The following is a 225,063-nucleotide window of genomic DNA, read 5'->3' on the forward strand; positions in this document are numbered from 1 at the left end:
GAATGGTGGGAGTTGAAGTCCAAAACACAAGGAGGGTCCAAGTTTGCCCATACCTGGTCCAGAGTAAGGAGGCATCTCCATCTAGCAAGATTCCCCAAACTCTTGCTCTTTCAGCTGTTTTGGATTCCAGCTCCCAGGTTCCCTGATCTGCTGAGGAGGAAAAGGAAGGGTCCTGAGACTGTTAGGAGTGGTGGGAGTTGAAGTCCAAAATCCCTAGAGGGCTCAAGTTTACCCATGCCTGGTCCAGGAGGCATCTCCATCTTGCCCATGCCTGATCCAGGAGGCATCTCCATCTTGCCCATGCCTAGTCCAGGAGGCATCTCCATCTTGCAGGGTTCCCCAAACTCTTGCTCTTCCAGCTGTTTTGGATTCCAGCTCCCTGACCTGCTGAGGGGAAAAAGACAGAGTCCAGAGGCTGATAGGAATGGTGATACTTGAATTCCAAAACACAAGGAGGGTCCAAGGTTGCCCATACCTGGTCCAGCCTAAGGAGGCATCTCCATCTAGGAGGGTTCCCCAAACTCTTGCTCTTCCAGCTGTTTTGGATTCCAGCTCCCAGAATCCCTGACCTGCTGCAGGAGGAAAGGAAGGGTCCTGAGGCTGTTAGAAATGGTGGGAGTTCAAGTCCAAAACACAAAGAGGGTCCAAGTTTGCCTATACCTGGTCCAGCATAAGGAGGCATCTCCATCTTGCAAGGTTCCCCAAACTCTTGCTCTTCCAGCTGTTTTGAATTCCAGCTCCCACAAACCCCAACCTGCTGAGGGGGAAAAGGAAGGGTCCTGAGGCTGTTAGAAGTGGTGGGAGTTGAAGTCCAAAACACAAGGAGGGTCCAAGTTTGCCTATACCTGGTCCAGCATAAGGAGGCATCTCCATCTTGCAAGGTTCCCCAAACTCTTGCTCTTCCAGTTGTTTTGAATTCCAGCTCCCAGAATCCCTGACCTGCTGAGGGGTAAAAAGAAAGGGTGCTGGGGCTGTTAAGAATGGTGGGAGGTGAAGTTCAAAACACAAGGAGGGTCCAAGTTTACCCATGTCTGGTCCAGGCATCTCCATCTTGCAGGGTTTACCAAACTCTTGCTCTTCCAGCTGTTTTGGATTCCAGCTCCCAGAATCCCTGACCTGCTGCGGGAGGAAAGGAAGGGTCCTGAGGCTGTTAGGAATGGTGAGAGTTGAAGTCCAAAACATAAAGTGGGTCCAAGTTTGCCCATGCCTGTTCCAGCGTAAGGAGACATCTTTATCTAGCAGAGTTCCTCAAACTTTTGCTCTTCCAGCTATATTCAATTCCAATTCCTAGAATCCCTGACCTGAGGCATCAAGGAGTTGGAAGAGACCCCATGGGCAATCCAGTCCAACCCCCTGCCAAGAAGCAGGAAAATCACATTCAAAACATCCCTGACAGATAGCCATCCAACCTCTGCTTAAAAGCCTCGAAAGAAGGAGCCACCACCACACTCCGGGGCAGAGAGTTCCACTGCTGAACAGCTCCCACCATTAGTAAATTCTTCTTAATGTTCAGGTGGAATTGCCTTTCCTGTAGTTTGAAGTCATTGTTCTGCATCTGAGTCTCCAGGGCACCAGAAAACAAGCTTGCCCTCACATATTTATACATGGCTGTCTTGTCTCCTCTCAGCCTTCTTTTCTGAAGGCTAAACATGTCCAGCACTTTAAGCCGCTCTTCCTAGGGCTTGTTCTCCAGACCCTTGATCATTTTAGTCACCCTTCTCTGGACACATTCCAGCTTGTCAACATCTCCCTTTGTTTGCGGTGCTCAGAATTGGACACAGTATTCCAGGTGTGGTCTGATGAAGGCAGAATAGAGGGGTAGCATGACTTCCCTGGATCTAGACACTATACTATTTATGCAGGCCAAAATCCCATTGGCTTTTTTTGCTGCCTCGTGACATTGTTGGCTCATGTTTAACTCGTTGTCCATTGCGTTTTCCAGTGGCTCCCATTATCTCCCTTTGCTTATTCTCTGTTATTCCTTGTGTTTTGAGCTTACTTTTAGGCAGGGTTTAAGCTATCATCTCCACATACACCCCAAGAATTGAGAAGGCTTTAAACTAAATCCTTAGAGGGGGATAATTCTATGCCAGTGTCACATCCCACTGTCGCTGCTGCCAAGTTTGGCATGTTTAGCAAAAACCCGTCTGACATGAGAGACCCTACCAGCAGGACTTCTACCATCCGCACAGCCACTTGCCTAACAGGAGCACTCTGTTCTGCCACCACAGAAAGGAAATGCCATGGTGGAGAATTGTAATTAGACTATTACGCAACTGTATAAGTAATCTTTCATTTTGGTAGTATTTCCTTGCTTGCATAGAACCAAAACTTATCTTTAACCCTTGGGTAATTAGGGGGGTAACACTGAAAACAGTTCTAATATAATCAACATCTTCAACCTTTATTTGAAAATGAATCTCATTATGCTGTCTTTATGGCGGCTATAGGAAAAGATGATTGAAATTGCAGGAAGAACATAATCTTTTTATCTCCTTTGTTCCCTGTGTCATTATACTTTGCGCTTTGACAATGTAATTCGTTGAATTCCCACAGCTGATAGCCTACTAAAAGAAGTGGAGGGTTGATTGAAGGGCCCCTACACAATTATAGTACTTTGATTCCAGTTTAAAATACAAATGAGTCTTGTGATTCTATGGAATCCTTGGGTTTGTAGTTTGAGAAGGCATTAGAGCTTTCTGGCTTAGATGTCTACAAACCCTTTCCGAAACTGCAGGTCTGGGCATTTCATTTGACAATTGGGGAAGGTACTCTCATTTAACTTGGTCTATCAATGATTTTGGAGCCCCCGGTGGCGCAGTGGGTTAAAGTGCTGAGCTCCTGAGCTTGTTGATCAAAAGGTCGCAGGTTTGATTCCGGGAAGTGGCGTGAGCTTCCACTGTCAGCCCTAGCTTCTGCCAACCTAGCAGTTCAAAAACATGCAAATGTGAGTAGATCAATAGGTACCACTCCAGCGGGAAGGTAACGGCGCTCCATGCAGTCATACCGGCCATATGACATTGGAGGTGTCTATGGACAACGCCATCTCTTCGGTTTAGAAATGAGATGAGCACCACACCCCAGAGTCAGACATAACTGGATTTAACCTTTACCTTTTTATCAATGATTTTATATAGTCAATTTGCAGGATTTTCAAAATTGTGATATTTAAATTGTGTTTTTATTTTATTCCAATTGTTTTAGTTCACTTCATTTTATTGTTTGTGAATCACTTTTGTTCTCACTTCAGGAGAAAGGAAATATATAAATGCAATAAATAAATAAATAAGTAGAATCATAGCACTATATGTGATGTCAAAAGGCACAATATAAATGGGTTGCTGCGAGTTTTCCGGGCTGTACGGCTATGTTCCAGAAGCATTCTCTTCTGACGTTTCATCCACATCTATGGCAGGCATCCTCAGAGGTTGAGAGGTCTGTTGGAAACTAGGCAAGTGGAGTTTATATATCTATAGAATGATGTCCAGAGTGGGAGAAAAAACTCTTGTCCGTTGAAGGTAGGTGTGAATGTTGCAATTGGCCATCTTGATTAGCATTGAATAGCTTTTCAGCTCCAAAACCTGGCTGCTTCTTGTCTGGGGGAATCCTTTGTTGGGAGGTGTTAGCTGGTCCTTAATGTTTAATGCCTAGAATTCTCCTGTTTTCTGAGTGTTGTCCTTTATTTACTCTCCTGATTTTAGAGGACCTCCTCCAAGGTGAACTGAACCACCTAAACTGGACTCTATAGGCCAACGGATACTCACATAGACATCAGAAGAGTTGCAAGACCAAGAACAAGTCACAAGACTAAAGACAAAGATCCACTCAGAGGAGAATTGTTCTTACTATACATCAAGGGAACCACTGACCGCATAAGGAAGCTGATGAAGAAACGCAACCTACAAACCATCTACAGACCCACTGAGAAAATCCAGCAAATGCTATGTTCAGCAAATGACCAGAGGGATCCTCTCACCTCTGCAGGAGTCTACCATATACCATGCAGCTGTGGACAAGTCTACATAGGGACCACCAAACGCAGAATTGCTCAAACACGAATCAAGGAACGTGAAAGGCACTGCAGGATACTTCAACTGGAGAAGTCAGCCATAGCAGAGCTCTTGATGAACCAACCTGGACACAGCGTATTATTACAGCTGTCTCTCCACATTTGTAGTTTTGACTTTTCTCCACAGATTTGAATAAAGCTATTCTTTCTAGGAATTTCTAGGTTCTCCATTGTGACATTATGGTCAACATCCTCCAGGCATGTCAAAGGACCTAGAGATTTCTAGAGGGAACACCTTTCTAGAAATGTCTAGGTCCTCCAATATGAGTCTGTAGTCAGCTTCCAGTGTAAGTTGCTATAGAGTCATTTTACAATACCTAAATATTTCTAGAGAGATGTTCTCTCAGTTTTTAAAAAAATGACTGGAGGCTAGTTAACAGCAGGGGTTCACTACTTAAGGTAAAGGTTTCCCTTGACATTACATATATTCATGTCTGACTCTGGAGGGTGGTGCTCATCTCCATTTCGAAGCTGAAGAGCTGGCGTTGTCCATAGACACCCCCAAGGTCACGTGGCCAGCATGACTGTATGGAGCACTGTTCCCTTCCTGCTGGAGCTATACCTATTGATCTACTCACATTTGCATGTTTTCGAACTGCTAGGTTTGCAGAAGCTGGGGCTAACAGCAGGAGCTCACCTCGCTCCTCAGATTCAAACCGCCAACCTTTCGGTCAGTAAGTTCCGCAGTTCATGGTTTAACCTGCTGCACCACCGGGGACTCTATTTGCTATCCCCTAATAATGAGTGATCAATATTGCCGACAATATCTCCAAGACTTAACATCTGTAGTCCTCAGGAGAGCATGTACAGTCCTGCACTTCCAGACAATGCCATCAGACTGGCTAGAAGGGAGATACAGAGGGATCCTACATGCTCAAAACTTTGTACAGTATTTATGGGTCAGGGGAAAGAGAAGAATTAATACACAATCCGTTACATTGCCCTTTGTATAATGACCTCCTGGGAGCCCTTCTGGAAGAAAGGGCAGCACGGCAACATTCAGCAGTTATCTGTGACCTGTTAGCAGATTATTCAAAAAATATAACATTAAAGGTTGCCACATTTGCAGTCGCAGCCCAAAAAATCCAAGCTAAATTAGTAAAGTCCACAGCGGAGGCTAGAAACTGAAATGGAAACAGTTTGGGATAATACAAATTGGATTTTGTTATTGTTATCATGCCTATGGGGATTGTCACTGCTACTGTAATTTGAAAGAGCTAGTTTATAGAATAGGTTTTAATGTTTACATTGTAAAGTGTATAGCGTATTTTTTAAAGTTGTATATTATTTGATGTCATGGCCTATGGCTAGTACAACAAGCAACTCATTCATTCAGATTTTCATTTTCACAGGGATCCCATGCCGCTAACCCCAGCAGATGTGGAGCACTGGCTATTGTATTTTGTGTGTGCATTGAGATTGGACTATTCATTCTATCTAAAATTTAGAAGACTATTAGTATAAGATAACAGCATACATAGTCATTGTGAAATGAGCAGTAACTGAGCTAATGATAGTATGGCTGATATTGTTAGGCTCTGTTAAGTTTTCTTATGGGAAAACAGACTTGTAAGTTGGTTTTATTACACAGTCTGGTTCCTTTCTTTCTCCTTATTATCCTTTTGGTAGTGAGTAGCTGGCTTAGACTGCTGCACTCTCTTTAATCAAATACACTCCTACCAGCCAAAGCCTCTGAACAAAAATTAATTGTCCAGTATAGGTCATAGATCTTTCATAAATCTTATAGTGATTTCTGCTGGAAGTTACATGTTCCACCACTTAGTACTGCTAAGATTATCATGCTGTCTTCAATTACTGTTTCTATGAAGATTCATTTCACATACATTTAAACTCTAATTGAATTGCTACTAGCCGTATTTTTGCGTGTGTGCATTTTGTGGATGTTTAACATCAGCTTTCACTTCCCCACTTTTGAACTTTATGTATGTATGTATGTATGTATGTATTTATTATTTACATTTATTTATTATTTACATTTATTTATTATTTACATTTATATCCTGTTTTTCTCACCCCAGAGAGGACTCAAGGCGGCCTTACAATAGGCAGCAATTTGATGCCATGCATACTTATATCAAATAAACAATTACAATTAAAACCAAATAATTAAAACACAGATTATTAAAACACACCATCCAAAACATAATCCAGGGCCATTCCATTTGTCAATCACATTGATTTGTAGGGACTTATTGCACTGCTCCAATTACTTGTCAAAAGCCTGGTCCCAAAGACATGTCTTAAGTTTTTTCCTAAAGGTCAAGAGAGAAGGGGCTGATCTGATCTTACTGGGGAGAGAATTCCATAGCTGAGGGGCCACCATTGAGAAGGCCCTCTCTTGTCTCTACCAATCACATCTGCAAAGGCAGTAGGACCGAGAGCAGGGTCTCCCCAGATGATCTTAATCTCCGAGATGGTTCATAGAGGGAGATACGTTTAGACAGGTGAAGTGGGCCAGAACCGTTGAGGCCAGTGGTTCTCAACCTGTGGGTCCCCAGATGTTTTGGCCTTCAACTCCCAGAAATCCTAACAGCTGGTAAACTGGCTGGGATTTCTGGGAGTTGTAGGCCAAAACACCTGGGGACCCACAGGTTGAGAACCACTGGTTTAGGCATTTATAGGCGAAAGCCAGCACTTTGAATTGTGCTCGGTAGCAGACTGGCAGCCAGTGGAGCTAGCATAACAGGGGAGTTTTATGCTTCCTGCATACCACTCTGGTGAGAAATCTGGCTGCCGCCCATTGGACCACTTGAAGCTTCTGAACAGTCTTCAAAGGCAACCGCACGTAGAGCATGTTGCAGTAGTCTATTCTTGATGTAACCAGAGGGTGGACTACCATGGCCACATCTGACTTCCCAAGATACAGATGCAACTGGTGCACAAGTTTTAATTGTGCAAAAGGCCCCCTAGCTATTGCCAAAACCTGAGGTTCCAGGCTCAGCAATGAATCCAGGAGGACTCATAAGCTGTGAACCTTTGTCTTCAGGGGACTGTGACCCCATCCAGCACAGGCTGTAGTATATGCATATACCTAAAGTATATGCATTAAAGTAAGGCACATGCTTCATTCCTCTGACGAGGAAGACTGATAATGAAATATCATTTTGTCGAATGACACAAAATGCCTACAGTCAGCTCTTCGTGTTCACTGGAGTTAGGGGCACAGGATGCCCATGAAAGTGAAAGGCATGACTAAAGAAAATAGGGGTTTTTTTTAACCTGAGAGAACAACTTCTTAGGAATTTCTAGATCTTCCAATATGATCCTATGGCCAACTTCTGTTGGAATATGACTACAGAATCACATAGAGGGGTGTCCTCTCTAGAAATCTTTAGGTCCTTCAACGTGACCCACATGGGGGACATACAGAGATTCCTAGGGAGAACACCTTTAATCAAATATATGAATAATCAAATCTGCAAAAGTCAAAACTGCAAATATGGAGGGATGACTGTAATAAATAGCACTAAATAGGTGACGACATTGCAACCAGACTTTTCCATTGCTATGGCCTCAAAGGGAGAGAAAACCAGTAGGCACATCTCCGTCATATCTTAGCCTCAACCGCAGATGGAAAGTCTTTCCTTCAACCCAACTGCTCCTTCTATGGCTCAGAAGGTGACAACAGCAACCAGCATCCCTTCCTCCATCACTCTTTCCTTTTTCTTATGTGTTGCATCTTTGTAGATTTTAGTCTAGAGGGTAAGGAACTGTCAAAATTGTAGCCCTCCCATATAAAGCGCCATGTACACTGATGGCACTATATAAATAAATAAGATAAAGGTTAAAGCAAAATGAACAAACGTGCCTTCTCTTTGGCTCAGAACGAAGCAAATGTTATTGTGTGTAGCATTTTCCAGTACACCGAGCTCAAATAAGAGTACAGTCTCCCTTTCAGAAAAAAAGGTAAATGTCACAGCTAACTTTACGGATATGTTCACTCTAAGCCAAATGCTAACAAATAATATCTTGCTTGCTCATGTTCAAAACACAGAGTTTTGCCGCATGGGCCCATTGGGTTTGTTGTGATATTAGCTTTTATTGGCAAATGCTATTCTGATGACTGAGGCCTTTCTATATTACGTACTATGTTCCTTGTAAAAAAAGGTTGAATTACTGGACACTAGCAATGTTATAGCCTACACTCTAACTTAAAAATGTGTGCTCCTGACAATACACACACACACACATATAGGAAAGGCATGCTAAAAAATTGATGGTTTCAAACACTGTTTACAAACTCGAGGTAAGGATAAAGACAATTTAGTCTAGCCATATCAAATAAAATGTTACTGTGAAACAGCAGAATTATTTCACTTTTGTGTCAACAGGGTCTTTTTTTTGTTTTAGGGGTTTTTTTTGCAGATGTATTGTTACTATTGCTATATTGTTGCCATCATTTTTTGGGACTAAAGAGTTGATATAGAAATTAATTACTGGTAATGCTATGAGCGACTATACTTCAACATTTACCACCATATCATATTTTATACCTGCTGACTTGACAACCAGTTTTCTAGCCAGTTGTGCCGCTGAGACTATAACAGTAACAGGCATGTAGCCCGGGGGGGGGGGGGGGGTTGGGGGCTTCAAATACCCCCCCCCCCCCCCCAATTCTGATGGTGGTCTGCGAGAAGGCCTTACTGGTACATTATTTAAACTGTTATGTTTATTCATATCATGATCTGATCACCATGCTCAATATATCCCATATGCATGGGGGTATTGGGGTAACGATACAAAAGGTTTGCTAAGGTAGACCCTCTTTCATTCAGACTCATATTTTCTTTCTCTGGCAAGGCAGAATGTGGGCTGATCAAACATGGTTTATTTTACATTATGCCACATAGCTTAAAATCAGTGGGTCATAGCATTTTAGATAACCTCAAGAGGGCCCATCTCCAGCTCAGAAGCAAGATGCAAGTCTAACATAGGACTTGCATTGTTGTTGATCCCAGGTGCTCTATTCTCCCCACCTGAAAGGCCAAGGAGAAATCCGGGTCTGTGGAAGATAATTGATAAGCAAAAACGATGCATGGTACTGTGTAACACAATTAGAAATCATAGGATGTAGCTCTTAAGACACGAGAATCTGCTCTCAGTTTCCTGACTTTAATGAGTGAACACGATAGAGCTTTTATTTTGGTCCTAAATCATTTGATTTGTCTCTTTTTAATCATTTCACGTCCAGTACTTTGGAGAAATAAGAGAGTCAAGGGATCATAAAAGGCTGTGTAAGGTAATGTGTCTACTTCAAACCATGCTTTTCATCTCTATAGTATCTGGATGACCATCAGGTCAAAAGTAGGCTAATCCTGGTGCTGCTTTTTGATAACTAATAAGGAGCTGTGGATCAAACAAATTCGCCATGGGGATTATATGCTGCTGAAAAAGCAGGTGCTCATTTTACCTTAGCACATTTTTCTGTATTTCCGCAAAACTATATATCTAATAATAGTAATATCTAAATGAGTCTGTAAGTTCTGTAAGTTACAGCTTAGCATTTAGGAGGCTATACTTTCTTAATCTTCCTGTAAATAACTCATTTATTAGGAATGAATGAGAGACTGTGACCAAATAATATAGAGCCTGGAAAACTCCGTAGCCAAAGATGCTGTTTGAAAAAGATCTTTCGTATGCATATTTATTTTGTGTAGATTTAATGCCACAAATAGTGTCTGTGTTTTTGCCGGAAACAGCAGTCTAAAAGGGATTTCTCTTATCAGCAAAGCAGCTGCATCAGGACAAGAGCTACTCTGGTAAAACGGGATTCGAAAAATAGATTGTTTATAGAAAACCACCACTTCTGGGAGAAATTTTTCTCCTTTCTAAATTAGAGAAGCACAGTCATTCTTCCTGACCGTATTTCCCGCTGAGGCAATTTATCAGGCATATGACAGAGCTAAAATGGAGTAAAGCCACTAAAGAAAATGCAATTGCAACGTTCCTTAAATTCTCGAGTAAAGAGAGAGAGAGAGAAAAGAGGAGGATGTATCTTTTTCACTTCTACAAGAATTTCTTAATGAAAATCTCTCCAGAGCTTTCACAGCTAGAAGATGCATGTCATTTTGCCTGTGAGATGGGGCACTCGGGCCTTTTGAAAATGATAAGACCATTTAATTTACAAATGAAATTCAAAGTTATGAGAGATAAATGGCGAGCGCCGCAGAGCCCATAGGTTTTAGCCAATTAGCAACGATTTTCCTCCACTGCAAACAACGAAGCCTAAATAAATTTGTCGAAGGCTTAATCACACTGTAATTGGGAAGTCAGACATTGAGTTAGCAAAAGATTCAAAACAGCCTGAATACAATGATGATGATGATGATGATGATGAATTAACAAGAGTAATTAGGGATTGATTATTATGTAGTGCATATAAATAGCCACGTATCTCTTCTCAGGATATACAATATTTTATTTTATAGAAGTCAAGGATGCTAAATAATTACATTTTAAGTTGTAATTCTGCCTTGCTAGTAATAAAACTAATATTTTAAGAAAGGGGGATTGGTAGAAGGAAGGTTTAAATGTATAATACACAATAATAATAATAATAATAATAATAATACTCCTGACCTCACAATCGTGTCAAAAAACCAAGTCTGGATTGTTGATGTTACAATTTCAGGTGACATCAGGATTGAAGAGAAACAACTGGAAAAGCTGACACGATATGAGAATTTAAAGATTGAACTGCAAAGACTCTGGCACAAGCCAGTAAAGGTGGTCCCAATGGTGACCGGCACACTGGGTGTAGTGCCTAAAGACCTTGGCCTGCACTGAAACACAAAATTACCATCTGACATGTGCAAAAGGCCACCCTACTCAGAACCAATGTGTGATCTAATACAACAGCCAGCAGAGTACTAATCTTGTTGTGTATTTAATAATAATAATAATAATAATAATAATTTTATGTTTGTATCCTACCTCCATCTTCTTGAGGGGACTTGGGGTGGCTTACATAAGGACAAGCCTGAACAGTCATAGATTAAAAACACAACACAATAACATCTATAAAACAACATCATAAAACCACCAATAGCCTGATAAGTAATAAATACATTCCATATATTGCAAGAGATGAAGTCAAAATTGGCCACAATTGGTATCAAACGTTTCATATGGAAAAAGTAAATCCATATATCAGATGGGCCTTATTCAAATTTTAGATGAATCCTGATATTTGAAATGCTGGGTATGGAAATTAATAAATAGGCTAATGGGTGAATACATATAATAATCTAATCACTATGTATACACAAAACAATTCAGTAAACTCTCATTTGCATGCTATTTATTTATTGTGTCAGTAGTGAATTGAGGGTACAGTTATAACGTATTTAAAAACATAAACAAAGTTAAAACATTGGCATTATACTAAATGTCCTTTGACCAGAAGCTGGCCACTTGGAGTGCCTCTGGAGTTCCTATAAGAAGGTCTTCCATTGTACATGTGGCAGAGCTCAGACTGCATTGTAATAGGTGGTTTGTGGTTTACTCTCTTCCACACTTGCATTTTGTGGGCTCCACTTTGTAGCCCCATTTCTTAAGGTTGTCTCTGCTTCTTGTGGTGCCAGAGTACAGTCTGTTCAGAACCTTCCAGTCTTCTGTGTGCCCAGGAGAGGATGGGTCAGAGATGTCACTGCCTTGGTCTTTTCATTACAGGCTGCTACTTCTCGGCGGATGATGCAATGTGGGCTAAACAGTATAATTTCTCCAGTGGTATAGGGCATAGACCTATAGTCAAGCAGTGCTTCTTGTAAGTCAGAGCATGGTCCAGGGTAACTCCCAGGTATTTGTGTGTACAGCAATACTCAAGTGGGATTCCTCCCCAAGTAATTCTCAGAGCTCAAGATGCTTGTCTGTTCTTAAGGTGAAAAGCACACGTCTGCATTTTAGATGGATTAGATGAATTAGGAATCAGATGGCTCATGGTTGAATCCATATAATAATCTATTCACTATGTATATACAAAACAATTCAGTAAACTGTCATTTGCATGCTTGTATCAAGAGATAATGAGTTTTACCACTCTTCTACATCTGATTAAAAAACTTGGGAAAGTTTCCATTCATTAAATTGATAGGTGGAAGTTTTACAAACATCTTAGAATGGCCCCAATTTTAAAATATTGTCATTATGAAACATCACATAATGTTGAATTAAGAAGTTATATTAATAAGAATACATACAACTAAAACCTAAGTAAATAGTAAACAAGTTATTATGAAAACGTCTGTTAAAAAGTATTAATGGCAGAATAATTAACTACTGCTAACAGTGTAGGTTCAAATCCAGATATATTTAAAGTAATCTCATTAAAATCCGTAGGGCTTTAGTAATTCATGACTAATGTCAATTCCATTGATTAAACAGATCTAAGTCTGGATAACTCTTAATCCGGCTCTATGTATTTCAAATATATGTCACTTCTCTTTAAAAGAATAATAATTATATCTAAGAAGAAAGAGAGAAACCTTACCCACAATTTGGGATAAAGACCTGGATGGGTATGTTTTAATCTATATTCTAGAGCACAAAATCAAGCATAAAAATAAGTCCAATTAATGTCTGTTGCCTCAGTAAATGGGTTTATTACAAATTGTGCCCTACAGGTTTCTGCAAATGAAGTAGCTCCGTTCAGATCAAATTAGACACAACTAATCAATTAGAAGGAAACTAGTCCAAATCTTCAGGTGATAATTAAGAATTAGAGGCTATACTAAAGACTTTGACATATATGTATTCAATTTCATTTATCAACTACTTAAAAGTCTACATGAACATATAAAACAAACCTGATGGAATTTCAAAATTTATAAAGGGACTATTGACTTAAAAAAAACATATAGATATTATGCTGGAGACATAGGCTGGGCAGGGGGCAAAAGTGATGCTTTTGCATGGGGATGTTTCCTCAAAACCTAATGCTGGAGGTTCGTCTGTGTTCTCTCTCATTGGCCCCTTCTACACAGCTGTATAAAATCCATATTATCTGCTTTGAACTGGTTAGAGTTCATGGGCAATTTATCATATCGTAATATCAGATTATATTTCTATTATGAAACATACAGAGTGATTAACTTCCCAGGCTGCCAGACTGGAGGTTTCCTTTCCTTCTTCGAAACTTCATTTTCTTTTTACAAGAGACTTGAAAGAAAATGTCTTTGAGGACTCTATTTTCATCCTGCTCTGGCACTAAATATAATTCCTTCATATCAAACCTTTTGGTGAGGCAGACAGTGCTGTGTCATCTGTTCTGATGCGCTGAAATTGAAAGGATTAATTGCAAATGGCTGTGTCTCTGGGGAGCTCTTGTCGGATAAGTATGCTGCCTCTGTCATGTTTTTAGTGACAAGAACGCTCTTATTGCCTTCTCTTCCCTTTTCCATCTACTCCCCACCTTCAAATGTGTTTGCAATAGTTAGCAACACAGCTTGGGGAAGTTACTTTTCCTGGCTGGGAATCCTGGGATTTGTAGTCTAAAAGTAATTCTCCCAGGCTCTGAGTAGGAGCAAAAGCATAGAGGAACTTCCTTATGCTGATCGATGAACTATCAATCCAGCATTGATTGATTGGATCTCTCTAGGGCAGAGCTTTCCAAAGTGTGTGTCAGGACACATTCGTGTGTCAGCTACAGTGTGCAGGTGTGTCGTGTGAATATAATGAAAAATGACAAAAAAATCTGAGAGAAAGAGGGAGGGAAGGTTGCTGTGGCCAACCTTCCCTCCCTCTTTCTCTCCTTCATTCCTTCCCTTTTTTTTTCTTTCCCTATTTCTCTTCTTTCTTCCATCTCTACCTGTTTCTTTCCTCCCTTTCTTTGCTCTTTGGTTACATCCTTCCTTCTCTCCTTCCTTCCCTATCTTTTGTTCCTTCTCTCCTTCCTTGCCTCTCTTTTTCCTTTCACTTTTTTATTTCCTTCTCTCCTTCCTTGCTTCTCTAACTTTCTTTCTTTACCTCTTTCCCTCCCTCCTCTCCTTCCTTCCCCCTTTCCCTCCTTCATTCCTTCCCTCTTTCCCTCCTTCTCTTGTTACTTCTTGACTGTCCCTTCCATTTAATATTGTATTTATATCTTACATAGAAAGAAGGAAAGGAAGAAGGAAGGAAAGAGGGACACGAAGGAAGGAAAAAGGAAGGGAGGAAGAGAAGGAGGGAAAGAAGGGAAGGAAGGAAAAGAAAGAAGGAGGGACAGGAAGGAAGGAAGGAAGGAAGGAAGGAAGGAAGGAAGGAAGGAGGGAAAGGAAGGAGAGGGTGAAGAAAGGAGGGAGGGAAAGAAATGAAGGGGAAGGAAATGAAGAAAGGAAAGAAGGAGGAATGGGAGGAAGGAAGGAAAGAAATAGGAGGGACAGGAAGGAAGGGAAGGAGGGAAAGAAGGAAAGGAAGGGGAAGGAAGAAAAGGAAAGAAGGGAAGGGAGTGAGGGAGAGGAGGAAGGTCCTTCACTCAAGTACCATCGGCCTTCTGCACCTCTTCCTCCTCCTCCTCCTCCTCCTCCTCCTCCTCCTCCTCCTCGCCTGGGGGCTCCGCTGCCGCCGCTGCCACTCATCTGCCCCTTCCTCTTCCAACAGGGAAAGAGGAGGAGGAGACCGCCCTACTGACATAGCAGGGAAGGAAAAGGGGCTCCATGCAGCAAGCCTCCACCCCACTCTACTCTCTCTTGTGTGTGTGTGTGTGGCCATTTAATGGCCGGCTGTTTCCCCGCCAGGAGGAGGGGGCATGGCCATGGGTCTCTTTGTGGACATGCAGTTTCTCCTATGTGGACATGCAGTTTAGAAGTCCTTTCTGCTTTTTGTTTTCATTGTTTTGTTTTGAGTGAAGGACATACATTGGATTGTTAGGTGTATCGTGTCCAAATTTGGTGCCAATTCCCCCAGTGGTTTTTGAGTTCTGATAATCACACAAACGAACATTACATTTTTATTTATATAGATGAGGTGTCTATTACAATTTATGTATGTGTCCTTATCTCTTATAAGAAGTTGGTTTCACTTCTGGTTTGCTAGTAAAACAGAATTACTGTGTCATGGAATGATGCATGTTCATACGGTGTGTCACCATGACATGTTTGGGAAGCTTTGCTCTATGGCAGTGTTTCTCAAACTCTACCCTTCGAAGTGTTTTGGACTACAGCTTCCACAATTTCTAACAGCTGGTGAACTGGCTGGGATTTCTGGGAACTGAAGTCCAAAACATCCGGAGGAGCAGAGCTTGAGAAACACTGCTCTAGGGTTTCATAGCCAAAATCACTGGCTTTCTGTGAGTTTTCTGGTCTGTATGTTCCAGACGCATTCTCTCCTGACATTTTGCCCACATCTATGGCAGATATCCTCAGAGATTGTGAGGTCTGTTGGAAACTAGGCAAGTGAGGTTTTTATATCTAGGGTGGGAGAAAGAAGGCTTGTCTGCTTGAAGCAAGTGTGAATGTTGCAACTGGCCATCTTGATTAGCACTGAACGACTAAAGAGTGTTCCTCTGTATTTACTGTCCTGATTGTAGAGGTTTTTTTAAATATACTGGTAGCCAGATTTTGTTTATTTTCATGATTTACTTCTTTCTGATGAAATTGTCCACATGCTTGCGGATTTGAATGGCTTCTCTGTGTAGCCTGACATGGTGCTATGTTCAGCAAAGGACAAGAGGAATTCTCTCACCTCTGCAAGAGTTTACTGTATACCATGCAGCTGTGGACAAGTCTACATAGGGACCATCAAACGCAGCGCCCAAACACGAATCAAGGAACATTAAAGACACTGCAGACTAATTCAGTCATAGAAGTCAGCACCCGATGAACTAACCTGGACACAGCATATTATTTGAGACACAGAAATGCTGGACCACTCTTAACAACCACCATGTCAATCAGGACTAGCTAATGCCTCCCAAAAACAGTAAATCAGGTAAGACTCAATCTGGGCCAGCTAACACATACCAATAAAGGACTCCCCCAGGCAGCAACCAATCAGGCTTTGAAGCTGCAAGGCCATTCAGTGCTAACCAAGGTGACCAACTGCAACAGTCACACCTGCCTCAAGCAGGCAAGAGTTCTTTCTCCCACCCTGGACATTATTGTACAGATATATAAGCCTCACTTGCCTAGTTTCCAACAGACTTCACAACCTCTGAGGATGCCTGCCATAGATGTGGATGAAACATCAAGAGATAATGCTTCTGGAACATGGCCATACATACCACAAAACTCACAGCAACCCCCCAAAAAAGTATTTGTGATTTTAATATATATATTCATATATTTGGAGAGAGGTATGTATACAAATAGTCATAACAGTGAAGTCGAATTATGGAAGGACTGCTCCAGTGACAGCTCTTGATTATCTACTATTTACATGATACCAAAACTGTACACAAATTCAGGTTTTTTAGTATTTTAGATTTTAATTTTAATTATATATTCTACGCATGTAATTTAACTCTTCATTTGGATTTGACATATACAGTATAGAGAGAGAAATGTTGCTGCCTAGCATTCATTCAAAGAATACAGTTCTGAAAGCCAGACAGACAAGCTATTTTAAACAGAATGTAATGTCTTTCTACCTTTCGAGAAATACACTATTCCACAGAAATCCTCAAAACTTAAGTATAAGTAATAATCTTTCCACCTTTGTGGTAAAAGTGCTGTTAACAGAATGCCATTTTTCCTACTGGCATTTTCACACATGTACATTTCATTCCAGAAGCTGAAATGTACTTTGATTCAGAACTTCAAGCTGTTGAAATCCTCACTTTTTAAAAAAAGCAGCTGATAAACTATGTACAAAAGAATGTCCCCACCACACAGCTTTCTCCTTTGAAAGGAACAGAAATGGGGTCAGGGAAGTGAATACAGGTACACTTTCCATTTTCAAGAACTGAATGCCTGGAAAACTTTTCAAAGCAGTAAGGACATTATAACAAAGACCTCAAGCCAATGATTAAGTGCTCATTTTCTGCACTTTCCTGTAATTTTATGCAATTACCAGGCTTTAGTAACATAAATGCCTACACACAAGAGCGCTTAGAGGTTGAGCTGTTATTTTGCCATAATGCAGCTTTAACAGAGGATAAAACATCTTATACTTGCTACCATCTTATGCTTTCCCACATCTTATCCTGGCTTGCAGTCTTCTCCCAATATTCCCCTTGTTTCTATGGAGAGAAATCAGGAGAAAGAATAGGTAGAAAGTGTGCTTTAATTGGTAGCATCTGGAGCTACCTATTTGAATTCCATATCTTTTTGGCTGATATATTGACAATAGTAACTAATGGCATCCTTGCCAATAGCAACAGAGCAGAAAGGCTTTTTATTGCTCTTGCAAACTGAGTTGCCTGGTTAAAACCACAGCAGGCTTTTGTCCCTTTAATGATTTTATAGACAAGGGAATTTCATCAGGTGTTCCTTATCACATAAACAGTTAAGCAATACCAGCACAAATTTCCTCATTAAACAGACAGGAACTCTCTCCAGCTTATACTCTGGCAACCCTAGACACTCTTGAAAAAGAAGTAGTTTTAGATCAGTGTTTCTCAACCTGGGGGTCAGGAACTCTGGTGGGGTTGTGAGGGGGTTTCAGAGGGGTCGCCAAAGACCATCAGAAAACCTATATTTCTGATGGTCTTAAGAACCCCTTTGGCAGAGAAGACTAAAGATCTCTCCACCTATCCTTCTCCTCCTTTATGGAAATGGATGACCAATCTACCTCCTACCAAAAGCCCTCCTCCGCTGTGAGTGGCCAGCCTCTCAGCCAAGGGGTGGGCTGTTTCTGAGACTCCAAGCGGAGAGGGGAGAGCAGGCGTGTTCGGTGCATGGCAGTAGTGCGCATATGCGGGTGAGGGAGAGCATGCGAGGCTGGAGGGAGGCTTGCACCAACAAGTCCCTTCAAGGCATGGGGTTCTGTGTGGGATGTTTGGCACAATTCTATCATTGGTGGGGTTCAAAATGCTCTTTGATTGTAGGTGAACTATAAATCCAAGCCACTACAACTGTCAAGGTCTATTTTCCTCAAACTCCACCAATGTTTATATTTGGGCATATTGAGTATTGTGCCAAGTTTGGCCCAGATCTATCATTGTTTGAGTCCACAGTGCTCTCCGGATTGTAGGTGAACTACAACTCTAACACTCAAGTTCAATGCCCACCAAACGCTTCCAGTATTTTCTGTTGGGAGTTCTCTGTTCCAAGTTTGGTTCAATTCCATTATTGGTAGAGTTCAGAATGCTCTTTGATTGTAGATGAACTATAAATCCCAACAACTACAACTCCCAAATGACACAATCAATCCCCCCCAACCCAATACACCACCAGTATTCAAATTTGGGTGTATTGGATATTTGTTCCAAATTTGGTCCAGTGAATGAAAATACATCCTGCACATCAGATATTTACATGACGATTCATAACAGTAACAAGATTACAGTTACGAAGTAGTAATAAAAATGATGTTATGGTTGGGGGTCACAACACGAGGAACTGTATAAAAGGTTTGCGGCATTAGGAAGGTTGAGAACCACAGTTTTAGATTATAAAATGGGCAAGGCATTGCCAATAAATAGTAAGCTACATTAACTGGGGGGGGGGGGGGATCTGGTTGTTATAGTGTCCCCCTTAAAAAAACCACCTACATTTTTTCAAGTTGTGTTGCGACTCCATTTAATGAGGTCTAAGATAAACAAAGGGGGAAAATCACTTGGAGGTTCTCTCTATCAGTAGCTCACGGCAACATTGTAAATTATAGGTTATCTTGATCTCATCCTGAGCAGGTGAATTTTCAGTCTTTTAAAGTGGAATGTGTCTGATGCCCCCTGTAATCCAAACAGCAGTAGCTCCAGAATAATGTCAGTTTGAAAATTACAGTGGAAAGGGTAAAAGCAGCTTTTGTGAGAGTTCGATGACACAACTGATGTTTATGTATCAGACTTAGTAGGTTTGGGAAGCCTTTGTTGAAATAGATGCTTCATGAGATGCCAGAATTTTCCTCTCCTCCTTGTTCTCTAGCCATTCTTTCATTAGATATATAAATCTAATTTTCCTAGTTTCCAACAGACCTCCCAACCTCTGAGGATGCCTACCACAGATGCAGGCAAAACATCAGGAGAGAATGCTTCTAGAACATGTCCATATAGCCCGAAAAATCTACAACAACCTTTTCAAGCCATTGTTCCATGTCCTGAAGAGAATCTCCCCTGTGATCAAATAAGTGCTTCTTTGGACACTCATCCAAATTCAGTTTCAGATGAGCAGGTACCTTTCCATAATGTTCTAGGTAGCTTCTGCTTTTGACGGAAACAGTAGGTTTTCTTTCTTGTGAATAGTAATCACATTCCTGTCAGTGCTGTGAAGATGTGTGTCCTTGCATTGTGGGAAGGGGCCATCAAATGATAGGTTAAGACCCATTACCATCAAGGCTAGGTGGGATTGAGATAGGCAAGAGAGCAGATTAATAATTAAAGCAACAGTCCCCTTCCCTGTACCCTGTTTCATTACACGGGTTAAACATTTTGGGGATAAAATTCCAAGATATAATAGCATTGTATGTCTCATATAAGGGGTTCCTTTGATAGATCCTATTAGTACATGACTCCTTTCTACTTCATATAAGAATTATGCATTGGCTACTTATAGAATTATAGAATCACAGAATTGGAAGAGACCACATGGGACATCCAGTCCAACCCTCTGCCAAGAAGCAGGAACATCGCATTCAAAGCACTCCCGACAGATAGCCATCCAGCCTCTGTTTAAAAGCCTTCAAAGAAGGAGCCTCCACCACGGTCCCTTACATAAAATGCCAAAATTAAGAATTGCTTTGGAATTTAAAAATATTTCCAAGCCATGGATGGTGGAAGTGTTGGATGTAGGATCTGTGAATGCACTGTTATACACTATTGTATTGCTATATCCCATTTTAACTGCCATGACAACATTCCACAGAATTTTGGGATTTGCAATTTAGGGAGAGTAAATGCTGTAGTTGCTCACCGGACTACCAGTCTCACAATTTGCCATCGGAGTTAAATTGGAAAATAATGTTATGACTATGATAAAGATCTAGGACTCTGGGGGACCAAGATTTCAACTCCCATTCAACTATAGAATATCTTTGAGTTGTGAGGGGGTTTCAGAGTAAATAAATAGAAGCTTCACCACTGTTTCTGAACCAAAATAAACCCTGCAGTATAATAATGTGTCACTCAGATTTGTGTAACAAGTAACAGTAACTTTACTTCAGTTCAAAGGGGTTACTAAACAGAGCAACAATATATACAACAGTCTCTCTGAATTATTACAGAGAACAGAGGGAATAAACAGTCATTTTCAATAGTGTTTAAAGTGTGCTTCATGCCTTAGAAATGATCAGACTTCAAAGAGTTGGCAGCCATTTCCTTCTTGGCTGTTTCCGGTCAGCACTCTTTTCTCTCTCCAAAATGAAAATAGCAGTTAAAACTGTTTGTCTTAGCAGCAAGCTAGAAGCAGCAGCCAATCAAAACTCTGGCCCCTGGCATGCTCCACCAATCAGCTGCCGACACATGTCTTTTCAGTCAACCCATTTATATCACGGTGCCTTTTACAAACCCTCACATGAGTGACTCTGGACAAGTTACCTTGTCTCAGAGAAAGGTAATGGCAATTCAACTCTGAACAAATCTTACCAATAAAACCCTGTGATGGTTTTACCTTGGAGCTGCCATAAGCCAGAAATGACAACACACAACAACAAAGTGGAGAGGGTTAGTTTCCATTTAGTAACTCTGTGCTAGATAGTTTTGCTTTAGAAGGGTAGCTCAAGGTCAAGACCATACCAAAGACTGAGAACAGATCAAAGGATACTGGACTCCATTCGATAAAGGACTAGAATGCTTATCTCCTGTGAAGCACCTGCTGCACCATTTTCCATCAATGACGATTATTTTGTAACGGTGATGTGTGCCAGTTTTGGTAGCAATCAAAATCTTGTGGAGGCCTAGAATCACAGCCAGTTCAGCTCCGAATATCCCGCTACTACATTACAAGCTGCATATAGCTGCTTATTACATTACACTGTTATGAGGCTATATTCTACTTTAACAGCCATGGCAACAATCTTATAGAATATTGGGATTTACAGATTGTGATCATTTTGAATTCTCAGAGAAGCTACACTACTGGATATTGCTATGGTAGTTAAAGTGGTATATACCACTAGAGTGGTGTGATGAGTTTTCGGTCAAAATTGTACTGTTGAGTTGTCTCTTTGGGGGTATTTATAAAATCCTTTAAGATAATGGTTCCCAAGCGTTGATCTTCCGGGTGCTTTGGACTTTAACTCCCAGAGCAACTGGCCAAGCTGGCTGGGTATTGTGAGGACTGAAATCCCAAAACCTGAAGGACCAGAGCTTGGGAACCACTGCCTTAGGGCATTCCTCGTAAGATTTTCATATGCAAACTCCAGGGTCACTCCAGGTGCTGATATCTCCCCACTTCTGCATAGAGGTTCACTTTGGTCACCCTTCCATGAACATGGGAAAAGGTAAATCCACAGCAGAAAAAGTGCTATTTGCTCTCTTAATGCATAGGCTGTTGGGAGTACTCTCCCGTTCCCTCAAAAAAAATAGGCATCCAAGAGCTGCAAATTCAATAGTTTTGAAGCAGTGAGGCTCTTGTCTTTCACCTCCTGGTTCTAGAAACCACAGCAGATCTGAATAAAAGTTGCTCTGTGTTGTCCCATTGAATAGCAAAAATAGATTGGGTTTTTAATGGACCTTTGGGTGCATAAAATGTTACAATTTATTCTGATGTTTCCAACCCCATTTTTGATCTGAAATATTGAAGAAAAGCTGTGAATTGTTTCCAATAAAACTAACAAGTAGGAAGTAGGGATGTGTGATCCAGTAAAAAAAAATAGTTCAAAAGTCATTACAAAACTGGAGGGCACTGGTGTATTGTTTCTTAAGTGTTTCTAAAGTGTAGTTAGTGAAAAAATTGTTACTATAATGAAAGTAATGAAATTTCATTACTATTTTATTATAGTAATTGTGCATAATTAAATTACTATAATTAGGGAAACTTCAGGGGCTCCTATCTTCCTCATTTTAAAGCTATTGAGGTGAAACTTGCTACAATGGTAGAATGCATTGACCTCTGTTAGGCCACCAAATTTCAGAACGTTTCACTTATCCATGGATTTTTGCTGAATTTTCAAAGTTTTAGGGAGAGACAGACCTCTTCTATCCTGATTGGTGTTTTCTGATGCTGTCTGGAAAATGTAGTTTAGGGCAGGGCCTTTTCAATTCTCTGGCATAGGGCTCCTCCCTTCCCAAATGACATGTCCCAGGATTCTGTGCTGTTCCAAAATGCATAGCTCCCTCTTTTGCCCACTGCTAATGCCGAGACTGCATTAATTTCACAGAGAAATGGCAAGGCACTAAGGCAGTTTTGGGGTGAAAGGATGGACTGCCAGTAGCAGAACTTCTTTGCATAGTGCAAGCTTGTGTAGACAAAGTTACATCCATGCAGCTTTATGTAGCCCACACCATCTATACTCAGAAGAACAGAATTGCTAAGCATAAAGGAAACTCCAAATTTTGTATGGGTGGGAGGAGAGAAAAACAATTCAATGGAGGTCACAGAAATTTGACAGAAAAGGAAAGGAATGGTGTCCCTAATATGAAATATCGAAGCATTCCAAGCCATCTCATTTTGTTGCATGTCCAACCTATCTGTTATTTTTATGTGCTTTCAAGTTGTTTCTGACTTACAGCAACCCTAGGGTGAAATCATTTGTTCAGAAATGAAAACATCATGTTATCCCAAGGTAATACTTGTGGTTAGCCATTGTTCCGACATTTTGTATAGTATTCTCTGGAGGGCAGAAGTAACATTGAGACATTACAAACTATGGGTTATTTATAGAGTCTCTACAGGATTCAGTTCCTTGGGACTTACCTTTAAGGCAAAATAATCCACATTGTTTCACTTCATTTCATGATCCTATGAAAATATTTAAGTAGGGTCCTTCCACACAATTTCTGCTTTGAACTGGAAAATATGACAGTGTGGACTCAAATAACCCAGTTCAAAGCAGATATTGTGGGATTTTCTGCTTTGATATTCTGGGTTATATGGCTGTGTGGCTCTATGAGAGAGCTATCCTGGGCTCATTATTTTAACACTGTGTTGTTGTTGTTGTTGCTGTTGTTGTTGTGTGTATTTTAAGTTATTTCCAACCTATTGTGATTCCATGGTGGTCACCATTGGTTGAGGTTTTAATTAGGTTGGTATGATTTATTCTGGGGAAGTTTGCCTTTGCCTTCCTCCAAGGCTGTAAGAATGTTTCTCACCCAAGGGTTAACCAATAGGTTTTATGGCTGAGCAGAGATTTAAACCCTGGTCTCCAGAGTCATATGGCCCATCCAGAAAGGCCCTATATCCCAGGATCTGATCCCAGGTTTTCTGTTTATCCCAGATTATTTGGCAGTGCGAACTCATATAATCCAGTTTAAAGCAGAAAACCTGGGATGAGATCCTGGGATATAGGGCCTGCTTGGAAGGGCCCATGGTTCAGTGCTCAAATCATTAAATCCCACTGACTCCATTTATTGTATGGACAAGAAAGTATTTTAAGATGAAAACAATATTTAAAATAGGAACAAGAACTTCAGAATATTTTTGAACAGAATAAAACAAGAGACTGCAAGGCAACAAAAATGTCAATGAATGTATGGATAAACTGACACTGAAGGGGTATTTTGATTGATTAAGATAAATCCAACATAAGTGCATGCCATAGATGTGCAGCTTTGTGGGATTCAGTAACTCAACAAAATCTTCCACAATTGCTTACTGTTGCTCTTTCTTGGAGACTGATGTAACATCCAGACTTAGTGCCAAGGCTTGGTGGCCTTCTAGATATCTTTTGGACAATACCTCCTGTGATTCCGCTCCATTGGTTATAGTATTGCCAGATTTTCAAAATAGCAATAAGGGACAAGTGACATTCTTTGCATTCAGGAGTAATGATGAGAAGGTAGGTGTTTACAAATTTAAATCCTGCCTAAATGATAAATGAAAATATTGATTTCAGTTAACCATGTCTTTTTCTGAAAAATTATCATATTATCCATATTTATAAATTACAGGAAGCATACATTTCTGTCTTTATGAAGGGCCCATACCCCCAAACACTGTAAATCATTTGGGCAACTTGTTCAATCCCTATACAGTGACTGCTCCACATTTTCTGAATTTTAAACTCACGCCCTGTCTTTATTGTATTTTAATCTTTGTTTTGTGTATTTTAATAATATCTGTATTTCATAAAATACGTTTTAATATATGTATTTTACATAATGTTGTATGATGAAGCATTTAAACTGTGTTGTTCCCCAACTCAGGCTGTGAGGAGAGACAGGTAGGAAATGTTGTTGTCATTGTATTATTTTTTTTATTATTATTATTATTATTATTATTATTATTATTATATAAGAGGTGTCGGGCTCCTATGAAAGTGGGGAAGCAATGCATTTTTAAAAACTGTTTTTTACAACCTGAGAAAACACTACTCTAGGAATTTCTAAGTCCTTGAATGCAACTTTTTGGTCCATTTCCAACAGAGTCATTCTGGAGAACCTATAAATGCCTAGAGCATGTTTCTCAAACTATGCTCATTCAGATCTTTTGGACTTTAGCTCCCAAAAATCCCAGCCAGCTTACCAGTTGTTAGGAATTATGGGAGTTGAAATCCAAAACATCTGGGGGAGTACAGTTTGAGAAACTCTGGCCTAGAGAGCCATCTTCTCTAGGAATCTCTACATCCTCTAGTTTGTGGTTCCCAACCTTTGGTCCTCCAGTTGTTTTGGACTTCAGCTCCCAGAAATCCCAGGCAGTTTACCAGCTGTTAGGAATTGTAGGAGCTGAAGTCCAAAACACCAGGAGGACCAATAGTTGGGAAGCACTGCTCTAGTTAATTTCTGCCAGAGATTGACCACAGAGTTGCACTGATGCATTTCGATATTCCTAGAAAGAATATTTTAATCAAATCCCTAAATAATTGCATTTGCAAAAGTGGAAGGCCTATTGTAAAAGGAAATATTATCCAACCTTCAAATATGGGAAACTCCTATAATAAGGGATGTCTGCCAGTGCGATAAGAGACAAGCTTTCCAGTACTCAACTGATAGACCCCTTACTTCCTTGAGTAAGATTGTCAGGTTGAGAAGGCAATTCAACAAGAAATTGAGGGCCATAGTTGCCCATTCCTTCATATATATGGAAAACAAGATAGTTGTTTGGAGTGTTGTGTGGCTTTCGGGCTGTATGTCCGTATTCTAGCAGCACTTTCTTCTGATGTTTCACCTGCATCTGTGGCTGGCATCTTCAGAGGATCCTTAGATAGTGAATAATGAAGGGATTCTGGTCTGAGGAGCATTTTCCCCTACAGACCTACTAAAATAAGTCACATAACTGCTCACTTTCTGCACCATGATGGGGGAACCCACCTACTTAGGAAGAGGTCCAGTAGAGGGCACTCTACCCTTCAAATTTAGAGTCCATCCTGCCACAGGATCTTTCAAAACAGCCACAATAATTGGCTGCTGCCTATATTAACTCTGAATCATGAATTTGTAAAACAGGAGTAAATTGAAAAAATAGTTTCATATGCATGATTCCAGTTATCTTTATAACCAACTAAAAACTTAGATGAGGATAGTTATCCTTTTACTAGCGACGGAAGGCTGAGAAAGACAAATAGGAGGATTCCTTAGAGTACCTAATTAAGACAGCTGGTTCATGACTCAATTGTTTCGCTACTACAATGTTATTCATATCAGTTTATAATATTTATGCTACAGGCACTCATTACCATTTATTTCAGTGAACTTGATATTTATGATGCCACCAATGCTGGGGGAAAGCATTATGGTTCAGAAAGTACTTTAATGTTATAATCCTGCTAGCTATGTTTTCTACTTACTACTCAATGGCATCAAATGACATCAAAACAAGAAATGCTTCCATTTGTCCTCCCCCTCCTCACAATAATTTTTCAAAAATGTATTAGGTTTTGCCTTGGTTTTAGCAGAGTGTGAAAAATGGATGTTTCATGTACTGTAAAACTAGTTCTAAAGCTCTATTTGCATTTAAAAACTTTTTAAAAATGGCTCACAGAATTGTCTGGATGAACACTGAAAAAATAGGACAAGACCAAAAAGTATACCACTGTGAGAGATCAGACAGCTGCTACTGGTGATGAGTCTGAGAACTATAAAGAGGAAAATGGTTGTTCTCGCATTGGTGTATGAAGATCATTATTGATCTGCCAAGAGCTGAATTTTCAAAGAGGGCACCAGTTTATAAACCTGCCTCCTGCTGAGATCAAAAAATAAAAAGCAGCCTTGACTAAAATAACACAGTTGACTACAAAGCCACATCACAAAATTGAATGGTGACATTTGGGGGCTCAGACATAGGGCCAGGCAATCAAGGAGCAACCAGGCTGGAGATGCTTCACATTGTCTGTGTTGTATGTCAGCCTGTGATTGTGTCTAATATGACACGATTGAGGATGATGTTCCTGATGGTGGGCCTTGATCTGTTGGCAGTGGGGATGAGGGTTTGCCTGGGCCTGAGTTAAGCCCAAACTGTTTCAAGAAGATTCAAAAGGTCACATTCCTGGGAGAGACCCTTCACAGTCCTTCTCAGAGCAACTGTCTGAAGATGGTTTGTCAGGTGCAGAAATTAATGAGAGTCAAGTTAATGAAAGTGTAGATAGAAGGCAAACAGAGTTTGTAAACAGAGACAAAGTGCTCAGGCACAAAGAAGATCAGTTTATTTACAGGAAAATGAAATAAGAAACCTTTATCTGGTGGTAATGTCAAGAGAAATACTTTCCTTTTGGTTTTGGGATCTGGAAAAGCCTTATATTGATTCACGGGAAAGAGTTACCTCAGTTGGGTCAACGCTGGAATTTCATGATGGTCTTGCATGCAAGTATTCTTAGTTTCATGTACCAAGTTTTTGCCAAGCTCCTGTTTTGTGTATTGGATTTTTCATGCTGCCTTATTTCATAGATTGTTATTTTAATGGATCTTATTTTGCTTTGAAGCTCATGGATTATCCTTTGTTTTGGGAACTGGCAGTAAAATGTTTGCTAATTTTACTGCTTTACCTACATATATTCTTCAATAAACTGCTTGCTGATTTTTCCTAGCTAGTGTGGTGTTTAAGGTCAGAGATGTTCCTGCCCTTATGTACAACAGTCTGAAACAGAAATGACACATATTAAGTGTCCCTTCTCCATATTGCATTGGACCAGAAGCTTTTTGGATTTTGAACTTTTTTTCGATTTTTGGAATCCTGTATTTGCAAATGCATACATAATAAGGCAGCTTGGAGATGGGACCCAAATCTAAACATAAAATACATTTATGTTTCATATTCACCTGATACATATAGCCTGTTCATAATTTTAATAATTTTGTGCATGAAACAAAGATTGTGTGCAATAAACCATCAGAAAGCAAAGGGGTCACTGCTATCTAAACTACCCATATGAACATTTCAGATTTTTGAGTATTTCACATCTTGAAAATCCAGATAAGGCATGCTCAACCTGTGCAAACAATTTATCTTCACTTGCAAAGGTAGCAGCAGTGAACAGGAGAGCCTTGTAGAAAAGTTTATGATATCAGTGACTATTAGTGAGTATTCATTAGCAAATCAATGAATACAAATGCAGAATCATATAAAATAATGAAAATGCATATTAAATCAAAAGTTTGATTTTTAAAAAGAATTGTAAGACTTTAGAAATGCCAAAGATGTTCCAGATGCAGTGCACCATTTTGCCTCATTCTCCATAATTTCTCCTTAGGGAAATCATTTGCAAGCAACTTACCAGCAGTAGAGAGATTCCAAAAACACTACTTCCCATCCTCATTGTCCCTCCCCTTCTTTCACCACCCATTCATCTATGAATTTTCATGCAAAAGCTCCTGGTCTGTTCACATCGGTATGCATCCTTCTCTCTCTCTCTCTCTCTCTGGTCTTGGTTCAGGGGAGATCCCAGGGAAGTGGTAGTTTCCTTGGACAATCAGCATGGTTTTTGCCATGTTGGTAGATATATCAAGATCATATTTGAAGAAACCAAGCCTACTAGAACCCAAGGTAGACCAGAAAAACAATTCAGGACTCCACACAGATCTGTAGGGATCATTTGGCTGACACAGATTCTCAGAGGTGTCCCAGCCAAAGATTTTCTACCTGCTGAGGACTTTGAATAGACTGGTTATCGCAGGTCTCTCAGCTCCACCCCTGCTATTTATTAGCTGCAGCCTGTAAAGGGGCCTTAATTGAAAGAAGTGGGAGAACCTGTTTAGAGACAGAAGTGGAATGGGAGACCTAGGATCTCATCACATGGAGAAAATTCCCCATCATAGAACACAGACAGCATGGAGCCCGCCGGATCTCCTCACATGACTCACATCTACTTCCAGCAGGGCTCCGTGCTGACTGGGTTGGCAAAGTTTTCTATAAGGAGGAAATCTGAACACATGAGACTTTCAGTCTTAAGAGAGAAAATAATGAGGGCAGCACAGGTGCAAGTCACAAAGGTACACTTTCCAGTGTGTGATGGGCAAGTGGGTGATGTGGGCGATATGGAACGCTGGGCAATGAATTCTCTTCACTGCACCACAATTTTCTCCACTGCCCTACAGATCCCCCCACTGCCCCCCGCATCAAGGACCTCCATGTGTTGAGGTCCCTAGTTTGCAGCCCTTTGAAGTGGCATAAAGGAGTTCTAATAGTTAAAGGTAAAGATAAAGATTTCCCCTGACATTAAGTCTTGCTGTGTCCAACTCTGGGGGGTGGTGCTCATCTCCATTTCTAAGCCAAAGGGCCAGTGTTGTCCATAGACACCCCCATGGTCATGTGGCCAGCATGACTGCATGAACCACCGTTACCTTCCCACCAAGGTGGTACTTATTGATCTACTCACATTTACATGTTTTCAAACTGCTTGGTTGGCAGAAGCTGGGGCTAACAGCGGGAGCTCATCCTGCTCCCCGGATTCAAACTGTCAACCTTTTGGTCAGCAAGTTCAGTAGCTCAGCAGTTCAACCTGATGTGCCATCAGTTACTTGAGGACATATAGGAACTGGCGTCCTCCCAGCATGACTTGGAATATTTGTGTTGGTGATGCTGCCCCACAAATTTCAGGGTCACGACCAGCATTTTCTCCCTCCCCTTTTCCTGTCAGTTCCACTCTTTTTTTATCTTACCTTTTCTCCATTCCTTCTATGTTCACATTCTCTTTCTCTCCCTTGTTCTTATTCACTCCACCTATCACTCTCTGTAGAGTAGGGCCAAGGAAACTCTGTGTAGAAACCTCATTGCTTGAACTAAGGTGCTTTGCCAATAGGTACACATTCCTTGTAGTAAATTGAGAGAATCAGACAGAGCTAGAAGCATTTAAATCTAGGAGTAGCTGCTGAATCTCTACATTGGCAATCATACCATGTGCATGCATTTGGAGAATGGCACTTTAGAAAGCAAATTGCAGGAAATGAATAGAGTTTCAAGAGGTTATAGAAAAGTGGGTTTCTCTGGCTCATAACAAAATGACTCACCACAGCAAATTTCCAGGCACTTAAATTTGGATATGTGTATTTTTTAAAGTAATCGCTTGTGCCAATATTTTGAGATTCTGATGCCTGCGATGGTTGGGGGTTTTTAAACCATTTTTTGTGGGAGGAGTACTGTATCTTTTGGGTTGCACAACTAATATTTTGGGGAAAACTTTTTAAAAATAGCTACTCATCAGAGCCTTCTCCCACATTATAGTAGGGCTGTGAATCAAGTTGATCCCCAGATGTTACTAGATTGCAATACCCAGCATTCCTTACCAATGAGTGTACTTTCTGGAACTCTGATATCTATAGGTTACTCTTGGACTATGCATTACTGAGGCTTTCATAATTATTTATTTATTTATTTATCTTACTTCATATTTATTTATTTACTTACTTATCTCTGCTTTATGGATTTAATATGGCAATTCTATTGATGACTATACTGCTTCAGTTTATCCTTGTGGTTTTTTTTTAACAGAGCTTCTTAACATACTTTCAGAGACCTGTATATGAAAATTAGAGGTGCCTTAAGATATTTGCCAGCACTGAAATATAACCTGTGAAACAAGCATCACATAATGTCCAGACATGGACATTTTATAGATATTTGAAAAAACATAGCTGTGATTGGTACAAATTATGATCCGCAATCCTATTGATTCACAGTACATTCATTGTTGAAATATTAGGCATTGTTCTGATTGGTACATTTTACAATCTGAAGTCTTATTGGATCACACTATATTTATTGCTGAAGTAATAGGCATCACTCTGGTACAAATTACGATTCACAATCTTATTTCTGGTTGCTTCTGGTCTACTCCATACACCACTAGAGAAATTACACTGCTTAGCTGGTACTGCACTACCTGACATCAGCTGGCAAGTAGCAACCAATAATGACAGGACCAAGGCAGTGACATCTCTGGCCCATCCTCTGTTCGGATATCAGCCAGCATGCCAATGCCTTAATTCAAGAAATAGTTTTCTAAGATCTACAGAGATACTCACAGAAACACCTCAGCAAGCAAGAGTCCAAAAGTGGCAGGCTAAAACATGGAACCTCAAGCCAGGGCTGATACCAAATGAGAGACTCCCTCCTGGGCACACAGAAGACTGGGTGACTTGGAAGGCGCTAAACAGACTGCGTTCTGGCACCACGAGATGCAGTGCCAACCTTAACAAATGGGACCACAAAGTGGAGTCCCCGACATGAGAGTGTGGAGAAGAGCAAGCCACAGACCTGAGCCCTGCCACATGCACAATGGAGGGCCTCCTTATAGCAACACCAGAGGCACTCCAAGAGACCAGCTTCTGGTCAAAGGACATTTAAAATAATGCCAAGTTTTCAAAGTTTGTATTTTTTAAATACATTTCAACTGTACCATTGGTTTGCTTCTGATATGATAAATAAACAATCTTATTGGTGTAAACTGTGTGGTGGGAAACTGAATAAAACCTTTCATTGGAGGACTTCTTGAGGCTGCCATCTCTATCCATGCTGCCTCTTTCTGCCCATAGGAGCTCATTACCATAGGAAGTAATTGTTTCAGGGGAAACTTAAGTTTTGTGTTGGATATTAAAGCCAAGAGGGGGAAGACTCCTTGATTAAACAATAGTCTGATCTGAGTTCTAAGCCCAAGGGCAAGGCTGAAGTGGAAATTTGGGTATCTTGAGACCATTATGTGGAGGTGAGGGAAAAGAAGAAGTTAACAATGCTGCTATCAAAACTGAGCAGGGTAACCAGAGGTCAGGAACTTCCACCAGTTTTGGAGAACACAATAGCAACACATATCTATTGGGGCAATGCACAATCCCTTATTGCAGTGACAACCATAGGAGCCCCCAGTGGCACAGTGGGTTAAACCCGTGTGCCTGCAGGACTGCTGACCGAAAGGTTGGTGGTTCGAATTTGGGGAGAGGGGTGAGCCGCCATCTGTCACCTGTAGCTTTGCATACAGGGACATGAGCGAAGGCTCCCACAGGATGGTAAAACATCCATGTGTCCCCTGGGCAACGTCCTTGCAGATGGCCAATTTTCTTACACCAGAAGCAACTTGCAGTTTCTTAAGTCGCTCATGGCATGAAAAAAAGGGATAAGCATGAGCTGTGAAATAGCTGTTTAGGCAGGACCATTGTTTATTGCTTAACTTAGTAATTGTTTATTGAATTTGGAAACATGGGACAATCAGATTTTGCACAATCAATCGTGTGTTAGGAAACACTGTTTATTATGCACAGCATAATTAATGGAGTATATAATGATTAGAAAGCTCTAATTACTTTTAGGTGGATTATTGCACTGCTCTGCAATAAGCCTGAAACATCTGCATTTTTGTAGAGAATTATTATGTAATAAAATATATGCATATTAAAATTGTTGTTCATTCATTCAGTCATTTCCGATTCTTTGTGACCTCCTGGACCAGCCCACGCCAGAGCTCCCTGTGGGCCGTCACCACCCCCAGCTCCTTCAAGGTCAATCCAGTCACTTCAAGGATCCCATCCATCTTGCCCTTGGTCGGCCCCTCTTCCTTATTCCTTCCATTTTCCCCAGCATAATTATAAATACAAAGACTAAATATTTTAGAAGGGTTTCTCAATACATGTACAGCCTCTTAGGACAAAGTAGAACATCGGTACAGACAGTGGCACACAAGGCCAACGTTTTGATACATCGGGAATAAGATTTGCATCAAATTAAGGAATTAAAATTGATTACAGATAACTGTGGATTAACTTTTGAAATGTCTGTAATATATAAACATAAAAAGCATAGAATACGAAATGCGACATTTATTATTCTCAAGTAAAACCTTGTAACAAGCCACTGTGCCCCATGGGACCAATTCCCATTGTATGTCTGCAAAGGTTTGCTGCATAAAACGATCTGATTCTCTTCTATAATGAAATTAACACAAGTATATAGCCACAGATAAAACGAGCAGAACATTGTTAATTGGCTCAGTAGACACCTTCTCATAAAGCTGGATCACTCCTGGTGTTCTCAGCGGTAACATCCAGTATTCAACATAAGCGACAAATTGACTTTTTCTCTACATGGGGTTGTCTTTGAAGACTGTTTAGAAGCTTCAAGTGGTCCAACAGGTGGCAGCCAGATTCCTCACTGGGGCAGCGTACCGGGAGCACACAACCTCCCTGTTACATCAGCTCCACTGGTTGCCAGTTTGCTACCGAGCACAATTCAAAGTGCTAGTGTTAGCCTTTGAAGCCCTTAATGGTTCTGGCCCAGCTTACCTGTCCAAACGTATCTCCCTCTATGATCCACCTCGGAGATTAAGATCTTCTGAGGAGGCCCTGCTCTCGGTCCCACCTCCTTTGCAGGTGCACCTGATGGGGATGAGAGATAGGGTCTTCTCAGTGATGGCTCCTTCTCAGTGATGGCTATGGAACTCCCTCCCCAGTGAAATCAGAGCAGTCCCCTCCCTCCTGATCTTCAGAAAGAAAGTAAAAAGGTTGTTATTGGAACAAGGTTTTGGATATAAAGTTTTTTTTAGTGCAGTACGAGAATAAGGAATAGTGAAATGATAAATAGAATGGCCTTGGATCATGATTTTGGATTATGTGATTTTAATAATGGTTTTTAAATTGCGTTGTTTAATGTTTTTGGTTTTAATGTAACTGTTTTTTTAATTGTATATTTGTTATGTCATCAAATTGCTTCCTATTTTGTAAGGCTGCTCTGAGTCCCCTTTGGGGTGAGAAAGGCAGGAGATAAATGAAGTTTTTTTTTTTTTAATGTCAGGAGCGACTTGAGAAACTGCAAGTCATTTCAGGTAAGAGAATTGACCGTCTGTAAGGATGTTGCCCAGGGGATGCTCAGAAGTTTTGAAGTTTTAGCATCTTTGTGGGAGTCTTCCCTCATGTCCCCACATCGGGAGCTGAAGCTGACAGGGGGAGCTCATCTGTGATCTCCCTGGATTCTAACCTGCAACCTGTCGGTCTTCAGTCCTGCCTGCACAAGGGTTTAACCCATTGCGCCATGGGGGGCTGAAAAAAAAATGAAGTAAATAAATAAATACAGGCTGCATAAAAAATTCTATACATCTTGGCATTTCCATATATCTGGTATCCTAGATTATGCAGTGTTCCTGAACATGGTGTGTCTATAAATATGTGGAACATCCTTCACTAAAATTCAATATATTAATTCAGTGAACAGTAAAATACTATGTGCATTAATGTACAGAAGTAAATTTCAGGTCATAAATCAAGTATCTTTATTAATAAAGAAAGAAAACAGAGAGTGACTTTTACAGTGTAGATGCAACTTCTATGATTCCATAACACTGAGCCATGGCAGTTAAAGTGGTGTCAAACTGCATTAATTCTACAGTGTAGATATGCCCTAAATTAAATGTTTGTATTAGAAGCCTGACCAGAATGAGAGTTGAAAAACATATAAGCCATGATTTTACTCTTGTGTGGCTCCTTGTCCATGTTTTCAGGTTAGGAAACAGCTAAACCCTGTATCTCATCCATCCCATTAAAAAAAACACTATTCTATTGCTTTCTATCTCCTTCTCTCATATAATTGTCCCTGTCCTTTCTTCACCTTGTTCATTCCCATGTAGATCCCAGCAAATGCCTAAAGGCTCAGGACTTTTTTTACATTCCTAGGATAGATGAGGGAATTTTTCCAGCACACAAGCTTTGCAATTTCCCCAACCCTGAGGGACTATTAAAATTAAGGAAATGGTTTTATAAAAATCCAAGAGAACAAGACTTTGGGGGAAAGAGCCAGCTGGGAGATGTAAGATTTGTTGGCATTTTAATACTGATTCTCATTTAATCAATTAATAACATGCTTCTAGAACAAGGTCAATTTTGACATTCCATCAAAGCAACTTAATTAAGTTATCCCTTTCCAGCTTTCAATGCTAAGTTAATGGATTTCTACTACCGGTTCTTTTCTATCCTGACTTGGTCCTCTGTTCGAGGTGAGACGGTATTGTGGAGGAACTAAGTATGGTTCCTTTGTCATGGACTGATCACTACCTTCTGGGGCTCTAAACAGGAATGGAGGACTAATTAGAATGGTCTGCCCCAGAAGTCTTATGGATCCGGGTGGATTCCTGATATTTATTAGGGATTTTCCTGTCTCCTAGGTAAGTGATTCTATTGTTCTGACTGAACGTCTCCTTTCACAAAACAGAGCCAGGTCAGTTCCTTGGTTTTCACAAGCGCTGGCAGCAATGAAGCAAGTGAAATGGAGACTAGAGAAGTGTTGGCGGCTAGAGAAGAACTTGTAGCAAATCTGACCGAGCACAGTCTAGAGCTCATTTAAAAGCTTTTCTGTGGCAATGAAGGCTGCACAGAAATCCCGTGCTGCTGCCAACATTGCATCTGCAAAGAACTGCCCAGCCAAACTGTTTTGAGTGATCTGAGAATTGTTACACCCTGTCTCTCAGATGGGGGACCATGACCACTTGACAAAAAAAAATGGCTGGATTCTTTGTAGATAAAGTCGCTCAGATCTTTTCTAACATACATGCAACTGTTAATGCAGGTTCCATTGATGTAACCCGATCTCCTGCTTGTCCTATTTTATGAGATTCTTTTCAATCTACTTTGCCTGAGGGCGTGGACAAGATCTTGAAGGAAATGAGGACGACCACCTTTATCCTTGATCCCTAACCCTTGCCCATTCTAGTTAATCAGACAAGCCAGAGGATGAAAGTGCAGAGTGGGTGAAAGTGCTGATGAATGCCTCCTTATCTCTAGGTAAATTTCCATCTAGCCTTAAGGTGGCAGTAGTAAAACCTCTATTGAAAAAACCAGCACTGATCCCACACAATTAAATAACTATCAGCCAGTGTCAAATCTCCCCTTTTTGGGCAACATCATGGAGAAATATAATAATATAATGATAACTTCATTCTTGTACCTCGCCTCCATCTCCCCAAAGGGGCAGCTTACATATGGCACAAAGTACCTAAAACAGAGCATAAAATAAATACACATTAGTGGCCTCTCAGCTCCAAAATTTCTTGGAAGAAATCAATTATCTGGATCCATGCCAGTCTGGTATCAGGCCTGGTTACAGAACTGAAACGGCATTGGTCACCTTGGTTGATGATTGACAAAGAGAACTAGACAGAGGGTGTGTGTCCCTTTTGGTTCTCCTGGACCTCTCATCGACTTTGAATACCATCGACCATAGTTTCCTTCTGGGCCAGCTCTCCAGGATGGGCTTGGGAGGTACTCTTTTGCAGTGGCTCCATTCTTTCCTAGAGGACTGAACCCAGATGATGGTGCTGGTTGACTCCTTTCCAACCCCCTGACCTTTGGCCTTTGGGGTCCCTCATGGACCCATTCTGACAACCATGCTATTTAATATCTACATGAAACCACTGGGAGAGATTATCCGGAGTTTTGGAGTTTGGTGTCATATTTATGCAGATGACACTCAACTCCATTACTCCTTTCCACCAAAAGCCAAGGATCCCGTTCTGGTCCTGAACTGGTGCCTATCAGCTGTAATGGACTGGATGAGGGTGAATAGCTTAAAATAAAATCCCAATTAGACAGAGGTATTCCTGGTCAGTCGCAAGGCAGATCACGGTATAGGGATATAGCCTTTGCTGGATGGGGTTACACTCCCCCTGAAGGCTCAGGTACATAGCTTGGGAGTGATCCTGGACTCATTGCTGGTCCTGGAACCACAGGTGTCAATTGTGGCAAGAAGCGCCTTTGCACAATTAAAACTTGTGCACCAGCTTGGACGAAAACAATTGAACCAATCAAGAACTCATTAGTGTTTTGCAATATGGCCATGGGTTTTCTGGGGCTTGCCTCTCCCCAGGATAATTGTCTCTTCACAGCTGATTGGCCCTCCCTGGGCCAGTCCCCCACCATCTCCTTTCCTCCACCAAGGACTCCCTACCTGGAAGTGGCAATGTCACCAAAGTGCCGGCCAATCAGGGCACAGATCCATATCAGTCTATCTTCTGGTCAATCAGGAATTGGAGCAGGTGGAGCGGGAAGTTTGAATAGCTGTCATGTGTATAAAATGTCATGTCTCTGTATTCATGTTATGTTTGTCCATTTTGGCATTAGTTGTACTTGCATCCTTTCTGGCCAGATGTCTTCATCTGGTGAGTGTGTTCTTCAACCTAGAACTTCGGGCTTTATCGTAAATGGTCATTAAGAATTGACTCCTCGTATCCGCAGTCCTAGTCTAAATTTGACCTCATAATGACCTGGTGTTCCTCTTGTCAGTTGGTGTTAGACTATTTGACCTTGACTTTTGAACTCTGGAGTCCATCTGCCAGGGATTGGATTTGCTCTTCCAGTTTCTTTGACTTTTCTAGGAACTTGCTATTTGGGGGCTACAACTCAGACGCCTATGATTCAGAGTACACCTTGAGAGTTTTTCTGGACATACTATAAACCAGGACATGAGTCAAGAATATATAGTTGTGGATGTCTGTGGCAAATCTATGTATTCAGGATACAAGATTAAAAGTTCTGCTTTAAAATAAGGGTTCCCTTTGCACAATTATTGTGCTATAATCCACTTTAACTGCCATGGCAATACCCTATAGAATCCTGGGATTTCAAGTGTCAGGAGGATTATCAGAAAATTCTAGTTAATCCCAAACTACAAACTCCAGGATTCTACGGGATGTTGTCATAGCAGTTATAGTGGAATCATAGCACTGTAACAGTGAAGTGTTAAATATCCTTATTTTTTTTAAGTGTTGCATAGTTTATTATTAAAATATCCTTAATCTGAGTGCAGTACTATCTCCTTACAATCAGGTTGCAACTACAGAGGTGGATTTGAATACTGCATGACTATTAAGTCTTGATATACAGTAGATGTGAGGGCCCTGAGAAGAAATGTGCTAGTACCAAAGAAGCACTAAAAGATATGCAGTAGCTTGAACATTGGGAAACATAAGAGTTAACAGCTGGAAGGAGCAAAGATACAGTTGCATTGTATGCAAACCCCTCTGTAAAAAGTTTTTAAAAATATATATTTGTTTATCACTATACTGCATTCCTGTAAGGTAGTGCATCTTCGCTAGAAATGCCTATAAATCTATGTTTTATTAAATTCACGTCACTGTAAGTTAGGTATCAGAATTTCATCAAACTCATTTGCTGCTGTTGCAATTAAATAAAACCACAATTGCTTGCAACTTTTTAAAGTTCCTGTTCCATTTTCACATTAATGTTATTAACAAATATTGAAGAAAATGTTGGACAAACATAATAGGCATTTGAAAGATTTAGCTAACAGCAGTGGTCAGCACTCAAGACATTAGTGACTTCTGTTTTTTAAATCCCTTGAAAATGGGCTGAGTTAATTGCATCACTTGGAAAGATTTTCTTTTCTGTTTCTTTTAATTCTGGGCATTAATTTTAATCTAAAGCATATTATGTAGGAGAAAGCTTTTAAAAATAATAAAAACAAATTCCAGAGTCATTATATGACCACTTTTGCTTTTTGGAACAATTATACCAGCAAGGATATCATCAGAGAAAGCTTTAATGATGTAAATACTCCCACCCAGTTCTCAACATAATGACTGCAATCTAATTTGTGTTGTTTCATAAGACACTTACTTATTTACACATAGCACAAAGGAAATAATTGTGTAGTTTGGGAAATTAAAACCAACGACTGATGTGTTTACATGCAAATCTGAAAAATCTTTTCTTTTCTTAAAAGAATCATAACAAAATCAACGAAGAATAGAAAAATCTCTCTTAGAAGTTCTAGAACTGTTGTTCCCAACCTGAGGTCTATGGTTCAGTGGTCTCCAAGAACTAAAATATGATCTGCGTCATTACAGTTACCTCACCATTGCAACGAAAGCGACTGGTCTTACAAAACCCTTAATAGTGTCGAGGCAATGGGGATGTTGGGACAGGAGAGACCAGCTACCCACGAAAGGCATGACAACAAGCCTCCTAACTGTTGCTTCTCCTCCTCCCTCTCTTCCCCTGAGTGGAGCCATTCCATGTGGTGCCTGGAAGCGGGGGCGCCTTGGTGTCTTCGATTTTAAGCCTGTTCCTGGGGTTATTTGGGGTGTTATTCAGAAAATTGCATTGGATAAACCACATCAGCTCCAGATTATTAAATATGGTTTTCTGTGGTGAGCAGATGACAACCACTGGATGGCATATGCTCTTATCAGAAACTAGAGCTGTTGTGGTCTATCCAATGCAATTTTCTGAATCAGCACCCCAAATAACCAAACCAAATCTAAAGTTGACCAAAAACCGATTCATAACCCTTTTAGTACTAATGTTGGTCCCTGGTCAAAGTGGTCCCTGGTTAAAGTGGTCCTTGGTCAAGTATTCCCTGATAAAAAAAGATTGGGAACCACTGCTCTAGAAGAAGCAATGTTTTAAATGTTTTAATGTCTGACTCAGGAGAACCATTCTTTATAAAGCTTCACTTGAGTAATCACCATCACTGCACCACATGTACCCGTTTCCATTACGCTCTGCAGCTCAGGCACTACAAATAAAGTATATAAACATTATACTCTTTTTGAAAAAAAGGGTAGTTCTGCCTATATGTTCAATTCTAGAAAAAACAGAAACTGCAATGTTTTTATTTACCAATTACCAGCAAGGTAGAGAACTATCTAGCAAGGGAGATGTAGGTTTGTAGACAAGGTAGCAATAAAGCTGTACAGAAAGGTTACTAGAAATGGAATCTGGTGCTGAGTTGGATAAAGAAATGTTGATACAGAATGAATCGTAATCATAGTCATCCACTCTGAGTTGGTATCTTGTTGGACTGGCACCTAGATTTCTGCACACTGAATTTACCAACTTGTCCTTGCCTTACAGCTGCCAGTGTTGTCTTCTTCTACAGTCAAGACTGCAGAATCCACAATGACTTCTAGTAATCCTGTTGACTTATTTATTTATTTATTTATTTATTTCGGGTAGTTCTACCCCACCCTTCTCAACCCCCAAAGGGGGTTGACTTCCTTCTCAGTAGAGTCTCGTTGTGTTGAGTTCTCTGGCTAAAGAAGAAGGCATTTTGAGACAAACAACATGTCTTAGGATGAAACCATCTCATGCTTTAGACTTGATGCATGGCACACTTGTCAAAAAAACTAGTAGTTACACATACTGCTTTTTTACACATTCCATCTAACCCTATCTTCTATTCACAGAATGATCCTAACAAAAAAAAGTGTGACATTGTTGGGAAAATTTAACTTTTGATTGATAGTATAAGAAAGATTTTTCATTTTCTGTTAATTAAAGGAGGCAAGCCTCGGTGTCTTATTTGCAGTGTGTCACTCACTCACTAAGAAGCAAATAAGCTGAAATGCCACCATGAAATAAATTACATAAAGTTTTCATCTGAGTATCAGCCTGGATCAGAATTAACATCAAAATCACATCAAAGCAATCAACACAGACTTTCAGTATTCACTAGGGGAGCTAGCATGGCACATGAAGCCTATGGCAATATTATTTCATAGAGGTAATATAAAATTGACATTAAATTAATGTGTAAAAGTTACGTGTGTCTCATCACGCTAAGATATTTGAACCTTTTGGTTGAAGCATTTCTAGTCTATGATCTTGGGGCCATTTTCCATTTGATGATCTCTTGCTGGTTATGGAATTAAATTTAAGTGCTTACATTTAGCTGGGGATAAAAAAAAGTGAGGTTTTAAAAAAAATTATGGCAGGTTTAATATTTCCCAGACATTTGACCAGTATCTCTAATATGCTATATAATTGGATTCTAATATGATGTGTTCTAATTCAGAAGTGTTTTAATTCACACCCTTTTATATTTCAACTTAAATGTATTTAATTGTCTGTTGTCTAAAGGCATCAAATAGTTGCGATATGTAAAGCTGCCTTGAGTCCCCTTCGGGGTAGAGAAAGGCAGGATATAAATAGAGTAAATAAATAAATAAATTTAACAACTATGAGCCGAATCCTAACAGCATTTCCAGTTCTAGTAACTGATGTGCTTTATTTCCACAAAAGTAAGAGTTTAGAAAGTTGTCAGATCTATTATACTGTTACCTAGTGTTCAAACCAAGGAACAAGTTTTTGCGGGTGTCTATCTATTGCCCTCTGGTGTTTCAGTGGGTTAAAGTGCTAAGCTGCTGAACTTGCTGACTGAAAGGTCATAGGTTTGAATCCTAGGAGCGGGGGTGAGCTCCCGCTGGTAGCCCCAGCTTCTGCCAACCTAGCAGTTCAAAAACATGCAAATGTGAGTAGATCAATAGGTACTGCTCTGGTGGGAAGGTAATGGTGCTCCATGCAGACATACCGCCCACATGAACTTGGAGGTGTCTGTGGACAACACTAGCCCTTTGGCTTAGAAATGGAGATGAGCACCACCCCCCAGAGTTGGACACAACAAGACTTAATGTCAGGGGAAAACTTTTACCTTTACCTATCTATTGCCAGAAGATGAACATGGAGATTGAATGTTAGGGAGAATATGAGGTAGCTCTGCAATTGAATTTAAGGCAAAACATTCCCAAATCCACAGGGACAATGACACTTAAAGAGGAAGAACAGAACTGATCTGCTTGGAAGTACAAGGCTGCAGGAGTGGACTTGTCAGGAATGTATGCTAGTAGTACCAAAGCAGTGTGTTGAACTGCCGTCTTCAGTAGGTGCTACCCAGTAGTGTCAAAATTAACAAATTCAGGCTGTAATAGCTCAAGATTACTGAAGACAATATGTGTTTTCTTGGCATTCCAGGAATCCTGCTCCATTTTGTTCTCTTAGACTCTGACTTTGCCTCAATAACAAACTCTGACTTCAACTGTTTTCCCAGCACTTCATTTATGTCCTGGAGGAATAGAAGATTTCAGTAGTGCTATTTTCTGGAATCTGCTTTTTGTGTATCCTATTCACAACTTAGCTTCCTGAATGCTGATTTTGACTACTCCCTTATTAGTTCTGGGAATCTTTGTGGGGCTACTAGCATGACACCTGATATCCTGTCTGGCACTTACTGCCTGGAACAGGAAACGTCAGACAACTCCATTGCACGCTTGAGCAATATCATGTGAAGACTTCGTATAAGCCCTCCAGTTGTCTCAGTTTGGTAGGGAGAATTCAGATTAACCCTCTGCAATCCCATTTTTTTCAGCTGATATAAAAATGTCCTGCTTTTTATACTTCTATTCTACTGCAAACTGAATTCAAATTACACAAGTAATTTGCACACTACTCAGTGCAAAAAGAGGACAGGAGGGAGCAGAATATTGCCCTTCCTAATAGGATTGGATAAAAGCAGATTGCTGCATCCTCTCCTAGATTGTGTGTTCTTTTTCATTAATAACTTTTACCATCTTAATCACATTCTGATTTTGCTTGGCTACATTTCCCCCCAAATTTCATCAATGACATGTTGGAGGGTATCTTTGTGTGAGCTGGATGCAATTGTTGGGAGTTGGAGAAACTATAGATTATGGCAAGATATCACTTGAGACATTTATTGCTAAACTTATTCAACACCCCAGTGTCAAAGTCTAATTCCTAACTGTGATAGCTCAGTAGTCAGCGAAGTATTCCCAGTTGTTTGGCTGAATTCTGTGGTCAGAAGGGCAGAAACATAACCTGAAATCATTATTTAAAAAAATATAATCAACCACCTCACTAGTCATCTAACTATTGGGCTTTAGTTGTGTTTTGATTCTTGTCTTATTTATTTATTTATTTACTTACTTACTTACTTACTTATTTATTTATTCTTACTACAATCCTGCAAAGAAGGCTGAGAGTAATTTCCCTATGGATGCTCTGGACTCACTTTTCGATTTCCAGTGTTCAAGTGGAGTAGTTTAAACAGAGCACAGTGTTCCCAACCCAGATTGCTTCCTTCCTTTGTTTACAAGCAAACATGAACCCCTGGTGTTAAAGCATATTATTTAGACAGATGCAACATTCATAAAAGAATAATAAACTCAGCTGAAAACTGCTAAGGCAGATAGGAGAAATACAGCCAAATACTAACATAGTCTGTATTAGTGCAGATGGAACAGAGTGTAAGCCATAGACTGAGTTATTTACAGATCTTATTAGAAGTCTCTGGGAATTTTCAGTATCTCAAGGAATGCAGATTATTTGTAAACATGATCTCTGTGTGGCTATTGCAGCAGATTCATGAACTGGAAAGATAAATAACTACAAAGGAAATAAAGTTGAAAATAATCACCAAATAGTTTTACTCAGTGATCTCTTCAGGAATACAAATGAATAGAAATCACTAAGAGCCTTCTCACACAAGCCTCTTTCTCACATAAGCCTCTTTCTCGCACAAGCCTCCTCTGTAAAACACTATCCAAGTAATAATAATAATAATAAACTTTATTTATACCCTGCCACCATCTCCCCAATGGGGACTCGGGGCGGCTTACATGAGGCCAAGCCCAATCAACAAATTACAGCAAAATCCAAGTATGCTGGCTTTCTTTCCTGCCGTATCGTCAGAACCATTGTGGGCTTGCATTATCCATTTGCGTCAAAGCCACATCACACACAGTATTTTGGACTGTGTTCACTACATCCCCCAAGACTATATCCATGCCCTTTTCAATATTTGGCACGCCCACAGAGAGATAGATTGCTATCCAAATAGAAGTCACCATTGTGCTGTTATGTGATTAAAGTTTCTGCAAGTACCACAGGTTCAGAGCCCGGCATGGCAAGTTCCAAAGACCAAATAAGACATGTACAGATTGAAGGAAAAGGACAGAGGCATTTATTCATGTTGGCCAAAATGGCTGTCAGCAGAGTCTGTGCTCCTAAAACTAACATAACTTAATGCAAACATACAGAAACATTTATAGCATTTTGACAGCAGTTTGAAATAAATGATTTTGCTGCCTTGGAAATTGATTGGCATTGCTTTGGGCCAGCTAGTAATCTGCACACTGTTTGGCTGAGATGTGCCATCCACCACTGTTGCTGATTGGTTTCAGGGTTTGGCATAAACTTTAGTAAACTGTCATTGTTCCATTTGAAGTTTTGTGGCTGTTTATTGATCTGCCTCTCTTGGGTGTGGGAAAAGAAAGAAGATGGGTAGAACTTGGGTTGATGGTTGCTAATGGCCCCAATTCCACCTGTCTGGAATGGAACAATGTGTTTTGTTTGGCTTTATAGTGTGTGGCAGGGATCTTGGCGAAGCTTGAATGAATTCCCAGGGAGAGGTCTGGTCATGTGCTTGAGATTTGAATGAGTTCCCAAGGAAAGGTCACCTTGGACTTGGCTATTGAGACCTTTCCATGGTCTCAGGTTTTGGAGTCCAAGGGTTTAAATAACAGTGTAATATTGTTGCAATGCTACAATGCTATTATAGCATTGTAACATTGCGTTTCTCCCAAACTTTAATCTGATCCCAACAAAGGAGCAAGAACAGTTCTGGATTTCAACTTGAAGCACTACTTGGAGCTGCCCACCCCACATACCCCAGGTGCTATGGCGTCTCCTATGTCGCAAACGAAAGGGCCAGCCTTTAGAGCTGAGCATCACCCTCTGAGACTTTTCATATCACTATATTTCCCCAGGTTTCTCCACCCAAAGCATGTCCACTAATTGCCAAAAACTGGAGTAACAACTAAACTTTGGCACAGAAAAATCATTTCCCAATATAATCAGGAAAAGAGCTCATTAATCGACTATTTCAGTTCCTATGACACAATAATTACAGAACAACATCATGCATTAAGTTGCCACCAAATGTGCTATTACCTTAATGCAGTTCTTCTTTACCTGCCTTGTCAGGTCCTAGAAAAAATTGATCACACTATGGGCACATCTACACTGACCACTTAAATCAGTTGGTTGTCTAGTCACCATATTTTGAAGCTAGCTTTGAACTAAATTGTCAGTGTAGATGGGGGACTATATTTTTTACAAACATTACTACCTGAAAAAGAACTTATTTATTTATTTATTTATTTATTTATTTATGATATTTCTATCCTGCCTTTCTCGAACCTGAAGGTGACTCAAGGCAAAGCTAGTATTTTATGTTAAATGTTATTTTAGATCCTTTTGAAAAGAATATCAGCACAGGAATACTTTCATTATGGATTATTCTTAAGGGTTTTCCCCCCCAGAGGTACGGTATGGTATGGGGCATAGCATTAGTTAGGCCTATTTTAATAGTAAGCAACAAGAAACTGAAATTATCCAGCATCTACCAATTCCCATGGGTGCCAGTTAACTGAGAGTCTATTGTATATATATAATAGTATTATTGTAATCTGTAGTATGAATGGGTCCTGGTCTCTTGGCCATATCTCTGTGGGTTTTCATTGTTATCTAAGTGGTGCATTTTTTCTATTCCTTTAGTCACAGTTTGTAGTAATACAGAGAAAGTGGTACAATCCACACAATGCGCTACCACTGACAAATAACATAAACAGTTGTGTAACACTTCATAAAACTGGTCCGAGCAAAGAAGAAATGTTGTGCTGCAGCCTTTGAAGCAGAAGAAAGGAAGATAAGATCAAGTAAACAAAACAAAAACAATTTGAAGCAGGAATTCCATTGACACTCCTTTGGAATGTCATTACTTCTCTGTTTCACAGTCTCTTTGTAGGTATAGTTGGCGCTCTATATCTAGGGATTCTGTATTCACGGTTTAAATATTTTTCAAAATCCAAACAGCAAACCTTGATTTTGCCATTTTGTATAAGAGACACCATTTTACTGTGGCATTTTATATAATCAGACTTGAGTATTTGTGGATTTTGGAATCCCAGGAGGACCTGGAACCAAACCGCAACATAGATCAAGGATCCATTCTGTATGTGTGTGTGTGTGTATATATATATATATATCACAAATGCATAGTGGCATTTTATATAAAAAATATGTAGTAGATCAGTCAAGCCAGTATACTGAAACAATCTAGGTTTTGGTGTGAGTTTATGACTAGTGACCATTTGGGCCATGCCGTTTCTCCAGAGGTCGCAGGCCGGCTCAGGGCAACCTGTGTGCCCTTCCTCCTTATCCCATCGCATGGTGGGGATGGGACAGGGTGCATTGGCACCCTCTTCTGATCCCCATCAAATGGGAAAAAGAGCAGCAGCAAGCAGCAACATGTGTTGCTCTGCTGCCCTTTCCCCTATCATATGAGGAAAAGAGGAGAAAAGTACCTTTTGATGCTTCCCCTCCACTTTGGGAGGAATTTGGGCAGGGCCTGCTTCACGTCATATGATGGTGCATGGCAGGCCCCATCCTTGCCACAAAACAAAGCAGCAAAATGGAGCAAAAATGCCCCATTTGGAAAGGTCCTAGATCAGTGGTCCCAGGCTTTGATCCTCCTGGTGTTTCGGACTTCAGCTCTCAAAACCTCAACTAGCTTTGTCCAACTGTCAGACATTCTGGGAGCTGAATTCCCAAAAGTTGAGAATCACTGTTATAGGTTAGCATAATAGTGACTATAGGCAACCTACACATATAAGGATTCATGCCCTTTATGTGATCTTTTTGCTTTTGGATGACAGCGCAGGCTTTGTTCTTGGCAGTGTTCATGGGAAACTTCCAGCTTCGGAATGGGGTCACATGGGCAGCAAAGCTTAGAAACCACTAAGCTAAATAACAATGATTGTTGCCAATTTTAGAAAACTGCCTTTAATACAGCATCATAGAATTTGTTCCATTGTATGGTTATATATAATCTTGTTTACATTTACAGAAGTGACATTAGACTTTGCCAAATTTTACACGTAAGGAGGAGACTGCAGATAAACACCAATAGCTCGTACATAGTTAATATATGACATTCTGATGTCTTGTGAAAGCGTGTTTTTGTGTGTGTGTGTGTGTGTGTGTGTTACCAGAAAAGCTGATCTCTTGATGAGCTTTTAATTTAGATAAGTTCAGTTTCAGGAGTTTTGGAACATGGGCGAGAGTAATATTGGAGGAAAGATTGTAGGTTTTGTCTTTATAGAACCTATCATCCCTTTAATTCAGGTAGCAAGAACCCAAATCAATTATCCTCTGAAGTCTTTATATACACTGGGATGGGGTCCTGCATTGGCACCAATGGAATTTTTTCGTGTCAGGAGCGACTTGAGAAACTGCAAGTCATTTCTGGTGTGAGAGAATTGACTGTCTGCAAGGACATTGCCCAGGGGACGCCCAGATGTTTTACCATCCTGTGAGAGGCTTCTCTCATGCCCCCGCATGAGAAGCTGGAGGTGACAGGTGGGAGCTCACTCCGCTTCCCAGATTCAAACCAACAACCTTTTGATCAGCAGTCCTGCTGGCACACTGGTTTAACCCATTAGCCACCAGGGGCTCCACCAATGGGATATTTCATCCTGAAAAAGAGATAGCATCCTCAGGGTAGGGAATTTTCTCAAGCTTATACCAAAGGGATGGAAGAAGTAGGATTCTGTCTTCATACCTTTGCCATCCTGATCATATAAGCATCTCCTGGAGCTGAATAAAGCATCCTACAAATCAAATGGAAAGATGTACATGTGTAACAGCATATCTGCAATGTCCCGCAGAAACAATCCCTTTACCTTTTCCATATTATTTTGTGTAGCAACCTAAAATTACAGTGGATTTAACTGGCCTTGTTATCCCTTGATGTATAATCTGAAGGTGCAAAAGTATATTGCGTTTGTGCATTGCATGAACAGACCTTCATATTAAACTGTGAAAGGTCCCATGTCCCGGGCTTTAGGCCGGGACATGGTACTGAGACAGCCTTGGTCGCCTTAGTTGATGATCTGCGCCAGGAACTGGACAGGGGGAGTGTGTCCCTGTTGGTTCTACTGGACCTCTCTTCGGCCTTCAATACCGTCGACCACGGTATCCTTCTGGGACGCCTCGCGGGAATGGGTCTCGGGGGTACTGCCTTGCAGTGGCTCCGGTCCTTTCTCGAGGGTCGCTCCCAGAAGGTGTCACTAGGGGACTCCTGCTCGACTCCTCGGCCATTGCACTGTGGAGTCCCGCAGGGCTCAATACTGTCCCCTATGTTATTTAACATTTACATGAAGCCGCTGGGAGAGATCATCCGGAGTTTTGGGGTGCGATGTCATCTGTACGCAGATGATGTCCAACTCTATCACTCTTTTCCACCTACCACTAAGGAAGCTGTTCAGGTCATGAACCGGTGCTTGGCCGCTGTCTTGGACTGGATGAGGGACAACAGATTGAAACTAAATCCAGACAAGACAGAGGTACTCCTGGTCAGTCGTAAGACCGAACAGGGTACGGGGTTACAGCCTGTGCTGGACGGGGTCACATTCCCCCTAAAAGCTCAGGTACGCAGTCTGGGAGTTCTCCTGGATTCATCGCTGAGCCTGGAACCCCAGGTCTCAGCGGTGGTCAGGGGAGCTTTTGCACAATTAAAACTTGTGCGCCAGCTGCGTCCGTACCTTGGGAGAGCTGACTTGGCCACGGTAGTACACGCTTTGGTTACATCCCGCTTAGATTACTGCAACGCTCTCTACATGGGGTTGCCTTTGAAGACTGCCCGGAAGCTGCAGCAAGTCCAACGCGCGGCAGCCAGATTACTAACGGGGGCTAGATACAGGGAGCACACCACTCCGCTGTTACGCCAGCTCCACTGGCTGCCAATTAGCTTCCGAGCACAATTCAAAGTGCTGGTGTTGACCTATAAAGCCCTAAATGACTCCGGCCCTGTTTACCTCTCCGAACGTATTCTTCCCTACGAAACATCAAGATTGCTAAGATCATCTGGAGAGGCCCTGCTCTCGGTCCCACCAGCCTCGCAAGCGTGGCTGGTGGGGACGAGGGACAGGGCCTTCTCGGTGGTGGCCCCAAGACTCTGGAACTCTCTCCCTCTGGAGGCCAGAACCGCCCCATCCATCCTAACATTTAGGAAACGGGTGAAGACGTGGCTGTGGAGTCAGGCCTTCGAGGAATGAGACAACACCATAGGACTCTGGATGGAAGTGGATATAGATCCATCTTATTAGGACGACTGACCACTGTAGTTTTATATTTAGTGTTTTTAAAGTTGTTTTGTAATTTGTGATATATGATATTTTAATGAATGTATATGTTTTTATGGCTATAAACCGGGCTGAGTCCCTCATCGAGGTTGAGAAGCTCGGTATAAAAAAACTGTGAAATAAATAAATAAATAAATAGGTAGGACTTGTGAACACCCGAAGGACTATATTGCCTAGACTTAAAACCAACAAGAATTAACTTCCAGTACAATCATTTCTTCTTATCCACCTGATTCCTATAAAGACAAATTAGATATTACACAAATTTTACGTATTGTATAAAATATATGCAGAATTCACTAATTTTTTAAAAGGCAATATAGTCTGAGCAGTATAGAAAGAGAGGACACTAATCTTTGAATAATGCACAATCTTTACTGCTCTATCAAATAAAATTTACTTGGTGCAAGCATCTGACTTGCTCTCCAAACTCGAATCATGTAATGGAGCTTGATGCTAAGATGTTTGGGATACACGATATAGTGTCAACTTCTGATAATTCTAAAAATATCTATGTGAAAGTATGCTGCTTGAATATGAAAACAGCAAATGAGAACATTGTCACAAAGTGAGGCTTCTTTGAAATATATTTGCTATGCAGATATTGCAACAGGCAATCTATAATGGACGACATTATTTCCTCCAGAATTCTTTTGCTTCCTTATTATCTGTGTTTATTGAGTGTCATCCTGTCTCTTTTCAAGGCAATTTTAGATTATGTTGCATAAATTAACTCCTTGAATGGCTAATTCTTCAAAATTAAGAAGAATTTCAGGCTTGATCTATGCATGTTTTATTCAATACCAATAAACATATAGATTTTCTAAAACTGGCCATAAAATTTAGGTTAAACTAAAGAAATCACCCAATGGACACAAGCTTGTGCTCGATTGATTGATTTATTGTGTCAGAAGCGAATTGAGGATACAGTTATAATGTATAGGAAAAACTACAGACAAAGTAAAAAAAACTTGGCATTATACAAAATTTCCTTTGACCAGAAACTGGCCACTTGCAGTCCCTCTGGTGTTGCTGTAAGAAGGTGCTCCATTGTGCATGTGGCAGGGCTCAGACCGCATTGTAGTAGGTGGTCTGTGGTTTGTTCTTCTCATCATTTGCATGTTGTGGATTCCACTTTGAAACCCCATTTCTTAAAATTGGCTCTGTATCTCAAGGTACCAGAATGTAGTTTGTTCAGTGTCTTCCAAGTTGCCCAGTCTTCTGTGTGCCCAGGAGGAAGTGTCTCATCTGGTCTCAACCACTGACTGAGATTCCGGGTTTTAGCCTGCCACTTTTGGACTATCTCTTGTTGTGGTGTTCATGTGAATATACCTGTAAATCAGTGGTTCTCAACCAGTGGGGCCCCAGATGTTTTGACCTTCAACTCCCAGAAATTCTAACAGCTGGTAAACTGGCTGGGATTTCTGGGAGTTGTAGGCCAAAATACCTGGGGACCCACAAGTTGAGAACCACTGCTGTAGATCTTAAGAAGCTGTTTCTTGATTTAAGGCATTGGCTTGCTGGCTGATATCCAAACAGAGGATGGGCCAGAGATGTCAATGGCTCAGTCCTTTCATTACAGGCTGCTACTTCCCGATGGATGTCAATTGGTGCAATACCAGCTAAGCAGTATAATTTCTCCAGTGGTGTAGGGCATTGACATTCTGTGATAATGAGGCATGTCTCATTAAGAGCCACATCCACTGTTTTAATGTGGAACGATGTATTCCACACTGGACATGCATATTTAGCAGCAGATTAGCAAAGCGCAAGGGCAGATGTCTTCACTGTATCTGGTTGTGATCCCCAGGTTGTGCCAGTCAGCTGCCCTATGATATTTTTTCTAGCACCCAGTTTTTGCTCGATAGTCAAGCAGTACTTCTTATAAGTCAAAGCATGGTCCAGACAAGCCTCCCTGCAGGATAGTAACACATCTAGGCATCCCCTGGGCAACATCTTTGTAGACAACTGATTCTCTCACACCAGAAGCAACTTGTAGCATGCAACCAAATTTGTGGTTGAACATTATGTAACATTATTTTTGTTCCGAGATTATACATGTCATTTCCTAAATGGTTCTATCATAAAAACATGGGAAAAGTTTATTAAGCTGCAAAAACATTGTTTTTGCGGGATATCCCACATCACATTTTGCTATAGTTTTTCAAAGAATATCTTATTGAGTCTCACTTGATTAAACATAGTTTGTGGCAGCCCCAAAAACAAAGTTTCTGGAGTATAACAATTACTTTCAAATAAAGTACCACACAATTAATCAGCAAAAACACTTTCAAACAAAAAAAATTCAAATTTTGTTACATAGTGTAATAACTGCAGAGTAGTAAATAACCTACAGTGACATGATTAGACTTTGCCTGTTACCAGGCAAGACAACACCATACAAATCAAATTAACATTTTCATCTTTGCACTTGGTGAAATGTGTTAAGTTCATCTTGGGACTACCTCAGTCAAATAATGTTACATAGAGAGTTTGGAGGTTTCTAAATATGGAATACTTCAACCTTCCAGAACTTGATATCATCCTCATATGATGAACTTCAATCACCTTGAATGTATTTCCGGGTCAAAGGCAGATTATAAATTTAGAAATTAAAATAAAATAAATGCAATTCCCATCATCACAGTAAAATCTGGATTTCATGTTATAAGGCCAGGTTGATCTTAGATGTAAATAAATGCATCCTCATTCACTTATGAAATTGCCTTCTATTTCCAACCTTGTACCATACATATGACTCCTTTCAGCTTCCAAATTGGTGCCCCCCTGTGCTGGCAGGACTGCTGACCAAATGGTCAGTGGTTCAAATCAGGGGAGAGGGATGAGATCCCATCTGTCAGCTCCAGCCTCTCATGTGGGGACATGAGAGAAGCCTCCCACAAGATGGTAAAACATCTGGGCATCCTCTGGGCAACATCCTTGCAGACAGCCAATTTTCTCACACCAGAAGTGACTTTGGCACAAAAAAAGCTTCTAAATCCATCTAGTCAATGGTATGTTCCTTCCTCCTCTACATTTTCACTTTTCATCATTTTGAATCACCGCTGTCACCCTCAGATAATAGTATTAATTGGCTTTTAGAATGTACTGCATTTGTGATGGGTTTTCACATAAGGCACTCGGAAATATTTCCAAGGTGTCCTGTTCGTGATGGCCAGTCTGGCAATATACAGATATTTCATTACTGATTTGAAATCGTTCCAATATACCTTGCAGAGAGTTCTGAACAATAACAGAAAACAGGAAGCATGTGTTCCTATCAGGCCCTAACATTAACCTCATCTCTATGGACAGTTCTTAGAATTCATTCTAGCAATAAACACAGCAATTTTTGCTGCTAAATTGGGCACTGCATCATAGTATGATGTACTTCTTGCTTTTTTTTAAATTTCACCGGAGGCAGCTACAAGCTTTCTTTTACAAAAATTAAGCCATGTATGGCAATACCGAGGAATACTAATTTTGTCATATGGGTATTCTAGAAGCCAGATCATTCATTCATCTCATGATGATATTTGCAGTGTTCCTAAATGTTGAAAATGGGAGCGTGGAAGAGGAAGGGAGCCCGAATAATGTAGTGGTTTGAGTGAATGCTGAGGTCTGGATACCAGGGTTTGAATCCCTGCTCAGTTATGGAAACCCACTGGATAATCTTGGGCCAGTCAAATTCTTTCTCAGCCTCAGAAAACATAAAGGCAAACGCTTTCCAAATCAATCTTGACAAGAAAACCCCATGCATGAGAGATTTTCTTAGGGTCATCATAGATCAAAAACTTCTTGAAAGCAAACAAAACAAGGAGGACACATTGCATTGACTAAATTCATTTAAGACTTGCAATAAGATGGTACAAATCTGGAAGGTACAAATCTGGAGAAGGTTTGTGTAAAAGCAATTAGAGAACTGGGTAATTGCAGACAGCACAAGGTAAAGCGCATAAGTAAATTGAACAACAATTACTTGTTGAAAAAACTTCTCAAAGTGAAAAATGGAGAGGGCTCATTTAGCTTTAATAGTGATGTAGAGGAGGGAATTTCAGAAATAGTTACTTGTTACTTGGTTGCATGACAAGTGATGCCTGCTGAAATTTCCTCTTTTACATAACCAGATTGTTGTTTATTCATTCAGTCGCTTCCGATTCTTCATGACTTTATGGACCAGCCCATACCAGATATAAAATAATCCTTGAGTGCCAATGATATAATCATACTTGCATCTGAAAAGGATATAAAGGGATAAGCAGAAATCAATCATATGTATGTGATTGTTGCACTCTAGCTGTAGAACACCTTTTCACCCAGCACCACAAAGAGTCCAGTTTATTTACAAATAGGATATACAAAATTGGAAATGGCAATTCCCAAAAAACAGTAAAAGGGGTGCTATGACATAGCAGTAGTCCAAAATAAAAAGACCAATAGTCCAAAATAGCAAGGTGCAAGTAATCCGTGAAGGCAAGATACATGAAATCCATGAAGAGCATAAGCATAAATCCATAAATCCAGAAGCATGAAACAGAAACATAGGCATTAATCCATAAGCATGAACACAGCAACTTTTCCAAGACAAAAGTATTCCAAGAACATAGGCAACTTGAAAGCTAAACATGAACTTCATTCTTAAGGCAGCGTTGTCTGCTCTAACAAGACCAGGAAACTATCTCTTAATTTAAACTCAGCCCTGACCGTGAAGCCATGAGATCATCCTTTTGGCACCTGTATTTCAAGGACTGTTTCTCATGGAGTCTTTCTGACCTCCTAACCAACCTTTCTTTTGCTCTCTCTGTGCAATCTCATATTGTGGGGTAACACCTCATCTTCTGAAGGCCGAGAAGGCTGTGAATACCAGTTCTCAGGAGAAATGGAATCTCAAACATCCTCTATCTCTCTTGCAGCTGTTGGCCCGTCTCTCTGATCTATGACCTGCATTTCTGTCTGTTTTTCAACCTGATCACACACAGACTCAGTGAAAAATCCATCATTCCCTTCATCCTCTGAGGCAGAATCTCCAGGATCCCCAGCATCTTGCTACTGAGCTTCAACAGTGTTTGGGTGATTATGGCGATGTCTTACATATCATCCTTGCTGATATTGAGAACAATATTACAATTTTTGGTTCAAAACAACAGAGTCATTGAAGTATCACTAATTTATAGGAAAAAAAATAACTTTAAAATATTTTGGCTGGAAGTTTATGTCTCTTGACTCTTCCAAATGTCAAACAATAGGTTTAAATTACAAAACATACACACACAACATCCCAGGAAAATTTATATTTAACTAAGACACCACCGGGAATTGATTCTCCTATCCATGGTCCTAGCTAAAATCACTTCATATACAGTGCATCTCCTTAGTCCACTCAGATCTGGATGAAATTCCATAAGATTCAATGAGGCCCTATTTGTTGCCTCACCAGTGCCATGGACACATCCACAAGTACAAATATGAGAAGTGCAACACAGAATTGTTACAGTGAATGGGGTATCTCTGTGAGCGTACTTCCCAGATCCACGTCAGACTAACTGTAAGTTGGGAAAAATATATGCCATGATCTCCCTTGCAAAGTCTTGTAGACATGTTGGCTGGGAGATTCTGACAGTTGTAGTCCAAGTTCAAAATGAATTAGAGTGTTGATTCAAAAATACTGTTTATTAAGTCCATGGTAGCATACCTCTGAATAATTCAGCACACACAAAATCATGTAATGAGAATGAAGCCTGAGTCAAACAGATGATTCACAGGGAAAGATCTTAAGATGTCAGGAAAGCAGCTTCATCCTGGGAATCTGACCTATTTGTAGAATTGGCTATAGGTCTGGGCACCAGAAAAGACTTGCAGTCTCAGTTGGATTACTTAAATGCTTACATATCAATTAAGTTTCCTTTAGCCCCAAATACTGGATGCTTTTCCAGTCATAATACTTTAACAGCAGGTTACTGTCAGCACTACTATTGGTGTTATTCAGAAGAATTTCAATGGCTTTTGCACTTTGATCACATTGGCTCAGTCTGAAGATCAAACAATTAATCAGATCAGTTTTTTTCCCTAGCTGGCAAGCGCAAGAAAAACTACTGTCAGGTTTAAATATGCAATAACAGCACAAAATAATGTGTTGTCTACACAGTATTTTCCACAGGAGTCTTCTGCTGAAAGAACTACAGGCAGTCTTCCACATTTGCTAGGGTTAAGGGCGCAGGACCTCTGTGAAAGTGAGGAAAAAATGATAATGATGCAGAAAATCTTAGGAGAGTCAATGGGTGGCAAAGACCATTATTTGGGAAACAAGGTTTATCCATGCTGGATTGTTGTAGGTTTTTTTTCAGGCTATATGGCCAAGTTCTAGAGGCATTCTCTCCTGACGTTTCGCCTGCATCTTTGGCAAGCATCCTCAGAGGTAATGAGGTGAGGATGCTTGCCATAGATGTAGGCGAAATGTCAGGAGAGAATGCCTGTAGAACATGGCCATATAGCCCGGAAAAAACCTACAACAACCCAGTGATTCCAGCCATGAAAGCCTTTGACAATACATTTATCCATGCTGTTTGGAATAGTAATGCAAATGATATAAACATGTACAGAAATAAGCCTTAGGTTACTGCCATCTCAGCTTCTCCAAAATTGTCAGAAGAATATCAGAAACATTCACTTCCATTTTCAATTAGGCATAGTTCCCCATTTAATCTATTCTGGGATAAGACGTGGCATTAGCTGGAAAAGTTGCTGGCTGGTAATTGTAGACCTCTCCCCCAAAAATAATTTTCCTGAAGTCTGAATTCTAGTTAAATCATAATTTGGCTCCTGATCTTTTCATAGGATTCTTGATTTGGATTAAGCAATGGGCTGTATTATAAGCAGAGAGGAGATGTAGGAACAGAATTGTGCATGTAATGTTACCCTATGCTTTACTTTTATATCTAAACAAGACTACTGTGAACAAGACTAAGTATTTACTTAGTCTCCTGCTTGTTATGTGAATGTGACTTCTGAAGCTAAACCAGGAAATCCCAACTGGATGACCCCCCACGAGGGTCTTCTTCCAGGGACAAACCAAGAATGGGCAACATGGAAGTCCCTGAATAGACTCAGAAGTGGAGTGGGCAGATCAAAAGACAACCTGGCAAAATGGCACTACTTAAAAGAATCCCCCACCTTTTGTGACTGTGGAGTAGAACAGACAACTCTGCATCTGTATGCTTGTCCACTATGCCCTGCCTCGTGCACAGAGGAAGAATTGCTGAAGGCTACAGACAATGTCGTTGCTGTTGCCCGTTTTTGGTCAAAAGATATTTAGCTGCTCGTGCTTCTTCTATATTTATCTGTTTTATACTAAATCATGCAATGTTTTTGATACAAAATAAATAAAAGCTACTGTTAAGTCTTCTTGGATGGTGTGCAGCTCCAGGAGGAATCCATTTATTGTTTATCTAGAATAGTGAAACAATAGTTCTAATAGGGAAATGGCTTTTTCTTAATGGGTGACATCCATGATGATCTGTACATTTTTTGGGATGAATATATTGAGTCATAGAAGAAAGTTACAGATTTACTCTGATACACAAGATCAAATGAACACTGTTCCTGGGTTGCTGTGAGTTTTCCAGGCTGTATGGCCATGTTCCAGAATGTTTCTGGAACATGGCCATACAGCCCAGAAAACTCACCGCAACCCAGTGATTCTGGCCATGAAAGTCTTCGACAACACATTGAACACTACTCCTACCTAGGGCCAACAACTCAGCATCTGTATGCTTGCCCACAATGCCCTGCTTCATGCACAGAGAAAGAACTGCTTAAAGCTACAGACAAAGCAGTCACTGTTGCCTGTTTTTGGTCTAAAATTATTTCGCTCCTTGTGTTCCCTCTATTTACATCCCGTTGGGACTACTGCAACACTCTCTACATGGGACTGCCTTTGAAGACAGTTTGGAAGCTGCAATTAGTGCAGAAATCGGTGGGTATATTGCTAACTGGAGCACCGTACCAAGAGAGGACGACTCCCATGCTGCAACAGCTCCACTGGTTGACGGTCCACTTCCAGGCTAAATACAAAGTGCTGATCGTTACCTATAAAGCCCTAAGCAGTTTGGGTCCAGGCTATTTGTCCAACCACATCTCTCTATATAGGCCATCCCGTGCACTGTGGTCAGCAGAGGTGCTTGTTTATCAATGCAATGATTTTGACATGAAATAAATAAACCCAGGACCACTAATTTTGGCAGGACTTGGGCAAGAGAAACTCTTGTGTGCTTGGACATCAATAGTCCATTGTCCTCTTGTCTCATAAAGGGTTTCCGGAGTAATGACAACTCTGTTGGCTCCAGGGATATTGCTGGATAATCCACAGGAGCCCGGTTTAGTCCCTAGGATGTGATGTACACTGAAAAATAACATCCTAAAAGCTATTATTTTGTATTGATTTCCTCCCTCTGGCTCTTTCCTGTCCTCAAAAGAGAGAAAGATAAAGATAGAAACAGGATCCATTTTCCCCTTTTGTTGTTGTGTTTTTAAAAGTTATTCCATTACAACACCCTGACACTTCTGCTTTGAGCTGGTCGGGGGACAACAATGCCTTATCTCCAGTACACTAGCCTCTTGTGATTTAGGATATGCCACCCAGGATTCACCAAGAGATTGATTTGCCAAAACAAAGGAAGAAAGGTGAGATTGTTAGGTAGTGAGTTGTTTTATAGTCAATGCACCTATGTTTCCCTAACACTTTGGAAAGATTAATAAATTGCAATTAATCCACCTCTATTATATGGCTTGCTGATTGGTTGTTTGAATTTACAGTCCATCTTCCTCCTGGAATGGGATCTAACTTTAAATAATTTAAAACAAATTAAAAATCTTATTTTTCAAAAGTTTAGAAAAAGAATTAAATAAAAGTAAAAATCATTAAAAGAAAACATAGCTGTGTTAGTCTGGAATATCAACATGAAAAAGGAACTTGTAGCACATTTTGGGGAGTGGTGCTTATCTCCATTTCTAAGCTGAAGAGCTGACATTGTCTGTAGATGCCTCCATGGTCATGCAGTCAGCATGACTGCATGGAGGGCAGTTACTTTCCTGCAGAAGCAGTACCTATTCATCTACTCACATTTGCATGTTTTCGAACTGCTAGGTTGGCAGAAGCTGAGTCTAACAACAGGAGTTCACCCCGCTTCCTGGATTCGAACCATGATCCTTTCAGTTAGCAAGTTCAGCAGCTCATCTGTTTAACCTGCTGCACCAGCAGGGGACCCAAGGCTAGTTATACACTCCCAAATAATGCAGTTTGAGGGTGAGACAACAGGAAGCAAGAGAAATGTACCTTTTGGAAGGGAAATTCACTCCTCAAAGAGTTATCATGAGGGAAAGGTGTCTCCACTGAAGCTCTATCACCAATCCTTGCTTTCACAACAAGCCAAATTTTTCAAAATCCCATTATCACAGGCATAGAAAGTAAGGTGAAATCTTTTGAACAAGGGCACAGGCAGCAAAACAAGCACCACAAGGGAGATACACACACACACACACTTTGGATAGCTTTGGGCCAAATTTATACTTATATATGTCCGAAGTTACATGTAAGAAATGTACCTGTTTTGATTTATATATTAACTCAACTTAAGCACAAACTTACAGAACCTATCTTGTTCGTAATGTATTGCTTCAGGCTATCCTTTTTGGAGATATCAATTCCTGGACTCTGTTCAATTTTCGGATTCTTAATATGACCTAGAGAGATCATCCCTGGGAGTTGTCAGGGATGAATCCAGAGTTCTATACTTATCTTGTTGCTCATCTTGAGATAAAGGAGCTGAAAGCAATACCAAGACTCTTATCACAGGTAAAGGGAGCTCATAGTGTCTAGAGAAACACAATGAATAGAAAATGCATCAAGGCACTAAGCAAGACTGTGACTGGAAAACGTAGGAATTCCTTGTACCTCTAGGCTCCCCTGCTTAGTCATGTTATAGGTGAATGACATAATATCGATAGAAAAAAGAAAAGTAGGTTGTAAGACTTTTCACATTTCAGCCCTTCACTTGACTATATAATTTAAAAATATTTTTGACAAATTCACAAAATCTGTTGTGAATTTGTCTAAAAAGTTAAATGAATGAGTCTTGGGATCATATATGCTATAGAATTAGTACAGTTGAACTATCGTGACTCAATGCTATGGGAGTTATAGTTTGGTGAGGCACCAGCACTCCTTGGCAGAGAAGGCTTCAAGAGCTTAAAGTGAAAGCTAAAGACTTTGTAAAATTACCAAGCACTAAGCCTTGGCAGTTACAGTGGTATCAAACTGCATTAATTCTCCAGTGAGGATGCATCCTTAGAGTAAATCAAGCCTGCGTTGTCACTAGAAGCAAATATGAGGCTGTAGTACTTTAGACTTATAATGAGACAATGTGACTAAACGGAAACCTGGAGCACTGTGTACCACAATTGAAGGGAGATGTTGACAAGCTGGAATGTGTCCAGAAGAGAGGCTAAAATGATAAAAGGTCTGGAGAACAAACCCTATGAGGAGCAGCTTAAAGAGCTGAGCATGTTTAGCCTTCAGAGGAGGAAGGTTGAGAGGAGACATAATGGCCATGTATCAATATGTGAGGAGAAGTCATAGGGAGGAGGGAGGAGGCTTGTTTGTTGCTGGCCTGGAGACTAGGACATGGAACAATGGCTTCAAACTACAGGAAAGGAGATTCCACCTGAACATGAAGAAGAACTTCCTAACTGTGAGAGCTGCTCAGCAGTGGAACTCTCTGCCCTGTAGTGTGGTGGAGGCTCCTTCCTTGGAGGCCTTTTAACAGAGACTGGATGGCTATCTGTCAGGAGTGCTTTGAATGTGATTTTACTGCTACTTGGCAGGAGGTTGGATTGGATGGTTCACAAGTTCTCTTCCAACTCTATGATTTTATGATTCTATGAAAAGAACATAACACTTGATGAAGTTGAAAGTAGATGGAAAAGAGGAAGACCGCACTACAAGTGGGTTGAAGCCATAGCCCTGAGTTTGGAAGACCTGGACAAAGTAGTTTATGATGAAGGATCGTGGAGATCTCATAGGACCACTATAAATTCAAGTCAACTTTATGGCAAATAATAACAACTGACATGAATAACTCATATGATGCACATCAAAAAGGCAACCACAGATGTCACCAATGACTTGACCAGCAAACCTGGCAGTGAATGGCAATTCTTGTAGCATGATGCCTATTGTAATGATCATGAAAAAGCTGTGTCTTGAAGATGACCTTGAGGATTATCTACTGAAAAGGCAACAATTTCTTCTTCTTTTTTTCCAAACATTAGTGGGCTTGTCAGTTTTCTACTGGTACACAAACCACATAAAATATAGCATGGATGGTTGAACTGATGGCCTAAGCTGAGACAGATGGTATCACTGCCATGTCTGTAGGTATATATGCCTCTTTTTTATTTCCTGTTCTTCCTTTCATTTGTGAAGAGTGAGGGTTTAACACATTTTGAATGACAACTCAATCTTCCTTCAGCACTAGCAATGGGATAGCACCCTTCACTGCACAGGAATATCCCAAGATTTTTCCTCTAACACAATGGTTCTCAACCTTCCTAATGCCGGGACCCCTTAATACAGTTCCTCATATTATAAATGCATAAATAAACCTTTCCCATTAATGCTGATCTTGCAACTATATGCAGCTAAAGGGCATGTATCCCCCCCAATTAAATGAATAGATGAAGAAAATTGTATGCATAATCCTATAGATCAAAGTGACTGCAGTGCTGATTCAGTAATCAGTTTTGCAGCTGTTCCTCCCTTCAATCTTTCAAGCCACCTAACTGTTCCTCTTTTTTTGAAAAGCACAACATGACCACTCACTTAAATGCATTTTCTCCTCTCCCCAGTTGTTTGAAATATTGACCTCAAAAGCAGTTTTATTTTTTGTGTGTTATAATTTAATGAACAGGCAGAAAAGAGTATGTGGGTTCTGGTTCTATGGAAGCCGTAGATTGTTAAGAGAGGTGCTTTGGGAAGGATTACATGTTCACCTTTTAATGTACTCAGCAGCTGGTCGAATATAATCAGATTTAGCTTGATTTAATGACCTGAGTGCAGTAAGCATGCCCCATTCCATAGAATACTTGCTTGCTGAAGTTGCAAGTAAAACTGATCATGAATGATGTAAAAAGATTGTTCAGCACAAATTGCTAAAGTTGGAAGGATGCATAATGTGCTACAACAATAAGGAAAAAAATGACTACCCTGAAAAAAACTAACATCCATAAGAAATTGTTGGGTAAGTGGGCTTATTAACAAAAGACCCTCCTCATAAATGTACAGTAGGGTAACTTAGCAGCAGCAGTGTGACCCAGCACCAGTAGCCCAAAGTGACAAAAAGAAGAAAAAAACACAGAGACCAATGTTATATCTTCCATAGGAGGCTTTTCTTTGTAGTAAAATAATATAGTTGCATTATTTACAAGAACAAGATTTCTATGACACAAATAAAGTTCAACCTTCACACTGGAGCTTCACACACAAGGCCTTCTCATACTGAGGCCTACCTCACACTCTGAGGCCTACTACCACTGAGACCAATTCTCCCTGTGAGGTGTTCTCTCACACAGGCTTCTCTCAGACTAGGCGTTAGTAAGCAACAGGTACACCAGCTTATATTGAACTACAGCTTTCACTGAGTCATTACATCCATTTAACCTGTTCAGTGCTTGACTCACATTTATGTAATTGAAAATATCTAGTTAATTTTTAATATTTCTGATATAAATTACTCTGTATGAGTGTTCCCTTTAGAATGAATAAGAAGGAAATGTTAAGCCAACATTTATAATATTTGTTTTTAATTTCTAATATGAATAATCCCATATCCATTGTTCTGATTTTGCCAGGTACTGAATGTGAACTATGTGTAAAGATCTAGGTATATCAGACTTGGAAGACATGACTAGAACTGCAAATATAGCTATAGCATCTAAATATACTGCTTATAAATCAGGCATGGCAAACTTCTAACTTGGGTGCTGCATGGCGGACCTGAATGAGGTGGGTGGGCCGGGAGGGAGGGGATTCTGCCCAAGTTCCCTCCCTGCCCTTCCCTTCCCTTCCTTTTCTCTTTTGGAGGCAGAAAGTGAAAGAATGATAGGAAACATTTGGATCCCAAAAGGGTTTTATTCAGGATGAGATGACAAAAGGGAGAGAAAAAGTGTATCCAGTAGATCCTGTGTTGCTTTGTTTTTCAGATCATTTTAATTTATGGCAACCCTAAAGTGAACCTATCACAGTTTTCTTGGCAAGATTTATTAAGAGGGGGGTTGTGTATGCTTTCTTCTGAGGATGAGATAGTATCTTACCGAAAGTCACACAGTAGATTTCCATGGCTGAGTGTGGATCCTAGCCCTGGTCTTCAGAGCCATAGTCCAGCACTCAAACTCTTATACCAGACTCTCAGGCTGATGCTTCAAATCTTATATCAGGAATGGGCAGTTTGTACCACAGTTTGTAAAAGTTACATTTAATGCCTTCAAATCTCAACTTCCTTCGGTCAGAACCATTCTGAGATCTGTAGTTCAAACAAGTAGTATATTCAAACAAGTATTATTCCTGAGCACTACAGTGGCCATTAACATAAAGTCATGGGACGCCATGCCTATTTTCAAATGATAGGTCTGTCCCTTCTATAGCAGGTCATTTGGTGGACTGAAGAGGGAGAGAGAAAAGGATTCACCTGTGTTGGGCTTTAGCCTCACAGGTTGATGGAGGCCTCTAAGGGCCCGTCTAAACAGCGACTTTATTGCAGTATCTACCGCAACAAAGAAGGGGCTGTCCAGACAACATTCTGGACAGTTCCAAATTAATTGATAGTGGATTTATTCCATGCCTTCTTGGAAGGTGCGGGATAAGTCCACTATTTCTGGGTCTGGGCTGCAGAATACTGCTGTCCAGACATTGTTCCCAGAGTTTACCAGGCTAAATTAACCTGGTAAACTGTGGGAATACCCACCCCCTCCCCCCAAACCACCAGGCCCCTTAGAAAAGTAATAATAACTTATGTGCCCTCAATTACAAGCCTAGGCTGGCTCTCCCAGCTCGTAGAAATGATGCGCCAGGAGAGCAGAGTGGGGGAGGAAGGAGGAAAATCACTAGTCCTGGGAAGAGGCGGCCCTAGGTAATTTTCAACTGTAAGCAAACAGTATTTTGCCCCCCCCCCCCCCCAACCAATCACTGATATATATTTTCTGTTTGTCGTGGGAGTTCTGTGTGCCATATTTGGTTCAATTCCATCATTGGTGGAGTTCAGAATGCTCTTTGATTGCAGGTGAACTATACATCCCAGTAACTACAACTTGCATATGTCAAGGTCTATTTTCCCCCAAGATCACCTCAAGAGCGCCCCTGGGCAAAATCAACTATACTACAAATGCTTACTTTGTGTAATGGGTTGAGCCGCCCCTGGTCCCGGGAGAACATCTGGACATCCACCCCAGAAAGCATGCACTTTCTTGGGTGGGTGTGGACAGGTCCCCAGAAACATCTGCACTTTTTTTTTAATGTGTATGCTTCTGGGATAAAGGCCTGTCTGGATCCGACCTAAGAGATTGTCCCTGAAGAACTACAGCCCTTGGGATACACCTGCTTTAGTTACATGGGAGGAGATCCTAATGTACATATGCAAAGGGATCTTGTACCCCCTTTGGGACTGAGAGAAAGAAGTTGGTAACATAATCTTTCATAGCCGTAATTCTACTTCAGGAGACTTATTTTGGAGTAAACATGCCCAGATTAGAAATCAACAAATGTATCAATTTGAAAATTGGAGAGGGGTGCTTACCTTTAATGGTTGTGTAGAAGAGGTTAGATGTTACACAATCAAGTAACCAATTCTCTCTTCTGTACAACATTTAAAGATATAGGAGGCCCCTCCAGCTTTCCTCTGGCAGCCCTGTGCACTATGTTCTGCATTTTATAGCTTTCAGTAATTTTTCCCTGTGATGCGGATTACTATTTTGAGTCTTAATCATTTCCTGTTTTGGTAAAATTTACACATGATTATTGAGATCCCACTGAACTCCTTACAGGTATTTAAAATTCAGAATGGTGTCAAATTACACACAGGGATGAGTCACATCCAATTTGAGTCAATGTCAAAACTCTTGCTTATTATAATTGAGCCAGGCAGCATTTATTCTATTGCCGAGGGAACAGCAACTGATTTTCATGAGGCCAGAATAGTTCAGATTCTAATGGGTGGATGCTTCCAACAGGCAATGCCTGTTTGTTTTGAAGATTTATGTACTGCCTTTCATTGAAGTGATTCTGAAGCTGGCTTACCAGCAAGAGGCAGTAATAATTCACCACCCCCTTTGTCTCTCATTCATACACAATGACACCAGCCTGCAGTGCTTAGTCTTCTGGATGATGAATGAGACCAACATGTGAGTCCCTTGGTTCTAGGGTCCCAGAGCTACTGGAAGCTGAACTTGAGTGTTATTTTTGGCAAGAAGTGGGTGAGCCAAGATTGTTGCTTTCAGGGACATAGCTGAGAAAAGCAACTCTTTTGGACTGCTGTTCCTAAAATCTCCCAGTCAGATAGCCATACTACAGGGAAAACCAGCTGATTCCTAATCCATCTAAAATGCAGACATGTGCTTTTCACCTTAAAAATAGACAAGCATCTCTAGCTTTGAGGATTACCTAGGAAGTAATCCCACTGAAGCATTTAGCACACCAAAATACCTGGGAGTCACTCTGGACTATGCTCTGACTTATAAGAAGCACTGCTTGAATACCAAGCAAAAAGTGGGTGCTAGAAATAATATCATACAAAAGCTGACTAGCAAAACCTGGGGTTCACAACCAGACACAGTGATGACATCTGCCCTTGCCCTTTCCTACTTTGCTGCTGAATACACACCCCCAGAGTGGAATACATAGCACCACATTAAAACAGTGGATGTGGCTCTTAATGAGACATGCCACATTATCACAGATTGGCTACGTCCCACACCACTGGAGAAATTATACTGTTTAGCCGGTATTTCACCACTTGACATCTGTTGGGAAGTAGCAGCCAATAATGACATAATAATGATCATGACAGTGACATCTCTGGCCCATCCTCTGGTTGGATATCAGCCAGCATGCCAACACCTTAAATCAAGAAACAGCTTCCTTAAGATCAAGAGAGATACTCGCAGGAGCAACTCAGCAAGCGAGAATCCAAAAGTGGCAGGCTAAAACTCAGCACCTTAATCAGTGGCTGATACTGGATGAGAAACTCCCCCCTGGGCACACAGAAGATTGGGCAACCTGGAAGGCTGCCCTTTGGCACCACAAGATACACAGGCAACCTTTAGAAATGGGGCTACAAAATGGAGTCCATGACATGCAAGTGTGGAGAAGAGCAAACCACACACCCTCTACTACAATGCAACCTGAGCCCTGCTACATGCACAATGGAGGACCTTCTTACAGCAACATGAGAGGCTAGCTACTGGTCAAAGGACGTTTAGTATAATGCCAAGTTATTAAACTTTGTGCTTTTAAATACATGTTAACTGTACTCTTAACTCGCTTCTGACATGATAAATAAAATAGCCATACTCTGATATATATATATATATATATATATATATATCTCAAATTATGGGATTGAACTATTTCCCCTCCCTAGTTAAAATGCCATTATTCCTGAGAATTGGATAGATGTGTATTGCAGACTCCCAATGTCCCCTTGTCCTCTGACTGGTGGCCAAAGAGTGCTTCCCTTCAGCAATTGAGTCCCAACACAATGCTTAGCTGATTCCCCATCACCCACTTGGCCTTTGTATAAATTCATAGCCCCACATCCGGAAGATGTATTTGTTTGCTTAGCCAAGGCCAAAGGACATTTCTATAAATATATTATATAGGTCTGAAAGTTATTTTTGGCTGGGCTCCATATGTCTCTAGAGGAAATCCAGTAGCTTTGCTTGTTATGAAAATAGCGCACCAAATGAACAACTATTGAAGAAAGCTGTAAAACAGAATGAGAGCTGGAGAAAAGAAATAAAAATTCTATTCAAACCATAAGAGATAAGCGTAAGCGTGGGGCACTGGGTCAGAATATGATGTTGGAGATGGGATCTGGAATGAACACTGAAATAAAAAACAATGATCTATTGTTCAAAAGGCAACAGAGAAGTAAATGCAATTAATATAATTATCTCTTGCCTAAGATAGCATAAACAGTTGCAGAATGATTGTTGACCTATCAGGAAATAATTAGTTCAGACATCGTTCTTGGGTTACATGGGGCTGATTTATTTAAATTACTTACAACTTATAATGAGCACTCAGTATGGGATTTACCAAGGTAAGAGGTCAGCCACATGCAGGGGTGGCTCAACCCATTATGCAAAGTAAGCATTTGCAGTATAGTTGATTTTGCCCATGGGTGCTCTTGAGGCGCTCTTGGGGGAAAATAGACCTTGACATATGCAAGTTGTAGTTACTGGTATGTATAGTTCACCTACAATCAAAGAGCATTCTGAACTCCACCAATGATGGAATTGAACCAAATATAGCACACAGAACTCCCACGATGAACAGAAAATATATATCAGTGATTGGTTGGGGGCAAAATACTATTTGCTTACCGTTGAAAATTACCTAGGGCCGCCTCTGGCCACATGAGAGCATGGTTGTAAAAGTGTGCTGCAGTGTGTTTTAAACTGCCATAAGCAAAGTCAGGGGAAAGTCAAAAAGAAAGCCCTTAAGGTGCATCAGCATGCTTCAGTGTAAACCACATTGCAGGGTAAAATCAGCCCCACAGAATGTCAATTGCTGTGCAGATACGCAAAGCACTGTGCTAATGTGCACATACGCATGGATCCTGGAACCAATTCAAGGCCAACCTCCATGGCTTGTGTAATCATGACCTCAAAGTGGTTCCAAGATCTCCTATGTAATCATCACATAATGAAACCACTTTGTTCAATACTATGTGGTCAGTGTAGATGTGGTCTAATGGTTTTATATTACAAGGTTTTAAATTAAATTACAAGAGGGTAGATTTCAGTTGAACATAAAGAAGGAAGTCCTTGGCAATAGTGAGAACATTTTGGCAATGGAACCAATTGCTTAGAGAGGTGGTGGAGTCTCCTTCACTGGACGTCTTAAAAACAGGATGGACAGGTATCTATCGGGGATGCTCTACCTGGAAATTCTCATGGTCTGTTGGGCCCTTCCAACTCTATAATTATATGACAAATTGGTGCCTTTAAGTGTGTAACTTGTGTTCCATTATACCAGTGGTTCCCAATTTTTGGATGTCCAGGTTTTTTGGACTTTAGCTCTCACAGCTCTTAACAGCTGGTAAGGTGGCTGAGATTTCAGAGAGCTGAAGTCCAAAACACCTGGATATCCAAAAGTTGGGATCCACTACATTATACAAAACCTTCCTCCTCCCCCCCCCCCCCCTAACTGCTAGCGACTGTCTGCTTAAGAGTATCACCCTATGGCAATTGTCCCTCGTGTCTACAAGATATAGTATAAAGTAGGTGTAAGACTCTCTGGAGAAAGGGAGAAAATTCCCATCTAGTCCTCACATGGCCAGCTAATAGATACAGTTGCATAATAGGGTGGGTTGAGAAATCGTTGAAAGAAGGGGTCACAAGAGCAGTGAAGGATTAAACGTTTTCACAACAGAATTGTTTCCACAACAAATTAGAGACTATCATAAGATGTCATCAGTCTAAGACAGGGGTCCACAAACTTTTTAAACAGAGGGCCAGGTCACAGTCCCTCAAACTGTTGGAGGGCTGGATTATAATTTGGAAAAAAAAAAGAATGAATTCCTATGCACACTGCACATATCATATTTGTAGATGGCTGATGATATAGGATTGTTGTTGTGGTTGTTGTGTGCTTTCAAGTCATTTCAGACTTAGGTTGACCCTGAGCGAGGGCCGGGTAAATGACCTCGGAGGGCCGTATCCGGCCCCTGGGCCTTAGTTTGAGGACCCCTGGTCTAAGACATGTACCCAGGTTTTCTCAGCTGGACAGAAGGAAGATGTGGCAATGGTAGAATAGGTGATTACATGATAATTTCATATCTAATGGAAAGGTCTGTGAGAAGAAGCCAAATCTATTGTTTAGATTGGAAAAGGAACTTGAGAGTAGGGAACCTCTTGGGTGGGAGAAATTTTGGGAAAAAGAATGTTTTGCAGAGTGAGTAGAGCTGTTTAAGCATTTTACTAAATGCATGCACAAGCTTCCTGTACCTGTATTCAGTTGTTAATTACAGGAGAGATGCATTCATGCTCAGCAAGCTGAATACGGGCAGAATCAAACTCTCTCTGTTTGCTTGCTCTAGTACAGCCTGCAAAAATAATGACTTCAGTAGTGCTGATTAAACACATAGTTGAAGTAAATCCTTGGCATACTGAATTTGTTTCACTTCCTGAAATAATTTCCTATGGAAGAATAGAGTTCATATACAGGAATTGGTATGTCACTTCAGGTTGTTTTTGCTGCTGAGTGTGCCTTTTTTAAAATTGCAACAAGAAAACTCTCTGTGCTGTTACAATTGTAACTACAGTATTAATTTTTTTTGTAAAAAAGGCTTAACGTATCCGTTACTTATGTTACTTTGAGGTCAATTTGCAAAGCGATCCTATCAATGTTTACTCAACAGTAAGTCCTAGCAAGTTCAAGAGCTTGTGTTGTCGAAGGCTTTCATGGCCAGAATCACTGGGTTACTGTGAGTTTTCCGGGCTGTATGGCCATGTTCCAGAAGCATTCTCTCCTGACATTTCACCCACATCTATAGCAGGCATCCTCAGAGGTTGTGAGGTTTGTTGGAGACTAGACAAGTGGGGTTAATATATCTGTGGAAAGTCTAGGGTGAGGAAAAGAGTTTTTTAAAATACTGGTAGCCACATTTTGTTCACTTTCATGGTGTCCTCCTTTCTGTTGAAATTGCCCACATGATTGTGGATTTTAATGGCTTCTTTGTGTAGTCTGACATGCTAGTTGTTGGAGTGGTCCAGCATTTCTGTGTTCTCAAATAATATGCTGTGTCCAGATTGGTTCATCAGAAAAGGAGGAAATCATGAAAATGAACGAAATCTGGCTACCAGTATTAAAAAAAACCTCTAAAATCAGGACAGTAAATAAAGGGCAACACTTAAAAAAAAGAGAATTCAAGACTATAATAAATCAGGGCCAGCTAACATCTGAAGCTCTCGGTGGCATAGTGGGTTAAACCCTTGTGTGGGCAAATCTGAAGACCAACAGATTGGAAGTTTGAATCCAGGGAAAGCACGGGTGAGCTCCCTCCATCAGCTCCAGCTCCCCATGCAGGGACATGAGAAAAACCTCCCATAAGGATGGTAAAACATCAAAAACATCTGGGCAACATCCTTGCAGACAGCCAATTCTCTCACACCAGAAGCAACTTGCCGTTTTTCAAGAGAAAAAAACGAACGTCCAACAAAGGATTCCCCTGGGCAGCAACCAGCCAAGCTTTGAAGCTGCAAGGCCATTAAATGCTAGTCAAGGTGGCCAAATGCAACATTCACACTAGCCTCAAACAGATAAGAATTATTTCTCCCACCCTGGACATTCCACAGATATATAAATCACACTCGCCTAGTTTCCAACAAACCTCACAACCTCTGACAATGCCTCCCATAGATGTTGGTGAAGCGTCAGAAGAGAATGCTTCTGGAACATGGCCATACAGCTGGGAAAACTCACAGCAACCCACAGTTGCCCCAACTATGCTGAATGTTTATATTTGAAATGCCAGAACAGCTTTTTTTCTATGGTTCAAAATAAGGATTTGTTTAAAATTGAAGTGAACCTAAAGTACTCAAAGTATATGCAAAAATAGTCTGTTCCTGCGATGGGATTTCCAAACACTTTCAGTGCATCTACACTATAGAATTAATGCAGCTTGACATCACTTTACCTGCCAGGACTCAATGCTATAGTATCAAGGCAACTGCAGTTTTTACAAGGTCTTTAGCCTTCTCCGCCAAAGAGTGCAAACTGCAACTCCTATGATTCCATTACATTGAGACATGGCAGTTAAAGGGTTTCAAACTGCATTAATTCTACAGTGCAGACATACCTTTTCTCTCACTTTAGTTTGTTTTGTTCATCAAAAGGCCTCTCCTTGGCAGTGGCTTGCACTAACGAAAGGGGTGGGGAGGTTGCTGCTGAGATAAAGTTGTTTTTCTTTATTATTTTTAATAAAGATTGGGTAAGCAATAAGTTTTGATTTCTGTCACAAGTTTTAGCAGGTCAACAGAACTTTAGAGAAATAATAGCAGCAAGGTAAACATCCTAAAGGCACCAGATCCTGTCTGATCTTGGAAACTAAGCAGGGTCAGCACTTGTCAGTGCCTGAATGGGAATCAGCCGCAGGCTATATTTCAGAGGAAAGAACTGGCCAAACCACCTCTGATTACTGCTTTCCTAAGAAAACCCTATGAAATGCATGTGGTCGCCATAAATTGACATGCGACTTGACGGCACCTGCATATATAGGCTTGCATTATATTGCACACTGCCATGGTATACATTTCACTCATTCAGCGGGTCTATTCTAGCTGGGGTTGCAAATTAATTCAAGTTAATATGATCCTGCAACTGGATGCAAAAATACATGATTTATTTATGGTAAAATTAAATAGCACTCTGTTAAAAAAATCTTGATTTTCAGAACTGCATTTCCTAAATGTTTCTTGAGAAGATATAGACAATTATTAATTATATAATCATGTAACTTACATTACATTAAACATAATTAAACATAATATCATGCAAATTAGTTTTCATTGTATAACTAGTGCATTTTTGTGTGTGGCTCTTTCCTTCCTTCCTCTTTGCCTCATACACCTTCTCCTTTCTCGTTTCTTTCTTTCCTTTATCCCTTGCATTTTCTCATACATCTTCCCCACTTCTTCCTTTCTGTGTTCTCTTTCTTTTTTTTTTTTATCCATCCCTCCTTTCATTCATGGCTTCAAACGACAAGAAAGGAGATTCCATCTGAACATTAGGAAGAGCTTCCTGACTGTGAGAGGCGTTCAGCAGTGGAACTCTCTGCCCCAGAGTGTGGTAGAGGCTCCTTCTTTGGATGCTTTTAAACAAATGCTGGATGGCCAACTGTTGGGGGTGCTTTGAATGCAATTTTCCTGCTTCTCATCAGGGGGTTGGACTGGATGGCCCATGAGGTCTCTTTCAACTCTAGTATTCAATGATTCTATCTCTTCATTCTTCCCTTTATTATAATAATCATCAACATCATTTCTCCCCTTCCTTTCTTTTTTTCTTTCTCTTTCCTTCCATTCCCTTAGAACTTTCTCCCTTTATTTTCTCTTCCTATTTATAATCCAGTCGACCTTACCACACAAATGCTAAAATATAGTCCAAGGATGCATCTACACTGTAGAATTGTTTCAGTTTGAGACCACTTTAATGCTATGGAATCATGGGGATTGCAATTTTAAAAAGCCTTGCTCTGCCAAAGTGCTTCACCAAACCACAACCCCCAGGATTCCATAACATTGAACTGTAGCAGTTAAATCAGACATAGGGAAACTTGGATCACACATCGGACACTTCCCAAGTGTCTAGGACTGTGTGATGTATCGGCGAATAATGTGCAGATCCCAGTAGGGTGGCATTTTGCAGCTGACAGATGGTAATTTTATCAACGCCGATTGTGTTTAAGTGCAGGCCAAGGTCTTTAGGCACTGCACCCAGTGTGCCGATCACCACTGGGACCACCTTTATTGTCTTGTGCCAGAGTCTTTGCAGTTTGATCGTTAAATCCTATTATTATTATGGGGCTACAAAGTTGAATCCACGACATGCGAGTGTGGAGAAGAGCAAACCACTGACCACCTGCTGCAATGCAACCTGAGCCCTGCCACATGCACCATGGAAGACCTTCTTGCAGCAACACCAGAAGCACTCCAAGTAGCCAGATACTGGTCAAAGGACATTTAATCAGCTACCAAGTTTGCAAAATTTGTGTTTTTTTTAATCTGTTTGTTTGTTTTGTTCTGTTAGAAATGTAATACAATGTTCTGGTTGTGGATGACACGATAAATAAAATAAATAATAAATTTATTATTATTATTATTTGAACCACAACAAGATGAGTCCACAGCAGACACTCTGCTGGCTGTTTAATTGGATCACACGTCGGACACTTCCCAAGTGTCTAGGACTGTGTGATGTATCTGCAATTAATGCGTGCAGATCCCAGTAAGGTGGCTTTTTGCAGCTGGCAACTGGTAATTTCGTCAGCGCCGACAGTGTTTAAGTGCAGGCCAAGGTCATTAGGCATTGCATCCAGTGTGCCGATCACCACTGGGACCACCTTTACTGTCTTGTGCCAGAGTCTTTGCAGTTTGATTTTTAAATCCTCATATCGTGTCAGCTTTTCCAGTTGTTTCTCTGCAATCCTGCTGTCACCTGGGATTGCGACATCAACAATCCATACTTTGTTTTTTAATACAATTGTGAAGTCAGGAGTATTATGCTCCAAAACTCTGTCTGAATCTGGAAGTCCCAGAGGAGTTTGACATGTTCATTCTCTGTGACTTTTCCCGGCTTGTGATCCCACCAGTTCTTTGTCGCAGGCAGATGGTATTTGTAGCACAAGTTCCAATGAATCATCTGAGCAGCGGTGTTGTGCCTCTGCTTGTAGTCTGTCTGCGCGATCTTCTTGCAGCAGCTCAGGATACTATATTATTATTATTATTGACACAAAAGCACAGTATGTCACAGCAAACGAGATGTATATGCTGGATTTTGTATCACAAAATCACAAGTCGAACACTTATTACTAAAATGATCAAGGGTCTGGAGAACAAGCCCTATGAGGAGTAGCTTAAGGAGCTGGGCATGTTTAGCCTGAAGAAGAGAAGTCTGAGAGGAGATATGATAGCCATGTATAAATAGGTGAGAGGAAGCCACAGGGAGGAGGGAGCAAGCTTGTTTTCTGCTTCCTTGGAGACTAGGACGCAATGGAACAATGGCTTCAAACTACAAGAGAGGAGATTCCACCTGAACATGAGGAAGAACTTCCTGACTGTGAGAGCTGTTCAGCAGTGGAACTCTCTGCCCCGGAGTGTGGTAGAGGCTCCCTCTTTGGAAGCTTTTAAACAGAGGCTGGATGGCCATCTGTCAGGGGTGATTTGAATGCAATATTCCTGCTTCTTGGCAGGGGGTTGGACTGGATGGCCCATGAGGTCTCTTCCAACTCTTTGATTCTATGATTCTATTATTATTAGGGTTGTTGTAGGTTTTTCCCGGCTATATTCTCCCCTACGAGCCATCCGAACGTGTTCTCCCCTACGAACCATCAAGACCACTAAGATCGTCTGGAGGGGCCCTGCTCTCGGTCCCTCCGCCTGCACAAGCACGGCTGGTGGGGACGAGGGACAGGGCCTTCTCGATGGTGGCCCCTCGACTTTGGAACTGCCATTAGAGATCAGAACTGCCCCCTCCCTCATGACGTTCAGGAAACTAACAAAGACCTGGTTGTGGAACGCGGCATTTGACAACTGATTTAATTCTTTGCCCACATGAAAGGAGGATGATGAACGGGATTGTGATGGTGTCGGACGATTTGGCTCTTTTAACTGGGATGATAATGTTTTAATGTGTATGGTGCTGATATTTTAATCGTGTAATGAAGTGGCATTGTGTTGTTATTGTATATTTTTTGTATGTTAACACATGTTGTGAACCGGTCCGAATCCCTCTTTGAAGGTGAGAGGGTCGGTATATAAAACCTCGAAATAAATAATAAATAAATAAAATATGGCCATGTTCTGGAGGCTGGATGGCCATCTGTCAGGGGTGATTTGAATACAATATTCCTGCTTCTTGGCAGGGGGTTGGACTGGATGGCCCATGAGGTCTCTTCCAACTCTTTGATTCTATGATTCTATGATTATTATTATTATTATTATTATTATTATTATTATTATTATTATTATTATGTTGCTGGTGTTAAAGTGATATCAAACTGCAAGAACGTGCCCAAGTGTACCCTGAAGTTGAGAGTCCTGTGTGAATCTACTTGTTATTCTATGTTCCTCCGCTTCCACTCTTAAGTAGAGGTTAACGTGATTCCTATTGGTTGCCAGCCCCTTCGTTGCCAACCTCCTTTTTCCGGCTAGAAGCCATTACCGATTGGTCAGCGCGGAAAGGTCCTGCCCGGTGATTGGCTGGAAGGGGTGAGGGGGTGGAGCCCGCCGGTGTTTGCCACCAGCGGTGGAGGCGGCGCCGGTTTCCGGGTTCGTAGTAAAGCAACAGCGGAGCCCGTGCTGGAGGAAAGCAAGCGGACAATGGGGTGAGTGAGGCGAGGCAGGGGGCTGTTTGCCATGTTGGGCGGAGGCCCCGTTCAGGAAGGAGGCGCCAGGCCTCACCTGCCAAGTGGGGTCCTCTTTGGGGCAGCTGAAGGGAGGGTGCAGCTCATCGCTGCCTGAAGAGAAGTAGGCCTGCTATTGCTCCCCTTTTAGGCCCAAATAGGGCCCTTGGTGCCCACTGGGGGTTGGTTCTCCGTGGATACTCATGTCCCATTGCACACAAAGGCCTAGGCCAGGCATGGGCAAACTTGGGCCCTCCAGGTGTTTTGGACTTCAACTCCCACAATTCCTAACAGCCAGGCATGGGCAAACTTGGGCCCTCCAGCCGGTAGGCTGTTAGGAATTGTGGGAGTTGAAGTCCAAAACACCTGGAGGGTCCAAGTTTGCCCATGCCTGGCCTAGTAATATAGAATCCCTTGTCCAAAATGGCAACATTCTGAATTTTATATATATATACTAGCCGTTCCCTGCCACGCGTTGCTGTGGCCCAGTCTGGTGATCTGGAAAATTAAAGTAATGAGAAAGTGTTGGTTTCTAATATATGTAATGTCTTTCTGCTTGTGGGTAAACAGCATTTCTTGCTGTGGAGCCCCCGGAGGTGCAGTGGGTTGGGTTAAAGACCTGTGCCAGCAGGACTGAAGACCGACAGGTCGCAGGTTCTAATCCGGGGAGAGGCGGATGAGCTCCCTCTATCAGCTCCAGCTCCTCATGCGGGGACATGAGAGAAGCCTCCCACAAGGATGATAAATACATCAAAAATCATTTGGGCGTCCCCTGGGCAACGTCCTTGCAGATGGCCAATTCTCTCACAACAGGATGCTCCTGACACGACAAAAAATAATAAAAAATAAAAATCCTGCTGTTTCTTTGCCAGTGTTGATGTGGAGAGTGTCTGGTTTGCCTACTCTGGAACATGCAACATATCATTGTCCTTCTTTAGGGGTCCCTTTCAAATCTTTGATACTGCATCTATCATATACATGTGTGTGTGAGTGTGTGTGTACAAATGGCTGGATGGCCCTTTGTCAGGAGGGCTTTGATTGTTTTCTTGCCCTGGTGAAGGGAGTTGGACTGGATGACCTTAAGGCAGCATTTCTCAACCTGGGAAGTCAAGACCCGAAGGGGGCATCACCAGGGAGGTGTCAGAAAGGTCACCAAAGACCACCAGAAAACACAGTATTTTCTGTTGGTCATAAGAGTTCTCTGTGGGATGTTTGGCCCATTCCCATTGTTGGTGGGGTTCAGAATGCTCTTTGATCATAGGTGAACTATAAATTCCAGCAACTACAACTCCCAAATGAAAAAATCATAATCCTTGTGTAGTGAGGCGTTTTTTTGCCAAATTTGGTGTGGTTTCGTTAATTGGTTCTTTTGTTTTTAAGGTACTCTTTATGCACAGAGCATTTTTAGATAGATAGATAGATAGATAGATAGATAGATAGTCAACCTTTGGAAGCAGAATCCGTGGATATGGAGGGCCAGCTGTCCCCCTCTTTTAAGTGTTCATTGCGTAGCATCAATTTATTATCATAATTTAAATTTTATTTCTTACCCCCCCCCCTCCTCATGGCTCAAGGCAGGTTACAAAACAATTGTAATACACCAGCACAGCAAAAACACTACAAATGCACATACTAAGCCGCTATTGGCAAACTTGGGCCCTCCAGGTGTTTTGGACTTCAACTCCCACAATTCCTAACAGCCCTCCAAAACACCTGGAGGGCCCAAGTTTGCCCATGCCTGCACTTAAGTGTACATCCATAAAAGTTACATACCAAAATATATCTCTATGAAATACATATTAAAATACACAAAAGAGAGATCAAACAAAGGGCATTTAAAATTCATGTCTAAAGCTTGTCTGGGTAGGCCTGCTAGAAGACAGAGGTCTTTACATAGTTTTTAAATTCTGACAGCTCATTTAGAGTTCTTCCATCAGGTTATTCCACAGTCTTGAGGCAGTCGATAAAAAGGTCCTCTGGGTTGTCAATCAGGTTCTGGCTGCTTGGGTTTTACCCCCTCTCTCTGAGGACCACAGTATGTGGGGCGGATTGTACGGGAGAAAGCAATCCTTTAGATAACCCGGACCCAAACTGTGTACGGCTTTAAAGGTCAAAACCCACACTTTGTACTTTGCCCAGAAACTAATAGGCAGCCAGTGGAATTACTTTAGGATAGATGTGATATGCTCACTTGTTGTTGTTGTTGTTGTTGTTGTTGTTGTTGTTATGTTACTGTAACCAATCTGGCTACTGTACTTTGAACCAGCTGGAGTTTCCGAACTTGGTACAAGGGTAGCCCAATGTAAAGCGCATTGCAGAAGTCCAACCTTGAGGTTACCAGTGCGTGCACTATCATCTTCAGGTCCACCAAATCTAGAAAAGGGCGCAGCTGGCAGACCAGCCGATGCTGGTAGTAAGCACTCCTATTGTCACATCTACCAGGGATGACATTTGGAAGGACGGATCTAGGAGCATTCCCAAGTTGCAAGCAGTCTTTCAGGGGAAGTGTAGCCCCATCCAGAATTGATTGACATACTTCTTTCCTGAGATGAGGACCCTTGTTTTGTCTGGATTCAGTTTCAATCCATGGTTTTATTTAGATCCCAGGCTGGGAGGAACTGGCTATACAAGAAAATATAATATAGTTTTTAGTCACAGAATCAATAGAGTTGAAAACGACCACAAGGCCATTCCAGCCCAACCCCCTGCCATGCAGGAAAATACAGTGAAAGCTCTCCTGACAGATGACCACCAAGCCTTTGTTTAAAGCCTCCATTGGAGACTGAATTGCACTCGTAGGCAGCATGTTCCACTGCTGAACAACTCTTGCCTTCAGGAAGCTTTTCCTAATATTTAGATGGCATTTTTTCCTGCAATTTAAATCGGTTTGAGGCCCAAACATTCTTTTTTCCTCCTTGTTTGAATGTCATTGAGCATGTGTCCCAGAAACAATGTAACTTTCCTTAGTTGTATTTTTCCATAAGTCAGTTATGAAGGAGATAATTTGGGTGCATATTCTACATTGGAGAACTAATGACTTTAACTTCCATGTCTCAATGCTACGGGATCCTGATATGAACATAAAGTATATACAATAAGTAACATAGATAGAAACACAAAAATATAAAAATCGTGCACCAAACACAAATACAGAATTGTCATATGGTAGCAATAGGATGTAAATGTAGAATGTGAAAATAATTATTTACAAAATGTTTTTATCATTTCTAAAAGGGTACATCTTGTGATATGTTCAAAGTATAAGAACCTCAGTTTAGCCCTCTTGGTTTCTAGGGAGAGTCCAGGCTTCATTTGACTAATTTACAGTAAGTCCTCTATCCATGGGTTCGGCATCTATGGATTCAGCTATCCACAGCTTGAAAATATTGCTTCCAAAAAGCATATCTTGATTTGGACATTTTATATTAGAAGACACCATTTTATTCCAGCACTGTATATAATGGGACTTCATCATCCATGGATTCAGAGCCTACTGTATTGGTCCTTTTAGCAGTCTGCGGTATTCATAGATCTCATCTCCAGCACCACAATTTAGATGAATTCATTTCTATCCTGTCAGCTTTATTCATTTCCCAGTTTTCACAACCATGCCTAGAAAACTGGAAATATTATGGGAAACTATTAATTAATGGACAGTTTAAAAAGTAATGTTGAAGTGACCACCAGCCACTTCAGGACAGCAGCTTTTAAAGGACCAAATGATGAACTATCTTGCTATGTGGGGTGTGCCTGGGGCTGTATTTCACTTGATTTCCTTCTACACAGGAAACACATTTCTTGAAGTGTTCTCTTTAAAAAAAAAAATTGTGCATCTAAGTGTGTTTAATTTAGACCGATTTTTCATTAAATGATTGATAATTCCTTTTGAGTCGTCCATTCAAGGAAAAGAGTTGTCTCCTCAGTTCCACTTTCACTACTTTAATGTTTACATTCTATGGGAGACTCTTCCTTGATCCTGTAGAGTGGTCTGTTTTTTATTGACAGTCATTGATGCCTCACAGATCACATTATTATTCTGTATCGTCACTGACAACATGAGCCCCTATTTAGGCTTCTGTGTTCCATGAGACAGTATCTTAGTAATTGTTTAAAGTTGCAGCCAACAGTGTAGTCCTGTGTACGTTTACTTGGAAGTACATTGGTCTGTGCAGTATTATTTTCTTCCTTTTCTCACCTTAAGCCTACATCCGCGAGTTGGTTCTTGTTTCAGTCGAAACAATTAACTAATGTGGCTGTGTAAATGTTGACTAAGTAAGTTATCACTGACTCAGTGGTTCTACTTCAACAGCATATTATCCATATTAGCTCTAAAATGAGAGTTCATTCCGCCAGTTCCTTATTGCAAGTTGGAAATAAACGCTTTCTTCCATCACGCCCAAACTTTCTTGATTTCTAGTACAGCACAATATTTAAAATACATATTAAGGAATACTTAATCACAGAGTACTCTGTAGCTGCAAAATTGCAATTATGCCACCTTTTAATAGTGCCAAGTATGGGATAGATATGGGTAATAATTTATCCTCTCCTCAAGATGTTTTGCTAACACTGAAATAGAAAGTAAATGTATCTCAATGAAAGTAATCCAATCTTAATTATCAATTGCAAGTTTGCCCTTTGCCCAATGAGTCAAGGCTGCAGAACTAGCTTTGATTTCCTTGTCCCTAACAGTGATGGCATGGGCTACATGGAGCAATCCCAGTAAATCCTTGTTTTTACATTTAACTAGCATAGATTAGAGACAAATGGATAATCAATGCTGCATAAGATATATCTGTTCAAAAAAGGGTATTGTGGTCAGTAGTTGGTGATATATAACATCCTGGGTTGTTGTAGGTTTTTTTCGGGCTATATGGCCATGTTCTATAGGCATTCTCTCCTGATGTTTCACCTGCGTCTATGGCAAGCATCCTCAGAGGTAGTGAGGTCTGATGTAATGACACAGTCCTTTCAAGTTCAATGAGGCTTACTGCATAACAAATGTATTTAGGATTAGAGTGTCATTTTTATAGTTGAATTTCTGTACATATTTACTTGAATATTGTAATGTGCACATAGACACACTTCAATGCTACCTTTGGCACAGTATTTGGTGCAGTTGTGGTAGAGGTCTGATTTCACTGCTGCAGGATGAGTGCCCCTGGTTTGGTTCATGGACTGCTTGCTGGTGACCACAGCAATGTTCATGAAATATGCTTTGGAAAGTATTGCACAATACTGTGATACAGTTTCCTTTTAAATTGGGGGGGGGGGGGTAGCGATATATTGGTCAAAGTTTTGAGGTTCTATTAAAGAGCAGGTCTAAGAAAGTCTTTTCATGGAAAAGAAGGCATGAGTACTATTATAAAATCTTTAATATTCAGTTTCACACAGGTTATTTATAAGTTTAGTCACATCATTCAGGACTTCCAGTGCCAGTAACAAAAAGAACTAGATGACAGTGAAGAATGAACTATATTTAAAAGTTTTATTTAGTCCATCCAGGACTTGATCCGGCATGTATTATGGAGAACTGTTCAGATAAGGATTGAGGTGCGGGATTTGTCTCATTATTTTTTTGTGCAGCATCAACTGAGATTACTGTTTGACTCTTTGGTGTTCCTCGGGGATCAGTTGTGCCCCCCATGCTATTTAGCATATCCATGAATCTGCTGAGAAAGGTTGTCCTGAGTTTTGCAGTCAGGTATTATGGTATGCTGATGATACCAAGCTGTATTTCTCCTTCCCGCTTAATTTCAAAGAAGTCTGTTCTGGCAGATGTCTGGCAACTGTAATAGACTGGATGAGGGCACACAAACTGAAGCTTAATCCAAGCAAGGCAGATGTTTCTGCTCAGTTGAAAAAACAGATCTGGGAATAGAGATTCAGTCTGTGGAGTTACACTCCGCCTGAAAATGTTGGTATGGGGTATTCTGAGATACAGCTCAGACCGAAGGCCCAGATTTCAGCAGCGAGCAGGAGTGCTTTTGTGAAGTTAAAGCTAGAGCACCTACTACTTGTGCCCATTCCTGGATATGTTGGATTTGGCTACAGTGGTGTATACCTTGGTTACATCCTGTTTAGATTACTGTGATGCACTCTACACAGGGCTATCTTTCAAAAGTGTGCACATACTTCAGTTGCCCAAAAGGATGCAGCCAAGTTGTTAACTGGGACTACCTACAGGGAGCACAAAACTCCATTGTTGCAACAGCTCTATTGGCAATCGATCCATTTCTGGGCACTACTCAAAGTGCAGGTTTTGACCTGTAAAGCCCTATACAGCTTGAGTCCATGTTGTTTGAAGGACTTAGTGGGTTCATACTAGATTATATATGAGCACACTAAAGCTCATCTAACATAATTTAGAGAGGCCCTTCTCTCTCTTCCATCATCTTTGCGTGGGAGCAAGGGAGAGGGCTTTCTCAGTGACTACACCCAGACTTAGGAACTCCCTCCCAAGAGAAACCAGGATGACCCTGTCCTTGCTCTCCTGTTGTCAGGCCAAAATATTTTTGTGTCATTAAATTAGGGTTGGCCTTTTAATTCTGTTAAGGTGTTGTTTTTACAATTTGTATATAATCTTTTAATGCATTTTAATTTTAGTATTTAATGTTTTAACTTCAAAGATTGTCTAGTTGTTTTTTTAATCTTACATTTTGTATTGTTTTTAATTTGTATTAGTTAAAATATGTTGTTAGCTGTCTTGAGTTCCTTTATCAGGATAAAGTTGGGATGATGCTGATGCTGATAGTAATTGAATAATGTTAAACTGTGTGTTCATGAACACAAGAGAGCCTGTAGTAATTATTATTTTAAAAAGGGAGAAAGTGATGGGTTAAAGGTAGCTTTACCATCCCATTATTAAACCTGGCAACAACTGCTTCAAGTACACAACATAAAATGATGCATACCTCCATTAACATGCTTTTGCATATACTTCTGAGGAACAAAATTGTTCAACAAATGTTTATCCCTATCATTGTTAATAATCAACTCTTTTAATTCCACTCTGAACTGACTGGTTATAAGCAATTACTAGAAAACATTTTGTCATATTTGACAAAGTGGGTTTTTGTACAGGGATGTAAGCACTTGTAAATTTGTTGATGTTTGGATGAAGAGTAGCATCAGCATAGTCTAGTGCAGTGGTTCTCAAAGTGTGCTCTGTAGAGCCCTTGGGACTCTGTGAAGCATACTGAGGGGCTCCGTGATTTTCTTTTCCATTCTCCCTACCCGCCAAGCTTTCCCTCCTCTTACCTGCTCCTCCCCACCTCCCTCACCCCCAAATGCCTTTTTCCCTCACCTCCTTTGCTGCTAAAAGCCTTTTGCCCCCACCTCCCTCACCACCCAGATCCTTTCTCCCTGGTTTGCTTGCTTCCAGAATCCTATTTCCCTCCCACTTTTCAGGGGGTGCTTTGATTGTGCTTTTCCTGCCTGGCATGGGGGTGGGGGTAGGCCTAGATGGTCTCTGGGGTCTTCCATTGAAATATTGTTAGGTTTATGTTGGTTAAGATTGCACTTCATTTTAATGATTGTATTTCTTTCCTTCCCTTTTTGCATTACAAACAAGATATTTGCAGTGTGCATAGGACTTTGTTCATGTCCCCCCTCCCCCCCCCCCATGCCTGGCCTGTCAAATTTTAAAACTCAGTGCATCAAAAAATGTGTCCATACCTGATCTCTCTCTCTCTCTCTCTCTCTCTCAGGCATGGACACACTTATATCTATCTATCTATCTATCTATCTATCTATCTATCTATCTATCTATTATATATAATGCATAATACAATATATAAACATTTCTTGGGGCTCTACAAGAAACGTTTGCTTTTAAAAAGGGCTCCATAGGTGAAAAAACTTTGAGAACCCCTGGTCTCAATCCCCCCCCCCCCCCAGGTCTTTCAGAAGCTAATAAATTTATGGAACCAAATAAATGTGCTTTAGTAGCAATAAATCTGCTTTGTTGCCTTATTATCCTGTCTTGAATTTTCTAACCGAAGCAAGTTCAGTTTCTTTTGGTTTTGCACCTCAGTATCCGTAGGGATTATTTTATTCATGATTTGTAAACCCAAATTTTCTCAATCCTTTAAACAACATGCTTGTCTTATTGAAAAGTTACTACATGGTCATATCCAGTGATCTGATAAAGCTACTTGCTGTGTGTTACTTGTTGTCTCTTTTGAGACTATATTGTCAAGTTCTCATGGCATCTTGATTAAACAAATTCACATCCAACTGTGATCTTGTGCATGTTTACAAAGACCCAAATATTGTTGAACAAAATGGAAAGTTATGTTTGGGCAAAGAAATATTTTAGTAATACTGAATATGTACTGTCGTACATGTTGACACATGAGTGAAATTCTTAGTGTTGACTGGCTATCCTTGGCAGATATAAGACAACTGTTGCTTAACTAGCCTTTTGCTTTTCCAGATTGATTATGACATATATTTTTGAAAAAGATCTGCTTATCCCCTACTTAAAGGATCAAGCATCTGTGTTTCTCATTGGCATGATTTAGAGGCTCTGACAGGGCCTTTTCTTTTCAGTTTACTGAGGTTTGCTATGTTAGAGCTTGAGATATTCATAATCAAAATGTGAATGTTAAAACGACAAGTTCTTGGTGATAAAGATTTGCCAAGACTATATTGTGCTTATATTACATACAATATCTTGCAGCTTTCATGCTCAAACTGCTATTAGAAAGAAATGCTTATTTTAAATCGCATTATTTTACTAAATATTATAATACATATAATAATAATTATTCCATAGCAGAAACATGTTCTTTTTTTAAATGTCCTGCATTATGCCTTTTTGAATCAGTTGCTTTGCCAAGATAACAAACTCTACTTCCTCCACAGTCATCTCCGCAGCTAAATAAACAGAGCTTTTCTCTCAGACCTAGGTTCTGTTGGTATTTTCTTGATGGAAAAAGGAAGCAAACAAAAACATGTAAATGTCAAGTAGACCCTCAAAATGCCACTGACCCGAATAACAAAACAACATTACTAACTTTCGGAAATGCTTAAATAAACTGCAAATGTAGAAAACAGAGCCATCCTTCTTATTAGGTATGAAAAACATTGTGTGGGTAAGATATGCTGGGAAGGAGAAGTGAGATGCAATGAAAACTCCCAGTTAACTCTAGTTTCTTGTTTTGTTCAAACTAGAAAACTATAGCTACCAGTTTTGGAAAACAACAAGATCTTAAACCATGGTTTGAAATTAATCTAAGATCCTGGCTTAACTCAAGCAAGTAACCAGTTACTTTGGAGAAAACAGGATACTGTGATTAATTGGAGACTTCCCCATTTCATAGAGATACATTTCAAGGGAGAAAAGGGGAGTTCTATTTACATCTCAGTTATTACTTTTTATTTTGTTTTGTGTGGTCTCTTTCTGAAAGTAAGTTCTTTTTCAAGTGTTTCAAGTGTTATTGAAGAAATAGAAACATAGTAAATTTCACAGGCCAGGGATGTCCCTATCCTACATTCATTGGTGGCTTAGTTATTAAGTACAGTTGTCATGTTCCTCCTTTTTTCAAGAGGGGACACAATCAGTTTTTGACCATACATGCTGCTTCTCATCAGTTTTAGTATATGAGAGAGCATCAGCAATGTGCCAGCTGTTTTAAAGAGGTGCCCTAGATCTGAATTCCCTGATGAGTAGTGCTTCAATGAATCATTGTAATTTTGGTGGATATTTAACAGAAGCCATAGTACTGTCTATCAAGGTAGATAGTTGGTGATGGAAGGTGTTGGCCCCACCCCCTTATTGCTGCTTTTTTTCTCATGTCAGGAGCGACTTGAGAAACTGCAAGTCGCTTCTGGTGTGAGAGAATTGGCCGTCTGCAAGGACGCTGCCCAAGGGACACCCAGATGTTTTACCATCCTGTGGGAGGCCTCTTTTATGTCTCAGAATGAGAAACTGGAGCTGACAGATGTGAGCTCGCTCCCTTGATGTTGCTTAAAATGCATAACTTGTTACACCTTTCTAGATCTTATTACATTCTGTCTCTACTCCTACAACTGCACAATGATGCTTTATATCTGAGGCCTTCATACCACTTTATATTAACTGAAGTTCAGGCAAAAATAAAAACCAGGTAGTTTTAAAGGCACTGTCACCCCCCCCCCTTTTTTTTCTCCCCCTTTCTTTCTCATTCTTGATCTTATGACTTGAAATGATACGGTTTTCTAGTCAGTTAAAGCTAATAGTACGATATTGTCTTTAGGAGGGCACAATACTCTTAGTGTTTTTGTTGTCACAGGCTAGTAAGGCTATATCTCTGGAATTACGTTTTCTGAGTTTGGAGCAAAATTACCTATTGTGTGTATATATATATATGTCTTATTATTGAGAGTCAGTGTGGTGTAGGGATCTGAGCATTGGACTATGACTCTAGAGACCAGGTTTGAATCCAAGCTCTGCCTTAGAAAACCACTGGGCAACCCTGGGAAATTCACATTCTCTCAGCTTCAGCAAAAAGCAAAGCTATACCCTCTTTGAACAATCTGAGGCCCCTTCCACACAGCCTTTTATCCCAGAATATCAAGGCAGAAAATCCCACAATATCTGCTTTGAACTGGGTTATCTGAGTCCACACTCAGATAATGTGGGATTTTCTGCCTTGATATTCTGGGATATAGGGCTGTGTGGAAGGGCCCTGAGAGAACCTTAGGGTCACCAAAAGCTGGAAATGACTCAAAAGCACGCAGCTTGTCTTGCTGTGAAATTCAATGATGCCTAAATATAGTAGTAATCTTTATGGAACAGTTCTATTAAAAGAAAAGATTTCTTCACTATTTGATATCTATCTTTCAACATATGCTGCACTTTGGGACTCAAAGTAGGCATCTGAATAAAACTTTAGAATGAAGCATGGCAGATGTTTTTATTGCTGTGTGAACAGTGTTGGAATTGTGCTGGAATTAGAATCAGCTGGAATTCCAGCTCTGTGCACAGAGTTGTTTAGCTGTACTACTGTTTGCTAATCACTCCAAAACATAATGAGGTCAAATGATGGAAGGTTTGGAAATACTTTTAGAATGTTAAATGTGCACGAGGGAAGATTTGAAAAGCATTGTTGTTCAGTACATTATTATTATTGTCAAGTTAAAAAAAAACATGTTGGAAGGAAGATTCATAGCCTGGGAATGGGAACTTAGAGCCAAGGAACAGTCCTATGCAGAAAATCAAACGAAGTAACTCAAGGGGCAATAGTTCAGGTACTTCTGAATTACAGGGCTACATCTTCTTTCTTTCTGTTCTAGCTGCAGACAGTTTCCGAGTTTAAATATTTGGGGGGGGGGGGGTCGAGACAACAGGAAGTGAGAGACATCCACCCCTCGGAAGGGAAATTCATAGGGAAAGGGTGTCTCAACTGAAGCCTTTTTACCAATCCTTGTTTCCACAGCAAACCATTTTTTTCAAAATCTAATTATCACAGGGACAGAAAGTGAAAAGAAATCTTCTGAACAGGGGCACAGACTGCAAAACAAGCTCCACAGTGGTGTTAACCCTTCCCTATGCTACCCAAAGTGTGTGTGTGTGTGTGTCTGGAGTTACATTTAAAAATGTACCTGTTCCAACTTCCATACAAATTCAACAAGAATAAACCTACAGAGCCTATCTTGTACTCTTTTTGAATAGATGTCAATTTAAAGACCCATAATGGTTTTTGAAACCTGACTTATTATTTGAGATTTTTTTTTTAAAAAAATTAAGCCATTGCTGGTGTGATGTCACAAAATCATTACTGTATTGGAAGAGGCATACATAGAAGAGGGAGGGTGGCCAGAGCGAGCTGAAATCTCACGGGGAGCGTCGGCCTTTTCTTCCCTCTTCTGCCAGGCACTATTGCTGCTTCCTCTATCCCCAGTCCAGCTGCCAGGATAGAAGGACACGGCGAGTTGTCTAGCAGGTGACCAGGACATAGACTCACCTGGCAGAGGATAGTGGTCAGGAGGAGGCATAGGCTGGCTGGGGCTGTCTTCTTGGGGGGCATCATTTAGTGGTGGCAACAACGATAATGGATCTTCAAGGGCATCTCCTGTATCCACCCCCCCCCCCCCCACTCCCTGCTTGCCTGCTCACTGCTTCCATTCAAGCACAAAAAAATTGCAGCTGCCACCTCTTACAATCCGAGATTGCTGTGTGCACATTGAAATGGCAGCCTCAGCCTTCAGGAAGTTACCATTGCTACACCATAGACATATAGAGCTTTGCTGGAGTTCCTTAGCCCACAGTGATAAGAGTGTAGTCTGAAGCTGCTTCTACACTGCTATTTAGCTTGAATTAGGATATGGATTAAATAGAACCAGTTTGCTCTGGGTTGCTTACACAGGCACTTCATGAACCAGCTTCGACCAGGGATGGTGGCCACAAAGATCCACTGATTGAGAATCAATCTGATCCAGGGATTTTTCCCTCCGATTTCATCAGGCAAGATGGACTGAAGCAGGCCAAAGCAAGAAAGTGAAGGTAAGCATTCCCACGAGAACTCCATGGTTTCCTTTTTGGGGGGAAGTGCTTGTTTACCTTCCACCTTTGTATTCTGTTTCTCTGAATGCTTCTGTGGTAGCCCTGTTCTTAGAAACACTTTGCTTTTTGGTCTCGAATTCCTTGTCTGCATGGTATGTAAACTGATTGGTTTCAGCATTCATGATTTAATCCAGAATTTTTGGTGAGTTTTTAAAAATATGCTGTTTCTGGCTGGATGTGTGTTGCAGCACACATTTGGGGGTATATGTTTTTGAGACATCCTAATCTCAAGTCAGCTTGAAGTTAGATTTTAGTACCTGTTTAGAAGGGCCTTAAGTTAAAAGTGTCCCAAATAAGGGTCATAGAGAGTGTGTGCCTGGAAACACTCCCCTGCCTCCCCAGTATCAGATTGTTGTATGAGTATGTGTGCACCTAGCTGCCATGCACATACTTTTTATTATTATTATTAAACTTTATTTGTACCCCGCTAGCATCTCCCGAAGGACTCGATGCGGCTTACAAAGGCCAAGGCCTCAACACAACAACAGCAAACAATAACAATACAATACAAAGCAAATTAAAAACATAAGCAATGACAAAACATTACACCATTACACAATAAAAACCAGGGCCGGGCCAGTGATGGGTACAGGTTAAAAAGTGCTGGGTGTGACAGGTGGTATGTTGGGATTCTGGGCAAGTGTAATGTGCAGAGAGTTATTAAACTCTGATAAAGTGCTTCTGGGACATAGTGCTGGGAGTCATCCTATTCTGGAAAGGCACATCGGAATAGCCAGGTCTTCAAACTCTTCCTAAATACTGCCAACGTGGGTGCTAGTCTAATGTCTTTGGGGAGGGTGTTCCAAAGTCAGGGGGGGGGGGGCAACCACAGAGAAGGCCCTGTCCCTCGTCCCCACCAAACGCACCTGCGACGCAGGTGGGATCGCGAGCAGGGCCTCTCCAGATGAACGAAGGGAGCGCGTTGGTTCATAAACGGAGTTGCGGTCATGCAGGTAGGCAGGTCTCAAACCGTTTAGGGCTTTGTAGGTAAGCACCTGCACCTTGAATTGGGTTCGGTAGGTAAACGGCAGCCAATGGAGCTCCTTAAACAGGAGGGTTGACCTCTCTCTGTAAGGAGCGCCAGTTAACATCCTGGCTGCCGCTCCTTAGCCCATAGAAATAGGAATGTAGACTGGGCTGTAGTTTGGTCATGGTGGTAGTGGTGACTTAACTTAGTCTACATTCCTAAGGAAGGTGAGCAAACCACTGCTTCCATTTTGGAAAACAGGAGAAAAGCAGATGGCAGACCAGCAAATGTGGAGGGCAACTGTGTAACTGTTTGAATAAGCTACATATGCTTTCTAATAAAGAATGAATTTACTTTACCATTGTTTTGTAAACTGTAACCTGGTTTTCTTCTTTTTCTTCTTCTTTTAGTTATCCAAATACTACTGCAGTATTTTAGCAATGGAGAAAAATGACAGTATTGTCCCCAGTATCACTCAACTGGAACATTTTTTAACAGAGCATAACTCGAATGTTGTTTGGCTCCTTGTTGGTATGTAAAATGTGTTTTGTTCAACTTTTCATGTGCTTTTTAATATTGTACAATATCCCATTTTAGATTCATGTATCAAGCATTTTGAGTAACAGTTGCGCTAAATAATTGTGACAATTAACTGAAAAGGTTCTTTGTTAGTAATCTTGGACTCGATAATCCCAAACAAATCTTAACCACTGATCTTGCCCCTTTCACTGAAGAATAGTAAGTTTCCAGTAGATTTTTTTTATCGTAATAACCTGGAAAAACAGCAACATGCTTATGTGAGATATAGCTCTTATTTTTAAAACGTGAAAATATTTGAATACTGTTTTGTCCACATATAATGCAGGTAAAGAATTAGTGTTGCTTGGAATTCAGCATTGTGTAGCTGGGGTCTTTTTTTTGATGCAGCAGCAGCAACAACAATGCTGATTGCCACTTTTTAAAAAAGTGCATATCCTTACTTTTTTCAGAGAGTGGGGTAGCAGCTAAGGAAATTAAGACAAATGATAAATTCCCCATGGTTCCAGCAAATAGGTCTTATTTGCTTCTGTTTTCACTTGGCCAAGATTTTACAAAAATGTCCAAATCTAGATAAATTGTAACCTTTAACTTATTAGAAACAAACTGTAGGGAATTCGTGTTTTAAGGGTATTAGCTCTTTTTTGGGAAAATGTGAAAACAAAAACTGTTAGGAATTAGTCTTTGTTTAGCAAAGTAACAGCTTCTGTTTCTCTATGTGCACATGTGGGACTTAGATGAGAGAAATAAACAGAAGGATATGCAATAAAACCTTTGTGCTCTAACAGAAAGAGTGTGAAGAGAGAGAGAATGATGGACTTTTCCAACACAAACTCATTTTATTCTGTTAGTAACGCTCATAATTCATTTCAGTATATCGTATTAATTAGTCATCAAAAGTAGTGGCCTTTTGGACTACTGTAGTTATTTGAAAATTGGAGGTAGTTCTTCTGATTTCTGTCATGGGCATTCTGGAGGAAGGTAGCATAGGGTGGTCAGGTTCTCTCTGTATATCTGTAAGCCACAGTGTAGCTTTTCATGTGACTTGGACAGAGACTGTAGCATAAGTGGATATCTGACCGTCTAAAACAGAGTCTAGGCCAGGCATGGGCAAACTTGGGCCCTCCATGTGTTTTGGACCTCAACTCCCACAATTCCTAACAGCCTACTGACTGTTAGGAATTGTGGGAGTTGAAGTCCAAAACACCTGGCAGACCAAAGTTTGCCCATGCCTGGTCTAGACCATAACGCCGAACTGTTCCAACACTCAAGTTGAATTGTTGTGCTATAAATCAATTGTTCCATTAATTTTCTTAAGCCTGGACCGTTCTAAAACATGTTATAATTTCTTTTGCAGCTACAATTTTGTCGTGTGGATGGATTATTTACCTAACTTATTATAATTCCCGGAACATTGGACTGATTTTAACATTAGTTCTCAACAGATTACATAAAAATGGCTACATCCATATTGGTAAGTCTTCTGGCGTTTGTATGATATAACATCTGTTCAGAATATATCCTAAAATTCACTAAACATATACAAAATATATACTAAAATACTAGGCTAATTTATTTTATTTCATGTCAAAGGCATTGCATAAATGAAAATGTTGTAAAGTAATGCTTTTGAGTTGGAAAGATTAGCCATTTAGAAGAACCATTGCCCAGGGGATGCCCAACTGTATTTTCTCAGTCTTTGAGGAGGCTCTTTCAGTGCCCCCCATTGGGCTAATAACAGGGTAAAAGGGGGAGTCCAAATTAGCATAAAGTAAGCATTTTAAATTCCTATATATTTCAGAGAGTATAAAAGAGCACTAAGTTCATGTTTTGCTATCCCATTCAAATCAGTGTGACAGTCAAATATCCTACTGTGGTGGAATAGAAGCATATAAATTAAATAGAAAAGTATGTCCACCATCGGAATCCCCTGTGTCTTTAAATGTGCATAATATGAGAACAGACGGAGTGAGTGAATGAATGAGAAGGACAGACTTACCTATACCATGCATCCTATCATCTTCATTAAAGTCTCCTTGTTTTGAACAGTTGGATCATAGATTTGCAAGGGTTATTTAGTCAGTCCCCCAGCCAGTGCAGGAGTGCACAGCTAAAGTACTCCTGTGGGGTGGGCATCCAACCTTTGTTCTAAAATCTTCAAAGAAGGAAAGGGCCAAAAAGGAAAGAACTGTCATCCATGACAGTCTATTCCACTGTTGAACAACCATTACCATCAGAAAGTTATTTGTAATGTTAAATGTTCCTTTTTTGACATTTGAATCTATGTTATGTAGGAGAATGAGCAAGCTGATTTTTGCTACTCAAGAAACTAGTTTGTGTCCTAGTTTCTTGAGTAGCAGAAATCAGCTTGCTCATTCTTCTGCATGACATCCTTTCAGATATTTGAAGATGGCTATCAGCTGTCTCTTCTGCAAGCTAAATATACCCAGCTTCTAAACCGTTGCTTATAGGGGCTGGTTTCTAGACCTTTTAGGTCTAAATTGTAGGATGCTGAGAGGGATATTATCCCATGCTGTGTCATGGTGATACGATATATATTACAATGTAGTCTGAGCCCTGCTACATGCACAATGGAGGACCTTCTTATAGCAACACCAGGGCACTCCCTGAGGCACTCTCAAGTGGCCAGCTACTGGTCAAAGGACATTTAGTATAATTACAAGTTAATAATAATAATAATAATAATAATAATAATAATAATCTTTATTTATACCCCGCCACCATCTCCCCGATTGAGACTCGGAGCGGCTTACATGAGCCCACCCCAAATGATAATAAAGGGAAGCACCCACCAAGACGCTCCTCCTCCTCTTCCTCCTCCTCTGCTGGGCAAGAACCCCCTCCCTTCACACACACACACAAAGACATCATCTGGGTTGTAGAATTTGGGCTGTATGGCTGTGTTCCAGAAGCATTCTCTCCTGATGTTCTCTCTTTGATTCCATCCTTCCTTGTCTCCTTCCTTCCCTCCCTCTTTCTCTTTTTCGTTCCTTCTCTCCTTTCTTCCCTCTTTCACTTTTTTATTTCCTTCTCTTCTTCCTTCTCTACCTTTCTTTCCTTTTCTCCTTCCCTCCTTCTTTCCCTCTTTCCCTCCTTCTCTCCTTCCTTCCGTCTCTACCCTTCTTTCTTTCCTTCTTTCTCTCCTTCCCTCCTTTTCCCCCTTCTTCTTTCCCTTTCTTTCTCTCTTTCTCTCCCTCCTTCTCTCCTTCCTTCCTTCTCCACCATTCTTTCTTTCCTTCTTTCTCTCCTTCCCTTCTTCTTTCCCTCTTTCTTTCTCTCTTTCTCTCCCTTCTTCTCTCCTTCCTTCATTCTCTACCGTTCTTTCTTTCCTTCCCTCCTTCTTTCTCTTCTTCTTTCCCTCTTTCTTTCTCTCATTCCTTCCTTCTCTACCCTTCTTTCTTTCCTTCTTTCTCTCCTTCCCCTTTCTTTCCCTCTTTCTTTCTCTTTCTCTCCCTCCTTCTCTCTCCTTCCTTCCTTCTCTACCCTTCTTTCTTTCCTTCTTTCTCTCCTTCCCCCTTCTTTCCCTCTTTCTTTCTCTTTCTCTCCCTCCTTCTCTCCTTCCTTCCTTCTCTACCCTTCTTTCTTTCCTTCTTTCTCTCCTTCCCTCCTTATTTCCCTTCTTCTTTCCCTCTTTCGTTCTCTCTTTCTCTCCCTCCTTCTCTCCTTCCTTCATTCTCTACCCTTCTTTCTTTCCCTTCTTCTTTCCCTCTTTCTTTCTCTCCTTCCTTCTCTACCCTTCTTTCTTTCCTTCTTTCTCTCTTTCCCCCTTCTTTCCCCCTTTCTTTCTCTTTCTCTCCCTCCTTCCTTCTCTACCCTTATTTCATTCCTTCTTTCTCTTCTTCCCTCCTTCTTTCCCTTCTTCTTTCCCTCTTTCTTTCTCTCTTTCTCTCCCTCATTCTCTCCTTCCTTCATTCTCTACCCTTCTTTCTTTCTTTCTTTCCCTTCTTCTTTCCCTCTTTCTTTCTCTCCTTCCTTCCTTCTCTACCCTTCTTTCCTCCTTTCCCTCCTTCCCCCTTCTTTCCCTCATTCTTTCTCTTTCTCTCCCTCCTTCTCTCTCCTTCCTTCCTTCTTTACCCTTCTTTCTTTCCTTCTTTCTCTCCTTCCCTCCTTCTTTCCATTCTTCTTTCTTTCTTTCTTTCTTTCTTTCTCTCCCTCCTTCTCTCCTTCCTTCATTCTCTACCCCTTTCTCTCTTTCCCTTCTTCTTTCCCTCTTTCTTTCTCTCCTTCCTTCCTTCTCTACCCTTCTTTCTTTCCTTCTTTCTCTCCTTCCCCCTTCTTTCTCTTCTTCTTTCCCTCTTTCTCTCTCTCTTTCTCTCCCTCCTTCTCTTCTTCCTTCATTCTCTACCCTTCTTTCTTTCCTTCCCTCCTCCTTTCCCGTCTTCTTTCCCTCTTTCATTTTCTCCTTCCTTCTTTCTTTCCTTCTTTCTCTCCTTCCCTCCTTCTTTGCCTCCTTCTCTCCCTCCTTCTCTCTTTCCTTCCTTCTTTCCCCCTTTCTGTGTATGTGTTTTGTGTGTATATATACATATATGTGTGTGTTTGTGTATATATATGTGTGTGGTTTTGCGCTTGCATTGTAGTGTATTTTTTGGGGGGAGCTTGCTTTTTAAGTCTTCTCCACTGTGTTTTTCAATGTTTTTATGAGTGATGGTCACTTGCTGGCCTAATCGATGCATTTTGTCCAAATTTGGTATCAATTCGTCCAGTGGTTTTTGAGTTATGTTAATCCCACAAACGAACATTACATTTTTATTTATATAGATTTTTCAAATTATAATCCGGCCCTCCAACAGTTTGAGAGACTGTGACCCGGCCCTCTGTTTAAAAAGTTTGAGGACCCCTGATTTACAGTGTTGAGATGCCTTTTTTCCCTTTTCCCATTACTTTTTTGAATACAATAGGACAATTTTGAAGAGGCATTAGAGCAAGGGTTGTAATAAACTTGCTCTGCCAGTGGTTGGGTGGCTGGCAACTGATGATGTGTAGGATACTGAATAAATGAGCTTTTGTTCTATGTCACTGTCATTTCTAATGTATTCGTATTATTTGGGCCAGTCATGTTCATAGCCTTTACCAGCATAGTTGGGTTTTGCAGGTCTGGGGACCCAGATTTCTGCTTATGAGGACTAACAAACATGATAAACCAAACAAAACTGGAAGAAATAACTTCTGGTTTTGAAAAAATGATATTTTATGGCGTTCTGCTGTTTGGAGTGTGTGTGATGTCTTTAAAAGGTAACTTGCTGCTCTTAAATGTTATCGGGGGGGGGGGGGGGCAATTCACTTTGTTTTCTTGAAAAAGGGCAACCAGGGAAGTTGAAGGCCCACAGTTATACAACAATGGAATGACTTCTACTGCATATTAGTACCCTTTCCTTTGTTGGAGATGTTTAAACAGATTTGGATACACATCTCTCAGGTGTACAATTCTATAATTCTTGTCCTACAGCCTTAAAGCTGACCTATCTCAGCTACACAATTGCCACCTTTGATCTAGCCCAGTAGTCCCCAACCTTTTTTTGACCAGGGACCATTCTCCAACCTTAGTACGAATCAGTTTTTAGTCAACTTTAGATTTGGTTTGGTTATTTGGGGTGCTATTCAGAAAATTGCATTGGATAGACCACATCAGCTCTAGTTTCTGGTACAGAACACATGCCATCCAATAGTCGCCATCTGTTTGCCCACAGAAAACCATATTTAATAATCTAGATCTTAATTTGGTCGTAGTAATCTTTCATGGGTAGTCAATCTCTCAGTTCCAGACATCCCCCATTGCCTCGACACTATAAGAGGTTTTCGCAAGACGAGTCACTCTCATTGCTATGTGGTTTCGAGGCAACGGTGTAGTAATTGAGAGGCTGCGGACCATGTTTTCGTTTTTGCAGACCACTGGTGGCCCACGGACCACAGGTTGGGAAGCACTCTAGCCAATCTGTGAAAAAATGATGTGTGTAAAAATTAACTAACTTGATTTTTTAAAATTATGTTGACTGAATTATTTTTCTCTCCACCATAGGTTCCTTTTCGTTCTCTGTCCTGTCTGGAAAAATCATGGTTCGTGAAATTTATTACATTACAGAAGACATGTCAATCAGGTATTTACTTGCTTACATTGTTTCAGTATTGTGACCATGCTATTGGCTTATCCCTAGTATACAAGGTCACCCTCACAAAATAATCGGTTCTAGTGCATTTAAAACACTTATGAAACTGGAAGCAGAGATTATATTGCAAATCCAGTCATCCATCACAGTTGGGTCTCTTAGCTACGGGTGATGTGTAAGGTTACAGCAAACCGCTTCTGAAGAACTCTTACTAAGAAAACCTGTGATAGTTTCACTTTGGAGTTGCCATAAAGCGGAAATGATTTGAATGCACACAAATATCTGGAGGGTTACATGTTCTCCATCTCTGGGTTTGATTGTGCTATTTTTTGTTTCAATCATTAGTGCTAGTATAGTAAGGATGAACAGAGTAAGTTAAAATCAGACAGTTTTGTAAAAAAAACAATGTCCTCTTCTAAATTTAAAGTAACAAGGTTTGTTGTACCTTTGTTCTCATTTCTGATCCAGAACATAGCAGTCCAATAGAAAATGGTGATAAGCAGCAGTATGTCATGTCTTTTAAATGAAGAACAGTTTTGATAATCTTTATGTTGTTTGAAGTAGTATTTCAGTTAATTGAATGTAATGTATATATATAAATTTAGTAATTCTAATTATATAAACATATTCTTTAGAATACAAGATGGGTTCATTATATTTCGTTGGTGGAAGATGTACAATCCAAAGCAAAAACAGCATGGTAAGTTTTCTTCAAAAATTAAGCGTTGGATTCTATAATTCTATAACAGTAAAGTGTTTGCATCTTCTAATGTAAATGAATCTCTAAAAAAAGCCCAGTACACAAAAAACAAGAAAACAAAAAAAAAACCCCAAAAACGGACCTGTACATTTATAAACAACTTCTGTAGATTATAATATTTGAATATGCCCCCCCTGTTGTTTAGGCCTTATCAATTCCAGTGTTTCCATATGAAGCCTGATTGAGATATTCTGATTCTATTCCCATATTTTAATTATTTCGCAGTAGCTGATATGTCTGGAAATTACGTTCGAGCATACCACCTGCAGATCAGTGGCTATTTAGCTATTGCTAGACACATTTCAGGAAGGATAGAGCTAATGGAGTAATTGAGGCTAGTGGCCACAAATACATCTTGAAATAATGAATTTGATTTGGAGCTAATTCACAAACTATCTTAGATACCAACCCCATTAGAACTGTATGTAGTAGAAACACAATATGCATTAGAAATTTAGTGCTAGGGGAAAAAAAGCTTGATATTCCTTAGGGGTGAGGTTGAATTGCAACTCCCAGCATTTATTGCCATTGTGTATGCTGGCTAGAGCAGCACACCAAAGTTTGGTCTGTGTCTAATAATTGGCTCCTGAAGTAATATTTTATCCATTCATACAAAGCTTATGTCCAAAATTAAAATGTATTACAGTACATTTTGATATGAGGTTTTCTTCTTATGTCTTGTGATTTGTCATAAAAATATTGAGAAAATAATACTAGTTTTAGAGGTGGTATTCTGTTGTATGTGACTTGTATGCTGCATTTTCGACCAGTGTCATTTATGGAAATCAACAGCTTTATTCAGGGCCGTAGCCAGAAAAAAATTTCGGGGAGGGTTGAAAATTTGGGGGGGGGGGGTTGAAAATTTCAGGGAGGGTTGAAAATTTTTTGGGGGGTGGGTGGGGTTGAAACCTGCCTCCTAGCTCACGCTGAAGCAAAGAGCACAGCAGGGGGCAGAGCAACCTTCCATAGCTTACAGCTCCACCCCTGTCAACCACCTCCACCAAGTCTGGCCTCCTTAATGAGAGCATTCAACACACACCCCCAACTTGGTTGCTTCACTACATCAGCTATTGCTGCAAGTAATGACAGTGTGAATAAATTGTCAATATTTGCTTGAGATAGTGCTTACAGTTCTGGAGGGACTCTTAATTTTTTGCATCTCATAGACTTAGCATGGGGATTTGGTTAACCAGTTAAAATTCATGAGTAAACCAGTTTTTTAAAAAAAAAATCTGAAACTTTTGGGGGGGGGGTTGAACCCCTAAAACCACCCCCTCGCTACAGGCCCGGCTTTATTATATGATTCAAAGTGAAAAGCTATGTAAATAGGCACGGTTTTCAGTTTTCTTCTCATTGGTTGACTTGTCTACCTTAAATAAAGCATAGCTTTTGACTTTTTCTAATGAAATCCATTTGTCATACAGTGAGCATGACTATACTAGGTAGGTCAAAGGCAGGAATGCTTTACAAGCAGTATAGTTGCCTTCGGTTTTACCTGAGTATATGAAATGTAATATGAATGTAACTTTTTACTTCTGGTGAAAGACCCCGCTGGGAAAGAAAGCTGTCTATCTACTATGAGTCACCTGCTCTATCTATTTATTTATATCATGGAAGTGAATGTGTTGAAAAAAGTTTCTAGTTTCTGGTTGTAATGCAATAAAGTCATGGAAAAGTTTGGGGGAATGGGGAAGTTCATATATGCACTTCCAATTCATTTAATTGAAATGTAATATAATTCCACCATCTCAACTCAGTAATCTTCTCTAGTCACTTCTGGAGATTTTCATGATTTTTATCTACAAAACGATAACCTCTCTGTTTGATTAAAAAATTATTCAGATGCTGCATTGCACTTTTTGGTTTTCATAGTAAATATCCTAGATGTAAAGAGAAATAGTTGGCAAACTAATAATCTACTTCGAAAGACCCAATTTACTGGAATATCAAAAGAGTTCATGTCTCTTGAGTAAATAAGTAATAGGGTTGTCTTTAACGGAGAAAAGACCTAGTTAATTATGACAAAATTGTTTTTAATTAGGTCATACTGCTTGGAACTGAAGGTGTGGCGTATCACCCCTGTTTTATATTATAATAGCTGATTAGGTATAGTTTTGAATGTGACTCAGTTTTTTAAAACAGGAATCAGCCACATTAAGAAACTGATGTTATATTCATATTATTTTTTTGTCTGTGTAACTAGTGACTATTAAATAACCTGAGCAAGCATAGGAATAGCAGCCAGGAAGATGAAGCAAAGAGGAACGTTAAAATTAGAGCAGGTGACAACTTCCCTGCATCTCCCTAATTTCAAAACCCATTATAGGTTTCAAGCTGCTGCAGCACTTATATAGCTAAAATCCTTCTTTGAAATCTCCTATTGACTTCCTGCTTGCACTGTGCTCAGTGTTTCACTCAGAATTTGAGATCTGGGGCTCTAAAAATAGGCTGGTGATTATATGCAGTGGGTTTCCCACCCCTAAAGTAAACTTCATGCTGTGTATAAGGAGCTGAGTATGTGTTGCAGTAGCAATTTGAAAAATAACTACACAGAAGTTTAGCTTCTAAACCTAGAAGGGACTACAGTACTAACAGTATAGTCACAGATGGTTTTACCTGTGTTTTACTTCTCTTTTATCAATTCAATTGTCCTTGGTCCTTCTTCTCTAAACTCTTAGGAAGAATTGCCAGTAAAGGTGGAATGACATAAGCAGAGCTAAATAGAGAGACATTCTGCATCCGTGTAGACATATTTAGGATAGTGGTGAACAACTGCATGGATTTGGAGGTTGCTCTGTCTCCCATTTTATCCTCTTCTGATGCCATCTGAAAATGATTTTACCTCTAAATGGCTGATCATATCTCAGAGCCTTCAAAAGTTTCTCTGGGGCATCTTAGGGCTCTCACTCATCTTGTTAAGGCCCTTGTTAGCTCTTCCTTCGAAATAGAAAGTGAATATACTGTCACACTGTGTTTTGACAATAAAAGATTAAAAAGTGAATACCCCCCCCCCTAATAGTTATACTGATGTGAACAATTTCAGTCAGTGTGTAGGTGCAAGGACTTATGGGCTGCAAAAATTATCTTTAAGGAATGTATGTATCCCATAATCTATTATCTGTGTGCTAGTAATATGAAGGATATGGTCTTTAAAAAAAAACGAAACAAAATGGGCTGCAATCTATAAAAAGTAATGTCAAAATCAATGTTTATTGTGTCAGAAGTGAGTTGAGGGTACAGTTAAAATGCATTTAAAAACACAAACCAGGTTAAAAAAAACTTGGCATTATGCTAAATGTCCTTTAACCAGAAGCTGGCCACTGAGTGCCTGTGGTGTTGCTGTGAGAAGGTCCTCCATTGTTCATGTGGCAGGGCTCAGGTTGCATTGTAGTAGGTGGTCTGTGGTTTGCTCTTTTCCACACTCCCATGTTGTGGGCCCCACGTAGTAGCCCCATTTCTTAAGGTTGGCTCTGCATCTCGTGGTGCCAGAGCACAACCTGTTCAGCGCCTTCCAGGTCACCCAATCTTCTGTGTGTCCAGGATGGAGTTTTTCATCTGGTCTCAGCCACTGATTAAGGTGTTGGCTTTTGACCTGCCACTTTTGGCTTCTCACTTGCTGAGGTGTTCCTGCGAGCATCTCTCAATCTTAGGAGCCGGTCTGAGTCCCTCTATGGAGGAAGGAAAAAAATCGGGATATAAAAGTTTTAAATAAATAAATAATAGGAAGCTGTTACTTGATTTAAGCTGTTGGCATGCTGGCTGATACCCAAACAGAGGATGGGCCGGAGATGTTACTGTCTTAACCATTCATTGTTGACTGCTACTTCCTGACAGATGTCAGGTGGTGCAATACCAGCTAAACAGTATAATTTATCCAGTGGTGTGGGGCTTAGCCAACCTGTGATAATGCGGCATGTCTCATTAAGAGCCACATCCACTGTTTTAACGTGGTGCGATGTATTCCATGAAAATTCAGCAGCAGAATAGCAAAGCACAAGGGTAGAAATGTTAGTATATTAATAATAGATAATAATATTATGTACTACCATGAGCATATCGCAATATCAAACAAAACAACTAGGCTTGATAAGACGTGTTTGCACTCTATGTAGTAAGTTAAAATAAGACACTTATAATAATATAGTAAATATGATAAGATATGATAAAACTGATAACTGGTATTCTGGATCACCTTAGACAATTCAGACAGTTATCCTTTCACACTCTCTTTCCTGAAAAATTCACTGTGGCCATCAGCTGGTGCTCCCATATTGGTACAGTAAACACTTAAGGCACTATCTGAAATTAGACATTCATGTTTGTATCAGTTATCTCATTTGTTCATAAATATATATGTATCTTGTGTGCGAGGTTGCACTAATATGTCCAGATTTTATTCCAGTGTGGAGTTTGTTTTTGGTTTGCTGAAGTTGTCTCATGAAAAATTACTTTATAAAATCTTTTTGTTGTAATTTACAGATCCAAAGGCTGAAACAAGATTGTATATCATGGTAAATGATTTTGAGTTCCATGTCTACAACCGATCAGACCTTTATGGTCAGCTTCAGGAATTATTTGGTTTAGACCCAACCATAATTCCTCCAAAGAAAGAGGATGAGAAAACATGGGAAAATGGAAGAGAGCAAGCACACACAAATCTCGAAAGGTATAGCTACAGATTTACTTCAGAACCTTTGGTGTTTGAACATAAACCTGTCACTTTTTAGGCTTTGAGGCTACCTGAATACTTAAACTGAAGATTTCTACTTTCAGCAAGAACAGCTGTATTTGTCAAAATGCCATATTACAGAGGTTTTTCTGTACTATATTATTTTCCTTTCAAAGCAGTCCCTTGCTTTTCTGTATGTGAGTGTACATCATAGATCTCATCACTTTGTTTTGAGTTATAAATGTACATTCTTTAAAAAGTATTTTTAGTTTCCATTGAAAATATGACTTATTTTAATTGTTTTAATTATTTTAGCACATTTAATTCCTCTTCTGCTTTTCTGCAGTAATATTTTAAGTGGTATCCTTTAATTATTGTAAGCCATCCTGAATCCCATTCTGGAAGAAAAAGAGAGGTTTAAATCCAATTATTAAATAAATAAATATGTTGTAATGGCAGCCCTCCAAATTCAATGGAGTTAGTGGGATAGGATCCCTGTGAAAGTGGAAAACCTCAAATAAAGAAATTGCTATTTTTCTGACCTGAAAGATGATCTCTCTTAAGAATTGATTAGGTCTTCCAGCCTGATTCATTGGTCAACTTTCATTGGATGCTGATCATAGATTTGCATTGGAGGATTTAGAGATTCCTAGAGAGCTGTTCTCTCTAGAAATTACTAGAGAAAGTTAGCCATAGAGCAATATTGAAGGACCCAAAGATTCATAGAGAGACAGTTTAAAATTCAAATCTATGAATAATCAAATCCCCAAATGTCAACCTGCAAATGTAGACGGATGACTGTAGGCTGTAACAGGGAAATTTGTAACATTTGACTGCCCACGCCCTACAGGGGAGACACTACTATTTTCCCATTGATTTTTGAGACACAATGTGTAGCAATGTAGGGTCTTCTCAGAAGGCACAAGTTGTAGAATTTTTTGTTTTATTTCTTTGAACATGTCTAAGCACCAGAATGTTTTTTCTTTGCTCCAAAAGATCTTTCACACTGCCATTGAAAATCTTTTTTTCAATTGTTGGATCCACCTGTATTTTGTCTGATTTACTTTCCTTTTAAAGTAATTGTAATTAACTCTAGCAGAAAGCATTTCCAGGAGACTAATGGCATAAGAGCTCTCTTTAGAGACTTACCCCGTTGTTTGTTCTTGCACAACACATTAGCGTTTTAAGATCATTTTTGCTTAAATGAACTTTTGAGATAGATTATAATATCTAAAATGATAATGAGTTCAGTGAAAGATATTGCCTATTTCTGTATTACTGAGAATATCATTTATGGGGGAAGCTGGCTTCTTGCTGTGTTTGAGGCGTTTCGGCAATATCATTTCATCTTTATTCTGTGAGTGTTTTAACATGAAAAATTGAAAATATGAAAGATTCAAATTTACGCATATTTGCCCATATGTTTTCCTGATCCTTTTCTTCATTAATCTGTGAATTACTTTTTAAAATTGCATGTAAATGCATTTACATTCACATACGCAAACATACATATACATTCACATATACTCCCAAAATATGACTTGCATATTCTCTAAAGAAAAGTGTTTCTTTAAAAATGTATTTTTAAGCTTTTTTGAGCTGAGAATTCTGTTGAAACATTTGGAAAGGGAAAAGCTGGTGACCGTGTTCTTATTTATCTATCTAGTCAGAGAAATGCAGGTCAGACCAGTTTGTTCTGGATTTCACAAAGACTGAATTCCTCAAATTTATTTATTGGAAACAGAGGTCTGCATTTGTGCCATGTGTTTGAATTACGAATATTCATATACATAAAGGCCTATGGTGGTACATGTGTATAAAATTCTCGTTGTCATGAGACATCCCTGCTCTGGTGAAAAATTTGGAAAGTTTATGGAAAGACTAATGATTTTAGAAATATTTCAGGATCCCTAGACAGATACATTAAGTTATATTATGTTTTTGCCTATGTCTACAGAGCCTTTCCCAGTTGTCCATAATAGGCAGTTATCCAGGTGCCAAATTCTAAAATTGTAACACCTATATGGATCTACTTCTTTTATTGACCTAAGGTGGCTCTGACTAGCTATCAGTTCTTCTGCACAGATAAGAAACTAACAAAGGCTTACAGTGCTGTGGGGTAATATTTAATAAATAGTAGCAGCAACAATAGCACAATAGACTCCTGTGTTTCATGCACTTGTTTTTACATGTTCAGACTATAATATTTAGTATTAATGAGGCAATGTTCATAAAGTTATACTCGGCCCATCATATAGAACTGGGTTTTATTTCAGGATAAACCTAGCTTCTACATACAAGTGGGATATCAGGGGGATTCATTTTCTTTTTGTTCATTAAGCAAATATTGTTTGTTTTTCTCCTTTAGTGTTAAAGTAAAAAGTGAGTCTCAAGACCCTTCATCATCATGGAGATCTCTTATTCCTGTAATCAAGGTCAATGTTAGCACAGTAAGTAAAAAAAATCCCATTGGTTTTTATTTTGTTTTTGTTTTTCTTCATCTGAATACCACTTTCATTAACAGTTGTAATACTTCATTTTGAACTGTGAAAAATACATTCAAAGGACACATAATAAATCTGGTGTTGGAGATATAAATATATGGCTTCCTTGAATTTCTGGATTAACATTTCAGCAATAGATTTAGGCTTAGACATAAATTATATAAACAACAGTAACATTCATTTAAAATAATTGTTAAAATATTATGCAGCCAATACACCAGTGAGGTCAACGGTACCAACTAAGCCAAAATGTACTGATAGTGAGCTTTTCAAGAAGTAGTTACAGACATTATTGAGGTTAACAAGTTGAGAAATCCCACTTGTTTCTTTATACAGGACTATTTCCATGATGAATAACTTCAAACTAAAATGCAATTCTCTTTCTCTTTTAAATTAGGGTCGTTTGGCCTTTGGGAACCATTATCAGCCTCAGACCCTCTGCATTAATTTTGACGATGCTTTCTTGACTTACACTACTAAGCCACCATCAAGTCACCTTGATCAGTTTATGCACATTGTGAAAGGGAAGTTGGAAAATGTGAGGGTTATGCTTGTCCCAAGTCCAAGATATGTTGGACTCCAAAATGATGAGTAAGTAATTAAAATTGAAGCATTACTTTATGTAGAATATTCTAATTGATTATAACATGGATTTGGTGTTTATTCCAGACAACCCTGGTTCGTAGAAAGTTTTGCTGTAGACCGTAAAGTACCTTGCATATTATCTTGCATCTTTGAAATTATTATTTTAATTGGGGTGGAGGGATAGAGTGGGCAACCAGTGATCCTTCAGAAGGTACAGGATGCAACTTCCAACACCCTAAACCAGCATAGACAGTGGCAAACAGTGCTATCAAAAGTTCAAGATAACTGAGTACGTAGTTTTTTTGTGTGTGATAGAATTCAAAGACATGTTGTTTTGGTCTAGAATATTAGTATGTAAATGGATGTTGTACTTTTGAGACTGAGAGAATCATGTTGATAGCATAAGCTTTCATAGATTAAGTCTGCCTCTTCAAATGCAACTGAAAATGTAGTCTTATAAAAGCTGCCAACATTATCTTGGTCCGTGTCTGACATGCTACAAGATCCCTCTGCATAGTGAGTTGTTCCTTGTTAGGTATAAAATATAGGTATTCTCACAGTAAAATGGTTTTGTACCTTATATTATTAGTCCAATTATTGAAGATTACATGTCCCAGTTGGACCTGGATTCTATTTTCGTAGAAAACATCATTAACACATTAAGAATGGAATATGGGGCAAGGAGAAAGCAACTGTGCTTTTTTTAAAAGCATGTGAAAGCTTCAATAAAGCAAAAATGAAAGAAATAAGACTTTTGCTATTGCGGTGGGTGAAAATGACAGTTGGAGTCTCACCATATATTTTTATAGGTTTAATTACTTAAAAACTAATTGAGTGTGTTGTCAAAATGTAATTTAAGACATTTAATAAAGACAATGAAGACTCAAAAATGAGTAGTGTATTAGCTTCAAAAAATTTAACAATATTTTAATACTGAACAAAAAATGTCCTAGATCAGTGCAAGCATAAGTATAGTATACTAATAATAATACAGATTTTGGGGCAAGCTTGGACAAGATATATGTGCTCCAGTTGCACACATACCTTGGGAAGTCAGACGTAGGCACGGTAGTCCATGCTCTTGTTACATCGAGAATAGATTACTGCAACACGTTCTACGTGGGGTTGCCTTTGAAGACTGTTTGGAAGCTTCAAATGGTGCAACAAGTGGCAGCCAGATTTATCACGAAAGCAGGGTATAGGGAGCACACAACTCCCCTGTTATGTGAACTCAATTGGCTGCCAGTTTGCTACTGAGCACAATTCAAATTGCTGGTTTTATCCTATAAAGTGCTAAACGGTTCTGATCCAGCTTACCTGTCTGAATGTATCTCCATCATGGACAGGCCCATACCCAGGATTTTGATTCGGGGGGGGGGGGGGCTGAGTCTGAATGAGAGAGGATCTATCCTAGCAAACCTTTTGTATTGTTATCCCAATACCCCCATGCATATGAGATTTATTGAGAATGGCGATCAGATCATGATATGAATAAACATAACAGTTTAAATAATGTACCAGTAAGGCCTTCTCACAGAGAATTTTCGGAGGGGGCTAAAGCCCCTCAAACCCCTCCCCCTGGCTACATGCCTGATCATGGAGGTTAAGCTCTTCTGGGGAGGCCCTGCTTTCAGTCCCACCTCCATCACAAGTGCGGTTGGTGGGGAAGAGAGACAGGGACTTCTCAGCGGTGGCTCCTCAGCTCTGGAATTCTCTCCCCAATGAGATTAGATCAGCGCCCTCCCTCCTGACCTTTAGAAAGAAAACAAAGACATGGTTGTGGGACCAAGCCTTTTGCCAATAAAATAATGCAGTGCAAAGAATAATTAGGAAATACGTTCAATGACAATCAGAATGGCTACAGCGTACGATGCATCATGTGATTTTAATATTTATACTAGGATGTTTTTAATGCTTTGTTTTAATGTTTAAATGCTGTTTATGACTTATGTTTAATGTTTTAATGATTTTAAGTTATAGTTACATGTTAATGTTTAGTTATTATGATTTTCTTTCTTTTTATATGTATATGGCATTGAATTTTTGCCATTCATATGTTATAAACTGCCTTGAGTCCCCCCCAGGGGTGAGAAAGGCAGTATATAAATATAGTAAATAAATAAATATTTAAAGTTTTAAGTTGTAATGTTGGGATGCGCTGCCATGTCTCTCTATCACCAAGTAGCCCAAACCTCCAAGGTCGTTGTACAAACGCTGAAGGCAATGAGATACTTCAACAGGTTTCGTTGATCAAATTATCATCATCATCATCATCATCTTTGTTTATACCCTCCCTTTCTCCCCGTGGGGACTCAAGGCAGCTAACACTCCACACTAGGCAAGTTTAAAAGGTGCAAGACAAAAGTTAAAAAGCAATTAAAAAGCAACTAAAAGTAGCAGTGTGGTAAAAACAAAATTAAAAACAGTAGATATACTAAAATGGCATTTAAAACTCGTATTCCGCCACATCTCACCCACAGCACCCCCTGAATTAAAAACCACAGCACCCCTTGAGTAGATCTTAAACACTTTCATCTTTAAAAGCCTGCCTGAATAAAAAGGTTTTAGCCTGTCGCAGGAAGGATTGCATGGAGGGGGCCATTCTGCCAGGTCAACAAAGTGCCACCCAAAATTGAGAGACAGCTTAGTTTTATGGTCAACAACTTGAGCATGTGCACAGTTTATTTTCAGGCTATTTTCTCAGATTCGTGCCTCATTTCTAGCTCTTCCTTTTGTTCCCTTCTGGTACCAGATCTTATCAGTTGCTTTTCCTCAGCATCTAATTCCCCCTCCTGTGTTCACCCCTCCTGCACCTGCTTGTTGCAAGGCATTTCCCTTTTGAGCTTTCCCTTGTCTGTACTCTGCTTTGGCTGGTAATTTTCCACTACTACCTTAGCCCTAGTCCCTTCATTCTGCTTTCTTTTAACCATTAGATGTCTCCAATAGGTCAATACATTCTGAAGGCATGTTGGAGAGTCGTGATTCCATGACCCCGGTCAGTCACAGTGAACCTCATCCCTTTGATTGTTTTGGAGATAAGGCATTTAACACAAGGAATCAAGCATGGGGTGAAACCAGATGACCAACAGTACTCAGTATAGCAAATCTGATCTTTACCCACCAGTTCCCAGAAAATAAGGGGCCCAATCCTCCAAAGTGATCTTGGTGCTAGTTATCTTAGTGGTAACATCATCCTTGTCATCAATTTCAAGACAACAGTTACTGAGGTTGAATTTTCCACCGACTCCTCCGTCAGCACCCAGAAAATAGTCTAGAGCTAATAGGTTTTGATGTATAGCATTGCAAAATCTCGTCTGTTGCCTAGCAAGGAAATTTAAAGATTTAATTTGGAAAGATGTGCTGAAGGCAGCTTGACAGTTATGTAAAAACATTTCTCTCAGGAATGATTAGGACTTGTAAATGAATTTGAGTAGATGCTTGAGGAAATGCTAGTGAGAATTGTCTCCCTCTGACAAGTTGTCTGTACTATGTTTGTAGTATTTAAAGCAGTTAGCTTCTGAAAAGCTACTGTTGCACTCCAGTACTCGAACACCTTTTCATCCAGCCCCACAACAGAGTCCATGGATCCAATAACAATATGTTTATTAAAGAAAGTATATAAAAAGGGGAAAAGGGCAAATCCAAAAGTACAGTCAGAATACAAGATGCAATGCACAAAAGACTCAAAGATCAGTAGCAATAATCCAAAAATGCAAGCTTAAACACCAAAACTGTGGAATCTTAATTCACAGCATCAATCCAAAGGTATATCCATGAACATGAATAAAGTAACTCTCCAAGGTAAATCCTTCAAAGGTACATAGGTGAAAACAGGAACGTGAAACAGGAATGTTGACAAAGCAGGAACTATGAACTTGGAATCATGAACAGGAGAACTATTCCCATTAGCAACATTGTCTCCTCTGAAAGCCCTGAAACCAAACCACTTAATTTAAGCCTGCCAAGTCACTTATGACATCATCCTTAGCACACCTGGTCTTCAAGTGGGTCAGCTCACATATTTCCTATCTCTCATTCTTTGGGAATATCTTAATTGCCTTCTTTTTCTCGCCTTGCATCCTGATGTCTAATCTACACTCCCTTGAAAAGTCTTCGGCTTCCCAAGGTCTTTTCTACAGGGAACTTGTAGTTCCATTTTCCCCTTTTATCTGAGAGTGACCTAGAGAATCCAAACCATTAGTCTCCGCTCTCACAGACTCCTCACTTGGGAACCCATCACCCCTCTCATCCTCTGAACATTCAGAGAAATCGTCTGTTGCTCGCCTGACTACAATAGTTATGTGTTACTAAAGCCCAGTGCTGCCCAGGGGGCAAATAATTGAGAATTCTATTCTGTTTATAGTTACAGTCTTAGAAGTATTTTTGCATAGTCTAAAGCACATGTGTCAAACTCAAGGCCCATATTCCATATCTGGCCCGCAAAGTTAAGATACCATTATACCCTCCCTTCTACTCCTCCTCCTCCACTTTGGATGGCCAAACTGCACCTGTGTATGTATCTACATATATGCATTCATGGTATCCCTCCAAAATATAGTCTTACAATTACAAATGGCCCTTTGAAGGCAACCATAAGGTTGATGTGGCCCTTGGTGAAAATTAATTTGATATCCCTGGTCTAAAGTAAAGAACATACAGGGACCATAGGTCAATCTGGAAGACCTAAAGATTCCTAGAGAGAGCATGTCATTCAAAAATGCGAATAATCAAATCCACAGATTCTAAACCAGCAATCGTGGAGGGCTGACTGTAACAGACTCTGTAAAAATGTAAACTCCATCCTTCTGGCAGAGACTCCAGTATTCATATTGTTCACTACTACACTTTTTAATTCTTTAATAGACCACCAAGACTGATGGGAGAAGGCTTTGTTGTGATGCAGTCGAATGATGTTGATATCTATTATTACATGGATGAACCAGGTAAGTATTAAACTGATTATTTAAGAGTGACACCAGTTGCAGGTGCTTAATATTTGTCTGGATGTCAAATGTTAGTTTTCAGGACATTTTTTAAAATTAAGAAAGTTCATATGAAGAGGGCAGCAGTTTTGCAGATGTGCACTACAATCACAGACTCACATTCGATACGGTCCATTACAGTCCCAATTCTCTGGAATTGTTTTTAAATAGAGTATGATAATGATTTCAGTATTATCCTGAAGTTTCCATTGCTAACTGCAGGGTCCCAGATAGTTTTACACTTTACAAATTTTCGAAGAATGTTTTATAACTGCATTATTGCACAAATAAGGTCATTGACTTGTCCTAGGAAATTCTTTATCTTTCAAATGTAGCCTTCCAACTGTAAAATAAGAAGAATGCTGACCTACATTACAGTGAATTTATAGGGGTCATAGAAGAATGGATGTGAAGTGTTTTTGACATTCAGAATGTTATATAAAAGCTAGCCATTAATTTGTAGTTTGTAATGCTTTCTACATTTTTTTTCATCCAACAGAAAAGCACTAGCTGTTCTGTTGGCAGTAGTAGGCATTGTTTCCACATTCAGCAGAATCCTTATGACTAGTACTTTATTAAATTGGATGCCAAAATACACTGTATTTCTTCAAAAGAAAAGTGAAATATAAATCTTGACAAAATAGCTTCTATTGTAAGACAAAATGGTTGACAAAACATAGAGTAGTAAGTGACTAATGTAAAATGGCAAAGGTGAGAGGAGCCCAGTTACAGTGAAGTGTATGAAAAGCAAATCTAATATGATTCAGAATGAGCTTTGCTACAGATGTGGGTTTGAGAGAAGTTATGAAAAACTATGGAGAAGGAATTACAAAACAGCTCATGCTAAATTAAAAGGAAAATTTTGGAACAACTTTTCAGTATCATAGAGTGAAAATTAATTATGTCAGTCTACAAATAGAACGGCAATTCTTCCTAATTGTAGCTCTTTGCACACACACACGCGCCTCTACAAATATATTTTCTGGGGGTTTATGGAAATGCATGGGACTAAAAGGGAAATGGGAGGAGAGAAAAAGTTCCATCCCATGTGCAGAAATGTGCTTGTGCAATATTGGATGTTTGTTAGTGACCATTAAATTTAGTTTTGTTTTTTTTTTAAAAAAACTGCAGAAACTTATTCTCAGAAAGTAGTCTGTTAAGTTATACTCACATGCCAAAATTTTCCATGTAATGAATTGAAGAAGAGGTAGTAATGAATAAGAGGCTTTGCAAGTTAGAAATTGTACTAATGTGTCCCTAGTTTGTGTGAAACCCCATCTTTATAACTGTTGAAACAAGAGTGTGTTCAGCTTCCTGTAACGCAGAGGTGCTAAAACCTTTTAAGCTGAGGGCAAGTTCGAGGTCCTTTCAAGGTCCCTCAGGGCTCGGACAATAGTTTGAAAAAAAATGAACAAATTCCTATGCACACTGCACATACCTTGTTTGTGAAAGACCTATGGTCTAAGCATCGAATAAACTCTCTCTCTCTCTCTCTCTCTACCTTGTTTGTAGTGCAACCCCCCCCCCCCCCGAAAAAAACAGTACAATATTTAAAATGAAGAACAATTTTAACTTGTCACAGCCCAGCCACTGTGATATTATGGTATCGAATATAAAACAGTTTCAGAATACACCCATCAGCTAGATTTCCAAAAGCAAGGACCAACTCTGAATAGAAATACCAAAAATCACTTAAGGCAAAAGCAAGAAACTATAATCTCAGGGTTATAGAAACTAGAATTATATACAAAAGTTTGAAAGCATGAACATGGCCTGAAACTTGAATTTAACTATACAGTGTTCCCTCACTTATTTCGGGGGTTCCATTCCAGGAACCCTGCAATAAGTGAAAATCCACGAAGTAGGGATGCCATATTATTTTTAATATTTATACATTATTTTATATATTATTTTCTTTCCTGCACTTCCTTACCTGCCTCCCGGCCCATCCCAAAGGTACCTGCCTGCCTCCCTGGCTTCCACGGTCCACTACAGAGCCTCCGGAGCCACTCAAGCAGCAGCAGGCCAGGGAGGCAGGCCTTCCCCGCTGCACCTCAGGCCACCACACTTCCGGGGTCTGTGGAGGCCAGGGAGGCAGGCCTGCCCTGCCGCTCCTCAGGCCGCCACACTTCCGGCGTCACTGGTCTTCACTGGACGTAAATATTTTATATTTCATATTAACATTTTCAAAAATCCGCAAAACAGCACGTCACCTAAAAGCGAACCACGAAGTAGCCAGGGAACAATGTAATCCCAAAGGCTTGAAATGTGAAACAAAATTTATAATCCAAACTGGAGACCTGGAACTTAAACAGGAAAAAAAAAGATACAGATCCAAGAACAGAATTCCTAACTCAGAGCTCTCAAGACAAGGCAACTTGACACATGAAAATCTAACATTGATCTCCCCACCGAATATTGACTCCAGTTCCTTAAGAATACTCTTTCTTGCCCATGACATCACTCTGTCTCACACCTGCATGCCCTTTGTTTATCTTTCAGTCTCTGGGAACACTGGATTTGTGTCTTTTGCACTATCCCGTCGGATATGGAATCACTGGGTTATCTGTAACCCTTTTCTTCCACATTCCATTCAGAGTGAATTCCTGGCCGATTCTCATGAGAATCGCTGGCTGTTTCCCCAACAACAGATCTACCTAAAACATTCCTATCATCTTGAAAAACACTTTCACTTTTCCCCATAGGCTCAACCAGAAAATCCTCCTCCTCCTCCTCCTCCTCAGAGGCTTCATAGACCTCAACATAACTAACATAAATTTACCAGTATTTCAATGGCAAGTGTGGGCCTTCTTTTGGCTGATGTTAATTAGTCAAGTTAATTAGGATTGTTGTTGTGTGCCTTCAAGTCATTTCAAACTTAGAATGATCCTAAGTCTAAAGTTTCTAAGCCCAGGTAAATGACCTTGGAGGGCTGCATCTGGGCTGCGAGTTCCATTGTTGAACAGCTTTCACAGTCAGGAAGTTCTTCCTAATGTTCAGGTGGAATCCCCTTTCCTGTAATTTGAACCCATTGCTCCTAGTCCTAGTTTCAAGAGCAGAAGAAAACAAGCTTGCTCCCTCTTCCCTATGGCATCCTTTCACATATTTATACACAGCTATTACATCTCTTCTCAACCTTATCTTCTGCAGGCTAAACATAACAAGTTCTTTAAGATGCTCCTCATAGGGCATGATCTCCAGACCTTTGATAATTTTAGTTACCCTCGTCTGGACATCTTCCAGCATGACAATACATCGTTCTCATGCTATCATTGTTGTTGGTTTGCAAGATTCAACATAATGCATACTTGGAACATGAAACTCAGTACCCAATTTAATTGAATGTTAAATATGAAAGTCTTCCCTTTCCTAGTTTTTAACCAATGGAAAATAGAGCACGAGTATGCTGTTTCGGTGTATTGATTTCTAGAAAAGTCAAGAAAACCTTTAAAGCTCCAGGGATGCTGTTCCACTTGGCCTTTCCTCAAGGCGGCACACATGCTTCAAAACTTTTTGAGTTTTGTATTTATTAAAATTCCACCATGGAAAATGTTTATAATGATAGGCTTTCTCCTAGGCTAATAATACTCTGCATTCTTTCTGGTTTTGGATCATTTTGATACCCCAACACAAAGAATGGAGAGTCTTCTTCCTGTATACCTTAATGTTTTAATAAAGGCATCTTATGGGCCTAAAATAGGGGCATGTGCAACTTCTGGGCCACCCATTCCCCCCTTGTGGTGTAATAATTCAACCTAGACTGAGATCTGGAATGGGCATCAGGAATGCATGCTCCTTCTTGTTCTCAGACCCTGTTTATCTCACTTTTAAATGTATTTATGGGCAAGGATAACATGTGCACTAGAAGACCTCAATTTAATTTTGGTTGGCTACATTGACAATGTTCTAGAGAATTCATTTGAATTATAGTTATTTAAAGTCATGGTAATTTTTTCCGTGATGTCTTTCAAATCCTTTTTTGAGCTCTAGAAAATGCTTTCATATTTTCCATTGAATCCATATGGGTTTGTGATACAGATATTAAAGCTATGATATTTCATACATGTTTTGGTTAATTCCTAATAAGTTACAAATAGTATTTTCTTCTGAGTACATATTATTTGAAAACCCTTCTTTTCTGTTTTCCAAAATGCAGGTCTTGTCCCTGAAGAAACAGAAGAAAGTAATGAGGAAGAAGCAAGCAATGAAGATAGTAAATTGCAAGATCTCCCCCCATGTTGGGGACTAGATATAGTTTGTGGCAAAGGAACAGATTTCAATTATGGTCCATGGGCTGATAGACAAAGGTATTGTGGGTGTTTTGTTTCATGTTTTATCTGTCTCTGCTGTAGATGGTGGAGAACATATACCAAAATAGTTAAGTAATCAAAGAACTACTATATTTTGTTTTAAATTGTATTACAATTAAATGTACATTAATTGATATACAAAATTTGTGAAAATAATGTATTTTACTTTTGCAAGAGCAATTAATTTCCATGTTCAGAGTCCAGAGGTCCACCCAGAGATGATGTTAGTGTCTGTCTTTTAACCACAGCTGTTGCTCCTAAAGATTCTGGGATGCAAGGTCTCATTTTACCTCTGTCAAGTGATTTTGGCGAAGAAATTAACAGCATGAACACAGAGAGATACATTTTTGTTCATGCTAGGGGAAAATATTTACATACTTGTGTCTTAGTCGTTTTTTATTTTTGTTCTGATGGGTTTTATGTGAGTTCATTATCATTGTCCAGGTGGCACCTGTGCATGTTCTGTAACAGGCTTTTGGATGCAGCATTTGTTGAATGTGCACTTTTACTATCAAAGTAACGTTTGGGTTATTTTAAAGCTTACATTACAAAGTCAACTGATTGTATATTTTAATATTTTAGACCTTGAGTAACATTCGAACTCTCCCATAATTTTTGTTGAGGCATGTGAAGCCTCTCCCTCTCAGGTTGAGGTCGAGGAATTTTTGTTTGAGCTTGTGGGGGAAAGCAAAAGTGTGTTTTGAGATGTTTTAGATATGTCTGTTGTCAGGGAAACAGACCGTGATTCTCAGGGTAACCCAACGTTTATTGCTCAGACGGAAGGGTGTGAAGCAGAGACACATTCGTTGTTCTCAGAGACTGAAATATAAACAAAGGGAGCCCAGGTGTAGGAAAGAATTATGTCTAGGCAAGAGGAAGACTTCTTAAGGAATCTGAGGCTTTGTTCGGTGTGGAGATCAGCATTGGAATTTCATGTATCAAGTTGCCTGTCTATGAATCTCTGAACTTGGACTTCTGGATCTTGGGTTTTGAGTCTTGTTTTCCTGTTTAAGTTTCATGCCTCCTGTTTGGATTACAAATCTTGTTTGAGGTTTTCAAGACTTTGGGATTATAGTCAAGTTTTCAGGGATTTAGGATTATATTCATGTTTTAAGTGCCACCACTTTGGTATTACAGTTTCTTGTTTTGCCTTCTGTGATTTTTGGATTCATGTTCAGAGTTGCTCCTTGCCTTTTGTCAAGCTTTTGATCTCAAGTGCATGGATGTAATGTAGATACTGCTTTTACAATCTGGGCTTTTTTACTTGTTTGCATGCTTAGTTTGCTTATTTTAAATTGTTTTTAGAGAATTGCTTGTACTATTTTGAAGCTGTTGCTTTTTATATACTTTTATATACTTTTTATATATCTTAATAAACTATTATTGTTGAACTGTGTGATGTCTGGGTGAAAAGGGATCAAACGGGTGGCTGGGCTGCAACAATTTTACTAGTTAATCTTTTGATGAATGAGGTATTTAATTATCTAATGAAGCAGATAAATTTGCCAAGTCTATTAATCACACACCTGTTTAATGTGTGCTTCTTAAAATGTAAAAAAACAAACAAATAATTCCCCTTTCTTTCAAGATAAGTAACTCCATTACTCTTCTTGTCTTTAATTTTTAGGGACTGTTTGTGGAAATTCTTTTTCCCACCAGATTATCAAGTCATGAAAGTTTCAGAAGTTCCACAGGCTGGGAAGCCAAGGCAAATCCTTGCTTTTGAGCTCCGTATGAATATAATTGCAGATGCCACTATTGATTTGCTCTTCACAAAAAATAGGGTAAATGATGAAAACATTGCTGGATATAAGAATTCAAAAGTTAAACGAATTCTTGTTACGCATGTATATGTATATTTTCCTTTTTGTTTCTTTTATCATGCTGTTCTATTTCAGAAGATATTTGAGTAGAGCAGCTATATTTTGCTACTTTCATGTCTTGTGGGTTAACTATTGAAATAAAAATGTATTAGTAAGAAGTTCTTATTGTTGGACGCCGGATGATAATTGATGAATTAATAAAGTTGACAACATTTTTTTTCAGAGAAACTATGTCTGGTATAGTGTCCTCCGACGAGGAAGAGAGGGGACATTAGTATTTATTTATTTACGACATTTATATCCTGCCCTTCTCACTGTGAAGGGGACTCAGAATGGCTTACAAGTTATATGTACATATGATATATTTTATTATTAGCATGGCACAATATTAGTATTATATATTATACTATACCACTATACTGCAGTGTTATTAGTAATATTACATGTAATATAAAATACATGTAATATAAAATATATAATCAAATATATATTATTATATTTGATTATTATTTGTATTATATTGTATTACAGTATTATGCTCAATATTATATGGACATACAATACACTGTAATTATTAGCATAGCACAATATTAGTATTATATATTACTATATTGTACTATACTGCTATACTGTGATAGTATTAATAATATTACATGTAATATATAATATACAATTTATTCTGGCTCAATATCTTGACTGCAAGTGTGAGGTTTTGGGAGCATCCTGTAGCTCTCTATTTAACCAGTACTTACACAAGATACATGTTATCAGACAATGTTTAACTCAAGAGACATAGATAAGATTCCAGATGCTTTAAGCCAGGTAAACCTTGTAAAATGTCATGCAACTATAGGTGAAAAATGATAAATTCCCAGGAGCTGAGCAGCCATGTTTCCTTCATAGCACTGAGAGACAGAGGGGAGGAGCTATTACATCACATTAGCTATTACATCACATTAGAGGTACAGAAAGCCAAGAAGGGCAAACTACAAAGCAAACATCGTATTATAGATGCATGCTGGGGCACAATTATTATATCGTATTATTATTAGTGTTGTATTACATTATAATATTTTATTAATATTATATGTATATACAATATATTATATTTTTACCACAGCACAATATTGGTATTATATATTACTATATTATTGCTGGTGGGAAGGTATTCCTAACTGATGGCCCAGGAGACATGGTAGAACTCTGTCTTCCTGGCTTCTCCTCTTCACTGAATCTCCCTTATCCAAAATGCCTGGGACCAGAGGTTTTTCAGGTTTTTTGGTGTGGTTTGTTTTGGTTTTTGGAACTCTTTTATTTGCATATACACAGTAAAGAAGGGAAAGGGGGCTAGTGGGCAACCGGTTTCCAGGTTGGCTGTGTATTCCTTGGGTTGGCCAGGGAACCAGAGCTTCCAAGAGGAAAATATTCCTATCTTCTAGTGAAAGTGAGTCAATGGTTTAAAAATGCAAGCTAAAATTAAATCCAGAAAAATGAGAGAGAACAAAGAAAGCTCTGAAATAAATAAAAACCCAAAACAGTCAGTCATAAGGGCAGAATATGAAAAAGGGAGGTACTATGATGGAGCCCAATTGTTTATGCTAAACATGCTCAGTATCTCTCGCGCTGGGACCGATTGAAGCATGATACAGAGATATCTTAAAGGCATAGGCAGCTTAGGAATGCTTACCCAATGACCAAATAACACCTAGATTTATGAAAACAATGATTCAAGTCATATCAACTGTACTTCTGCATTGAATCATTATTTTTACACTCTCTAAGATAAACCTTGTTTTCATCTCTCTATAAGGTATCTATCTATACATACCAGCATGTTTTCCTATCTGTATACATTCTCAATCAGCATTTCTTGACTCAGTATCTTGGGTCTTAACATGTGTAATTAAAATAAAACTTTTAAAATTCTTTGCTTCTAGTATCACAACTTGTCTATTTTCTTATGAAGTATGTCAATATTGTGAATGAATAATGTTTTTCATGAAGTGTAAGAAGTCTACCACTATATAGATGAGTCATAGCCATGTTATTTTGGTCATTAGCAGTCATTAATTTTTATAGCTGTCATCTATTTCTCTCCTAATGGCTTCAAATGAATACTTAACGTTCCTTGGATATTAAATTATGTTTTGTTTCAGTGTTGTTGCACGTCTTAGGATTTTAATGTAGATCATGTTTTTAATCAGCCATGGCTTACTAATTCTTTTTCATCAATGCACGTGGATTAGACATGATGCTGATAACTTGAGACATGACATAGTCTTGGTGAAATAATTGAAACAATGTCTGGTTTTTATTGGCAGGAAACTAATGCTGTACATGTAAATGTTGGAGCAGGCTCTTACTTGGAAGTTAATATTCCCATGACTGTAGCTGAAAATGGTAGGTTGAGACTCAATTCTGGAGTAATTTGTGTGATGATAGGCCTTCAGATATACTTACTCAGAGAATGGTCCAGTGCAGTGTTTCTCAACTTTCCTAATGTCATGACCTTATAATACAGTTTCCCAGATTGCGGTGACCCTAACCATAAAATGATTATTGTTGCTACTTCATAACTGTAATTTTGCTACTGCTCTGATTCGTAATATAAATATCTGATGTGCAGGATGTATTTTCATTCACTGGACCAAATTTAGCGCAAATACCCGATGCACCCAAATTTGAATACTGGTGGGGTTGGTGGGATTGATTTTGTCATTTGGGAGTTGTAGTTGATGGGATTTATAGATCACCTACAACCAAAGAGCATTCTCAATTCCACCAACGATGGAATTGAACCAAATGTGGCATATAGAATTCCCATGACCAACAGAAAATACTGGAAGAGTTTGATGGGCACTGACCTTGAGTTTTGGAGTTGTAGTTCACCTACATCCAGAGAGCACTGTGGACTCAAAAATGATAGAACTGGACCAAACTTGGCACAAATACTCAACATGCCCAAATTTGAACACTGGTGGAATTTGGGGAAAATAGACATTTGGGAGTTGTAGTTGCTGGGATTTATAGTTCACCTACAATCAAGGAGCATTCTGAACCCCACTAACGATAGAATTGGGCCAAACTTCCCAAACAGAACCTCCATGACCAACAGGAAATACTGTATTTTCTGATGGTCCTTGGTGACTCCTTTGATACCCCCCACAACTCCCCCAGGGTTCCCAACCCCCAGGTTGAGAAACACTGGTCCAGTGGGATTTTGTGCCATGCACCTCTCTAAATAAATCAAGGTAAATAAATCATAATTCTAAGTGCTGGTTATGATCTTTAAAACCATATATGTCTTGGATGCATTATTAAAAATAATACAGTTGTATACATGTTAATATGTAAACAGCTTTCATTCATTGTTAATTTTGGAGAGTGCATCAGTATTACAGCTTCATGCAATTAATTTAGGATCACGCTATACCAGTAAGAAGTCCATATGTTAAGTTCATATAAAGAAGCTGGATACTGAAATGTTATTGTACAGAAACCTCTGAAGATGTAAGTGAAATGAGGCATTCATTAAAAATTCTTGCAACATGCAGCATCTCTTTCTTAACCATATAGATAGTTACCTAAAACCTATGATTTAAAATCACTTCAGTTTGCTTACCACTGTTATATAAAATGAGCCAGGGTGCTTTTGATAAAAAAATGGCTCAAATTGATTTTTTGGTTCTTTTTATTAGGTTACTCTCCCACTATTAAAGGACAGCTTTTACACATAGATGCTACCAGCAGCATGCAGTATCGAACTCTCTTAGAGGCAGAAATGTTAGCTGTAAGTATTGTGTAAAATCAGTTCAGTGCTTTAAAAATTCCATAAAGATTAGGAATAATTGTACCATCGTTATCAACATAAATGGTAATAATAATGGTAATTAATAGTGATACAATTATTAATATATGGAAGGTACAAGACATTTAATCTGGAATCTGTCATACTAAATAGTAACATAGGAAGTAACCTTATAGTGGGTCAAATCATTTGTCAAATGAGCCTAATTCTGACGTTAACGGATAGCAATGATTAGATAGTGTTTCCAGCAAGTTGGGTTGTCAGAGGGCTCCTATATTTTTAATGTTTCTGTAGCAGGTGGAATTTCAGCAGTGGTTGCTTGCTACTTGGTTGCGTGACAAGCAACACCCAATGAAATTCTCTCTTCTACATAACCTTTAAAGGTATAAGAGCCTTTTCTGCTTTTAAATCTGTCAACCCTACTGATGGGATTCTTTCCTGGTTTCATCTGGAGATTCCTGATTTTTATTGACATGTAACCAAGGGTGGCATGACACTAAGGAGCGATAGGCAAGGTTGTGTGAATTCAAAGAAGACCACTTGAAGAAATACAGATCATAGAATCATATAATTATAGAATTTGAAGAGACCTCATGGGCCATCCAGTCTAACCCCCTACCAAGAAGCAGGAAAATTGAATTCAAAGCACCCCCTACTGATGGCCATCCAGCCTCTGTTTAAAAGCCTCCAAAGAAGGCGCCTCCACCACACTCCGGGGCAGAGAGTTCTACTGCCGAACAGTTCTCACAGTCAGGAAGTTCTTCCTAATGTTCAGATGGAATCTCCTCTCTTGTAGTTTGAAGCCATTGTTCCGCATCCTAGTCTCCAGGGCAGCAGAAAACAAGCTTGCTCCCTCCTACCTATGACTTCCTCTCTCATACTTATACATGGCTATCATGTTTCCTCTCAGCCTTCTCTTCTTCAGGCTAAACATGCCCAGCTCTTTAAGCCACTCCTCATAGGGCTTGTTAGCCAGACCCTTGATCATTTTAGTTTTAGTTTTAGATAGGCAAACTGCCCTTCTTCTTTGTGGTCTTTGTGAACCACACAGCTGGGCAACTGACAAGCTATCAGGCCAACCAGGTGTTACACCACAAGCATGACCAGAGTTTCAAACATAACATAAAGGTTTCATAACATGTTCTCAGAATATACTGAAATCTAACTTGGATATGTATGATCACATTGACATATCCAAGAAAAGTATGACTGTCCCATACTTACAATCGTGATGTGAGAATCTCCTTTTATGTTCCATCATGTGCAGATAGTGGTGTTGATTCCACAAAGAGCAAACCCTTTCCTGTAATAGTCCCAGTGTTCTAGAATTTATTTGAGAAAATTCCATTATGACTTATATTTGGGGGTTTTTTTACATCACAATAAAACAATGGTTTGTTTGACTGCTCCTGCCACAAGTGCAAGTGATCAAGCAGCATACAGTAGTATCTTGCCCATAAGTAATAAACTAGCAGTCTTGCATACCTCTGGCTTGTTTGTGTTGTTTGAATGCATCCATGAGCAGCTCATACTTCCTGTTTCCATTTCTCAGTACTTCCTAAATATTCTAATACATCTTCTAATTCATCTATTAGCCATGAGAGTACACTTTATACCAGATCAAGCTTTCCAATCTCATTACAGTATAAATCAATTATATAATGGACATTATGTGCATATGTATGTACCTCCAAGTTGACTGTTGACATGGTGACCCCAGTAATTTCATTCCTTAAGCAAGGAATATGCAGAAGTAGTTCTCCCATCTAAGTACTACCCAAGGCTTACCCTACGTAGCTTCCAAGTTGGTTTTACTGATGGGTCTTTGGACCATAATAAATATTGTTGTTGTTGTTGTTGTTGTGTAGCTTCCAATATCAGATTAAATTTGGTATCTTTAAGGTATTCCCATGGGTTTTGTTGTAGGCTAATGTAAAAATAACGTTTTCTGTTTTGAAGCCTTAAGACTAAAACCAAATAGTAAAAATAATCTAATTTGAACTCTTATATGGAGGGTTTTTCTATGAACATTGACATGGTTTCCATTTAATTATGGCTGTCAATCATATATTTTCATATTTTGAGTAAACAATGCTGGTTGTGTATTTTGCTCAGTTTCACATTAATGCCTGCTATCCCCGAATATGGAACATGCCACAGACATGGCAGTGTGAAGTTGAAGTTTATAAGGCAACATACCATTTCATCTTTGCTCAAAAAAGCTTTTTCACAGGTAACCTTTCTATTTTTGTGTTATATATAATTGCATATTTTTCCAAACAAATATCAGCTTCAATGTTATCTTACAATATATTTATTTCTGTTCAGTCAATATTGTTGTGCTTAGTCTGGATCTAACCCTTTGTTTACAGTTTCACAAATGCAGGCATTATCTGTATTTGTATTTCCAGTTCATTTTTTAGAGGGCCTGAGCCAAACATGAGTTCAAAACAAATGCGTGATAATTGTCGGTTGTGCTTGCAAATTCCAATGAAATAATTAAATTTTGAAAACTATTTAGTATTAATAATTTGACAACCCATTAAAGTAGATTCTGTCCCATCTGAATGTATGTACTTAAATAGACAAAGTCTGTCTCATGATGGTATGGGAGAGTAATCCACTAACACTGGGTTTATCTCACTTGCCAACCAACTAGGCAAGACTATGTTCTTTTTAGTTATATCTGAAATATATTGTGTCAGTCTCATTTTCCTGCTTGAATAAGATACCATACCACACAAAAAGTTAATATTTTACCACTTTGGCAAGCATGTGAAACTATTCTTAGTGTTTCAATTCAAACCAAAGCTAATACATTAGAATTCTTAAATTTGATTGTGAAATGATATTATGAAGAAGGTTGTGAATTGCAATCCAACAATATCTGAAGTACCCAATGTGCCACTTTCTGTGCATGCTTAGCTGGAGTAAGCCTGAATGAACTTACACTGTATGAAGTACCCAAAATAGAGCATGTTTATAGTATGTAAATGGCCCAAGTTCTAAGGAGGAGAATTTCGAAATCGGTGTTTTGTCTCTACCCTCTCCCTTTTAATTAATTGTATTGCAGCAAAAATGTTTTGTGATTGAATAATTGGTAAGTGGGACTGTTATTTTATGATACAGGTCATGTACATTTAGACTGCAGGTAGAATTTTCTTGCTGAATCTTAGCAGTCAACAGAAGAGTTGATGCAACTTTTCTAATTTAGCTAGATATAATTGGTTTTACAAATTAGCCTATTTTCATCACTTTGACCTACAGAAACATGTCCCTTTTATTTTTAGATTTGATTCAGGATTGGTCGAGTGACAGCGCTCCTGATATTTTCTCATTTGTTCCCTATTCGTGGAATTTTAAAATAATGTTCCATCAGTTTGAAATGCTTTGGGCAGCCAATCAGCACAATTGGATTGATTGTTCCACAAAACAACAAGAAAATGGTGAGAACTGAATGTTTTGTAGTGGACCTAATATGTTCTTTTATATGTATACTTAACAAATGCAGCCCTATCTCATAGTGGCAGTTTCAGCATTCCTACTGCTTGAGGCAGAAAAACCAATTCTTCTGCCACCATCCTGTATGCAGCATAGTTCCATACTCCATACTATATTGCTACCTTTAGCTGTGTCCATCCCTTAACTCAGAGGGAGTGAGATATAGAGTGGGAGATCTGTGTGTAGAAATGTGTGAGCTAATCTTGTGCATTTGCATAGAATTGCTTTCTGTTTCCGTTTGTTTCATTCGTAAGACCATCATTTTGGTTTTTGAGCGCCTCCCCCGAAAACGGGTGCCTTTATGAATGAGCTTTTTTGTTCCAAATCCAAAAGAACAAAAAATGTGGACCATTGGCAACATGGGCAGCTTTCCCAGGCTCCCTCTTCTCTCAGTTTTAGGGCTAGAGGGGTGAATTACTGAATTACTATGTCACAAAATGTCACTTTTAGGAGGTAATTCATATTTTATTTTTCCTCCTCTTCCCTTGTAGTTTATGTGGCAGCCTGTGGGGAAACATTAAACATCATTTTCTCTTTGCCTTTTACTGACTTTGTTCCAAGCACATGCAGTACAAGATTCTCTTTAAGGGTAGGTGCCTTTGTTCTCTTTCAAATAAACTGCACATATATGTAGTATTTGTTATAATAGTACCTGGTTATAGTATTGGTTTGGTCCTTATTGTGATCAAAGAAACCTTTTATGTTTAGGTTTTCTCTTCTTTAAAGTAGACTAATTGGAAAAGTGGCAATGCTTGATAGAATAGAATGCAGTAGGGAAATGGAAAACTGAACTAAATGTGAGTTGCTTCTTTCAAGGAAGGGCTGACTCTGAGTTTGCAAAGCTTATATTAGGGTCCTTGATATCCATGTTAGCAATGTAGTTTTATCTCTTGCTTTAGGAGAATCTTCTCATAAGCGCAGCAGCACATTCAGGTAGTTCCTGAGTTACAAACATCTGACTTACAAATGACTCATAGCTAAGAACGGGGGTGAGACAACATGAAGTGAGAGAAATCTACTGCTTGGAAGGGAAATTCACTCATGAAAGAGTTTTGATTGGGAAAAGGTGTCTCCACTGAAGCTTTAGTTTCCACAAGCCAATTTTTTCAAAATCCGATTTATCACAGGGACAGGAAGTGGGGTAAATTCTTCTGAACAGGGGCACAGACAACAAAACAAACCTTTAGCTCACATGCATAGAATAATTGTCATAGTCCTGTAAGAAAATGCATTTTTGTTACTGCTTTGAAACTTTTTATCACTATTGTATGGAATTTGATATTAATACTGTTTCTTTTAGGGAGAAGGTCTTGATCTTCACTTGCTTCTACCTGACTGCCATCCTAGTAAATATTCTCTCTTTATGCTGGTGAAAGATTGTCATTCTAACAAACTGAATCCAGAGTCTTGTGTTTCTGCTGATAGTCAGAGTGGTCAAAAACAAAGCAAATTAAGGTGGAGGAACGTAACTCAAGAAGAGTGAGTTTTATTCTCATACTAAGGTTCCAACGTGTATGGGATTGCTTGGTTTTTCTCTTTCTTAAGGGGTGGTAAATAGAGCAATGAACCATTTTTTTGTTTTTTTGTTTTCTAAGGGCTGGCTGGGTTGAATGCTGGACTGTGCCAAGTGTAATGCTCACAATTGATTATGTGTGGCATCCAATTTATCCTCAGAAAGCTGATGAACAGTTAAAGCAGTCATGTAAGCATCATTTTGTTCCTTTTATACTATGTTGAACAGGATATAGTTACTGTTTTAAGCATTTTGAATTTTTTTTGTCTAACCAGCATAAGTTGAAAATCAGAAAAAATGGCTATGGGTCATGCTGTTCTGTAGTCTTCTTTTCAACTTGAAATTGATTCACTTACAGAATCAAGTCTGAACTTTATAGATTGAATATGAGTCCTTCTCACCTGCTTGAGCTGTACCTGATACTGTTTTGAATCTAAAATGCTAGAGTATAAGTTTGATTGATTAATTGTCCCAGTGTGTTTCAAGTCCTGTGTCTCTTTTTGTGGGACAATTAGTTTAATCTGCGTTTTTGGCCCTTTTCGTATTACAGAGTGCTAACGATAGCACTCTGTAATTGCATGGCTCCTTCCTATGTAATCGTGGGAAATAAAGTTTAAAGAAAGGTAATTAAAACTTTCTGTCAGAGACCTCTAGTGCCTCACTAAACCACCAAATCCAGGATTCTGCAACATGTAGAGTTAAAATGAAATATTGTGCTGTTGTTGTGTAATGTGAAAAAGCCCTAACAATAACTAACACAGTCTTCTAGCCTGGTGACGCAGTTGGTTAAACCACTGAGCTGCTAAACTTGCTGACCAAAAGGTTGGCGGTTCAAACCCAGGGAGTGGGGTGAGCTGCCATTGTTAGCCCCAGCTTCTGCCAACCTAGCTGTTTGAAAACATGCAAATGTGAGTATGCCAATAAGTACCGCTTCTGCAGGAAGGTAACGGTGCTTCATGCAGTCATGCTGGCCACATGAACACGTGTCTATGGACAATGCTGGCGCTTCGGCTTAGAAATTGAGATGAGCACCACCCCCCAGAGTTGAACACGACTAGACTTAATATCAGGGGAAACCTTTACGTTTACTAGCACAAGAATAAAATAGTCTTTCTCCCCTCTGATGACTCTAGTTGTACGTTCACTGACCCAAATATAGTACGAAAGGAAGTGCTGATCAGAGAATCATGTATACAACTCCCACAGCCCTTTTAATATTTTACATGCAGTTTTCAATGTATGATTTATTGAATGCATTGCTTCTTCTAACTCATACTGCTTGCTCAAAGAATGTCACATACCGTTACCACTAGTTTATGATATATAGCGAGGAGAAAGTATAGAAATTGCTTCTTAAAAATATACATGTTTAAATATATACAATATTTATTGAAATAAGCTTCTTTTTAAAATTTCATAATACACATCCAATCTTGGTGAATATGTTTATGATTTAAACATTACCAACTTTTATCATTACTACGTATGATATTTGAGAGGGGATTTGCTTATTGTAGGTTTTAGGAATTCGTAGAATTTTATTAAAAATAGAAGTGTCATTTTATAATAGTATTTAAAGGGAATAAAATTAAAGAGATAAAAATCAGTATACAGTGAATGAGAGATCGTAGACTAGTTTATGTTTCATAATATTGTTCCTTTTCTGTAGGTGTCTGTCCTTGTCTGTATTTACGTTTTTTTACCTGCAGTACAGCTTTAGTAACAGGGTAGTATTAGTAGTTAGAATTTAGAGAAGTGGTTCTTTCAAAAAATATCAAAACTTGCCATTTGTATAAATATGCTTGTTTTGTTTCATTTTTGAAAAATAAACAGTATAAACATGTAAACATTACCAATCTAGAGTGATATTTTGTTGAGTTTGTTTCATTTTGTGGCACTATAAACCAGCAAACTGCTTATTTCTGGCTTGGATTTTTTTCACTTTTTATTTACTCCATAGTGTCAGAAATGGAAGAGTCAGTCTTGTCTGCATTGAGGCCATCACAAAAGATGACAGATAAGGGCATATCTCCTTCAGGTTCTTCCCGTCAACCTGTTGATCCCTCAGAACTGCCACCTGACAAGCTCCGGGTAGAACTGGAGCTCTCCCCAGACTCCCAGATGACTCTGTATGGACCTCTTTTGAAAGCCTTCCTTTCTATAAAGGTAGAGACATCTCTTTGAATTCATACAAGACAAAGAACTAATTATTAAAGCATTTTTCATCTGGACATCACAAATTGTACTTTGTGAATGAAAGGAAAGATGGGACTGATTTGGGGAAGAGGGATGAACCAAATTTCATCTGCCTTCATTTCACTGGCTATTAATGTGAACTGTGTAGATTACCAGTTGTTTGCACTTGTTTCACTTTACACAGTTGGTGTAATACATGCTTTGTAAATAAATTTTACCTGGTAGCTCAGTGGGATAAATGGTTGACCTGCTGAACTTGCTGACCGAAAGGTTGGCGGTTCGAATCTGGGGAGCAGGGTGAGCTCCCGCTGTTAGGCCCAGCCTCTGCCAACCTAGCAGTTTGAAAACATGCAAATGTGAGCAGATCAGTAGGTACCACTTCTGTGGGAAGGTAATGGTGCTGCATGCAGTCATGCTGGCCACATGACACTCAATGTCAGGGGAAACCTTTACCTTTTATCACCACACCTAACTTCTTAATTATTTAAAATGCTTGATAATGAGAAGCCTGTGGTTCTAATGGTGCTTATTATACTGGCTATTCCTTTTTAAAAAATAAGTGAAAGTATTCTTAAGTGAACGACAGGCGTAGAACTGTATTGAAACATGGAGGTTGGTGTTATACTCCTTTATGCTAAGAGTTGCTAATTCATCCCAACAGGAAAATTATTTTGGTGAAGATGATATGTACACTGATTTTGAGGAGGTTATTTCAAGCCCAGTATTGTCCATGTCAACCTCTTCAAGTTCTGGATGGACTGCAGTAGGAGTGGATGCTGACAAGAGGGAGAATGACACATCAGGCAGACAGGCTCACCCTCTTACTCTGCGTCCATGGGACATTACTGTGCTTGTTAATGTGTACAAAGTACACGGGCGGCTGCCGGTGGTAAGTAATCCAAGTGTGTTGCCTGATTAAAAGCATCAAGTGTGCAATAATTTTGTTAAAACATGCATTTATGCAGAGAAATACAGTTGCTGACTTGGGTCTATTGGCTATATTTTACTCTTGGAGCATTCCCATTTTTTGTATGGGGACATGGATATCTTAGAAACTGTTTTAATTTTTCTCAACATGTATTTGCATGGGGATTTCGTTTGTAATGTCCTCTTATCACATTTTCTTTTAAGACAGTGTTTCTCAACCTGTGGATCCCCAGGTGTTTTGGCCTACAACTCCCAGAAATCCCAGCCAGTTTACCAGCTGTTAGGATTTCTGGGAGCTGAAGGCCAAAACATCTGGGGACCCACAGGTTGAGAACCACTGTTGTCTCTAGTAGTCCATATTGCAGCTCTTCTTGCAAATAACCACTAATCAAAGCAATTGACAGCAGGTAACAATTTGCTTCCAATTAGTTGTATTCTGTGAGTGTTAACTTTTCAAGATTTCAATAGCTTTGGGTTTAATATTGCTTTAAATGATAATAAAACAAAGGGGTAAAAAAGTTTACAATGATCATTGGTTCATATGTAATTATCTGATTACATATCTGATTAGCTGTCTTGAAGAGAAAAGTTTGGGTGGCTCTAAATCAGTAGTTCCCAACTTTTTTTTTTTACCGGGTTCCACTTGAACAGGGACCATTTTGACCAGAGACCACTCTCCAACATTAGTGCCAAAAGGATTATAAATCTGTTTTTGGTCACCTTTAGATTCATTTTAGTTGCTTGGGGTGCTGATTCCAAACATTGCATTGGATAGATGCCATCAGCTCTTGTTTCTCATACAGAACATATACCATCCAGTAGTTGCCATCTATTCTCCCACAGAAAACCATATTTAATAATCTAGAGCTGATGTGGTAGTAGTAATCTTTCGTGGTTAGTCAGCCCCTCCCCTCCCGACATCCCTGTTGCCTCGGCACTATAAGAAGGTTTCGTGAGACCAGTCGCTCTCGTTGCCGCATGGTTTCGAGGCAACAGTGTAGTAATGGTGAGACCGCAGATCCTATTTTCATTCTTGGGGACCACTGGTGGTCCACGGACCATAGGTTGGGAACCACTGCTTTAAGTGCTTTAAATGGAGAAATCATGTGGAGCCAAAGTTGCCATTACCCCCAATGTGCAGTGTTTCTGATATTTTGGCGTACAGCTCTCATCTTCTACCAGCATGAACTCTAACCACATCTGTAGGACCACATGTGTTGGAAAGGCTACCCCTTCCTTTCTTCTGGATAATTTTATTAAGACTTGAGCTTGGTGTCTGAGAACAGTATAAAATTATTCAAGACTGCCCAGGTTAATCGCAGAATAAGTAATTTTGATTAAGTTATGAAGAACTGTGGTAATTGAATAATATTACACATAGTTTTTTTTAATAATCTAGCAATTTGAGTATTGTTGATATTCTGATTAATGGTGATGACACTTATAATGTCTTGTTCTTTAGCACTGTGGCAGCGATGGCCCTGAATGTCCTACAGGCTTTCTGGAAAGGCTGTGTTTTGAGATGAAGAAAGGATACAAAGAAACTATGTTACAGCTTGTATTGTCACCAATGAATTTATTCTTGAATGACAATTATCAGGTAGCGTGACCTCATTTGTAAATCCATTGTATTAGAAATCTCACCTTCATCTAACTTTCTCTGGAATTAGATGCTTTCAAATCTGCTTGGTATAAAACAACCAAGAAAAGTACACTGAAGTACTAACTGGTCTAAATTCAGTTATTAGTCTAAATCAGTTGAATCAATGTAAGTTATATAAGTGCTATTTTCCATGTTCCTATTTGTTCTGTGGATATATCATCATTAGGGTTAAGGTTAACTATGGACTATAGGCTTCTGATTTTATAATTTTGCATTTATTTTCTAGCTCCATCTTGTAAATTTACAGTGCTAATTTATAAATGTATCAACAGAAAATCCCATTTAATTCAGTCTAGCTTAATCTGAAGGTACAGAGTGGCAGCCAAAAGATGTGTGGCCAATTTTATATTAATCTTCATCCAGATAAAATGGTTGACTCGATTTTCACAGATAAATAGAAGTGAAAAATATATTGATGTAATTGTTACAGACTTTGCAATTTGAGTGATGTAATTCTAACTTCTGCATATTTTATGATCCACTAAATGCGTACATTATTATTTCATGGGAAGACACATTAATATATAATACAGGCAGTCCCCAAGTTACAAACCAGATGTGTTCTGTAGGTTTGTAAGTTGGTACAGTTATGTTTTTAAGTGTAATTCCAGCCATATAGCATCCTTGTTGTGTTTATTTTGCTGTCAGTACCCCTGTTCAGAAGATTTCAGCTCAGTTTCGGTCCTGTGATAATTGGATTTTCAAAAATTCGGCTGTTGTGCAAACAAGGTTTGGTGCTAAAGCTTCAGCGAAGACCCCTTTCCCCCATGAAAACTCTTCCAGGAGTGAATTTCCCTTCCTGGGAGTAGATTTCTCTCACTTCCTGTTGTATCACCCCCGTTCTTAACTATGAGTCATTTCTAAGTCAGATGTTTGTAACTCGGAGACTGCCTGTAGTCAAAAAATGCTAGTCTCTAATTTATAACTGCATAGCTTGTTTCAGTTGTTCTCCAGCTCCAAAGATAAATCTTTCATTTTCAATAGAGGCCAACTGCGGATGAAGTGCTTCGAGAGGGTCATTTGAGCCTTTCTGGTCTGCAGCTCCGGGCTCATGCCATGTTCTCAGCAGAAGGGTTGCCTCTGGGAACTGACTCCTTAGAATATGCTTGGCTGATTGATGTTCAAGCTGGAAGCCTTTCAGCTAAGGTTACAGTTCCACAGGTATGACACCTCGCTTCAGAATTGAATGTGTGCACTGTTTTCTTAGCTTAGAGTTTGTATATATGGAATAGTAAGAAGTAATAGGAGGAGGGAAGACTATAACCCACCCACCCCACCCCGCTGCTCCTTTTTTAAAGCAATAGATATGAAGGGAAGTCTTCATTTTCTGTCCAATGTGAACTGACATTCCAAATTTAAAAGCAGAAAGGACTTTTCAAAAATCTAATGTTGATAGTATACACTGTGATATTCATATGTTCACTGCCATTTATGTTTCAACGGTGTAAGAAATGGTAAAATTGAGATGGTCATCATTTAAAAACTGTGAAGAAAGAGATGTGTTGCAAATGTCCTCTTTAGTATAACTTCCTATATTTAGAACAACCAAGATTTCAAATATAAATTCTTTTCTGAAATAGTTAAATATGGCTGAAGCATTTTAGCATTCAGTATATTTTAGTGAGAACAGCATAATAGCTTGTAGTAATATGCTTACTAAAGAAAGGTTTCTCAACAAAGTGCTGCTTCACATTCTCTAGGGAATAAAATGGTTGTGATAATTGACTGCATTGCAGGAAACTCGACCAAAATGTCCTGAGGCTTCTTTTCAACTTGAATTGACATTTTAAACTTCAAGGAGCAATTTGTTACCCTAAAATATAGCAAAGCACCCAAAAACAAACAGGATACAAAAGTTGCGCGTTCAGCTTACAGAATGCGAAACGTGAAGTGCCATGTGATGTGGCTGTAAAGAATTTAGAGCTTAGGAGGCAAACATGCAGAGTTCTGTCTTTAAAAATCACAAAACGTTTATTTACATAATAAAGAACTGAATTTCTCAACAATTAAAGAACTCGATCCGATCTACTCCAGCTCCCATCTCTTCTAAGGTTTCAAAGAGAGGGGAAAAAACAGCAATCACTGCATCTCTCCTGACACACACTTAGAGAGAGGTCTCAAAGCACACAGCACATACTCTCCATACTGAAGTGTAAAAAGGCAGAAGTCAGATTCAAATATACGTGCAGTAGAAAAGTCTCAATTTTAAACAACCAATCAGAATGAGAACAGGAAGAGAGAAGAAAAAAATACATTCCCAACTATCATAAAGGAAACATGGGGGAAGGGAAACCCTCAAACTAATCTAATGCTAACTAACTAACTTCTTCTTGATGAGGATTTGAGACTTGGGCAGCCACTCATACAAGCCTTTGGTGGATTGGTAGTTCTTTAAATGCATATCTGAGTAAGCTGAATTTTACATTCTAGAGATGATAATATTCCACTGTTGATATTTTCAGTCTTTTTCTCGTGCTTTAGTGCAAATTTAAATGCTGAGACTAAGCTCCATCTTGAAGAATTCCACAAATGAATAAATTTAAAATCAGCTAAGGGCTTGAATTTAAAATACAGAATGCATAAATCTTCATTACAGTTTGCATTTGTTTGTATTTTACAAGTTCACTCAAAAACTTTTACTTGGGAATAAAAAAATAATGTTAGTGAAATAACTATTCCGCTATTCCCTTTTTCTTTATAAATAATTTCAACTAAACCCATGGTGAATTGGACTGAAGATGTTTTTCAAATCAGATAGATGATCCTTCTTTCTAATTTCTAAAATTGCCTCCTGTTGGCAGATCAAGGATGCAGTCATTGCAGTTTTGAGTACAAATTGGGTTTGTGTAATGGGACTAAGTATTGGAACAGGAAACAATTTTTATTAGTTCTGAAACTCTTCAGATTCAATTACGGCAATAGTTTCTGTCCAGTCAAAATGGTTTTTTTTTTATCTGTGTGCAGCTTGCATGCCTGCTTGAGTGGGGACAAACGTTTGTGTTTCATGTGGTATGCCGTGAATTTGAACTGGAAAGACCAAAGTCTGTAATCATATGTCAGCATGGAATTGATCGCCGCTTCTGTGAAGCTAAGGTAATGCATATGATTTTGTATTCTCTAACTGCAATTCAATTAGAGCGTTACATAAGAAGCATCGTCAAAACACATGAAACTTAATAATCTTATAACTGCATTAGTAATTGAAGTATATATTATCTTTTTTAAAGCCTTTAAGGAATAGAAGTGATATAAGGTGGCAACTGATATTTTTTTAATATATTCAGCTGCATTATAATAGATGATGATAAGAAGTTTTAGAACTGGAGTTTATGTTTTGATTTGTGAATCAGCATAGTAGGGCTGTACTTTGTAGATATTCTCTTAGGCAGTGGTTCCCAACCTTTTTTTGACTAGGGACCACTTGAACAGGGGCACTCTCCAACATTAGTACCAAAAGTGTTACGAATCAGTTTTTGTCTACTTTAGATTCAGTTTAGTTATTTGGGGTGCTGATTCAGAAAATTGTATTAGACAGACTACATCTGTTTCTGATACAGAACATATACCATCCAGTATATGTAGTTGCCATCTACTCGCCCACAGAAAACCATATTTAATAATCTAGAGCTGATGTGGTCTATCCAATGCAAATTTCTGAATCAGCACCTCTGATAACCCCAGGAAGTGGCCTAAAAATGAAGACACCAAGGCACCCCCACTTCCTGGTGCCATGTGGAACGGCTCCGCTCAGGAAGGGAGAAGGAGGAGAAGCAGCAGTCAGGAAGCTTGTTGTCACATCTTTCGTGGGTAGTCAGCCTCTCCCCTCCCAACATCCCAGTTGCCTTGGCACTATAAGAAGGTTTTGCAGGGCGAGTCACTCTTGTTGCAAAGGTGTAGTAACGGTGAGGCTGTGGACCATATTTTAGTTCTTGGGGACAACTGGTGGTCCATGGACCACAGGTTGGGAACCACTGCTCGAAGGCATCTATCAAGTTGACTATATGAACTGCACCATTTTGTGTTACTCCCTTCTCTCCATCTTAGAGTTTATCCAAAATACTTCCCTCCAAATATGGCAAATTGCATCATCCTTAACTGTGTTTCGTGTGTATCCCAATCCTGTTTACGCCTAGTTTTGGAAGTACACATATATGTGGACAGGTGTGAATGGGATTGCATATTTGGTTAGGATGAAATTCTCAGTAAAAAGCTATGGAATATTGTTGTATGTGTGCCTTCAAGTAGTTTTTGACTTTTGGTAACCTTATGGCAAACCTATCCTGGGTTTTTCTTGGCAAAAATTTCCCTTCCTCTGAAGCTAAGAGAATATGACTTGCCCAAGGTCACCGAGTGAGTTTCCATGGCTGAGCAGGGATTCAAACTCTGGTCTCCATAGTCACACACTGGCTCCCAGCACATTTTATCATTTAAAAATACTGTTCCCATTCATTTCAAAGGAATAATCACTTATCCCTTTTGTCTTTTTTAAACTTGAAGTAGAATTAATTCACAGCAAGAATGGTATATGATTATATATTCTGTTTCACATATTCTGCAGATAAGTTGCATCTCTGGCCCTTGTCCAACATCTGATGAATTGAAGTACACAATGACTCGCCTGGCAGTAGATGGGGCAGATATATTCATTGTAGAACATGGTTGCGCCACAAATGTAAAGGTGGGAATATTCTTCTTTTATGCCATTTAATTTTGTGATTATTTTATAACATTAGTTGTTTCCTGTAATCTGAGTTGTATATATTGCATGCAGAATGGATTTGCTCAAATATTGACTACTCTGTAGGGCATTCTGAGAGATAAAAGCATTTTACTTGCATTTGCATTTAATACGGAAAGCATTATGTGTTTTATTGGAAGGCTAAGGCACAGTTTAAAGATCTTCTGTTTCAAGCCATGTAATCTGCAGATGCTCATTTTATTTTTTTGTAGAGAAGAAAATGCTTTGAGTATTATGCTCTTTATTAAAAAAGAATCATGTCTGAAAACGGAGAAAGCAGACTCCTGTAGTTTTGTAACTTCTGAAACATTGTTCTGCATTTAATTTGACTCTTCAGCAGGCTGTGATGTGATAGCTGCCAGGCTTAATTCACACCATAATTTTAATCAGTTAGTGAACATTTTATTTCATGTACTTTTTATTAACCCAGAAGGGTAAATAGTATCCTTCTTATTAGCACGAAGAAGAGACCCTGTCAAGAATAACATTTAGTCACATCTACAAACAGGATTTCAGGGTCATGAGGAATTTTTATTAGCGGGTGGAGAAAAAAGTGACCCTAAATCAACAACAGCAACAATAATAATTCTCTAATATTCCTTCCCCTTCCATTGGGCACTAGGTTATGTTTAATTTTCCCCCATTCACTTTTAGATGGGTGCTGTGCGCATTGCCAACTGTAACCTCCACAATCAGTCTGTTGGCGAGGGGATAAGTGCTGCCATCCAAGACCTTCAACTTAGGCAATACATTGAGCAAGCAAACAATTGCCGGATTGGTCTTCAGCCAACAGTGTTGCGGAGGGCATATTGGCTGGAAGCAGGGTCAGTCAATTTGGGCCTTATCACCGCTGATATTGCCTTGGCAGCTGATCATCATTCTAAGCATGAAGCACAGAGGCATTTTTTGGAAACTCATGACAGCAGGACCAAAAGGTAAGGGAAAATTCTTGATATTACTGTGAAGATGGTATGTGTAGATATCCTTAATAAATGGTTAACTGGTCTTTAGAAGAGCATAAGCATCTCAGGTATAAAGTATGGACTGTTGAGCTTTTTAAAAACTTTTTATCAAATCATATAAATTGATTACAGCAGTAATTTGTTGTCTTTGCCTTTACTAATTTCAAATTGATGTGACCTCGAGTCTAAACGAATCTACTAGTTCAGTTTAATTCAGATTTGGAAGGTTTCAGGGGAGATTTCGATTTTGGAAGGTCCCTGAATCCTCTGAAAAAGATTTCTGAGTGGTCTCAATTTTGCAATGGTCATGGTGGTTTTGTGTGCCAAATGTGGTCCAGGTTCATTGTGGGGGGGGAGGGGTCACAGTGCTCTGTTTTGGTGCAGAGTGAATTCCAACTTCCATCAAGTTGAGTCAGGCCCCCAAACCCCTCTAGTATGTTCAATTTCTGATCAATTCTTCTCTGTTTGCTGTGCACCATAGAAAAGAGTAGGAAAGGGTTATGGAAGAAGCAATGGGCGGGATCATGCAAATTTCACATCAATGAAGAGATTCAGAAAGACTGAGATGTTTGTGGAGGAGTAAACACATAAAATTGAGGATGAAATTGTTCCCATATGAAAGCATTTACTTGGGTGTTGGGCAGTCTTGTGTTTGTAGAGGACACTGACAGGGATTGTATATGTTCATGGTGCTCGCTATAACCTGCAATGTCATTGGAGAGAGGGCCTTTGGTGGCTCCTCATAGGTGGGGATCGTAGCTCTTTGTGGAAGTGGGAGTCTGTCTGTGAAAGTGGGCACCCCAGCCACACACATACATACATATTTTCACTTTTATTATGTATCTAGATTACATAATTAAAATAAAACGTGTGTAGATAATCTTATCAAGTTTAACATTTCTAAATTGGTGTGATCCAACATACCTGAATGGACAGTAAATAATTTGCAAGAATTTCTGCAGAGCTTTTTAGCTGAATAGTACTTGGAATTTGATTGCTTTCTTGAGTCATGCTTTATTTTCTCCCCCAGATTATGGTTTTTATGGCCAGATGATAATATAAAGAACAAGAGAAGCAAGAACAAGTGTGGCTGTCTTGGCGGCTGTAGGTTTTTTGGTGGCACAGTTTCAGGATTAGACTTCTTCAAACTTGAAGAGTTGACGCCATCAAGTAGTTCTGCTTTTTCAAGTACAAGCGCAGAATCGGATATGTTTTATGGACAATCTTTGCTACAGCCGGGAGAATGGATTATCACCAAAGAGCTTCCCAAAATTGTAGATGGTAATGTTTGTGTATATGTGTGTACAAACAAATGTGTATCCTCAGCCACATGTCAGCATATTTAGGAGTATCTTAAACTTCTTTATAAATGATCTTCTACCTAACCCAAGCTAACCAGAAACTTAACATATCATAAAATTGTTAGCAAAAAATTACACTAAAATAAAGCAGAGCATCCAAAAACAAACAGGATATGAAAGTTGAGCATCAGCTCATTAATGAGCATAGCGCGAAGTGCCGTGTGATGTGGCTGTAAAGAATTAAGAGCTCAGGCAGACAAAGATATGGAGTCCAATCTCTAAAAAAAATTACAAAAGGTGTATTTATAATAAGAAATAATTGCATTTCTTAATAATCAAGAACTGGGGCTGAGCTACTCTGACAACCTAAGGTTTCAAGAGAGAGTTTAAAACTCAATCACTAAATCTCTCCTGAAACACAAGCAGAGAGGGATCTCAAAGCACACAGCATATACTCTCCATATTAAAGTGTAAGAAGGCAGAAATCAGATTCAAAAAGGTTTGCAGTAGAAAAGTATCCATTTTAAACAACCAGTCAGAATGAGAGCAGAAACTGAGAGGAGAGAAGAAATATATATATTCTCAACTGTCATACAGAAGACATTAACTACTCCTCGTTGAGGACTTGAGACAGGCAGTGTGGGGTTGAATTCCAACAAAAATAACAGGAGATATTGAGGAAAAGGTTGAAATTTTCATTGAAACTATGTCATATTATACATAAATGCACAATTAAACTAGTTTGCATGACTATAGGTGATAATAATATACTGTATTAAAAAGGCATATTAGTCTTGTTTGCTTTTATATATTGTAAGAGCTATATATAAATTAATATTCAGCACATTTATCCCTCTGTTTAGAAATCCTAGTCCCAGGGAAGCGAAAATTGCTGCTACACTATATACTGCTATATTGGATAAAATAACAACTTGCTTTGTTCTTAGGTAAAGCAAATGGTGTTAAAAGGAAGGAATGGGAGTGCCGATCTGTAGGAATGGAATCTGAAAGAAAATCTCAGCACCTGAACTTGCAAGTGCCGCTGCGTTCTCATAGTTCTTCCTCATCCTCAGAAGAGAACAGTAGTTCTAGTGCTGCACTCCCCTTGCTTGGAGGTGATAGGGAAAGCCCTTCTTCTGCGGCTGAAGACCACTTAGGGCAAAAAGAATTCTTGGTAACTTCCAAAAGAGAAGATATCCATGGAAGGTGAGTAAGCTTGCTCTCAACTGGAGTTGACTCTAACACAGAGGTTTGGGTATTGAATATAAAAAAATATTCCAGATTTTCTGGGGAGCATTTCAAATCATAGGTCCTCCATACAAGAATGTGGGTCCATTGAGTTGACAGTTTCCACGAGTAGAGTATTTATTCATTCTCTGCTTGGTGTCAGCTCATCGTGGTTTGGACTGTTACTTAGTAATTGTTGTTGTTGTTGTTGTTGTTGTCGTCATCATTGTTGTTGCTGCTACTGCTGTTGTTGTTGTTGTGTACCTTCAGGTAATTTCTGATTTGTGGTGCCCTAAGACAATCTATCCAGGTTTTTTTTTTTTTTACAAGATTTGTTCAGGGGGGATTTCTGAACCTGAAAGAGTGTGATCAACATAGTGTGTTTTCATGGCCAGGTGGGAATTCGAATCTGTTATCCAGAGTCATAGTCCAACATTCAAACCACTGTGTCTCATTAACTTTTCCTTTAGTTTGATATGTTGTTTTTTTTGTTTGCTCCAAAATCTCCTCTCATTAAATGGAATAGAATGGAACAAGCATTTGTCATTCAGTGTTTGATGAAGGAAATTGTAGTTTATTAATCCCCACCACCCCAATCACAGCAGTGTTATCCTCGATCCAGGTTCATGTTCCTCATAGTCTAAGCAGTGCAATTCCACCTATTAGATTTTGTCTTCCTGCATTGGCCCGAAGTCCTAGCAAAGGTTATCCCACTGTTTACAGAAGATAGATTTTGAGAGTGCACTCAGCATATGAAATAATTTATATGAGATGTACCCTCTTCTAATTTAGCAAGCCTCTGCAGTATGACCAATGTGTAAATGAGTTTCAGGAAGAACTACCACCTCATTTGTGACTGTTTCTAGGAAACATGTAAGAGTGTAGAGATAACTTATTTGTACCTAACTATAGTTAGTTCCCAGAAGAAAATGGATTGCACTTAGGTATTCTTGGGTTGAATTTTTCTTCTTCTATAACATTTTAAAATGCTATTGATTTTTGTTCTCTCCTATCTATCTATCTATCTATCTATCTATCTCCTGGTTGTGTCTTCCTTTCTACTTCAAATATTGCCATAGCATTCCATCTGAAAGTTGGAGGTGAGGGTTTACCTAGCTTTTCCAAGCCAACTTGGGAGAGACGGAACGATCCATTGCTGTGGAAAATATCCATTAGTTGAATGTTGCTTAATGGGAAGGACTTAATCTATAGGTTTTGGAATTTCTCCTTTAAAAATTCACAGCAAGAATCTTGCCTTATCAGAAAACTATTTAGCATAGTATTGTTTAGGTTAGATTTGTCACTAGTCTGCTAGGCATAGGCACGTGTGTGATTTGACTACAATTCCCATTCTTGAGCATTAGCTATGTTTCTAAAACTGATAGAAAATGAAGTCTGAAAAGGTCTTGGAGAGCTACAGATTCACAAACGTTGATCTGGAGGTTAAAACACAGAATTATTACCTCAGCCCATTACATAGTCACAAAACCCACTGGCAGAATGGGGATTAAAGCAGATAAGCAGGGTTATGATTCCTTTGGGTTACAAAAGAAGTACATTCTGTTGAAATTATGTATGAATCTGTACAACTTGTTTCACCCCCTTAGTATTGCTGGAGCTGACGGTTTGGAAAATAGCCCTGTATCTCCTAACCCTCAAGAGAGGCCTGTTGGACAGTCTCCCCTTAGATCGCCTTTGAAACGGCAAGCGTCAGTATGCTCTACACGACTCGGGAGTACTAAAAGTCTTACAGCAGCTTTCTATGGAGACAAGCCTGTTCCAGCTGGTGTGCAGTTCAGCAGTGATGTCTCCCGCAGCGACGAAAATGTCTTAGATTCCCCAAAGCAGAGGAGAAGCTTTGGTTCTTTCCCATACACACCTTCTGCAGACTCAAATTCATTTCATCAGTATCGTTCCATGGACTCTAGCATGTCAGTGGCTGATAGTGAAGCCTACTTTTCTGCAGCTGAAGACTTTGAACCTATAAGCAGCGATGAAGGCCCGGGAACGTATCCTGGGAGAAAAAAGAAGAGGAAGCAAGCCAAAATAGACTATGGACGAGGCTCAATCTATCACAGTGTAGAAGGACCCTTAACTACTACGTTGCATGGAGAAGTTAGTCAGGATCCAAAAACATTACCAATAAAAACACATCCCTCTCAGGCTTCATTTGTTTCTGCTTTGGGAGGAGAAGATGAACTTGTAGAGCATTTATATGTTGTAGAAGCTGAGAAGGCTTCTGAGAATGAACAAATCACTTCCCAGCAACCTGTAATGAACTGCTACCAAAGCTACCTTACTCAGTATCAGGTGGTTAACTGGTCAGTAAAACATCCAACAAATAAAAGAACATCTAAATCGTCTTTACATCGGCCGTTAGACCTTGACACGCCAACTAGTGAGGAAAGCTCCTCATCATTTGAACAGCTTTCAGTCCCAACCTTTAAGGTAACAAAACTTTGATATCAGTTTAATTAGTTGGTGAATGTGGCAGTAGAATTTTATATATGTTAAGAAGCTCTGTGTGGTGTCATAAATATGGAACGTGAATGCCAAAATTCACCTGAAACCCCAAGATGACATTTAAAAAAAATGTGGGGGTTTTTGCTTCCAAACTATACAAGCAGTTCTAAAACACTGCAAAATGTAATGGTTTCTCCTCAAGAGTAAAAAAAAATATACTGTATAAATACTGTAAATAAATAAATAAACCGGTACAGCCTGAGGGGTGGAGATTGCAGGAGTGAATAATAGCATCTTTCCTCTCTAGGTTTCCCACCCACTGTAAAAAATTCTTTCTTATAAAAGTAAACAGTTTTACAAATAATATTTATATTTCAATTGTATATGACTATGTTTCAGTAATGTAAGGGATATATGAACTATGCCAATTCTGTTCAATTCTGACACATCTGTGAAAGAAGATCATTTCATCTGTAGAGATGTCATTGAAATGCAGTAAAGAGAAACTTATTTTGAAGCAGGAAGGCTTCTAAATAGGGTTCTAAAACACTTAACCAGGTTATAAAATTAATAAAAACTCAAGTACGAGAATAAGAAATGTTTCTTATATGGTTGCAGCCCAATTTACCTGTCCAAACGTATTCTCACCTATGAACCATCAAGACTGTTAAGATCTTCTGGTGGGGCCCTGCTCTCGATCCCGCCACTTTCGCAATCGCGGCTTGTGGGAACGAGAGACAGGGCCTTTTCTGTGGTGGCCCCTTGACTATGGAACTCTCTCCCAATTGAGATCAGATCTGCCTCCTCCCTCCTTACCTTCAGGAGGCTAGTGAAATCCTGGCTATGGAACGAAACATTCCCAGAATAATGGCTGAGATTGGTTACAGACTAAGTTATTGACCACATGGACTGAGTTGGATATGATTTTATTTGGCAATTTGGCTTATATGTATTTTACTCTATTTGTATTGTAATCTTTTGTTGTTGTGTGATGTTTTAGACTGTATTATTGCATTGAATTCTTGCTGTTAGCTGGTCTGAGTCCCTCTACGGAGGTAGAGAAGATCAGGACATAAAAGTTTTAAATAAATAAATAAAAAATTCTGTGTTCTAGATTGTGAAACAAGGCCTCACAGCTAATGCTCTGCTGGATCGAGGTATGCAGCTTACAGGATCAACATCTAAGTAAGTAGTTCGATTGCAGTTTGCTTTGTATTTTTGATACTGTAACAGCTAGTTTTGTTGTGTAATGGAGTTCCATACTACAGAGGAATATAAATAAATATAAAATTCAGCAACATTACCAGAGATGAATGTATACATTTTCTTCCACTACATTTCTGCCACTAGGATGCTAAGTAGAGTTGTGCATTCAGGGTAAACCAAGCACCTCCTCTAGAGTAAGAATTTCTTAGTCTAGAGGAGGCACTTGGCTGCAGGCACTGACAAGTGTGTGCTTTCTGGGTCTGCACACCACACACACTCTTTCCAAGGCAAGGAGGCAAGTTCTGAGAGGTGTTTGGCCGCAGGCGCGAGCGCTTTCTCTCACAGGTTACACCACGCCAGCCAGTCACACACTTTTTCCCACTTCCAGATAAGGAAGAGCGATGACCTCCTGGAAGAAGAGAGTGTTTTTCAGAGAATGGGGGTTTACTTTTGTTTGCTGGGGGAGTCAATAAAAAAGATTAAACTGTGATTCTGAAAAGCAGGCTTGCAGCCAGGATGCTTGCTCATGCTTGCTTTTGTGTCGAGCTGAATTTTGTTACAAGAGTGGCTTTCCCGTTACATGCTCCCGAAGTACCAAAGGAAACGAGGGAAATAGGAGAAACAAGTTATGTGCACAACTCTCATGCTAAAAGTGTCATATTCACATATGTTTATTTGCTGTATGGCTTCAAAAGCAATGTCTGTACTGGTGAGATCCAAGTAGAAAGGAATCTAAATATTGACTGATATGAATTATGGTTATTTGGGGAAATTGTTTCATTCTGTTATATATCCCTATTAATAACATTTTGGATAAGTATGTAATAGCTTCTGTCTCAGATTTTTTATTTTATTTTAAATAATCTGAGAGGTGAACTTCAACCCATTTTTATTAATCAAAAATATTTTATTTATTAAAATGTTTATATTATCTTTTTTTAAAAAGCTCATAGGGGCTTGTAGCAAACCTTGATGATACAATGCAAAGACATTTTGGCTTGCTAATGATCCCATAAAGTATGTGGTGAACACAGAAATAGTCTTGCATTTCTTTTGCTGGCCCAGTAATCTCGGTGTTGTGTAAAATTATGTTTCCTTTGAAATTTCTCTACAGTTTAATGCTCTTCAAATAGACAGCTAGCTATGCATCCTCATTGTTAAACTCAAATGGCTTTTCAGGAGATTATGGAAATGACTGGGATATTCTATCATCTGTCAGATAAAAAAGCATGGACTGGTGGAGTGGTGCCTGAGCATGCTAATATTATCACCTTATATGACAGTTCTCTTCTGTTTTTTCAAGACTACACTTGATGAACCAAGAGAAACTACTTTCAGAATAAAGTTAAACATACTTTATTCTGGAGCTGTTCATCATCTCATGCATACAAGATGAACAAGATTAAGATTCCTCCTTGATTTCCATAATGCGTGTTCCACCTCAGCATGCCAGAGCTCCAAATATTCAGTGCTGGCACCATTGAGATTGCTGATTAATTTTCTTTGAAGTTTTGAAATATTCTTCAGGAGACCACAATTTATTCTTTGCCAGGTTCTATAATCTTTTCCCTTAGGAATGCCAGTGTGATTGTGTAATGCTTTACAGTACATTCATTAGTCACATTGTGATGAGGCTGACAAAGAAGTACATGTGCCCTGGGGCATTAACTAATTGTCTCTGTTGTATATTGCTGTTGAAAGCATTTGCTGTTTGGCACAGGTAACTGTGTCTTTAATGTTCTGAACCAGTAGGAAAAACTATTTCTTTACCTTTGACTGATATAAAATATCCTTTAAAAACTATCAAATGGCTAGTTTTTAAGCTAGAACTTAAGAATGCATCCCAATTGATACATCTAATTTTATGATATTAAGATGGAGAGATTCTTATCTGTTTGATTGCATTGACTTTGTATGAGCATCTGGCATTTCCCAAATCAGGCAGTTTATTAAATTCTTGCTGGCTGCCATTAGCAGTGCAAGATAGTTGCATTTGATAAGACATTTTATTAGTTAGATCCCTGCTCTGTACTTTACACACTTCCCCGGCCCTTTGCTATTAGCCCTATCATACTATTCAGCAGGCCCTGGAAATGAGGAGCCCTAGGCACCACCCCGGCCATTAGTTAGGCCTTGTCATGCACTTTATCCACTGCCCCGGGCCTGTATTTTTCCCATTGGCCCAGTCCTCTTGTGGTTATGCAGTAGACTTTGGAAATAAATAGCTCCAGGTCCCACCCTGGCCATCAGGTAGGCCATGCCTGCCCTTTACTAGTGCCACAGTCACTATTCTACTTCGTCATACTAGCCCAGCCCTCTCATAGTTTTTGAGGCCCACTTTGGAATCTTGGCCATCGGAAGCTGAGCTACCTGATGTAATTAGTTCTGAACTGGCTTTTTAATTTTAAATATGTACGATTGTTATATAGTATATATTTCTATAATTTTTGTATGTTTTTATGTCAGTAATAGCAATGCTTTACCATTCTGGAAACCGCCTTGAGTCCCCTCGGAGAGATAGAGTGGTATACAAATATGGTTGTTTTATTTATTATTTGAAACACAACAAGATTAGTATACAGCAAACAAGATCACTATGCTGGTAGTTGCATTGGATCACACATCGGACACTTTCCAATGTCTAGGACTATGATGTATCGGAGAATAATGCATGCAGATCCCAGTAGGGTGGCCTTTTGCAGCTGACAGATGATAATTTTGTCAGTGCCAATTGTGTTTAAGTGCAGGCCAAGGTCTTTAGGCACTGCACCCAGTGTGCCGAACACCACTGGGACTACCTTGACTGGTTTGTGCCAGAGTCTTTGCAGTTCGATCTTTAAATCCTCATATCGTGTCATCTTTTCCAGTTGTTTCTCTTCAATCCTCCTGTCATCTGGGATTGCAACATCGACAATCCATACTTTGTTTTTTAACACGATCGTGAGGTCAGGAGTATTGTGCTCCAAAACTCAGTCTGTCTGCATTCAGAAGTCCCAGAGTAGCTTGGCATGTTCATTTTCTGTAACTTTTTCCGGCTTGTGATCCCACCAGTTCTTTGTTGCAGGCAGATGGTATTTGTGGCACAAGTTCCAATGAATCATCTGAGCAATGGTGTTATGCCTCTGCTTGTAGTCTGTCTGCGCAATCTTCTTGCAGCAGCTGAGGATGTGGTCTGTTGTTGTTGTTATTATTATTATTACTATTATTCAGTAAACCTCCTAATAAATTCCACGTTGCAAAGAAAACCTTATAAAAATAATGTCTTCTTTTTGTTTATGTAGTACCCCATATACTCCTTTGGACAAAAAAATCCTCGATAATACAGATGATGAAACAATAACAGAAGAATGGACTCTTGATCACCCAGTGTCTCAGACCAGAACAACAGCTATTGTGGAAATAAAAGGACCAGTGGATGTAGTTCTCACTCCTCTTGTAGCAGAAGCTTTAGACAGGTATGCCATAGTTTAGGGAGTGAAATTAGTTCAGTAGCCTGGATTATCAATTAATAATTGGTAGGACTGCATTACTGTGGCAGCACCCCTTACATGTAGAGGAAGAGGGGCTGACCAAGGGCAAGATGGATGGATGTTATCCTTGAAGTGACTGGCTTAACCTTGAAGGAGCTAGGGGCAGTGACAGTCGACAGGGTACTCTGGTGTGGGCTGGTCCATGAGGTCATGAAGAGTCGGAAGCAACTGAACGAATAAACAACATCATAAAATAAAGATGAAGGAAAGAAAGGCACCAAATATGAAATTTTCTGAACAAAGGGGATCCACAGATAGGGACCCTACAGGTTAATTGTCTGGGTTCCCCAGTGCAAAACATTTGCTGTTTAGGAGTGGTATTTAGTAGCTAAACAATTCATTGATTTTGCCAAAATATGAATTCTGCTGTTATAAATTATTTGTCAGACCCAACATTCTTAAATCTTACTTCTATATTTTTTTCTCTTCATTTTTTGTGTGTGTGATCCACACCTTTTAAAAACAGACAAAACATTATGTAGTTTACCCTGAACATTTCTGCTAGATTTGTATAGTATATTATGACTTTATCATGTACTTGAAGGTGAATTGTTTGGAACTAATTTTCGCTGCAGGTATATAGAGGCAATGGTTCACTGTGCCAGCACATGCCACCCAGCAGCTATTGTGGATGATCTGCATTGTAAAGTCCTCAGAGAAGCTGTACAGAACAGGAAAACAACTTATTCTGAAAACGTATGTGTGTTACATAATTAAAGAATTGAAGTTTTAATGGCAAATGATTGCAAAATGTGATTCATTATTTTTTTCTCCATATGTGAACAGCAAAAATAGGCTAAAAATCTAAATACTGATATGTCCAGTTGCCAAAAGATCTGAATGTAAAGAAGAATGCCTTCATTTAGGGGATTAAAATAGAAGGCAAATAACTGTGATATTGTTCCCATTTCTGAAAAAGTGATAGGTGCTTTGCATTCAATGTCTCCAGACCTAGGAAAGAAATTTCCAGTTCTAACCTAAGAACTCTTGTCTGAGCTCTGTAAATTAACCTTGTCATTTCTACTTTTGATATCTAAGCAGAAAATTATAATTGACAAAGCATGAAGAGAGAGCAAAGTAGTACACAGGCTGCTCTTGGTGATGGAGGAATATGGAATATGTGTAAATATTTCACTGAAAGATTCTATTTACACAAACTATATTTGGAAATTCAGCTATGAGTTGCACTTGGTGCTTTATAAACCAAAATAATCTTGGATTTTTAATATTTCATGAGGAGGACTTGCTTTGTCAGACCGGGGAAGTCTTTATCCTTGCTTTTATCTGCAAGTTTATTATGCCTGTTAGCAAGAGAAAGGGCTTTCCTGAATATCAAAACCGCCCCCCTTCCTACAATGAGAATGGAAAGTCATAGGTAAACACCCCCTATATATATTAGAAAAATATATTTAAAATTAAATCTTGACTATAAGTGTCTTAAAGCTGAAATTAGTGGCTTTTAGTCATAAGATCATCATATGATTATTTGATATTTTATTGCAAATGACATGTACATGGATAAAGTATGCAATATCAAAATATGGCCTTTAAATATAAATTGAAATTTGCAATATGTCTTTCTTGTTTTTTTTATAGCTGTCTTCAAAGCAAGATGTTAGAGGAACGAAAATAGAAACCCCTGCTACAGGAACAACTCAAATAAAAACACAAACAAATCTTTCTGCTAAGCAGGAAAATGTGACTATTAAAGGACTTCAAGCCAATGTTACACTACCCAAGGTAATTAACTGTGTAGATAAAGCTATTTTGTACTATGCCTTAATTTTCATTTTGTCCATAGCATGGAGTAAACAGGGTGAGTGAGCAAGAACTTTACCAAGACACAGAACTTCTTAAAAATTGATCTAATTTGATTGGTTGCAGCTTGCAGACTTTGACATGTTATAGGATGATGATCTGATGTCTGATATTCTGAGTCTTTAAGAAAAGAGCCTCCAGCTTGCATTCTGGGAACAGGGTACAAGGCGTTTTTGGGATTGCTGCAGCATGGAACAGTATCAGGAAACCATTGCTGACTAAGTCACAGAAGTTATATTGGCTTGCAAACTAGGCTGGACCTTGAATTATAATTCCAAGGATCCTTAAAGTGTCCCTGCAGTGGAGACCCAGCCCCTGTTTTTGTTAACTATGAATATTTCCATTTTCTGCTAAACAGTTGCTTCAAAAATAATTGCAGTTGAGCAACAAAACTTACTTAGGTGGAGTCAAAATCTCTAGATCATTGATGGATCATTAAACTTTGTCCATGAAATGGTGATGAGTTCTCTGAAATAATGCAGAATAGGTGTGAAATCTGATATAGGATGTTGTAGCTCAGCAGCCATCACAGCAGCCAGGGGCTGATGGATTTACTGAAGATTTCTTTCCTGGGATTCATAGTGATACAGGCCAATGGAATGATTCAAGCCAGGAAAATGAAACTGCTTCAGATAGTGATACAGGGTCTGAAAGTATAATTGCCTCTGAGCCTCAAGGTCAGTCACAGGAATTGTAATCATCCTCAGTAGATAAGAGGTCGAGTGCAGACAAATTGACAGGAAACTCTCATGGGAAAGCACATGGTGATACAGACTCAAGCAAGGAAGCACGCAGATTAGGGTAGATAGCCAGCTTTGTAGATCAACACGGCTTTGTGGGAAACAGAAATTCGCTGGCAGACATACTGATTTCATGTCTGTTTATTAAGAGCTAATGTACACTTTGACTTCAGTTCAGGCAACGTAGCGTTCAAGTTAGAAGCTAGGCCTAAGTTCTCTAGTTCATGTTTCAAGCCTTTTCTTTGGATTTAACTATCTTGGGAGTTTTTCCATGTTCTTGTTTTGTATTCCTGTTTCAGTTTTGCTAAGCATATCTTCTGCTTGTGGACTTAAGCTGCCTTTGCATTTTGGGACTGTCTTTGGATTGTGTTACCTTTGGATTTATAAGAGGCAATTAATTTCCTGTTTGGTTATTATCTACTGCTGACTCCTTTGGATTCAACCTGATTTTTCCATATACCTTCTATGTGTGTGTGTTTTTACAATAAACTGGTTGCTTATATTCTGGACTCCTGTGTGAGGCTGTCGTCATCGGTCTGCCCTCTGTAAAGCTCAAATTTGAACTAGAAGAGCAATATCCTATCTCCAGTCCCTGTTGGTGTCTCACCTCCCAGTCAACCAGTAGATGAGTTAATTAACTACCAGTAGATGAAATATCTTCTTGAAGACACAGGTTTAAGTATAGTCCTGGGTCCAGCATAGAGCTGGATGTTTAGGCAGTGGTCAGGAATGTATACCAAAGATGTTTGTTCTGGCCACAGTGATGCACATCTTGCTTATATCCTCTTTGTATTACTTTAACACACTTTACTTTTCAAAGTATTCAGAAACTTTAACTGGTCCCCAAAATATGCAGCCAGAACATTGGCAAGGACTTGTTACCGAGAGGCATATAATTCACAAGAGCTCCACTACCTATTGGTCAGGGCACAATTCAAAGTATTGTTGTGATCTATAAAGCCTACATATTGATACAGGCTGGACACTGTTTTCAGTTCTATGAGTGGTTTGCAAAATTTAGCTGTTTTGAAATTGTAATGTCGTACCTGTTATATACTGTAATGTAAGCAATGAATGATTTCTTACATGCTATATAATGTAATGAAATAACATATCTTGACATTGAGAAGTCTGCTTTCCTCCAAGGAGAGTGGGTGTTTGTATAGCTGTGGCTGCATATAATAAATAAGCTATAAGACTATCAGGAACCTGATTGTTTTATGTCCTTCATGTTGGAGAGCAGTGCAAATGTCTTCATTCCTTTTGAAGGTAAATCTATGTTTACTGCAAGCATCAGTGGAAGAGTCATCAGGCACAGCCACAGGCAAAAGTGTAACCCACGTTTCTTTAGTGGCGTTGTGTTTTGATAGAATTGCTACACAGCTTCGTATGAACAGGTAAGGCACTATCTTTTGATAATCTAGTCCTCTGACAGAATACATAACACTTACATCTGGTTGAATAACATGACTTGAGAAGTTCTCTTTAAGCCATTTCTTAATAGTGACCTTCTAAATTAGAAACAAGGATATTGATTAAGATAATGAGAGAAAAGAATGAGTAAAACTCCAGTTTTCATTAAAAATGCTCATTTTAGATCTGGGGGAAAAGTCACAATATTTTTTTGATCGTATCGATTTTATTGATCAGACAATTGACCTTATCAAAACAGACAATATAAACACAACGTACAGTATACATCTAGTCTGAGTAAAATAGTAAATATACAAGTACAGAGAGAAAAAGTGGGGATGGCCAACTTATAATTGAAGTCACAATATTCTTAAAAGGTTTTGCTAAGTTGGCCCACTGCACAAGATGACAATTATCTCAAAGGCTTTGATATTACATTTATTACTTCTGAAAGTACAGCTTATCATAATGGTTTTTCTTTAGTTATGCATATGTATTAGTGAGAACTTTTTATATTTCACTTGCTTAATGGTCACTGAAATCATATGTTAATACTTGGTTTTTTGGTAATTTATTTTTATTTAATGAGCAAAATATGCAGAAGATATAAACCATTGATAGTAGAAAAACACATTCTGAGATTTTATTTTTTATTTTTTAAGGGGTATAGTTGAAGAGAATCCAAATAGTGCAGAAACTAGAACGAGTTCTGTAACTTTTGAGAAGTACATCCATAGCAGTAAAATGCAGCCCCAGTCCTCTGGATCCCTGAGATCAAATGTGGGAGCAGAGAAAGGGAAAGAAATTGCAGCTAAGCTCAATATTCACCGCATTCATGGGCAGCTCAGAGGCCTTGATACAACAGGTAAGCATGAAGCAAGTTTGCATGAATAGTGTACTGTTTTCAAATAAGTTATGTATTAGGCTAAGAATCTAAAGAGAATGATCCTGCTGCAATTTAACAGTATGAGTATTTTTAATGTGAAAGTATATTCCATTTAGTCTCTGCATAAGGTAATTGTTGGCTTGGCCAAACTTCCAGCTTTATTTCTTCAGTTCATCAATAAACTGCACACAGTTTTAAAAGTTGAAAAGGATATGCTCAGGTATATATTTGATTGCTTTTATTTTATTTATCATGTCAGAAGCGAACTGAGAATACGGTTATAGTGTATAAAAATCACAAAGAAGGTTAAAAACTTGGCATTATGCTAAATGTCCTTGGTCCAGAAGCTGTCCACTTGGTGTGCCTCTGGTGTCGCTGTAAGAAGGCCCTTCATTGTTCATGTGGTAGGGCACAGGTTGCATTCTAGTAGGTAGTCTGTGGTTTGTTGTTCTCCACACTTGCATGTTGTGGATGCCCCATTTCTTAAAATTGGATCTGCATCTCGTGGTGCCAGAACGCAGTCTGTTCAGTGCCTTCCAAGTCATCCAGCCTTCTGTGTGCTCAGGAGGGAGTTTCTCATCCTGTATCAGTCACTGGTTGAGGTTCTGGATTTTAACCTGCAACTTTTGGACTCTCACTTGCTGAGGTGTTCCTGTGGGCATCTCTGTAGATCTAAGGAAGCTGTTTCTTGATTTAAGAAGTTGGTATGCTGGTTGATATCCGAACAAAGGATGGGCCAGAGATGTCATTGCTTTGGTAGTTGGCTGGTAGTTACCAACAGATATCAGTTGCTGTAATGCCGGCTAAACTGTATCATTTCTCCAGTGGCTTAGGGCGTAGACATCCTGTGAAAATGCAGCATGTCTCATTAAGAGCCACATCCACTGTTTTACAGTGGTGAGATGTATTCCATGCTGGGCATTGCTTGTGAACACCCAAGATTATAGAAGCAGACAAAAGAAAATCAGCCAAAATTCAAACCAGGATATTGGAAACAGTGCTTTGTGATTGTTCTGTTGTCATAATTTGCAATGCTGCTTGCCTGCTATCACTTATTTCCTGCCCAATTTACCTACCACAGTAAAGTTTCAATATTAGAAGAAAACTCATGGCCAGAATTCTTTTTTTAAAATGCTGTCCTGTAAAATATTTTCTTTTTCTTGCAGATATTGGGACATGTGCGATAACAGCCATTCCTTTCGAAAAATCAAAAGTTCTTTTCACCTTGGAAGAGCTGGATGACTTTTCTTTTGTAGATGAAACTGATCACCAGGCAGGGCCAGATGTCACACGAATAGGTCCTAGCCAAGAGAAGTGGGGCTGGATCATGTTTGAATGTGGAATTGAAAATCTGACAATTAAAGGTGAATAAGAACATGGCAATTTATTTTTGTGTGCTTAATGCAGAAAGTAGAAGAAAGAAGCAAACATTTTGCCATCTTCTCATATTTACAGGTGGTAGACAGTCTGGTGCTGTTTTATATAACACATTTGGGATCCTGGGAAAATCGGCAGCCACAGAGAGGGGTGGATTACTCGCTTCAAACAATTCTTCGGACTCTCCAACTGGCAGCGGTTACAATACTGATGTGTCTGAAGAGAACCTCCCATGTGATCAAATAAGTGCTACTTCAGACACTCATCCAAATTCAGTTTCAGATGAGCAGGTAACTTTCCATAATGTTCTAGGTAGCAAGCGTTTAGCTTCTGCTTTTGACAGAAATAGTAGGTTTTCGTAGTTGCAAATAATAATCACTTTCCTGTCAGTGCTGTGAAGATGTGTGTCCTCACATTGCAGGAAGGAGCCTTCCAACGATAGTTAAGGCCCATTACCATCAAGGGATTGAGATTGGCAAGAGAGCAGATTAATGATTAAAGCAACAGTCTCTTCCCTTATACACAGGGGGATGAAATTCCAAGATATATTAGCATCATGTGTCTCAAATATAAGGAGTTCATAGAATCATAGAGTTGGCCATCCAGTCCAACCCCCTGCCAAGAAGCAGGAAAATCACATTCAAGGCATCCCCGACAGATGGCCATCCAGCCTGTGTTTAAAAGCTTCCATGGAAGGGGCCTCTTCCACACTCCAGGGCAGAGAGTTCCACTGCTGAACAGCTCTTACAGTGAGAAAGTTCTTCCTAATATTCATGTGGAATCTCCTTTCCTGTAGTTTGAAGCCATTGTTCCTCATCCTAGTCTCTAGAGCAGCAGAAAACAAGCTTGTTCCACCTCCCTATGACTTCCCTCACATATTTATACATGGCCATCATGTCTCCTCTCAGCCTTCTCTTCTGCAAGCTAAACATGCCCAGCTCTTTCAGCTGCTCCTCATAGGGCTTGTTCTCCAGATCCTGATCATTTTAGTCACCCTTCTCTGGGCACATTCCAACTTGTCAATGTCTCCCTTTAAATTGCAGTTCCTTCAATAGATGGTTGACTTTGTTAGAGCACTTTTGCCTTTTGCCTTCATCCCTGAGCACTTTTGCCTTTTCTTGAAATGTCTGCATCTTTTATATTTTAAAATTGATACACTATGTGCATGTCTTAAGACACGCAATTACACAACCCTTATCTCTTGCAACTGGAGTTTTAGATTTAACCTTATCTCTTTTTTCCCTTTTTCATATAGGACGAAGGGGTTGAATCTGATGATCTGAAAAAAGATAATCCTTTAAGGCCTCCCCCAGCCGATTCTTGTAGCATGAAACTAACCATCAAAGAGATTTGGTTCAGTTTTGCTGCTCCCACAAATGTGCGTTCACCTGCCCATAAATTTTCAAGGTACAGCAGATTCTACTTCAACTATGCTGCAGTCTCATGGGATGTCAAATTGCCTATCATGTATATTGTGCAAAAGAGATGAACAATGATCTAAATCAGCATGCTGCTGTATTGCTGAATGTTAGACTTAGGCTTAATATTTGAAACTATTTCATCTTTTAAAACTGTTAATATCACGATTGATTGGTATAGTTTGGAATAAGAAGAATAGTCTCAGAAGTATATCCATTGTCAGAAGTATATCCATTGTGACTTAAGTAATTCTACCAAATAAACTCAATTTCAGTTGGGATCATACTTTCAACTTCACTGTGATCTATTTTATTTTAGATCATACTTTCTATGTATAATTTGTTTGAAACCTTTAGTTATTGTAATTTCTAAATAGCAAAAGGTAGGAGGACATAAAGTGAACTCACTCATTTGTTGTTTTCTGTTGTTTTATTACTAAATTTAAGTATGATATATTCAGTTTACCATAGTTTAAACTCTAAATGAATTTATGACCTGAATCAATTTAGGCATTGCTCCTTCTGTATTTCTTTATCTATCTATCTATCTTGTCTATATTCTGCATATACACTTTTATTGTGAGTTATACTGTTGCAGAGTTACTTCTTTTGTCTAATTAAAGCTTTTAGAGGAGCTATTGCTATTGCAAATTATAGGGGAAAGAGTGGACTTAATCTATTAATAATATCTTTGCAATAATGGAATAATACATATTCCAACGTTTCATTTTCTTGGATATTTGATATAATAAGGCCATTCCAATTTCCCAAAAGTTTTTAAAATATCCAAAAATATTAGTAATGTTGAGTGTTTCTTAAAGCTAATGTTATATATAACATTTAATATTCCACAGAGGTTCTCAACCTGTGGGTCCCCAGGTGTTTTGGCTTACAACTCCCAGAAATCCCAGCCAGTTTACCAGCTGTTAGGATTTCTGGGAGTTGAAGGCCAAACATCTGGGGACCCACAGGTTGAGAACCATTTCATTAGACAATTGCCTGTTCGGCATAAACTCAACTTGGTCTGGTGAAAGTATGAGATAATTTAGGAACTACCAAACAATATAGTGATCAGTATTTGAATAATGGATCTTTCAAATAACACTATGTAACAAAATTTGAATTTTTTTCTGCTCCTGGTTTGAAAGTGTTATTTCCCGTTTAGTTGTGTGGTACTTACTTTGAAAATAGTTGTCATACTCCAGAAACTTTGTTTTTGTGGCTCTGTTGAATTGGTTGAGACTCGACGAGACATTCAATGAAAAACTATAGGAAAAGGGGCTGCAGGTTGTCCTGCAAAAACAAAGTTTTTGCCGTTTAATAAACTTTTTCCATGTTTTTCTGATAGAACTAATTTTGAAATGACATTTATATCCCAGGAACAAAAAATGTATTACAGAGTGTAATCATATGCATGTATCATATACGGTCTCTGTGAGCGTTCTAGTACGATTATTATTTTATGGCTTTGAAATACCTGGGTCTCGGGGACTAGAGACCTTTCATTTCAAAGTACCAATTGCAATATTTGAAATAGGAGATTTAATGCAGTGCATAATGATGTAAATTCTGCATTGCTTACTAGCATTGTCCTATTTTATTTTCTTTGTATTTTGCACCTAGTAGACCTTTTAAAACAGATAATATAATTATGGAGATTCATACATAAAATATGTATAAGACTGATTTTCTAAATATTTACAAGATTGTTACATAAGGAAACTAAATGAACACCTTTATTTATGTAAAGCTGTCACCCATGTTGTCCCAAGGGATTAATTACCTTTCATAACTGATATTTCTTCCAATAGGCAGCTGAACCTTCTAAGCACTGCAACACCGGCTGTTGGTGCTTGGCTTCTCCCTATTGATCAAGTGAAGTCCTCTTTAAACAAATTAGACACAGAAGGAACTCTACGAGTTTGTGCTGTCATGGGCTGTATAATGACAGAAGCATTAGAGGTGAGTGGATTGATGGACAATAGCTAGAGTTAAGTGTATTGCTTCACCTTGCAATGGCTGCTTAATGGACAAAACAGTATTTCTAGAAGCTACCATGAGTCATGGATTGGGGAAGCAACAGGATGTAAATAAATATAATAATAAGAGAAATAACAGATCTGTACCTGCATGTATTTGGAATAAAGGAGATGTATATATGTTGTTAATGAATGTAACCACTTTTATGTATTTAGAACAAAAGTGTGCATTTTCCACTGAGGAGCAAATACAACAGGCTCACTAAACTTGCCCGTTATCTTCAAGAAAACCCTTCCTGTTTGCTCTGTAATATATTGCACCACTATCTCCATCAAGCAAATTATTCCATTATTGAAGATGCAACTATGGTAAGTTTCTCTTTTACAATACACTCCTATAAAATATACTTGTATTTAAAAGGTAAAGGTTTCCCCTGACATTAAGTCTAGTTGTGTCCAACTCTGGGGGAGGGGTGCTCATCTCCATTTCTAAGCCAATGAACCGGCGTTGTCCATAGACACCTCCTAGATCATGTGGCCAGCATAACTGCATGGAGCACCGTTACCTTCCTGCCAAGGCAATACCTATTGATCTACTCACATTTGCATGTTTTCAAACTGCTAGATTGGCAGAAGCTGGAGCTAACAGTGGGAGTTCACCTCGCTCCCTGGATTCGAACTGCCGACCTTTCAGTCAGCAAGTTCAGCAGCTCAGCAGTTTAACCCACTGCATCACTTTTATGTATATTTGCATAATATTCATCATAGTATCACTGCATGTTCAAATTAGAGCAAATATCTGTTTTGGCAGACTTGCTGTGGCAGACATTGTAATACTTCATTATCGTTATTACTCCCTATAGTAGTAAACTCAGGTGATGAATACCAACAGAAACAGAGATGAAACACGTCAGTGAGAAACAAGAGAGAGGGGTGATGATTGCTGTTACTCAAATGTGTTTTTTTTCCGTGTTAGCTTCCTTAAGCTTGGAAAGGCAGGATATTAATGTTAGTAATACATTAACGTACTGTTGTTCTCCAAGACTGGGAAGCACCTCTGCACTTAACACACACACTAATCCATGGTAAAATAGCAAGCAGTTTATTGAAGACTATATAAAAAGCATTTCAGCAAAATAGTATCAGAAACCAATGCCAAAATCAGAGATAATCCACACACAAAAAAACCCCCAATGCACATGAGTAGCATCCAAAAACCAGGAATACAAGAGTGGAATAAATCCAAAACATGAATATTCAGGAACAGTCCTCAACACTTGGTCACATGAAATAGGAACAAGCAGGAAAACATCAACATGGTATTAAAAATCTTGACAGGAGTTCTATGCTCAATCTCCAGCATTGTTTCAATTGTCCAAAGATTCAGTTGGCCTAGCTAATATAGATAGAAAAGTGTGCCTTTTCTCTTGGGAAACTGATAAAGACTTTCTCACTAACAAGCAATCTAACCTTCGAATTTTCTCATGTGAAACTCTTATGTTGACGAAACATAAATCTATCTAACTGCTTATTAGTCTGTCCACCTGGACTTTCACTATCATCCTCTGAGCTCAGTTCTGTTGGAATGAGACCACTCATTTCCAGTCTCTAGCTGCTCCTGCTGACTTTCCTACTGACTTGCAGACCCAGAATCCATCGTGTCAACAGGCTAAGAGGCCCAGAATCCCTTGTGTCCAAAGGCTGATTGACAGGCCCAGAATCCCCAGGGAGATCAGGTGCAGGCACAATCAAAGGCTGAACTGCAACACATACATACATAGATTTCGGAGCAAACACATATAACACTTCACTATAGTGTGCTGCATAATTTCCTTTTGTTAATGCTGTGGCAGATTAAAATGAACAAACACTTTGGGAATTGATTTTAGAATGGAGCATATATGTGTTTTTCTTCTAGAGTGATGGCCTTCCTGCTCTGGTGACATTAAAGAAAGGACTCATAGCACTCGCTAGGCAGTGGATGAAATTCATTGTGGTAACGCCAGCCTTCAAAGGAGTGAGCTTACATAGGCCCACTCAGCCAATGAAACCCCCCTCAACTGTAGCCCATGAGCAAGAGGATGGTTTTGGCTTAGACAATGGAGGTGGTCTTCAAAGTGACACAAGTGCTGATGGTGCAGAGTTTGAGTTTGATGCAGGTATTGGTGCACCTTTTGATTTTATGAATTCAGAGCTCACCTTTTGTTTGAATCTCTCCCTCCCTGACACTCTTTTTCATACTCCATGTATCAGTCTCATTCAAAGTGCAAGCATGTATGTACATCTAGTTTTCTTCTGATTGGTATTTATTATTTTAGTATAGGCAGAAGTGCCTAAAATATTCATGTTATCTCTTTTTGGTTTGGTAAATCACAACTGAAATGTTTCACAAGCTGTAATAGACCTTAAAAATTAATCCAAGTGTGCTTGCAAAGGAAACTATTTTAAATGTGTTAGATTGATTTTATCACACTCCACCCCAAGATGACTGGATGAGGGCAGAGTGGGGGTTTAATAAAAAAAATCAGGAGCTTTTGGAAAACTTGGAAGTACAAGTAGGCAGCAATTTGATATACCATATATACTCAAATATAAGTCAACCTGACTAAGATGAGGCACCTAATGTTACCACAAAAAACTGGGGAAAACTAGTATAAGCTGTGGGTTGGAAATGCAGCAGCTATTGGTAAATTTCAAAATAAAAATAGATAGCAATAAAATTACATTAATTGAGGCATTAGTAGGTTATTTATTTATTTTAGTTGTCGTATCAGCAGCAACCAGACATTTGTATCACATTTTTAACAAAAACAAACAAACAGACAAAACATGAAGTTTGCAAGCTTGGTAGTTGATTAAATGTCCTTTGACCAGTATCTGACCACTTGGAGTGCCTTTGGTGTTGCTGCAAGAAGGTCCTCCATTGTGCATGTGGCAGGGCTCAGGTTGCATTGCAGCAGGTGGTCAGTGGTTTGTTCTTCTCCACACTCGCATGTCGTGGATTCCACTTTGTAGCCCCATTTCTTAAGATTGGCTCTGCATCTCGTGGTGCCAGAGCGCAGTCTGTTCAGCGCCTTCCAAGTCGCCCAGTTTTCTGTGTGCCCAGGGGGGAGTCTCTCATTTGGTATCAGCCATTGATTGGGGTTCTGGGTTTGAGCCTGCCACTTTTGGACTCTTGCTTGCTGAGGTGTTCCAGCGAGTGTCTCTGTAGATCTTAGAAAACTATGTCTTGATTTAAGTCGTTGACGTGCTGACTGGTACCCAAACAGGGGATGGGCTGGAGATGTCACTGCCTTGGTCCTTTCACTATTGGTTGCTACTTCCCAGTGGATGTCAGGTGGTGCAATACTGCCTAGACAGTGTAATTTCTCCAGTGGTGTAAGGCGCAGACACCCCATGATAATGCGGCATGTCTCATTAAGAGCCACATCCACTGTTTTAGCGTGGTGAGATGTGTTCCACACCGGTTAAATGTTTTGAATATTTACATAAAACTGTAATTTAAGATAAAACTGTCCAACTCTGATTAAATCATTATTCTAACCTTCATCAATTGAAATGTGCTTACATATCCTTACAATAATAATAAAGAGAATAAAATAATAAATGTAATAATAATAATAATAGAGTAAAATAATGGAACTGTAATAATAACAGTGATAACAGAGTAAAATAATAAATGTAATAATAACAATAAATAAAGAAAAATAATAAATGTAATAATAATAGAGTAAAATAATGTAAATATAATAATAAATAGAGTAAAATAATAAATACTATAACAACAACAACAACAGAGTAAAATAATAAATAACCTTGACTCAAGTGTAAGCTGACGGGGGCTTTTTCAGCCCAAAAAAAGGGCTGAAATACTCGGCTTATACTCGAGTATATACACTATTTGGTTGCTCTTACATTCTATTTAGTGTCGGCATCCTCTTTCAAAGTGTTTAACCCAATGAATGTTGACTCCTTTTTGTTAACTGTGCTGGATTGAAAAGTGTGCATATTGGAAAATATCTGGTGATTATTGCATTTCTTCAATTCTGAGATGTAGTTCTTATTTGAACATCTCTACAAATTGGCTTCATCTCAGAATTGCAGGTGTATCTTATATTTTTTTGGTAATGTAGGTATTGAAATTAGGGTGCGTTTTACAATCAATGATGCTTTATAATTGAAGAAATACGGTAGATATCAGTTGTATTGGCCCTTGTCTTGCATTGTAACAAAAATAACGCTTTAATGTAATGTAAAGTTCTGCACTACAATTAATATAAATGAATAATGGAGAATTTTATGCGAAGAATTTTTTTAAAAAATATCATGCAAATTGAAATATATTTTATAGACATGGCCAATAGACAAGGAAAAAAGATGAATATGAAAAAAAGAGTAAATGTGTTATAATCCTAGAACTGACAGCTGGCCTAGTAACCACTAGTATAGGCTACATGTTCCTGTTATTAATTTATACAACTGTTGTATGTTTCAGCCACTGTCAGTGAACATACAATGCTTCTGGAAGGATCTGGTACGCGGCCCCCACCTGCTGGGGTTTCTTCTGGACCTGTGACCGGGGCTGAGATTATGAGAAAACTATCCAAGACTCATACTCATAGTGATTCTGGTCTTAAAATAAAGGTAATACTCACCCTCTCCCAACCCCAAATGATGATTACTTAAGTCATGTTGAAATTCAGGTATTTTTTTATTGTAATCTGAAGCACACCCATGAAAAAGAACATCCATTAAACATAGAAATAAACATAACCAGTGGTTAGGTGTCTTGATTTGTTTCCGTTCATGTTTCAGGGTATCCATCCGTATCATTCTCTGAGCTACACCAGTGGAGATACAGTTACTGACTCACCGGTGCATGCTGGTCGCTCTGGACTTCCCATCAAAGAAAGTCCAAGAAAGGAGAGTCTACTCAGCTACTTGACAGGAAGCTTTCCTAGCCTCCACAATCTCTTGGAAGGAACACCTCAGAGAAGCTCTACAGCCCCTAAAAGTAGTTCCTTAACAAGAGCAGGTACAGAATCATTGTAGCATGGCTCAGTTTTAGTGATGCAAACATTCAGTAGTGATTTGATTTCACACTGGAAACAGTAACAGGCAAAGGGGAAAATATATCACTAGAGAAGAGACATACTGTTGAAGGGATATAATTAAAAAGAAAGAATATTCAGTCATTAAAAGGTATGTGCAGATGGTTGGTTCTGCTAAATGTCTTGTGAGAGATCATGTCATGACCTGTTTACTGTCCACTTGACATTTTCTGTTTGGTTAAAAATATTTTTGTGCTCATTAAGAAAGGAAAAGAAATGATTACCATTATAACCAAAGTACCCAAGCATTGCAGGTTACATAAAGGTTGTCGTTTGTATATCCGTGCAGTGAACACTATGCCCTCGGAAATATTATCTGAACATCCATTGTTATCGGAGCCATCGTCCGTAAGCTTTTATAACTGGATGTCAAATGCTGTGGGCAACAGAGGAAGTGTAGTTCAAGAGTCTCCGGTCACCAAATCTGGACACAATAGTCTCCCAACAGGTATTCAATATTATAGCTGCATTCATTACTTAAAGAGCTCATGGTCTTCTTTATGATAACCTTTCTCTAGAATTTCTAAACGGATGAGGAAACAAACATAAGGTAAAATGCAAAGTGTCAGGGAAGTGGGACTTTCCCCCCGTCCTTCTCCCATTATAGCTCTCTATGGCACCAAAATCTACTCTGATTCAGTTTTGTAGGGTGTTTTGAGGGCTGCAGAAGATGAGGAGAATTACTAAGTCAATAAGAAGCAGTAGTATCTAGTGGGATTGTTTAATAGCTGGTCTATTTTAACCCTTGTTTTAACCTTCGTTTTTAATTTTTGTGGTTTGAAATTTTACCTTGGCATTTTAATGATGATATTTTAATTACCCTTTAACTTAATCAAGTTTGAATGCATGTTAGTTCACAGTTATAGGAGTCTTAGGATAGTGTTTATTGTCTACTTGTGTACGTTTTTGTTTTTGTCTTTAATGTTGATACGGTCAGTGGACTAATAAATAAACTTTGCTTACAGTAATATCTAGTGAAATCACAGCATGAGATCCTGTAAACAAGTCACATAAAACAAAAGAATAAGTGCAGACAAAATGTCCATCGTAATCAGTTTCTGTCAAGGTCAATCCAGATAGTTATGGCATCCACAAATAGGGCAATCTCAGTTCTCAGCCTTCTGATTTTCAGAAGTGTATACATTTTTATTGTTGTAATTGCTATGCATAATTTATTTGTGTGACTAGATAATAACACAAGCTGACAGAGTAATGCTGATTTTTCTATCCTTTGGTTGTGAGTTTTACGGGTTGTATGGCCATGTTCCAGAAGCATTCTATCCTGAAGCATTTCCACAACATCCTAGTGATTCCGACTATGAAAGCATTCAACAATACATTTGCTATCCTTCCTTAGCAAACAAAATGGGTCCACATATTTTAGGAGTAAGAGTCCTATTGGAGGATTTAATACAATAAATATTTTATAGGTGTGGCCCCAAATCTGCCAACTATACCTTCAGCATCTGACTTCAATACAGTACTGTCCAGTGATCAGAATACATTGGATGGGACTCATTCACAACACAGTACTAGTCAAGATGACATCGCTTGTATTGAGGAGGGCAACCAGGGATTTCCTGCAGTTCAGCTTGCAGATGCCCAGGTGAGTGTTTGCTTTCAAAACTGGAATGTAAAGCCGAAACAACTTTTTTTCCCACACACAAAAGAAAACCTAGAGTAAGTGTACCCTATGTACTGTAAGTTCTACGTAGTATTATTGTTTTTTTCCCCAAACCACTAGGGAACAAATCTTTCCCATCTGCTACACGACATTTTAAATGAAATTGAACTCTTGGAGAATGCATTAGTCTTCCTAAAACTCAAGTCCTTTAGGCAGTTTGGACTACAATACTTATCAGCTGCAGCCAGCACAATCACCACAGAGTCTACTTAGACATGGTAATAATTGCAGTCCATATATTTGAAGGGCACCAGATTGAAAAAAACTTGCATTAGAGAATCAGTCCTGGAAGATCTTAGCAGAACAATTGCATCTGAACTCTGTTAGCATTGGCCACCAAGGCCATTGTTCTGTTGTCCCAAGCTTTCAAAAAGGCAAAAGACTGAGGCTGATCAGCAAAATGTGTGAAGTAAAAACACTCCAGGACACACCTCAGTATGACATAGAGATGTTTGAGGAATTCGTATTTGCCAGGCTGAGAAGCATCACATACCAGCTAGCTTTTGTATTGTTCACATGAAGTCAGTTGCCCTTGTGCAACGGTTTGCTTTTCTTGTGGATTTTGTTCTCTCTCTTGGTTGTCTTATAATTGGAGGAATGTGTTCATTCTTGGATTCCTCCAAGAAAACAGTCATTCAATTAAAGGGAGGGGAGTGTGGTCATTATCTGAGGCAGAATCAGGCAAAGTGCATTTTTATGTATCCTAACCATGTATAAATATGTGATAGCCATGTATAAATATGTGAGAGGAAGTCATAGGGAAGAGGGAGAAAGCTTGTTTTCTGCTGCCCTGGAGACTAGGATGTGGAACAATGGCTTCAAACTACAAGAAAGGAGATTCCATCTGAACATTAGGAAGAACTTCCTGACTGTGAGAACTGTTCGGCAGTGGAACTCTCTGCCCCAGAGTGTGGTAGAGGCTACTCTTTGGAGGCAGGGGGTTTGACTGCATGGCCCATGGGGTCTCTTCCAACTCTATGATTTTATGATTCTTGGGTTAGCGCTTGTTCTTAAAGGATTTTTTTCTTTTTTAGTGTTAATTTGCATATGTTAAAACAAAAGCCCTTTAGCAGTTCTTTATCATGATATGAAAAGAGCCAACATGCCTTAGAGCAATGGTTCTCAACCTGTGGGTCCCCAGATGTTTTGGCTTTCAACTCCCAGAAATCCTAACAGTTGGTAAACTGGCTGGGATTTCTGGGAGTTGTAGGCCAAAACACCTGGGTACCCAAAGGTTGAGAACCACTCCCTTAGAGATTTCCCATTCATATTTTTTTGTAGTTTATCATGGTTAGATTTAAGAATTAAATGTGCATTAATAAAACTGGTTAAAATAGATTCACAATCTAGGGGGAATTTGGTGTTAACAACAGTAGGGGTTATAATGCTAAACATAACGCTAGGCCATGTCTGCACAACTTATTTGGGCCTCCCAGCCCCAGGCATTTGGGCCTCCAACTCCCAGAAGCCCTAGCCAGCTTGTCCCATGATGCAGAATTCTGGGAGCTGAAGTCCAAAACACCTGTAGGGCCGCGGGTTGCACTAGGTTATCTTTACTCAAGGCCATAGCTCTGCTTTCTGCAGCTATCAAATAAATCAATGTATCTATCTAAAACAAGAAAAAATGTTTTTTGTTTTTTTAATAGGTTGTTTTCAAGCCTCTTCTGAGCCACACAGGCATTCAATCTCAGGATGCAGTACCATTGTGTTACAGGATGTACTTTGGAGAACATCTTTCATTCTCAGGGACACTGGATTGCCTCAGGGCAGACATTGTTGATTCAGATACAGCAAAGGAAAGAAGAAGCAAAAGAGCAAGAAGGTATGGCCTTCAAGTTCCAAGCGCATGTTTGATATTAAAGGACATCAATACGTACGCTATTTGCCCACTGTAGAATACTTGACCTTGTTGAGTTCTGATTCATCTTTTCTCTGAGGTCAGAAATGCTTCAATCCCATTTCAACAAAAGTATGCATTTAAGACAAACTAGTTGGAGCTAAATCTTGGATGGCAAGAAAAGCCAGTATATGGAATGAATTCTCACATGCCAGGGTTAGGAGAATGGCATATCATGTATTTGGCTGCACAGCAGAGGGACATCCTGCCATCTCCCTGGAGTGGGGAGGCACCATGATGGTAGCTTGTGAGAGAAACCTTCCAGCCTTGCAGTCTGCTGAGGCAAACACAGCAGGAGAGCATCTTCCACCCTCTATCTAGCTTTGAGGACCCATTTCAGAACAGGCTAAATGCCTAACGGGAGTCCTTCCTGCAGGCTCGCCACTCTCCAAGGACACAACATTCTTTAAACACCATCTCAGCCATGCAGTTGAACCTAGACAGCTATATGGCATGTCTGCCTACCCTCTCTCTTGTTCTAAAAATGTTGTCAAAGCAAGATAGAGAGTGGAAGCAAGAAGTAACAGCAGTGGGTGCATGTGGTGGTGGTTTGCATCATCCCACATAAGATATCAGGAAAACTTGCAGTACAACTGTCAGAGATCAGCTTTTTATGTGTTACCATATTTTAATATATACTTCTGATTTCTGAAATGTTTCTCCAGTTAAAGCTTATTCTTACAGTAAGGTGGATCAGCTATGGGCAAAATAGATCCAGTATCTTTATTGTTGTCACTAGATGAGTATTGTAGATTTTATATGTATTGATTTTATATATTTGAATGTGAGGTGAATTATTGAACAGCATTGACTTATGCCATGTGTTAGCCAATCTGAGTCCTTCAAAGAGGGAGAGAGGGTGGGATATAAAACAAAGTAAATAAATAATGTGGTTGAGTGTATGAAGGGGCAACATAATTATTGCATTTGCTTAACATTAAATTAAAGATTTTTCATAAAGTATATTTTGGGGCCCCTGGTGGCAAAGCATGTTTAACCAATGAGCTGCTGAACTGGCTGACTGAAAGGTTGGCAGTTCAAATCTGGGGACCGGGTGAGCTCCTGCTGTTAGGTCCAGCTTCTGCCAACCTAGCAGTTTGAAAACATGAAAATGTGAGTAGATCAATAGGTACCGCTTCTGTGGGAAGGTAACAGTACTCCATGCACTCAGGCTGGCCACATGACCTAGGAGACAACAACGAAAATGACAAACATTCAATGCCATGTGAAATAATAAACAACAAAAACATTTACACATACTATTAAAATAGATTAAATGGCTTTGGCTAAAATATATAAATATATAAATCAGTCAGTCAGGCATCATAGATAGTACAATTAAACAGTTAAAACCTGTATAAAATATAAAAATGTAGCTCTTCAATAAATTAAATTATCATTGTCAATTTTGTCCACCAAGATGGTGATATTATTCACTCTCCTCTCCATAAGCTAATGAGCATAAATAGGTTTTTCAATTATTTATTGAAAGAGAGGAGTGAGGGGGGGGGGCTGTCCTAATTTCTTTAGGGAGGGAGTTTCAGAGAGAAAAAGCAACCACAGGGAAGGCCCCCTCTCTCGTTCCCACCAGCTGTGCTTTGAGAAAGGGGTGAGACCACGAGGAGAGCCCCCTCCAAAGATCACAGAGTCCAAATGGGTTTGTAGATGGGGATGCGGGTTAATAGTCTGATGGTAATATTTAGCTAATATATGAAAGTTTAACCAAAATGTTTTCTTATCTTAATTTTTCCTTCTTTTAGGCAAGGAGCTGTCAATCTTCCTCCACTTGAATTCAAACCAGCATTAATGTTGGAAACCTTCAGCATCAGTGCTGTGATAATGGAGAAGTCCGTGTGCACCCCTCAAAACTCTACCAGTGCACTTGCATTTCATGACTTTAATAAGCGTCATTACAGCACCTTTCACTGTAATTTTACAATCTCATGTCAGTCTATAAGCCAGCATGTAGATATGGCATTGGTTCGCCTTATTCACCAGTTTAGTACCATGATAGATGATATCAAAGCTACGCAAACAGACATCAAACTCAGTAGATACACAGCGGGATCGGCCTCTCCCACACCCACATTTAAAACCCGCAAACACAGAGACTTCCGCTCTTCTGACTTCAGTCGCAGCTCTCGGGGGAGCCTCAACGGTGTAAACAGAATCAACAATGCAAAGAACAAACGATCAAATAATGAGAACAATAAAAAAGAGTCTCGGAACAAAAATTCACTTGGAAGATCAGAAAGAAGAACTTCTAAAGTATCAAGGAAAGGTTCAAAGGATGTCGATCATGTGGCAATCCATATGGATGATTCCGACTCAATTACAGTGTCAGAGCAGAGTGAACCTTCTGCAGAGTGTTGGCAAAACATGTATAAATTGTTGAACTTTTATTCTCTCATATCAGATCCAACAGGGATTTTAGAAAAATCCTCTGAAAATTTTTACCCAACCGGTAAGTTTCAGGTGGAGAATTGCCACAAAATGTTTCTTTGCTTCATAATTAATATAGCTTGTGAAGAGGGTGATCTACCATCATTTAATATTTATTGAATAGTAACAAAGCAGGCATTTGTAATTAAAGGGAGTCATAATTTGTCAAGAACACTAGAAAAAATAGCTCTATTGGAAAAGTTAACCTATTAGTTAAGATCTGTTTGAAAATATATGGAAGCTAATTATCAGTAATGGCGAATTTAAATAACCAACCAAACAAGAAAAACTGTGAATGAACGATCAGAAAAAACATATCACATCCATTATATCTAATGGAGAAAATTAAAATAACTAAGGCTATCTGAATGCCTCCCTGGGGTGGTGCAGTGGGTTAAACCGCTGAGCTGCTGAACTTGCTGACTGAAAGGTTGGTGGTTTGAATGCGGGGAGCGGGATGAGTTCCTGCTGTTAGGCCCAGCTTCTGCCAACATAGCAATCTGAAAACATGCAAATGTGAATAGGTAACGCTATGGCGGGAAGGTGACAGTGCTCCATGCAGTCATGCTGGCCACATGACCTTGGAGGTGTCTACGGACAATACTAGCTCTTCGGCTTAGAAATGGAGATAGTCCCACCCCCCCACCCCCCACCCCGAGTCGGACATGACTAAACTATGTCAAGGGAAACCTTTACTTATGTGAATGATGGAGGTGGAGGTATAGATCTCGGAACAGATGATGTAACAATGCCATTGTGTTAAATATGTTGTTTTTTTTCAAAAAAACACAAATAAGTTTTAAAATTGAGAAATTAGTTGTAAGAATTGCTGAATAGATTTTTACCCATTCTTAAGTGTGAACTCTGTTAATAAATAAGGTAATTATAAGTTCTTTCCTGTATCAATTACATCATCATCTTAAATTTTTGTAGGTGTTCGGAGCCCTACTGAACCTGCCTGTAGGGTTGCCTTTGAGAATGAGCAGGACAGCAGCAGCTTGAGCAGAACACAGAGGAAACGCAGTCTGGTCATATCTGAACCTCAGCATGTGACCCTAATCATCTTTGGAATAGGCATGGTGAATCGCACACATCTTGAAGCAGATATTGGGGGACTCACAATGGAATCGGAACTGAAAAGGATCCATGGTAGTTTTACACTCAAAGAAAAAATGAAAGGTGATTGGATACTTAATGCACCATAAAGACCAGACCAATTTATCAACCTAATTTTAATTACTTAAATGTGTTAAGCCTTTCCTGATATAATGAGAGTCCTGTGAAGTGCTAGACCTGTGTCTTTTGGCATGGTCTCATGGAGTTTTTAGGCAAATCTCAATATCACTTTGTAAGGTGTTCAAGCTATTGCAAAACTAATCTATCCCTCCCCTAGCAGCCTATTAGTATATACATAGGAAAGAAGGAGAGGAAAAAAGAAAAAGGTTTCAGAAAGCGGCCACCCACCGTTGATGTGCACCCTTCAACAAATTCTTCCAAGTGACTGATACCTTTTTAAAAGCAGTTGTATATTTGTGTAATAGAAATCCATTATAAAATTTTTATCCTGCTTTATTTTGGGCAGTAGTGGAAATCCTCTTGACTGCAGATGTTGTTGGAATCATCTCTGATCATCTCTGCCCATTGCCCACTGGCCATGCTGATTGAGACTGAAAGGGACTAAGAGTTCAACAGCAGCTGAAGTATCACAGCACTTGCTGACTAACTTCCCATAAATCACTGGTTCCAAACCTTTTTATGACCAGGGACCACTTGAACAGAGATCTCTTTGACCAGTGACCACTCTCCAACTTCAGTACCAAAAGGGTTACGAATCGGTTTTTGGTCAACTTTAGATTCAGTTTGGTTATTTGGGGTGCTGATTCAGAAAATTGCATTTGATAGACCACATCAGCTTTAGTTTCTGATACAGAACATGTCAGCAGAACATATGCTGTCCAGTAGTTGCCATCTACTTGCCCACAGAAAACCATATTTAATAATATAGAGCTGTTTTTTTCATGCCAGGAGCAACTTTAGAAACTGCAAGTCACTTCTGGTGTGAGAGAATTGGCAGTCTGCAAGGACATTGCCCAGGGGATACCCGGATGTTTGATGTTTTACGATCCTTGTGGGAGGCTTCTCTCATATCCCTTCATGGGGAGCTGGAGCTGACAGAGGGAGCTCAACCCACTCTCCCCAGATTCAACCCGCTGACCTATCAGTCGGGAGTCCTGCCTGCACAAGGGTTTCACTCATTGTGGCACCAGGGGCTCCTATCTAGAGCTGATGTAGTAGTAGTCATCTTTTGTGGGTAGTCAGCCTCTCTCCTCCCAACATCCTCGTTGCCTCAGCACTATAAAAGGGTTTCGTGAGACCAGTCATTTTTGTTGTCGCTTGGTTTTGAGGCAACAATGTAGTGATGGTGGGGCCGCGGACCATATTTTTGTTCTTGCGGACCACTGGTGCTCCACAGACCACAGGTTGGGAATCACTACCATAAACAAATATACCTACAAATAATACGTAATTTCATCCCTATATTTCACCTTTTTCTCTCTCTCTCTCTTTAAAGATATACTGCATCAAAAAATGACTGAGACGTGTGCCACTGCTCATATAGGTGGCGTCAATATTGTTCTTCTGGAAGGGATTACGCCAAACATCCAGTGAGTATTAGATTTAAAAAACGATACTTCTTCCTGAGCCATCATTTTATAAGGAAATGAATGTACTTATGCCAAAAAGTGGAGGTTCCTATTTTTAAATAATAATAATTATTATTATGATGCATTTCAATTGCTCTATTACATGAGCAAGCTGTGAGAGGAAAAGTGATGAAAAGGAAATGCCTTCTTATTTAGGCATAAATGCACAAATAAAAATAAGAATTAATTTGAATAATGATCAGAGATGAGTAATATAAAATTATGCTTGAGTCTCCATTTATCTGGAAATACAAAACCCAAAACCTTTTACTACCAGCTGACTTCAAGGGGATGACGGCAGTCATACTCCTCATTTGTCCCTCATATTCTCAGAATCCCTCTTTTTGCCTCCAGCCACCCCCACTTCTGCCTTCAAGGAAGCATCTACTGATAGTTTGTGTGTCAGACTCTCACTTTCTCCAACCTTTCATCTCATATGTGTGTAATAAGCAGTTGAAAAGCTATAGAGAATCATGAGGTTGGAGAGAAATGGAGGGTCTATGAAACTGTGGGATAGGTAGATTCACCCTGACACTACACCATTTCAGAGATTTAACAGATGTTCTGAAATCTGGGGGGGAAATCCAAAATCCAAAACACTTCTGCTCCCAAGTATTTCTGGGTGAGGATACCTGACTTCTAATTATAATTGTTTGAAGTAATAATTGAAATTCCAGCCTGAATGGAATTGCCATCTTACCCTTTTGCTTATTATCTTTGCAATTTGTATATATTTAATCTAGTTCTGCGTATAATTGCTAGTCCCTTTTCTATCAATGATCATGCTGTTATCTCTATTCTAAAATGATAAATTTCTGGGCAAGTTGTGATTGTTCAAGAATGTCATGGCACATGGCAAATGATATTCTTAATAATACAGTTACTTTTTAAACTGCTTTGATAAATCTATTGCACTATGAACAGCACTTAAAAGAGCAATCTTTATGCTGGGTTCTTTATACATGTAACTTAACTTTGCAAGCAATGTATAAAGTGTTTTGGTTTTTTTGCATGATGCTAATTTCACTTTTAAAATATTTATTCTCTGATATTAATATGCTTTAAAGGTAAATCTGTCCAGCTATTATAAATTAATATTTGCCTAATATTTCACTCTCCACTATTCACATTTAAGTGCATGACAGTTCACTCTTTCATTTGAACACTCAGTCAGAACACTGCAAAGCATGTTGGTACCAAAGTTCACATTCACATACTTTTTAGAGGTATCTAGATAACACTCAGTATATCGTTCTGTCTGTTTAAGGTATCATTAACAGCACCAGTGTTGAGAGACCATGGAAACAGTTAACATGTGGACCAATATCACTTGAAACACTTCTGTTTTCTGTATAATGATTTTTCAGGTGCAGAAAAACTTTCAAGTCTAAAATACCCCAACAAAATAATTGCATAGATCAATAAAACAAAAACCCAAAGTGACTAGAAGTCTATCTCTGGTTGTCAAAAAGGGGTTTCAAAAAAATTGGACAAAACAGGGAGGCCTTGAAATCTATTTGAACAGAAAATTGCCGTCACTGGAGGCAACAGCAATTTATCCTCTTTTTGGGTCAGAAAAGGGTTAGTCTGGAGGTACAGAAGACCACAAAAATATTGGGGAGAGGGAGCTATACAGTTCCAGGATTATCTTTATCCAACCTTGTTATAAATCAGTGGTTCCCAACCTGTGGTCCGTGGACCACCAGTGGCCCATAAGAACAAAAATATGGTCACCGTTCCCTTGAAACCACGAGGCAATGACAGTGACTGGTCTTGCCAAATTATCTTATAGTGCTGAGGCAACAGACATATCGGGAGGGGAGAGGCTGATCACACACCAAAGATTACTACTATCACATCAGCTCTAGATTATTAAATATGGTTTTCGGTGGGCATGCAGATGATGTCTACAGGATGACATATGTTCTGTATCAGAAACTAGAGCTGATGTGGTCTATCCAATGCAATGTTCTGAATCAACACCCCTAATAACCAAACCAAACCTTAAGTTGACCAAAAACTGATTTGTAATCCTTTTGGTACTAATGTTGGAGAGTGGTCCTTGGTCAAACAGGTCCCTGCTCAAGTGGTCCCTGGTCAAAAAAGGTTGGGAACCACTGCATATATGAATATGAATTTCACAGATGTAAATAAATTTTGTCAAGTACAGGCTATAAGATGGCTAAACATCTGCTCCCTGTGAGAAAGCTTGAAGCAATAAAATAAATTCCTTAAAAAAATTCTGTTGATTTTTAGTAGGTACAAGAAACTCCACCTTCTCTTGATTTGGGATGGAGTGCCTCTTTACACATCCACTTGCAAAACAATCAGAACTGTTACTTGCACTGATGTGAATGTTCAAGTTCTTGAGAGTGTGAACAAGTATTCCTTCCATCACCCATACTTGCAAGGCAAAACTGCTTAAATATTAATGTTTTCAAGCAACTGGTCATATTGTGGGTTAAAAATATCTGACTAATTCTTCTGCATGACTGTTTATTCTTTATTTTGCTTTTTTGTTTTTTTTACTTTCTTCCAATCTTCACCTGTAGACTGGAGGATTTCCCTACATCACCAACAAGCACAGCCAAACAAGAATTTCTGTATGTCAAATTATGTTTAAATGGCTTGCAGTTGACAGTGTGTCTAGTATACTTAAAATGTATTTTATCATCCTTAAGTGTACTCAACTGCTCCTAACTATAGTTAAAACCAAATAGAATTGACAGTATTAGATTAACTACCCTTTATTTGAAAAAAGCAAACTCTGATCTAAATGTGTGTTCATGTTCTTTTTGTTTCTCACATAAAACAGTAGTGAAGCAAGTTTCCCCCACTAATTTTAGCCAAGTGCAATGTTTTTGTTCTCATTAATATGAGGATTGGCCTTTAATTGTAGTTTTTTAAATATAGACTTTCAGAATAAAGCTACTGCAGGCTGTTTTATTAATGTGTTAGAACTGGGTCCACATGGACAGCAAGGTGTTTTGTGTTATGGACCCAGATCAAGTGTTAAAATCAAAGTTGGTAGGAGTTCTCAGCTTTGCCAACTGTAGGAATCCCCTGTCCCTTGTCCATAACTATCTCCAGTCCTTCTCCTACTCTTAAAGCCAGTTTGTCATCTATGTATATACTGAGATTTGCAACACATGTATACAGACACTTGCCATAGAATCACAAGAGACCTCGTGCACCATCCAGTTCAACCCCCTGCCATGAAGCAGGAAAATTACATTCAAAGCACCCCAACAGATGGCCATCCAGCTTCTGTTTAAAAGCCTCCAAAGAAAGAGCCAACTCCACTTTCCGGGGCAGAGAGTTCCAATGTCTTTTGAAGGAAATATCTCATTATTATATAATACATTTGTTTCTAGGAGTAGCAGGCTATTGAGTCAGATATCTAAATCCCATTATGTGTTTCTCATTCAGGTCACCTGTTGACTTAATGGCGACCCCATGAATTTCATCGGGCTTTCTTAGGCCAGGAGTACTCAAACAGTTGTTTTTGTTTTGCCAGTCCCTTCTCCTGACTGGTTATAGTCTTTAATAAATGAAAGATAATATAACTTGTGGCCAGGCCATGAGATTTGATTGTTAAAGCTTAACTAAAAGAAACTAACTAGTAAGATCTAGTTTTTCTTTTGCAATGAGAAAGGTATGAATTGAATAAATTGGGAAATATTTTAAAGTGACTGGATGTGAGACTTCAAAATTGAAAAAAATGATTGGTTCATCATATCTTCTAAACTTTGTATCATTTAAGCCTGCAATCTGTGGAGGTAAAATTTCAGTGAAAGTTTAGGGATTGCTTATGGTTATATGCCATCCTAGCCCAGTTAGAGCATTACCCTGTATAATGTATATTTCTGAAAATGTTAGTCAAAAAGATCAACTTGAAAAACCTGGGTTGACTAATTCACAGGTCAGTGGGAGTACTGTACCTCAACTCTTATACAAAAAAGGACCATGCCCTTCTCTGAGTAGTCCATCTCGGAAGACTATAAAAGAAACACTTCTGCTCACTCAACCATGACACTGACTGGAATTTTTGAAAGTCTGAGTAGAGAAATGGTGGTGATGGCCAGGAGTAGCTGCCCCATGAGTTGGCATCACTGAGTTCCCCTCTTTACAGAATGACCCTCAACTTACTTACGAGTCATTTCAAAATCCATAATTTTGGCCCCAAAACCTGCCCTTAACCTATACATGAGTACTTCACTTTTTGGAATCAACCAATGAAGAGGGGACTGCCTAACCACTGTCTGCAATTTCCTCACCTAAAAAGCAGTATATCTGAAGAGATTTCTATTAATGTGGCAGATAGTTAATATTTCAATGGTTCTCAACCTGTGGGTCCCAGGTGTTTTGGCCTACAACTCCCAGAAATCCCAGTCAGTTTACCAGCTGTTAGGATTTCTGGGAGTTGAAAGCCAAAACATCTGGGAACCCACAGGTTAAGAACCACTGCAATATTTGAACAGGGGCTTCTCTCCATCAGAGATTTTGCTTTCTTTGTGAGGTTATCAGCGGCAGAAGAGACAGCAATATGACTCTACTTTTCACCTATTGCTTAAAACTGGATAAACAACACCCAAATAAGAATTCCATCTGCAGGCTTTGGAATGTCAAGTAGAAGCACTTCCCAAAGATAGTAATAGCTAATAATATATATTTCTTCTTGTTATTTGGATGAAGCTTTGGAAGGTACAAAAAGCTAAGATTATTTTTTTGAGATGTCATTTGTTTTGTCTATTAAAATATATTGAATATGCCCTGATTCTACTCACTTTTCAATTATGTATAACATACTGTTATACATCGAAAGCATGACATCATAATATTTTCATTTGAAGCTCACCTTTTAGTAATGAAGAATGCATTTCACATTTTTACTAAATAGAGGCATGCACTTGGAATTAGATTTCAGAAGGTTTTGCCTGTTAAATCACAGCCAATATTGAAAAAATGTTTGAAAGGGAATTAAAATCAGAGTGAGATTAAGAGATGTTCCCAAATAGGTGTTGTGTTTATAATTACTTAAATTATGTTATTTTGCACTTTTATATGCAGTAGTTTATAGTAAGACTGGATCAGCTAAAAATCAGAGCACTGATTTTTAGTGCTCTGTAGCGGATATCTCTTCACAAAATAGTTTAAAATTGATTGATTGTTTCTGCTAGTGTATAACTTCAGGCTTCTGAGTTTAATTATTATTCCATTGAGTCATGACTTTATGCACTTAATTTTCTATTCAGTCACAGATATACAGTATATTCTGGCATATAAGACTACTTTTTAACCCAAGAAAATCTTCTCAAAAGTGACGGGTCGTCTTATACGCGGGTGTAGTCTTATGCATGGGATTAGTCTTAACTCTATATTTTAACTGGAAAAGTTGGGGGTCGTCTTTTACACCCAGTCATCTTATATGCTGGAATATACGGTATATCTTTTTATATAACTACTGTCTTGAAGCATTAAAACTACTTAATAGTGTCAGATAATTATGTAGAAATTCTATCCAGGTCATCTATTGTAAAACAATTTATTATATAAATTATTTAGTATATAAATAAACAAGTTCTTTGTTTCTTCTTAGAACGGTGGTGAAATGTAGCATTGCCAAATCGCAAGCTCTTTATAGTGCCCAAAGGGGGCTGAAAACAAACAATGCTGCTGTCTTCAAAGTAGGTGCTATTAGCATCAACATTCCTCAGCATCCAGCTACACTCCACAGCATGATGGTGCGCAGTTCTCACCAGCTTTCAAAACAGATATCTGATCTTATCAGACAGCCAAGTACAGCGTGAGTTCTACCGTTGATATATCATTTGGAGACCTAATTGGTTACAAGTCAATAGATATAAGCAATCTAATACTTTATATACAGGCAGTCCCCAAGTTACAAACCAGATAAGTTCCGTAGGTTTGTTATTTAATTTAATTTGTTTATAAGTTGGAATAGGTGCATTTTTAAGTATAATTCCAGCCATATCTGTCTACCTATTTACTTATAACACCCCTGTGGTGTTCGTTTTGCTGTCTTGTGTCTGTTCTGCCCCCACGGTATCTTAACTACTTGGAAGGTGAACTGGCTGCACAGGGAACAGATCGGAGACTATATTATTGAATCAAACAAGAATTTATTAACCAACAAGAATTTTAGACTTTTTCTCTCCTCCTGAGTCTCACTACAACGTCTTTATGAGGAAAGGTAAATCCTTTGAGAGATAGACACTGTTCTGGTGGAACTCAGGCTCTTGAATCTTTATTTCTTCTACTTTCCTCTGCGTGGTCCTGTGAAATGCACACATATGGGTTTTCTGCACCTGTGCAGACAGTTTCGGAACTCTCTAGAATCTTAAAAGGATACTTTTTGGCAGAAGCCCCCCCCATCCCCCCCCCCCCCCGGATAGTATATATAGCCAGTAGGTGGGGCTGCCACTCTAGTTCCTTCCTTCCGCCGCAGTAGCAGCAGTTAAGGAATCTCTATCTCTCTCTCTCTCTCTCTCTCTCTCTCTCTGCTTTGACTAGCAACATGATAGTTTATTTTTATTTTATTTTTATTTTTATTTACCACTCTGATTGGACAAGAATACAGCTCCAACCAGACTTGAATACAGCTCCGACTGGACGTGCTATTTTGAAGACTTTCTGGCTTTCCTGTCTCTTCACCTTCTATTCACCAAAAAGGCTAACTCCTCCAAGAATCAGAAGTGCCTTGCCTGAGGCTCCACCTCGAGGGGGTTCTTAAAGGGGCAGGGCAATGGAGGCTTCAAAGGAAAACAAGCTATCTAGACTGACCCCCCCCCCCCCCACAAAACTATACACAAAATACTAATTCCCTCTAACGAAAAAGGGCTAAAGTAAGGGTAAACAATGAGAGTTCTAGAAGAGGCTCAAAAGTGCCTCTGTTCAGAAGATTTCACCTCACTTTCTATCCTTGTGATAATTGGATTTTGAAAAATTTGGCTTGTTGTGAAAACAAGGATTCGTGAGAAAGCTTCAGTGGAGACACATTTTCCCCATGATAACTCTTTCAGGAACAAAGTTCCCTTTTGGGAGTAGATTTCTCTCACTTCCTGTTGTCTCACCCCTGTTCTTAGCTAGGAGTTATTTGTAAGTTGGATGTTTGTAACTCGGGGACTATCTATATTACCAAAAATATTACAGTATCCAGTAACTGCCATGTTCTTGTTGTGCAAATAGTCCACAGCCTGCAAAAGAAGATATTGCAACGCCATTGCCTGCAGAAAAAACCCCTACGAGTGTAAACCAGACACCTATTGAAACAAACGAATTCCCTCAGCTCCCTGAAGGTTTGGAGAAGAAGCCAATTGTCCTTAAATTCAGTGCTATGATTGACGGAATTGCAATTGGAGCAGCACTCTTGCCATCCTTAAAAGCTGAGTACAAGATGGGAAGAATGAGAAGTCATGGGATGACAGGTAACGCATCGTTAAATTGGCTTTGTTTCGTTTGGCATGTGCATGTTCTTAATTTTGGATAGAAAGTTTTCTGAATCAGAATAACTGCTCCTCTTATGTGTGTGATGAAGGAATGTGTCTCTATTCTATTTTTGCTTTTGGTTCCCAATTTTGTGTTCGAATGGTAGTACCCATGAATATATGTTATTCATTAATCAATATATACCGTTACCTTCGCTGTTAGTGTACAGTCTCCATAGTATAGCCAGTTTTCAAAATACTGCTTTTTAAAACGCTGCCTGGTAAATCTATTGGAAGTCTGGAATACACATACACACACACACACGTGACTGACAGAGGCTGAGGTCCTAGAAATAGATATCTTATTCTTGTAGGGTTTTTTTTTTAACTTTATTGCTGATGTATTTATTTACTCTATGCATGGAGTCAGTTGTTATATGAAGGAATTACTTACATATAAACCATTATATAAATTAACAAATCTAAATTAAATGAATGAATGGATAAAATAGATTTTTAAAAATACATAAATAAATATATGCAACTCAGAATTCCAATATTCCATTAATAAATGATACCAGAAGTCTGTGAATTGCTTTTCTAATATAGAATACTAAATTGAGCATATATCTTTTCCTTTCACAGGTGCACAAACAAGGTTTACATTTGAGCTGCCAAATCACAGGTTGCGGTTCACCTCAAAGGTTTCAGCCACTGATATGTCTACTATCCCTCCTTCCGCCAGTCTTAACCTCCCTCCTGTAACAATGTCAGGGAAATATGTAATGGAGGAACACGATACCTATTCAGATCACATATGGAGCATAGATGAACTACCCACTAAGCAAGGCTACTATCTCCAGGGAAACTATTTGCGTTGTGTTGCTGAGGTTTGTATTTAAATGGGCCTTTGATCTCTTAAAGATTTCATTGTAAGGTGTTCTGTTGAATATTGGCAACTTATTTGTACACATTTGGCTCTTTACACCCAGGTTTCAGGACAAACATTTATAATGTGGTTTTGATAATAGCACTTTGAGTTGGGTGAACAATATAAACTAAGTTTTGCTGCTATATGCTTTAAGTTTTTCTTAATGAGGGACATCTTCATTAAAATATATTAAAACTTATTTATATAACATAACTCATATTTTTCCCTTCCAGGTTGGATCCTTTGAGCATAATCTTACAACAGAGCTTTTGAACCATCTGGTCTTTGTACAGAAAGTGTTTATGAAAGAGGTCAATGAAGTAATTCAGAAAGTCTCAGGTAAACCTAATATTTTTTATTAAAGGGTCTTAAGAGGTTAATACTTTTGTTGATTTTTCTGTATGGTATATTAGATCACAAACTGTGGAACACCCTCCCTGCTGAAGTTAGACAGGCGCCCTCATTGATGGCCTTTCGTAGGAGCCTGAAAACATGGCTCTTCGAGCAGGCCTTCAACTGAGTGTTGAATGACAATGGAATGATTTAGGACTACGAGTTTGGCTATGACCCCAGGACTTGGCGAAGCGGATTTTTAGTTGAAGTATATGTTATGTTGTATTTGTCCGGTCTGTATTGTTTTGGCTTACTGTACACTGTCTTCTTTGTTGCTGTTCACCGCCCCGAGTCGCCCTCGGGCTGAGAGGGGCGGTCAATAAATGCAAGAAATAAATAAATAAATAAATAATGTAGGTAATATACTTTCATAACTTTCATAATATAGGTCAATAAAATAAAATCAGAATTACTTGTAATTGTTTGAAAAAAACTTGGAATATCTGCTTAAAGATCAACTACATATGTAGTTTGGCTCTTAAAGAGGGATATGTTAGATGCATTATATTCGAATATGCATTTTAACAAGGAAAGAAGGGGAAATTATGGGTTCTTTGTCAACTGGTTTTTCAAATACTTGCAGGAGGAGAGCAGCCAATTCCTCTTTGGAATGAACATGATGGAACAACTTATGGTGAAAAGCCAAAGATCCTCCTTTATTCTTTGAGTCTGCAGTTTAAGGTACTTTTCAGTTCATCGTATTTTTTTAAAGTAAAACCATAGACATAATTCCTTTTAACTGTTAACTCAACCAATAGTCATTCTGTAAGGATATATTTTACGTCACCTTTCATTGGCCAACATAGTTCGTTCTTTCAAGATTGCTGTGATTTAACAATTGAATGATGCCAAGATATGAGACTAAAGAGCTGTAAGTGGTAAGTAGGCTTGTGCAATTCGGTTGGAGGGGGAGCCGTTTTTGATATCCGAATGTTGTTGGGTACTCAAATCTGTTTTCGTAAGCCTCCTGAAAATTGGCTAACAGAAAAATCTGGTTTTGGCTAGGCAGGCGAAAGATCTGGGAAGATCCAGCCCATTGGTGGGAATGGGGAACTTACAAGGCTCCTTTCAAGAGGGCCTAAGTTTGAGGACGGGGTTAAGGAAGCACCCCTCCTGGGACCCTTTCTTGTCTTCCTTTCAAGGGAGTCTGGGTTTGAAAAATGGGGTTAAGGAAGTACCCTCCTGGGACGCTTTCCTTTGTTCCTTTCAAGGGAGACTGGGTTTGAAGAACGGGGTTAAGGAAGCACCCCTCCTGGATCCTTTCCTTTCTTTCTTTCAAGGGACTCTGGGTTTAAAGAATGGGGTTATGGAAGCACCCTTCCTGGGCTCCTTTCCTTTCTTCCTTTCGATAGAGTCTGGGTTTGAGGAATGGGGTTAAGGAAGCATGTGCCGTATGCTCCCAAATAGAAAGGAAGACGCCACGTCCAGCAGCCATGTGGGCCATTTTGGCCAAAAAAAAAAAAAACCTTGGTGGCTGAGCCCTTGCCGTTATGGCCAGCCGAACAAGCCGGATTGGCTGAAGGGAACCACCAAACCGAATCAGTGCACAAGCCTAATAAGTGGATTCAGCACATGTTTTTTGTCCTCTCTCCACCTTTCCTGCTCCTCGGTAAGGGAATAACTCTATTGGGCTGTTTTTGAAAGGTTTTTGGACAAAGATTATTATTTTATTTGCGTCTGTGCATATGCCTCTGTCTATCCATCTTTATCTAGACATTCATGTAAGCCCTCTTGCTGGTCTGTTTCAATATAGTAAAAAAGACATTGCAAAAAGTTATGAAGATCTTCTATGTTCCTGTCTCTTAGTAGAAGTCCATTATTGTGATATGTGTCTGTAACAATATTTTCTAAATGTAAGGAATAAACCAAAGAATGATCACTTTTCAGTAGTTTCCTGTAAAAGACAGAAGATTTTTCCCAACTGCCAAGGCACATCTTTAAATGTCTGTAACATCTTTCCGTATCTATATTAGGGTATCCAGGTTACAGCCACAACGCCATCCATGAGGGCTGTAAGATTTGAAACAGGGCTAATAGAACTGGAGCTGTCAAACAGAATACAAACCAAAGCCATGCCTGGTAGTACCAGCTACCTGAAACTCTTTGGTAAATGCCAAGTTGACTTAAATCTGGCATTAGGACAAATTGTTAAACATCAGGTAAGAATTTAACATTCCTTTTCAAATTCTGCCAGTGATATTGCGTAGTTTCCAAAAGGGAATAAAAAAGGAAATGTTAACCATAAGGTTAAAAATATTCAGATTAAATTGAAGTTTGACCTTTGGGTGACCAGGAGGATTTAGAGATTAGTTTACTGGATCCTCTTCCTTCATCAATCCCCATGCTGGTTTCTGTTCTGATTCAGAGGGTCTTTCTCTTTGATGGAGATCTTAAAATGGACACAGAGGTTTAAGGAGAGTTTCACAAGTTTGGTTTCATGAGCAGAGCTCTATCCAAAGTGTGCATCCTTTTAAGATTACCACACACACATACATGCAAATGCAAACATATTTCTGTTTATGTAGTGTCAAATTCAATCTTTTGCTGTGCCGTATCCTAGCATGTTGTGTGTTGGAATGCTTTTAAGGTTTATGAAGAAGCTGGATCAGACTTCCATCAGGTTGCTTACTTTAAGACCAGAATTGGATTAAGGAATGCCCTCAGAGAGGAAATCAGTGGTTCATCAGATCGAGAAGCTGTGCTCATCACTTTGAACAGACCAATCGTTTTTGCTCAACCTGTGGCTTTTGATAGAGGTACTAATGTTTTGTGTTTCACAATTTTTTTACACTGAATAGCAATGTAAACAGGAGTTTTTATTCATTTGAATTAAAAGTTGTAGACATTTTGCTGCTTTAATTCTTTGCCATATTAAAACAGTTGTCTAGAAGTAGAATAATATCAGGGATAAGTCACAAAACCTTACTGTCAACATGACTTAAAAAACATTTTTCCTTCTGCAAAGCTGTGCTTTTCTGGCTGAATTACAAGGCTGCTTATGACAACTGGAATGAACAGAGAATGGCCTTGAATAAAGATATTCATATGGCCACAAAGGAGATAGTTGATATGCTGCCCGGCATCCAGCAAACATCTGCTCAAGCTTTTGGAACACTCTTCCTCCAGCTAACAGTTAATGACTTGGGGATTTGCCTGCCCATCACAAACGCACCACAGGTACGAAAGAAAGTAAAAGATCTGACTGAAGTAGCAATGAATACATCCTGTTTTGGGAAAAATAAAGGGGAAAATAAATGAAATTAAAATAAGTATTCAGAACAAGCTTTTATATATAAATATAGCTGAATGAACTTTGAAATTGCAATGATATAGTACCTCTATGATTTGGGGATAAAATATACTTTAAAAAAAGAAATAATGGAATCCCTGCACTTTATACATACCGGTTTTGCAAACTCTAATAAGCATTACTATTGAAAGAATAAATAGCAGTTCTTGAAATCCACTCAACTGAAAATGTCAAGCATTTATAAAGTGAAAGCTAGAAATTTGTGAAAACAGTATACCATATATACTCGAGTATAAGCCGGGTTTTTCAGCCCTTTTTAGGCTGAAAAAGCCCCCCTCGGCTTATACTCAAGTCAAGGTTATTTATTATTTTAATCTGTTGTTGTTGTTGTTGTTGTTGTTGTTGTTGTTGTTGTTATTTTATTCCATTTATTATTTTACTCTATTATTACATTATTTTATTCTATTATTATTTTTATTACATTTATTATTTAACTCAATTTTTAATTACATTTATTACTTTAGTCTATTACTTTAGTATAATTATTATTTTTCTCTATTTATTATTGTTATTGCATTTATTATTTTACTCTAATTATTATTATATTTATTATTTTACTCTTAGTATTGGAAGGATGCTCAGGCACATTTACTGATAAAGGTTAGAATAATGGTTTAATCAGAGTTGGACAGTCTTATCTTAAATTACAGTTTTATATAAATATTCAAAAACATTGAACCTACTGATGCCTCAATTAATGTAATTTTATTGGTATCTATTTTTTTTATTTTGAAATTTACCAGTAGCTGCTGCATTTCCCACCCTCAACTTATACTCAAGTCAATATGTTTTTCCATTTTTTGGTAGTAAAATTAGGTGCCTCAGCTTATATTTAGGTCAGCTTAGACTTGAGTATATATGGTAATTATAAGTTGAAATGTTTGATTCCCTGAAATGGGAAGTAGTTCTGCAGATTGTATCTAAATTATGTCAAGGGTAGTGTAGTCAACACAATTGTTCACTTCGTTAGGGAAATTATTTTCCTGAATACTCTAAATTGTACAGTGAACACATATTTTAAAATTGTAATACTTCAGAGATAGATAATGCATTTATTTCTATTGACCATTTATATACAAATTAGAATATAGTACAAAATTGCTGCTAAAATGGGATGAGGGCCATTTTCAAAATTAAAACAGAATCAATGAAATGTATATGGAGTAGTTTGCAGTGATTCACTGGATCTATTCTAGTTAGGACTGACAATTGGATTTAGGTGAAAGTGACTATATTTTCCTTGAAAGGTTATTATTGTTGTTATTATTGTTATTATGTTTATTTATACCCTGCTTTTTCTCTCCACAAAGGAGACTCAAAGAGGCTAATATTAACATATACTCCTTGTAGCCTAACATGAGAGCCAGCGTAGTGTAGTGATTTGAGCCTAGCATTACAATTCTCTGGAAGGCCCACTGCAACAAAGCCTAACACGAGACAACTAAATAGATGTGGATTGTATAAAACCAAATAAAAATAGTTGTGTTTTGAAAAGTAGTGTAGTAATATTTGCTTGTTGGGTTTTACTGTCAGAGTAGAGTAAACAGGATTTAATGGTATCTACTGTCAATTGAATTGCATAATACAACTGGACCATAGAGCAATGTACTATTTTGATACTATATCTATCTATCTATATAGTTATATTTTGGGATCTTTTAAAAGTAATAACCAAAACATATGATTGCAATGCTTTTAATATTGGTACAGATTCAGAGGCAGGGGCACAAGATTAATTTTGGGGGACAGAAAGAAAAACAGAATTACTGTGTAAGTAATAAGTGCTATATGTAATGAATTATATTTCCCCATGTTTAGCAAAATGTAACAAAGTGAGTGACTTAGATATTCCCTCTCATCTTGTGTGTTCATATTAGACATGAAACATAAAACCTTTTTTCATAATTTTATTATGCTTGAGCTTGTAGAAAGAAAATTGCTCTCTAAGAAGCAATTCAAGGAGATTACTCCTTGGAAAATACACTTTATAAAATGTGGATTGTGCTGTGTGTGGCAGGACAAACAACTAGCATTAAGAAATAGCATTAATACATATTTATTCTATAACAGTGGTTCCCGACTTATGGTCTGCAAGAACTAAAATATGGTCCGCAGCCACCACTGCAACGAGAACAACTGGTCTCGTGAAACCCTCTTATGGTGCCGAGGCAATGGGGATGTTGGGTGTGGAGAGGCTGATTACTAATGAAAGGCATGACAACAAGCCTCCTGACTGCTGCTTCTCCTCTTTCTCCCTCCCGCCCCCTGAGCACAGCCATTCCATGTGGTGCCTGGAAGTGGGGGCACCTTGGTGTCTTCATTTTTAGGCCTGTCCCTGGGGTTATTTGGGGGTGCTTATTCAGAAAATTGCACTGGATAGACCACATCAGCTCTAGATTATTAAATATGGTTTTCTGAGGGCGAGCAGATGGTGACTATGGGTGTTCTGTATCAGAAACTAGAGCTGATGTGATCTATCCAATATAATATTCTGAATCAGCACCCCAAATAACCAAACCAAATCTAAAGTTGACCAAAAACTGATTCATAACCCTTTTAGTACTGATGTTGGAGAGTGGTCCCTGATCAAAGTGGTTCCTGGTCAAAGCGGTCCCTGATAAAAAACAACAACATTGAAATATGTTACTTAATTGAAAGCTTATGCACATTTATAAAGAAAATGGCTTGTGTATTCTAGGGATTGACTTAATAGAGGTACCAGATAGTCAACGGATTGAAAGCCATTTATTTTGAAGCAGCAGTACTCAAAGTTTGCTCCACAGAGCCCCTGGGGCTCCATGAAGCATACTGAGGGGCTCCACGGTTCCCTCCACCTCCTCCTCCTACGTCTCCAAGCTTTGTCTCCTCTTTCCTGCTCCTCTCCTCCTTCACCACCAAAAGCCTTTTCAATTTACCTTTCTCACTGCAAAAAGCCTTTTCCTCTCAGCCTCCTTTTGCCAAAAACCCTTTTCCCTCGCTTCCCTTGCCACAAGAAGCCCTTTTCCTCACCTCCCTTGGCACTCAAATCCTTTCCCCTTGGACTGTATGGCCCTGAGATCTTCCACAGAAATAATGTTAAGTTTATGTTGGTCAAAAAGTGTGTTCGTGTCTGATATAAATATATAAACATTTCTAGGGAATCCTTGAGAACCTTTTGCTTCAAAAGGGGCTCCCCAGCTGAAAAAGTTTGAGAACCCCTGTTTTAGAATAACTTGCATTTATGTGACGTGTGTTAGTCTTGTGCATTTATATAGAATCACTATCCGTTTTGGTTTGTTTCATTCGTATGGCCCCATTTTCATTTTTTGAGTGCTGCTTCTGAAAATGGGGTCTTTCCAAATGAGCTATTTCGTTTTTTCATCCAAATGAACAAAAATCTGTGGACCAGTGGCCAACATGGACAGCCTTCCCAGGCTCCCCTTCCCCTCTGTATTAGGACTAGAGAAGTGAAAATGGCCACATATAGAGAGCACATCAACCACTCTTAGTCCACCAAGTTTTATAACGTTTGGGTCATCCCCCGATTTTTAGGGATTTTTCTTTCTTTCTATTAATAAAACTTTCCCTCTTTCCCTTCTTCTCGATCTGCAGAGAAGACCTGAGGTTAAAGGCAGGGCTTAAGATACCACTGATTCTGAGATGTTTTCCTCTGGATCTGCAGAGGAGATATGAGGTTAAAGGCAGGGTTTAAGATACCACCGATGGGGGCAGTCTCTCCATATATAGCCTGGCAGCATCACTGTTTTCTTGGGCTCTGATTGACCCAGATACCTGCTCCTCCTCCTCTGAGGCATGCAGAAGGCCACATGAGCAAAGCCACAGGGCCCGAAAACCAAACAAAGGAACAGTAACCGTGCAGCTTTTTCTTTCGTTTCACCCCTTCTCCCGTACAAAAATTGGATTATCGTTTCATGCCATCAGAATGGACAGTACAAAACGAAACCCCGAATGAAACAAATTAGACAAATACTGGGCCCACAACAAATACCACATGTCTGCCTGTGTGCATACTTTGTAAGCGAAAAATATATTTAAAAAGTTTATAAACAAAACAACAAAGGTCTTTTTAGAACATATAGGCTTTGTAGTAATCGATGTCTTCCTTTTTTGACAGAGTAATCATACAGCTGATCTAGACACTGGCTCTGCATTAGTCCTGACTATTGAAAGCACTTTAATTACTGCCTGCTCTTCCGAGTCTCTGGTCAGCAAAGGGCATTTTAAAAACTTCTGTATCCGTTTTGCTGATGGCTTTGAAACGAGTTGGGATGACTGGAAACCAGAAGCACGAGCAGATCTGGTTATGAATGCTTGTAAGCCATTTTTCTTTCTGTATTGTCCTCTAGTGGTCCTTTGCCTTCTTGATTCAAAAAAGAGTAGTTTCCTTGCTTAAAGTAATTGAGTTATATAGACTTAACTATAAAAACGTAGAACTCAGAAGTCTCAATTGTGTTTAATAATTTGTCCATAAATATAAATTCATGAAAAAGAAATGCTTTAACATAATTTATTCAATTTATTTGCAACTCCCCCCTCCCCAAAAAGACTTTTGATGCACTGGTAAGCCCACCATATTTCCCTCTTTTTTTTAGGTGTGGTACCAGATGGGACTTATGAAGTATGTTCAAGGACAACAGGGCAAGCAGCTGCGGGTAAAATTTATTTCATATATTCACACAGTTTTTCCCCTCAGCTTTTTTTTACAGCATTCTCTTTCAAAACAATTGCAGCATATAAATGTAGTTCTCCCTTTTTCACTATGCCTTCATTATCCTGTTTAGTGTTTAATGTGACCTTTTCTTTATCTTAACAAACAAATTAAGAAATTACAGGAAGTGTTAGCAATTTTGTTAGTAGTCAAGACTTTAAAAAGATTAATTATCTTCTTCTTAATGCTCTAGAAATCAGGAAACACATACTTACAGTATTTAATTTGACTTTCTCTTACCGGGGTTCCACTGCCATTTCCTTCCTAGACTTCACATTTCCTTGTCTGCTCATTCCATTCAGTCTATTACTGTGGATGTTGAACATTTGGAGAAAAATAACAGTAATTATCATTTTCTGTTTGAAGAATGTCTTCAGAATTATTTTTCATCTACCAGTAAAATAAGGCAACAGGCTTTGGGAAACTATTGTAATGTTTCTCATCATGTAAAATTATTATTATTATTATTATTATTATATTATTATTATTATTATTATTATTATTATTATTATTATTATATTCTACCCTTCTTCCCTAGAGTGGATTACAGCATTTACATACATAGGCAAACATCCAATGCCTTTACAATCATATACAATGAGACACACAAACAAAGGCAGAGGCTTCTCCTTTCATTTCTGGAGGCCATGCTCATCTCTGGCTCTGGGGAGATGCTTTCTCCATTTTCAGCCGAGAAGCCTGTGTTGTCACCTCTCGATTGTGTAGCTGACAAGATTGCTTGTAGCGTCTCTGCCTTTTCCCGGCAAAGCGGTACCTATTTATTCACATTTGCATGTTTTGGAACGTCTAGGTTGGCAGGAGATGGAACTGACAGATGGGAGCTTACCCCATCTCATGGTTTTGAACTGCCAATCTTTAGGTTCAGCAGTTTGCAGTTCAGCAGCACAAGGATTTAACCCATTGCACCACCGCGGCTCCTCCCCCCTCCTTGAGAAGGGGTTCATGAGGCTACATATAAAATGTTTGACTTTTTATTGCATGCCTAAATTTCCTGTTATCATAAAGCAAAATTATTAGCTGCTTTCCCCCATTATTTTTATTGAAACAGAAAGCAATAGTGCGGGAACGTGGACCCTTAATGTGCTATGGAAGATGTGCGGCATTGATGTGCACATGGATCCTAACATTGGGAAAAGATTAAATGCTCTGGGAAATACCCTGACGACACTGACAGGAGAAGAGGATTTAGATGATATTGCTGATCTTAACTCGGTTAACATAGCTGACCTATCCGATGAAGATGAAGTTGATACTATGTCTCCCACTGTTAGTGTGGTAAGTGAACAGATTAAAATATCCTAAAGGTTTGCCATATCCTTTGTGGTTCTGAGTAAACTAGACATTTTGATATATGCATATTTTGATAGACTTAGGGCGCAGTCTTTTTTTTGACACTGTGAGTATTTTAATGAGAGAGCAACTTTAGCCAAGAGTGCTAAATTTACATTTGTGTACTGCAATAGAAAAATCTGCTTAGTTTTTGGAAAGTAGCTTGTATTAACTCATGGAATACCTTTTAAATTTGTTGTTGATCTCAAAAAGTTGAAATACTCTTCAAGAAAGCGTGAATCTAAAGTCCCCTTAAAAACACAGCTAGTATTGCAGTATTTATGTGGTGCCAACTGTAATGCTAGTTCATTGCCAGACTTTAGTCCTTGACAGATGACAAGTGAGGGACAAGGGGTGGCAAAATAATGTTCCAAGAATAATAAGGACCAGGAGCTAGAAATATTGCAACGAAATATTGCAACAAAAATAGGTCTCTGTGATACCTTCTTGTCATGATCAGAAATAAGGTGGCTTGCATTTTTGGGACATTAATGAGCCAAGTTCCTTCAAAATGTTTGAAGAGGAAGTATAGGCCAAGAAAAACGTACAGAAGCCCTTGAAGATAGGTCTGAAAGCAAGGAAAAAAGAGTCATCCGCATTATTTGAATTATTAATGTTGCTATTTATTATCATTTAGAAATCAGATGGTGGTCCACAATGTGGAGATGTTCACAAGCTCACTTTTGGGCAACGGATTGTCAATCACCTGCTTGGCTTGAGCCCCAAAAGCCATCGTTATTCTGTTCCTGTAGAATATCTGACGGGATCAGCGTCAAGTGATACTACTAACTCTAACAGTTCTCATTTAAAAGCGGGCAGGTCTTGCTCATGGGGACATGTATGTAGCATATACAGCATCTCTCTAAACTTATGGTGAAATTCGTGGGTCACTAATCAACAATTATTTGGCTTATAAAAACTGATTTTGCATGCTGTTCTGATTGGTGATGCGAAACTAGTTCTTTCTTCTTCTTTTCACCTACTTCTTAAGCATTGCCTCAGGTAGCCGGCATTGAAATGAAACACTCTTCCTGTTTTTATATAGGAGAATGCCGAGTATCGGAGACAGGGTCCATCTAGTAACCAAATTCAAGAGCAACGAGGAAGGAAGTATGTGAAACGCTTAGTAGATATAAGGGAGCTGAATGAACAAGCCAAAGTAATTGACGATCTAAAGTAAGTGGCTGTGTTTTCTTTTTAAACTATCACAATTCTCATTTAGACTTCTTGCCTTTCTTGTACTCCAACTGATGTTTTTATCAAGACAGCAGGTTTTGCTTGTTTTAAAATATTTTTCTTTTCTGGGAAACCTTAAAAAAACCCAAACCCAAATTAAAAGATGTATTAGTTTGTCATTTTACCAAACCACATGCCCTACACATTCCTGCATTTATCATTCCCAATAATCATAATTGATTAAAGCATTGAATGTTTGCTTTTTTGTATGTAAACAGCTCTGAGTCTCTTCAGGGAGAGAGGGCAGTCTATAAATAATGTTTATTATTATTATTATTATTATTATTATTATTATCAGCTTTAAAGAATAAATACATTATTTTCCACTTCACAAAAGGTTTTGCATGCATTTGTAAGTTGAACCTGTTGGATATTTGGCTTGTACTAATTAAGGTGTGTGTGTGTATTTATTTATGCTATTTTTACCCCACCTTTCTCCACAGCAGACCCAAGGCAGCTACAACATATAAAACATAAAATACAAAAGTTAAAAACTGTTTAAAATCACATGTACTATATAACCAATTAACCCTTTCCCATATAAAATCCCGTATAAAATGGTAGTTATCATTCCTGTCTTCCATCAGTGGTGGTAGACTTCCTTAACCATGGCAATAGCTTTGTATTCAATGAAGCTGGGGGAGGAGGGTTTAGGATCTCCTGCTTTGGGGAAACTTCATGCTAATTGACACAGACTGGGAAGACCTCTCTATCATAGGATTGCAGCAATTCACCATAGCAATATGTGTCTCTAGTTCCTTCAGTGGTAGCTTATCTCAAGCTAGATTAGTACAGAATATCCAACTCTGATAGCAACATAACCTTGCTTGAAGGTACATTAGCTACTCTAATCTTTGTGAAACCAAAAGCTTTATTTACAATGAACATTCAGAACTCAAGTTTTCATTTTAAAAAAACCAAATCATATTTATCTCACTTTGCCATGAAAGAGCTCAAAATGGTATCTGTCTTTATTGCTTTTTTAAACTTCATATGACAAAAAAAGGGAAACAGCTAGTTTAAGACTTTGAATCCATGTCTCTTCAGTTCTACTTCTATAATACTGATGCTATGTTATGCTCCCTAATGTTACTTATTTAGAGATTTTGTTATTCCTTCTTCAGGAAATTGGGTGCAAGTGAAGGAACAATAAATCAAGAAATTCAGCGGTATCAGCAGCTTGAGTCAGTAGCTGTCAATGACATTCGTCGAGATGTTCGCAAAAAACTTCGACGATCAAGTATGAGGGTGAGCAGTTTTTCTGAAGCCCATTTTCCAAACATATTAACATTACTGTCTTCATACCCAATTACAAAAATATGAGTCAAGTACTGAAGGGGTTAAAGGGATGCAATAACTCAGCAAAAGCGGCAGTTCTATATAAGAAGGTGTGCCTGTAGTTTAGTAGCCATCATAAACCTCAGTGAGAAAAAGGTCTCAGTCTGTGAGAAGGCCTCACAGTGTGAGGTAGGCCTCAGTCTAAGAGAAAACCTCAGTATGAGAAGGCCTCATGTGTGAAGCTTGAACTTTATTTGTGTTATGTAAATAGTAAATAGTTTAACGATATTATTTTACTACAAAGAAAAGCCTCCTAAGGAATATATAACATTGGTCTCTGTGTTTTTGTTTTTTTATCACTTTGGGCTACTAATACTGGGTCACGCTGCTGCTAATATGTTACTCGGCTGTACATTTATGAGGAGGGTCTTTTGTTAATAAGCCCACTTGCCCAACACACTGTATATATGTGAGAAGCAATGTTAATCAACAAGGTGGACTACATATCAGTATGGAGGGAAAGTTAAATGCTGTCATATTTAAAGGGATGTTGAGCATTTGGGTATCAATGCAACAAAGAGTGTTTAGCTTTTTCTGGGTTTTGCCTTTAGTTTACAAAAATACTTGTCAATGCATTCATAAATATTTTGTTACCCATAAAGTTAAACTATCCAAGAGTGCTTTTGAGACAGATCATGATGTGTGTTTTGTAGGCAGCGTCTCTGAAAGACAAGTGGGGACTAGGTTACAAGCCGAGCTATAATCGATCCAAAAGCATTTCAGCCTCAGGAAGACCACCTCTGAAAAGAATGGACAGAGCAAGGTAAAGAACAAATGTTTATACCAATGACAGGCCAAATATATTATCATAATCTGTATACTTTCTTTTCATTTTTAAAATGTATAATATAAGAGTATATTAGATGATAACATAATGGAGTCTCCTTCTTTGGAGGCTTTTAAACAGAGGCAGGAGGAAGAGTGTATCTTTATTTCTGTCTAATTCTATGTCTGTAATGCCCAATAGAAAGTATTCCAATTTCAGTTGGATTCTTATGTCAAGTATTTTCTCATTTCTATTTTGAACATCCTTCCAGTAATTCTTTGCTGATTTACAGGACCACCACATATGATAGAAAGTACTTACTTGAGATTCGCACTTCCAACATTTGTCCTGTATATTTTTGTAACATTTTGCCAATTTTTCAGGGGTTATATATCACTGGTACATCATTTTGTACCAGTTTTCTTTCAGGTTATATGCATACAGTATATGTATTTTAATGTATAGTTCCAGATTCTTTCTCAGTCCTCTATTTTAATCGTATGTCTAATATTAGCTGCCCATGTCACCATACATTCTTTGATTTGCTCTGTTGACCACTCAAGAAGTTTCTTGTGAATTTTCGTAATAGCTTTCTTTTGTATTGGATTTTTTTCCCCATAAGGATTCTTTCTTGGAAAACCTTTGGTATAATATTCTCATAATTGTTTGAACTGGAACCACAATATATTCTTGTGTGTTTGATTAATTTCTTCTTGGGTTTTTAAGGTGTATGTTCCATTTTGTTTCATAAATATTTTTTTATATGTGGGCGATTTTTCCCACATATATCTATCCTGCTTCCAAGGGTGAGCTCCATAGTGGAGTTTTATAGTAAAAGCTGTCCTTGTATCTTTCACAAATCTTACTTAGTGCTGACCTTATAAAGTGATTTCCAAAGTTTTTTTTCATTTTTCCTCTTGTACCAAAGATATCATATCATATTATTTCATAATCATTCTTTTTTTCAATGCTTTTTTATTTTATAATAGTACCCGGCTTGGAGAAAGTGAAGATCTTCCAGAAATACGCGTGGATGGAGCATCTCCTGGTCCCAGAGTGACTTTCAATATACAGGACACGGTAAGGCAGGCCCAGAGTGTTATTTGTTTTATTAACTACCTTGATGAAACATATATTAAGAACAGGAGTTGGTTCAAAGCCATTCTTTTTGCAATAATATTCCAACACCAGAAAAATCTAAATATATTCAGATTGAATGTACTCTGTCTTAAACTACTTCCAGTCCAGGAATATAAATATAAATAATAGAAATCTTTATGAAAATTGCTGTGTTATTTGTATGTGCATATAACATATGCATGTTATCCATATGATTGACCCAGCCTTGTCCAGCGTCTGGAGAAAGTTAAGGAATTTGTCAAATATAGCTAGTTTTTATGTTCATTAATGAAAATTGATTTTCATATCATATTTCCTCTTTCAATGTGCCAGTTTCTTGAATAAATATATTTGTTATAATTTGTTTTTCTTTTTTCATTTTCAATTAAGTTGAATAAAACAGTTTTGGGGATTGCACAACAATCCAGCAGCCCAGGGGAAGGGTATTTTCAGGTATTTGTAAAAACAACCAATATACTTCTTAATCGCATGGAAAATCTGCTTCATTGATCATCTCTGTCAGCTAAGCCAATTGTAGTGCAAAGCATAAAGGCAGCATTTTCACAAACTGGAGATTATAATCTTGTTCATTTCTGTGGGGAGGGATGTTTCTTCTTGAACTGGGGAAAGTTTGAAGCCACAAGCAATTGTCCTCTAGTATGATTAAGACACAATCTGATTCGGAATCTGTTAGCAGATTCTCTGGAACGTTAATTTCCAGATTTATACTGCAAAGTGAACATTTCACACTAACTCTCTCTAAATATACCCTTCACGGATGTATTTTTTTTCCTTGTGCCTAGGGAGAACAGAAAAATGGGAAATTTCCCATAATTTTTTGGTAGTTGCATTGCTTAATCTCACCAACATTGCTGGGGTAGTTTTGTTATTTTTTAATTTACAATACCCAGGCAATATGGTCTGACAGGCTGCTTAGAGACTCGCCACCGCTAAGAAGATCCAACTCAACTTCCAGAAATATTTTTGAGAAATCTCTCTGCTTAACTAGTTTCTCCATGCTAAACAAACAAGAGCAAAAACAACAAAACTGGGTTACTGTGAGTTTTCTGGGCTGTATGACCATGTTCCAGAAGCATTCTCTCCTGATGCTTTACCCACATCTATGGTAGGCATCCTCAGAAGTTGAAAGGTCTGTTGGGAACTAGGCAAGTGAGGTTTATATGCCTGTGGAATGTCCAGGGTGGGAGAAAGAACTCTTGTCTGCTTGAGGCAAGTATGAATGTTGCAGTTGATCACCTTGATTAGCATTTAATGACCTTGCAGCTTCAAAGCCTGGCTGGTTGCTGCCTGGCAGAGAAAGAACAAGAATTCTTTCTCTCACCCTGGAAATTCCACAGATATATAAATCTCACTTGTCAAGTTTCCAACAGACCACTCATTGCCTCCAGAACATGGCCATATAGCCCGGAAAAACCTACAACAACCCACAGACCACTCATCATCTGAGAATTTCCGCCATAGATGTGTGTGAAACGTCAAGAGAGAAAACTTCTGGAACATGGCCATGCAGCCCAGAAAACTCACAACAACCCAGTGATTCTGACCATTAAAGCCTTCAACAACAACAAAACTGTTTGAAAATATTAATTGGAGCTTTGTTTATCCCAAAAAGCAAATCTGTGTTCATGAAGGCCCATGAGAATAATTTTTAGTTTTTAAAAAGTCCTTATTCATGATTTATTTAGGATATCTTGAGACAATACTGTGCATTCTCTGTCAGCATTTTGCATGCACATCTATTCATTAACAAATTACATTAATTTCTCTCATTTACAGGTGGTCTTAGTGTTTCTTGCCGTTCTTTAGCTTTGCTTTAAATTGTTAATTTACTCATCAAAATACTACTTCAGTCTACTTTTCTGCTGTCTGTACAACATGTTCTGTTCATCTTTCTTGTCCAAGTCTGCTCACTCATCTGTTTGTAAAACATGTTTTCATGCTTTAATCTTCTTACAACAACACTTGGTCTATTCAAAATCAGAAATGCTAACTTCAAACAAAGATTATTTGCATTGCTTTCCTTTAAGACACCTGCTTTCCTCTGCCTTAGGTAAAGACATTACACATAACTTCAATGTCTGTTTTGTTTTTTTTATAATCAGTTTCCTGAAGAGACAGAATTGGATCTCATGTCAGTAACCATTGATGGTCCATCCCATTACTCATCCAATAGTGAAGGATCATGCACAGTATTCAATTCACCCAAAACTCCAGCTGTCTTCTCACCAAGCGTTCCCTTCCAGCCTGAAGAAGGAAGACGAGATGACAGCTTGTCTTCAACGAGTGAGGATTCTGAAAAAGAGGAAGATCATGAAAGAGAGAGGCCTTATTTTTACCGGAAAGCACAGTGAGCTTGTTTGTAAAATACATTTTACAGTTGTGGATGCTACAGCCTTTAATTAAATAATATCTGAACAGAAAGGGGTTTATTGTTCTGTAAATACAGGTGTTATTTTATATGGAACAATAACATTAGGGGAGGCTGTAATTCTGTGATAAAAGCACATGCTGTGCGTGTATAAAATTCTTAATTGGCTGTTTCTTAATTGGATATGGGGAAAAAACCTTGTCTGAAAAATGGAGTCCCATGTGAGAATCACAGATTATCTAGACCAGGCTTGTCCAGCCTGCATCCCAGGACAGCTATGAATGCAGTCCAACATGAAATCGTAAACTTACTTAAAATATTATGAGATATTTTTCAATGTTTTGTAACTTGATTGCACAATTCTCAAGTGAGAACTTTATAGATGACAGCGGAATGGAAAGGAGTAATCAAAGTATTTAACATCCACAAATATTGGAGTTTTATTCACAATTTGCACTTTGGCAGCGCCTACATTTGTGAGCAATTACCCTGTTTTCCCGAAAATAAGACTTACCTATAAAATAAGCCGTAGTAGGATTTCTAAGCATTTTCACAATATAAGCCATACTCCAAAAATAAGACATAGTGATAGACGTGCAGCGTACCAGCGCAGAGCAGTAAAGAGTGCAGCCTTGTGGTGGAGGTTGAGTGAGCCCTGCGCAGGGCTCTTCTTGGCCAGGAAATGGACCAGGACCAGGGCAGCATCTCACACCACAAAGCCCGTCCCCACTCCCCCACCCCCGGCCAAGTGCTACACCACACGGAGGACCAGGTCCAACTCAGGAGGCCCCAGGGCAGTGCCTGGTCAAAGAAAGTGATGCCTTCAGGAGGTGAAGACATAATGAGGCCTACTTCCGGTGACGGCAACAGAGCGAGGCATTCTGTGTCTTGTAGTTTAGCAAGGCCTGAGAGCTTCCCTGAGCGAGGAGTCTAAAGCCTGCTGCCTGAACTGCAAGTGCATTGTAACCATGATAATTGTCACATTGTTCATTGAATAAATGTAGATTGTTGTACCATACTTAATAAAATAAGACCTCCCTTGACAATAAGCCATAGTGTGTCTTCTTGAGGAAAAATAAATATAAGAAAGTGTCTTATTTTCTGGGAAAAACGGTATTTTCAAAGATGAAGCACACAAAGAGTAGAATTGGAGCCAAAATATCTAATGAGCACCTTGACAATTCAATGAGAATTGCAACTACTTCCATCAAACCAGATACTGATGCATTGCTTTCTCAAAAACAATGTCAAATATCCCACTAGTTTTATTTTACCCTCTTCCCTTTTGCTTTTTTTTTTAATTAAAGGAGTTTTATTACTTAAATATGTACATTTTCTATATTGGTGATCACAAACTTGTGGCCTGCTCTACAATTTTAAAAGACTCTCTGAACAGGGTGGCACATAAATAAAATTATTATGTGAGCCTTTTTTTTTGTTTGTTTGTTTGCTTATCTATGGTGGCAGATATCATGAAAATTATGAATGGATCTTACTTTTCTGCTCATCAGTTATCGTTAGTTTTAGAGTATTTCATGTAAGGCCCAAGACAATTCTTCATCTTCCAATGTGGCCCAGGGAAGCCAACAGGTTGAATACCTCTGATCTAGACAGTACTGAATTAGGTACCCCATTGGGTTGATTCAAAGTATGCTACTAAACATTTTATGGCACTTAATGAGATCTGCTGCACTAGTTTCCAAATACTTTGGTGGGTTTGAGGCCAAATTACAAGTTCCAATAGTAAAATGCAGTACATATTTTAGAGAAATCACATTCAGTAAGTCAGATAAATTTAGTTTATCAAATGCTTCAAAATACTTGTTTCCTTTCTACAGGACTCCATCTCGTAAAAAAGCGACCGGCTTTGCTGCTGTCCACCAGCTGTTTACTGAACGGTGGCCAACATCTCCAGCCAACAGAAGTGTGACTGGAACAACTACAGAGAGGAATATTGACTTTGAACTTGATGTGAGAGTTGAAATCGACTGTGGGAAATGTGTACTGCATCCGACAACACTTCAACAAGAACACGATGACATAAGTTTAAGACGGTGAGAAAGCTGGAAAAATAGATAAAACAATAGTGAATAAGGGTAATGTGTTTTTTTATCTAGAACTGCTAAAGTCTCAAGTAAGATTAATCAGAACCATGCATCATGTGTTAGTTCCATATATAATAATTTTATGTCCCATAATGGATCAATTTGGTTAAGATAATGGTCAGTTTTATTTTAATTAAGAAATTGTCAAAAGGGGCACTTAAAACGCCTGAACCTATTATGCAGAATAAGCCTTTACACACAGTTTCACTTGGAGTCTGTTCAAGTCCTTGTATACTGATACCATCAACATCATAAGGTACCATAATTGCCATCTTTCCCACTGGTTTAGACACCAGACTAGAGTAGTAGTTATTCTCAATATGTCTCGCCCTTTATCTTAAGTAATTTCTACTCAATTTCAATAAATTTCAGCATCTCTTAATTGTTCCACTGAAACTGGAAAGATACAGAGAACTCTTCTTGAACAACTTTGGCCCTGTGTTCAATCTCCCTGTTTTAGGCAAAGTCATGGAACATGTGGTGGCCTTGCAACTCCAGGTGTTCATGGAGGAAACTGATTATCTGGAGCTGGCGCAGTCTGGCTTTAGGCTGGGTCATGGAACTGAAACAGCTTTGGTCACCTTAGTAGATGGTCTTTGTAGGAAACTTGACAGGGGGAGTGTGTCCCTGTTGGTTCACCTGATTCCGGTCCTTCCCAGAGGGCCATTCCCAGAAGGTGTTGATGGGGGACACCTGCTCTGTCCCACAGGGTTCAGTATTGTCCCCAGTGTTGTTTAACATATACATGAAGCCGTTGGGGAAGATCATCCAGAGTGTTGGATTTGAATATCACCTGTACACAGATGATGTCCAACTTTATTACTCCTTTCCACCTACTGCTAAGGAGGCTGTTCAGGTCCTGAACCAGTGCTTGGCAACTATGATGGTCTGGATGAGGGCGAACAAATTGAAATTGAATCCAGACAAGGCAAAGACACTCCCGATCAGTCATAAGACCAAACAGGGTATAGGGTTACAACTAGTGTTGGATGGGGTTACACTTTCCCTGAAGACACAGGTTTGCAGCTTGGGAGTTCTCCAGGATTCATCGCTGAGCCTGGAACCCTTGGTTTTGGCAGTGGCCAGGGAAGCATTTGCACAATTAAAACTTGTGTACCAGTTGCACCCGTACCTTGGGAAGTCAGACTTGGCCATGGCAGTCCACACTCTGGTTACATCCTGTATAGATTATTGCAATGCGCTCTATGTGGAGTTGCCTTTGAAGACTGTTCAGAAGCTCCAGTTGATCCAACGGACGGCAGCCAGACTGCTCACTGGAACTGGGTACAGGGAGCACACAAATCTCCTGTTACGTCAGCTCCACTGGCTGCCAGTCTGTTTCCGAGCACAATTCAAAGTGCTGGCTTTAATCTATAAAGCCCTAAATGGTTTCAGTCCAGTTTACCTGTCCGAACATATCTCTCTTTATGAGCCATCTTCGAGATTAAAATCCTCTGGGAAGGCTCTGCTGTTGGTCCCACTTCCCTCACGGGTGCAACTGGTGCGGATGAGAAACAGGTCCTTCTCAGTGGTGGCTCCTTGGCTATGAAACTCACTCCCCAGCTAAATTAGATCAGCACCGTCCCTCCTGGCCTTAGAGAACCTGATGGGACAGGTGGAGTATAGCTCCAGGAATATGATGTCAAGTGGCTCTTCCTCAGGCTGAAAATCAAAAGTGCTGTGGCTAGTGGATTCAGCTGGCACAAGATGTTTCCATTCCCGTCTTTGTTGCATTTTTCAGAAGTGGGTTTTTTTCAAAGTAGATCCTTTTAATTCCAAATGCAACATACAGTTCTAACTACTTTGTTCAAAATGCTGGGAGGTGCATAAGAGACTTTCAGGATAAAATGTAATGTTACATTTACATTCTCATTAAATATATTCTTTGCATTGATTTTAGGAGCTACGATCGCAGTTCCAGAAGTTTAGATCAAGAGTCTCCTTCCAAGAAAAAGAAATTTCAAACTAATTACGCCTCTACTACTCACTTACTGGCTGGAAAGAAAGTGCCATCATCTCTGCAGACAAAGTCCAGTGACTTGGAAACAACAGTATTTTACATTCCTGGTGTAGATGTAAAGGTAATATATATATATATACAGGAAGTCTGAGGAATGTGGTTGTCTTCAATAGTTAAATATTATCAAACAGAATTATAGTGTTTCATCACTTAATGCGATGCAGATAGCGAGAAAGTAATAACAAAACATACATACAAAGTAATGTACAAATCCGATTTCAGTAAACGTTAAGGTCATTTTAGAGTGAGCATTTTCAGTCCAGAAAGTATCAGTAAATTTGTGATTAGTCCACTGTAGATTTCCTTCCATTGTTTGCTAGGACATCCTTGTTAATCAACATGAACACAACCCTGGAAATAATGGCTTGCTAACCTGAGCAGAGAAATAACTAATGGAAATATTATCTTGGCACTAGATGAAACCTGATCTAGTGTTTACATACTTAAGTTCAGCTGTCATATAAAATAAATATGATTTCCTTAACTGTTTTGTCCTTAACTGAGCTTTAGGACTTTATATCACATCATTATCTATTGTTTAGCAAAAGAGAAATGAAATTCAGCCTTGACAGCAATGATATTTAGTCTGTTGCAGCAAAAACATCTGATAGGTTTTTGGCACTACCAAATGCTCTTGTTACAATTCAACAGAGTGGACAATAAAAGTATTTCTAGCGAAATATTAGCTACAATATATTCTGTGTCCCTGTGGTTTTTGAATGGATTAAAGTAGATTTAAATAGAAACACTTGGTTTTTTCATTTTAAAATGTAATAGGTTACCCTCCTGCCCAAATGTTTGTTTTATGAAACTGTTGTTCTTTGAGCCATGAGAAACTGCCTACCTAAGGCAGATAGCAGTGGTGGTATATTTGCAATTTTGTCTCATTGCAGCTACATTATAATTCGAAGATGTTAAAGACTGAATCACCAAATACTTCCAGAGGGTCATCTCTGCCAAGGACCCTTTCCAAAGAATCCAAGTTGTACGGTATGAAAGATACTGTCATGCCTCCTCTTCCTCCTCCTCACAGCAAGGCTAGATCTTTACTTCCTCCCCAACCCCCACCTATTCCATCAGGTAGATATTTCTCTTTCATTCTGCAACTTTTGATTTAATTCACTTTATCATGTAGAGTTTAATGCTTAGACCTGTAAAACATTGCCATCATGCATAATTCTAACTGCTGCTAAGTCTTACAAAATAGAAACATTTCTGTACTTACAAACATACCTTAATGATCTCAACTAATTCCTTCTTTTTTGGTTAGATTTCTTACTCATTAATTTTGACAGAAACATAATTCAATCTTTATTTTTCTAAACTAATTCTATCTTTTATTTTATTTGTCTTTATTTCAAGGAATTGTTTTAGTTAGGAACTGCTAGCTAATAAAGTTCTGGATACAACTGTTTAAACAAAAGTCCTTGCTTTATTGTCCTTAAATGTGTGTAGATGGGGAGGAACATAATCTTAAATTTCATAATTTATTTTCCTGGGTCAACATACTTTTCTGTACTGAAGAAGATATTAGTTAGTTGAAAATATATTTCACTTGTTGAGTGAGGTCTAATGAAGTCTTGCCACTTTTTTGATCAGAAGTTAAGATGTCTTTATTCACAGGCACTTGTTACTTATTTTATTGATGTTTAATTGCTTTGGAACTTGCTATAACATCTACTTCTGAGCTGACAGTAAAATTCCAGAGGAGTTGACAGTATCTCTATCCTATGCAATACCTAGTATGTTTCCAAAACCAGTTCAGAAGAACTACGAGGGTTATCTGGAAAGTAAGGTTACAAGATTTTTTAAAAAATACAAAGAATGAATATATTTTATTAAAACTTACATGGATTGTAGCATAGGTATTACATTTTTTTTAACATGGTGTCCATTCAGTTCAATACATTTTGTCTTCAGTGGGATGGGTTTTTGATGCCTGTGTCATAGAAGTTTCCCTCCACCTTTTTCAGCCAGTTCGTCACTTTGATTTTCACCTCGTCATGGTTGGAAAAGTGTTTTCCACCCCTGTGTTCTTTCAGTTTAGTGAACAGATGATAGTTACTGGGTGCTAGATCGGGACTGTGAGAGGGGTGGGTCAAAACATCCCAACCAAATGAAGCCAACAACTCTTGTATTGCATGAGTGGTCTGTGGATGCGTATTGTCATGAAGAAGACAGACTCCTACCGTCAGCATCCCACGACGTTTGTTTAGGATGTCTCTGCAAAGTTTCTTTATGATCTCATAATATATTGCATACCCTTTTTGTCACATGCTGTCTTGACAGTAGGCCCTCTCTATAAACTGAAACAATTTCATGATGAATCACTACCTTAGCATTTAGGTAATGTATTACAGTGCGAACTTCGCACTTGGAAGGAAACAGAATGAGGACACACATCTCAAATCTTCACCACAACACTTCCCCTATGAGAGCTACGTGCCTTGTAACCTTACTTTCTGGATAACCCTTATAGATAAGCATTTAGCTAATTCTCATGCAACAAAGAGGAACAAGATGGGTAGGGAACAATGCAACAGTAAGCAGAACATTGTATTTTGCCCTATTTTCTAAGTAGTGTTTTAAGCAGTTATCAAATTGGTTCTTTCTATTCATAAAAAAGAACACCCTTTTAAACTGAAAATTGTAAAAAAATACTGTTTTTTCTTTAAATATTTTAGGGGTCATACATCTTTATATTATTACATTTTAAGAAATAAAGTTTGGAACTTGATTGAAATAATTATTTAAATTGACACTTCTTTGTGACTTAAAATTCATCCCATGTAAGAAAATTGTGCAATTGATCCAAGTTTTTATCTATTTCAGCCAGGGTTCAGTTAGTATTTATAAACAATTGAATGGACATGACTTGACCTGACTTTCACTTTTCTTTGTCTTTTTAATTTGTCTTCTAACTGAAAGTGTTAATTCAACTAAAACAAGTCTTTTATGGAATCTTTCAGCCAAAGGAAAAGGAAGTGGTGGTGTAAAAATGGCAAAATTATACGCCTGGGTTGCTCTGCAGTCTTTGCCAGAAGAAATGGTGATTAGCCCATGCTTGCTGGACTTCTTAGAGAAAGCTCTTGAAACAATTCCTATCACTCCAATAGAAAGGAATTATACAGGTATCACATAGCAGACTAATTTGTTTCTACCGGCAATTTTAAGTTTACTTTCTATGTTCATTTTCATGAAAATGTGTCTTTCTGTTTCAATAATTCCTTTGTTCTTTTAAATCAGTCAGTTCACAGGATGAGGATATGGGACAGTTTGATATGCAGGACCCTTTAGAAGAATCCACAGCCTCCTTAGTGTCTTCATCAACATCAGCATACTCTTCCTTCCCTGTTGATGTAGTGGTATATGTCAGAGTTCAGGTGAGGATGAAAGCTAATAAGAACTATACCTTTGGCTTTTCTCATATCTCATATCCATATCCAGTGGCCAAAAATTATAATTTAAGAAGTTGTTTGCATGTATTTCATTTGGATGAGAGTCAGCTGCATTAATATGATACATCCTATGTATTCTTCCAAGGTATTTAATGCATCATTTTACTTCTACAACAATCCCATGAAAGTTGATGAGGCTGAGATACGTAGATCTTTTCAAGGCTCTGTGTCATTTGCAGCCAAGCCTGGGTTTGAACCATAGTTTGTCAGATCCAGAACCAATACCCTTTGTGTATGTGCCTTCAGATAAGCTGTCAATTTAAAGCAGTTTCTTGAAATTCATGGGATTTTCTTAAACAAGGGATACAGCCTGCAGCACTTTTGTTGGCAATCCCCATTCAAGTACTGGTTGAGTATTCCTTGGAGATATCTTGGACCTACCTCTAAAAACCTATACATTCCACCTGTCATGTCCGGCACTTTTTAAATTTTATTCATTACATTTGGTCCAGCCTTTAGTTTTAAATGCGTCATGGTGTTATTGTTTTAATGTTTATTGTTATTGCTTTATGTTTATTGTTTTGCTTTATGAGTTTTACTGTTGTATTTGTTATACTGTTGTTTTATTGAGGGCCTTGGCCTTTTGTAAGCCGCACCAAGTCCTTCGGGAGATGTTAACGGGGTATAAATAAATATAATAATAATAATAATAACAACAACAATAATAACAACAACAACAACAACAACAAGATGGGACCCAAGTTTAAATTTGGTTTAAATGCATTTATGTTTCATGTGCACCTTGTTGATATATCTGAAGGTAATTTTATAATAATAACAAATAGTAAGGAAACTTTATTTATATTTTTCCCTATCTCCCCAAAGGGACTCAGGGTGGATTCCAGTCACAAGAAGGCAAACATTCAGTGCCTGAATAAAACATCCAATATACACATAATAGCAAACAAAACAAAACAAAAAAACAAAAACAAAAAACCCAACATATAAAAACATATTATAACTTAACATCTAGATTTAAGATAAAACATAACCTATCAAATAAATTATATCACAGTACACAGTATTTTAATAATTTTGTCCATTAGACAATGTTTGTGTACATTAAACTATCAGAGAGCAAAAGTGTCTTTATCTCAGCCACCCATGTGCCCAATTGGGAAGTATTTCGATTTCAAAATTCTGGATAAGAGATATTCAACTTGCACTAACCATACCTGACCCTGCTTAGTTTCCAAGATGAGATGGGATATCATACCACTGTATTTGTTAACAGAGGGTTTTTTTTCCTTCCTTTTGTTGCTTAAGCTATTGAGTATGCTAAGTGTTGTACTGGATGCCTTACTCTATAGCCTCCTTTAAAATGCTCAAAATCCCTCTGGAAGCCCTCGCTAGATTGTCCAATGCCCTGGAATTCTGGGAGCCGAAGTCCAAAACACCTGGAGGGCCACAAGTTTGACACCATTGCTCTAAATATTCTGAAACACTTAATATTAGTAGTAAGTCCTTATAACCTTGAGAATGTATCTTATGTCTTTTATAACCTTGATCATTAAATCTGTCAGTTATTCTGGATCAGCAATTCTTAGCTTTCCCCCCAACTTCAAATTTAAACTGAATTTCTAGCACCTAAAACCTAGTTCTGATAGAGGAAAAACATTTTTTTCTTCTGCGTGGTCCCTGTGAAAGACACACTTGTGATATTTCCTGCGTCCACGCAGGGGCTGATCCTCAAAATGATTCAGTTTTGTTTCTTGATTTGCCTATTCTGTATGTAACCTAAACATGTTTTATTCTTTTTAGCCTTCACAAATCAAGTTCAGCTGCTTACCTGTGTCACGTGTGGAGTGCATGTTGAAACTTCCCTCCCTTGACCTTGTATTTTCGTCCAATCGAGGGGAACTAGAAACTTTAGGTACAACCTTGCCTACAGAAAATGTTCCTCAAAGCGGGTCAAAGATGCCTGTTAAAACTATTTCACCAGGTAAGATGTAATTTCAAATGTCTAGACATTCAATGCCATTTATGATTAAAAATAGCAGTGCAAGAAGGTTGTAGTGTTCGCATTTAACACTAAACTAGGTTCACACTGACGGTGATATATAAATAATTTTTGTAATTGTGTGTGTCAAAGAGGGCTTTGGATTTTGTTTTTCAAATGGCATCCATATGCCTCATGCTAAGATACTTTTTAAGGTGAGGAAATTTGTATGTCAAACTTCTCTTTCCAATATTGCGCTTGTAACTAGTAAAAGCCAGTCCTCAGCATTCTGAGAATGATTTCAGAAGATATCTAGATTTGCACTCTGGTGAGTTCCACAGCTATGTAGAATCTGTTTCTCCAGATATTTGACCAGATACCAAGAAGATTTGGTGCTCTAAAAAAGAATAGTTGATTTGGAATAGGGGGGATCTGGGTGATCTTCAGAATTGTGCCATACTGTTTGTGAACCGCCGTGAGTCGCCATCGGGCTTGAGATACAGCGGTATAGAAGCAAAGTAAATAAATAAATAAATAATGTATGCAGTTTATTTAATCAGCTTGTGTTTTTGTCCTGTCTTTGTGCTTTAGGTTCCTCTCCAGGATTAGGCAGCCCTTTTGGCAGAACGCGGCATAGTAGCAGCCAGTCAGATTTGACTGGTTCTAGCAGCAGCTCTTCGGGTCTAAGCTTCACAGCCTGCATGTCTGATTTCTCCCTTTATGTATTCCATCCATATGGAGCAGGCAAGCAGAAGTCCAGTGTGACTGGCCTCTCTTCTGGATCAGGATCCTTAGGTAATAACAGAAGGCAAGATTGTACAATTGGGTGGTGTTACATTTTGAAAGAAGCCTGTTGCAAAGGGAACTTTGGGGGTCTGGAAAAAGCATCCCATTTTGTTGCCACCAAAAGCAAAATACATGTATACTGAAATCTGAGCTTTTTACATGTTTGCATCTTAAGAGTTTTTGTATGCAGTGGTGATGCTTTGGACTTCTGAAATATATAAAATTATTTCCTCATTCAAGGTTTTAGAATCTATAAGACAGTCAAAATTGTAATTTTAATAATCTTAGTAATTATGGTATGCTTTAAAATTTAAAATTATGGTATGCCTGAATTATTTGTAGTGATTGTGAATATGGAAGAATTGTCTGGATGTGCTCATCCGTAACTTCCACATTCGCACTTGTTATACAGTCATGATGGTGACACTATGGCCAGAGTTGTAACTCTTCTTCCCAGTTACTTTACTGGGCATCAGCCCACTCTGCTGGCAATCAGATAGATCATGGGTGAATGATATTTCTGTCATACATAGTGGTGTTGGGGGAGTCAGGCCAGAAAATATTACTTAGTAAAGTATAGTTAACTGAGTATCTGGAATGGCCTTGGAATGGAACAGCCTTGGAATACGAGTTTGGACTGCATGGTTTTAATAACTGGTTTAATGTTTATATGTATTCTTAATTTCTTGTTTTAATGTATACATTTATTTTACTGTATGCATTTCTTACAGCTTGGAATTGTTGCCTACCTGGGAGACAACTCTGAGTCCCCTTCAGAGTGAGAAGGATTGTATACAAATGAAGTAAATAAATAAATAAATTGTAGTTGATTCAGAAATGACTACAATCAGTTTGGAATCTTTAGATTTAGTTTCAAAAAAGCATTATGTTGTTGTAAGTTTTTCGGGCTGTATGGTCATGTTCCAAAAGCATTCTCTCCTGACATTTTGCCTGCATCTATGGCAGCATTCTCAGAGGTTGTGAGGATGCCTCAGGATGCTTGCCATAGATGCAGGTGAAACGTCAGTAGAGAATGCTGCTGGAACATGGTCCGAAAAACTTACAACAACCCAGTGATTCTGACCATGAAAGCCTTTGACAATACATGATGATGTTCTTTGTGGTTGTTTCAGGAAATGTAGATGAAGAACCTTCTTCCGTTACTGGTCGTAAAGATTCATTGAGCATCAATCTTGAATTTGTAAAAGTCAGTCTGTCAAGAATAAGACGTTCAGGGGGACCTACCTTTTTTGAAAGCCAGGCTTCAAGCAAATCTGCAAACAAGATGGACACTACATTAATAAACATATCCGGTATTTACTGATCTTGTTAATACACCATCGTGGGTTGTTTTTGTCCATGCAATGTTTTGCTGTCCTTGTCTTGTGAATATGCATCATTGCAGTTTAGACTGTATCTGGAAAGTTTACAATTATGGTTATGAGTTCAGCTGACTTCTCCAACACTGCTTTAATCCTTTCAGGCCTATGGCAGGCATCATGGCACGTGTGAACCGTTAATAGACATGTGCCCGTCTCTCCCACAGGCATGATCACAGTGTAACTGGAAAGTTTTCTGCTGTTTCATGTAGCATACTGTAGTTCCTAAACCAAATTACTACAATTATGAACTGTTTGGGCTTCTAAACATTTGCATCATTAATTTGCAAAACCAACCTGTTTCTTTGTATTTATGAATGAGGCTAATTTTAAAGTTATAAGTATAATAACCAATGCAAAATATAAAATATTAATTTAACCTGCTTTCAATATTTTTTAGCTGTTTGTGATATAGGATCAGCATCTTTTAAGTATGACATGAGGCGACTGAGTGAGATTTTAGCATTTCCAAGAGCTTGGTACAGGAGGAGCATTGCAAGACGCCTGTTTCTAGGTGACCAAACAATAAACTTGCCAGGTAGGTTTCATTTCTCTCTGTCATTCACCAGCTCATAAAAAATAATATTTTAAAAATCATATTCTCTTTCGTAGCCTGGTTAATCTATTTTAAAAAACTTGCTTCAGTGGGATGATCTGGTTAGTTGCTATTGAAGACATAATTATTGTTGAAATGATAACATATTTTTGGATTTCTCTTCTCAGTAGCCTCTGGGCCTGGCACACCAGATTCTGTTGAAGGGGTGAACCAGCACATGTCTCCAGAATCATCACGAAAAGCATACTGTAGAACATGGGAGCAGCCAAGTCAGTCTGCTTCATTTACCCACATGGCCCAGTCACCAAATGTTTTCAGTGAACACAGCTCAAGTAACAATATGTCCCCTGGAACAACTGCTCATAACCTAAAATCTCCAGCTGTTGCAAGATCCAGGAGTGTGTCAGACTCTTCGGTTCCCCAAAGAGGTAAGATCCTTCTTTTACTGTTCAAATATGTGTGCTATTGTGTGCTATTGCCAATGATTTAGGCAATATACTTGGGTCTAAATCAGTTTGAATGTAAAAAATTGTAGTTTTTGGTGGGCTATTTTGTATAATATCCGGAAACAGACTGGGTACGTGGGAGACGAACGTGATCTGGGTATAGGTAAGCTATAATTCCTATAAATCAAGGTGAATTTTCCCCAAAGCCCTCCTACATGTTGTAGTGGTCATGGGGGTTCTGTGGGCTAAATTAGATTCAGGGCCATCATTGGTGGGGTCCAGAGTGGTCTTGGATTGCAGGTGAACTATAAATACCAGTACCTACAACAGCTATAAATCAAGGTGAATTCCCCCCAAATTTCTCCAGTTCAGGTCCATTGTCAGTGGGGGTCACAGTGCTCCAACTTGATGCAGGGTGAACTACAACTTCCATCATGTGGAGTCAGTACCCCACACTCCTCCAATATGTTCAGTTGCTGTTCAGTTCTACTCTGTTATGCAGACAGAGTTGAAAAGAGTAGGAAAGGGTTAAGGGAGAGGGTGGTCCATGCAAATTCCACACCACTGGAGAGAGAAAGGAACCCTGTGGTGCCTGCCTGTGGTTCCTGTGGTGGAGGAAACACATAAAATCTAGGATGAAATTGTTCCCAAATGAAAGCATTCCTTGGGTAGTGGGCCATAGTATTAGAGGACATTGACGGGGTTTGGGCTACATGTTTATGGCGCTTTCTGTAACCTGCAATATCAGTGGAGGAAGTGACTTTGGAGGCTTCTCAGCATTTGAAACTATAGCCTGTTTGTGGAGGCAGGATACTTCTGCGACATACACACATATACATTTTTCACTTTTATTATGTGTATAGATAGATATATGAGGATCCACTGAAAGAACATATAAATAATTGTGTGTTTATTTGTATAAATAATATTTGTGTGTATACATGAGATTGTGTGTTTTTGAAAATGCTATGACCTCTGCACCCATAATGTACACTCCATTCAGCACTCAAGCTACATGAAAGCCTCAATTGTTACCAAATGAGGCTTTTTAAAAGCTTGAGTGCCGTGTGGAGAGGCATGTGTGTGTTTGCACATATATGAAAGTGGCCTGAATATTCACACTGAGGAGTCCATATCAGAAGTGTGGTAGCCTCATCCACTGTCACTGTAGTCCCTCACTGCACTTGCCCAATAGTTCTTGGGCCAAATAATGTTGCCTTTATTCTGTAGCTCATGTGAGGATTCTCCACACCATTACACTAATAATTTAATGTGGAATACATTCCAAAGTCAGTTAACTCCATTGGATTTGCTGTCACCACAGTGAAACATTTTCCAGCAAAAAATTAAATAATAGTTTTAACATTTAAATTGGCTTCATATTTAACATGCTGTTATTCTTTTTAATATTAATTTTGCAAACTTTAATTATTTCCCACAGATATCCTTTCAAAAACATCAACTCCATTTAATAAGTCAAACAAAACCGGAAGTCAACAAGTGACACCATGGGAGACACTGGTAGTATTTGCTATGAACCTGAAACAATTAAACGTCCAAATGAATATGAGTAACGTAATGGGAAATACAACGTAAGTACATCTGATCTAATAAACATTTGATTCCTCACCTTTATAATGAAAAGAAATAATGTGATTGTGCAAAACACAATTTTGGTCATTTTTTGCTCCACAGTGTCACATATTTGAGAATTTTGAATTCATAATCCCCTAAATGTTATTGATGTGGATATTTGTTAGGTACATAATGTGGCAAACATCCAGTTTACAGTCCAGTAGTCCTTATTCTTATCTTATGGTAGTCTTACAATTTGTATTTGTAATTTTGGTATGATATGCAGATGTACTGAACTACATAATTTTCCTCCCCCCCCCCCCCCCCGGCTCTTCTTTTAGATGGACTACTAGTGGTTTGAAAAGCCAGGGTCGTTTATCTGTGGGCAGTAACAGGGATCGGGAAATTAGCATGTCAGTTGGTCTAGGAAGATCACATCTGGATTCTAGAGGAGGTGTGGTTGGAGGTACCATAGATGTTAATGCCTTGGAGATGGTTGGTGAGTAATAATGCTAATATGTTCTTGCACTTGCCATTGCTTCCTATAACACTTAAGAAGTATATGACCAAAATATTATTAAACTTGAATAGTTATTCTTTTTTTAAAAAAAATAAACCACTTATTCAAGAGGTAGCACAAGTTTTTATATCTCTAAAGCAGAATGGGTATCATCCAGTCATAACCATTGAAATCTTATTGAGCTAAATTGAATGTCTCTAATTGGTTACTAGTAGTTAGAATTTAAGCTTCTTTCTGCTTATTATTTCTGGTCTTCTGATGTATTGTTCAAATATTTGAAAATGGGTTTCTGTAATACATTTCTAAACTATGAAGATATAAGATTTATTTATTTATTTATTTATTTGGGGTGCTTCTACCCCGCCCTTCTCAACCCCCTAGGGGGGACTCAGGGCGGCTTACAAAAGGCACAATTCGATGCCTAACAATTACAACATACAATGCAATATATAATACACAAATTTACCACATAATATCACAGTTATAACTAATTAAAACAATCAGACAGTATGCTAGCAGCAATAAAAACATCTTGTGATGTGAGTTTTCCTGGCTGTATGGCTATGTTCCAGAAGCATTCTCTCCTGATGTTTTGCCCACATCAGGACTTCAGGAGAGAATGCTTCTGGAACATGGCCATACAGCCCAGAAAACTCACAACAACCCAGTAATTCCAGCCATGAAAGCCCTTGACAACGCAACATCATTCTTGTTTGAAGTTAAATCTATCTATAAATGTAATGTTCATTTGTGGAACGCACATAACTCAAAAACCACTGGATAAAAAGACATCAAATTTGGCCACAAGACACCCAAGGAGTGACCATCACTCAAAAATCACCAAAAACAGTGAACTTTAAAATAAAAAAGGTAGAAAACTACACAGCGCATGCATGCAAATGAATTCAATGGCCCCGCCCACTCATGTGTGAGGACACAGCAAGTGCTCTTCTGGCCAGAACAGGAGCTAGGAATGGACAGCACAGTGGTGGGTCCCATAAGGCGGGGGGGAGCCCTCATCCACTGTCAGGGAAGGAAGGAAGGAGAAGAAGAAGGAAAGAGAGAAGGAAGGAAGGATAAAAGAGGTAGAGAAGGAAGAAAGGAGAGAAAGTAAAGGGAAAGAGAGTGGATGGAAAAGGGAGTGGATGGAAGGAAAGAGGTAGAGAACGAAGGAAGGGGAGAAGGAAAGGAAAAAGGAATGAAGGGAAGAGGGAGAGAAGGAAAGAGGGAAAAAGGTGAGAAAGAGGAAGGGAAGGTTGGCCACAGCAACACATGGCGGGTGCAGCTAGTGGTCAATAAGAATAGTGTTAAAATGATGACTTGGGTAAGCCAGGGAATCTTAGTGGTGATATTTTAAATCTTTATTACAGTATATCTTAACCCAAAACCATTTTAAAATGCATCCCTAAATATTATTCCAAAGGGATATCATTTAATGCTCTTTCAGACACCTAGTATCCTGGGCACCTTCCCAAGTAATGGCTAATGATATGAATTGAACTGTAAATTGGCAAAGATAGGAGAAAAGATATGATCCTGTTCCCATACCACACATAGACTCTTGGAAGTATTGTTAAAATAGGGAACTAATTCTGTCCTTGGGTGGTAGTGTATTGTAGAAATTAGTGCCATACTGATCTAAATTCTGCATGAAGCTATTTATCTTGGCTTGGCTACAATGCCATCTATGCCTCGGGGGACAATCAGTTCTAGAGTCTTATTTTGGGACTTGATTGTAGGATTTCTTTGCCTTTTTGAGCTTACCATGTCACTCAGATAATTATATTAACTGTAAGCTGAAACAAAGAGGCCAATCAAGGTAATACCGCCATTTTTGCGTCCCTTTACCACTAAGCTTATGCTTGGATATTTGTTTTTTAGCTCATATTTCAGAACACCCCAACCAGCAGCCAAGTCACAAAATTCAGATTACCATGGGCTCTACTGAAGCACGTGTTGATTACATGGGGTCTAGTATCCTAATGGGTATTTTCAGTAATGCAGACCTTAAGCTACAGGATGAATGGAAGGTTAACCTCTACAACACTTTGGATTCTAGCATTACTGACAAAAGGTATGTAGTTATTGGTGTTTTGTTTTTGCTGTATGTAATTGTGTATACATCTACACCTGGAATTACAAATGAAATATATTTTTAAACTAATTTCTTTAGGGTCTTGCCTTAACAGTTGTTAAAGATTTTTTACATTAATTATCTTCTTGCCAGAATTAAATAAACTAACACAAATTCATAAGAATATTTTCATTTATACATTTTAGTGAGATTTTTGTTCATGGAGATTTGAAGTGGGATATTTTTCAAGTCATGATTTCCAGATCAACCACACCAGACCTCATCAAAATAGGAATGAAGCTTCAAGAATTCTTTACCCAGCAGTTTGATACCAGCAAGAGAGCTTTGTCTACATGGGGACCTGTTCCTTATCTTCCCCCAAAGTCTGTAGTCAGTACCGTGGAAAAAAGCTCACAACAACAATGTATGTATTGTTTTAAATCCTCTCTTATCAAACAGTTTATTTGAGTTATAATGATAGTTTTAAACAGTTTTTATTATAGATACAGTGTGCACTGGTTATTGGGAATGTAAGTACTACAATTATATGTTTGCTAGAGATGAGCACATTCTCCCTTGATTGAATCAGATTCTCTTGGAATAAATTCAGCAATGTCAAAACAAATGGTTCGTGAGCTGATCAAGAAAGGATTTAATTTTTTTTCCAAATTGTCTCCAACTTATTTATTGTGGTGCAGTGGGCTAAACCACTGAGCTGTTGAACTTGCTGACCAAAAGGTTTGTGGTTCAAATCCGCTGTTAGGCCTAGCTTCTGCCAACCTAGCAGTTCAAAAACATGCAAATACGAGTAGATCAACAGGTACCCTAAGGGAAGGTAACAGCGCTCCATGCAGTCATGCTGGCCACATGACCTTGGAGGTGTCTATGACCAATACTGGCTCTTCGTTTTAGAAATGGAGATGAGCACCAACCCTCCAGAGTCAGACATGACTAGACTTAATGTCAAGGGAGACCTTTACCTTCACCTTCATATTCTATTATAGTCATTGTTCTCCTGAAATTGGTAGCCCTGGTAAAACCAGGGCTTCTTGCATGGCAATAGATAAATGTGCACGAAAAATTAGCCCTTTGGACAGATTGAAGAGGAGAAGAGGAGGAGTGTAATTCTTCTCTGATTCATCAGACCCTAGTGAAAGAAGAATTCATCAGTTGTTATCCTTGTAATTAGATAGAGCACAATGAACTTGTGGCATTAGTCCAGGAAATACTCATCTCAACTACACACCTACTTTTAACAGTGTGTGTGTGTGTTTAAAAGGGGCACATTTCCTGCTGTGAAAAACCACAAGAGAATTAAGGTATAGGCTCTTTGATGTGAAGAACAGCTTCTTTTGCCCAAGTGAAAGGTTGAAGCTCAAAATGCTTCTAAACATCTAATCTACATTTGCATCAATGCTGCAAGTCATAAAACATGAGAAAGCACTTTGCAAGTATGAATGTCAAATCACTTTCCTGTGTACTGCCTTGTTCATATGTCTGTAGTATTTTTGATTGATGATTAGAATGCATTTATTCATACTGAAATGGTCTATCTTTTAACAAATATAAGAGTCATATCAAGGTGAAGGGTGCATGAAATGATTGTTGCCATTATTGTTGCTTAGTGTTCTCTATAGAAATATCCAGGTCTTTCATCATGACTGGAGGAAGTTGACCATACACTGAAAGAACTAGGGATTCCTAGAGACATTTGAATTAAAACACTGTATAATCAAATCCACCAAAGTCAAATCCACAAATGTAAAAGGATAACTGTATATGATTGTATGAAGTTAATCTCAGCTATATATATGTTTCTGCTTTCCCCTCTAGTATTGGATGCAGCACATCATCGCCACTGGCCAGGGGTCCTAAAGGTTGTGTCAGGGTGCCACATATCTTTATTTCAGTTTCCTTTACCGGAAGATGGAATGCAGTTTGGAGGCTCTATGAGCTTACATGGAAATCACATGACATTAGCATGTTTCCACGGACCTAATTTTCGTTCAAAGTCATGGGCTCTCTTTCATCTTGAAGAACCTAACATTGCCTTCTGGACTGAAGCACAAAAGATTTGGCAAGAAGGTATATATGCAGTTCTTTTTTTCAATCTTTTAGGTCGCCCTTTCCTAGTTTAAGTTGCAACCTGAAAAATAACTAAATAGACTTATTGTATTTTGACTGAATATTATTATAGCATCATGTCTCTGGTGTATTTTTCTTTACTTATTTTGACTAGATTAACTTTCATCAGATGATAATCAAGTTTTTATAACATAAAATGATCAATACACATAAGGCATGAAAATACATATAAGGCATCCAGAATTTAGTAAAGCCAGTACTAAGTGTCTTGACTGACTGGTACAATAACAGCATTTCTTCAAGGCAGTGCTGAATAACTGTCTGATTTGCTCAAATGCTTGTGAGCTAGTTTTGTTTTGTTTTTAAACTGTTTATAAAAATTACATCATTATTATTAAAGCTTTCTTTAATCAGATGTGAACCAGTTTTATTCAAAGGTGATTATTATCTTACGTGATTGTTTTCTTCATGTGATTAATTTGTATTAATAATACCAAATGCAGCAGTAAAATGAAATGGGAACAGAGCTTATTATTTCTGTTATTGTCAGTTAATTTGCCTTTTAAAACCACCGGTGAATTCCTGTGTGTGAAGAAAACTCCCTTATCCATGTTCCCCTTTCCTTGGAGGGATGCAAAAAGGGCCTTGGGGCTATATGTGGTCCTCAGACTGTTATTGTTCCACTCATTTTTAAAGGGAAGTTAGCTCTACAGGAAGCCACTTAGTACAGAGATGGGTAGAACTTGCTCCCAAATGCCCTGTGGGAAAGTCCATATGACATTTTCATTACATTTGGATGCCACCTTGGTCCCTCATAAATTCAAACAGCCTCCTGGAAACTAGAGTTCAATCCCTTCAGACCCATTTACTTTCCAGGGTTTTATGCATGGGAACAATTGACTCATACTTGGAGCTATATGAATGCTGTAGAATCATAAAGTCTCAGAGTTGAAAGAGACCACAAGAACCATCTAATCCATCACCCCTGACCATACTTTGATGAATATGGTTGTATAGTATATATGAAGCCTTGGGTCATCTGTCATATTTGTGATGTCAGATGTTAAACTGTTCATTGGCAGCCACCAAGAGAAGGAAAAGATTTAATTAAATCCTACATCTTTTACTATATGTTAAATGAAAACATGGCTGTGGTTTGTCTACAACTCTGTTATTGCATATATTAATAAGACATGGCAGCTTTTAAATTAAATTACATTCAATATGATTGTGCGCTTCAATAAGTTATATTACTTAAACTGACTCATTCCTCCAGGTTCTAGTGAGCATTCGACCTATGTTGTGCAAACATTAGACTTCCATTTGGGTCACAATACTATGGTAACAAAACCCTGTGGGGCCCTAGAAAGTCCAATGGCAACTATTACCAAAATAACAAGGAGGCGTCATGAAAACCCACCACATGGAGTTGCAAGTGTGAAAGAATGGTTCAATTATGTTACAGCAACCAGGAATGAAGGTAGGGCTTCTTCTTTTATCAAATCTCTTCTTGTTCACCTAGTGGAATGGAATATATGCATGGCAGCTCCATTAAAAGTGATATATTTCCAAGACCAGATGTGACAGGTGGATCTATGTGTAGATCTTGCAGTTTGGCAGTACCATTAGAATTGCAGATCATCATAGGGGTAACTCTAAACATAAGTGGTTTTCTTAGGAGAAAAATAAAATGGCTTTGTCCCAGAACTGAAAAAGGCAATCCAGATTGCTGAAGTTGTTTGTTTTATCAATCAGGCTTCTAATTTCATGAAATATAGTCACATAGCCATTGCTATATATTGTAACGTACCGAAGTTTTCTATTTGAATAGGTCTGGATAGCAAATTTAGATTCTTATAATGGAAGAAATTGGCTGTAAAACTGAAGTCTGTGTTAATAGTCTTGTACGATGAAGGAAATGATGATGATAACTATAGACAACGTATACTAGTCCTATGCACAAATTAAGTATATAATTTGAAAGCTTCATTTTTGAAATTTCAAACTGAAGATGATTATTTATATCTGTTTTTCTCATTTTTAAGAACATAGGGGAATGTGCTAATAACAAACTATTTGTTCGTTGTACTATAGATCATACTTCTGGAAAATAACAATAAGGAATTTAGAGTCACAGGCTTAGAAAGAAACAATATATTTTGCTGGCATGGTTCTGGTTTGAAAGATAGTTCTTTGCAGCAATTGAGAGCTTGCAAGCTTTTACATATTCATTAAAATACCTTTAATTGCTGCTGATTTTTTTCAACAGTATACTGTAATTAAGAAAAACAATTTATTGTTCTCTTTGTAGAGTTAAACCTTCTCCGAAATGTTGATGCGAATAATGCAGAGAGTAGCACAACTGTGAAAAGTTCCAGCTTATTGAGTGGATTCAGAGGAAGCTCCAGTTATAATCATGAAACTGAAACTATATTTGCATTACCAAGAATGCAGCTGGATTTCAAATCAATTCATGTTCAGCAGCCACAGGAACCTTTATTACAAGGTAGATATATGTTTTATATATCTATATGTATAGATAGATAGATAGATAGATAGATAGATATGTTCATTATTTTAGAATTATTTATATATCATGTAAAAAGAACACACATATTGTAGTAAAAGTATTAAAAAATTTAGTTTAGTTTCATGTGTACTACGAAATATCAAGCGAGAATGTATGCAATGCACTTTAAACTCTGTGATAAAATAGTATTAATTACTAGCAGAACATTCCATAAGTTTATATGACAGTTTAAGAAAAAAAGGAAAATAGGTTTTTATGAAAGATTGCATCATTGTATTAGTTATGCAAATCAGAATGCTTTTTGAACTACATTGTCATGGATTGCATTTCAAGACAGGTTGGTTAATTATTTGTACCTTTCACTACAAATAATTTTTAATTTGCATTGTAAATTAAAACTTATATTTGTAAGCATGTCTGCATTTAGTCATCATTTCCTAAATGAAGTATGGAATTTTATTACAGATGCCAGTGATAAACCAAAGGTGGAGTGCAGTGTAGTAACAGAATTCACCGATCACATTTGTGTAACTATGGATGCTGAACTGATAATGTTCCTGCATGACTTGGTATCTGCTTACCTTAAAGAGAAGGAAAAAGGTATGTTGATCAATTTATAACTAGTCCAAAGTTATAAAATAGCGTTGAATTATGAAATTGTCATCCACACCCCACTGCAGTCGGCTAGTTTGTAGACTTTGGTGGTGGGTCAGTGACAACTGAAATGGCTGCAGCTCCGTCCCCTGAAACCACAGCAAACCCACAAATAATCAAAACCACAAATGCCAGAACCTCAAATGAGGAGGGCCAACTGTACTAATTTTCATCTAATTTAACTTTATCTACAAATCTGTCATTGTGGTGTCTTTGATTTACAGAAACAACCATTCTAAATTCTTAAAATGAAAAGTTTGCTACTCTTATTTCTCTCCCTTTTTTTAGCCATTTTCCCACCTCGCATTTTGTCAAGTCGGCCAGGACAGAAAAGCCCCATCAGTGTACTTGATGAGAGTTCTACTGACAAAGACTCAGAAGAAAGTATTACATATACAACTGTAGACTGGAGAGAATTTATCTGCAATACATGGCATCTGGAGCCTACGCTTAGGTGTGTATCGGTAAATTTCCACTTTGTCTTTGTCTTCCAAAATAGCACTCAAGACAGCAAACAATAAAACTATATAAAATATTAAAATATAACAAATTAAAACATAATAAAAACCATACTGCGCTTAAAATACTTAAATGTAAGAAAAATGGACATACAGATGGGCAGATAGACAGAACCCTTGATAGAATGTTCTGCAGCTACATCCTTTGTCTATGAACAGCTAGCAGGAAAGATGCCAAGTGTGCTGTTGTGAATGTGTTGGAAGTTAGTTTGTGGGGGATACCATGGGTGTTTTTCTCAAGTATATATTGAAGCCATTGATCCCCCATTATGTTAGTTTTAGTTATGCCATTTCACATATGTTTGCATTAATATTTGGATACTGGATCATAAATCATGGTCTCTTTTACGCTAGGCCTCCTCTTTTAATCAGTTTCATTTACAGTGTCTCACCAATAATAGAATTTCAGGAAGTTTCTGAGTTCAGTGAAGCTGCTCTGATGTTGAGGAATGTTGAGGAATATTTCTAATATTCCCTTCTGTTACTCAGTGACTATTTATACTATTAATTTTGGCACCTGAGGTCAAAACATCATGAAAAGAAGGTAAGAGTCCAACACACCAAAAAGAGTAGTTCAATATGAATCAGCACACTTCTTATTCAAAACAATATGCACATATGAAACGAAAGAACCAGGTTAAATAGAACTGAAATATATAAATAAAAAGAGGTTGAACTTTCTAGGGCAGAGCTTTCCAAACATTACATGTTGGTGACACACTTGTTAGGCATAATTTCACAACACAGTAATTCGGTTTTACTAGCAAATTGGAGGTTAAACCAACCCCCTAAATAGCGTTTATATACAAACAGTATATTATTTATTTATGGAATTTATATGTAATTATAAATTGTAATACCAAAATGTATTAGGATACAACATATCACAGACTCGCAAACCTCATTATTATTTTTTTAATTTTTTATTGATTTATCACAATTATTACATACTGTTGCATTTTATACATCAACCTCTTTAACATGTTGTTTTGTTGTTTTGCTTTGACATTTCCTCCCCTTTTCTCTTTTTTTCCCCCCCTTTTTTCACCTCAGTGCTCCCCTCCACCCGTCTCAAGCCACATTTTTTACATTTCATCTGTCCAAAATTTCATTTCTTCTTGTGACGGTAATTTTCCTTCCTTATTTTTTAATCCATTTACCACAAATTTTCCCCATATAGCATCAAAATCACTTTGTTTCCATATACCTTTTTTAACCTTTAATATACATGTCAGTTTATCATTTAATGCTATTTTCCATGCTTCCTTGTACCACTCCTCTATTCGTATATTCATTTCTTTTTTCCAATTCCTTGCTATGAGCAGTCTTGCTATAGTTAGTAAGTTTGTTATCGCTTCTTTATCCTCCTTTTTCAGTTGCTTATTGGTATATAATGATAATAAGGCTATACTAGGACTTTTGTCTATTTTCATATTCATTATACTTTCTATTTCTCTAAATACTTTCTCCCAAAAATTATTTACATATTTACATTGCCACCACATATGTATATATGTTCCTGGTTCTTTACACCCTCTCCAACAATTTGTTGAATTGTTTTTATTCATATATGCTATTCTTACCGGTTTTAAGTACCACTTCCATATTAACTTGTAATAATTTTCTTTAACACGTATCGATAGGTTTTTTAAATGTCTTTGTCCCCATAACTGTTGCCACTCTATTTCACTTATTTTTATCCCTAAATCCTCTTCCCAAATCTCCTTAAGGGTACACTTTTTTATTTTCCCATCCTTCATTTCAATTAGTATCTTATAGATTTTGCTAATTATACCTCTCAAGTTTTCGTGTTCTTCTACTGCCCTTCCCTTCTGTATTATTTGTTCGAATTGATTGAGTTGGCTTCCGTTTCTATTTTTTTTTTCCAGTTTATTAACCATTGTTCTAGTTGTATACAATGAAACCATGATAATTTTATTTCTTTAAACTCTTCCAACATCCTTTCCCTCTTCATTTCCGCCTTCATCCAATCCCCTATTCTATCTAAATTTATTTCCCTTACCTTTTTATCCATTGCTTTTTTAAAAAATTTTGGGAATTTCTTTTCCATCACTATTGGGGTTATAATTGATCCTTCCTTTATTAACCTCCCCTTGTATTTATTCCATACTTTCAGTATGTTGCTCAGCATTGGGTTTCTAATTTCCCTCAGTTCTTTTCTAGTAAGCTGTTTAAAAAATATATTCCAAGTTTCATCTTCCACTTTTCCTGATTCATTACTAAGCCAATCTATTCCCTCTTTTTTAACCATTCCTTCTATAACCAAATTTAATCTACTTGCTTCATAATATTTTTTTATATTAGGTAGTGCTAATCCACCCTCCTTTTGCGATCTATACCATAACTGTTTGTTTAGCCTGTTTCTTTTACTTCCATTGCAGTACTTATTAATCATTTGTTGCCATCTAATTAGCTCTTCTTCTGTGATTTGAAGTGGTAACATTCTAAATATAAAATTTATCTTTGGAAGTATTTTCATTTTTACTAATGCTATTCTTCCAAACCAGGATAAATGTATACCTTCGTACTCTTTTAACTTTTTCTGAACTTCTTTTCTTAAAGTTACTACATTTACTTCCTCTATCTCTTTTAAATCCTTAGTTATTATTACTCCCAAGTATTTTAATTTATTCTTAATTCTTATTCCCATTTTTCTCTGTTCTATAAATTTTTTTTCTTCTTCTCTTGTATAATTGAGTAGCATCATTTCTGACTTGTTCCAATTAACTTGTAATCCCGTTGCTTTCCCAAATATCTCCAAATGTTCTTTTATTCTATCTATTTTCTCCACTATATTTTCTATAAATAACAATGTATCGTCAGCGAATAAGCTCACCTTCTGTTTCTCCTTTTTTCCTAATCCTTCTAAATTTTTATCGTTCCTTATATTATTAGCAAAAAGTTCTATCACCATAGCAAATAATATCGGGGACAAAGGGCACCCTTGTCTAGTTCCTCTAGTCACTTTTATTTCGTTTGTCACTCCATCATTTATAGTTATCACTGCTGAGTTCTTTGAATAAAATTGTTTTAGTACTCCTTTTATTTTATTTCCCATTCCAAATTTATTCAATATTTCCCCTAGTGTCTCCCATTCCACACAATCGAACGCTTTAAAAATGTCTAATGATAGTATCCCTGCTTTTCCCTTCCCCTCTTTAACCCAATGAATTTTATTTAGTGCTCTCCCTATCAAATTTGACATTTGTCTTCCTTTTATAAACCCACACTGATCTTCTTTTATGTACTTATACATACATTTATTCATTCTATTAGCTAATATCGCGGACAATATCTTTGCATCCTGGTTTATTAATGATATGGGCCTGTATGACCCTGGGTCTGTTAAGTCTTTGTCAGGTTTGGGTATTAATATTATTAATGATCTCCTCCATGAATCGGGTATTTTATCTCCCTTCATTATTCCATTATACAATTCCAATAATTTTGGGGTTAAAACTTCTCTAAAGCTTTTATAATACTCTGTCCCTAGACCATCCAGGCCTGGGGCTTTTCCTACTTTTAATTTATTAATGACTTCCTCTATTTCTTTTTTCTTAATAGGTTGGTCCAATAGCTCTTTATCTTTCTCCTCCAGCTTACTCTCCCAATTTTCTTCCACGTATTTCCTGATTGCCTCTATGGGACATGCTTTAGTTTGATATAGGTTTTTATAAAATTCCTCAAATACTTTCAATTTCTCTTTCATAGCTCTACATAATTTACCTGTTTTATCTTTTATCGTGTTTATCATTCCTTCCATTTTCTTTTTCTGTGTTGATTTGGCTAGGATCTTTGAATTCCTATCACTAAACTCAAAATATTCCCTCCTTAAATAAATTAAATTTTCTTGTACTTCGTCTATTTCCATTTTATCCAATTCCTCTTTTTTTGCTCTTAACCTAGCATAAATTCGTGTATCTCTCTCATTAGACGCACTTTAAACTAGGTCCACCGGGGGAGGGGGACAACAGCCTTGCGAACACTACTTTACCCATAATGTCTGGGAATCGCCAGAAGGCTAAACGGAGGGCTGCACAAACACAACAAGGACCAAGTACCAAAAGCACAATAATCCCAATTAAACAGCTCAAGGGAAGATCTCAGGGGCTCACATGTCTTTACACTAATGCACAGAGCATGAGAAATAAACAAGACGAACTCCAACTTTTAGCACAACACCACAAATATGATATCATAGGGATCACTGAAACCTGATGGGATGACTCCTATCACTGGAATGTAGATATCGAGGGGTATAACCTCTTTCACAGAAACCGAACAAAGGGGAGAGGAGGCGGAGTAGCCTTATATGTCAAAAACTCTTATGCTGCAGAAGAGATTCAAGACAGCAATCTGGGAAACCAGCTTGAAATCATCTGGATAAGAATCAAGGGAACTGGGACTCAAAAAGATGTCATTGTAGGCGTCTACTACAGACCCCCAAGCCAGGAGGAAGAACTTGATGAAGTCTTCTGCCAACAGTTGACCAAACAGGCACAGAGAAGAGATGTAGTAGTCATGGGCGATTTCAACTATCCCGATATTTGCTGGAAAACAAACTCGGCCAAGAGTACAAGGTCCAACAAATTCCTCGCTTGCCTTGCAGACAATTTCATGGTCCAGAAGGTAGAAGAGGCAACAAGGGGATTGGCTACTCTTGATCTCATCCTAACAAATGCGGAGGACCTGATCGATGCGGTCGAAGTGGTAGGATCCTTAGGGGCAAGTGACCATGTGCTCCTGCAATTTGAGGTACAAAGGAAGGCCGAAACTAAGACAAGTCAAACCCGCATTTTGGACTTTAGGGGAGCTGATTTCCAAAAAATGAAGGGAACGCTGAGCAGCATTCCGTGGACACAGATACTAAAAGACAAGGGAGTTACGGACGGATGGGAATTTCTCAAGAGTGAAATACTCAAGGCGCAATTGCAAACTGTGCCAACAAAGAGAAAAAATAGGACAAGTGCAAAGAAGTCAGAATGGATGTCCAAAGAACTTCTAACTGTGCTAAGACACAAAAGAGACATGCACAAGAAGTGGAAAAGGGAGAAATCACCAAAGAAGAATTCAAACAAATAGCCAACACCTGTAGGGAAAAGGTCCGCAAGGCTAAAGCACAAAACGAGCTCAGACTTGCCAGGGACATTAAAAACAATAAAAAGGGCTTCTATTCTTATGTCAGTAGAAAAAGGAAAAACAAGGAGGCGATAGGACCTCTTAGAGGAGAAGATGGGGCAATGCTGACAGGGGATAGGGAAAAGGCAGAACTGCTTAATGCCTTCTTTGCCTCGGTCTTCTCACAAAAAGAGAGTCTTAAACCTCAGCAAGATGGAGTGGATGAGGGATTGGAGGACATCCAACCCCAAATTGGGAAAGAAGTCATCCAGGAATACCTGGCCGCTCTTAATGAGTTCAAGTCCCAAGGGCCAGATCAACTACACCCCAGAGTATTGAAGGAACTAGCGGAAGTCATTTCGGAACCATTGGCAACCATCTTTGAGAGTTCTTGGAGAACGGGAGAAGTTCCAGCAGATTGGAGGAGGGCCAATGTGGTCCCAATCTTCAAGAAGGGAAAAAAGGATGACCCAAACAACTACCGTCCGGTCAGCCTCACGTCGATACCGGGCAAGATTCTGGAAAAGATAGTTAAGGAAGCGGTCTGCAAACACTTAGAAACAAATGCAGTCATCGCTAATAGTCATTTCTCAAAAACAAGTCATGCCAGACTAATCTGATCTCTTTCTTCGATAGAGCTACAAGCTGGGTAGATGCGGGGAATGCCATGGATGTAGTGTACCTGGATTTCAGTAAGGCCTTCGACAAGGTCCCCCATGACCTTCTGGCAAGGAAACTAGTCCAATGTGGGCTAGGCAAAACTACGGTGAGGTGGTTCTGTAATTGGTTAAGTGGACGAACACAGAGAGTGCTCACTAATGCTTCCTCTTCATCTTGGAAAGAAGTGACAAGTGGAGTGCCGCAGGGTTCCGTCCTGGGCCCGGTCCTGTTCAACATCTTTATTAATGACTTAGATGAAGGGCTAGAAGGCATGATCATCAAGTTTGCAGACGACACCAAATTGGGAGGGATAGCCAATAGTCCAGAGGACAGGAGCAGAATTCAAAACGATCTTGACAGATTAGAGAGATGGGCCAAAACTAACAAAATGAAGTTCAACTGTGACAAATGCAAGATACTCCACTTTGGCAGAAAAAATGAAATGCAAAGATACAGAATGGGGGACGCCTGGCTCGAGAGCAGTACGTGTGAAAAAGATCTTGGAGTCCTCATGGACAACAAGTTAAACATGAGCCAACAATGTGATGTGGCGGCAAAAAAAGCCAATGGGATTTTGGCCTGCATCAATAGGAGCATAGTGCTAGATCTAAGGAAGTAATGCTACCCCTCTATTCCGCTTTGGTTAGACCACATCTGGAATATTGTGTCCAATTCTGGGCACCACAATTCAAGAGAGATATTGACAAGCTGGAATGTGTCTAGAGGAGGGCGACTAAAATGATCAAGGGTCTGGAGAACAAGCCCTATGAGGAGCGGCTTAGGGAACTGGGCATGTTTAGCCTGAAGAAGAGAAGGCTGAGAGGAGATATGATAGTCATGTATAAATATGTGAGAGGAAGCCACAGGGAGGAGGGAGCAAGCTTATTTTCTGCTTCCTTGGAGACTAGGACGCGGAACAATGGCTTCAAACTACAAGAGAGGAGATTCCATCTGAACATTAGGAAGAACTTCCTGACTGTGAGAGCCGTTCAGCAGTGGAACTCTCTGCCCCGGAGTGTGGTGGAGGCTCCTTCTTTGGAAGCTTTTAAGCAGAGGCAGGATGGCCATTTGTCAGGGGTGATTTGAATGCAATATTCCTGCTTCTTGGCAGGGGGTTGGACTGGATGGCCCATGAGGTCTCTTCCAACTCTTTGATTCTATGATTCTATATCTTATGAAAATATTTAATGTATGTATGTATATAAGTTTTATGTTGTGTCTATAATTGTTATAGTTTTAATGGTTTTCATCTATTGTAATGTTGTCAATTTGATATGTGATTTTTTATACATGTGAGGCATTACATTCGGGCCTTAGAATTAATTTTGAAAAATCAGAGATACTACACAAAAATCTATCATGGGAAGAACTCAAAAAGATTCAAAATATTATGGGAGTTAAATTGGGGGGGGGGGGGGGGAGATGAAATACCTGGGGGTAGATATACCAAAAAATCTCAATAATATCATACCAATGATTTTTAATTGTCTATGGAAAAATATAAGCAAACAAATTAACACATGGGGAAAGAAATTCCGACACATATCCACAAGGTTAAAAATTTATAAGATGAAGACATCTGCCCAAATTCCTATTTTTGTTCCAAATTCTCCCAGTGAATATCCCTAACAATTTGCTGAATAAATGGGACAACTCTATTAAAAAATGGATAGTGGGAGGAAACAAAAACAGAATTGCCAACTTTCTGTATTATAGTAAACAAGAAATGGGTGGATTGGGGGCTCCCTCTTTGGGAATATATTATGAGGCAAGTCAGTTGGCAAGATTATTAGAATTTGAATTGGAAGGGACGAAAAGATGGGTCCAAATAGAAAAGGAGGCAAACAGTTGGCAAAGGGGAACTTATATGGGAGAGAGAATAGACAGAAAAGACTTAAAGAACTTAAAAGTCGGCCCCTGCTTAACAACGTGGTTAATTTGGGAAAAAAGGCAAAATAAATTACAAATAAACAAAATCGACCCTTTCCCAATAGAAACCTTGGAAAACAAGGACAATACATTCAGGAATCTAATTAGGGCACTTAAGGAAATTGGAATCAAAAGGACAGGGTACCTCATGGAACCCAATGGAGAAATAATAAAGTGGGATAAGATAAAAGACAAATGTGGTCAAGGAAACTGGATAGCATGGTTAGGCCTGTCCAGTAAAGCTCAGGCCATGAAAAGAAGAGAAGTAGCAGAAACCCCACTTGACAGAATAATTAAAAGGAAAGTAGAAATAGACAAAGGGATTATTGGGCTACTATATGAGGAATTAAACACTTTAACTTACAAAACAAAAACAACCCTTATAGAAAATTGGAAACAAGAGGAAAGCTTCAATGAGAAATTAATTGTGTCTTGGATTGACAATATTCATAAAATTAAACATATGAGGATCAAGGAAACCCAAAAGAAAATAATCTCCAAATGGTATAGAACCCCCACCCAATTAGCACATATTATGGGAAATATCTCAAACAAATGCTGGCACAAGTGTGGGGGGATAGGTACATTCTCCCACATGTGGTGGGATTGTATAAAAATTCAGAACTATTATGGCATAATAAGGACTGTAATGGAAGACATAATAGGGAAAGAATTAATGTGGGATAAAGCCAGGTTCATGTCCCTCACCGTAAAGGCAAAGGAAGATAACAATAATTGGATAGAAATCCTAAAATATATGACAGCCGCAATACAGGCCACAATAGCCCAGGGATGGAGAGACGATACAAAATGGGGTTTGGAAACCTGGTGGGCCTATCTATCAGAATATATAATTAATGATTTTATCAATCAAAGGAAAAACAAGTATATAAATAGTCAAAGAGAACAAGACTGGTTTAGGAAATGGTCTGTGTTAATTGACAAAATAGACGGAGATGAAAAATACAGTATTTTGAACCAGGCTTTTCACACGGTTAAATTGATGTAATGACATGATTTAGAATTGCTGTTCCAGGGGGGTGGAGGGAATGGGGGGGGGGAGGGGGGTTTGTTGGGTGATACATAACTAAGGAATGTATAGAATGTCAGTTAAGGAATATTTACTCTTGGAATAATGTTTATTGAAATAAGCCCTGTATGGCAAAAAATTGATTGATTGTTAGGATGTATCAAAATAAAAATTTATTTTTTAAAAAAAAAACTTTCCTCGATACTGAATTGTATCACAGATGTGACCAAATGCAAGTCTACATAGCAAAACTCTATGCAGATTTTTTTCTTGGAATGTAAGGAAGTAAAATCACAGGCTAATATTTTATAACTTATTTTAAGAATGTATTCCTTTCTCGTTTATTTTTAAAATGTTAAGTATATAAAATGCCATCCTGGACACCCGTTCTTTTTAACCAGATTCTTTCATAACTTACTGTTACTAAACTGTCATGAAATTGGTTGGCCCAAAAGCCTTATTTATTAATGGAAACATTTTTATCTGGATATTGAGCATTGCAATATGTTTTAATTTGTAGATTGATCTCCTGGACTGGAAGAAAAATTGATCCAGTGGGTGTAGACTATATTCTACAGAAGTTAGGCTTCCATCATGCAAGAACTACTATCCCAAAATGGCTTCAACGTGGAGTCATGGATCCGCTGGACAAAGTCCTGTCTGTTCTCATCAAAAAGCTTGGCACTGCACTACAGGATGAAAAGGAAAAGAAAGGAAAGGACAAGGAAGATCATTAAAACTATCCTAAAATGAAGGGTTCTCCCCTTTTACTGTTTTACAATTTGTCCAGCTGTATAACTTCATGAATTACACCAAAACAGCTGTTTGGTACTGTAATAAAAATGAACAATATTGTGAATACCAGTTTACTGTGGGACGTGGTGCCATTTTGTATTCGACCTAGCACTGCATGACCAGTGTTTGTGAAGAAAACTGTAAAGCTGCTGTTTAGCATTCACCATTGTATTATGTGCAATATTCTGCATCTCTAAGCTACAAATTAACTGTGAATTTTCATAACTTTTACTTGCCATAACACTGAAAACCCTTTGGGATAATGTGATTCCATTAATGACTTTTTCTTGTTCATGTAGATTGTATAAATTCTATTTGTATATAATTTATGGAATGGTGATCACCATTGTGAGAAATTGTTTTAAGTTTGTTACCCTTGGAATAAAATTTAATGTCAGATCCAGTCTTCTTAATACTTTTGTATATAGAAGCATCATGAGTCAATAGTGTGTTGAAAGTAACAGATTAAATCCAGTGATCAAAACTTCTTCTGAAGCATTCAGGGTATTTGAAGCACCAGTGCAACAAATCAAACTCTCAAAGCATTTAATCAACTAACCACGCTTTACCTATACACAATGGACTCCATTAACTCAAGCAACCCAAACTCTCAAGCAACAAGCAAAAAAATTAAAGAAACAATACTTTAGATAAAAATTAAAATAAGATCATGTTTATATTACAGTAAAATTAGTTTTTACAGTACAATAAACCTGTGTTACATTAAGTTAAGTTTGTCTTAATTTGCTTTTAATTACTGTATTTCAATATTAATACCAAGTCAATACAGACTTCATGGTATGGTAAAGTCTAGGGTATAGTACTGTTTAAGCCTTTTTTAAACAGTAGCTATCAAGCAACCAGAAACTACATTTAACCAGCAGTTATCGATTCATATGGGTGCCGCTTAACGGAGAGTCTACTGTAGTAATCATTTGTCTGGATCCGATTTCAGAGTTCAACCACGAAGTAGTAACACAACTGGATAGGATAAATTATGTTTCTGTCTGCAGCTTCTACCTCGTAAACTAAGATACACAATGTGAATGAGTATAAAGATGTCTTATAGCTATGTGAAATCATTTTTAAATACTTACATCCAGTATGTAATACTGAGGCTATTTGAGGCTATAAACTGACCACAAAATTGTATTCTACTCAACACATTATTTAACACATGAGACAGACATAGGAAGCAGTCTTCTAATGGGTCAAACTTATTTGTCTTTCAAGTTTCCAGCTTCATTTTTCATCACTCCCAGGGGTTCGGGCCCTATTTGAAACTGCATTGCAGGCAGTCCCAAAGTTACAATGTTAAGAACAAGGGTGAGTCAACAAGAAGTGAGAGAAACCTATCCCAAGGAAGGGAAATGCACTCCTGAAAGACTTTATGCGGAAAGGGGGTATTCACAGAAGCTTTGTCCCCAATCCTTGTTTCCACAGCAAGCCATTTTTTTCAAAATCCAATTATTACAGGCACAGAATTTTAGGTG

General features: G+C 38.8%; 1 protein-coding gene across 12 annotated transcripts; it reads left to right on the forward strand.

Moving 5' to 3' along the window:
• The first annotated feature begins 73,943 nt into the window (after nucleotides 1-73,943).
• Nucleotides 73,944-223,969, forward strand: BLTP1 (bridge-like lipid transfer protein family member 1). 12 transcript variants are annotated; one of them, XM_060778979.2, is made up of 89 exons: nucleotides 73,944-74,049; nucleotides 86,421-86,557; nucleotides 87,995-88,115; nucleotides 89,479-89,595; nucleotides 94,159-94,237; nucleotides 94,882-94,946; nucleotides 99,486-99,672; nucleotides 102,044-102,125; nucleotides 102,577-102,770; nucleotides 107,628-107,707; nucleotides 111,903-112,053; nucleotides 113,684-113,840; nucleotides 116,201-116,279; nucleotides 117,578-117,669; nucleotides 119,803-119,920; nucleotides 120,978-121,133; nucleotides 121,680-121,777; nucleotides 122,489-122,667; nucleotides 122,784-122,890; nucleotides 124,662-124,867; nucleotides 125,559-125,786; nucleotides 127,287-127,424; nucleotides 128,472-128,648; nucleotides 130,452-130,580; nucleotides 132,046-132,165; nucleotides 132,880-133,160; nucleotides 134,218-134,468; nucleotides 135,436-135,694; nucleotides 137,323-138,163; nucleotides 139,293-139,363; nucleotides 142,666-142,839; nucleotides 143,490-143,610; nucleotides 144,511-144,654; nucleotides 146,742-146,869; nucleotides 147,548-147,750; nucleotides 148,938-149,135; nucleotides 149,227-149,438; nucleotides 150,404-150,555; nucleotides 152,378-152,528; nucleotides 152,762-152,914; nucleotides 154,464-154,704; nucleotides 157,041-157,189; nucleotides 157,361-157,580; nucleotides 157,946-158,104; nucleotides 159,087-159,262; nucleotides 160,987-161,162; nucleotides 162,998-163,701; nucleotides 164,613-164,858; nucleotides 166,252-166,345; nucleotides 168,937-168,987; nucleotides 171,984-172,190; nucleotides 173,594-173,832; nucleotides 174,478-174,722; nucleotides 174,997-175,102; nucleotides 175,740-175,837; nucleotides 177,130-177,315; nucleotides 177,744-177,912; nucleotides 178,122-178,333; nucleotides 180,177-180,236; nucleotides 182,581-182,779; nucleotides 183,059-183,118; nucleotides 184,244-184,470; nucleotides 185,162-185,362; nucleotides 185,570-185,700; nucleotides 186,885-187,008; nucleotides 187,752-187,861; nucleotides 188,854-188,944; nucleotides 189,374-189,436; nucleotides 191,107-191,351; nucleotides 193,211-193,426; nucleotides 195,378-195,558; nucleotides 196,391-196,577; nucleotides 198,467-198,628; nucleotides 198,744-198,880; nucleotides 200,717-200,897; nucleotides 201,486-201,689; nucleotides 202,814-202,993; nucleotides 203,460-203,597; nucleotides 203,783-204,043; nucleotides 205,503-205,653; nucleotides 205,978-206,135; nucleotides 208,038-208,230; nucleotides 208,437-208,654; nucleotides 210,064-210,315; nucleotides 211,592-211,795; nucleotides 212,627-212,821; nucleotides 213,311-213,445; nucleotides 213,788-213,953; nucleotides 223,296-223,969. In XM_060778979.2, the coding sequence occupies exons 3-89, from the start codon at nucleotides 88,025-88,027 to the stop codon at nucleotides 223,510-223,512; spliced, it is 15,294 nt and encodes a 5,097-aa protein (XP_060634962.2). In that variant the 5' UTR covers nucleotides 73,944-74,049; nucleotides 86,421-86,557; nucleotides 87,995-88,024; the 3' UTR covers nucleotides 223,513-223,969. The 12 variants fall into 12 exon arrangements, with proteins under 12 accessions (XP_060634962.2, XP_060634963.2, XP_060634968.2 ...); XM_060778980.2 differs by having other exon boundaries at nucleotides 203,786-204,043; XM_060778985.2 differs by having other exon boundaries at nucleotides 196,391-196,487.
• Nucleotides 223,970-225,063: the final 1,094 nt, after the last annotated feature.

This window comes from Anolis sagrei, chromosome 5 (genome assembly GCF_037176765.1).
Source record: "Anolis sagrei isolate rAnoSag1 chromosome 5, rAnoSag1.mat, whole genome shotgun sequence".
Lineage (NCBI taxonomy): Eukaryota > Metazoa > Chordata > Lepidosauria > Squamata > Dactyloidae > Anolis > Anolis sagrei.

What these genes read in the sequence shown, in the direction of transcription:
- BLTP1 (XM_060778979.2), top strand. Translation starts at nt 88,025, where the DNA reads ATGGAGAAAAATGACAGTATTGTCCCCAGTATCACTCAACTGGAACAT. An exon ending in AGAGTTTGAGTTTGATGCAG is followed by an intron (nt 154,705 to 157,040) that starts GTATTGGTGCAC and finishes TGTATGTTTCAG; the next exon opens with CCACTGTCAGTGAACATACA. An exon ending in AAGAAAAACAGAATTACTGT is followed by an intron (nt 180,237 to 182,580) that starts GTAAGTAATAAG and finishes CTTTTTTGACAG; the next exon opens with AGTAATCATACAGCTGATCT.